At 35.9% G+C, this 281,693-nt stretch overlaps 3 protein-coding genes across 8 annotated transcripts; 2 read left to right on the top strand and 1 right to left on the bottom strand.

Annotated features, from left to right (window-relative positions):
* Nucleotides 1-32,716: 32,716 nt before the first annotated feature.
* LOC122155937 (arginine-glutamic acid dipeptide repeats protein-like) lies at nt 32,717-33,698 on the top strand. Its single transcript, XM_042810319.1, has 3 exons — nt 32,717-33,254; nt 33,353-33,424; nt 33,523-33,698. Exons 1-3 carry the CDS (start codon nt 32,717-32,719, stop codon nt 33,696-33,698), a joined length of 786 nt encoding a protein of 261 aa, XP_042666253.1.
* Nucleotides 33,699-86,012: 52,314 nt separating this feature from the next.
* On the bottom strand, nt 86,013-185,967 carry LOC122155673 (steryl-sulfatase-like). 6 transcript variants are annotated; one of them, XM_042809736.1, is made up of 13 exons: nt 185,863-185,967; nt 185,399-185,468; nt 177,489-177,587; nt 175,463-175,558; nt 165,802-165,954; nt 164,521-164,642; nt 162,025-162,147; nt 156,372-156,525; nt 149,242-149,378; nt 125,476-125,613; nt 116,552-116,711; nt 113,722-113,843; nt 86,013-86,953 (listed from the first exon to the last, which is right to left on the bottom strand). In XM_042809736.1, the coding sequence occupies exons 4-13, from the start codon at nt 175,501-175,503 to the stop codon at nt 86,571-86,573; spliced, it is 1,533 nt and encodes a 510-aa protein (XP_042665670.1). In that variant the 5' UTR covers nt 175,504-175,558; nt 177,489-177,587; nt 185,399-185,468; nt 185,863-185,967; the 3' UTR covers nt 86,013-86,570. The 6 variants fall into 6 exon arrangements, with proteins under 6 accessions (XP_042665670.1, XP_042665667.1, XP_042665668.1 ...); XM_042809733.1 differs by having other exon boundaries at nt 156,102-156,525; XM_042809734.1 differs by lacking the exon at nt 185,863-185,967 and adding an exon at nt 185,745-185,851 and having other exon boundaries at nt 156,102-156,525.
* On the top strand, nt 185,756-243,397 carry LOC122155675 (pseudouridine 5'-phosphatase). The gene is made up of 4 exons (XM_042809740.1): nt 185,756-185,893; nt 210,917-211,135; nt 219,290-219,519; nt 243,091-243,397. Exons 1-4 carry the CDS (start codon nt 185,812-185,814, stop codon nt 243,265-243,267), a joined length of 708 nt encoding a protein of 235 aa, XP_042665674.1. The 5' UTR covers nt 185,756-185,811; the 3' UTR covers nt 243,268-243,397.
* Nucleotides 243,398-281,693: the final 38,296 nt, after the last annotated feature.

Consider the following 281,693-nt stretch of genomic DNA (forward strand, 5'->3'; position numbering starts at 1 on the left):
ATGTTAATGCACAGGTTTTAAGTAGCCTCTTTCCTCAAAGATCCAAACACAGAATTTTTACAAAAGTCAATTTCATTTTTTTCTTAGTTGTTTTAAAGATGAAAAAGAGGAAGCAGGTGAACAAAATGAGCATAGAATGACTAATCAATAACATTGCCCATCAGTTTCATTTTTAAGAAATTGATTTTTTTGTTTGTAATTTTGCCAAACTTCAGCCATTTTGATTGAAATTTCTTGGTCGTAGGCTAACCAAAAGCAAGCAAATAAAACAAACAAACAAACAAACAAAACACCCTTATGGATTAGAATAAAGGAAAGTACTTTGTTCCAACATTGTAAGGGAAAACTAGCTATTACTTTTCTTTCTCAAAATTCTAGTTTTTTTCCCTACTTTTGTAACAGGGCTTGAAATGTAGTAGAGTAACAGAAAGAGGAAATGTGACTCAGAGAAAACAAGTATGAAATGAATGGGGGAAAAAAAAGGTAAGAAACTGAAGCAGAAAAAAACCATAGTAAACTGGGGCTTGAAATAGCTAATCAAAAATGAAAGAAAGATATCAAAAAGATTTGGAAAAAAGGAGCAGAAGGGACAAACATTTTAAGAAATGAAGGAATGAGCCTATGAATTGTCATATATGGGTAGTACTTGTTAGAACTTGAAATGATACCAAGGTTTCTCAGTCCTTTTCTGTCTGTGCTCTCAATAAATGCTAATGGGAATTGCATACCAAATGTTCTCTCTTTAATCCTACATTAATGATGGCAGTGTCAACGTATTCTAGTAAATCAAGTGGTAAATATATGCTTTATGAAACTTACTTATATTAATGGTGCTTTTATTATGACATGAAAGAAACCTTTGTTTCCAAGCATGAGTTTTTATGTCTGATTTGACCAAGGAAATTGAACAATAGACCTCACCCTCAATTCTTGATATTGCAAAGTCTAACATTAAGAAGATTTCAGTGTTGACAGCATAATGAATGACTATACTATGGTGGTCATGCACTTAAGGAGTTTTACAGTAACATGCATAATTTGATCTTTCACAATTTTTTTGAGCATTTGACTTTGCAGCTTGAAGATTATACTTTTAATGTATATGTACAAGTAAAATCTACTTCTTATGCAACATCAGGAGTTATGAATAATTTTTTAAGAAGAATTCTGGAGATGAAATTTATCAGAGACATGAGATATTTAATGGTAGTTTTTAATTAGGTTTTCTTACCTAACGATACCTTTTCCACTTTTATGATGCTTTTTCTATCTTCAAGGACTATTGTCTAAAATAACTGTCTTAATAAGGAGAGGAATTCTGTGGGTTTGTATTGAAATTGTTCAGATTTTGTTTCTGGTATGATCTGTGAAGTTGGGCATGATATCTAAGTACTCCAGCAAATGCATTTATTGAAAAAATCTCTGACTTTGACACAGACTTAAGCGCTTGTCAGATAGAGATAAATTGCATTCTTCAGTATATTACTAATTTCCAACTAGAAAATAGAAATTATATTTTCCTAGTGTAACCCTTCCTTTTTCCTTGTTCAATATTTGTGGAAACATCTCACTTTCTTGGTGTTATCAGACACAAAGACTTGCACACTTTAGTAATGGAAAAGCACACATTTAATGACTTGAACATGCATTTAGTATTTTACACAGAAAGATTAAGCTTTCAACTTTTAATAGAAAAATAACTGTTGTGATTTCTGGTAAGATTTTAGTGAAAATCAAAATGAACAAAGGAAAAGTAGTAAAGTACAGAGACATGTTCAGAATACTTGTTTCAAGAGATGCAGAACTCTTAACAAATGTTTGTAGAAGTAATCAATCTTATGAGGACAAGAGTAACATCACAGTTATGAAGAATATGAACAATATGAAGAATGTAAGAAATAAAAAAAATATGATATCCTTGAAATATAATGAAGAACGTAAATAACAACAACAACAAAACAAACACAAAACACACACACACACACAAAAAAAACAAAACAAAAAAACCCCAACCAAACAAAAAACAAAAAAAGCAAAATATTTAGCATGAGAATTTGCAAGCAGTGGCATAGCAAATATCAGGATATAAAAAACCTGCTGGAAGTTAGTGATTCAGAAGTTAAGAGAGATGAACCTCAGGGTGATTTCCGTCTGTTAAGCATAATATATTTGAACTGGGTGAACTTGGACAGTATATTACAAATATATGTATAATAGGTAAAATTGTAACTTATACTACTTTACACCTCCACAGTATATGTAGGTCTATCTAAATGTAATGCCTCCTATTTATCTCTATGGAAACTACAACAGATATCATGAACACAATAGCACTGGTTGATAGAGGAAATTCGCAGCTATAAAATACTATTTTTTAACAATGTCACCACCATTAGCTGTGCATTTTCACCAGTGATGAACAAAAGTCTGCATGCTACACTCATAAAAATCTGCACCAGTGGTGGTGACCCACTGTTGCCCCTGTCACTGAAAAAACACACCACCCACTGCTTCACCGAGCTCACTGTTTGGTCTTCATAAACATTCAGCACATGTCAGTGAATGTCAATAGTGTCATTTTTTTCTATGTAGGAAAATTCAATACTACATCTTTGCTTCTTTCACACTTTCAGATCAGATACAATTTTGTCAGATTACTCCTCTGCTGCCACCTTTAGAATGACAACAAAATGTAATAGAATATTGGTTGGAAGGTTTGCTCTCTACTGCCATACCACCAACATCTGCCTTTGACATTGTGGACCATTAAAATAAAACAGGAGGCATTACTTTCAGAACAGCCCTTGTATTATTAAATAAAGTTTTATTTCACTGAGGATAAATGTATGTATATAGTATACATATTTTCTTGCTTTTGTGCTCTTGTCTTCTGTGTCAACTTCTATGTATTTCCAAGATATATAGTCATTAAGAAGTTGATGCTCTAATGAACTTAAATTACAATTGTAATGAATAATAATTTAAAAAATAGTATACATATAACAATATGTCCTGTTTTGATTCTGAAGTTGGGTGTGGCTTATAAGTGTTGCTGTAAAACAAATTAGTTCAATGACACCTTAAACTACACAGAATATGCATAGTAACAATCTTGTGCTACCATGGCAAGTTGTGGTGTATAAATGATGTGAGGAGGAAATTGCATCCAAAATTTCAAGCTTTCTTTATCCATTCTGTCCCCATACTTGAGTCATCTGTTGATCTGTTGTTGAAAGTGTAGGTATCACTTATTTTATTACATATATTTTATTATTTTTATTTTATGTACATATATATATATATGTAGAAAGGGAGAAAAAAAACCCACAGGTATCTTCTCTAGACTTTATAGAAATATAATCTCTTCCATGTCCCTAAGTTGACACAGTATAAGACTTTATATTAAAAAATATACCTTTAAGAGAACTACAATAACTCATATTAACAGCCTCTTACATTGCCTTGGAAATTTGTACAAGGCAACTTATCAACAAGAATGTTTACAGTTGATTTTAAAGAAATAATTTTCATAATTTTGTATGTTGGCATCATTTATTTATAAATATTTGTTAATACTTATATAGCCTATGTTAAAAAATACACAGGTATACACTGAAGGATGTAAGTGGAAATGTGGTGACTCTCTGATTTATTGTTTGTGTGCATTTACTTTGGAAACCTCTGTCATTCTTAGGGCAGAACAGAGAAACAATAACTGGACATTATCAGAATGAGGTTTTGAGGGCCTTTTAATACAGAATTTGCTTTGTGTTTTATATATGTTTAACAAACTCACAATGTTCATCTAAACACATCTGTACATACAGAACAGATAGAACACAACAGGAAAGTATGTAAGCAGTGAGATTTATTTGTTGTTTTTTTTATTGCCTCACAAAAGACAGAGATAAGTATCTGTTTTCCCAAAAGCTGTTTTAGAGCCAGCTTGACAGTAGTCATAGCAAATTGTAATCCCGGTACTCACAGAAACCTTAGTATCTGACTGCGAGATCTGACAAGCTTAATGTTATCACAGCTGCAGTCAGTGTCATTTGTATAATCTTCTGCATTTACAGAGATATGACGTATTTTGTTTTGTGATTCATGACTATCTGCCACAACTGCCTTCTACTGGTTTTGGCTGGGATAGAGTTAATTTTCTTCTGGTGTTACTTTGAGCAAAGAATAAGTATTGCTCTGGTAAGAGAGAGAATACCATTGAACTATGCATTTTGGAAGCAATTAAAACTGTGTTTGGCAAGTGTAAAGGATCCTCATTTAAGCCTACAGAACACCATCAGACAGGTAACAGAAAGGCTGAAATAGAATAACAACTTTCTCTTTTCTTGAGAAAACTTTATAGTCAGTCTGTATTGTAAAGCTGTATTGAAAGCCTAGAAAATGGTAAGTAGATTGCAGCTTTCAGGCTGAGTATCACCGCAGGAGCTTAATCTAGACCTGGCTTGTGTTATTTTTGACACAGACATATTCTTTCTTGATGGGAATCCCTGTAAATTTGTTATTTATATCACATAGTCCAATCACAAGATCTCATTGTTTTTGTTCACTCAAAAATGAAGTCCAAATCCTAGAACTTACTTAACAAATTCTATGCATTTCATGATGCCTGATAAGTTTGAAGACAAAACTCATTTGAAAACAAATAATGAAAAGGAAAAAGTTAAGATTCAAGATTATTCAGGATTGTTTGCAGCCTCCTACGATCCTGCTATGTTGTTTTGCTGGTTTATAACGAAGGTAAGCAACCATGTTAGTAATGTCACCTACCCGCTTCACATCTCCACAGTCAGACTTCCAGGTGATATGTAATCAAATATAAATCCAATAATACTTTCTTCGTATACACTGTTTCTATACTTTTTTTGTTGTTGTTGTTGAAATAATTTATGTTACAAAATGGGTATTACCATTATGTGGACTCTAGTGACATCTATCACGTCAGTGATATAGAACTAATGTGATGTAATATTAATTATTTTATTTTCACCATATATTATTAATTAATAATATCTCAATATGCCTAGTAGGGTGAAATGGAGGAGCAACAAATAGTTATAGCTCTAGTGGCCTATATTCTCATAATATGCTAAATTCATTCCAAAGGCCAGTCCTTCATTTAGCTATAAATGGCGTCTGAGGTTGGAGCATAGAAGATGGGTGGATATAATGTAAGATGTTTCTAATTTCAGAACCGACTGTAAAAACAGAAGTATCTTCTCCATATCAAGTTACTGTACCAGGAAAGTTAGGAGAAAACTTGGATCTTTACCATGTAACTCAGGTTTTTTAAGTAATGAGTGATTATGTTTCAGTATAGTGGAAAATGAAGAAAATGTAGTAGTGCTAAATTATATATGTGCAAAAATGACTTAGAACCAGTCACGTTATTATGCTAGATCTACTTTTCAGTTTGGTATACAAGCTTTTCCTGAACTAAGAAATTGTTGACATTCAGGAAATCCCAACACATTCCAGTTAGTCACCCAGACCCTCCCCACCAACTCCAGTTCCAATAAATGAGAAAGATCAGAACTTATCCATTCCTTTTGGATAAAGAAAACAAACAAACAAGCAAATAAATGATTAAATTTCATTGCTACTACTGTACAATGTAAGTAAATCTATCAATCCATTAATATTCTTAGTCTTCCATTTTTCTCTTCCATCACATGACAGAAAAACAAAGAATTTGGCTCTACTTCCAATAGAATATGAATTTATTTCAGTTAGAGCATTTTCCATTTGTACAATAAAGGGGAATTATATTAGATGTTTTCTTTAAAGTATTTTATTTTAAAAAATAGCTTCTAGATTGTATTTAATGGCAAACCAGAGGTAGTAAAAAACCATTAAACTGCTACATAAAACAGAAATTGGAAACTGCTGTGAAATTGTTTCTAATGCAACAACTCTCCATGCATGCTAGTCACAAAACTGTGTATTAGATTGGCAGATTTGCTCTTTTGTCTCCTTAAAGGGCTGGGAGCACAGCAAGTATTGCCAGTGTTTGGTCTGAGGCATAAATCACTGTGAAAACATCTTATTCTGATAAATTGTTTTAGCCCACAGAACTTCCTTAGGTATCTTTGTACCTTTTGCTTAATTGCATTCTGGTTTCTCTGTGGATAAAAAAGTTTCAGGTAATAAGATAAGAGATACAGAAATTTGCTATTAATCTAGAGCACTGGTGACCTGAGGTAACTACATAACTACAAAACTACTTCCCTGAAGAAAGGAATGAGAAAAGGTAGGGAAAACAAGATTCCATGATATGCCTTTGAAATGTTTCATTTGTTGATATATTTTCTATTATCTATTTAATTCATTGATACATGCATGTGCAAAGTTTGCCTATATAGATTTGAATACAGCTATATATACATATAGGTATATGTATAAATATGTATAAAATGAGGTTCCAGTTCAGTACTATGTGTCTTATAGTTTACAGCAGGCATGACTTTGAAAGAGTGGTCTATGGACTTGTAACTGTCATTCTTGGTATGATATGTTCCTCTGTTAGTATAGGTTGTATTGTTGTTATCCTGTCAATAGGGACTTCTGTTTGGGTATAATATTAGAAAAGCATTTTTGATAGCTTAGGGCAGAATATCTGCACTCAAGTTAACATATATATTCTTGAGCATTTCATGTCTATTTTAAAATTCTTCTCTGACTTTTATTACATTTATTAATGAAATTCATTTAATAGATCTCTTTATTACTCTATAGCAAAATCAGAGAAAATGGATGGCAAACCTGAATGATGCCAGATGGTTGACAAATATACCATCTAACATGTGGTTTACTTTCAGAAACCTGAAAATGACAGTGCATAGATGTTACTACACTATTTCCACACTGGTTTCTTTTATGTATCATGATGAATGTTGCCTTCTGCATTAGTGCATACCTGCTCAGATGTCTGAGGCAGTCATAATCCAGGATGCAAAATGAATATTTCAGAAATGTTAGAATAGATGGACAAAAACCCACTTTATATAGCTGTTCTTGTATTTCTTTGCTTTTAATCCTAAATAAGATCACTCTCATATTCTGAGGTTTAGTTTAAAACCCTTCACCTTTTTTTTTATGATAACAAATCACATCTGAATTCATGTGCACACTTGCCTCCATTTTCCTTTCCTTTCAAAGTCATACGTTACTGTCTGTAATTCAGACAAAGAAGAGAGGAATAGAGCATTACTTTATGATTCAAGTGTCTCCAGGTTCTAAACATTTTGAAATGAAAAAAATCCAAGAAATTGCTTGCCTTTATTCAGTTATAGGATGTGCTGCACTCTCAGGTTTCCTAAAAGTTGATTGCTAAAATAATTCCTTCTGCTGGAAAAAAAAAAAAGAAAAAAAAAAAAAAAATTAATGAAACTTGGAAACATTTTTTTTCTTACTATTTAAGTCGTTTTCTACCTTTAGTAGAGATATTTATCTTCTATCAGTCTTTTTTTTTTTTTTTTTTTTTTTTCATTCTGGAAGACAGATTCTCATTTTTCTTCTTTTATTACACTTGATGTGTCTTGAATATGATACAATCATTTCTTGAGTGTTCTTACAATTATATTTGCTGACAAAAGAATGTTATAATGGAACATTCAAGGCAATCCAGTTCAGAATCTTTTCTACAGTAAAGTATTTTCTACTGGCAAAACCTGAGTCACTGAGAGTGAAATCTTTTCCACTGTAGAAGGTGTTGAGATGCCCTGTCTCCATAAAGATGTTCTTTCAGTTCCAAGCAAATATCAGATTAAGATGTTAGGCATCAGATTTTTTTTTTATTTTATTAGGGCTAATTTGTAAAGTAAACACAAACAACTTTCCTTATAAAGATTTTTTTTTTTTTTTTTAAACTTGTTAGACTTGTAATTAAGCTTCAACTATCTATGTTTGGATCACAGTATTCCACAAAAGAAGCTTTATCATCCCCAAATCATCATCTTGTTGACTGTCCTTGACAGCAGATTGCTGAGGGTGAGCATCATATCAGATTAGCCAGCTGATACACTCATTTGATCATTTCCTCATTTATTTCAAGGGAAATAAGGCAGGTTAGTTCAAAATATTTAGATAGGGCCAGTGCCATATTACTAATTTTGATTGAAATTTTATGGAGTAAATAATCTGGAATATTGGAGAGGACATAACCTCCAAAACGTGCAACATAAAAATAGTATAGAGACCATGACTGATACCTCTCCAGTAGGACACTCAAACCTGAGGAGGACAAACATTCATACACTTAGCTGTACTGAGATTTTTGTTATGCTTCTTGGTATGATAGTTTTATTTCAGATCTATGACCTTAGCAGATCCTGGGACTTTCTCTCCTTATACCAGACACCAGACTGACACCAGACTTACTGATTTCCATGCTTACATAACAAACTGTGAAATGGTGAATTACAGAAGTACCCCCATATCCTCTCACTAATCAGGCTAGAGATGAAAGATCCACATTTTCCAAGTGAAGATTTTTTCTTCCTGGCTAATCAGTGAGAACACATTAGTAGTCTCTGCAGCACAATGAGCAGAATGTTTTTCAGCTGGGTAACCATACTCATTTCATTACACTTCTCTCTTTTAGTTGCTTGGCTGGTAGCAGAGCTTTAACAACAATTTACATTTCATCTTATTGCTGATCGATCCCATTCACCCAGTTAACACCTCTGTCACAGAAAAATTGAGTTAATCTCTAATATATTGTTCTTGGCTCAATAGGATCGATTAAATATAAATGCCTGTTACTGTTCTGTGTCTCAATGTGTCTGGTTAGCTGCTGGATCTCAAACAGTCTGAAATTCTATAGAGCACCATGAAAATATTTTCCCTTGTACTTGAAAGCGTAAAGAATGGAAACAAAAATCCGAATTAAATTTTCATTTATATTTCCAGCTATTTCTGTTGTATGACACATTTTTTTAAGTAATCTTTTAGAATTCAGAGGACTCAGGTGGTATGTTCAAGTGCCTCCCTAGCCTTATAATGTTGTAAAATCTTTAGAAATGTATCTTTAACAATGACAGCATGCAGAGGCAGGCGTGTTGCTTGAATGGTTATTTCTTGAAGTAACTCAAATAGTTAATGGGAAAAAAAAAAAAAGCTTCATCTTTAGGAATACAGAGATCTCACAGGTGAGAGAACATCACCATCATCAGGTCATGTAATTAAATATTCAAATAGACACACCAATGTCTTGAAGAAGAAGTTTGAAGTTATGCAGGTGATTGTTATAGTCAATATTCAGATTGACAATTAGCTTGATTGAAAATTGAGATTTATTTATTTGTTTGTTTGTTTGTTTTTTACTGAACGTGAACTACTCCTAGAGTACTCAGATCACACAAACTTGTTCTCAGTATATATGTATATTTGGGGAAGATTTGACTTTCTGATAGATTTTGACACTACTTGCAGTTTCATGTTTGGAAACCATTTTTGCAGAGACAGAAATTGGCCATAAAAACAACTAGGTGCTGCATTTTGTTAAATGATTGTTCCATGAGACTGTGGAAAATTACTCCAAAGTGTTACATTTTATTATAAGCAAAACCTTGTGATGTTTTTCATTTGAGTCTGTTTGAACTTTGTGGGTTCCATTTTTTGTTTCTTTGTTTTTCCATTATTGAACCTCTTAGAGCTGTAGATGACTCATTCTAAGTCATCTATTTTCCTCACAAATTAGTAACTGATAGTTTACTTACATCTTCTTAATTAACTGATGTAGCTAAAAACACAGAGGTCATTTCTAAAATATGAGATTTCTTTCTTAGTTGTCTGATCACTATTGGATATATTGCACTTAGAACTGCCAAAGAATCAATAGTTATTGTACATAAAGTACAGATGTGTACATTCGTTATTACAAGCTGTAATACAGATGGCATTTATAGCCAAATAAATAGCAGCAAAATAGCTGATAGCTAACTTGTCAGTTTTTGTATACATCTAAAATATATTTGTCTAGTAACAATGACAATAAACATTATTTTATCAAATTTATTATCAAACTGTCATATTTCATATATTTCTCATTTCAGAAAGCCATGAAAAAGACATAATTAAAAAGAAATAAACAAAACAAACAAAATAAAGAAAAAACAACCCAACAAACCAAGATAAAGAACAAATTTGAGAAATTTCCTATTTTGGCATACCATCTGTCTTAAGAATGTTGTATTTTTGCTGTAATTAAATAATATAGAAATTAGAAGTTAAACCTTCCTATTGTTAACTGAGTAAAGGTGGCAAAGAAAAAATATGAAGAAGAATTAAAATTCAATAACAGAATTTTCTCTTCTAATTTGCTTTTAAACCCTCCCATCTGTTCAACCAATAATCACAACTGGTATAATTATCCAATCGTTGTTCAGTATGTAATGTTCTTATTACAGTAAACAAAACACTGTGCTAACATTAATTGCTTTTTAATGATGCCTTTTGTGCAGTGGTTACAAAACATCTAAACTAAAATTAACAACTTGGAAATTAATGTTCTGTGCACATTAGTATCATCCATTCCTTCCTCCTGGCACATCTATGGCCTTTCAGTCCTTCCTAATAACATTTAATAAATCTTTATATATTTGTTTGAGGGCTGATCTGAAAGTAATGCCTCCTATTTTATTACGGAGGCTCACTGCCAGAGGAAGATATTGATGGGCATGGTAGTAGCAGAGGCCGAACCTTCTCACCAGTATGCACTACATTTTGCTGCCATGTGACAGATGACAACAGCAGGGAAATCTGATGAAATGGTGTCTGTCAGAAAAGTGTATGTGAAGCGAAGGTGTGTCCCTGAATTCCTCCACGAGGAAAAAATGACATTCATTGGCATTCATCAATGCTTGCTGAATGTTTATGGAGACAACCAGTGGATGTGAGCTCATCAACAGTGAGGTGGTGGATGATGTATTTCAGCAGCAGCAGCAGTGACAGTTGGTTACCTCTGCTATTGCAGATTTTTATTTGCCAACACGCAGGCTCTTGTTCATTACTGGCAAAAACACATAGCCAGTGGTGATATTCAGGTTGATAAATAGTGTTCTGTATCCACTACTTTGCTCTATTAAACACTGCTATTTTACTCATTGTATCTGTATAGTTTCCATGGAAATAAATAAAAAGTATTACTTTTGGAACAATCTAAATCTTGTTGTTATTTCTTCAGTATCATTATTTCAGTCATACATTCCTGACATTAACTGTATTTCAACACATTCTCCACACTTATTTTGTCTTTTTGGCTAAGACTTTGCAGCAGGCATGTCTAGCTCTTGTAACGTTAGCACAATGGCAATGTTAGCATCATTGCAATGTTAGTATGGCCACTGTGTGTTCTTCCAGGGCAAACAAAATGTTCAAGGTCATCGCTTTTGTCTTGATCAGCATTTTCTGTGTATTAGTATATTTTTCTTTTTATCCTTTATCTTCTTTCTCCCTCCCTTCCTTCTTTCCTCTCCCTTACCTTAAACTCATTTAAAATTACCATTGCTAACAGAATCTAAGCAAGAAATGACATCGGTAAAAAGATTTAAATCCATTACTAGCTGTAAATTTCCATTTTTCTAAGAACACTAGTTAATGATATGACTTTTGTTATGCAAAGTACTTATTCAAGTTAGTAATTTAATGGTGTTTTGCTAGTTTATAAGACATAAATATTTTGCAATCAAATGAAAATCCATTGCTTTTCTTGTAGAGGGCATTTTCTTCTAAAATGAAAACAAAAACACATACATTACCTAGAGCCTGGAGGTGACAGAAATCTCACAGAAGTCCATGTAAAGTGAAAGCAAGTCTTCCTGTTTCAGAAATATTTATTTCGTCTCAACATATTTGAATTTTCCGTAAATAACAGCTATTTCTACATGTTTGACCAGTACAAAATTTCAAATTAAAAATATTTTTATAGTTGCTTAAAGTAGTGTTCCAGGATTGGCTTCCTGATTATTGAAGCATTGCCACGGTTTCCAGTTTAACTCTCTGCTATTGTTAAAATAAGCAAATAGCAAATAACTGGTTTTCCCTGAAACTTTTATAAAAGGAAAACTAGATCTGGCATTTTCCTAGTCTTTTTCATCACATGTCCACGTCATGAGGCAAACACAAAATACTCAGTTCATATTTTGATGCTTTTCCCCGGGATCTGTCTTCTTTCTCCTTTTCTTTCCCAGTCAAATTCAAACACCTGACTATGTTGCTTAAGATGTGATCCTAAACCTGAAGTTCGTTTCATAAGTACTGCAGGGAAGGACGTGGAGAGGAGATCTTTACAGGGCTGTGGGAGTGCTGGCTGCCCAGCAGAAGTGATAGAAAATGTGCCAGCAATATTTTGATGTAACCATAATAGAAGGTAATCAAGAGTACTAGAGTCATGGCCACTCCATTTCTAGCTCAGAATTTAACAATGCTGAAAGGTGAGAAGGGCCCCTTAAGTGAAAGTAAAAAGGCAAGAAAGCTCCACAGTGACTGAGAATAAGGGGTGTGAAGGGGAATAGTTAGAGATAGTTTATAGAAGGGAGAATGTAAAGCTTGTTAGAAAAATAAGAGATGTCAGACACTGGTCTGGGATAGTGAAGGGGATGAAGGCCATAAAGATAAGGGTTTGAGAACAGCCCAAGGACATTTGGCAGGGAGGTGATTAAGGGCAAGGTTCACAGGGCAAGAAGAAATGGGTTTGAGGGGACGCCCCCCTGAAAGGTCAGGAGTTTACAGCTAGAAAGGTCAGAAGGCTTCGCGAGGAAAATAACAAATCTTCATCCCATGACCCAATATGCACGTGCAAGAGGGGAGGGTCTGCATGCTAATGAACTCTCGGGGTGTAATGAATATGTATCTGAATTCCATTGTATCTGTATTGATTAAGTATTAGTTTGGCTTATATCTGTAGCATGATTTTTCCTGACGGTGTGCAAGTTAGGAGGAACGATCCCCCTTGCACCTAGGTGTCTGCGCAGCACTGATTAAAACATACCTGCTTTTATAACTACTTGGTGGTTATATAGTTTGCTTCCACACATCAACACAAGTTATACATAACAAAACCTAGTGTTGCTTTTGAGCAGTAGAATTTATATTGTATGTGTAATTCTACGGAATGTATGTTCATACTTGAACAGATTCTTCTCATGCTTAGTTAGGAAAAGTTTACATCATGTGTTAGGTCTCAAAATGGCATAATGCATTGCCTTAGGTAGTGGCATGATGATGATAGCTGTTGTTGGGATTGGTTACTTTTTCAGCACAAACAGCACAATGCAGGCAAATATTGCTCTGCTACATGGTGAGAAAAAATGGTGCTGTAAATCACAGATTTGTCCTTAAAATATATATTTTTGATTCATTTAGATGAAAAGAACAAATTGGTTTTTGTTCAGCTTTAAACTTTAATAGGAAATTAGCACAGTAAGCAAAACTGAATTTTATTACACAACATCCTTATTACATGAATCAGCACTATTCACAATCAATGCAGAACCTAGTCAATAGATGACAAAAACATAACTGATAGATATAAAATTGAAATCACTAGCAGGAAATCACAGAATGAATATATAACCTCAAGAATTAATCCTCAATCCAATACAACTCAGTGTCTCCATCACGTATGTGAAGAAAATATAAACAATTCCCTACTAATATTTGCAGTCAACCACAAGTTGGTGAAGTGATAGATAATAATAGGGGTCATTTTTAAAGCGAGCCAAATAATTTTTAAGTCACAGTCAGAGAGGAATAATTGGCTCTGTCAGCAACCATTTATTCTAAAGTTAGATGAAAAGGCATAAATATGGATGGACAAAAGATTATTGAATGGGAACTATAATGCCTGGGAAGAAGCAATGACCTTGACAAAGATTAGTGTTTGGCCATGCTGCAGAACCATCTAACCATGAATTTCCAAAAGTATTAAAAAATTCAGGAACTAAAATTAAATGTAGACAAATTCAAAAGGGATGAAAGACATATTTTTAAGTCATTAACCTTTTGAAAAACTTCCCTGGAGGAGCGGTGGAGGCACCTTCATAAAAGTTTTCGAGCTAAGACTGTCTTTATAAAATCCGTACTTATTCATCTGAAAATATATTGGATTCAATGAAGGTATTGCAAGGTGAAATTTTATAGTTGATATTATATAGGAGCTTCAAATAGAAGTTCATTAAGGTTCATTTTAGCCTTAAAATTTTGCTAGAGGAAAAAAAAAAAAAAAAAAAGAAGGACCTCACATTACAGTCTGAACTTTGAAAGCTTGACAAAGCTGATTTTCTTATGAAAAGCAAGTTTTAAATCTTGCAGCATTCCTCGCTTCCCTCCTTTCTCTACCCCTTTGCCTCCCACCCCGGAAATACAGGCTCTATTTTACAAGCTTTTTGTAAAATATCCAGAATATAAGTGAATATTATTTTAGATAATCACCATATTTTTCTTGTTAGTCTTTTGAAAAACAGCTTGCTTTTGGTATAGTGAAACTCTAAGAAATTCTTCAAGCTTGCTTTGTGAAAGCCACTGGAGCAAAGTGGATGTATAATAAGGATGCAGTAAAAATATGAGAACAGAGAAAACTAAATAAGGATAGAGGTAATATAGTTAAAAGAATGGTAACTTAATCAAGCACTTAAGGTGCTTCCCTATTACAGACAAAAGAAAAAGAGATGGTTACTTCTTTAACCCCCTTTTATATTCTCCTGTATTTTCTTTCTTTTTTCAATTCATTTTGATGGTATTTGTTATCTAGGAAAATTTATTTTATTTTAAACTTGAATTTCTTATCTACACAAAATCCATTTTAGGACCCTGCTTTAATTATGTATTAGTTAGTGAATTCCTGAAGTTCCTATATTACTAAACCTTTGTTAAAAAAAAAATCCCTGTCAAAATTATGCAGTTTTGCTGTGTTCATTTTATACTCTTTTCCTTCACACATCTCATTCCAGAAGCAAAACAAGACGAAGGCACCCTGAGTAAAAATATTAATTAATTAATTAATTAAGAAATTAAGAAAACATAATTAAAGGATGAAATTGAAAACATTGTATGTGGATTGCTCTGAAAGTAATGCTTCCTATTTATTTCCCTGGAAACTAAAACAGATACAAAATGTACAATAATGCTATTTGATAGAGTAAATTCTCAGCTAAAGAATGCTAATTTTCAACATAGTCATCACCACTGGCTATGTGTTTTTGCCAGTAATGAACAAGAGCCTGCGTGTTGGCAAATAAAAATCTGCAATAGCAGAGGTGACCAACTGTCACTGCTGCTGCTGCTGAAATACATCATCCACCACCTCGCTGTTGATGAGCTCACATCCACTGGTTGTCTCCATAAACATTCAGCAAGCATTGATGAATGCCAATGAATGTCATTTTTTCCTCATGGAGGAATTCAGGGACACACCTTCGCTTCACATACACTTTTCTGACAGACTTCCCTGCTGTTGTCATCTGTCACATGGCAGCAAAATGTAGTGCATACTGGTGAGAAGGTTCGGCCTCTGCTACTACCATGCCCATCAATATCTTCCTCTGGCATTGAACCTCCATAATAAAATAGGAGGCATTACTTTCAGAGCAGTCCTCATGCACTTTTTACAGTTTTGTAGTGCCCAAATCTGCAAATCAGAACTCTAAAAGGGTTGTAGTGCTTTTAATTTTCCCAAAGCATTTACGTATTTATTTATTTATAACTTTTAAGTCCCTTTACCTGATAGGGTCATTAGATTGATACAAGGATTGCATCTTCAGCATTTGGTATGTATCTCCTGTCCTTGTATTTTGTGAAGTAGTCACTTCATAGTATCACTTATGAAACAAAAGAAAAATCATGACAGAATAGGTGACAGTTTTAGGTCATATGTAGTATTTAGTATTATGTGCATAATCAAATGCAAATGAAATGCTTCTTTATACAAAAACGAGAATCTCTTAATAAAACGATCATATTGTTGTCTGAAGATCACTTGGAATATAAATGCATCATGAGGAATGAGTTTTGTTATCATAAATCTCAGGTGCATCCATGGACATTCTGATTACTGTATTGTAAAAGCAAACTCTACATGTTGCATACCTGTGTCAGAATGACAGTTTCAAGAGATCATCTTTCCAAATAAGTAGAATACAAGCATTTATTGAGCACATACTCTACCAGACAAATACTTTATCTTTTTTTCTACTAAATTTTTTATTTAGCTCAAAAAGATTTTGTGACTAAAATACAAATAGTCTCAAATATGACAGAATATTTTACAATTTTCATGGTGAACAATGGCATGTAAATCAGGAATAAAAGGCAATAAATACAATTTGTAAAAAATCTTAAAGCAGATTTTAATCATAGTTTCCTTGAATATCAGCTTTATATAACACTGCTACAGAGGATGAAGTGAGACTAGAGGAAAAAAAAAATCCCAGAATAGGTGTGTAAAATTAATTAACAAATAAATGATAATTTCAAATCTAAGTTAAATCATCCACATGACTTATATGGAATTTTTATGTTTTGATATATTAGTACTGAAATACTTAGGATCATGAGTGTTACATGTTTACCAAGGGAAGTAGTTTCCTATAACACCACAGTCCAAATGAGAGCAAATATTAATATAACAGAAATATAAATACTCAGAAATGATGATTGACAGCATCATTAGTTTTAAGCCTATCGAGATGATCCCAATACATTTAGAAGAGAAGAGTAAACCACTTAGACGAATTACAGTATGAAGGACAACTGTGAATGACTTGTCAGAAAAAAACTGGAGAGAAAGGCTGACAGAGCAAAGGACTTCACGAATCTCAGTAGAGCTTGCCCTGGAAGCAGAAAACCTTAGGGAAAGGTGAATAGATGTATACAAGCAAGGCTTCTGCTTGCATGAGTGCTTTGAAAGACCCAAATCTTTTGTTTTGGATAAATTGTTATTTCCTTTAGGAAAGTGCACTGTCAATAGATCTCATGAGTGTTTCTCAGGGGGAAAAGAATTGCTGCACTGTTGCTAAGGCAGGCTTACATGGCTGCTTAGATTAGCTTTAGGTGATGACATGGGGCATAAGATAAGAAAAATGTCAAGTTGCAGCTCCTAAAGAGACAATGTGGGAATGACATTCCCTGTTTCAACCATTTAACAGGCTTTTTATTTTTTTTAAACAAGATGCCTAAGCAAAAGTATTTTCAGAAGATCTCAAGGATTTGTCAGTATTCATTAATAAGCTTCAGCTAGAAAATCATATGTTAACTAGAACTATTTGGTAATTTGAAAGAGTACTTGAGTACTATCCTTTGATTAAGTACAATAGATTCTTTAGATAATTGCCTATGTAAGGTGCATCTGTATTTTGTAAGTGTTATTGATGCTGTGCAGTTATTGAACTCCTTTGCTTTGATTTAGTGCTCATCTTGAAACCAGCCAAGTCTATTTCAAGAGAGAATATCTTGTGAACAATGATCAAAGTGTAAATTTATGCAAATTCAGTGCTTCACCTTAATTACCTTGATGGCACTTGTCAGCAGCCTTTTCCATGCTTTCACTGATTAGCAAGCTATCACAAATAATTATTATTTCATCTGCAATTACAATGATGGTGTGTATTGGCTTATTGCCCAGCCACTGTATTGCATGCTGTCTCTCAGCCTGTTCTTCTGGAGTTACGCCACACTGCACATCATGAATTAGCAACCCTATTCTATTCAATAAATCACCGCAAACTTCTGAAATTTATTATCCCATAAGTCAGATTCTCTCTAAACTTCTACAAATGGGATTGCTACGTAAAACTGTTAAAGACTGTCTTGGTTTGAGTGAAAGGGTTGTGTTCTCTGTGCTCATTTTGCATCATCTCCACTTTGTTTTCAAAAAAATATATTTCTCTTCTTCCCTTCCTTTTTTCCCCCTTAAAGTAAGTTGTCAATAAATCAAATGACTCTACACTTGGCAACAGAAATGTGAATTTTAGAAGTTGTTTTGGCAAGATTACCAAATTGATTCTGGACAGCCTAATATTATGGTTTCCAAGGGGGCTCTACGGCAGTGAAAAGGATTTGGCACTGTAATGTTCAAGGCTTTGAATAAAACCCAATACCAAGCACAAGCAAGGACTGACTCAGGAAATAAAAAAGTACCCATTTGTTCCTTCTTCCAGTTGAGTGATGAAGAAAAACTGACATAACTTTGCTCTGCCCCTGTTTTGAACAGTTTGTTTGTCATTACACTGGATATGTCTGTGTGTATTCAGAAAGGCATGAAGACTGTGGGGAAGCTGGGTAACTATTTTTCTTTATGAATGCTTGTACATTATTGGCAAGCAAAATGAAAGTAAATATAAAAGAGCAATTAAGTAGCAACATATGGTCAAATATGCCACCTCTTATAGAAGACATAAAAAAGAACAAATATTGGAAGAGAAGCCTGAAGCAGTGTTTCTATATATTAACTAGAAAACAGTGTTTATTGACTCTTCAAGGTCAGAAAGAAAACACCTGAAACATAAATAAATGCTGTAGCTGCTGCAAAAATCCTTTTTTAGAAATGAAAAAAAGAGGATGATACAGAGAAACTGAATTAATAGCTGCCACCAGCTGTAAAACATAAGTGCAACTTTCTACAAATGAAAAGATAAATTTTTAAGTAGTCCCTGAAACATGAAACTGAGACTCAAGCAGTACTCTGGAATGCCTAATTTTAAAATGATTAGACCAAAGGAAAGTACTTTAATTAAATCTGCAATAAATTAAGGGAAAAATGTTCCAACTTAAACCAGAAACATCTGCAAGATGTTAAAATGCACTGCTTAATACCACGTATTTTGTGACTTCAATTCAGAGTACCAAAATAACAAAATAACATGAAAAGTCAGAAAAAGCAGTACAACTTTCATTCATAAAACTTGCAAATGGGAAGTTGATAAAAACATGCAAATCCATCTATTTGGGATAATGAAGAAGTGATTGGGCATTTCCAACAGATACTTAAAAGAAAACAGTCTCCTGATCAGATTCAGATTTGAATTACAAAAGCAAATCTGTTGGAGGTTCTGAAAGCTACTTCATTATTTGCCACAAAACAGACATTAAAAGGAATCTTAAGTCAAATGATAAGTTCTGATGAAAATTCCTCAGAAAATTTTCTGGAAGGAAACAGTTTGAAAATCAGCTGTCCTGGTATAACAGAAGACAAAGTAGCCCTACATAAGTGTAACATCTGGCTCAACTGAATCCAATGGGCTTAAGAGAGCTGTGCAGCTAGAATATAGATACATAAAACAACAACAACAAAAACAAACAACAAGCATGATTTAAAAAGAAGCTCCTGATGTGTATGCTCAAGGATCTCACCTATACCCAGCATTGTAGATACTTAGATATCAATACCTTAAACTACTTTGTGATGGATCTCCTTCCCCAAGTTGTGTTGAAATCTGTAATAAGCCAAATTCTAATAGGCGGATGACATTATTTCTTGCTTATATTGTCCAATTTTTTGAAGGACTCAAACAAATAGGAAGATTACTATTATGCAATTAGGAAAAAAATTAGGAAAAAAAACCCCACACAGAATAGACAAGAGCAAAAAGAAATCATACAACAACATTTGAAAATTCTTGTGTGTGGCAGGGTGATCTTTTAATTGATCAGATTTTAGGAAACCACCAGCTATTCCACACCTACACTTAGAACAGAAGGAAAAGGTACCAAACCAAATATTGCATTATGTCGCAAACTGCTGCCATATTACAAACTGAAAACAGTAATAAGTAAAGATTAGCATCCCAAATGTGTTTTTGTCATTGTAAAAACCATCCCCAAGTGTTATTTGAAGGGCTTTCTTCTACATATTAAAAACACTCTGGAGACATGCCAGAAAATACTTATGGATATTTGTGGAATTACAGATGAAAAAATAAAAAATTGAAATCCATTTCCTTTTCTGCTACTGTGTGAAACCTACAGGACTTACCACTCACTGATGGGTCATGGTATTCTTTCTAATGTTAGAATGTTCATGAATTAGTGAGCTGAAGTAGAATATGCCAGTACTTGTGATTTGTATTGCATAGCAGAAAACATAGCTATGCAGATTTGTAATCTTTTACTAAAAGATCAGTAATTTTACTTCATATTCTAGAGCTACAAAAGTTTGAAATAGAAAAGAATTGCATAATCTGATTAAGCTTACATTTAAATGCATTAATGAGGTTATTTTCTGGGTTGGAAAACATTCCACAAACTACCAGAACAAAGGTAGGAAGTTGTTTCAGCTACTTTTGCTTCTGATATTTCATCTCACTTCTTCAGTGTTACACCCCATAGATTGCCATGAAGTAAACAGGAGGGTGCTGTGTTTTACTGTGATGCACTAAACATGTTTTTCATACCCAACAGAAACTTTGTCATCACCCGTGGCAAACTGAAATGTGTGCATCTCAGGTGTTACATATGAGTGATTTTATGTGCCATGGAATGAGAAGCATGCTGCTAAATTGTTTTACCCCTTTAGACTTGATTTCTAAGCCATCACTATTGACTGACATTTCCTGCAATCTGCATTAGTTTACCTGTGGAGAAGGATTTTTTTATTAATAAGACAGTGTAGATCAGTGCTGAGGGAACTGACAATATAACAATTTGTATACAATAAACGTGAATGAGCAATTGCTAATGAAATAATTTGTTCCGGAAAAATAATGCCCTTGACTAAATCCGTTTCATAAAAATCAGCTGAATATGTTTTCAACTATCATTTTCTTAATCCAAGTACTATCATTAGACACCTAGGAGTTAATGTATCAACTCTGTCACACGTTTGTACTGATGGGTTTTTATCTTTTGTTCACCAGTAATTTGACGTGGCACTACATAAATCAGTTTTATATTCTGTAGGCTTCACCTTTACCTGAAAACAGAACTAGCAATTTAGTGTATGTGAATTTACTATTTACATCTGTATTTGACCTATTGCCTTTATCTTCCCTCAGTGCCTGAAGACAGAAGACAGACTTTCCACTTAATATTAACTCTCAAGTATGACTTAATTCATCTTATTTTAAAGAGAGAGAAATATAAGAACTTCAAGGGGAAAAGTGAAAGCATGCTGCTATGATATACTGGTAAAAACAAAAATGATCTGCAAATCTGAAAATGAAATCAAGACCTGTCTGTCTATGACCGTGAGGCTCTGTCCCTATTTTGTCACATACCCTTGAGATTAAGTAAGAGGCATTCATTAACTTCTGTTAACTTATCCCTCTTTTTCACTGGCTATTTTAAAAATCATTTCTGAAAACAATATTTGACTTACACAGTTCATTAAAAAATTAGTATTTCCCTCATACTCCCTTCAGAGACTACAAGACTACATCTGATTTATGACATTAGCTTGGAGTTGGCTGCAGCACACTGCAGAAATTACTGGAGCCTTCCTACTCTGCAAAATCAAGCCTAAATTTAAGTCTTTGAGCCAAAGGTGATAAAGCATTGATCATCCCCTTTTCCCTTCAGTTTCAGACATTCCAGCTGAAGTTTCAGGTCAGCTCTAATTCTGCCCAATCTATAATAGAAGCTGGTTGGGCAGATTCTGTGTGTTCTCCTGCAAGCTGTTGTTTGCCTAGAAAAACAAATAAAATGTATTTTATAACTAATGTAAAGAAGTTAGGAAACAAACAAACAAAACAAGCAACAACAAAACAAACAAACAAACGCTACAACCAGCAGAATTATAAAACAAATATCCAGAAAACATTTTTTGTTTCAGACATATATTGGCTGCAACATGACCAACATTTAATCTGAATTTCTATTATTCCTCCTTTTTGCTGTACTATCACAAATACACTGTCTAGCATAGCTGCCTTGTGACGACAGCCATACTCAAGTTCAAAATGGTTCTTAACAAAAGCCATGGACGTTAGCAAGTGTTTTCTGCTGAATCCTAAATTTCTTCTGAGATTATGTCAATGAAATTGTATCAGAATAAATGTCTTCTCTTAGCAGTACAGACTTTCAAGACTCTCAAGAATCTGTTTCTAAAGGGATTAAAGAGCGTATGTGGTATCCAGGAAAAAAACACCATGGACAGAGTTTACTAGATTTCTCATAAATGGTTAGAAAATCAAGATGTGGCCAAATGTAGAATGAATTTGATATATGATTCATAACAGAACACCTGAGCTTTTCACAAGTGGCAGTTTTGCCTTTGAAGGCATGAGTGCAATCTGCAAGGAGATGGTAATTTATACTCTGGCTTAGTCATACTCTAGAAAGTTTATATACATGATTTTATATATTTTTCAAGATAGAATTTCACTGATGTGGTGATCTCAGAATTACCTGTAGTAATCTAATTCATATTACAATAAGTAACTTGTTCTGGGCTTACCAAATTATGTTTCTAAGTAGGTAATCTTGTATTATGGAGCCCCAATTTCAAAGACTTCCAGTGTTTACATTTTCATTTCAGAAGCTGTATTGAAAGGAGAGGTCTTGCCCTTCCACAGGAATGTATTTGAGAAGAGTTTATCCTCTGCCTCCTTAACTGTAAGAAGCCCCTGACTTAGTGAATCCAGAAAGCCTTATTTTCAGGAAAATATAGAGGAAATAATATATGTCAAAGCCCTGTATTAGATAAGAATCCTGCTTATCATTTTCATTATTTTCTTAAGTTACTTGACCACTTATTAAAGAAAAGCCTCATACTTTGAACAAGAATAAAACAGATTTTGCAGGTAGTATGAATCAGTAGTGGTATGGACTGTTTCATCTTTCCAAGTTCCTTGTGTTGGTGAAGGAAGAGTACCTCCTGAATCAGATTTCCCAGCTGAACATGGGTAAACCCAAGCAACTGGTTTCTATAACCAGCTGTCACCCCGACAGCTAAACACTATGATTATAGGAAATTAAAACACAAAACAAGCAAAACCAATTTATCAAACAAAAAATCAAATAAATGGATCTTGAATCCTACCCTGAATTCGCTCAAATTAATCAATGACTAGAGCTACAATGAAGCATAAACTATTCTAATCCATTGCCAACTGCTTGACTTTTAAAAGGGAATTCCTTAACAATGTTGTTTTCAAGTTCCCATTCCTATGCATGTGGTGAAGTAGGCATTCAGAACAATTTATGTAGTAATCTCTCTTAGGAATAATTTATGAAATATACTTTTGAATAGTTTATTTTATTTCCCTCTCATTTTTAACCTGGCTTCCTACTAGAATAAAGCTTTATGTCATCAGGAGCTGTGCTTCAGGGGAAGATAGGAGAAACTTGACACATATTTGGGTATGCTTCCTGATGAACCTGACATTATCCGAATCAATTCATCATAATCTTCACAGTGGGATTTATATTGAGAAGCATTTCGTGGAATAGGCAGTCATGCTGACAAAAGATACCTCCTACTCAGGGAGACATACTATGAAAACTCACACTTTGTTAAACAATTCAGTGAGTTCACACGAGGAGAAGGCTTTTTAGATGCCCCATACACAGGAGAAGCTTTGTTTGAACCTCGTAATCCAAGTAAAGTATCTTTAGGAATTTGAATTTAAATATTTCTCACACTCATGAGAGCACTTCAACTTCATTGTTTAGTTACTTCACAACCTGGCACAGAATGGCACCTAAGATCCGGAAATCAGTTGGTCCAAATTGTGGATGTGAGGCCTGAAGCTCTTCTTGGTATATAACTTCCAAAGCAAACTGGGCTGCAATATACAGGACTTTGTGCAAGTCTTTGTGCTAGTCCTGTGAAAAAATGTCATGACCAGCCAAAGATCTCCTATTGTCTCTTAACATTTGACTTCGTGGTGAAGAGCTTGATAAAGAAGCTAAGTAAATGTTAAGATAGGAAGGAATTTATTTGGCACTGGAAAATCTCACCTGGTGCTTGTCCTGATACGTAAGACAAGCAGAAAGCAGCAAGTTTCAGTTTACATGCTGCAATTTGGAAGTGACCATTCCTATTAAAACCTGAAAATCTCTTTGACATGTGTCTGTGTTGAAAGTAAATTCATGGCATACTAACTATTGCAACTATCATTAACAAATATAATAATCTTTAAAACATGCTGCATCTGTAGTCCTTCTTTTCCTCAGTAAAATAGTAAAATGGCTATCTCACGAAGTTTAAAAGTCATCAAGTGATAAATTCAGATAATATAGTAAGAACTACTTTAATATCACTAACTTAACCACTAGGACACTGGTCAGATTATGGCATTTTATTAGACAAAAATAAATACACAAGGATCAACAGATACAGTAGATGTTAAGTTTATCTTTCTTGATTTATATTGTAGAACTGTTTAAGGATTAAAGCAAATGTAGAAAATATCAGACATCTCAGAAATTCATCTATAAAATTATCTTCTGTACTGAGAAATCATTATGATCTATATAGTTACTCTGAGTAATTAATGCCTTTTATTTATATACACATAAAGTACAACAGATAAAGAGTACAATAACGCTATTTGATAGAGCAAATTCTCATCTACAAAAAAATAGCTTTCAACATAGTCACCACCATTAACTATGCATTTTTGCCTGTGATAAAGAAGTGCTTACATGCTGCTCTTGTAAAAATCTGCATGATCACACAACAATGAAATATAAGGGAATACTGGCAGAAAGCTTCAACCTCTGCTGCCATACTACCATCTTTAACTTCTGACTTTGTGGGTTAATATAATAAAATAGAAGGCATTACTTCCAAAATATCATTTGTAATAAAGATGGAAATCCATGAAGGCAAAGCATGAATTCCACACCAGTAGTTTCTCCGAGTAGAAGGACAAGAAGAGATCTTATGTGTTCAGAAAACATTCTTTAAGCAACTGTTTCCCTGAAGAAGTAATGACACGTTATCAGTATAAATGTATTCTTATCTGTGGTCAGACACACAGCACCAGCATTCATAGTGCTACAATATTTCTCAGCAATTTTTAGAACTTAACTTCTGTATTTGCATTTAAGATCAGAAATGAATGACAGCTTTTTGGAGAATGGTTTGACTTCTAGATTTGACATCAGCTTTCCACTGTTAAGATCAAACTATCAAATAAGAATTCTGATTAACTTCAGAAGGCCTCATGTGGAAGTACACTGATATCAGTTTGGCTTTAAGTGGCCCAATATTTCTCATAAGAAAATAAACAAAAGAAAATGCTATAACAGCTTGCATTTATTAGCCAACAAAGTTGTTTTCTCTGCATAAAAGCAAAAGAAGACAGAATGACGCTGAAAAATAACTTTCTTTCATCCTTCAGATGTTCTTATTGCCAGGGTAAATCATAATGGTAGGTCAGGTGGGAGAATCTTATTTCCTCCTTTCATTAGTTACTAGATTTAAAAATAAAAATGGTTTGAATGTTCAAGTTTGTCTTTTTTTTCACAGCAAGAAAATACGTAGCAAAAGAATACATGAGCAACTTAGACCTCCATAAGAACAGTACAGTGAGAGTTCTCAGAAAATTGCCAAGGACAGTAGCAATGTTAATTTATCAGTGCCAAAGAACTGCACTAGTTATTTACGGCCTTAAGCTCCTAGTTTAACTCCAAGTTGCTGAAGAATTCTTGAACGAGACAATCAAGCAACTTCATGTATTTGTTAACAAGGACATTTCTATTGCTGCAGTAAAACCTTAAATGGCAAGGCTATGTATTATTTTGTCATGCCAAACATGTAAGAGAGGCAGAGAGAAGGAAAATCCTTTCATACGAATCTTAAGGGAGAGCTAATGAGCTACCAGAGTTTAAATTATGTTGTCTGTATGGATACTAAATCAAACTAAATACAAAATCATTAATGACCTCTACAGAAGTATCCTGTAGAAATTTCTGGTTTTGAGACCAAAAGTTACAAATGTAGAAAACTCACATTCATATATGTTTGTGAATATATTTATTATTACAACTGCATATATACATATGCACACATTTCATTGTTACTACTTATGCATGCATACACACATATATGCACATATAGAGCCACTTAATTATAGTGTGAGGAAAATAAAGATCTTAGGAACTTCTCTGTACTGTCTTGTCAGAACTTTTTCATCTCAGGCAATAGTGCTATGAGTGCATTTAGTGCAGAGGTGTTGTGGTGCCTGAATTAATTTTTTTTAGTCTCAGCAGAAAAAAGTGAGGAAAGTTCTGCTTGTTCTGCATACCAGTTTACCAGTTTCATGAATCATTGATTTGTTTTCGCTGGGTCTGCTAGTATATGAAAAGAATATATGGTATCTGGAGGAATACTTCATACAAGTTTAATTTTTACTGATCCACTGGGGTACCTCACAAGTGTTTTCTATTACTGTTCATAAAATTAATCTTGCCCTTTGAAAGACTAATATTAATGAAAGCTTACTGGAATGTACTACAATAGTTATAATACGGAAAACAGGCCACTTCCTTGTAAAGAGATGTCTAGCTTGTTTTCAGCCCCAAAAGAGCAATATCACGCTACCTTCTACATCTTGCCAGTATAACTTGGCACAAGCATTCAGAAACTGTAAACCATAATTACTTTTGAAAGCACCTTTAAGACCTTAAAGATCTTTGAGTCCAACCATGACCTAACTCTAACAATCCTCTGCTATATCACGTGGTCCCTGAGCACCACATCCATCAGTCATCCACCATCTGGTAAAATATGAATAATATTTCATGTATGTTTATCCATCTCATAAAAACATACATGAAACAGTAATGTTTCATGTATGTTTTTTTATGAAATGTAGTCTATGAATTTCTACAGTAACAGGAAACTTTTCTCAGTATAAATCATATGATATGAAAAAGTCACTGCTTAAACTGCTCAGCCAGTTACAGCTGAGAAATACTGACTCAAACTCCCATTTTAACAGGTACGAGAATGTAATTCTGGATGGATAAACAACTTTGATTATCTATCATCTATTTATGGTAATAGGCTTTCCAATCTTGCCGTCAGCAACATGAAGTTTTTCTTAGAATGTTTGTATCTATTTTCAGCTTTCCTCGTGTTGAGGGTAAAGGCTGCTGTTTCTGAAAAGACAGTCAAGAACTAATTTTTATTTGATAATGCAAACAAGTCAATGTCAAACTATGCTGAAAGAAAAATCCTGCTACCCAAAGTAAGTTTAAGAAAGTATATTCTCATTGTTCCTTAAATTCATAACAAAACAACGTCAAATAACATTTTTAAGAAAACAGTTAAATTTTGATTTAAAAAAAAATAGTGTTTTCAGAACCCTTGTTGGTTTTCGCTTTACTTCTAATCCTTACCAAAAAAAGTAAAATAACGAATAATAGGATGCAATTAAACATCTGGCAGAAATCTAAATATTAGCAAAACAGTTATACCTTCACCAGTAGACAACAGTAAAACTTGAAGAGGAAATATGGGAATTTTCAACTCAGTTCAATCAGCAGAACCCTGAATAATATCAGTCTTCTTCTAAAAGTGATTATAGGATTTTATGGGGTGCAAGAAGGGAAATTTTAAAAATATATGAATTATGGCAATAAAGACCTTTGGCAATCATTTCCATAGATTATCTTAGCAGAGCTTCATGCTAAGCAATTCATTTTCTTTATTAATCTACCTTTATTGATAGAATGAAGTGGTCAAACAATATGAATTTCTCTGAAGGACTTATTTCTTTTTTTAATGTATATAGAAGGCCTTGAGATATGCTGGCAAATAATAGAAAGAGAGTATGGAAGGCAGCTGCCAAAAAATGTGGGCTAGCTGGCAGCTGTGATGGATTACCTAGTAACAAAGATGAAGAAGTCTTAGCAAGAGTGCACAGAGAGAGAATAAAACACAAGGTGTAGGAAGAGACAAAAGCGGGGAAAAGGCTATGGAACAACAAAAATGTGTTGTTCAAGTGTGTAGATGAAGAAACTACAACTTTATTTGCTACAAATAAAAAGAGAGGAGAGACAACTAGTATTAGGAAATCGCCAAGATTGTTTTAATATTATTTTTCCCTATTAAAAAATAATGAAGGCGGTTATTCATTAGTAAGAAGTAAAGTTATTCTTATTAAAAATTACAGATTGTACTGAAAGGCACAGTGTCTCTTTTGAGAGTCTAAAATGACAGAAAATATGCATTACATACTTTTTAGCAAGATACTAAGACTAAATTTTCCATGTGACTTTGTAGCAAAAAGCTGAATTCTATCATTTTTATGGAAGCAAGAAAAAAATACAAAAAATAAGATGCTGTGATTAATAATAAGCTGTGCTTCCAGGAAGTATCTGAATTAAAGTGCTTTTATTTGATAATATCCCTAGATGAGAATTTTTTCCATATGACTACAAATGATGTGGAGGATATATAAACTAGGATACCTTTTAAACATGCATCATTATAACAATGCATCCATAATAGAAAAGAAGTGTATTAATTAAGCTCAGAGAAAAAAAGCAGTGATGCATGCAATACAGCAATGATAAGCAGTAAAGGCATATTAGATAAGTTTTTTGCCCCGGGCTAATTAGCTCCAGGACAAGGTTTATACGTGAAGCAGTACTGAGTGAAAAAAAGAAGGAATTTCTGCATATGTTTTTCCTTCACCTTCCCACTGGCAAATTCTTTGTACAAAATTGTACCACCTTACTTCTTCTTGTCTTGGTCATATGACTGCTCATTCCAGTGAGTGAAGGTGGAGTCCACTGCTGAGACACCATCATAAACTTAATTATTACCATCACTTTCTCCCATAGCATTGTTTCACATTTGTTCTTTCTTCCTTCCCCCACTTTTGAGGGTCTAAAGCATACATTTGTCAGAAGGAAAATATTAAAAACCAATGAAAGTCTATTAAGTATCTAAAAAACTTTTCTCATGTTAGTTTAAAAAACCGTTGCAGAAACTAAATTTGTAATTCCCCCAATAGATGAAATAGTAACAATAGAAATAATTGTTGGATAAATATGGACTTTTTTTTTTTTTTTTTTTTTTTAATAGAAGTCCATAATAACTGAATCCCTGTTTGCTTTTTCTTTGGTTTGTTTGCTTTAAAACACATAATGCTTGCTTAGTGCAGGCAGATGGATATTTTACTATAGAGTTGCCACAGTCCTTAGTGTTAAATCCTTCTGAAAAGAGTCTGTTTAGTAAGGCTCTGTTATGCAGTAATATACCCACACTATTTTCAGTCAGCTCAAAGTTTTAGTAGGACTAGCTCCTATTCACCTGCAAAATTCTGCCTAAACATAAATAAAGATAAGTGATGGTCTTCTAAGGTAGTTTGTAGGAGCTGTGAATCCTTTGCACAAGAGCTTTATTTTTTAATGCTCCTAAAGATACAGAATCAGCCACATGACTTGTAAACTCTAAAAGAAGTTAACAAAGGTGCAAAAAAGCACATAGGCAATAATTACCAGGTCTAAATGCAGCAATTATTTCCCTACTTCAGAAGAGAAATTACTGCCATATTTGTTAACAGGAAAGCCTCATAACTTGAGGATTCCATGACTATTTATAAATATCTAAAATGCAGGAGTCAAGTTGAAGGGAGTAGCCATTTTTTCACTAGTGAGCAACAATAGAACACAGGGCAGTGGGCACAATCTGGAACATAAACACAATTTTCTTCTTTTTTTTTTTCTTTGAGGGTGACAGAGCACTGGAACAGGCTGCCCAGAGAGGTCATGGAGCCCCCTTCATTGGACATATTTAAGACTTGCCTGGACTTCCCTGTGAAGCTTGCTTTAGGGAGCTTTCGCAGGGGCTTGGACTGAAACTCCAGGGGTCTCTTCCACACCTCCAGTTGTGTGGTTCTGTGAAAAATCGATGACTCAAAGCCTACTGCAAACACTTCAGTATGAAGACTCTAAGATTTACTGAAAGCAAAACTGAAACATGGGTGTCTCATTGCTAAGTTTTACACTTGAACTAGTGCGTTGTAACCCAGGGACAGTGAGGTTTGTAACAGCACACCTGCAGAGCACAGATTAAAAATTCAAAATATCTTCCACAGATTGTAAATTAGGTGCCTTAAAAAATATATATATATCTAAATTTGGAGGATGTTTTGATGAAGACTTTATCTTTTAGAAAAATATTAGGATTTTCACAAGGCTGTGAGTCAAGGTTTGGGAAAGCTCACTGCAAAATGTGAAGAAGTAGCAACATTGTAACAGATGGGCAATCTGAAGTTCTGGCAAGTTTTATAGAGTGAGGTGACATCTCTCATTGGGTCAGATGATATGCTTAGAAAATTGGCCAGCTTTTAAACTCAGTGTTTTTCCATCACCTTGGAAGTTGTAACAAAAGGATAAATTTGGATAATATAATGTTACTTTTAATAATACTAAATTATATTGGTTATATACATGAACTGAAGTTGCAAGCCTTAGCCAAACTGGAAAAGTTATTAGGAATTTTGAAGGGAAAAAAATGCACAGCTTTAGCAACAGTTAATCCACCCCAGGGTGCTCTTGTAGGCTGTCCACAACCACCAAGCATTGAAGTTTTGGCACTCATTGCATCTGAAAACTGAACCTCTTTCAATAGCTATCAGAATCGATATGATGATAGGAACAGTCCTCATAGCCATCATAGAATCACAAGGTTGGAAACGACCTACAAGATCTTCTAGTCCAACTGTTTCCTCATCACCATTGCCACCATAAGCACTAAACCATATCACGCAGATGCCTCTTGAACACTGCCAGGGATGGGGACTCCACCACCTCCCTGGGCAGCCATTGCAGTGCCTGACCACTCTCTGAGAGAAAAAGTTCTTCCTTATGTCCAACCTAAACCTCCTCTGATACAACTTGCGTCCATTAACCCGTGTGCTGCTCGTTGCCTGGGAGAAGAGGCCAAATCCCTCTTCACCACAACCTTCCTTCAGGAGGTTGCAGAGTGCAATGAGGTCTCCCCTGAGCCTCCTCTTCTCCAGACTGAACAATCCCAGCTCCCTCAGCCGCTCCTCATAAGGTTTGTGCTCCAGACCCCTCACCAGTTTTGTTGCCCTTCTCTGGACATGTTCCAGGACCTCAACATCTTTCCTGTAGTGAGGGGCCCAAAACTGAACACAATACTCGAGGTGCGGCCTTACCAGTGCTGAGTAGAGGGGGATGATCACCTCCCTGCTCCTGCTGGCTACAGTATTTCTAATGCAGGCCAGGATGCTGTTTGCCCTCTTGGCCATGTGAGCACACTGTTGGCTCATGTTCAGCCAAGCATCAACCAACACCCCCAGTTCCCTCTCTTCTTCACAGTCATCCAGCCACTCATCCCCAAGCCTATAATGCTGCATGGGGTTGTTGTGGCCAAAGTGCAGGACCTGGCACTTGGCCTTGTTGAACTTCATCCCATTCACCTCACCCCAGTGGTCCAGCCTGTCTAAATCCCCCTGAAGGCCCGCCCTACCCTCAGGCAGATCAACACCACCTCCCAGCTTGGTGTCATCTGCAAACTTACTGAGGGTGCACTCAATGCCCTTAGCTGTGCCTTAACACAGCTTCCAGGAGGATCTGCTCCGTGATCTTCCCAGGCGCAGAGCTGAGGCTCACCAGCGTCACCCTTTCTTAAACATGGGAGCAACGTTTCCCTTTCTCCAGTCAATGGGACTTCACCGGACAGCCATTATTGTTCAAATATGATGGAGAGCGGCTTGGCAGCCACATCAGCCATCTCTCTCAGAGCCCCAGGATGGATATCATCCTGCCCCATGGATTTATATGCATTCAGTTACACCAGGAGGACTCGGCCTTGTTCCACCGTTACAGTGCGACGGAATCCCACCCCCGTCTAACTCCAATCTCCCCTCTTTTACGTCAGAACCATTCCCCCTTTGTCCAATCACCATCACCACACAAAAAGTTTGTTTCCCTCCTCTTTATAATCTCCTTTGAAACAATGGCAGGCTGCATTGAGCAGCCACAGCAAGCGGTGGTGATGGGGCAGGCACAGAGCAATGCCTGTGTCACCACGGCACCATGTCACAGAGGCGCACTGGGACCTCAGGGAAGAGGGGCTGACCCCAGCAGTCACTCTGGGGTCCCCCCACTGCCACTCTCGAGCTACCATGGCAGGTAAGGCAGCAGGCTCCCTCTCTCCTGGCACTGTGGCCCTCCAGGGGATGCCAGTGCCCCAGATCTCACCCCAGCGCCCATCTGGGCATTTCTCCACAGAGAGAATTTCTTCACAGATGCTGACGGTGCTTCCGACACCCGACGCAATTATCCCTGGATCCTGTGTGCGTCCATTGGCCCCTGCTGCAATGCAGCCCAGCATCAGCGGAGCAGGGCCAGTGTCGATCTAACCCCTCCCTGTCCCCAATGTCACCTACATGGTGCCTCAGGCTTCTGTCTGGACTGGGGTACCAGGTGTCCAAGGACAGGGAGTGCAGCTCCCACCTGGGCGGATGCCCCAAACAGTGGTTCAGCTGCCACCTGGGGGGGTCTCCCAAGTGGTTCAGCTGCCACCTGGGGTGATGCCCCAAGTTGTGGGTCAGCTCCCACCTGGGGTGAAAACCCAAGTTGTGGGTCAGCTCCCACCTGGGGGGATGCCCACAACAGTGGTTCAGCTCCCACCTGGGGGGGTCCCTCAAGTTGTGGGTCAGCTGCCTGCTGGGGTGATGCCCCAAGTCGCGGGTCAGCTCCCACCTGGAGGGAAGCCCCCAGCTGCAGGTAAGCGACAACATGGGAGGAAGCCCCGAGCTGTGGGCAAGCGGCCATGTGGGGGGAAGCCCCCAAACTGTGGGTCAGCTCCCACCTCAGGGGGGTGCCTCCCATTGTTTTTCAGCTCACTCCTGAGGGGTTGCCTACAGCTGTGGGTCATCTCCAACCTGGGGGGCAGCAGTTACCCCTGCTCATGCTCCTACCCGGGGGCATGAAGCTGGGTATGCCTCCCCCCAGTGACCCTGCCCACTGCTGGGATCATCCCCCAGTGGCAGGGACAGTGCAGCCCCAGCAGCTGATGGGGCTGCAGCCTGGGGCTGCGTTGTGTGGGCAGCCCCCGCAGCCCACAGGCAGCTGCCTGCTGCAGGCTCCCAACCACCCGGGCCCCTCAACTGTCCTCCAAGGACCTCTGGTGCAGCAGCAGGTGCTCCTTGTGCCTGGCACCCTGCCCACCATCTTAGAGCAGGAGGAGGAGCCCTTTGGAGACGCCATGGTGCACACAGAGGACCAGGGGCAGCCAGCACCCATCAGCGTGTGCCCCCATCCCACCAGGGCTTCACTTACCTGCAGCATCGCAGCGCTGGAATCAGGTGGTGAGTTTGGGGGCTGCAGAGCGGGCAGCAGGCTGGCCGTACTGGGTGGCTGTGGGAAAGATGGCATTGCCTCACTGTGCATTTTCTTGCTTTTCCAGCAGCAACAACCAGCTCAGACATCCCGGAGGACATCACTGACATCGGTGACCTCCTGGCTTGGATGAACAGCGGTGAGTTTGGGGGCAGCAGAGCTGGCGGGCGAGTTTTTGCACCCATTTGGTGTGGGAAAGCTGGCCTTAACCCTGTGGCGATTTTCTTTCTCTTCCAGAAGTGGCACCCAAAGAGGTCCCGGACAACATCCCGGGCATGGATGATGACTCGGCCAAGTGCCCAGCCCCTCCCTGCACCACCAGTGGGCACCAGCAGAGCACTGGCAGCATCCAAGCCACCAAGAGGAAGCTGCCGCAGAGCCAGGATGCTCCAGAGCAAAAGCACTCACGCTAGGCAAAGCTGGGTGGGCTCAGCAAAAATGGGAGCATCAGAGTCACTCTTTTTGAAGCACAACAAACATTTTCCAGAAATAAACATTAAACAACATTCCTTCCTATGTTGTGGGCATCACTGTGGGAATTTCCAGCTGATAGAACCAGCATCCCATTTCCTGGCACCCCATTTGACTGTCTTTGTTAAAAACTAGCTGAATCCAGCACAGTTTCTGTCCCAGAGAGTTAGCCATTCCTGGTTCACCAGAACTGAATCCACACATCTCACCCATCCCAGCCCAATAGGTGCTGCTGCTACTCCTCTTTTCAAGTCCTTTGGCAGTCATACTACGCATGAGCTTCAAGAGATAGACACATGTAAGTCATACTACACACAGAGGGCAACAATATGGGTAATCACAAAGACTAGCCCAAGTACCTTTGATGTACCCCTGAAATACTAACTGCAGTCACAAGAACACAGACAGATAGTCCCACCCCACCACTGCACTCTCATCATTGAGATACATAGACCTTCCATTTCTCCAATCGCAATTCCCGCATATGCACAGGCCCTATGCATATGAGCTCAGGCTCTACATCTACCTGAACTGCTGGGCCCTGGATCCCCTCAATCAGTCTTGTCTCTCACCTCTGTCTCTCCCAATGTGGCCTTCACTGGTTAGTCCAGCCTGAAACTCACTAGCAAGTTACATAGCCTCCACACAGAAGGACCAGTTTCAAGAGTACCCAGAACCTGATATCTCCTGTTGCTGCCCATCTGACCTTCACACTGCTGTGACACTCTTTGAATATCAGAGCTGAAAGTTCATTTATGATTATGAAGCCTGGAAATTCTTCACCCTTATCTCTGATAGCATAAATGGCCTTCTCCCTGAATGGTAATTAAAATGAGAGACAATTAGAAAAAAGTAATAATAAAAAAATGTGCAGGAGTATGCTTTAGCCTGAACTGTTCTCTGTTACAAGAAAGCAAGAAAGGAGTGACTATTACCAGCTGCAAAGTTTACTAAATTATCTCATGCTTGTCTGTATTCAACCATAATCAGTGTCAGATACCTTTGTCTTAACCCAGTCTGGGCAAGTAATAAATAATGAGACCTACAGCCAGTTTCTTGTTGGGATCACACAGGCTCAGAGAAAAGAATTATTTATCCCCTTACCATGCAATATGTTTTAATGGAATGTGTGCCATTGTTGGTCCAGACTTTGTTACCTGATTTGCTACTCTACTATCCTCACATTTCATATGACTGTTCTTCTCTTCCTTCTCAGCATTGCATTTTTGCCTGGTAAGATCAGACTCTGATACAGTGCTCATTGTTTGTACAAGGTTGTGAAAGCTTTTGGCAAATAAGATTAGTGGGGCTCTGTGGGAGACAAGCATGTACTTGAGTATACCATATTATTTAGATATCCCTTTCTAGATATATCATGTCTCATCAGTTCTGTAGCATAAAAGTCTGTATCTAATCAGCCTCTGAATTATCTTGCTTGTGTAAGAGAAAAAAAACCTATGGGCAAATAGTTAGCAATTAACACTACACTAAAGCAGTAATGCATTTCTTCATTAACAGAAAAAATAACAGCATAAAGAAAAAGTATCATGATGGATATAGGAAAACAGTACTGTCAGAATATTATATCAAAATATTTTTCTCTTTTTTTTTCCCCTCTACCACCACAATGTAATTACAACACTTAAGAAGAAACAAACTTCTCTACTGTTCCTAACAAAAGCAAGATGGAGAGACTACTGAAAACCGTGAAGGGTGACTCATGTCTCCTAAGTTCTGTGTCTAAAAATATAAGCAACAATTTAATCACATTTCTGTTTTCAGTATTTGAATTCTAGGAAAAGAATTGTTGTCTGCCAGTGCATATTCTGTAAAAGAGTAGAGATTTGAAGCAATCAACAGAGATTTGAAGCCTGCACTAGAAATAGATTGGCCAGCAGGAGCAGGGAGGTAATTAATCATCCCCCTGTACTCAGCACTAGTGAGGCCGCACCTCGAGCATTGTGTTCAGTTTTGGCCCTTCACTACAAGAAAGACATTGAGGCCCTGGAACGTGTCCCGAGGAGGGCAACAAAACTGGTGAGGAATCTGTAATACAAGTCTTACAAGGAGCAGCTGAGGGAGCTGGGATTGTGTAGTATGGAGGAAAGGAAGCTCAGGAGAGACCTCATTGCACTTTACAACTTCCTGAAGGGAGGTTGTGATGAGGAGGAGTTTAGCCTCTTCTCCCTAGCAACAAACATCAGGACCCGAGGAAATGGCAGCAAGTTGCACCAGAAGAGGTTTAGGTTAGACATAAGGAAAAACTTTTCTCTCATAGAGTGGTCAAGCACTGGAATGGCCTGCCCACGGAGGTGGTGAAATCACCGTCCCTGGCAGTGTTAAGAGGCATCTGGATAAGGAGCTACGAGATATGGTTTAGTAGCTTGTGGTAGCAATGGTAATGGGAGGACAGTTGGACTAGATGACCTTCTAGGTCCTTTCCAACCTCATGATTCTATGATTCTATGATCACCATGTTAAAAAATCATCAAGATATTATAATACATTAAGGCATGACAGAAACAAAATTGCCTATCCTTTCCTCGTATGATTACATACTTTTTTCCTTTTCCTCCACTGACAGTATAGGGTGGATCTCCTCTGTTACAAAAAAAATCAATGCTATGTGATGAGGAAAGCTGGTTACTGCAGAATTCTTGCCTGTTACTAAATTCAGAAAGAGTGACTAATGTGATTCCAAGCAGAGAGAAAAGGTCTTATTAGTCAAAGAAAATGAATGATTCTCTGGAAAATTCCTGTCAAGTCATTTAATCTCTCTCTTCACAGATGGTCACTATTATGTTCCTTATTTCCTAAGCGTTCAACTTGATGAGCTGATAATTAATTGATGGACATGCTGCTCCATCACAGCAACAAATGAGAATGAAAAGAAGGTGAGTTCTGGACATCAGAAGTCCCTTTCAGCGCTAAGCATTCTGAAATTAACAGATACTAGAAACGTCAAATTAGGAACTTGCTCTTGCAGAACCCTATTACGCTTATCTTACCAGTTCTTCTCTTCAATTACAAAATAGAACTCTTTCCTCAGCAGACAACACAGGGTGATGAATTGATAATGATTTTCATTCTTGGTACAATGGTAATGGTTTCTATAAAGTCCAGAAGCAAATTTTGAAAAAGGTACCATAGGATGAGATTGAAACATTGTTGAATATGGAGAGTAGATAATACAGAGATACTGCTTTAAATATTGTATATGATAATGCTATTATTAATTTTACATAGTACACAGTCTCATGTAGATATTACCTATCTTGAATTTTCTATTAGGAGCTGATTTCTGTATGCAACTCATTTTGAAGAAAGAGAGGCAATATTCACTAATGTAAAAATAAAACACAACTTAGATTCCTACATACTTGATGTTAGGAGACAGTATATCTTATTAATTTACATGTAACAAATATTTATGTATTTATTTATTTATTTATTTTAAGGCATTTCCTTGTGATCCAGATACATGAATTCTATAGTTGAAACTTGAAGCTTGAATACATCAGGATTTGAGCATTATATGCAAAAGTACAAAATACAAAATGCAAATAAACTAAAAATACACAAAAACATTAAAAAAGCATTTGTGCAATGAAGCTGAGATAGTATTCTCCCAAAAAGTTTACAAAATGTCACATCTATGAGAAGAGACTGAAGGAACTGAGGCTGTTCAATCTGGGGAAAGGAGGCTGAGGGGAGACCTTTTTGCTCTCTTCCAACATCGGAAAGCTGCTTACAGCGAGAGTGGTGTTGGTCCTGCCTCACTGGTGACAGGATGAGGGGAAATGGCCTGAAGTTGTGCCAGGGTAAGATTAGGTTGGATATCAGAAAAAACTTCTTTACTGAAAGGGTTGTTAAGCACTGGAATAGGGTTTCCAGGGAGGTGGTTGAGTCACCATCCCTGGATGTGTTTAAAAACCATTTGGATGTGGTGTTCAGGAACATGATTTAGCAGAAAATTGTTAGACTTAAGGTAGTACAGTTAGGTTGCAGTTAGACTTGATCATCTTTAAGGTCTTTTCCAACATGAGTGATCCTATGATTCTATCTGTTTGCATCTCAAACTTGCAGCAACTTCTGCAAATATTTGACCACCAATTGTATCTTGAGCTCAAGTACTCAAGCTCTTTCATCAGAAGTGACATGCTTTTCCCTGAATTTATTAGCCTGAGTTTGGTGAAAATGCCAATAATTTTCCTTACCCTTACATTTTCATGAAGCAATTCAACAAACTAGACAATGATCTGTTTCTATGCTTTACAGTCCTGATCATACAGAAGTGATGACAAAAAAAAAAAAAGACAGATGTTAAACGCAGTTCTTTTTCCACATAGCTTGTCTCTTGTCTTTCTCTGTATGTACTTTATTCTGTATTCTCTCATCTACTGTGTATATACTTCATATGTCTATTTACAAATGTGTTCAAGATATTCAGGATATTTAACTGATTTAACAAGTCAATTTTAATTACTAATTCAAATAATGAATCAGGATCATAAACCTTGAGGACCTATATTTCCTTCTCTCCAAACCCAAGTTCTGAAGTCACGTTAAATCTTTATATGTAGGAGACTAACGATATTTAAAATAACAGAGAAAGTAGAACACCATAAAGAATGCTGAGTTTTAGCGTGATTGCAATTATTGTCATGTTCAAATATATATTGGCAACTACATTAAATGTCTTAGCAAAACTTAGGAAAAAAAAGACATCAATAGATGCCTCCTGTCAGAAACAAACAAACAAACAAACAAACAAACAACATTTAACCATAGTAGCTGCCACTGTTTATTCCCAGAATCTTCTTAATAATAGTTTTTATGTTTTTCAAGTTTGCTTATGAAAGATTCATATTGCAGGCTTATAATTATGAAAATTATCCTTTCTGCTGTAGTGCCCTATTAGGAATTTTTGGTGCTAGGCATGTACATATTGTCTGCTTTTACACAAGGGCTTCATCGCCAAATGTCTTCTACAAAGCTGGTCAGCAAGAGTCATCAACTTGTAAGCCATTTTCATTCTTGTTCTGATGGCAAGAAAGATCATTAACTGAACAATATATTTAATCTCACAAACATTAGCTATGCTCTTGATTTGCTAATGTTAACTTGCTAGAGTTTGTAAAATTGCTGTAATTTCTCCTGGGTTACACAAGTCCTGTCCTATTATCCTTAGTCTCTGCTACTGTCTCTTACTCACATAAGTCCTTAACACAGAAAGGCAAATCTAACAGTCTAACACGCACACATACACACACACACACATAAAAATAATAATTAAAAAAAAAGTCTAATGAAATCAAAAAGAAAAGAAAAAAATGATAATAGGCCAACAAAATCTAGGACTCAATAAAAGACTGAATTCAAGTCTGGGTATTTTGCCTTGAGCTTTGCTGCTAACTGTATTTGATCAATATGGTACTGGATAATCTTTAGTGCCACAGTAATATGACTGTGTTCAAGAAGGTACAAGGGTCACAAAGGTTCGAGGTGGAATTTAAAGAACCCCATTGAAGAGGTATTCCAAGAAAATACCAGATCTTGACAGCATATAAAATTTTATCTAAAAACTATGTCTGTACTCTCTGGTGTGCTTATGACTGAGCTGATTTCCATGACCTCTCGAAAAAAAAACGTGGAACTGTGGAACAGAAAAGTATTCCTTTTGTCATTTTTTCTTCCTAAAGCAGTTAAAGTACCACAGTGTTAGTTTTGGGCAGATATCTAGTTTTCTTAGACTGCTTTGAACTGGAAATTGTGTGCAAGCCAGAAAATAGGAGTAAAATCAAAAAGATAGCAACAGCACATAGAGGTACTACAACAAAGCAAACTGAGCAGGTTCTTTGGTCCCTAAGCTGTCTGCAGGTTGACTGTCTCCAGGTGTGAACAGTCATTGGAACAGTTTTCTCCCTGAACTGGAAAGGTGGGTTCTTTCTAGTCCCTTTAAGTGAATGAATGACCAGTGATGGACTCTTAAACAATTCACAGACATGGTTCAGTAGCTGCTATGAAACACAGCCCACTCACAGAAATCACTTTGATTATTGGACTCTGTTTTGGAGACTAAAAGCTCAGACTGTTGGTCTTACTGACAGTTACCTGAGTAGCTGGAACCTATGGCTCCGAAAGACTTTTCTCTTTACACTATACTGTGCTTTTTCTCCTTTCCTAACCATCTTAGACTAAAAAAGTCCTTATTTTGGCACTGCTCCTAGGCTATGCTAGGCAAGCTAGGATGAACAGAACAAAGCAGAAAAGATTTGAATGCAATAATCCTAGCACTGATTAATTAGATGCCACAGATGCAAGTAAGAGATGTACAGTTTGTGACTCTTTATAACCAATCTTTAATAACCATAATTGGAGACACCTTGCAGAGTTAAATCTACTTTTCTCTGTCCCTCTCTGACTCCCTAGTGACATCAAGGAGATGAACATCAAAGAACCACAACTGTTTATCTGCCCTTTGCAGTAATATCTATAATGAATCCTCTTTCTTCAGGAAGCAAATATGCTTTCAAACAGTGAAACCCACCTCCCAGTTTCTGTCTCAAAATCACCAAAACTTTATCAACCAGAGAGTGGGTGGTGAATGCCAAGAGGATATTTTCCATGAAACCATAAATACAAATGCAAACCTTAAAGCCTGAAATTGCTTCTTGAATTTAGTTTTCTCTGATTTCTCTGTAGTAGGAGTGCTTTTGTTTTATTTGCATTCATTTTCAGTACACACAGTACATATTGATTCTGAATAATCTGTCACTTCTGTTCTTTTTCTGTCATTTGGAGATGTCTAAAGAGTATACTAACATCAAGAACCTTGCTCCTTTACTACCAGATTATATTTCTCCTTTGGGAAAGCTATTGTCTCAGCATAAATAAGTAGGAATTATTGCCTGGGTAGAATATATTCAGTGCTTAATTTACTTCCATGAATCTACATATTTCATTTATTGCTTTTGCTATTTGTATTTCATACAGTTTAAAACAAAAAAGGTTTTGTTTTTGTTTTTGTTTTGTTTTTCTATTTGGTATTCTTCCTTCTTCATTGCTAATTTCTCTATACTTAGAGCTATAGCCTTTCTCAAAAGAAAGATATTTAGAAAGAGAAATTTAACATTACTTTTAGTATAAATCCTTCCCACAGTATAACCATTAATTCGATACCAGATCGTTTTTTTTTTCATTTGTTCAAAAATGTAACATTATAAACTAGCAATATCCTTCATTTTAAACATAAAGCAGCAAACACAAAAGCCGATTGTTTGCTATTCCTGAGATACCTTCATACCTCCCAGCCTCACATGGTTTTCGTTGATGACAGCAATTGTGTTTTGTCTGAGATATGAAACATAATCCTAAATTTAACACTGCTGGTTCTTAAAAGAGAAGCAAATTCACTATTCAAAGCTCTTCAAAGAAAAGCTACTTGAAAAGACTTTTAGACAGTAATTATTTCATACAGTCCTACATTGAAACTTCTAGCACTTTCTCTGTTGAAGTTATTTTTTGTCAATCAAGATCCAGAGTTCGTTTTATTCTCTCTCTTGTATTCATCAGACTGAAGTGTGAAGGTTGGTGTTGACCTACTTTAATAGGCTGATGCATGTTCCTCCTAAAACAAAGTGACATCTGTATTTTCATTTTTCTGAATTGTCACTCTCATGATGACTAATAGTATGTAATGATGCATAGCTGCTGTCAAAAAGAAAAGAAGACTGGTCTCCTCTGAATTACAGTTCTCCCTTCTTGGAGGACATTATGATACCTACATTAAGGGCAGTGGGCACATCATCTTTAGATATTTACAGAAGATCTCTATATGTTAGTAAGTTATCAAGATCTCCTTTACAGTACAGTAACAAATCAACCAAGATTAGGATACAACTATTTGACCAAATGTAGATTCTGCATCACAGTGAAATGAATAAATCTGTGGAGGCCATGTATAGCACTGAGTAGGTCTCTGACGAGTAAAATGAAAGTAGTTAGCTTAAATGTTACAGCAAAACTGCAAGCGCTTAAAGGTAAGTGAGGTGATGCTACTCTGAATATCACATAAAATTTTAGTGTCAAAAGATTTTTTTTCTGGATGTTCTAGTTCAGTGGGTCAGCAGCTAAAATGTCAGTTCATAAGTAGTATGTATTTTACTACTCATTTTGACATTTCTGTATAATATGGTGTTGTAACATTTAAATAAAATCATCTAATTTTTAGCAGGTTCAGTTTGAAACATTTTTTTCTTATCATTTTCTTCACATCAAATGAAGAAGTATTTTTTGGACATGTCATTTTAGAGAACTCTATGTTTTTCTTTTTCCTTTTTAATTTTTCTCTTTTTCTCTTTTTTCTTTTTCCTTTTTCCTTTTTCCTTTTTCATTTTTCCTTCTCTTTACCTTACTCTTACCTTTTTACTTTAAAGATAAATATTTTTATTTTTTTCTTATGAATGGAAATTATGACTTTTATAAGGTTCTTGTATGACACTACGAGAGTACAAAATATATTTGACTATTACATAACAAAGATTGATGAGAAGAGAACACATAGTTCAAATACACAAGGAGAATTCTTGCCAAATCTTGCTTGCTGGCATTCATACAAAATCTTCCATGTTAATAGGACTTTTAGTGAATTTCCCTTTACAGCATATACAGTAGAATAAAAATTCTCAGACATATATAATTCCACTTCTGCACCTTATTAATGTTGATCTTTTCCTCAAGGTGCTGATGAAGCAGTCTATGGACTCAGGGGGTAAAAGTTGATCTTTGATCATTTGTAAATGCAGAAACTACAGGTAAAAAACAAAACAAAACTGTGAAATACAGATGATATGTGTATACGTGCATGCATATCATTTTAGACACCTGTGGAAAATAAGATGACTTCTCCAAAAGTAAGGTCTCCTATTTTATTATGTTGGCCCACAGTATTAAAGATGGTATGGTACTGGAGGCTGAACCTTCCCACCAATATTCCATTTTGCTGCAGCAGAGGGACAGTCTGACAAAATAGTTTCTGACTCAGAAGTGCAGATGAAGAAAAGGAATTGAAATCCTCCATGCAGAAAAAATGGCACCCACTGACATTCATTGATACTTGCTGAACATTTATGAGGACTAAACAGTGGATCTGAGCACAGTGAGGCCATGGGTGGTGCGTTTCAGCAATGGTGACATTGACAGTGGGTCACCTCTGCTGGTGCAGATTTTTATGAGCACAGCATGCAGATTCTTATTTATTGCTGGTGAAAATGAATAGCTAATGGTGGAAACTGTGCTGAAAAATAGCATTTGTAGCTGAGGATTTTCTCTATAAAATAGTGTTATTTTACTCTTTTTTATCTGTTGTACTTTTCATTGAAACAGATAGGAGGCACCACTTTCACTGTAATTTACATAAAATAATGATTATTTTTCCTAACATCACTTTTTAAAAATAACTATTAATTGAGTTGATGAGAAATTCTTAATGCTAACAAATACACTGATAACATATAAAGAATCAAAAGCATCTAACTTTCTTCTGTTTTGTTAGGCTACATTTTACCTCACAAGTCTTATTCATTCCATGTTCCAAAGCATGCAAATGCTGCTCATAGCTGCAGCTTATGGTCTAGGACTATGGGTGGATATTTATTTTGTATTTATTCTGTAATACTTAAAATGAATCGATTCAAGATGCTTACATTACACATAACGTAGTGTTACAATCTTTACTTAACTGCGTATTATTAATCTTATAACAAAGATTTGTAAAATGACAACTCATTCTTTTCATACGTTTTCAATTATCTTCCTGCACTTGTTTTGAAAAAATAATATTTTCAGGAAAATAATAATCAGCTTTCAGAGTTATTTGTCAAAGACATTGATCCCTAACATCTATTAATCGCAGCTGATTGTCAAGAAGCAGGTTGGTGATAATATCTTAGATTATGTTATAATATTTTTTAATCTAATGCAGAATTTTACTGTCAGATTATGTTCAAGTTATATAGACATGCAGTTCTCTACTTATAAAAAACTTCTTAGAGACTTTCTGCATTAAGTATACTTCACTGTCATATAATTATGTATTTTTTCCTACTAAGCCCCCTTTTGTTGGTTATGTGTATTTTAAACAGTCCCTTCAGTGAAAGCATGACATTGACACCTGCCTGTGATCCTTCAGTTAACATCATGCTTCAGTCTCAATGAAAGAAATGTAACAAGAGATGCATCACTTCCAAATTCTTGACAGCATCATTAGAAATGCTGAAGTGTGATGTGTGGATATCTGTTCCATGGTTCTTTTTGCTATCCTTAGACAGAAATTATACTTAGTGGAAACAAGAACAGATCTTGCTGACAGAAATGTCATTATTCCTGAATTGTTCTTGGAGAAGCCTACTTTGTGGGTTGTGGCAGTAATGACAAACATTTTGTAGCTTGTATACTACATTGAAGTAGGTAGCACCTGTGATTCCAAAGCTGCAAGGAGAATGACATTTCTTTTTCCAATGCAGTATCTCCCTTTCTGTGGCACTTTCACACATGCATAACAGAGAGAGGTGTCTGTCTTGCACATGTGGTATCAAGTAGTACCTAAATGAGGAAGTTCACACAAGTGCTCTACAAAAAGAGGAAAGGGGTAATTAATATAATTCCACCTTTGAGTATGCCTCATTACTGATCTGATGAGAGCTAATCCATTTTCTGTGGGCTTCTGTTTTGGTCACATGAAGCTGCTCAGTATTCTGACTGTATTTTTGGTTATAAATACTTCTGTACATTGACTAGCTCACCTGTGTTTTCACTTAGTATATTTTCTAAGTAGATAGAATTCACTTTTCATGAAAACCAGTGGGGAATACACTGATTTGTAACAACCACAGATGCCAATGGAACTGTACTGTCTTCACTGTTATAATTCTCTGGTCTAGACTGGATGATTTTGTACTGTAACTAGTATGAGACTTCACATCACCCCATGATCCAAGTATTTCTAAAGGATGTGGAGTATCTATACCAAGAAGCCTTTTATTCCACAAATTTTACAGTAAAAATAATAATGTTTAGTCCTCAGAAAAGAAACAGAACAATAGACACGGGATCACACAGCCTCTGTGTGAACAGCAGATCAGAACAGGAAGTTGGAATCAGATCAAAACATAATGAAGTTCTCCACACTCACGTATCTCCAGAAATGCAGTTTAAACTTGATTACAACTGTTTGGTATTTCACCTTCTCCTTACATGTGTATGCAGGCCACCTAAATCTATTCACTGGGACCAGTATTCAGAAGATAGGATAATAATGCTTTTATCCAAAAACCTGTGGATAGTGGTAATCTAATTAAAGGATCTCGAAGTTTGATTTCTTTAACGACAAATATTTATTTAAGGAAATTTCACTTGTGAGATTCTCTGCAATGTGTAGGGGAAGAGCAATTATTTTTGATAAACTATACTGACTACATTAGTCTGTGTTATTTTTGTATTCACTAAGTACCTGCAAGGTAAATGTTTGACCCATTTAGTAACAATAGATCTTCAGCTGACAAGAATATAACATGGTTGAAATACTATTCCAGAAACTATTCCAATTTAGAAGTGTTTAAAATAGCAGCAAAAAGCATTTTTTCCAGGAACAATGTATTTTTTTTCTTAAAACTCACTATAATGGCTGATTAATTTTCATGCTTCCTTTATTATAAGGAGCCTTATTTGTTTACTTCCAGTTCTCTCTTTTTTGTTGTTGTGGTTTGTTTGTTTGTTTATCTTTCTTTCTGTTATCTTCTATACTAGTAGTGTTGCAAAAAAAAATAATGCATGAAAGATCAGAGATGAAGGTAAACGTTAACCTTTAGAATCTGTGGCTGTGACTGAAACAACTCAAGCTGATCAAAAATATTAATTTCAAACAAATGTTCTAATCAATTTCCCTTCTCTGAACTTACAGCTATCATCTGGAATCTTAAAAACAACTGATTTTTTTTTTTTTTTTTTTTGGCATCTTAAAAAAAACTTCACCAGGCCCAATCTCTAGCAAAATTTTCTAAATAGGTAAATGAATTCCCATGTGTTTCCCTCAGAACAGGTAATCCCTGTTTGCAGCCTCCTGGGAAACTTCCTCAGGAGCAGATAAAACTTGATTTCCCTTTTTATCTGTTGCTTTCACAGACAGTATATCATCAGTTACAAATACAAACTTTTTGGTAGCTCAGATGCTCCGTCCAGCAGAGGACAACACTAGGCACCAGGGAATGTTCGAAACAGAAGTAATACATTACATTTAATGTTAGGTCTGAGACTTGTACTCATGTCTGCTATTACTCACAGCAGTGGATTTAATGATGTTACCGTTTTAGATTTTTCTGGTTTAAGAACTTATTACTGTAGATGCTGTTTCCTCCTTTAGTAGTCCCTGGAGTGTCTCACATATTACTTTATGTTACTGATAGCAGACGAGGTCATAATCTCTGTGGTATATGGGACATTTCTAGTGAAACTATTATCATTTACTGTCAAGTGTAATTTGAGAAAAGAAACCAAGTACCTCACATGTTGTGTATGTATTTAAAAAAAAAAAAAAAAAAAAAAAAGGAAGCAATAATAATTCAAAATTATTGTATTTGTGGAATCAGACTTTTCAATTTCAAGCCCTTTACATTTTACTTAAGTTCTCCAGCCATCAGGGTTCTTCAGAACGCACCAGTGAATTTTTCTGCTATAAAACACAATAGACTAATGTTCTAAAGAAGAATGATATTACTCTATTTAAAAAAATTTAACACTCTGATAAAAATGCGTTTAATTACCTGTACGGCTTTATCACAGCCATCATTACCATACAGATACTCAGTTTGGCAGTCCATAATTTGTATTGTGTTCTACAAGTGAAGTTTCTGTACCAAATCAAATATGGTATTAACAGTAGGTGCATGCAGACTTTGAGCTCTTATTTTTCATTTGTTGTAGCTTTTAAGTGCCTTTTAAAAGGCACCATAGGTGTTGAAACCTTTCAATCTACTCCTTTTATCATTTTTCCATAAAGCTAACGTTGACAAAAATAATCATTTTTTAAAATTATTGCCTTTTCCCTGGAGAAGGTAGTTATGCTGCTGATGAAAATTAGGTACAAAACAGTCCAAATCTAAGTGTCCCCCAACACCACTTGACTTTCATCTGTGATCAGACCAGAAACTGAACCAAAATTTTAATGAAGGTCTGAAATACTCATTTAACATTTTATTATTGTGTATGCAAATTTTTGTTATGTGCTCCAGATGAAATTACAAATGATGAAGCACAACAGGGCTTTCTGTGATATTGCAGAAGAAAAATAGAACTCTAAATTTCTCAAGAAAACCTCTACCTGTGAAAGATTTCAGTATTCACTCTACATTCTCAAACAATTCAAAAAGTTTAGATGAATTCTGTCTATTCACCTAATGTTTAGATGAATGCAAGCTAAACACAGAATCTTTGTAATTTTACCCACTTTTATGAAAACCCACATCATATGTTTTTACTCTCCAGCAGAAGAAAAAGAGAATTAAAAAAAAAAAAAAACAAAAAAAAACAGAATTCATTGCATTACAGACTCTTGAAACAAAGTGGTGAAGCTGCATTCTTTAGTAGGTGTAGGGAGATACGGATGGATTAGATGTAGGAAGATACGGAAAGGTTGGGTAAGTACAGAAAAAAATGAAAATAATAAATCTTAGTTTTAAATTTAATTTCTAGTAGACGTGAGGAAAAACCATGTGTTGTGACTTAAATTTCTTATAAAATTTTTAAAACTTTTTATGGCTTATGCTATTCACAGTCTTAGTGAACATGAAACAGAAAGAGATACAGAAAAGTGCAACTGTCTGCCTTCTAAGCAGCTATCTTTGGACAAGTATTTAAAATCCAATAACACACTGATAGAAAAATTTGCCAAATTTTTTCATCCTATAAGTGGAATGGAAAGAATTTAACATTTGCTGAAAGAACTTAGGTGTAAAGTTCTCATTAATAGTATATTTTATTACATGATCTGAGAATGAATAGCTACAATTTCTCAAGTCACAGAATAGGAAAAGCTGGAAAGTTTAAGTCTCCTATCAGATTTTTTTTTGTCTTTGTATGGCACATCAATCTACTTACTCAGAAGCAAAGAAGCATGTAAGAGTATAAGTAAACCAGAGTGAGTTTGGTGCATACAACCTTGTTAACCATTTCTAAAATTTAACTGTACATCTTATCCAGAGAATGAATCAGAATTAATGTATACTTTTAAAATACAGGAGTGCTAGCTACATTCCTGGAAAACTTTAATAGCCCATGATCATACAATTTGCTCTTTATATGTTCTAAATCTCTTCCTACTTTGTGTATAAAACAGACTACCTTCTGTTTGCTCCTTGTAACAATTAAAAATCCATTATACTTTCCTCTCTGCAATGACAGTACATAAATTAAGCCTCTGTGAAGTTGAATCTCATATGAAGAATGATATAACCCTTTCAAAGTGTCACTTATCTGCAATGTTAACTTATCCTGGGCCATCAGAAATTCTGCAAATAGTGTTCGTTTAGAAATCAATGTTTTACAACTAAGTACTGTTCATTTGTTGATTCACAATTCAAGCATTTATTTCTGTTAATCAAATGTGGACTTCTTTAGCATTTTTATACTTAATAATTCTCAGCTATCAGTCTCAATTGAATTTTAGCACTGAGAGCTGCAGAACTCATGACCAAGACATTACATGAAATCAATTCTGTTAAACTGCATATAGGATTTACCTCCATTTTTTTTTCTTTGTATTTACATATTTCTATTTTAGATGTAGGAAATAAAAACTTAACCTTCCCTGGGCCTCTCTGATCAACTCAAACCTAGTACATATGAACGTAGGGCTCACAAAGAGGGAGAAACAGTTGTAGTTAATCTGTAACAGATAGATACGTGTCACTTGTTGCAAATTTTTGCCATTGTTTGTCTTCATTATTGCTTTTTCTTTTTAGCTTTCTGTTGTGAAAAATTCACTTTTCTAAGCTCTTCTGAAGATTTTGCCCGAGATTTCCACTTATTATCAGACCTTGACAAGTACTAGAAACTGTGTACTGTAAATAATTGTAGGAATATTTGCTTGAAACAGCTTCTAGGAATCATGTATTTGAACCTCCTGTTTAAAGCAAGACTGAACCCAACTCAGGATTGGATCATCCAGGACTTTGCTCACTCAAATCCTGAAAACATCCAGAGATGAAGACTTCACAGTAACTTTGCAAAATTTCTCATGCCCTGCTGCGAGAATCCTTCTTTGTTTTTTTTGGCTCAAAGCTTGCTTCCTGAGGTATTTCTTGTGATAAGACTCTGATTGATTTGTTGAGGAGGCAAGTGATGGGTGCTAACCATGTGACAATTGATATCACTTTGGGAACATTTGAAAGCCCCTTCCTCCAGAGCTGCTTGCCTCCGGAAGAGAGTGCTCAGGAGTGTTTACTGGTGGAAGATCTGGCCTGTGACTAAACAGCTTCAGCTAGGTATGGGAAAGTTGGAGAATGATGCCATCATGTCCTGTAAAAAACAGGACACAGGTGGGCATCCCTGCTCCCTCTTATCTGCTGGCAAGGCCAGAAAGATAAGAACAAAGGAGGTTCCGCTGAGATCCCAGAGCCAGAATCTGCCACTCCAAGGAGAGCTGACTCAACCACTTTGGATTTGAGCTGTCACTCCAAAGACAGCTGACTCAACCACTTTGAAACCATTGAGAAAGGAGCCATCATCGTCATGGTTGTTGTTGTTGTCATTGTTGTCACTGTCGTTGACGTCATCAACAGAACAATGCCTGATGACCCACTGCTACTGAAGATCGAAGACTGAACTATGAACCTCGCTGGATCCATGGTGGTGACTATGTCCCTCTTGCTTCCTATAAAGACTCCTTGCTTCTTCTTTTCTATCTTTTCTATCGCCCTCCTTCCCTTCCCCATTACCCTAATTCATGATAGTGTCCGCCCTCCCCTTCCCCATTTCCCTAGTTAAGATTTGTAATAAACTGGTTGGACCAACATTTGAACCGTTGCTTCTTAATCTCACGCCAGGTATATAGATAATAAAAGAACCTTCTCTCCCTCCTATAAATTGGAGCGAGACACCTGCCCTCCAGCTTTCTTTTACTAGCAGTTATTTAATTACCAAGAAATGTTCCATTTTTTCCCATTTTCCATTCAAATTTTATTTATCACTCTATTTATTGCTCATATTCATGTGATATTCTCATATTAAAATTAAAGATGTGGGCAACCAGGATCTCTTTCAATAGTACTGAAGTATTTAACTACTTACGTCAAACCAATGAAAAAAAGCAATAGCACATTGCCAGGGCCCTGAGTGCATGCTTTCCATGGACCCAATGGGCTGTCCAGTTGTCCATGCTCTGGACCACATATGCTGAGAGACTCCCAGGTAAGCCTTGTCTCTTCCCATCACTATGGATTTGCTAGGTTGTCTTTGGGCTGATTCTGGCCACTGTCCCTAGACCATCCCTGCTCTTTCTCTGGTGCTATATGGTGGGACCTGCTCAAGGAGAGCATGACACTGGTGACTTATCAGTGGTTGTGGACCCCAGGCATCTGCGCCAGCAATCAGCCACCCTTGGCTCTTGTGCTAGCCATCACAGCATCCTGATGTTTAGCTGATGTCTCTTCATAACAATGTAGTCATTTGCGTGAATTTGAGAGTAGTTTATATCATTGATGACTCATCTTGACAGTTTTTCTATTTTCTGGTGCTTTACCAGAAAACTGTAGGCAAAAATCAAACTTAGTCATACCTGTGTTCCTAGAGCCTATTTTTCTATTCCTCTCACCTTCCTTGAAGGTTTTTTGTCTTCATATACAGTCTTCCTCACTGTAGATCTTATCATGAGATCTTTACTTGGCTTCTTATCCCTATGTCTATCTTCAATGAATCACACTTTCAGTAACTGTCAAAAGAACAATACCAAAACTTGCTGATTTGATAACTTCCCTCTTTTGCACTGAATAATGCAGGCTTCTTGGAAAAGCAGGAAATTGAAAAACTAAAATATAGGTTTTAAAAATATGGATTCTCACCAAAAGAAAAGGAAAACCTTTGAATGCTTGACTGCACAACCAACAACTGTAACTTTCACTTTTGTCTTCTGCTTTTATAAGTACAAGAACAAATTTGTCTTATCATGAAATGGAAACTTGCAGCAAACCTTTATTTCTTTCAGTCATTGGTTTGAATCTCACCCAAGGGGTGACTTGATCAAAGTTTTCACGATATTTTCTGAAATTTTGAACTTCTTGTGGTGGTGCTGTGCAGTTTAATGAGTAGAAGCCAAGTGTAAATCAAAGAGAGTAGACGTTCACTTACATCACTACTATGTCTAAAAACATTCTGGTCATGTTTGGAAAATTTCCTCCTTATTTAATGTAACAGCCAGAAGCCTTTTAGTTTAGTTTAGTTTAGTTTTTAATTAAATTTCAGGTTCTTTAAAAGGAGCTATTTACTGCACTTATTATATGAATCATGAATATTTTCATTCACCTTCAAGCTCAATACATCTATTTCTGGACCTCAAAAGACCAATTGTCTTGGTATTTGTAAAGAACCGTCGGGCAGTTTTAATTTAAGCTCATTTATTTTTTGTTCATGTCTTTTTCTTTTTTCCATACTTGACCTCACTCTGAGATATTAGACTCATCTCTGAGGTATGAGAAGCTATTATGAGGCTATTGGTTGATTCTGGACACTGTAAATCATATTAGTTTTCATCAGAAATATTTCCTAAGTGTTTAATGGTAGTATTGTTCTCGTGTTTTTCCCTAGGTGAGACATATCTGATTAATGTAAAACGTTTGCTAAGTGAGTGAAATAGGAACTTCTAGGTCACAATTAATTGTTCTAATTAGGCAAAATAGAGTACCAGAAGTATAGAAGTTCTTCCTGTTCTCCACTAGCTGTAGACGGAGCCAATGGCAGCCCTCTCCACTATAAATATTTATGTCATGGACATCTAAATGTAGGCTAGAAGTAACCTACTGGAGTTAGTTAACTAAAAACGGTTTGAAAACAATGGCATCTGTATGGGTGTTCTGTTTTGTTTCTGATTCTGTTTGGAATGAGATGAAAATTTTTTATATCAGTAATATTTAATGAAACACAGAGGAAGGCCAGGTTACATGCTAGTTACACTGAAAAATTTTATTGCTGGGTAGACTGATATTTATCTGGAGTAACTTGAGAGACAGCGATAGCAAAAGCAGCTTTTAATGCAAATAAGTTACACATGGAAATTATTAAAAAAAATCTGAGGATGTCTATAGGCACTGTCACACTGATATTAGGGGAAACTGGGAAAACAGGTGGTCATCTTCTTATATATTGCATATGATGCCAGAAGTTTTGTTGAACTTCATGTGAGGAATTCAGATCATTTTCTACATTCCTGAGTAGATATTTTTTCTCACATAATTCTCATTAGAGTTCTTCAGGGAACCAAAAAAATATATAGAGCAAATGAAGATACCTTGCAAGTGGAGACAGCATGAATTTTAAAATTTACTCAACATCCTACACCATTGTGGGAGGAGAAAAATACTTCATTTTATCCCTTAGGAAACTAGGACATCTTACTTCTATTATGATCTTGAAGCTGTGGGTGGGTGGGAAATTAATCAGGATTTGAACAAATGTCTTAAACAGCGAGACTGACCGGAGGTGTCAGGCAGCTTTCTTGAGTGCCAATGGCAAATTGGTTTGTACTGCACTTTCTAGTCACTCATCCAAAATACTTGTAAGGATGGTAGGAAAACAGAGGGAGGGGTGAAGGAGTTGTGAATTGGTTTCTGTTTCCCTGTTTGGGATTACAAAGAGAGAATGATTTTTATCAGCCCTGGCTTAACAATTTTTGAAGTGGTGACTTGGCATCAGGAAGTGGATAAGATAAAGTTTGTGAAATAATAAATGTGACAAGAACTTTGAGGTGAAAAGAAAGAAGAGGACTTTAAAATGTGAGTGTTCTAATGAGTACCAGAAAAAAAAAAAAAAAAAAAGACATTATCCCTTTGTCTGCCCAGCTTTAGGTTTGAAAATAGAGACAATTATTTTCTTCATACTATTTATTGAGTGTGTCTGTGAGGTTATAGTGACTTGTCATGCACTGTAATATATGATGCCAAGATTCAGAAATATTTCATTGTACTTGAGTAAGGCAGTCATCTTCTATAGAGAATAAACCAATTTTTCACCTTCAGAGCCGCTTTGCTAAAATTTGCTGCCTGAAGCCACCAGGTATCTCCTGAGAAATTATTTTGAGCAAACAATGGGAATGGACAAAATATAAACAAAAATAGAATCTGCAAAAGCAAACTCTGCATGCTCCATCAAATAAGTGTCCTTTTAGCTAAGAAAAGAACCCCAGTCTTGAATTCCTCTGTCTCCAATTCCTTTCTAGGTTGCCTTTTGCTTTTGTATGCTTCTTTGCCTTTCCCCGTGGTTGTTCCCTATGTGCAGCTGTTAAAGATATTTTTAGGTATAGACAGAGATTGCCGTTAGCACTGACTAAATGAGACTGTCACATAGTGAGGCTGTAAAGGCACACAAATAATAAAATAAAACCTAGGACTTTGGCTACCACCACCTGTTCCTAATATTCCCTCATGGCCCCTGGCATAGAAAGAAACTGAAGATGAAACAGTACTTTCAATTCCATAAGGAGGTTGTTTTGTCTAGGTACTACTGTGTAAAAGGTGTGCCATAGGAATCATTGCAGGGGTACAGAAGAGACATAATGAGAATGCTGGTCAGTGTACAAGCTACCAGATAAAGCTTATAGAGAGTCATGCAACATTCTCCAAAAGGAAGTGCTAGCATTCAGCCTGTTTAATGTTAAACTGTATATTGCCATAAGGAAGAACTGGGCACCTGGAGAAAAATGGAAATGACTTTACTCTTTCAGTTCCAGAAGATCAGTGCATGAGCTCACCTGTGGGCAGAATAAGACCAAGACCCTTGCAAGGATGTCTTGTTTGCTAAGGAGAAAAGGCCAGTGAAGTATCAGAGCTTTTAAGAACAAACAAGACCACAAAAGAGATGAGGTACACTCACTATTCTCACAGGGCTCCCTTTTCCTACCAGACGGTGGCTGCTGTGCCCCACTGACCACGTGTCAGTACTCAGGACATTTCAGCAGCTCTGCCTTACTCCTTTCACTCCAGGTGCAGCTGCTTTTCCACTCACCACAGCTATTCCATCCAGAGTTCTCACCCTTCTTAAAAATATATATTCATTTAGTCCTTGACTACCTTGACATTGTTTTTGTCTGTCAGATTTCTTTGTCTGGGAGCAGTTATGCTGTTTAATAAACCTATGCATCAAACAGTATATACACAGCACAAAAATGATTCTCCTTGTTCCACAGTCCAAAATAAAGAATGAAACCTACAATTCTATGTAACATAACCCGACAGATCCATATGAATTACACTATTAATTTCCCTTTCATTGTCATCTTTCAATGTGCATTTCTGATTAGTTAAAATTATGCTATTTATATGCTGAGCATGTACATAAACTCCAGTGATTAATAGCACTCTATTCAGTATACACTATGTATCTTTTCAGAGCATATTTGCACATCCTCCTCTACAAAGTATCAGAGGAGTCTCTATGTAGAGCTTTGCTGGAGTTCGTACAAGGTGTAACATCCTTCTCATTAGACTGCTGTCTGAGCATTTGTGAGTCATATTTTCAAAGTATTTGACATCATTTTCAGACCTTAGCACTTTTGTTTAGCAAGCTATTGAATGAAGAGAACTGACAATTATTATTCAGAGACCACCCTGAGTTCATGATCTCAGGGAATATGGGCCCATCAAACAGAAAAGTCAGTGTCTTGAGCTGAAATGAACTTTTAGATGTTTAAGAAATTATTCAATGTGATCCCCTGCAATACTGTCCTTAGTGACAATGGAATTGAACAGTTGGGAACACCTTTCTGAGTGCATCTCCATCCCCCAGCATAAGAAATTAAGCAATTGGCATGGCTGAAAAAGAACCTGCTGGTCAAACTGAGAAAGGAGAAAATTCAAAGTCAGTGGAAACGGGTATGTGTGTGGTCTGATGACATGCAATGCCCTGTGAGGGAACTGACTGATGTGGTTGCCAAGACACTCTCCATCATATTTGAAAAAGTCATGTCTGTCAGGCAAAGTCCCTGGTGACTGGAACAAGAGAAACATCACTCCCTTTTTTAAAAAGGATAGATTGGAAAATCTAGGGAACTACAGGCCAGTGATATTTGCCTCTATGCCTGAGACCATGGAGAGGATCCTTCTGGAAGTTATTTTAAGGCACATGAAAGATGTGTCTACAAGAACAGGCTGACCATACCTAATCTATCTGGTAGCCTTCTATGATGGAGGGACAGCATCAATAGATAAGGGAAGAGGGACTTATGTAATCTACCAGGACTTCTGTGGGCCTTTGTTATAGACCTGCAAAATATTCTTATGTACAGATTGATGATATATGGATTTGAAAACAAAACAAGTAGGCAGATAAGAATTGGTGGAATCACCACAGCCGGAGGATTGTTTTCGATAGCTCTATGTCTATGTGAAAATCAGTCATGGCTGATGTCTGCCAGCGATCCATCTTGAGACTAGTGTTATTCAGCAATGTAGACACTGAGACTGAGTGTACTCTCAGCAAGATTTCAGTTGACACTAAGCTGAGTCATACAGTTGATACAATAGAAGGAAGGGACGACATCCAAAGGGAGCTGGGCAGGTTCAGAAAGTGAGCCCACATTATCCTAGTGAAGTTGAATAAGGCCAAGTGCAAGGTGTTGTACTTAGCAAGTCATAGAGAGCAACTCCGTGGAGAAGGAGTTGGAGGCCCTACTGATGCACAAGCAAAATAAAGATGAGATGATTCATGGCTTCACCAAGAGCAAGTCATGTCTGACAAATTGTTGACCATTTATGATGAAGTTACAGTATCAGTGGATAAAGGAATAACAATTGACCTAATCTACCTGGACTTGTGCAAAGCATTTGACACTGTCCTGCAAGCCATCCTGGTCAACAAATGGAAGTAAAATAGATTTGATGGATGGACCACTTGCTGGATGAGGAACTGGCTGGACAGTCACACTCAGAGAGTTGTGGCCAATGGCTCAATGTCCAGGTGGAGACCAATGATAAGTGGAAGTCCTCAGGGATTTGTAATGGAAGAGGTGCTATTTAACATCTTTGTAGGTGACATGGACAGAGGGATCAGATGCACCCTCAGCTAGTTTGCAGACGTCACCAAGCTGAGTGGTGCAGTTGACGTATTAGACAGAAGGGATGCTATCCAGAAGGATCTGGACAGGCTTGAGAGGTGGGCCTGTGCCAGCCTCATGAGGCTCAATAAAGCTAAGTGCAAGGTCCTGCACCTGGGTTAGGGCAATCCCAAGTGCAAATACATGCTGGGCAGAGAATGGCTTGAAAGCAGTCTTATGGAGAAAATTTTGGGGGTGTTGGTTGGTGAAACATGAGTTGACAATGTGAATTTCCAGCTAGGAAGGCCAACCATTTCTGGGTTCCATCGAGAGAAATGTGTGTTTACAGCCCAGAAGGCCAACTGTATCCTGGATTGCACAAAAAGAGGGGTGCCCTGAACAGCATAGCACAGTCACAGCAAGGAATGTGATTGTCCCCCTATTCTTTGCCCTTGTAAGACACCATCTGGAGTACTGCATTCAGGTCTGAGTCCTCCAGCACAAAAAGGATGTGGAGCTGTTAGAGAGGATCCAGAGGAGGGCCATGAAGATGGTCAGAGGGCTGGAGCACCTTTCCTATGAGAAAAGGTTAAGGAAGCTGATTGTTCAGCCCAGAGAAGAAAATGCTCAGAAGAGACCTCATTGTGTAGTTAAAGAATGTGAGAGGTGCTTATAAGCAGAAGAGACATCAGCTTTTTACACAGTTTGATAATGACAGGACAAAGGGGAATAGTTTTACCTAAAGAAGGGAGATTTAAATTAGATTAGCTCATTAAACTTCCTAATTGGCAGGGCGTCCCCTGAGAGGTCAGCTAGGTCACAACTACAAGGGTTGAATGGAGAATCCGAACTGGCTGTGGGCTACCACAGATTAACAACTCTGCAGTCCTGCTAGCTGAGGGGTAGCACATGTCTGTATGTGATCTCAAGTAAAAGCAGCATAAGCAAGGATGTCTGTAACTTGTCTCCTTTGCAACAAAATCCTGTCCTGCCAGACATCTTGCAGTGCTCTGCTGGACTTCTGCACTGCATAAAAATAAATAAATAAAGCACACTTCCTGAACCCTTAAATTCACAGCACGAAAAGAAGCTGTCACAGTTGATTGAGTACTTCTTCAGAGAACAAAACTCTCTCTTTCCTGACATGCCTTGATGAACAGCAAAATAGTTAACAGTCTTGACATTTACGGACACCCATGAAGTATGCTTGCTGGACTATACTGCCTCATGCTGGCCCAAGTCAAACCCTCTTTGTCAGCTTCTGCTTACAAGCTTACAGTGTGTTTGCATGCAAAGGTTTTTATAAAATTAAAGGGAAAAGAGCAAATGATTATCTTAAATGTTTCTGGCAGAAACATTTTATACACGTAAACTTGTATGCTGTATAAACACAGGTAATGCTCTTGTTTTTATACTATTCCCAGAGATTAATTCTGTTCGATCAGAACTCCTCTTTAATCATATAAAGATATGAGACATTAAGATCCAGTGAGATCATCCAAAAAGAAAATCAGAGAAATTCCCGTGTTTCATAATCTTAAATGTCTGCTGGGGCAAATACAAAAGAAACAGGAATATGAAATATAAATAATTTGTACTGAAAATGAAAAGCTTGATATCTGTGTACATGAGCAAAATAGAGATAAAAGTCTTCTAGCTACTCATATGAACATATACCTGTTCATTATTTGCCCGAGAGTTAATTCTCCCTCCAAGCCTCAGAATCAATATTGTACTTCTCAGCAGGAATCCAGTAGTTCTGTCCCCCCCCTTTAATTCCATTTCTTGCATCGTGTCTGGGATTCTTTAACAGGCTGGGAAACTGGTCTACACTCCATTCCTCTTTCTGTTCCCTGTATATAAGCATTTATTAGGGGTCTGAATAGCTAAGGATCTTTTCTGCAGCTATCAAAAAATTGATGATGGAGGAAGGAGTGACATAGTCCTGCTTTTTTTTTTTTTTTTTTCTGTCAAGACTGCCTTAAGAAGAGAGAAAAAATGAGAGAAAAGTTAAGTCAGAGAAAAAGGTGATTTCTTCAGATTACACTACAAGTATGCAGTCTTCAGAAAGGGGGATCACACTGGGTACTTCTATCCACTGCAGCTTTTTAAAAGGTGCTTATTTTCAAACATGACTATTCAGTAAGCTGTTGTGTGCTTGCTGATATTTGACAAAATCTGTGAGGAGAGTTGAATCCTCTTTCTTGTGGTGATACTGACCATCAGCATCTGGAAAAGAAATGACACCTGATAATGTTTTTCTTCATAGCTTATTTGTGAAAGACAATTAAGTGGATCTATCATTGTAAAAAAAAAAAAAACAAAAAACACTCACCCGAGCAGATACTGACATTGCTTATAGCTGAAAAGCAAGTAGATATTCATTCTGTGATTGCGTGATTCTCTGAGCTACTCCTAAAATCTGCATGAGAGTTGAATGGTGCGAGTGTTTTATTTTCCAAACATAGTTTTGGAAACAAAAATGTTTTAGATATAGAGAAGAAGTAAATTGGACAGTATTAGGTTTATCTTGTACCCAGTGTAAGAGAGAGAGTGGAAAACATCTAGAAAATGCCAGATAGGTACTGATTATATAGACCTGTTCTAACTTGCTTTAGAGCATTCGTGAGGCAATATGGAATACTCAGAAATAAAACAACTTACAAATTTTATGCATATTTACAGGCAGGGTATTGGGAACAAAAATAAAACTCTGAATACAGAAAGACTGAAATAGGGCTATCCACATAATACATGATGCACCAAAAAAATGTTACCCACTGGACTCCATCCTTAGGAAATATTCATAAATTTCTAGCAAGCCAGAAGCTTCTCTAATACCCCTAGAGCCATCTTCTAAAACTGGCACTGTTTTCTGTGTCAGCATTCTAACTGTATCAACTGTCACAATTCTAACCATAAACTGGCCAAACCTGCCAGCATCATTTAGCACCTGTCAGAGGCTCCCCAGTGCCACTGCTCTTAGCTAGGACCAGTAGTCTCGGCAAACCTCCTTTTCAGGCCTGTCTGAAAAGCAGAAAAAACATTCTCTGAAACCACGACTTTCCCATTCCATCCCATTCCATTCCTTCTTTCCCCTTCTTCTTCTCCTTCCCCTTCCTCTTTCCCTTCCTCTTCCCTCCCCTCCCCTCTCCACTCTCCATTTTGTGCTTAATAAATAGACAGTTCATTTTTTTTCCAAAATTATGTTTATGTTTATCTGTAGAAGATTTGCAGCTCCCTTGCCAGTTTAGCCATGGGCAGAAAGAAGGAGGTGAGAATACAGTTGCTGTAGACAAGGCAATGCAGCAGCAAACAGGAAGTCACAGAATCGTTAAAGCTGAAAAAGACAACTAAGAGCACCTAGTCCAAATTTCAACTAGCACCATGACTACTAACCATGTCCCTCAGTGCCACATTTACACACTTCTTGAATGCTTTCAGGAACAGTGAATCTACCACCTCCCTGGGCAACCTGTTCCAATGCATCACCTCTCTTTCTTAGAAGACATTTTTCCTAATATCCAACTTGAACCTCTCTGGGCACAATTTAAGGGCATTATCTCTCATCCTCTGCTTACATTGTCTCTACTTACCTGTGAGAAGAGGTCAACTCTCCCTCACCACAACTTCCTTCCAGGTAGCCATAGAGAGCAATAACGTCTCCCCTGAGCCCGCTTTTCTCTGAACTGGAGAATCACAGTTCCCTCAGCTGCTCCTTATAAGATGTGTGTTCCAGGCCCTTTACCAGCCTAGGTGTCCCTGCACTAGCTTAATAAATGTACATCCTGAAAATAATAATTAATCAATGTTAGGAGCGTAATTTGATTATCACTCATGACTATGAAAGATTGATTTAATAATCTCATGTGTCTCAAATGTTAGTTTAGAGGCTAATATTTTAGTTAGCTGATTCAAGATGTGCTGGAATACAAAACAGAAATGTTTTATTGAAATGACCATTGTATTCAAATGTACAAATAAACCCCTAAACACTGCATAAAACCTCTTCTAACTGATCATTTTTACAACCTCCTAGTGAAATCTGGAATTTTAGGCTACAATTAAAAAACCAACTGTCCTTGTTCATTAAATATTCCTACTGGTATAAAGCTGCAGAGGTACAAAACATATTATAATGATTTTGGATACTAAAAACTTTGTTCTAATATCTGCCATTTTGTGTCAACACAGTTTAATGAAGATAGACTTTAATCATAAATAAAAATGTGTAGCAGCTAATCAGATTTATTGTAAAAGTTACTGAGGGTTTTCAGTTAAGAACTAAGGGTGAAATATGTACAGCATTTAGAGGCCTGGATTTCAAAAGTACATCCTTTATTAATATTTAATTTCTAATATTACTCTTTTATAATCTGTATTTATATAAAGCAAAACGATGCTACAGTACAATAAAGAATAAAAACATATTCTTAACATAGGCTATTTTTATAAATGAAATTTGAGTACATTTATGGGATCAGAATGCAAAACAATTTTCACGTCTTCAAGAGATGTGAAGTGCTTTCTTTAAAAGAATCATATATGTAGATGTGGACTATTGAATGAACTTGCGAAAACATGCAGACATTTCTGAGATTATATTACACCACAAGAGTTTGCACTGAAAAAAAAAAAAATAAATAAAATTTTGTATTATCGTTGAAAAAAGACAATAACTTACTAAAGGACTGAAAAAACCTGTTGGTCGGTTGCTTCTAAGTTTAATTTACCTGTTCCTCCATGTAATCTTTAAATAGCCTTAGATGGAATCTTTCACTCATCTTCAATAGTTTGTGTTTTTATTGTTATGAAATATATAATATATTGTACACAAACATCATTTACTACCTAAATATTTATTTGACTTTGTTGTCAGTAATTTTAATTTCCCTAACTCATTTAAATCCACTATATCAAAACATTTAAAGGAACATATGTGAATCTAATTAATGTAGAAAATAATTGTACCATATGGATATTTTCTTAAGATTCCTGCAGGGTTTTCCTTCAAATAAGGTTTTGAAATAAAAAGGTTGTGTATTTTGTATATTTTCTTCAACTAATATTTGGTAGTTTTTATAACTTTAACCTTGAATTTTGAAGTACTAAAAGTCCTCGTGGTGCTCTTTTGACACTTTTCTCAAGGGTAAAAAACGTACCAAAGCTGTGATGAAGACACATGTATGTAGACATATCTGTATGTTCTTTATTTTCTGAAACATCTCACCCAAGTCTTGGGATACGCCTTGTTATCTATGAGACCTATAGTTAAATATTGGCATGTGGATATGCGTGCTGGTAATGTTCTCCTCAGTTCTTCTGCCTGGAGCTGGGACCTCGGCTGAAGGAGAATGGACCAGCTGAATGAAGGGTTGCTTGGATGCTGTCATGCTCAGGGTTTTGGATATCATAATCTTGGACTCTCATCTTTGAGAAATGAAGCATGTTGACATCAACATGCAACTGACCAGGAGGAGCAAGAATATATGGAGCACCAAACTCTCTGGGCTCATCATCAGAGCTTTAATCTGAATTTGATAGCAGAAGGGGGTGTACTATTGAGTAACAGAGGAGACAGGGAGCACTGTCACTTTAGGAAACAGCAAGGGAAAACCTCAGATTCGTCCCAGAGGAATTTGGAAGGGCTTCTTTGAGAATCTGATAGCCCAGCTGAAGTGCTTCTACACCAGTGCATACAGCATGGAACTAAGCTGGAGGAGCTGCAAACTGCAGTACAGTTAGAAAGCTATGACCTAATTGCTAGGTACAGAAACATGGTGGGATAAATCACACAGCTGGAATACACCAGTTGAGGACTGAAAGCATTTCAGAAGACACAGGCAGGGCAGGAAGAGTGGGAAAGTTAGCCCTCTATGATAAGAGGTGGATAGGTTGCAAAGAGCTGCCTCTGAGAAACAGCCATCACTGGTTGAGATATTGTGCATTAAATTTAGGGAGTAGACCAATAAAGGATATCTGGTGGTTGGGGTCTAATACCACAGGTGGATCAAGGGAAGCCTGTTAACAAGGCCTTCTTTCTTCAGATACAAGAAGTGTTGCTCAAGCACCCTTCCATCCTGGTGGGTGAATTCAATCACTTGCCTGCTGGGAAAGCTTCACGGTGAGCTGGAAATAGTTCAGGAGACTCCTGGCTTCCATTGTGGATAATTTCCTGGTCCAGGTATTGGACAAACCAACAAGAGATGAAGCTTTACTGGATCTAGTGCTCACCAACAAAGAGGAAATCATTGAAGAGGTTAACATTCGAGGTGGTCTGAGCTGTAGAAACCATGCCTCAATTGAAGTCATGATCTTGAGAAATATGGGCCTGTCAAACACTAAAGTCAGTGATGTAAATTTCAGAAGAATGAATTTTTGTCTGTTTAAGGACTTATTTAATGAGATCCCCTGGGATACTGTCCTTAGTGACAAAGTATTGAACAGAGTTGGCAACTATTTAAAGATGCCTGTCTCAGAGCAAAAGAACTCTCCATCCCCCTGCATAAGAAATCAAGCAGAGGAGGCAGAAAATAGGCATGGCTGAAAAAGGACCTGCTGAGGGAAATTCCCAGGCAGTGGAATCAGGTATGTGTGTCCTGGGAAGAATACAAGGATGCTGTCTGGATGTGCAGAAGTGGGATCAGGAAAGCTAAGGCACAGATGGAACTGAACTTGGTGAGTAATGTGAAACATAACAAGTAGAGATTCTGGAGGTACATTGGTCAGAAGAGAGAGGCCAAGGAGAGCATGCCCCCTCTGATAAAAGAGAATGAAGAAATGGTTTCAACAGACATGGAGAAGACTGAGGTACTCAGCAAGCTCTTTGCCTCAGTCTTCACTGGCAGTCAGCCTTCCATCACCTCTTACATCCCTGAACCTCTAGGTGGGAGCTGGGGGAGTAAAATGTCTTCCACTATAAACAAAGAGCAAGTTCAAGATCACCTGATGATAATAAATGCATGCAAGTCTATGGGGCCTGATGATGAGCAGTTTGCTGAAGGAAATGGCTGATGTGGTGCCAAGCCACTCTCCATCATATTTGAAAAAGTCACATCTGTCAGGCAAAGTCCCTGGTGATGGGAAAAAAGGAAACACCACACACATTTTAAAGAAGGGTAGAAAGGAAGATCCAGGGAACTACCCTAACGCTGTTTATAAAGATCTGGAAAAGTTCTAATTGATTTCCAAGATTGGTAGCCTAAGAATATCTGTGGATGACCTAATGTGACTGAACAATGAATTAGATGTGAGAAAATTCCAGGCATACCTAATTCTGACCTGTCCCTTCTGACCATTGCTAAAGGGATGTGAGATGATGAGTAAGGTATTGGGAGAGCAGCTGCGTACATAACAGTGCCCTTGGATGCTGACTGCATGTTAATAGCCTATGGGTACTTAACCTATCCTTGGAGTATTTTCCTCCAAGTTTTTGTAGGAGAAAGGTCAGAAAGAAGTTCAGTGCAGAGGGAAGATGATTAGTTCAATATGACTAGTGACAATACGACTATTTTCAGTATAAAAATAATTCAGGATATAGATTGTAATGGATGCTTCACCTTCCCTCATAAAGAAGTGCTTGATTTTAGTAACCTCTTAGTATATCTGAGTGATCTAGTCAGGAAATCCGTCCAAATCAGGAAGTTCTTCACTAGCCACAGATCTAGAGGCCATCATGACACCTCAGTGCAGCAAACCTCTGCTCTGGGTGAGAACAAAGAAGAGAGCACAGTCTGACTGCCTTTCCCATCAGTCAGAATTTGAGCACAGTGATCTTGCACAGCTGCAGAGTGGACCTTGCCCTTCCAGATCACAATGATGAATCTCAGAAATGCTGCAGGCTGGGTTTGGAGCACATGTCAAGGTTCAGCCTAACATCCTAGAGAACAGAAAAATAGACTGCCTGCAGATGTCATGTACATTTTCTTAACAAAGCACTTTTCCAAATGCTGAAGTATTCTGTGTTTCAAAGCTCTCTCTTCTTACAGCTACAATGGATTTCTTGAATATCAATTCTTCTATATGACTGTTTGAAATTGCATTATATCATTTTAGGTTGGTAGGGTAGGTTTTGCTAGAATTTTGTTGGCTTTTTCTGTCAGGGATTTTAGAAATGATTCAGAGATTATAAGACAACATAGAGATAAAGAACAGTTTTGAAAGATAGGATATATTGCTCACTATGATTTGTATGAACTAATCTCTAATGCCTCTTTGGAAAAAAAAGAACATCATCAACTGAAGCTTACCATCCATTGCATACATTAACAATGACTGCTTATTAATCTTATAACCTTTTCTAATTAACAGAGTAAATTTTAAAATGAATACAAATTGAAAGAATCCAAGGGTAAAATATATTCAGTAACAAAATATCTCCTTATGTTTGTTGAAATGTCTGTGAAGTAAGTGTTGTGTCAGAGAAATAATTTGTTGTTGTAGGATTTTTGTTGTTATTTGCTTATAGTCAATAGGAAAATAAGTGCCAACAGCTGGCACTTTGTAAGTAGCACATCTGTGTCAATCTTATATATTATTATAGGCATGGCTGGTAAAATCACATCACTGTTGCTGTTGCCATTACAGCTGTTGTTATTCACTGTGTGCTGTAGTTCTTCCAAGTTCATGACCAATGAAAAGTAAAAGAGAAATCTGAAGGGAAAATTTGGAATAAACATCTTGAAATCGTAAAGTGAAATATATAAATGAATCCTGGGATAAGAAATGCTCATGAATAGGTATAAATTGACCATGTATGGAACTTGAAGTGTGAAAGTTTTATACATCAGTTTGTTACATATATTGCAACATATGCAAAAGAACTATTATGATAAATGTAGGTAGAAACAGTTATAGAGATCAGGCCATGGCAAAACAGAGAAAAATGAACTGCAGTTATTTCCTATCAAGAATTGAACTATTATAGTTACATGTGTAAGAAACAAAACAAAACAAAACAAAAAAAATAGAGATTTTATTTAGTGGTAAAGAAAATTTTGAAGTATTGGTATCTCAGAGAAGAGAAAGAATTTATATGCAGTTCAGACGTACTTGACTGCAGATTCACTATTTTCCCAAAGAATACTGGAACTACAATCAGCTTGAATTGTTTGTTCTAACCCAGGAGCCAAAGGTCCCAGAGTAAAGGAGATGCATCATTTCAGCTGATAGCTATTAAAGCAAACTGAACTTTAGGATGAATGAATATATACGCTAAATGAATATTATACTGAGAAAAATTAGTGAGAATGGATAACATGAATCATGAAACTGTAAAATGAGAATTGGTTTACATTTGTACTTGCCATGACAACATTTGTAAAGTATCCAGTTAAGACAATTGCATCAATTATAGTGATATGCCAAACATGACAGGCCGCACAAGATATATATCTAAGAATAATAATTGTGAGCATATATGTGTAAGAATTTATGCATATCTGCAGGTAGTATCACTGAATCATATACAATGAAAAAAAAGTTTCTTTATAACCTAATGAAGTTTTCTGCTTAATTAAGTTAGGCAGCTTCCAGAGGAAAATTATTACTCCTTTGCAGTTAGTTGATCAAGTTTATTCCATGATCATTTTACAGGTGCTAAGCTGTGTGGCTGAGCACAGATATTAAATATGTTGAGTGTCTAATCTACATAGGTATTCAGATGCTAAAGTTCCATGGGCAGTAACTGATGAAATAAAGATTAATTTGAAATTAACTAACTTTTTAATGCCTTCATCACTCCAGAGTATTTAAACAGAATGAAATGCCAAATAGGAAAAGCCAGTGATATATGGTTGCCTTGGTACAGCAATTCTTTCTTGAGCTGTATAACTGATTGTATTCTATAAAGCTACCAAAATAAAAACAGATTATAGAAATGAATTCTCTTCTAACTACCTATTCTGAAGGTAACCATGTGTTACATAAAAAATTACTCTAAATTAATGAAATAGATCCAGGATAAATACAGTTTTGTATTAATTATTTGCATCAAATAAAGCAACTCCATTTTAACTTTCTTTGAATGCTACGAAGAAAAAAACTTTGGCTATATCTGTTTTCAAAAGGCTAGAAGATTCTGGAACACAATTTTTTTGGTCTTGTAAAGATTATATTGTATTTACTATTGCATTGTCATGGTCAAAATAGCATAATAATGCAGACTAATATTAATATTGATTAAGTAAAAATGAAAGATTTAATGAACATTTTAAAAATTATCACAGACATCTCCTAATGTTCAGGACAAAAATATTGAAAGCACTAGCATATCCAGACAGTTTGTTTCAGCATACACACCCATCTGTAATCTCTCACCCATTTCTAGACTACCATTCAAGAATATATATTTTTAAACACTTCTCAACTTGCTCAGTTTTTATATGCAAACTAGCATAACTTGGGCACACAAATCCCTAGTAGTTATTTTTATTTACTTTGCGCAATTGCAAAGACAAATCATGCAATGGAATGCTCAAGTTTCATGCATCCGTTTATTTGAAACAAGATGTCTTAGTATTCTGTATTTTCAAATCCCCTTTCGTCCTTAGTTTGTTATGCAGGTACACTAGAATCACGGAATCCTTAGAGTTGGAAGGGACCTTTAAAGGTCACCTAGTCCAGCTCCCCTGCAATGAATGGGGACCACATCCACAGCTAGATCAGGTTGCCCAGGGCCTTATCCAGCCTTGCCTTGAAAGTCTCCAGCGACAGGGCATCAATCATATCTATGTGAAAACTGTTCCAGTGCCTTATCATCCTCACAGTAAAAGACTTTTTCTTTATATCCAACTATATCCACCCTTTTTGAGCTTGAAGCCATTTCCCCTTGCTCTATTACCACAGACTCTGCTAAAGGGTCTATCCTGGTCTTTCCTGTAGCTCCCCTTTAGATATTGAAAGGCCACTATCAGGTCACCTCAGAGCCTTCTCTTCTCCAGGCTGAACAGCTCCAGCTCTTTCAGATTGCTCCCATTGAGATAAAATTTACATTTTAATTTGCTTTTAAAGGTAGCGGTCTCCCCCTAGACATGTAGAAAATTATTATTCTCTCTCTGGTATCGTTTATCAGAAAATTCATTTTCATTTTCCCCACAAGTTAAGATTACCACCAGTGCAATTATGACTGTGCTTTCCTCACAATGCAGTCACTCCCATGCAAATGGGTAACGTGTATCTCACTGAACTAAGAAATAATTAGTAATTAAAATTCTTTTTCTCAGAAATCTCATTCTACAGTGTCCTTCTGAAGAAAGAGCTGTTGAGTACAGCTTCTAGTTTTTATGTGGGGCTCCAGTGTAGGAACAAGCCTGGAATTGCCTCTCTTGCTATCCGAATTTATTCTGTTGCTTTGATGAAAAACAGCTGGCATTTTAAAGTCCTCATGATTTTGGAAGAATTCTCCTGCCTATTTTACTTCCTACCTTCTGTGCCCTTATTTTCTGATTTCTTTCATTCTTTGGGTAACTTGGTCAGTCTTACTTTAAACATAAGATCAAAATTCTGTAAGACAACACAAGTATGGCCTAGAAGGTATACTAGGTCTGTTTGGTATAACAAGACAAGATTCACCAACTCTTGGAATATGATTCCAAGAAACAATGCCATTTGGCTTTATTCTGTTGATTTGTTCTTTGTGTTGAGAGAACTCCAATCTCCAGAACTTTTATGGCAAGCCAGGGAGAATTTTGGTTTCCTTCAAGTCTGTAGGCAATACATAACCAATGAAAGATCTATTCCAATGAGAAGTTCACAGATAGAAACAGGCAAGAGAGAAGCATAAACTGATACTTTTTAAAAGCATTTGATAGACAAAACATAAAAAATGCCAGCATTTTTAAAGCCCCATTCCTCTTTTCTTCTTCAAATGGGACTTTCACGCATGGTCTCACTTGGAACTGATGAGGGAGGATACATATAAAGACAAAAATTTGGGAAGGAAGTCGAGTTGGAAATCCCTGGAGCTGCAAGTTCTGGTATTGGGATGGCAGGAGGACAGCAAAACATCTCATGTGAAAGTGCTAAACCTAGAGATATTTATTGTTGGTGGTGTTTTTTTGTTTTTGGTTTTGGTTGTTGTTTTAAATATATATTTATGGGTTGAAAAAGGATCTCTCATTTTGGGAAACCCTTGCACTGGGGGTGACAGTTCCAGAGTATCTACTGCAGCTTTATAAGAAAAATAATCTGTTCATCACATCTGAATTACTGGAAAAGTATAAATGATATGTCATGATGTCTTGACTGATGGCAAATGAGTTCTTGCAACACAATGTGGAAGACTAATGCTAAATATATCAGTATTGACGTGAGCAGTAGATTACATATAATAAACTGTTTTAAGTAATGTTAACAGCCAAAAAATGAAAATGAGAAGGAAATGCATGCTAAGAAATCACACAGACTGATAAAAATTGGATTTTAGAAGTTTATTATATATCATAATAATGCAGAATAGTTATAGTTCAATTAGGAAATTGATCTGTTTCAGTTTTCTAAACAAAAGATTATGGCTTCCTACAGAGGAAAAAAAACCTCACCCCACATTCCCTTCTTTCTTGTCATCAGTAATCAGTACTGTATCTGATGAATCCTCCAGGAAGAAGTATACAGCTGTTTGCTATCTTGTATCTTTTATGTGAGAGGCCACTGACCCCATCTATAAATTCAAAGATACATATGTGGTAAAAATATTTCATATGATAGAGATTAATTTCTTAGCTCTATGGTTTTGCTCTGTTTCTGTAATCTTTTTCAAGAATCTGTTATCTAACACTGAACTGAATTGGACCTAACTGTGTTACAGAGATAGAGTGCCTTACTGAAACTTTAAAAGAAACGATAATGCATCTTGAACACTAAATTAATGTACTCTTGAAAGACCTTAAAGGAGCGTAGGATTCACAGTATGATTCTAAAAGGAAGGTGTAGAGGGCAGGTAGCACTCATGAGCACTAATAAAAACAACCAAAATGCCTGTTATACTAGAACAGAGATAAAGCTTTGTATTTCTTGGAGAATAAAAACCTAAACTGTATAAGAAATGTCTTTTTAAGCAATATTGCATTACAACAAAATGTATTATCTGATAGCAAAACATATGGTATCTAGCTCTCAGAGTTAAGTCACCGATAGCTGGGAGTACTTTAGTATCTGAAAAATGATCTCCTTTTACTTATGAACTGATATATCGATTTATACTCCTGATTGTAGGCACCTGACATAACTCTTTCCTCTTTACTTACATTAATGCCTTCAGGACATAAAACATAACAGCTTCTCTCAAAAAACAGAGGAAAGGCAACAGTAGAAAAATTGTTTTTGCATTTTTATTAGTGGAAGAAGTGGGGAAAAAAATACTTTCATTAGAACATACTCATATTTATGTCAAAAAGGGAAATAATTTTTTCTCACTCCTTCTCTATCTCTCTCTCTCTCTCTCTTAAAAAAAAAATAAAAAAAATAAAAAAAATAAAAAGGGGTAAGAGGAGAAAAGAAAGAAAAAGGTAGAAGAATAGTCCAAGAAAAAAAAGAAACAAACAACAAGTTTAATTTGAAATTAAGAACAAATCCAACAAGACTGATTGAATTTTTTTCTCCCCTGTAATTATACAACAAAAGGTTTCATAGTGAAAACAAAATTCACCAAGTCAGCTTGACTCCCTTGTGCCTTAGTCATAAACTGCCCACATTCGTATGAACACTTTGCTTCACTATAGATAGTTCTTTGAAAACTTGATGCTTGCTGAGAAATGCTTGCTACCATGGCCACATATCACAGTTTGAATTTAAACTAGTGTGGTAAACATTTTCAAAATAATTTTAAATGCTTACTCTATAAGTAGTAATCATGACTTTCTCCTAACCACATGACATTGCAAAGCTTTCAAATACCTCCTGTATCTCAAATCTTTCATAAAGAAATCATTTTCTGATACGTTTTAAATTCTTTTCCTTTGAAGAAAAACTGCTTACAATAAAAATCCATTTATGCTCCTAGATTCCTAGTATATGATACGTATATTTATTTTTGTCATCGTTTTTATGATATTCCAAAGAGCGTTTCATTCTGTATGACAGTTATATGCACTTTACCACCCCTGCGTCTTACAGAAGGATGAGTGTAGTATTTTCTTAGGTGATCATAATTACTGTGGAAGACTTGTTAGAATCACTTTTACCCATGGATACTGCAGGTAAAACAAAGAACATATTGCCAATGTTACCTGTTCTGGCAACTTAAAGGAAGCAATTTAACAGCAACAGTGGAAAATGAGATCATAAAGGTTAATAGGGTAGAGATCATAACAATAATTTTAATGGAGTTTTAAAGATTCAAGTTATATTTTTTCCTTTTTTTTTTTTTTTTTTTTTTTCCGAAAGGATATTCTGAAGGCTTATAAAGGAAACTTAATGATGTACATGCTTGTGCATGAAAGGAGTAAGTGCATTAGTATACCAGAAGGTACATTTAAGAGGAGACCTCTTTGGAATATGTAGCTGTTAGTGTGTCTTTAGGGTAAAATAGCTACATTATTTTATCTGGGAGCCATGGCAACATAGAGGTGCAAGACCAAGTACAGATTGAGTTCAAAGGATCAGGTTGTCAAGCAGCATCTTAAATGAACTCAAATCTGGCACGGATCTCCAGATATATCTATGCAAGTTAAACCAAGGCTTTTTAACTGTCAGCGTTATTTAATCTTGCTGATACAAGGACACAGAGGAAAAGATGAGAACAATGTGGTTGAACAGGCAGCAATGCACAGTGGTTTCTGTAACCTGTTTTTAAAGGACTCCTAACAGTAGGTTAGCTTAAATTCATGAGAATAGTTTCTCAAATTATTTTTTCATTAGACAAACTCAACTGTATGGAAAGCTCTGAAGTATTTTCTCCAAATTTCTTAGTGTTGCAACTTGGTGGCTGGCTCTCCTTGAATGCATTCATTATGAACTTGAGTATTTTCATTATATATAGGCTTGAATGATGAAAAGCTAATGCAACTAGGCAAACCACGTAGTCCAAGTTTATTTATAAATAAGTTGAATTCAAAGGACTCATAGAAATATTAATTCCACTTTTTTTAGGACTGAAATATGACTGCCTTCTATTCTATTGGAAAAAATATGCCTGTGATGATTTTGTTTCTCTGCTGTATTTTCTGTTTTATTCTGATGTTTTCATTATATATTCAGGTCTTTCTTCCCTCTCATCTTCAACATTTTTGTTAGCAGCTCTTCTCACTCAACTTGTTTGCTGCCTCTTTGACAGTATCTATCCAGATCTATTCCTGCACAAATCCTTTGTATCTTCCACATTTCCTTTCCTACCTTCCTATTCTCAGATCTGAGGCATATTTTTAAGTGATATCAGTATAACAACAAATTTCAAATTAATCAATATTGCTATATACCTGTGACTTCAGCAATGTTTGATCTAATCACAGCATACAGGAAAGGAAAGAAATGCTACTTTCAGGGTGTTTTGTAAGGGACATCTACCAGCTAGGAGGGATTAGCTACTGGTTCATTTAATTGCACAGGTGTATCTTCTGAAGCAGTGATCAAATTTTCCTCCTGAAAGTCATTCATATCCTTCCCTAACTTTCCACCTGAATATCTCCTGTTAATCAATTCTTAAAGTTGGTAATGGTTTTCATCTCTTCCTTAGAAAAAGCTGCTTCTTGTTGATGATGAAAATGAAGAAAATTGCTATAGTATAAAAGGAAAAAAAATGCACTGATTTTTTTTTTTAAAGGAAAAAAACTTTTCTGTCACACCATTCTCACATCCTCTTTGCACTTTTCTTTGAAAGCTGAGAGTCCTTTCTTATACTGCACTTAGGAATCTTGTTTGTTCAATCAAAGTGACAATGACAGAAAAGCTCTTCACCTCAAGATGCATCAATTATCTGCATTGTTCATGGCTGGACAAGAGTCTGAATATGGGAGATGCAAACTGGAAACTGGTTCTGTATTAGTCCTTAGAAAAATGTTAAGATTCTTTGGGGGAAAAAAAAAAAAAAAAAAAAAAAAGTACATCTACATTTATCATATTCAAATAATTACTGCATTTGAATGATCAGGTTTGCAGACCCAGCTAAATATTTTGAGAACACCATCATGTGACTAAATGTTTCTGCCAGCTGCTGCAGTAACTTTTAGTGAGATGACTGCTGGAAGAAGGAAATGGATGAGCAGAACTATAATCCCTGTCCAGCACATTCCTTTGCAATAGTCTGTGCATGCTTCACCACTGGTGTTACTCATATCATTATAAATGCAGTAAGGGCAAACCTTACGTTGTTTAAGGAATTGTTGAATGAAATCTTCTGTGAAGATGTCCTTAGAGACAAAGGAGTGGAACAAAGCTGGCTCCCTTCGAGGATGCTTTTCTGAGAGTGCAAGAGCTCTCCATCTCTCAGATTAAGAAAGCAGGCAGGGAAGGCAGGAAACAGGCATGGTTTGGCAAGGCCTTTTGGTCAAAATGAAGGAAAAGAAGGGCAAGGACAGACAGTGGAAGCAAGGGTGTATCACCTGGGAAGAACGCAGCAATGTCTGGACTTGCAGAGATGGGATTAGAAATGCTAAGGCACAGAACTTGTGTGCTTGGTGAGGGATGTTAAAAAAAACAAGATGGGTTTCCCATAGGTACAAAAATCAGAAGAGACAGGCCAGAGAATGTAACTCCTCTGCTAAATGGGAAAGGATAACTGGCTGCAGCAGAAGTCTGAGGTACTCAATGAGTTCTTTGCCTCAGACTTCACTGGCAGCCAGGATTCTCACATCCATGAACCTTGCATCCCTGGATCTGAACCTCAGATGGGAACGGGGGAAGCAAACTCCCCTTCACTGTAAGGGCAGAACAAGTCTGAGACTGCCTCACAAGGCAGAATGTGTACAAGTTCACAAGGCCAGGTGATACTCATCCCAGGGTCTAAGGGAGCTTTCTGATGTGGTGGCCAAGATGCATCATATTTGAAAAGTCATGACTATCGAGCAAAGTTCCTGGGGACTGGAAAAAGGAAAACATCACTCACACTTATCAGAAATGGAGGAAGGAGGACCTGGGGAACTATACGTCAGTGATTCTCACCTCAATGCCTGGGAAGATCATGGAACAGAACCTCCTGGAAGACATGTTAAGACACATGACGGACAAGTGAGTGATCTGAGACAGCATGGCTTCACCAAGGAAAGGTCATGCCTGACCAATCTGATGGTCTTCTGTATGGAAAGATGGCATCAGTGGACAAAGGGAATGTAAGTGATGTCATCTACCTGAACTTCTAGAAGGCCTTTTATATAGTCCCTCACCACGTCCTTATCTCTCAATTGGAGATACACGGATTTGAAGGGTGGACTATTTGGTGGATGAGGAATTAGCTGGAAAGTTGCAGCCAGAGTGTTGGGGTCAGTGGCTCTACGTACAGGTAACAAGTGGTGTCCCTCTGGAGTCCATTTTGGGACTGATACTCTTTACCATCTTTATCAGTGACTTAGATGATAGGATTGAGTGCATGCACAGCAAGTTTGCTCATTACACCAAGCTGAGCAATACAGCTAGTACAGCAGGAGGAAGTGATGCCACCCAGAGGGACCTAAATAAACTAGAAAGGTGGGCTCTTGTGAACCTAATGAGGTTCAACAAAGCAAAGTGCAAGGTGTTGCATTTAGATTGGGGTAATCCCAAATATGTATACAGCCTGGGAGAAGTAATCCTTGCTAGCAGCCCTGCTGATAAGGACTTAGGAGTCCTATATCTAATACTAGACTAAGTCCTATGGGCCATGTGGTTAACTGAAAATGTATTTTCTGTAAGCATTGTAACTACTTTTCGAATCACCGTATCTTCATACCACACACAATGTGCTCAACATATTCAGTGGAATGTAGCTGTTAATTGGTGAGTTATAAATCATTTACATCTTAACAACTATCATGTTTATGACTTTTTTTTTTTCCTAAAATTCGAATAAATTATTTTTGCTGTACTCTAGCCTTTTACAACCAGGGTTTATAGGCAGGTAATGACTTTCATACATTGCAAAATGAGACCACGGGGCAAAACCAGGTGAAAAATATGGAGAGACATTCCTGTGAAACTGAAATTAATTGTTTGGCAAAAATCAGGTTATTGACTTCTAAACTGTTTGACACACATTTATTCCAATTAATTTCTATTAGGAATAATAAAAAGCAAATGAATATTGAAACATGGACAAAATAACCACTGTTGGGGGATGTAATCATCAGGCATGATTCTCATCTAAGATGATTAGTGGAACTTGTAAACAGCCCACTAAAAATTGTGAATTATCTCTTCTAAACAATCAGTTGCTTTGGGTAGGCTTCATGATATGACAGTCCTTAAACAGATTAACATGCTTCAATTGTTCTAATAGATGTTGACATGTACATGCTACTTTTTTAAAAACAGTTAATAATGCATAAGAATGGAGAGTATGCTGCTTAAACTCTGAACTTTTTCCACTATTTTACATTCCAAAAAAGATTACCACAATGAAGGTTTAGAAATACCTACATTTGTTATTGCCTTATGGAATATCCCTTTTTTATCTATATATGTCCATCCTTTTATTAAGAACTGTTAGATACTGGAACAAACATTAAGTGAGACAGTTATCTTTTGTTTCTGTCAAAGAAAATGTGCATCTTCCTTTGGATCTATTACTTCTTGGATATATTGTGTCTCATCACTTGTCCGTGCTCTATAGTAGCTACAGTGACAATAATTCATAAAAATAGAGTTCAGTGTATGCTTATAGCATTCCTGAGAAAAAATGTTGTGTATGTGTTGTGTATGTCAGATACTTCGTTAATATACCTCATTTTTGGTTAGAGCTGTACTTAGATATCAGCATAATTGAGGAATAACAGAATTAGATTTTTTTAGTGAGCTAACCTGACTACTGTTTTACTATTCAACTTTTATAGCACAGAAGCAAACAATGGTTAATTTATGTTGCTAAGCAAAATTATTTGCTATTCTCTTCAGAAGTTCCTTTTTAGTAGTCTTCAGAATTTTACAAAATTACATTTTTCAAAGGTGCTTAGGGTCATGATGTTGCATTGGAATGAAAGTAAACAAAGAGCAAGGTTAAAGAGGGGGGGATAAATCAGAAAATGGACTTAGTGACTTAGATACTCATATGAAGACAAAAGTCCGTGTCCCTAAGCACAGATGTTTTTTTAAACAAAATTACAAAAAGATGCATATATTGTATTTTCAGTCCTAGATCAGAGCAGTGAGTTCATAAAATCTGAATCTGTTACTGTTAATGTCTTCCATTCAGATAAATATAGAAGAAAATTCAAATAGCCACTGATCCAAACATAAAATATTGTTCATGTAGGTGAAGTAATGAGTACTTTCTTCATCTCAATCATCAACTCTATTAAATTAAGATGTATCTGCCCCCAAATGTATTTTGTCTATTATAATACTATTAGCCTATTATAATTCTGACCACCATAATTTGATGAAATCAAATTTAAACATTTCTTTCATTTTATTTAAGTCGAAGACTTATCACAGAAGTTCTTGATGACCATGGAAGTTGTCCTTTGTCCCAGAATCCAGTGGGACTTCAAGACTGATTGTGAATTTTTCTGAAACTACCCCTGAGATCTTCTGTTTCAGCACATCTGAGTGTGGGGGAATCTATTTGTTTAACCTTGTTGCTTAGAATTAACACAAGAATGACCTTCCACTAGCAACCAGAAAAAAAAAAAAAAAAAAAAAAAAAAATCTGAACTAAAGATATACATGAGAAGTAGTCGTTTATAGATATCTCACAGATCTCTAAATTTTACAGATCATTTCCTATCCAAGTTTAAGACTACAGGCAGCTATCTTTCTCTATTTATTTCAAAGCGAAATATTTTTCTCTACCTCACAACACACAGCTATAATTGTAAACACTTTCTTATTCTGCTTTAGAATTTTTAATTTCATGTTTTTCTCACTCTTCTGCTTACGAAGGTTGGAAGAGCTGGCATATGTTTTTTTTGCCTCTTTCTGGTTACTTATCTAATTTATGTATCTGATTTCTGCATCAGTTTCTCTATCATTTAGCTTATTTCCTGTCCTGCCAGCGGTATTTTATTTCTATGGAGCCATAAGCCAATGTGAAAGTAGCTAATGCTCTTTCAAACTAGTTTCAAACTCTGCATGAAAAATGCTTTTCAGCTCTCATTTAAATATTTGTTTTCCTCAATTTTTAACAGTGGAATTTAACAGCTTCAGTGGTACTTCTTGTGACCCATGCAAAAAAGTTTATTTTATAGCTGGATAGTATTTGACCTTCAGTGCCATTGGATTTATCCTTTATGAAAACCTTTCATTTTTCTGTTATTTTTTATTTTTAGCCAGTACATTCTACACCATGATCGTTATGGTAAATAGTATCCTAGTAACAGAAGGAATTGGCTGTTGAACTCAGTAGAAAATATTAGCTTTTATTATATTTCCAACAAAGAGAAAGACTGGACGCTAGATTTAAATACCATGCAGACAAAACCTGAAACTATGGAAAGGGAAAGGCTGGAAACACCTACCACTTAAACCATATACAGCTTGTGAATTTTGAAGTAAATTAAAGATATCAAGACAGTCAGGAATGAAAAGTTACGCACAAATCAGTGTGTGCATCTTCTCTTGGTGAAGAATCTCACTCAGCAAAGCTTCTGAGTACAGTGGAATGGTAAAGAGTAAAACTGGAAGCATATCTTCAAATATCTTGCTCAACTAGAAACTTTCTGTCATAATCATACTGGATATGTACTCAGTCTTGTGATAATACAGATTATTAAGAAATTTTATCCATTAAGGCATTGTAACTAGTTTTATATCCAATATAATTCAGGCTAAACATTTGTAACTTTAGAAAAAAGTTGGAAAAAATACTTAGCAGATGGAGACCTAAAATAATTTTACATGCATAATTCAAGCACTTTATTTATTTGCTTGGCAAGTAAGTATTTCTGAAGATACTAGAAGATGGAAGACAGAAGGTAAAAGTGTGAGCTCTTTTAACACCACAGATATGCACACACTATATTAGAGATTGACTGCTGCATATTAAATGTCATGACTTTTTCCAGAACTTCGGCAGTATTCTTCAAGTCCAGCCCATTCAACAAAATTATAATTGATGTTAACAGAAAATGTAAGAAAATATAAATTGGAAAAGATCTTAATTTACTGTTGGCAAAACTCTATTGTAATTAAAAATATCTCATCCTTGTACAATAATTAAAATGCTGGCACACAAAATGATTAATATGACCTTAAAAACAAATTGCTTGACCTGTATAATGATGACACTTCTTTTAAATAATTTCATTAGGATCTTTCTTCACTGATTTGCATAGCATGGTGGAGACTAAAAAGAACTGAAAATCTGATGAAAAATGGAATGAACAATCAAGTAGAAGTAAACCTACGAACAAGTAAGCAAGGGATAAAAGAAGCTTTTGGCATTTAGTTGCCAAATTCTGATCGTGAAAAACTTCCTCTGAACAACCTTGAAATCATTCTTACTTTATAATAAGATTTTAAAGAGTCTAGGAGATTGAAGTGAGATTCAGCTGCCTAAACAGAAATGTATCGAAGTTTATGCAGGTTTTGCTGGTTATTTCATGCTTCTTCTTCTTCTTCTTCTTCCTCTTTTTTTTTTTTTTTTTAATAAATGGAAAAGCAATAAAGAATTATTCTCAGGCATAATTGATCTCATCTGAGCATAGTCATATAAGTTACAGTAGACATACCTTGCATTCCTCTTTCCTAGGTAGAAATGGAAGCTAGCTCAGCTCTAGCTATATTCACTGTGAGCATACAAAATTAAGTAAGATAAACATGAGACCTGGAACCATATTTCTACCTATAATGATTTCTGAATCCTTATGGAAATACATTTTCCCTCAGTATCTGTGGACTCTGACCCTATTTTCAAAGCATACTTGGTAATGCAAAGATGAGATTTTTCCTGCACAAGCACAGATTTCCTGCAAATTCTGACATCAAGTAAAAGAGATCATTCCTCTGAGTCTTCCTTCCTGGACTCTTTCCTAGATAAGATGTGAAATATAAACAAAGCAGCTGTCTGGGTGTGAAAAGAGGGTGGGAAAGGAGATTCACATAACTTCAGCCTTTCCTATACAAGCTTTGCCACTCTGTAGGAGAGGATCCTAGATTCATCAGATCAGGGAACAAGTAAGGTAAAGTGACTTCGTAGCCCTAAGGTATGTCTCTTTCTGCTCTAAAGGTGATCTGTGTACTTCATGTGATTAAAAGTATTTAATCAGTCTTGAAGTTTTGTAGAAAGGCTGTCAACACCACCTAACCAAGTGTCCTTACCTCTAGGGAGTGTTATCCTCTTCTTGATTCCCTGCATTTATGATTGTTTGCTACCCATTGGCACAGTATTAACAGAAAGATGGGTGATATTCTTCACTCCCAGTCTGTATGCCTTCACCAGTCTTGAGCTCATCCCTCATTCTCCTGATAATTTGTGTGCCTCCTCCAATCTTGCTGATACACTCTCTGGTGAAATCCACAGTCTTTTTATTATTATTATTATTAATAATAATAATAATATATTAAAAAAATTATTATTATTTTTTGTTATTTTTAAATTAGGCATGGCATCATTGGTGGTCCATTTTTAGCTATTGATTCCATACTTTCTCCCACATCACTGTGAGGCTAGACATGCTGGAATGAAACTTTCTGGGGCTCATAATTTATGTCAGAGATGGGAAGCATACCCAAGACCTCATTTTATGAATATATTCCACAACCTCTTGTTTACCTCTTTCCAAATTATCTATTCTTCCAGCTTTCTCAGGCTACTGCAACTGTTACAAAAGTTCCTTTTGGAAAATCTAAAGGTTTGTACCCTGAGAATCAGTTGTATAAAAGGAGCCACGGCTTATGGTAGAGGGCAAGTGCCTCTCTACAATAACTGACAAAGGGTTAGGTGTGGCAAGATTTAAACGGTTAGCAAAATTCAGTTTGAGTATTGTTTTTAGCACATAAGAGGAACTGTGGCAACAGTTAAGCACAGTTCCTCAGAAGTCTCTTACAGCATTTCTATCTATTTGCAGCTTTACCTAAGACAATTTCGTGGATCAAAACCTCTTCTTTCCATGAAAGGAGGTTGTTGCACTGTAAAATCAAGATATTTATCCATTATGATCTAGACTCTGGCCTTCACAGGTTAAGGCCATTATCTAGATTTTAATGAACAGTCACATCAAACTGTGTAACAACCTCCCTTCACACAAAGAAAAGGTTTACCTCTACGAATCAGTCTTAAAAAATCTGTCAAGCAAGATTTTTTAAATTGAACTGTATTCCCCAATACTGGTCTGGACAAAATGGAGAAACCCAAGAAAGATTTAAAACTGAGTCCAGTTTTAAACGTGTGAACATGACATCCATTTATGTAGCCTGGTACTGAGTGCTTAGAAACTGATAGGCACAATTGTTAACCTGCAGCTTTCACATAGTGCTCATTAATGTCACTGCTTGAATTCTAGCTAAACACTTCATTGTCATTAATTTCCAGAAAGGGCAGAATGCCATCTAGCTGCTAGGGATGGCCTCTCCCTGCCAAATTTTGCTGAAAGACCATCAAAGACACTTGTCATTCAGTGGCATAAAACTTGGCATCAAGAAGGATTTCCCCTTATTTTTATTGTGTTATAGGAAAGAAGGATGCAGCCCCAAGCAAATTCTTTTGCTGTGTAATCTGTTTTTAAAAAACCTGGTGAGAGATAAGATGTCTCTGAATGAATGTGTTTCTTATATATATCAGACACTGAGGTATCAGGATCTAAAATTCCTATTCTAACAATATCTCTGGAGATTAAACATTAACATTAAACATTAAGATTAAGTTATCTTAATGGTAGCATTAATCAACTGCTTCCCAATGCATTGCATATGATCACATAAGATTGGTAACTGCAAATCAATCAGAACACTTTTCTAAATCAAATTACTTTATTCATTTGATGAGATGGCATTGTGCAAAAGATAAATTGTTTATTTTTTTCACACATGGTACAACCTTCTTGTAATCTTTTTTATCACTATGACAGGCAAGTCATTTTTAAAAGTTGTTTTTTGGTTTCCTTCAGTACTTGCTTTCATCTGAGAGCAACAATGATCATAGTGAACTGAAGATATTCTCTTAAGCCCAACCTGAGTTTGTAAGGCTTTTGAGATGCTTTGTCTCTAATTTTTTGCGATAAATAGTGTTACACAGAGCAAATTCATATGAAATTCTCTTGTCAAAATGAAGAGCTCTGCCTTATAATTTCAAGTACTTCACAATCTTTTTCACATAAATCAAGTTCAATAAAATATTATCCATATAAAAAAGCTTTATTAATTGACAACTGTAGAAAAAAATATTGTTGGATGGGTTATTTTTGTAACTGTTGGATGGGTTATTTTTGTAACTGAGTTGGGCATATAAGCATTTCAAATACAGTTTTCCTTTTAAAGGGAAATACCTATGGCACAAATCTTTTATAGATAAGACTCATATTTCTCTACCCAGGGAGACTGGCATGATTAATATTAAATAAATGCTTTCCAAGTGTTCAGTGGATGCTGTATAAGCACTACAACATAGATCACTCAAGGTCTGCACTGTATGATAACTTTAACTAAAATTAAAGATATGGCCATAAGATAATTGAACAAGCTAGTGTAGTGCAAGTTTCAGTGGAGGCTGGAATTCAGTTCTTTCCATGAGCACAGAAAAACTTCAATGACTGAAGCTTTTGTTGGTGCACGCTCATTACTCTGAATGCTGAGCTGGCAGACTATAGCTGCTGTAGATAGTCTCAAGAACAACTTGTAACATCCCTTATTTGCTACGCAGGTGAAGTTCTAGGAAGATTTTTGTTGCTTTCAGTGTAAATAAAAACAATTGAGAACACCAGAATGATTTGAAAAAGCCACGTGGTCTATTGGTGTTCTTAGCACTCCTTGAGTTACCTGCAGTTGTAGCAGTCAGTGAGGCTGGAAGGACCCAGAGTCTGGCTCTGGTCTTCCGCCCTTTCCAGGAACTGAAAGTATGACTGCTGCTCCCTCACACCCTGAAGTTTCAGATTAAGATATCACCTCCTGAACGATGACTAAGGAGGAGCATGGGATCTTGCATACCCATGGGCCTCCAGCAAGTTTTCATTTGGGAGGCTGGCACAACAGGGACCAGCTGGCCGCAAATGCATCCTTGTTCCTTTTGCTTGCTCACAGTTCCTGATGGACTCAAATTCAATTTCAACCAGTAGGACTCCGTTTTCAGATTGGAGAAATCGCTAGAAAGACATTTGCTCCCCTGCACAGAGTTCTGTTATGCCAGGTTCCTCCTGCACACACAGCCAGCCTCTCTGCCTGCATTGTACTCATCCAAGATGAGTACTCCTGAAAGTGAGCTCCTCAAAGCGTATTTATGACAGTAAGGCCAGAGAAAACAAAACAAAACAAAACAAACAAACAAAAAAAGCAAACGTCTGTCTTATGTACAGAATTAGCATGTCCTAATTAGAGTTAATAAAAGAAAGTTTCAATACATGTCCCCTAATGGCAACAGCTGTAAAATGTGTAACCAATGTACTAAATGCTTTAGCAATTGCACTCTCCCATTTGATCAGTATAAGGAAGTAAAAAGGCAGTGTAAGGTGTGCTATCATACATGGCATTAGAACATTGCATTCCTGCAGCTATGCTTGCTCTCTTTTTATTTCTTTCTCAATTGTTTTCCTATGTTGGATGACATCTTATGTTAAATTCTTCTATATTGTCCACACATTTGAACACCCAGATCTCACATTACTACAGTGTGAGATAAGCTAGATAAGCTATTGCTGACAAGTGCTGATTCTTACTGAGCTGTGAAGGGTATGGACCATATCCACTTCAATCTCTCTGAACTTTCAGTTGGATTTCATTGAACTGAAAAGACTCTCTCTCTGGAAGACTGTATATTTTATTTTTAGTTCTTTCTTTTTTTTTTTTTTTTCACAGTAATTTAAGGCAAGTCAGAACAAGTTTTCAAGGAGCCGGGAACCTGTGACAGCCACGAGGGAGAAATATTAAAGTAATTCCATGTGGTGTCCTATGTCTGCTAAAAAAGGAAAGACTGAGAATAAACATAATTAGAGATAAGTGATTGACATCCTTCTCTACGTGCATCGTTTTTAGCCATCTGCTCTCTCTGCTCCAGGCCTCAACCCCACACGTGTTAAATAGTGAGCAAAGAGCCTACATGCGCATCTGAAGTTTAAGGATACCTTTACACAGTCTACTTTTCCATTTCTTAAATTGTACGCCTTGTAGAGAAGGTGACCAGAAAGTGCACCTTTACCAACTCACTACTGTAAGTACTTCTTATTCTTTCAGTATTCCTAGCAATTACAGAGAAGCTGTTATCCTTTAGGAGAAGATGAGGAGCTGAGAAACAGAGTTAAATGACTTGCTCTGGGCCATACAGGGACTCTGTGATAAACTACAATGTAATACTGTTAAATAACTCTCTAGAGAAATACACTTTCCTCTGAATCTGAACTCCCAGTTTAAACTAATGTACACCACTGTCAGGCACCATGTTACAATATAGATGATAGTTAAATGATAGATTGAAAGCCAGTCTCAAAGTAAAACAGTTTCACATTCTCCTTATTTCTTCCTTGTTAATACATCGTGATTCACATATATCCTATGAGTAACTTGCTATGAAAAACAAAACTTTCCATATTAGATCAGGCAATGCCATAATAAAAATGGTATACTGTGCTTCTCATTTTATTTTGCAGATAAACAAGAGTATTTTAATTACCATGATCTGACATGCTATCTCTAGAACAGAAAGTACAATACTGGAAGATATAATAGATTTTCAGCAAAGGGAATGTTTATTTTAGGCATTAAATGAAATAGCATTGCAACAAAAAATACTGCCTTATTTTTAAAAGAATCTTTCTTGAAGGAATAATTGTAAAAATGGAGTTCAGATTTTATTGCTTCTGTCAAAATATTAAAAGCTATATTAAATTAAATTTTGGTAAATATGAAGCTTGTGGCACAAACAAGAAATAACTTTCATTATTCAGGGTAACTTGGGTGTGCTTTATTTCTTAGATTTTATAATTCAAAGTTAATTCTGGCTGGAAGTTAAATAAGTAGAAGGTTTGCTGTGTCGAGGTGCTCTAAAAATCAGTTATTTTCACAAAGATCACTTTTTACTTACTGATAGATCAAGGCAAAATATCTGCTGTGGTCAACACGACAAGCAAATTGGAGGAGTCGGTGGCAAATAAATAAGTGGAAAAGTGTTTGAGAGGTTGAAGATTTTAAGAAAGGAGATCAGAGAGATGGCACCAAAACTCAAGGAGGGTATAAAAGAAAGTCTCTACTCATTCAAGAAGAAAATCAGAACAGAAGAAAAATAATCATTTTTGGTATCTCAGTAGGGAGCACAGATCAGCTGCTACGCTGAGAGGAAAAACAATTCTTGAGCCTGCAGAAACTAGAGACATAACAGTAACGTAGCATCTTCCTGATGAAAAATAGGTGAGGTGTGGATGTCCTTAACAATATAAACTGAGGTCCCTGTAAAGGTCACAGCCTAGAAACTGTGGCAACAAAAGAGATTCAATGAGGCCTTGTCTGAGTTTCAGCTAGTTACCCAACAGATATTTTTGCCCATATGAGTCATCAGAAATATTTGCTTGCAAAAACTGCAAGCAGGAGAGCTGTGGTAACCAAGAGTGCATCCTCCACCCTGGCAGTTGGACCTCCTTCCAGCTGCAGGACTGTCATAGTTTTATGATTTTGGTTATCAGCATTCCATATCACAACATCATGTAGTGCACTGGGATTTAAAGAGTTAATGCTCCAGGTCCAGGCACCTGTTCAGAAGAGAAGAACTACATACCCCAGAACACTTTGCGTTCAGAGAGGAGATATAACCCTTGGCAATGTCACAAGACCTCCCCTTTTTCCTTCGGCTCCCTTCCCTGCTGCTCATCCCGACCACATGTATTGCTTCAGCATTAGTGTAAGGCCTACATTTTTTCAGATACTTTCTCATTATATTTGATTTATTATCTTCAATTCTAATTATATTGTATTATAGTGTGTTATCTTGCATTCTGATACCATATTTAGTAAATTAATTTGTTTCTCCTCAGATCGTTGCCGCTGTTTTTAATTATTTGAGGTCCCCTGTTTCCCCTTTCCGGAGGTGCGGATTTGCGAATCCCTCCACCCCACTAGTCACAGAACGAGGCCAAAGCAGCCCACAAACCATTGACAAGGGCAGGCATTGGAGGGAGCAGCATTAATCAGCACTTCGGCTAGAAGATGGGGACCAGGAATTTGGGATACATAGATTCAGTTGGGAACACTACAGAGGAGTATCTGTATTTTAACCAGAGGGATCTTTCTTACTAAATTTATCTTGTACATTCAGTGTTTAAATAAAGCAAGGAGGGAATTATGCTGCATGAATAGCCACCTGACAGCCTTCCAGATACAATATAAACAGTCATGAGAGGTTATTGGGGAAATATCTGAACTGACTTCATCAGCACACATAGAATTTTGCTACACAGAGGTCACAGAGCACATACTTAAGATAAACAGTCATAAACACAAGGTGAAATATCAAAAATTGGACTTCAAGGAAAGAGTACAACATTTCCCAAGACAGGAAATTGCAGGAGAAAAATCAAATAAAATAGATTTTACAGAGAGAAATATACCATATATCACAATATATTTTTATATGACAGGCTTCAGCAGCTCCCAAAAACTGGGTCACAACCTCAGTGTCTGCTTGCTGAAGCTATTGCATTATTATCAACTGAGATCCCTTTTGCATTAGTGTTGCACTAATACCACCAAACAGATTGTAATACATCATAATGTTGGAATTAACTAGTGTTTTCTGATAAGAAGCAAGTCACCTTCTATTATCAAGCATCAAATCATCTTAGTATTTTGCTGATATATTCTGCTCTGGTACAATCTGCCAAAGAAAATAGTTTGCCCAGCTACAGAGCGATCGGAAAATGTGACTGAATAAGATGAAGATAAAAATGGATACAGAAATTAGCCCTGAAGTATCATAGATTTCCCAAGGCCTTACTGAGAACTCAGAGTCAGTTGCATTTGGCTTTGAGAAAATGTAAATGCTCAAGTCCAAGTTTATTCTCAGAAAATGGTAGATCCCATCCAAGGAGCTTAAATAACAGCATAAGTATTTAAAGCAAGAACAAATATTATTTATTTGTCAGCCACACTTCACTTATCAGTGGAAGAACAGGTATGGTAAATATATAGTATATTTTTATTATAGTATAAATTTGTAACATCGATATTAAGCATGAACCAAATATTTCATTTTAGCATTTGGGTCATGAATGCCAGGGTTTGTCTACCTCAGAGATTAAACATTTATTTATTGATTTATCTGTTTCTGATGGTGGGTTAAGTGAGACAGTATGAATTTGGCTTGCATGTTTTCCAGGAGAGTTATGGTACATGTTTTAAGCACCCATTTGATGCACAAACAAAGGCTGATGCCATGCAACATGATGCTAGTGAGGGAGCACGATTTTATTGTGGACTAAGGTTTCCCACTACACAGCTCTCTATATTTTTATGGCACATGCAACATTAGATTCTTAGCAGTCTGTTTCTTATTTGGTGTTGGTCTCTTCTCACTGGTGACAGGTGACAGGATGAGGGGAAATGGCCTTAAGTTGCACCAGGGTAAGTTTAGGTTGGATATCGGGAAACACTTCTTTACAGAAAGGGTTGTTAAGCACTGGAATAGGCTCCCCAGGGAGATAGTTGAGTTGCTATGCCTGAATGTGTTTAAAAATTGTTTGGATGTGGTGCTCAGGGACATGATTTAGCAGAGGGCTGTTAGGGTTAAGGGTAGTTTGGTTAGGTTGTGGTTGGACTCAATGATCATTAAGGTTTTTTTCCAACATGAGCAATTTTATAATTCTATTTTATATCACTGATAGTTGTTGAATCTGTTCATTACTTATCAGTTATCAAAATATAGTTACACTAACCTTTTCATCATTATATCTCTATTTGTTAATTTTTGGGAGAATGTCCCAATGGCAGTGGATAATACTGAAAAGGACTGTTGAGTGTGCATTTAGTGGCTGTAGTTGACAGAAACAGTAAGAAAATTCCTCAGTGTGTAAGAACAATTTTGAAGCTGAAGATGTGAAAAATGATCTCTAGAAAAGGTATGCTTTGGTAGATAAGGGCAGCAAAACCTGTTTTATACCATTTATTGTATTATTAAGTCAGAGAAGATGTTTTTTAAGCTCCTTCTCATTGCATGTTTTCTGAAATTCTACTGTAATATTGTACTAAAGACAGTATATCCTATATAACAAGTTCTTCTAAAGCTACCTAGACATTCTCCTTGTTCTGAGAAGGAAAACAAGGAAGTTTATCCAGAATGTACCTCTGACAGGCCGTTTTCTGAGTCATAGTCACAGTAGCAAAACTGAAAGAAGGATGAGCAACACAGCTGTAGCCATGGCTTCCAGACAAGATTGTTCCAGGACAGCTGGTCAGAGACAACTTGAAGCGATCTGGTGTGGTTATCTACTGCTCGCTGTATGACACTGAGAATTTCATAGAACCGGCTCTCTGTTTCTGGGGTCAGTGGGACTTTCTCTTCAGGGTCCCTGGAGAGATCGAAGAGCAGTGGGGGATCATGGTGTGTGATGAAACCTCCATAGCAAAAGCAAACATGAGAGTCATAGCAACCATTGGAATCCTCAGGAGTGAAGTTTGGAGTGAAGAAAAAGACTTTCCAGACGGATTCACCTGCAGTTTCCAAATACAAAACAATCAATGATAAAAAGACCAACTGAAAATCCTTTCAACTTAGAAACTCTAATTTACACCACAATAAATCAAACTCTCTATACAACATTTGACAAAGAAGAACTGCAACATACTGAAAAAGCAAAACATGGTGATTTTCTTGCTACACAAATTTATGAAACAATGATGATCACTTCAGTCCCTTAGAAGAATTTAACTAAATTACAGAAGACTTAAAAGAGCTTCATGTTTTTAAGTAAACAATGCTAAGAAATGCTAAATATTTTCAAAGATATTACACTGTCTTCCTCAAGATATATTAAAATGTACTTTTGCCATTTGACCGTATCCAGACACCACTGAACTATGAATGATTCTCATTTCACTGATTTAATAATAAAAAAAAAAATCGTTTTTTAATCTTTTTCTCCTTTAATCTCCTTGTGGTATTAACCCATGACACTGCCACATGCTTACTTTGCAAACATGTTGAGGCAGACGTTCCCATTTTATTAAATGTGATGACAGGAACTGCTGTAACAGATCCTGTTTCAGGCTTCAAGATGCTTTTTCAAAAATACATAACTATTACAGTAGTTCAATTTTTAGGTGAGACATTGCTTTGTAAACTGGCAACCAAATATCTTTCAGATAGGGAATTTTGACTTTGCTGTACAGACACTGAACTGCCTGCACTAGAATAACTTCATTCAGTGTTTTCACTGTTCAAGATAAGAATTAATTCCTGTACTAAGAACAAGCAAATATTAGTCATTTCCTTCAAGAAATGATCTTGAACAGAAGACTGGAGAACCTAAAAATACTTAACAGGGAAGGAATAAACAAGAAATGGCTATTATTCTCCTCAAGCATCACAAAATATATCATGCAGACAGGAACGGACAGGCATTTTAATGGAAGTGCACAATCCTCTCGAGCTGGGGAAGAATGCACCAGAAATAAACCAGGGAATAATTAGAGTCAAAATCTGCTTTTCATTCTTAATAAAAGTACGATAGTAAACAGCTTAGACCTATGATGCCTGACTACCTATCCATCAGAGCATATACAGACACCTGAAATACACAGTCATTAGTTATTTACTTTCCTTAATGCCCTATCGCTGAAACTTTCTTCAAAGAACCACTCAGAAACATAGATTGTTATGGACTGGAAGGGACCTCTGGGAATAACTGAGTCCAAACCCTGCTAAAGTGGATTCCCTACATAGGAAAACATCCAAGAGGGTTTTGTATCACTTCTTTTATATTAAATACCAGGGGGAAAGCTCTGTAGTATTTTGCTGAATTTTTTTAAGTCCACAGAAATTTTGTTACTTTTGTAACTTGTTAAATATTTATATGTGCAATGGTGGTTAATATTCATTAATCAAGTCACTCGTTCACTAGAATAGAAAGCACTTGAAGGTGTGTGAAGGGCAGAAATGAACCAGTACATCACATGCAGTAACTACATCACACTGAATGTTTAAAGAAAGGTTTAAAGGCATAAATGTTTCAGTGGATTAGAGAGTCACAGACTGTGGTTCCAGTTCATAACATGAATTTAAAAGAAAATAAGTGACCTGAAGATTCTTTACAGCTTCTTCTATCCTGCAGCATTTTTTGCGTTGTAAGGGAATTTACCTTAAGGAACCAATTCAATGATAGAACGTGGAGACTACCAGTTCATTTAGTCTGCACTTAAATCAGGGTCAGAGGGTGATGGTCATATGCATTAGTCTAGGAGTATCCTCTGAATGCTGCTTGAGAATCAGTACAAGGGAAGCAGCTCTAAAAGCAAAGAGCACCTTGCTGGCACAGACAATAAGGTGTGGCAGGCTTTAATAGGTACTGAAGGCTCTGTCTGTAACAGCAGCAATGGCTCAATCATACTGGGGGGCAGGGACAGGACATGACTGGACAGGATGGGAGCATTTCTCCATCTCCTTTTCCAATAATATTTTGGAAGATTGATTTAGTATTTGAATTTTTTGTTGTTTCCTCACGATTAAAATTAATAATAATCCCAGAATTAAAAAATTGCAGGGGTTGGAAGGGACCTCAAGAGATCATTGAGCCCAACCCTCCTGCTAAAGAAGGTACCCTACAACAGGTCACACAGGCAGTCCTCCAGGTGGGTCTAAGTATCACCATAGAAGGAGTCTCTACAACCTCTCTGGATAACCTGTTCTAGCACTGTTCCAGTGTTCCATCACCCTTACTGTAAAGAAGTTCTGCATATTAGTAGGAAACTTCCTACATTCAAGTTTTAGGTCATTATTCTGTGTCCTATCACTCCGCACCACTGAAAAGAGCCTGGCCTCATTCATTTGCCTCCCACCTTCCCTTAGATGTATATAAACATTAATCAGATCCCCCTTCAGTTTTGTTTTCCTCAGACTGGACAGACCCAGGCTACTCAGTCTTTCCTTTCTTCTCCGTATGGGAGATGCTCCAGGCCCTTAATTGTCTTTGTGGCCCTTTGATGGACTGCTTGTAGGAGATTCTTGTCTTTTTTAATGCAAGGATCCCAGAACTGGACACAGTATTCTAAACGTGGCCTTACTGGGGCAGAGTAAGGGGGAGAATCACCTCCCTTGACCTGCTGGTCACACTCTTTTTAATGCACTGCAGGATATCATTGGCTTTCTTGGCCACAAGGGCACACTGCTCATGGGGAACCTGTTGTCCAGAGCTCATTTCTTGCTCAGAGACATGATTTAGCAGAGGGTTGTTAGAGTTAGGGTAGTATGGTTAGGTTATGGTTGGACTCAATGATCTTTACGGTCTTTTCCAACCTGAGCAATTCTATGATTCAATGACTTTATGATCAACAGCAGGTCACCCCCTATCCTGAACTGATGCATGCCATTATTTCTCCCCAGGTGCAAGACTCTATCCTTAATCTTGTTAAACCTCATCAGGTTCCTCACTGCTCAAGTCTCCAGTCTGCCCAGGTCAACAATCTAACAGTCCCCCTCAGACATCTTTGAACTTATGCACAGAACATTGCCCAGAGCAGAAATACGCTCTCATTTATTGAGATTTAAAATATATATTCTGGGAACCTATGTGATTCTATACTAAGCATTTCTTCTGGCTCTTTAAAAGTGTTTGAGTGTCAGGATGGACAATGAAGAACAGAAATGTCCAAAATCACTATTAATCAGCTTCTGTAGACCAAGCAATATTTACTCCATTTGAGAATTTAATTCAGAGCACTGTAACACCTTGACAGAAAGGCAGAAAAAATGCACATGAGAGCTCTGTGGTCAGGATGTTTTACCATACCCCTATCTTTGATAGAACACTTCCACTGAATTACTTTGAAAATGAATTTTCCATCAACTCTTATGTTGTTGGACACTGTATCACCAGGCCATTTAAAGGGCTGACTCACAGCAATATAAATTTAAGGATTCCTGAATTATTGTAAAACATAACATTAGGATAATATAAGTAAGTTCAAAGACAAGGGAAAAAAAAACAGAAACATGCAAGTTGTACTATGATATTTTTTCCCTTACAGAATAAATATTCTTCATATTTTATTTCACATAATCTTCATTATTTATTTCATAACTTCAATAGCTTGCCTATATCTAGAGCATCTGTCACGTTGCAAAATATGTGTGATTGGAGACAGACACATGACATCAGATCATGTCTGAATTACATTGCTAGTTTTTTTTGAAGAGCTGATGGTTGTCAGCCATGCTGCTACTTACACTGTGCAAAACACAGCCTTGGCAGAGCAAGTACAATTGTACAATAGAACAATGATCATTTACTGCACTGCAGTGTTTCAAAGGACCTGGAACTTCATGAGGTGCTGGAAAAACACCAGTGCAGAGTTTAACTACCCACTGCCTAAGCATTATAAAAGTACAGCACACCTGTCAGTGTCTGTGTCTGTAGAGAAGCCAGTGTAATATACTAGGAGACATAAAGAGGTGATGGATTTCTAATCTGTAAAGCTGATGAGCTGTATAAGGATCTTAACAATGGAGACTTCTCACTCAGTTTCTCTCAGCTGATATAGAATCTCATTTTGTCAGAGGGCTAGCTGCAAGGATCAAATTAATCTCTCAATAATTAACAATACTTTTGTTCTTCAAACCATCTGAACTTTCTTATTTAAAGACAACTATAACTCTGTTCTTCACTGAGCCTAGCTGTAAAATTGTCAGGGTTCCCTCACAGTCAGTATATAGAGTCCTTCCAAAACACAGAAGGCAAGCTAGATGTCTGTAGTTCCTTGGAGATCCTTTCACAGAGCATCACAGCTTCTTTATTCAGCATCCATTTTTCTGCTGAGTTAATTGCACAAGGGTTTCACTTGCTCAGTCCTCAGAATACCACTTTCCTTTGCATATATAAAAAAGCAAAAGTCACAGAAGTTGTACATACAAATAGTCTCAAGTTAAAATAGGTTGCAATTAGTTTGCACAAATCTGCTATGAACATAACTGCTAAGAATTTGATCTCCTTAACAGCCTCCTCTTCAGTTTTATTATCCTTCATCTATTTATTCTCTCATAATCACACAGACAATCAAAACTTCAATAGACAGGTAAAGGCCAGAAGGGTAAATAAAAGTATCTCAGTAAAATATATTAATATTTCCAAGATGACATGACACAAAGGATATGGATGTTATTTCTGTAATACTAGATCTGTGCATAATTATTGATGGCTATGTCCTATTCTCTGATAAAGACTTGAAATGAACAAGAGCTATTTCTGTGTTATTGCCTGGATCTTATTTTTACTGTTTTTTCATCTATGATAGGTAGATCTGGGCTTTCCTTTGTTCATATTATTTTGTTTCTTCTTTTGGTAGAAGAACAAGTTAACAAGTCTATTCTTCATTGCAAATTGATGAGCTGGTCTCTCCTTGACTTAAGACTCACTTGAGCATAACCCTTTGGGCATAGCAGTACATAGAAATGCAAATTGCATGCAGTCTTTTCCTGTATTTTACGTGAGCTCTGTAGCCAAGGTATGCTCTCACATTCTAACTAAAGCCAGCTCTTCAACTTTGCTACAGAGTAGATTGAAGTTCAAATCTACTAAAAAATATTCTTCAGATAACTGCTGTTATTGCTGGATTTACTCCTTTTTTTCTGCTTCCTATATCACAGGAGTAATTTAGAAGTTGTAGGTTCTCTACTAATCTTATAAAGTAGATACCACAGATATGTGTGTACTCTACTCTTCAAAAATTTAAAAATTTAAATAAGGTTTTGGTTGTTGAGCTTTTGTAGAACTATATATGTCATATGGAGAATACTATATGGTCACTACAAACAAAGCATACTATTATTTTTATCAATATGTACATTCCTCAAACAGCTAGTAAAAATATGTTGAGTTCAAAAGTTTTTAACTTTACTCTTCCAGTCAAAATTTGTATTCTTTAGACACATTTATCTGGTGTTTTAGGATGCTGTATTGTTTTCAGTACAACATTCAAAGACATAATGTTAATTTACGAGAATGGGTTGGTGCTAGAAGAAGCTTGCATGAAGAGCGGTGAAGAATATAGAATATCTGAACTGAAAAACGGAATGAAACGGAAAACAACAGTGAGCTGATGAGCAACTGTAGTGGAACTGAAGTGGAAAAGGTTCCACTGAGATCTACTAATGTGTCAAGATAATCTGCTAAATGATAGGAGCTGACAAAGAATTATCTTCCCGAACTCTTCATTACCAAAAAGAATGACCACACATTTATACATTTACACACAAATGGGTATAGAAACTATGTTTCCAAAATCAGAAGTGCCAATGCAATGTTATGCGTCCTAGTTGGAAGTTACAGCTAACAAGAACGTGGAAGAATACATTTTGCTCAGGGAATTAAAAAAAAACACTTTGAGTAATCTGATGCGTGTAACCCAGACAATTGCTAAAGATTTGGCTGAAAAGTCTATTCACTTGTTGAATTGCCCATGTGATTTTCAGTTCATTTAAAGAACAGTCATTATCATTCTGAAGACAGAAGATAATGTTGGCACAAAAAAGATATTAGCAATTTCCTGCCTATTTCTTACACTTTTCATGTACCAGTTTTCCTCTGTAATTACAAAAAAGATACAGCTAAGAAACAGGAGAGCAACACACTCAAGAATGTAACAATGCATAGCTCGTTTGCTAAGGATAACAAAAATGAAAGCGGAATTTATTTAGAATTATATTTTGCCTTTTGTCCTTTCTGTCCGTTAAAAATTGAGGACAATAATTCCTATCTGACATAAAGTGGATGCAATCACCTGAGTGATGTGAAAGGTATGCAAGATTCATGTTGCTATTTTCCTGATAGTGCGGCAAACATACAAGACAAAGACAACTCAAAGCAACTACTGCAAATATTTTCAGACAATTTTAAACTTGTCTGCAGAGAAGTATCGGAGGACAGGGGGGAAAAAAAAAGACAGCAGAGGGCCATAAAGATGATTAGGGGCCTGGAATATCTACCCTATGAGGAAAGGCTCAGAGACCTGTGACTGTTCAGCCTGGAGATGAGAAGACTGAGGGAGATTCTTAACAGTGTTTATAAATATCTACATGGCAGTTATGAGGATGAGGCCAGACTCTTTTCAACAGTGCCCAGTGACAGGTCAAGGGGCAATGGGGACAAAATGGAATGCAAGAAATTCCATTTGAATATGAAGAAATACTTATTTACTGTGTGAGTGACAGAGAACTGGAACAGGCCGCTGCCCAGAGAGGTTGAGGATTCTCTTTCTCTGGAGATATTTAAAGCCCAGCTGGACACTTTCCTTTGCAATCTACTGTTGGGAATCGACTTTACCAGTGGTGTTGGTGCAGAAGATCCCTTGAAGTTCCTTCCAACCCCTACAATTATGTCATTCTGTGAACCAAGGTCATCTACAAGAATTTGTCCACATATGTCTCTTTCCAGATTTTTTTTTCAAAATTTGAGTATTAAAACAAATTTTGACACAAAGAATGCTAATGAAATTTTCAGAAACAATTATCTGAAAATTGACAGTGAATTTAACCTTTAAATACAAAGAAATACGTATATAAAGACAGAATTATGCAAAGTAACATTAAAACTGATAAGCAGTAATTTTGTAATTTCAGTAGCCTAGAACTGTGTACACTGCCAAAGAAAGCTGAATATAATTTGGTTTATTTTAAAAAATTCAGGACAAATGTGAATTCAGGAAAATTTCCTTACATGTGACTCAGAATACACGAATACTTTTTATTTTTAGAAATCACTGAGATACTTAGAAAATATGAAAGATTTATTTTTATTTCCAAAATCAAATCATTTAAATATAAATTATGACATAGCAAAGGGACTTCATTTGTTAGACTCAAGAATGGAGTTAAAAAAAAATTACATCTAATGTGATGCTACAAATTCAGAAAAAGAAAGAAAAAACCCAAATTTGATTCTTCTGATTTTAACAGAAAAAAAAAAATTAGAAAAAATATGCATGTGTTAAACAATTAGAATCATATGATTAACGTTCAATAATACAGTTGAACTCCTTCCTCCCCAAAATACTGAATTAAACATAAACACTAAAAAATATATCATAGAGTGTTATCTTAAAGACAACCAGCATGAACTCTCATATACATTTATTCCTAAGAAAATTACTAGAAGTTGTCTACTATCTATTTTCACCTGGACATGTTCAAGGTTAAGGTTTTTCAGAGAAATTTAGCAGTCTGCCTGTACGAACTTTTTTGCAAAAATCAAACCTCATTTCGCAGCTCTCCAGCCAGAATGAATACTTCAGTTTGAATAGAAGACTAGTTTTAGGAATGCAATGGGAATATTTTCTTGTCCTTAGTGGTACGGAATACGGACACAGAGAGCTTCAGCTACTCTCCAACTGACAGTAAGTGATGGTAAAGGGAAACAACCTTGACACTTTCCTGTTTCCAGATTAAGGAAGGCAGGCATAATGAAAAACAAGGTTCACCCCTCTGAAGTGCTATAATGTGCTAAAATCTCCTTCTCACCAAGAACAAGATTAGAGAAGAGTCTCCTGGGGCTGTAAATGGAATGAACTCATTTTAATTGCACTGTATATAGAACTTAAGTGAAGAGAGCTCAGAATTATTTTGAAGACAGGTTACTTCAGCTCTATCATTCAATTAATGTAAAATCATTCTGGAGAGTGAACTCTGTTCAGTCATGAATGAAATAATCCAAATAATAGAAATTTGCAATATTAAGGTTATTTTTTTCATAAGGAGTGGTTCACTGGTTAAGTGTCCAGAAAGGTTTGCTTACACTTTCCATTCTGAAGCTATTCCTGCCCCTTAGTTTGCAAACCAAGTGAGGTATTTTTCCCTTATGGAAAAAAAACAAAAACAAAAACAAAAACAAAAACAAAACAAAACAAAACAAAACAAAAAAAAAAAAGAGAGAGAGAAAGAATAGCTCATTTTTAGCTTTATTTCTGCTTTAATTAATACTTTTAAAACAGTTCTATCAATCTAACACTACTTCCAACACAATTTTAACTTTATTTTTTTCATATACTGTATTTCCCCAACATTCCTTAATTCCTTTGTCTTGTGACTTTAGTCAACTCTCAAGTTTTCACACTTCTAGCACCTGCTGTGAAGAAACTGCAGTGTTTTCAAATATTAGAAGCTTCATAAACTTGATGCAAAAACAACAACAACAAAAAAAAAAGACAAGAAGGTCCAAAAGCAATTCTGATTAAATACTAGCTGAAGACTTGGTGCAAAAAGCACACCTTTCTTAGTAGGGAAGTTCTCTGTAGCAGTAATTCTGCTGCCATGCATAAACACTGAAACATTACTGTTGGAAAAGATAACTAAAACCATCTAGTTCTACCATCACAGAGCAAACTGAGACAAGAAAATAGTGTAAAGGCTTTGTCATGTTTGTCAAGGAAAACATTTTCCTACCTAAAATACTGGTAGCAGAAATGTGTATCTGATGATTAGGTCAATTTTCTTAAGCTTGATATAAACAGCTGTTTGTTTTATGTTCAAGCCAGAAATGCTCTTTTTTCTTTCAGGTATTATTTCACATTTACCAAGCATTATGCCTACAGTGTCACCTCAATTCAGCTGCACCTGTTATGATGTAAGCTTCAAGACAGCAAATTAAAATAGTTAATCAGGTAGTTTAGGTAAATGACACTTGATGCCTGTTCTGCTTCTTCTAGATGTTGTGGTTGACACACTGAAAAGAAACTAGGGATTTGGGAGAGCACTTTTAGGGGACTAAAAGTGGGACTTTCAGAGGTTTTTTTCTTGATTTTGGTGCTCCATGAAACAGGCAAGATCATGTGGAGAAGAAAAAAGAAAAAAACAACAAAACAACAAATGAGGACTAAAGATGATGCTTACAAAGCAAGTTTGGAAGAAGAGGAAAAAAAAAGTAACTTCAATAATCAATGAGAAAAGACCAGAATGACCTTCATTAAGAAACAGTAAGTGATTCAGATGTTTGAGACAATGAATATTTAAAAAAAAAAAATAAAAATCCCACACACAAACTGAATAAAACAAAAACAAAAAAAAATAATACCTTATAAGACAAGAAAGAAAAGATTTCTCTAGAGAGAACAGTGAAAATGAATGGACTTTCAAAACTAAAAGGCAGAGAAGGCAAATGACAGCAAAATTCTCATGAAGATCAGCCTTATTATAATTTCTACAGCTTCAGAAAGAAAAGACACACAAAAGCATCTGTTAAGAGAACCAAAAAGAGATTCACTCCAAGTGAGGCTAGAAGCACAGAAATAGGCAGGGAAATTGAAATAAAGTGATGGGAAAAGGATGAATACAGGGTAAAAGGACACAGTTCAGAGAGAAGAAGAAGGTTACACTTGATCCAACAAAAATGTGGTTTAAGTGAGCTGAAGACTCACATGTTATCCCTAAGCAGAAAGTGAATTTCTCCCACAGCTTCACTATTTGAAAGTAGCTACTAGATGCTTTTGAAATCCTTCATAGGCTTGCGTAAATAAACCAGTTGGGAACTGGAGTAGATCCATATTAGGCTGACTCTTCAATGTTTTTCATGGATGGTGATCCTCAAAAACAGAAAATTGGTCTGCAGTACTTGCATTCTGTTGAGGAAATCTCAAACAAATACTCTGCTGAAGCACATGACTGTGTAAAAATGCCCATATATATCTATGGAAACTTCTTACCTACTGCTACAAGTTTCTGTATGATTTCTTTAATAGACTACATTGCCACTGCATTTTGTCATTAAGATAAAAGCTAATGACAAAGAATGAGGTTTAATGAGTATTACTGAGGCTTATAAAGTGATAGTGGGGAAGGACCCTCATGCCTCCACAGTAAGAGCTGCCGCAATCAGCAACAGCAATTACCTGTAACAAGTAAATCACAGAATCACAGAATGGCCAGAGTTGGAAGGGACCTCAAGGATCATGAACCCCAACCCCCCTGCAACATGCAGGGCCACCAACCTCCACATTTAATCAGGCTGCTCAGGGCCCCATCCAATCTGGCCTTGAATACCTCCAGGGACGGGGCATCCACAACCTCTCTGGGCAGCCTGTTCCAGCACCTCACCACTCTCTCTGTAAAGAACTTCCCCCTGACATCCAACCTAAATCTTCCTTCCCTCTACTTAAAACCGTTTCCCCTTGTCCTGCAGTTATCAACCCTTTCAAAGAGTTGATTCCCCTCCTGTTTGTAGGCTCCCTTTAGGTACAAAAAGGCTGAAATGAGGTCCCCCCTCAGCCTTCTTTTCTCCAGGCTGAACAAGCCCAGCTCCCTCAGCCTGTCCTCATAGGGAAGGTGCTCCAGTCCCCTGATCATCCTAGTGGCCCTCCTCTGGACCCTCTCCAACAGCTCTCTGTCTTTCTTGTACTCCAAACCTGGACACAGTACTCCAGATGGGGTCTCACATGAGCAGAATAGAGGGGGACAATCACCTCCCTGTCCCTGCTGGCCACCCCTCTTCTGTTGGAGCCCAGGATACCATTTGCTTTTTGAGCTGCAAGATGATGTGACCCTTCCTCCAGTCATCTGGGACCTCATCTGACAGCCACAACTTTTCATATACGATGGATAGTGGCTTGGCAACCACCTCAGCTAGTTCCTTCAGAACTCTGGAATGCACGCCATCCAACCCCATAGACTTGTATACATTCAATTTCATGAGGTGATCTCGGACATGCATTGCCTTTACAGTGGGGTGGGATTTACCGCCCCGGTCCCCATCTAGAGGTTTAGAGATCCAGGGCTCAGGGACATGAGAAATACTGGAATCCTGGCCGCCAGTGAAGACCGAGGCAAAGAACTCATTCAGTACCTCAGCCTTCTCTTCGTCCGCTGAAGCCTGTTCTCTGTTCCATTTACCAAAGGAGGTACACTCTGGCCTGTCTCTTCTAGCCAAAGTATCTGTAGAATGTCTTCCTATTTTCACGTCCTTAGTCAAGTTCAGTTCTGCCTGTCCCTTGGCTTTCCTGATCCCATGACTGCAAGTCCGGATGGCATCCCTGTATTCTTCCCAGTTGACACACCCTTGTTTCCAGAGCTTTTACGCACCCTACTTCTCCCTCAGCATGCTCAGCAGGTCCTTGCCAAGTCATGCTGGTTTTCTACCTGCCCACTTTCTTACGGAGAGAACAACCTCCTCTGCCCACATTCTTACGGAGAGTTCTTGTGCTCTCAGGAAGGCATCCTTGAAGAGTAGCCAGCTATCTTCAACATCTTTGTTTTTAAAGAGAGCATCCTAGAGGATCTTGGCCAACAGTCCATTGAACAGCTTAAAATTTGCTCTTCCAAAGTTCAGGGTCCTGACGCCTCTCCTTGCCAGGCCCACATCCCTTGAGATCATGAACTCAACCAGGGCATGGTCTCCACAGCCCAGGCTGCCTCCAACTTAAATGCCTTTAATGATCTCCTGCGCATTGGTGAGCAGCAAGTCCAGCAACGCTTCACCTCTGGTAGTCTGTCCAATATCTGAACCAGAAAGTTATCATCAGTGCATTTCAGTAGCTTCCTGGACCTCTTGCAGCTTGCCTTGTGGTCTTTCCAGCAGATATCTGGATAGTTGAAGTCCTCCATTAGGACAAGAGCCTATGAACATGATGCTTCCCACATCTGAAGTGAGCCAGCCTTGTCAACAGTCTCCCCTTCATCAGGTAGCCTGTCGTATACGTCTATCGCCAGCTGGCCTTTGTTAGTTCTGTCCTTAATTCTAACCCACAGGCTCTCAACCTGTTCCTGACTGTTTCTCAGAGGGAGCTCTTCACAGTCTTTGACATAGATGGCAACTTCCCCACCCTTCCTATTTTGCTAATCCCTTCTAAAGAGCCAATACCCCTCAGTGGTGGTATTCCAGTTATGGGAGTCATCCCACCATGTTTCCATGATAGCAACAAGGTCATAACTTTCCAAGCACATCACAGTTTCCAACTCATCCTGCTGATTTCCCAGGCTGAGTGCACTGGTATAAAGGTACTTCAGCTGGGCTTTCCATCTCACTGTCTTTATAGAAGATCTAGGATCCCCTAGAACAGCAGCATCTCCAGCATCCCCCTGCCCCAGTCCATCCTTCTGTACTCTACCGTCTTCACCCATCAAGTTTGGTATGAGCCCTCGAACGACCCACTCAATCCCAGCGGTCCTCATTTTGTCCCCTTCCCCCTTCATACCTAGTTTGAAGACCTTTCAATGAGACCCACCAGTTCCTCAGCTAAGATCCTCTTACCCCTCAGATACAGGCTACTTCCATCTGCAGCCATTATGCCAGGTGCTGAGTAAACCCGTGGTTAAAAAAACCAAAATTCCTGTGTTTGCACCAACTTCTACACCATGTATTTATGAGAGTTGATGCTAATAGCTGAAGTAAATGACTATTTTAGTTCTGTGTCAAAAGGAAAATTGAACATGAGATGTAAGTGGTACTTTCTGAATTGGACTTTAAAGAGCTTTATGCTAGTAACTCAAACCAGGATTTGTATCTAATCCATGCTTTTCTTCTCTGATCATTCTTGTCAGATCTTTCAGGACACTGATGCATGGATAAAATTATATTCAGTTATACAAAACCAATTCACCTCTCGTATTTTGCTACACAGTCTAAACTATCTACTTTATTTATTGCATATTTGAAGGCAGACTCTTGTCTGAACCTCTGCTGCTTTAAAAGAAAAATGACACTAATTACATTACATGATTTTAAAATTCCCAGTTAACTTCAAAAGGCATACAGTGTCTTTTCTTGACATTTAGAAAAATATTCATTTCTTTCACAATATAAAAAAGGTGGCAAGACATTTAAGGCACTCAGTGGGATTTACTGCTCAGTATACTCCACTACTATTTATTATGCAATTTAACAATCTGGTATTCTCACCTAATTCTGGATCTCTGAAATGTATTTGTTTTTATGAAAGCTAGATGCCACTGTTCATTGATTGACTTTTTATCTTTGTTAGAATTCTATGTTAAGGTGAGAATAATTCTGCTTATTACTCTTTTAAAGATCAGATTAGCTCAGATGTAAAAGCTTACACCTGCCCATTGTTAGCACCACCCTTGTAATCTGCTAAAAACCTGAGATACTGGAACCTTGAGAACTCCAGTATGGCTTACCATTCCTGACCAACTGTATGTTGGAACTCCATCCACGCACTCTGTCCATGACCAGGATCCCCATTTTATTTTATTTACAAGGTGCTGCTGTTTATGAAAGACCCAAAAGTATTCATAGATTGTGAATCTCCTCCTTTCAAGTATGTTTAAAGTCCCTATATTTAACTGACGTAGCCAGAAAATACAGATGGAAGTTTGCAGACTTTTTTCTTTAAAACAACAACAACAAAAAAAACCCCACAAAACATAATTTGTTTTTGTTTAATGTCTTACACACCCATCACTGAATGACCTCTGAAAAAGTCAGTAGCTGAAGTACATCTGAATTGACTGCTTATGTGAAGTTCATATCTATCTTACATTAATACATGCATTTTCTCTGTTTCAGTTGTAGCAAATAAGAACAAAAGCTCATTTCAGATATTTCAAATGAATCTTCTTTTTGTCATCTAATTCATCCCCCTGCCACTTCATGATTGTTCACCACAATCTGTGTTTTAGTGCTTTCTTGATAGATGATTTTTTCTGTTGTAACTTTTGTGCTACTCTAATTCATTTCCTTTATTGCTGAAGACAAAGACACTTTATTGGCGCACTCCTTTCACTCAGTGTTTTATCTGGCAATTTTTGCAAATACATATTTTTCGCAAACTTTTGCTAGACTTTAAACAAAGTTTTTGGTGCAAGTCTTTGTTCATTTAGATTGCCATTCATTGCATTGTCAGCTCCAAATTTCATTTCCATGCCATTTTCAAAATCCTGGTCTTCTGAAGTGAATACCAAAATTCCCATGAATTTACTGAAAGGATGATTTTACCTCATTTGCCTTCAGTTCAACAAAGTAATTGTATTTTAATTTAAGAACTCAAATACTAATCTCATGCTTAAATTAAACAGAGCACAATGTAATTGTGACCAAAACTAATTGTTTAAGTAAATTAAGATCTGCAAATGTTCTTCAACTGCTATTAAATTGTATTTATTTATTATTTACATAATATACTAGCCAGCATGTCCTGGCCAGTAGTGTTTCTTCTCTTTGTGTTGCTCTTCTATTTTTGACTATTATTCAATGTAATAATTCTAGTTCAGCTCAAGAGTGTCTTTGAAGAGTGCACTTACGTCACAAATTTAATCCAACATTTATTATTAGTTATACCAACACTATGAAGTCTCAGCTCTTATGTAAAAGACAGTTACAAAGTTGAGTTAGACAAAGACAGGCACATACTTGAGTGTAAAATCCTTTTTATCTTCTTTTTTCTCATAGAATATGCTCCTATAGAGTATGGCTAAGGTTAATGGCCTTAACCCCTTGTTTTAGGAATAAAAATAAATAGAATAACAACTTGCTGTCTAAAGTCATTCATTTACATGCTGAACTTCCTCCAGACAACTGAAAATGCTTTTGGCGTTACATGACAAGACATAAATTTTATATATGACCTCCCTTCCCACTGTAGTTAAGAGTGATGACAGCACTCAAAGGATATTGTGAAATACAAGCATCTACATACCGGTAGTTATTTTTTGGATTTTGAAACTTACAAACAATTTTTATCCATAGCTCTGCAAACTCTGTCTGCATCTTTCAATTTAGCTGATTTCTTTGCCAAAATACTCTCTAAAGATCTGTGACAATAGTAAGGATAATTTATTTTTCTATCATGTTCATGATAGTGTCTCCTTCTTCTATGCTAATCTCCAAAAGAGAACAGACATACAGTGACAACAACCTCAGTAAAGTGACTAACGAAAATACAGAGATTCAGGTGTTTACGTAGTTGTTGAAATTTTTCTTATATTTCCAAAGATGTTTCTAATGGGCTGGCAATCATGCTAAACAGAGAATCATAGAATCACCAAAGTTGGAAAAGGCCTCCGAGATTATCTAGTTCACAGGCCCAAGCTTAAACTCTATTTCTTTGGTAATACTTAATATTCTAACCCAAGATCTTGGCACTTACGGCATGGAGACATAGAAAGGAGTCTGCATTTCACTTAGGATTAGACCAATCAAACTATATTCAAAAGGAAATCAGGCCAGGCAGATAGACTTGGTAAACAATTTTCCTATCACTCAAATCCTCATTTTCACTTTGAAAGCTTTCTCTGCCTTGCTGATTCTCATAAATTTGTCTGATTTAAACTTCTGAATTTTGGACTACTGCATTCTTCCTGTCTTTCTATAATAAAAACACCCTAAAACTAAGTGTAAAATAGAATGCTTGCTTCTACAGCTGTTTTCCAAGGTGTGTATCAAATTCTATCAGAGGAGGAGTAAGATGCCCTGTACAGACATGTTACACAGACATGACCTTTGGATCAGAAAAGAACACAGATGCTTTAAGCCCTCCTAAATGTGCTCCTCTCTCTGTCTGAGAGCAGCCATAGTGTGCTCTCATACATCTCATCAGAATACATAGCAACTGAAATACAGAATTTAACCTAAGGGTGAGTATATATCTGAGGTCAATGAATCCATAAACTGAACAAAATTCTTGAAATCTGTTAGGAAAGACAAAGAACAATTGTTGTGGGCAATTTTTCTTGTATGTCTAGGCAAAGACTACGTTGACTGTTGTTAGCTCCTTCTAGAAATGGCCATAAACCTGGTCTATGAATGTAATACTGACTAGTACACAGATTTACAATATCACAGAATCACAGAATTGTAGGGGTTGGAAGGGACCTCCAGAGATCATCGAGTCCAACCCCCCTGCCAAAGCAGGTTCCCTACAGCAGGTCGCACAGGTAGGCATCCAGGCAGGTCTTGAATATCTCCAGAGAAGGAGATTCCACCACCTCCCTGGGCAGCCTGTTCCAGTGCTCCGTCACCTCACTGTAAAGAAGTTCTTGCGCACATTTGTGCAGAACTTCCTATGCTGCAGTTTCCAGCCGTTTCCCCTTGTCCTGTCTCCACTCACCACTGAAAACAGTCTGGCCTCGCCATTCTGCCCCCCACACCGTAGATATTTATAGACCTGGATCAGGTCCCCTCTCAGTCTTCTTTTCTCAAGGCTGAACAGACCCAGTTCACTCAGCCTTTCTTCATAGGAGAGATGCTCCAGGCCCTTCACCATCTTTGTGGCCCTCTGCTGGACTCTTTCCAAGAGATCCCTGTCTTTTTTATACTGGGGAGCCCAGAACTGGACGCAGTGCTCCAGATGAGGCCTTACCAGGGCAGAGTAGAGGGGCAGGATCACCTCCCTTGACCTGCTGGCCACGCTCTTTTTAATGCATCCCAGGATGCCATTGGCCCTCTTGGCCACAAGGGCACACTGCTGGCTCATGGCCAACCTGTCGTCCACCAGGACACCCAGGTCCCTCTCCGCAGAGCTCCCCTCCAGCAGCTCATCCCCCAACCTGTACTGGTGCATGCAATTATTCCTCCCCAGATGCAAGACTCTACACTTGCTTTTGTTGAACTTCATCTGGTTTCTTACTGCCCAGCTCTCCAGCCTGTCCAGGTCTCGCTGAATGGCAGCACAGCCTTCAGGCGTGTCAGCCAATCCTCCCAACTTCGATATGCTTTAAAATATGAAGAATTACATGGTGAAGAATACTCAGGCAGTTGTGCATGCACATACTGCTCTTGTTAGATCTAATCATTTGCCAGATCCTAAATTCAAGGAATACTTACCAATGGAATCATCCTTTCCTGAATTCAAATAATTACTTTTCTCACTTCACTATGACATAATTTATTAACTTTTTTCAAGTTAAACCTATGCTAAGGAGACACGGAAGTATGTTGCTTTTGCATATTTCCTGTCTTTAAATGTGTACACTTATAACTGGATTAACTTATTTGAAAGCACATATTCATATTTCTGAAATATGAGTAACAGAATTTCTTTTACCTGCCATTTACAAATGTACAAATATATTTATCAGAATTTAGTCCTGCTTCTTTTGTTTTGTTTTGTTTTGTTTTTCCCTTTCTTTTTTTTTTTCCCGAAATATCAGTATGCTATAAAACTATTTAAAAGCACAGGCAGAAATTAAAACACTTCCTATCTAGAGGCCTGAAATACTTTGGTATGTGAATGTGAGGGAGGAGGGAAAAAGGCTTTTGATAATGCTCAGGAACTACAGGCACTGTAAAATCTTTTCAATATTCCAAAATCTAGTCAAAGCATTTTTCAGTACCTTTTCTTGATCATTTCAGACTCCCTGTAAACATGTGCATGGTGTTCTAGGTCAGTTTTTTATTGCTCCTATACAGTCTTGATGTTTTGAGCTACTTGGTATTCTCGACATCACCAGAACTTCTAAATGACCTAGCAGTTCTGCTAAGACTTGCCTGAATGAACAGAAGCAGATGAACAAACAACCTGTATTTTTGCAGTTCAGCTTCTGTTCTATCCATTGTAAGATTACACTTCCACTAACCATGAAACTAAACTTGTACATTTGTGTTCAGGAATTATTCTTGTGCTAAGATAAACCTATTAATGCATTTAAAGTATTATATATCCCCTAATTCTCTGAGGTCAAATACAAATTTCTAAAATCAACAGGAATATCATTGTTTGTACTGAGACATGAGCCTTTCACAAGCTGATGACATTTATAGTGATTCCTTGTTCTTTTGGCCTTCTGAAGTACTAATGAGGACTTAGATACAGAAAGCACCTACACTTAAATAGTGAACATTGTCCACAGTCACACACTGACGACCAGCATAATACTGTCCACATGAACCTACTCTCTGAGCATTCACTGTTTTTATCTGTAAATATTTTTTCTGTGCTTCATAGCATGGTCTTTTCTAACTTACTGACAATTGATCCAACTCTTGACAGTCAGGTTTCCAGGGAATTTCTTCAGTAAACCAATACTTTGTTTACTTTTCTAGGTGTAAGAGCATGGCAGAGGCTGAGGCATGCAAGATACTTCAGGTGGATTGTTCATGCAAAAACTACTACCCTGTAAAAGCATTGCTTAAGATGACAAATGCCATTTGAATCTGATTTTTAGATTAGGGTGAATCTGAGCTATGTTCTGAACGTGACAAACAGAATGCTGCAGGCTCAAATGCAACAATGAATGGAATATATTTTTAGAAGTGAAACGCTCTAGAAATTGTTTAAGGACTACATTTTATATTATTTGGTAAGATGAAATTCATTTTTGAAATTTACAGCACATTTTTAGCTGCTCTTATGAACTTGTTATTATATGTATTTGTTTTTACTCTCATTAACCATCTGAATAGAAAAAAAAAACAACTATCAGAATAGTATTCTAACTCAGACCTTTTTTCTTATTGAAGTGTTAGCTGTAAAGTATACAGAAAAAAAAAAATCTGTAAGATCCTTCTTTTTTTTTCCTCCTTTTTTTACTGTCATAAGTGCATGACACAGTATCTGACAGGAAACCATTCATGCTGAAGTTTAAATAATACTGAATTAGCTACTTTAAATGCTTTTGCCTTTTTATGATTACTGAAACCTGTCAACCTTTCTCTGCTCACTAAGAACATTACTAATTTAGGTCAGAATATCTTGGAATCGATAGACAAGTATGTTATGGTTGCTATTTTTATACGATAAAAGCAGTATTATATCATCACTGAAAGAAGGTCTGTGTGTATAATGTCTGAGTCGAAGGACATTTAACATGGTCTTTTGCTGGTGGAATGGCTCTCTCAGATAAAAACTGTTCTTGCATCAATTTTACTATAACTGAGGATGTCTATCCTAAATAGAAAGCAAAAATCTTTGTGATGATAGGAAAATCTTTCTTCTTCAAATCCTATATTTCTCATCCTTTCAAAGCATTTATTTTCTGAGAATAGGTAGGAAGGTGTTATGATAAGATTTGATTTAAAAAAGAAAGATATTTCATTGTAAGACAACAAAATGTTTCTTGGATGATAGTGATGCTCACGTGGTACTATTATCTCTCCTTCTAAAGGTTCTCTGCAAAAGATGGTCACTTCCTGGATCAATTTTCTATGAAGTTTATCTTCTTTTGTATTGTTCAGCAATGAAAACAAGAAATGATAACCACTGGCATTCTTGTGGACAATTTGAATCCTTACTAGTCTGCACCAGCATCCTTGGTTCACCACAAAGCAAGCAAGCAAAAGAACAGGAAGCACTTATGTAAAGGTATAGGTTCCGCAAATGGGTATGACAACCACACCTGACTGTTTACTTATGAACCTATGTAACGTTCATTCATGGTACATCAAAGAACACAAAGAACAATTACTTTCTTATTACTTTGAAATTAAAGAGTCAGACCTACTTATAACCAACTGATGAGGCTTCAGTAAATGTATACATTGCAAATTTTTTATTATGTTAGAAGGGTAGAACAATGAGTAATATATTTCAAATAAACCTGTGAAAGGTTTTTTCTTAAATGCTCGAAGAGGGCCAAACAAGAAAGGGGCAGATTTTTTAAACAGAAGTATATTGCCACCATTTTTAATCCAAAAGTTCTCATTTACAAACTAATGCATTTCCACTTTCTGCAGACAAGCTTCAACTATCTACTCTTTCACTGGGAATTTGATAGCTGAAACAAGATTTTCAGATTTGTTATATAGAACATTATAGTGTTTCTCAGTTTTCAGTATCTGCCCAGACTCTGTCTTCTGAATACTCTCTAATTAAAGAATCACAGAATCACAGAAGAATCACAGAATAGACCTGTAAAGGCTGGAAGAGACCTCTAGAGCTCACAGAGTCCAACCCCTCAAATGTCAACATTGCGTTCACAAATGGGCATTCTTTAAGCATACAAATTCATTCCACAATTTTTAGTTATTGAGACTCAATACGATATTAATAAAAATGAAAGTAAGACTGATTCTGTAAATAATGTGATTCCTCTTTAATAACAATGTAACCCTTACTACACCTTACAGTATGAATAACATACTCCTTACAAGGGTAAGGAAAAATGTAAAGCATTCCTTTTCTAACTCTCACTCCTTTAGAAGTGAATATTATTTTAATTCCATCTCAGATAAAAGGCAATACTTACTAGAAGTTGTTTTAAAATGGTACTTCTAAGCAGATCTTTCCTGCTTTGCCTTCTCTTTATTATGAACTCAACTTTTTTAGTTCTGTAGAACAAAGATGAACCTCTATAAAAAAAACAGATTCTGTATATTTTTCCCACTTACTGGACTAAAATATGCAAAATAGAAAATATTCCTCATTGTTTTTATTGTTTTAATTATGTAACAACTGATGCTGCAGAAAACATTAAATACATGACTAGAAAGATGTCCTCACCCCTATATGAAGAATAAAATATCTGTCATGGAATACTGAGGAAAACTGGATGTTGGAGGGCATGGCAATATCTAGTAATCACAATAGCTATGAATTTTATAATAACATGGAAAGAATCCCTGAATGGTGAATTTCACTGCGCAATTGTCAGAAATTGTAATTGATCCCAAGATACAAGGAACTCAGAATAAGCAATACTTGAAAACATCTTATTTTTTAAGTGAAGCTAATTGAAAATTTTCATGAGAGCTATGCTCATAGGCTAGATAGAGCTAAATTTTATGAAAACTTCCTTTCAGAGGTAATATTCTGACACATTTTCACCACCTGACCAACGGTTTTTGAGCTACGCATTTCTCAAACTGAACGGCACTGACGATACACCTCCTGATTGCGGTTAATGCACTTTCAAGGAGTGATATAAGCTTCAGCGTTCAGAGGAAAGTCTTTACCTAGCACATCCTATTTCAGCAAAAACCTTTGGCTAAGATATCAGATAATAGAGCACATCACCATTTTGACTTATCAGACTTTCAAAAATATTATAAGGACTTATCATTTGATAGCTTTACAGTCTTCCTGGTGATCACTGGTACATTAGATCTTCTTGACTTTTGTAAACTGGTTATTCTGTTCTTTATAGAAGACAAGTGTGCATAGATAGATAAGATCATTTTTAATACTGTACTCATATTTTTATAACCAAGAGTAATGTCCACCTTAACCTCACTTGCTGAAACAATGATCTTTTTCATGTATACTGAAGTAAAGATTTTCAGTGAAATTCTATAGCCTTTAAAAATCATTATATATCTATGATGTGCCAGTTTGATTCTATGGTCTACTGTGCCTCAGTTGAAGTTGCTATAGCACATCTCTTGTTCCTTTTTTTTTGTTGTTGTTGTTTTACTGAATGACAATTTCAGCATATGGAAACAAATAATTCTAAAATGCCAATTTTGTAATCATTTACTAGCACAGAAATGTAGCACTCAAGCCACTAAATATTTTTATAATAATGCAAACATGTATTACATGTTTATATTCCTCCCTTTTTTTGGAATAAAAATAGCTTGCACTGAATAATGAAATCCATTTTGAAACAGAAAATGTAAAGGATTACCAGCACAGTCACTGTAGCATTTATCAGAAATATTATAGTATTTGTATTATAAGTAACAAAATATTGTGAATGTTATTACTTCTTTATAATACAAGCTGTACTGCATCAGATTTTTCAATGTTTATTAAACAGGGTTACAATATATTCCCTCCTTATCAAATTCAAATTTTGCCCATAGTCAGAATAACCTGAAAGATGCAATAGTTCCCTTCAGCTGAAGATTTGCTCTGTATCTGATGAATTCTCTCCTTATAATTAAGTTGTCATAGCAATACATTTTTAATAGTACTGATTCATAGGCCACTAATGTGCTAGAGACAGAGCTGTTGATATTTTTTGGCATGCAGTTAGGCTAAATTATAGCTTTAGCAAGTACACAATTATCAGTCTATCTGCACTAGCAGAAGTATGTGTGGTAAGAGTTAAATTAGGCCAAAGTATTATCTGATACACACAACTAACATAGCTCTATACAAAACTCTGGACATCTCAGCTTAAGAAATTCAAGGCAAAACTTACACCTGATTTGTTTTAAACTTGAATGTTGAATGACTAAAAAACCTAAGTAATTACACCAGACTAAGCAGAATGAAAAGCTAATTTTTTTTCTTCACACCTGCTGCTTTTGTATATTGGTACTTACATGGTGCACTCAGAAATTGTGGAGAATATGCACTGAAAATGGAAAATCACAGTACTTTGCTGACACTGCTTTAAGATCTTCAAATACATACATAAGCAATTAAAGATATTTGTCAGGTTTCAGAGTAACAGGAAGTCATCTTCCAATAATTTGGACTGTATGTGTTTATTGTTTTCAAGGCCTTATCACAAGTGTTAGCACTCCTGCATTTATGAGGTTTCTGCAAAGCCTTTGACATGATCCCTCATAACATCCTTCTCTGTAAATTGGAGAGGTGTAGATATGAAGGATGGACTGTTTGATGGATTAGGAATTGGCTGGCTGGATGCAGCCAAAGGGTTGTTCCCAATGGCTCTGTGTCAGGATGGAAGCTGTTCACAAGTGGTGTCCTTCAGGGGTCTTGAAACCGGTGCTCTTTAACACATTCATTAACAATACAGATGATTGTATTCAGTGCATCCTCAGCAAGTTTGCAGATGACACGAAGCTGAGCGGTGCAGTCCATACATTGGAAGGAAGGGAAGCTATCCTGAGGGATCTGGACAGGCTGGAGAAATGGGCCCATGAAAACCTAATGAGGTTCAATAAAATCAAGAGCAGGGTGCACTTGGGTCAGGGCAATCCCAGGTATTTATAAAAGCTGGGGGAAGATCTCCTTGAGAGCAGCCCTGCAGAGAAGGACTTGGGGGTCCTGGTGGACAAGAGGTTGGACATGAACTGCCAATGTGTGCTTGCAGCCCAAAAGGCCAACTGTGTTAAAAAAGGTTAAAAAAGGGGAGGCCAGCAGAGAAAGGGAGGTGATTGTCCCCCTTCACTTGGCCCTTGTGAGGTCCCATCTGGAGTACTGCATCCAGGCCTGGGGCTTCCAGTACGGGAAGGATGTGGAGCTCTTGGAATGGGTCCAGAGGAGGGCCACTAAGATGATCAGAGGGTTGGAACACCTCTCCTATGAGGAGAGGTTGAGGAAACTGGGATTGTTTAGCTTGGAGAAGAGAAGGCTCTAGGAAGACCTCACTGTGACATTCCAGTGATTGAAGGGAGGAAATAAACAGGAGGGGAAATGGCTGTTTATGAGGGTGGATACTGATAGGACAAGGGGGAATAGTTTTAAACAGACAGGGGAGCTTTAGGTTAGATATCAGGAGGAAGTTTTTCACACAGAGGGTGGTGACGCACTGGAACAGGTTGCCCAAGCAGGCTGTGGGCGCTCCATCTCTGGAGGCATTCAAGGCCAGGCTGGATGTGGCTATGGGCAGCCTGGTCTGGTAGCTGGTGACCCAGGACATAGCAGGGAGATTGAAGCTAGATGATCATCACAGTCCTTTTCAGCCATTCCGTGTGAGAAGCACACCTGCTGAAGTTAGACTTTAGAAGCATGCAAGCAGGAGAAAGGTGTGCAAATGCTATACATTTTACCTACACCAAATTTCTCTGGCTCGTATTATGAGTGATAACTCTTATTAGGGATCCTAATAATGCCTAGCTGGGATTATTCATTCCACAAAATCTCAATGTCTTCCACTAAACTTTGTGAGAGGCTTCAGTCCTAGTGAGAGGCAGAGTTGGTTAGCCCATATGTACAGGCATAATCTATAGGCTGCATGTTTTTATATAGTTTCAAAGTAGTTCAAATCAGTGTAGTTAACTATCTAGGAAATACAACTCTAGAACAGCACAAGTCTTTCCTGGTCTAAAAGACTTCTTACAGTAAACAGAAAGAGACAATAGTTGCCAATGTTTTTCTCAATAATTTGCTGTTTTTTCTTACATAAGGCATAGTTTTCAAGACTGTTCTAAAGAATATTAAGTATCTACTTCTGGTAGTCCTTTGTGAATTGAGTTCTGTTTATTTGATCATAGTCATTGGAAAGACACAACTATAGGATGTGAGATGTTGCAGCCATTTCTGGATACTGGAAAATGTGTGTGCTCACAGAAGAATGTGGAACTTATTTGGCCACAAGGTATGTAAGACATGGATATATGTAGACATAGGAAGGACGAACAGATCTATCTAAATACTGAAGCCATATCTACTTGAAACCGATTATACTCTACCTGAGGTTAAATGAAAACTGTTTAATTATCCAGCCTGTCCTTAATGAAGGTAGATTCATCTTCATCTGCTTTCTTGGATATGTTCCTAAGTATATCGAATGAGCTGTTGCTATAGGATACTTCTAGTTTAGGTCTTTGTTGCTTGGAAAAAAACTCTTCAAAAGTTTGAATTAAATGACTGAAATAATGGCTTCTCAAAAAAAAAAAAAAAAAAAAAAAAAAAAGCTGTGTTCATTTTTCATACACAAAAATATAATGTCACGTACTATTTGCAGAAATTGTGCCTGTCAATGAACTCTGTGATCAGGTGTGGAAAAAAAAGAGCTGTGGAGGGAGACTACAGAACAATTAATACACTAACTAGTAATATACTACACTTCAAGCTTATCAACAACTTCATGTTGCTGAGATATCAGAAGAAAAAACAATCATACTCATTTTTCCACATGAGTACTCACAGTGCTGATAATATCAGGGTGCATGCAGCTCTAATTCAAGAATATTTATCTCTATACAACAGTAACACACAAGAGAGATAAGCAGGCACAAAACTTTAGCTTACTGCAATAAATAGATTTAAAAATATGATTGTATTGTCTACATTGAAAAGGCATTTCTGAAGATCTGAGATTGAAGAAGTAAAACTGAAGGAGAGCAATTTTACAGGTCTGATACAAAGAAAGCAGAAATTATTATCGAACTATTGCTTATTCTCAAACTACGTAGCAGGCTAACAAAATGTAATTCTATTCTGAAATATGCCAGTCTTACAACAATGTTACTGCCAGATTCTGAATAGGCTTTAGGTTTCACTTGCTTTGGAGGAAGGATAAAAGGAATATCACACTCTAAACTATTTTCCCTGAGTAAACAAAGTAGACTAGTCTAGTCCCTCATCATGAAGCTCCCCTTCATTTCTCATTAAACTCCCCTTCAGTGATTAACAAAGTTGATCCTTTGCTCAGATAAGGGGTTACTTTATCTCACAAATGCGTATTAGTGAGAAAACACTTCTGCCTGCTTGGAGCTCTGCCTACGTCTCTATGAAGCAGAATAATTACATCCAACCACAGACAAAAAACAAACAAACAAACAAAACAACCCTAGCTAAACACATTTTCCTTTTGTTTGGTTCTTCCTTATGGTTATTTATCAAATGCAAGATGTAAAGTTGTAGTAAATACAAAACACTGATGTAGCTTTTTTTTTTTTTTTTTTTTTTTTTTTACTTTCAGTGCTTTGGAAAAGGACTTGTAGAATCAAAATGAGTTGGAAAATTGGTCATATTGGTCATCTGCAGGCTTACACTCTACCTTAGCCTTGAAACTAGAAAAAGGGAAAGTATTACATATAACAGTTGTCTTAACCAAAAATGCTACATCAAAGGATTGTTTCAAATCTTCAATTTTTAAGCAGTAATATAAATAACTTTGAATGTTGACTGATATGTGAAAAACACACACTTAATTTCATTCAGTCCTGAGATTTTTATGGGAAGGGAAACATGCTCTAATTGTTTTGGACAATGCTATCAGAAATAGTGAGCTTTTGGTTAAGAAGTAGACGATAGGTAGGCAAAGCTTTATTTAGTTCATAAAAAACATGAAAAGGTTATATATAATTCTGAATTAAATTACTGAATAATGACTATGATTCAATGATACTTCTATACTTTGTTATTTCAGTAGTAAAAATGGTCAGATTGGCATCATATTCAAGATGTTACTCAGCAACACATCCTATTATCTGTACATTTTTAGACAGGGTGTAACAGTTAACCTTGACTACTTTGTTCTGCAAAACAGACTATCTTTCAGGCAAATTTAAAAAGTAGATTCCTATATTGGCTTCATATGTAATATTAATGCACAGCAGTAAGTAAATGTAAGATGGTGAAATGGCTCTGTAAATAGGTGTATTTTAGCAAATGAAAAGTGAAAAAAATAATGAAGAATGGTTAGATATTTTAAGTAATTTGTTACTACAGTCAAAGGCTTTTTCGCAATTCTTTTTAAGATGCAATAACAAATATATTAAATATTTAAAGTTTGAGTAGGTGAATTCACTTACTGTTTCCCGGATGCCAGCGCACTGCATTTAAATATGCATTACAATAATGGAAGAGAAATTCATGCTTCGACCGCATAACTTTTCCTTGAAGTAAAGGCATCAGATCATGTCCATCAATAATTCTGAGTAATAAAGCATTTCAAATTCAGAAGAATAATCCAAACTTCCCCTTTCCGTGAAGATGTTATAACTGTGCATTTTCACTTCTTGAAATCTAGCTCTCATGATCTGAATGGTCACTTCCAATTGATCATTTTGGAATAAAACCTTCAGGTGCACTTTCCCTTTGGTTTCTACATTATTTAAGGAAACATTATTTTTATATTTTGCCATTAGGAATGATTGCTTCTTCCTCCCACTTCTCTTGCTGAGAATGAGATCAGACATATGTGTGTAAACTGCTAAAACACAGCCCTCTGCATGTAAATATATAACTGCTCAAGTTGCTTCGAATTAGTCTGGTTGATGTAACAACTAAGACCAGAGAAATCTCTGCTACATTGTGCTTGCATTCCCTGAAGCAATGGTAATAACTATTTCCAGTAAATTATGAATGCCAGAATTTAATACAGAACTAGTGATTTCAAAGCTGAAAATGAACTATGTGTAAGTGTTTATCAATAACATATAAACACACCCACACACACAAGTACACATGAACACACAAATACAAGGGCTGTTCCAAAGGTAATGTCTCCTAATTTATTATGTTGGCCCACAATGGCAGAAGAAAAAGCTGGTAGTACAACAATACCTTCCTGCCAATAGCCTATTATTCTGTTGCTCTGCAACAGCAGAGGAGCAGTCTGACAAAATGGTATCTGACATGGAAGTGCATATGAAGCAAATGTAATTTAATTCCTCCATGCAGAAAAAATAGCTCCTACTGACATTCATCAACACTTGCTGAATGTTTATAGAGACCAAACAGTGGATGTGAGCAGAATGAGGTGGTGGGTAGCACTTTTCAGCAGTGGTGACAGCAAGAGCAAGTCACCTCTGTTGGCACAGATTTTTATTCAAGCAGCATGCAGGCTTTTGACCATAGCTAATGGTTATAACTATGTTTAAAAACAGTGTTTTGTAGCTTAAAATTTTCTCAGATTTTAAAATTTTTGCTTAAAATTTAAAATTTTTAAAACACACAAGTGTTATTGTGGTCTTTGTATCTTTTGCAATATGAAATATGAAAATAAATAGGAGGCATTACTTTTTGAGCAATACACATATAAATTCTCTTTCTTCTGCTGGACAACGTTGATGATATTTTGAAAAAGTATGTCAATTTGCATTGAAATGGAGTTATATAACAAACAAGTCAGTTAAATGTTTCCATAATCTAAGCTAATGAATTGCTGGAATCAGCTGATGAGAGAGAAATAACAATCTGCATTTAATACTTTGTATGAATTACAAATTTTACAAGAAGTTTCATATGAACTTCATTTGTGCTGGTATATAGATCAGCACGTAAGTATTTTTTTAAACATTTTGATCAATATCTTGTAAAAAGATTTTTAAAACTCTTAAACTTCTAAATGCCCCTCATTTTTTCACAACTATATAAGACCTGTTTCATAACTACTACAAGATAGGCACAAATTCCACTTTTTCATCCCTTGGTCTAGATCTGACTTGGCTGCAAGGGGGTACATTTTCAATTTGTGATGTTTTTTCTCTGAGTTATTCGCTCTGGTTTTGCCCCTGCAAGCATGGCCACTTAAAGCTGAGAGCAGGATAGATTCATGTCTAGTGCATACACCCTGTTTTACAGATTCTTGAAGGGGAAAAAGTTTCCAGTAATATACCTCTAGTAGTCCTGTACAAAGTATAGCCCACATCTGCTAGTTTATATATGAGAATATATAAGCCTGAGACTTCACTCAAGAAATATTAAAATGAAATGCATAAGATCTGCCCTCATTTAGACTAGTCTGAACTGCTTAGGTTTGACAGAGTTCCTGTTTGTAAAGGATGTCTCAGTGCAAGTATGACTAATTTTTCATGTCCTACATATGTCCTGCCCTGCCATTTCCTGCACACACTCCATGAATCATCATTAGCAGAGTAGCTCCTGGCTGATCTACCTCATGTGGATTCTGGATGCTTTGTGCTCAAAAGTTGTTTGTGCATGGCAGAGGTATTCAAAGCTAAGTGTAGCAGCATCTATCTACATATTGGAGTTGGATGGCAGCAGAATTTAGGTGTGTGCACCTGCCTGATGAGAATGGATATCTCCTGAAGAAAATAAAACACATGGATGTGGGAATGTTAGTGAAACATCTTAGGAAGTTTGAAAGTCTCATGGAGTTTCAGACTACAGGACACTCTTAAGAGATTATTTTTACTCATTTGGTAGAGAACAATAAATTGAATGAAAAGCATAGGTAGCATTTTGATGTGACTTGCTATCCTAAGGAAGTGAAGGTTTAACTTATAAAGTTAAAATAATTTAAACTTGTAGGTCCCTTTTCTATCATATTCAGTCATATAGAGCAGAACTTTTTCTGATACATTTGTTTTTGCTTTTTGGTAAATAATTCTAGGTCAGCATGTTGCTCTTGGTATTCTCTCACCCTGTAATTGTCCAGTACTCCTTCCCTCCCCTGCAAGCTTACCACACTGGATAACAGAACTGCATTGTAATGTTCTGAACTAGCCACAGAGCTGATCTTTACAAATGATATCAGCAAAAGAAAAAAAAAAAAAAAACAACAACCAAAAACCATCAACAAAAAAAACCCACCCAAAAGAGTTACAAAAGAAAGTAAGGGAAATATTAGCACTCGATACTGAGTTCTAGCTGTTTATAACTACTGAGTACACATACCTGTCATAGGGTAACTGTGCCCCAGCTAGTTTGACAATGGTAGGAAAAATATCCATGTTACTCGTTGGATCATCAATATAAGTGCCAGCCTGAATCACTCCAGGCCAACGGAGAAGCCCTGGCACACGAATACCTCCTTCCCAGTTAGTTGATTTTCCACCTAAAAAAGAAAGTGTTTGATAAGATACCAGTTTCTTCTTAGAAAAATAGCACACAATCCCACAAGATACCAATTATAGCTATCTTTTCATTAAATGCATTTTAACTTGCTCGGTATAGTGAACTACATTTCCCATCTATGATCAGAAACTTTCCTATAGTAAATCTACTACTATATATTAGACAGAGCTTATAAACTGTATTTAGTTATAATAAATAAACAAATAATGATCATGGAAAATAAAAAGGCAGCTTGCAGAAATCCTCATAGAAAATTTGATCTAGTAAATGTATCTCACAGATATATGCAGACATAACTAAAAAACAGGAATCAAAATAAATTGAAGTATGACTCAGTCTGAGGTATAAAACCAGGAAATATATATGATATTTTATTAAAATGGTGTCAAAAGTTTTTAGTTAGAATAATCAATTTAACTATGTTACAGGACTCTCTAAATAAATGAACTGGTAAGAAATTTGCTACAATGATAACAACAATAGAAATAACTGAAAGAAATGGAATATGTGTGTTGAAATTACATTGTTGTGTGAAGCCAACAGTAACTCATGGTTCAAATATTACTCGTTTCTCCCTTTTCAAGTAAAAATAAATAATTAATAAAACAAAATATCATAACAAAGTGTTTGAATAGTTCTGATTCCTCAGTGGCTTAGAACTTCAATGCAACAGGATTTTCAGATCTTCAATACTGTCTTGACTTCTCCATGATTTTTTCCATTTCTGCATTGGAGGATTCAGAATGGATATTTCCTTTGTTTTCATTGCTTAATAATAAGATGGCAACTTTATAGCTGTTCATGTAGAGAGAATTTTCTGGCTGAAATCTTTTAGCTTGTGATTTTTCTGTTATAATACACTACTGTGTATTTTCTTCATAGATTTCATCAAAACATGCAAATATCAACATCAAAACAATGCTGAATATATTATATAGTATAAAATGGCCAGGAAAACATAATTAATTATTACTCTGACATTACAAAAATTAAACTTTCTAATATACAACACTACAACAAGCAAAAATCTTAGCTTAAGCTGTTCTTGGAAATCAGAGCGTGTTCTGATTTCAACAAGGCTATTCTTTTAAGACCAGTCTTAAACATCATCTCCTGACATTTAATCAAATGTTATTTCTCACCATAAGGTATATGAGTATCTATTCTGAAAGTTAGAAATTAGATGTGAAGATTATTTTTGTTTAAATTATTGTTGAAGGAAAAGGGACTTCCAAAATAACTATCTAAGAAAATGTACATTTAAATTTATAAAGATGTTATTTGGTTATTTGGCTTTAAATCCCTACCATTTAGCAGATGGAAGTATGCCAAGTATTTAATACTGTTAGTTCAAAAACCAGATAGATGTCAAGAAACTTTGTTCACCTTTTGTACAAAAGATGTCTCTACCTCTCCATGTACAACAGTCATTTGCACTTTAAAAGAAAGTTGGGCATTTTATGTTACCCAGCAGGAAAGTGTCAAGGTTAATATCTCAACTGACTTATGAATCACAGTAAATCCTACTGAGCAGGAGTACTTAAGTCTGAACATGAACTCAGGAAAAGGATATTAAATTATAGATGTTTGCAAATTAAGATATTTTTTCTGTGAAAATTTATCCCAGGGAGGTGATGTACTGAGACGAGACGGATCCTAGTTCTGTGTAAACATCACAAGAGCTTGTTGGCTGTACAACGTGGAGAAAATCCTGAGACAGTATCTACCTTCTAAAGGTAATTTTCATTGCTGCACTCCTCTTACTTCTGCACATTTGTCTGAACCTAGTAACAGTGTTTTGTAGATTGAACTGTTCAAATAAATTATATTTTTATTGTTGCTTTGATCTTTGTCTTGTGTAATCTGAAGTAATTTCAAGGTAAGTGTTGAAACCCATTCCCACACACATTGCAACTTCTAAACCTGAGATACTGGATAACTTTTAGAGCTACTAAATTCACAGCACAATTTTCCTGAATCATTATAGAGATAGAAAACTTCCAAATAACCCCAGCACAAACAGAGTGCACAGCAAACTGCCTGCCTACTGTGAGATACAAAAAGAAAAAATGGACTCCACAGTAGGACTATCTCCTTGTGTACTTCTAAGAAGAAGAGACTGTTTTCCTTTGAAAAGACTAATTGGAGCATAATTTTTTTATAACTCTAGAGGAAATATCAGGAAGATAGAAAAATAGCAGGGAACTAGGGCACGAATGACAGGGTTACTGAGGAAGACTGTATTCTATTATCTATGCCTACATGGTTTCCTGCTTTACTAAAACTTTGTTTAGTGACGTCACTAGATTTACTTGAAATGAAGTATGAAAGTTTTTATATTTGTTGTCTTTAAAATTGTAGCTGTTCCATGTTGTTCAAGCTACCTGTTTTTATATCAAGCTTTCATATTGATGATTGAAACATGAAGCAAACATTCAAACAGCTGAAATATTAAAAAAAAAAAAAAATTCTAAAAAAGCTCATTATGTAAGAAAAAAAATCTCTTGCTATTCCAAACTCTAACTCATTAATTTTCTATTTTGCTTGGAGTCAGCAACACTGAAACAGAGAAAAGACAGCAACTTAGCAGTCTGTATGCCTGGCAAACTCTACACAGAGTAGCAATATTTTATTTTTCTTCTTTTAAATTATTCTGAAATGTTTTTGAAACAGTATAAAACACCCCAGGCTGTATTTTCATGTTTAGCTATCTAAGCTCTCTGAATAGTTGCATCCTTTAGTATTTTATTGAACAACAGCCTACATTTACCTTTTTCTGAGAACTGCAGGAGCAGACAAGCAATAGACATAACTCTCTGCAGTCATCCACAACATGATCTCAAATTTCCATTTTAACTACATCTCAAATCTTAGCCATAAGAATACCTCTTTTTCCCCTCCCTCTGGTTTAAAATGACTGCTATTACCTAACTCTGGGAATAGAGCTTGTATGAAAGTTGATATACAAAAGAGAACTCTGTGGTATATCACTACTAATATTTTGAATGATGCATGACGAAAAGTATTTAAAAGAACTTTTTTTGGATCATTTGGATTATAACCATGCTACCATTTCATTCCTGCTTGAATTCATATAAAAATAAGCCCTTCAAAACCTATTTTTTTCGTGAATGAAAATACAAAGAAATTAATTGTTTGCCTGCCTCTTTGTTGTAGACTTTCCACTACAAATATTGATAATCAGATCTGGTTGCTATTGTCTATCTTACAAAAGTATCAAATAACTATTTGTTTTCACTTGCATGCATACTCATTATCACACCGATTTTCAATCCTTTTTTATGTACTTCTTTTGTTAATTTTCAACTTGAACTGTTCCTATAGAAGTGAAACTAATAAGATACAGATCATATGGACATATTATCATCTTCATCTTTCTTCTAAATAAGTAAAATTCTCCCTCAAGATATTTTCTGATTCAGTCAAAATTACAAGATGGCTGGATTATTAAAAAAAAAATAAAAATAATTGGACCACTTCAGAGAATGGAAGAATACAGCACAATGGAAACAAATTCAATGCCTGTGCTTATTAAAGTCCAAAGAGAAACTTCAACCAACATTACTAGATATTTATTAGCACAGTTTCTGCAGCCGAAATAAGAGTCAATTAGATTTCTCTGTGAATTACAGAAAGGAAAAGGTTTACTAATAACATAAACACTGCTGAATGAACTGGTCACCGCAGTATAGTAAAAATGCTTCAATTTCAGTAAAAATATCAGCTAATTCTTTTCACTGTTCTGTGTTGAGCACTCACAGATCTATAATAGATGTCATGTGAAAATTAGGGGATAAGTCAGTAAGAAATATTGGTTTTGTCACGTATCATTCACTATGTATCATTAACCGGAGGATTCCAAAGGAACTGATGGGCCTAAAGGATGCAAAGAACTTATTGGTCAAAGAGGTTCACGTGGAATTGACACATTTCCAAGAGAAAGTAATTACTTAAAAACACACTAAGAAGCTAGGAAAAAGTATATTATCAAGTGTGCACGCAAGAATCATTCAGAAGAATCACTCAATCATGCTGGGCAGAAGATCCTACTAAAATAGTCATTCAATTTTTGCTACAGAGGCTGTATCTACATTTAAGACTTCAAAAGATCCATGATCAGGACCTTCAAGAAAAGTTTCTGGAATATTAAATATGGGCTAGGGGACCAAAAATTGTCATGAATCAAAATCTGACTAACAGTTGGGGAAAAAAAATGTAATAGGTTCTGACACATTCTACCCTGCACTATGTCCTCCATTATTTTAATATATTTACTTCAATATTGGAACTGGAGAGAGTTGTAAAACTGAACAAAATCTACATGTGACACACTGTATCACTGATCTGTGAAATTCAGGAGAAAAGAGAATGGACTTCTTGCCAAGTGGGATGAAGAAGGATGACAAGATTCAAGTTCAAATTCTATATGAATATGTTTCTATAATGGAAAATATAGAAAAAATAACTGAGCTAGAGTCTATGCTCTCAGTTATTCATACAGTGAGCTTAGCCGTACACACAGTAAAATGGACCTATGCTAATCCTAATGTTTAAAGCACACTTGTAATCAATAAAATGAAAAAATAGAGGGTGGGATACAAAATGAAGATGCTAACAGAAAAATTTTAATAGATAAATGAATAGTAATATTCATGGAAAATATGAAAAGGCTATTTCAAGAGAATGTATTGCACAATTAGAAATATTTCACAGAAGAAAAAAAATCCACAATAAGAAATCAGGGACAAGGGACAACACATCAATCAAACAGAGCAGACACTAACCAGACAATATTTTTCCGAATGAAGCATTAAGGGGAAAGAGGCATAATGAAAATATAGAAAAGAGAGGTAAGATAAGGAAGATATAACGGCTTATTACTCCTTTATCAAATAAGAAATATTACACTTCAAGGAGATGTTTAATGGAATCTGAAATTGTCCCACTTCAAAACAGTGACTGTCTTTAATATGGATTTCATTGCTAAAGAATTTAAAATCAAAGTGGACCTTCATACTTATATGATGAAAAATTGTAACAGTTAATGCTAAAAGCCTTTCTAGAATTGTAATTGTCAAGATTTGTGTCTAAAACCAAGGTCATACTGGAAGTTTTCTCTGAAGAAGAGAAGCATAGCTCCTGCGTCTTTCTCAGAGGCTTCTGGTTTTGACATCTGTCAGAAAAAGGTAACTGGAAAGAGGGCCCACTGTTTTAATCCATCACTTCCATATTACCTTATAATATCTTCTAAGAAAAAAGGATACTGGAAAATCACACTAGGTATCAACTACTTTAACACCATGTTAGTTCTGGTTTCTAATTTCAAAAGATATCCAAATTTAGTGATCTTCCACAATCAGAATCTAGACTAATAATAACCTCAAATAATATTTTTTTGGCATTCAGTCTTGCAGTGAAAGCCTAAGTCTCCAAACTCCTCTTAAATTTTATTATTGGTGCTGATTTGGCTGGATATTAAGACAAATTAGTGAGTACAACTTGTGGGGATCTGTTGAGAGCTTTTGATTTAGGGCAGTACAATTATTGCTAAATATATTGTACCAGCTTCAACAATAGGGTTAAGCGTCTTGATTCATATTTACATTCAGATAGCACTCATATACAAAAAGGTAAGATTATCTACCAAATGCAGGGAAGAAAGATGCAAATGTCTCCCAGTTTTGCAAATGAATAAAGCTCCTAGTGCATGCACACATAACCACAAGCATATAGGGACTGTTCTTTTTACTTTTTCAGCCACGCTGCTACAACAGTGTCTGAGATTTACATACTTCACAGGTCTGTTTTTCTCTAATTCTACCAGAGATGTACAGAGCCTTAACACTTGACGGCAAATATAAATAATTCCTTATGTATGAAAATTGCTTATTATGCAATCGATAGTATCCACTTCAGGTCTTCTGCAAATTATTCTTAATATACTTGTTAAATTGAGGACTGATACAGAGATGGAGACAGCGAAAGATAAAACAGAGTTCACTGTATTTTAAAACTGAAAATATATACTCAGCTGATTGCAAAGGTCTTAATTTCTTTGTATTTTGTTAAAAATCTCTCTCATACAATAACTGTTTCTTACGTAGCAATTATTTTTTTCATAGTACATTGCAGTACTTCCAGTATAGCCTAAGAGGCAACTGCAAGCCATGTTATAATTCATTTTGAAAATAAAAGGCATACTATTCCCAAGATAACCCTATCAATCAGATTTTTATTAATTCAGATAAGATCTATTTCAAATTGCTCTCTGTTCTGTAAGAATGAATACAAAATTCTGCAAAGCTTAATAGAAAATACTCCATTCAATCAAACTACTCCACAGAAAGGCATATTCCCCAGAGTACTTGTGATCTTTCTTTCTCGTCATCATTTATCCTCTGTCTTAGGTCCAGGATCCTAGAAGGGAAATAATTTTCGGAGCTTCTAAAGCACCTCAGGCTGTGCCTTCAGATACAAATATGTAACCATATGGTTCCTTAATTACTTAAAGCACCGCATAAGTCTTATGTGCTAATGTTTAAGATAGATTTCACTGTGGTGTTAACCCAAGGGAATCCACATGATACTCTGTAACCTCATGACTTCCGCATTACTTGTTTTGCTTGTATAGCAACTCCTTTGTAGCTCTCTTAAAATCCAAGGGTAATTTTTCAGAAAGATGCCTGCTGACTAAAAAGAGTGGAGTCCTTTCACTTGAAAACTTCACTGTGCTGTTATTGCGTACTCTACATATCTTTCTTCCTTTGTGCAGTTTTGCAGATGTTACAAGACAGATTCACCAGAGGATCATGCTGCCATCCAGAGGAACCATGATGGGATGGAGTAATTGGCTAACTGGAAACTCATGAAGTTCTGCAAAGGGATGTGCCAAAACTGCCTCTGTGGAGAAATCTGCTGTGCCCTTGCATCAGGAAAGGCTAGGGACCAACCATCTTTGCAGAGAAATATCTGCAGGTCCTGGGACATGACAAATTGAATATGAGGTAGCAGTGTAGAATTGGGGCAATGAAGGCTAGCAATATCTGTGGCTACAGTACGAAGAATGTTGTTAGAAGGTCAAGACAAGTGATTCTTTCATTCTTTTCAGACCTAATGAGACATGCCTGAAATGCTGATTTCAGTGCTGGGATCACCAGTACAGAAGAGATATGGACACGGAGTGAGTTCAAAGGTGAGCCATGAAAAAGATAATGCAGTTTAATCACAGAATCGCTCAGGTTGGAAAAGATTATCGAGTCCATCCACAACCTAACCATACTACCCTAACTCTAACGACCCTCTGCTAAATCACGTCCCTAAGCACCACATCCAAATTGTTTTTAAACACGTCCAGGGATGGTGACTCGACCACCGCCCTGGGGAGCCTATTCCAGTGCTTAACAACCCTTTCCATAAAAAAGTTTTTCCTGATATCCAACCCAAACTTACCCTAGTGCAACTTGAGGCCATTTCCACTCATCCTGTCACCTGTCATCAGTGTGAAGAGATCAACCCCACTCTCACTGTAAGCATCTTTCAGATATTGAAAGAGAGCAATAAGGTCCTTCCCTCAGCCTCCTTTTCCCCAGACTAAACAGCCCCAATTCCTTCAGTCTCTCCTCGTAGGCCATATTCTCCAAGGCCTTCACAAGCCTTGTTGCCCTTTTCTGGACCTGCTTCAGCACCTCCATGTCCTTTCTGTACTGAGGTGCCCACAACTGAAAACAGTACTCAAGGTGGGGCCTCACCAAGTCTGAGTACAGGGGGAAAATTACTTCCGTAGTCCTGCTCACCACATCATTCCTGATATAAGCCAGGACGCTTGGCCTTCTTGGCCACCTGGGCACACTGCTGGCTCATATTCAGCCGACTGTCCCTCAGTATACCAAGATCCCTTTCCATCAGGCAGCTTTCCGGTTACTTCTTCCCAAGCCTGTAGAGTTGTCTGGGGTTGTTGTGACCAAAATGCAGGACCCAACATTTGGCCATAATTAATCTCATATAATTAACCTTGGCCCATCAATCCAGTCTATCCAGGTCAATCCAGTCTATGTCTATCCAGGTGTAGTGGAATTCTTAGGTCACAGCCTGAACCAATGGGTGAGCTATGTGAGTACATGAGTGTCTGGAGTGGCGGGAGGGGGGTTTAGATCCATTCCTTCTGTCTCCACAATAGTTCCCATCTGCCATCTGAGCCTCCCTTTTCCCCCCACCCTTCTCTGCTGCGGCGCGATGGTATGAATGGAGGAGGATCACATTCCTCAGTTCATCATTTTCTCCAAACTGTTACTGGGAGGGGTGAGTTTATTCCTCATGGATATCTTCTCCTATAGCACCTATTTCTCAAGTAAAGGCTCTGTCATTGCCTTTGTTTGCTCTACACCAGGTCAATAGAATCATGGAATCTTAGAGTTGCAAGGGACCTCTAAAGGTCATCTAGTCCAGCTCCCCTACAATGAAAACAGACATCCACAGGTAGACGAGGTTGCCCAAGGCCTGATGCAGCCTTGTCTTGAAAGTCTTCAGTCCTTCATTGTATTATATATATCCAAGCCTGTGCTTGGATTTAGTGTGAAGGTCATGAGCATTTACTATTAAGAAATTGAAATTTTGAAATTTTTGACCCTAGAGTATATTACAGATTTAGAAAAAAAAACCAAGACAGTATTTTCTGACACAATTAAAAAAAAAAAAAACAAAACAAAACATCAGGGAACATTCACCTTTATATATACCGTTGCAACCTCCATGGACTTCTCCAGAACTAGAGATTTCTTCAATATGAGCCCCTTGGTCAGATGAAAAGTATACAAGAGATCTGTTGCTCAGATTATAATTCTCCAGCACATCCAGAATCTGTCCTAAAAAGAAATAATAATAATAAAAAAACATAGTGCTTTTGGGTGGCTTGTTGTAATTAATCTTGGCAAGTACAAATACACATAGTAATTGACAATATACAGGATGCAGAAGGGGACAATTTTACACAGCCTGTTGCAGTCAAGACTATGGTTCCATTGCAGTGGTGTTTCCTGAAGTATAAAATGAGAAGATTTGTGTACAACTGAAAAATGAGCTAATCCACAGAGAGCCAGTGATCTTTGGAAGCAGTTGCTCTCAATGACAAAAACTCCACAGCAAGAAACCATTGAGGTTTCTGAAAGAGTCTCAGTATACAGAATATAGTTAAGAGTTTGGGGGTAAAGCTGTGCTGCCTAGCAACCAGTAGAGGCAACATGGCAAAAACCCATGTGAATGCTAGAATAAGAAATTCTCAACCAAAAAAAAAAAAAAAAAAAAAAAAAAAAGTTAAGGTATGGAATGGTTTTGGAGGCAACATGGTTTCATGATCAAGCCTACTAATTAGTCACTAATTTGTTGTCATACAACAATAGACATCTATTAACTTTTAATATGCAAGGTAACAAGCACACGTGTGCACATAATTAAAAGAAAAATCCACATGGTTATGCTCTGAAATTCCAACACAGAGTCAGTCCTCACATTCATTTACACAAAAGACTTCTTTCCCTTGGCACAGCAGAGGAGTCTCGCACTGCACATACATCTACATCTATTTAGACCGAATTCTTTAAAGAAGGCTTCTGTACTAATGAGTGTGAAACCACTCTTTGTAACTCTTTGTAACTTGCTCCAGTGAATTTAATACTGATTAGGAATCGAAAATTATTGGCCTTGGAAACTAACCAAAGAATAAGAATATAGCACACATTAGCCTGCAAATAAGCTTTAACCTTATTCTTCAGGGATCCCAAAGCATATAAAGATAATTTTTGAGGCCTGTAACTAGTGGTGTTTCTCAGAGGTCAGTGCTGGTTCTGGTCTTGTTCAACATCTTTATCAATGATGTGGATGAAAGGATAGAGTCCAAACTCAGCAAATTTGCTGATGACAAAAAGCTAGGAGAAGTGGCTGACAGATTGGAAGGCTGTGCTACCATTCAACAAGACCTATAGAGACTGGAGAATTGGGCTGGAAAGAACTTGATGAGGTTTAACAAGAACAAGTGTACATTCAGTCTTGCACCTGAGGCAGAATAACAGCATGCATCAGTACATACTGGGGGTCGATCTGCTGGAGAGGAGTTCTGCAGAGAAGGACTTATGAGTCCTAGTTGACAAGAGGTTGGCTATAAGCCAGCAGTGTGCCCTTGTGGCCGAGAAGACCAATGATATCCTCAGGTGCATTAAAAAGTGTATGGCCAGCAGGCTGAGGGAGATGATTCCCCCCCTCTAATCTGCACTAGTGAGGCCATATTTAGTATACTGTATCCAGTTCTGAGCTCTGCAGATCAAAAAAGCCAGGGATCTCCTGGAAGGAGTTCAGCAGAGGTCCACAAAGGGCCTGGAGCATCTCCCATATGAGGAGAGGCTGAGTAACCTGAGTTTGTTCAGCCAGGGAAAAGGAAGATTGGGGGGGATCTGATTAATGTTCATAACTATCTGAAGGGAGGTGGGAGGCAAGTGGATGAGGTCAGGCTCTTGTCAGTGGTGCGGAGTAATAGGACAAGGAGTAATGGCCTAAAACTTGAACATAGGAAGCTCTGTACTAACAAGTGGAAGAATTTATTTCTGATTAGGATGACAGAGCACTGGAACAGGTTAGGTTATCCAGAGAGGGTGTGGAGACTCCTTCTATGGAGATATACAAGACCCATCTGGAGGCCTACCTGTGTGGCCTATGGTAGGGTACCTACTTTAGCAACCCCTTCAGTTCTGTGATTCTGTGATTTTCTCTTGATCCTTTTTATTTATACATTCTGGCACGCTCCAATTTGAATGTTAATTTTGACTGGCTCAATTGTCCTCTCAGAATTAATTAATTCAAATAACACACTATTGTCATAGACTCACATTCTCAATGCACTCACAGAAATGAACCAAAGCTTCGGTTTCTATTCTTATCTTGAACAGCTACACCTTCTATAACGAACACTGTATAAATAACCGATAAAGTGTCTAAAATAAGATCCATTAAAGTACATCTGAATGATATGGTTTCTGTTAACATATGTCATACATCTATTTATTAGCATTTCTAAATGGTAGCCAAAACAATAAAAATGCAATGCATGTAGTGTAAGCAGATATCTTTGACATACTGCCATACATTATATTAATTTTGAAAGCAAAGAATATAAAATAAGCAAAATATAAATTTTATCATTTTCCAATAACAATATGTGTATTTTTTACTCTTCTAATTTTATTATTTCTTCAGATTATAAAGATACTTTAGAATTAAGCTAAGACTGATGTATAAACATACTGAGATAATCTTACTTAATGAACAAGGAGGATTTTCACCCAGGCTGTTTTAGCTGACTAACTTTTTAAAAGGTGAATCATTACTGCAAAAAGGCCTTTTTAAAAAATCTATTGACTAAAAAGAAAAAACAGGCAATTAATTGAAAAGTAAATATTAGTAAAAGTAAACATTAGAGACCAAACAAAGTAATCTGAAATGCAAGAAATTTACTACATAAGTTAAATTTTCATTACTGTTGTGGACAGCTAAATGCGATCAGAGTAAGATGGTAACAGTATTGCTTCCCACAAAATATGACTGGATACTTATCATACGTCGTCATATATGATCTTTGATTAAAAGAATGGGGCTTTTGCATGCCTAGCTGATCTGTTTGAATCCCATTTCTAGTTTCTGAACAAAATACAAATGTAAAAAGTTTGTAAAAGTAAAAAGTTTATTCAGAATATGAAACTGTGGGATAAATAAGTCAAAACACTTGGAAAACTGTAGCTCAGTTTTAGCAATGATGGCTTGAAATCCCCAATGCAGGAAACTATTAATAAAAATAGAAAGATGCTTTATCAAAAAGACTGAGTTGAAAGTCTTGTTCTAAAAAATTAAGATCCATACTGATCTTGGTGAATGCCATTGCTTACATATTTCTGGTTTGAACAGAACAGATTTTGAAAGACAGCATTCCAAACAACAAAATAAACTTAACACTGAAAGAGCTGCACAAATTCTGAACCTACTGAGCAACTATAATTTCATTCAACCTTCTCCTCCTATTAGCATTCTAGAAATGTATATTCCAATTCAGTGGCTAACATTGAGTCAGAGACATATGATCATTACACAATGTTCTTTCATTTACACAAAAATAAATAAATAAATAATTCAGAATAGCATTAAGATGTTGCCTGTTTTAATTAAGATGATGTTTCAAAATTTAAGCAAAGCTTCTTCTGAAAAATGCTGAGCTCTCTACGTTCTGTTCTCCACTCTCATTTCAAGCTATGTTAAATTATAGGATTGTTTCATTGTGAAAGTGAAAATGCTGACTTCAGTGGACTGATACTCATGTAAAAATGATGAAAGCAATTGACTCTACTCTTTAGGAGGAAACAGACAGCACTATGCCACTATTCAACTTGACTAACACGAGCATAAATGGAAGCTGAACCTACCTATATAATGCTGATTTTAATTTTTGAAGTTTTTAACCGTGTAAGATTCCCTCTATGCTCACGCACATTATGTTATAGGATTTATAAAAAATGACTACTTGTTTGAAAACATGGCACAAACACTGAACAATAAAGTGTTACAAATGTATTAACAATTAGGAAATCTCATCCAGTCAAGCAAGTGTATGAAAAATATATTTGCTTCATAATTAACTTACAGTCATTTGAAGTCAATAGACAGAAGGGTTACCTGTATTAATTTGAAATAATGTAGAATCTTGATGAAATTATGGGGGGAAAAATGCTCTAGAATATAAACTATAGAATACATGTGTGTAGTGTAGGCACTAGGAAAAAGATCTCTCAACTCATTAGGAAAGCTTTAAAACAGCTTGCTTGATTCAAAGTAAAGTAAGATTCAGAAGGAGGTTTAAAGATGGCTCAGGACAAGACAGTTCATGACAAAAGAAATTTCTTTTAATAGAACTTTTCATCCCACCCAGCAGACGTTGACATGACTGTCAAATCCAGAAGTTTATAGTAAGCTTGAGATAATTATTGGACAAAGATTGATCTGGGAAGATCAGCCATCACATCTCTGCCTAGAGAATTTTCTTCTGTTTAGTTTACATGTCAGAATTCCCTGCTGATATTAATGTTTGCTTTTGAATAGCATAACTAATCAGAATGACAAGTAACATGTTTTAAAGCTGAAGGGGCTTACGTCTGAGAATGACAAGCTAAGAGTGTTTTGAATACATGCGCAACTTCCTACACATAACGCCTGCACATATAAATATCTGGAAGCCTATACTGCTCTCATAAAAGATAATGATGTCATTTAGCTAAATATCCGCTACATATTAAATTTCTTGGGACCTTCTTCTTGGCACAGGAATTAAATTAAGGTAACCCCATCATCTCTTCCAGGCTCAAAGGCTAATATTTTCACCTTATAAAGACAATGTTGCAACTTCTGCCCACTAACTTTAACACGTTAACAAACATTTTAATCTCTATACTGATTTTGTGTAATAAAAAAGAGACTTCATTCTTTAATGTACTGATCTGATTACAAAGTACACTGACTAAAACCTTTGTATAAAAATCAGCTTAGTAACTGAGATCAACACATCCATATCTTAATTTTAGCTTTTGCACATTTCAGGTTATAAATATGCAAATGTTTTCTGATATGCTTAAAGCTGTACAGTTTCCCCTTGATAAATATGTAAATCAGTTTGTCTCTGCAGTGGGGAAGTAATTATCACTTTCAGACCCACTCATTGAGCACAACACTAGAGGTAAAGATGGAAAATAATAAAACCACTGACAGCAAAATAAGAAGTTGATGCACATATGGTGAGCAGTACATAAACTCTGCATGAAACTTGTTTAACATTCAGAGCTATAATACAACCACTAGGAAGTGGAAATTCTGGGACAAAGTAATAGATTGATAGTACGGAACATTAAGTAGTCCATTAATTGAATGCACTCACCTAAAAAGACATGATTCTGTATAGAGGGATCATTAGCATATGAACCTCAACGGTGAGAGAAAGTAACAGCTAATAAACTGATTAGAAGAGAAAATAAATACATAAGTAATTTTTAAAGTACGTAATAATTCCTGTAGGAAGAAAGCAAAGTTCAGATTCAGTGGAAAGTCTTGAATCAGTCTCACTGTGCTAACATTATTTATAAAGTTACATTACGGATACAATCTGTACAGCAAAGTCTTCTTCAAAGTATAAAGCTGAGATTTAAAATGTGCCAAGTTTTTACTACTATAGTTTAGTGGAATTGTCAATGTCAAAAGGACGTTCTGCTACACAAGCAGCATCTTGTTTTGAAAAAGTACATCTTTATCGGTGTTTTAATTAGGAGCAGAGTCAATGGTTTACAGGGTGGTTTGGCCTGGTTCTGTGGCTAACTCTCAGTGCACTTCATGATGTTATGATGTGGAATACTGATAACCAAAAATCATAATACCATGACAAGCAGGAGCATCCATTTGTGATACATCATCACCACTTTATATATTTCTGCTTGCATAACAAAGATTTCTTGGATTTTCTGACCTGGATTCCTTTCCAATTAACTAAACTCAAGAGTAGAATCTGGAAATGCACTTAAAATACTGGCACCACTGAGGAAACAGTCAGTCTATGGAACAACAGTAGAGTTGGTCTGAAGTCAATTTTTTTCTCTGCTGATATCCTGATAGTCTGCAGACACTGACCCCATATCTAAAGTTCCTTTCTACTGTTCTTGACTAGTTGCTAATTTTGGAACAAGATTATGTACATAATATATATAACAGTATATATAACAATATATATCACAAAATACATGATTCACACACGCACACAAACTATATTACATGTATAACAATATATATAACAAAAAAGAAGTCATAGTTTGGAAGAACTGGTTTATTCCTACCTGGGAACAAGATCATGTGGTGACAGAATGAGAAAAAGTCAATTATGGAGTCAAACACAGATGGAGTAACTGCAGCAGAATTGATGTCACCAAGGCAGTTTGTATGATAATTTAGTGGCCTTCTCTAAGTCGGAAAAAATACGACTTCTTAGGCACTCAAGAATAGGTAAGTGGGATCATACTTAGGGGTTTATTTCAGTAGGACCTTCTCAAGTGTATGCACTTTCCCTCCTCTCAAGATGAGACTCAGATGCCCTATGCAACAGCTGGAAACTACATAAACAGGAGCAAGAACAAACAGATGAAGCCCCTGCAAAGACAACTGATTAAGAGTTATTCTACCTCAGGATGTACATACTCCAGGGATCTCTGAGCAAGTTTAGAATTAAGTAATGTGTAAATTACATGAATTCTACATGTGTGATGTATCTTAACATATGCATTATATATTACTTATTCAAAATTCATAAGAAACAGCATTTATAAATGACAAAATAATTTGATACTGTCCTTGGGTATGAGACAGTTGTAAACACATTCTACAGTATTACTACTCTATGTATAATTAATTAGATAGCTGCTCCAATGGTAGTTTTTTTTTCTCATATTATACTCTGATAATCTAAACAAATTCTTTATCTATCTGCTTGATCACAGTACCATAGAATCACAAGGCTGGAAAAGAACCTACAATATCATCTAATCCAACTGTAAAATGATTCTGAAATCAAGGTAGGTTGCCTTGATTTTTTTTCTCCACAGTACTCTCCAGAATGAAAGATAGTTCAGATCTGTCATTACTGGAAAAAAAGGTAGGACTGATGAATCTCACACTGAAACTCTGCTGGTTACACAAGAAAGATTCACATGGATGCATAATGGGTGCAATTTACAATCAGCATCCGCATCTACATGAGAGATAGTTACTACACCACCTTTTAAAGTCACTGAAGTAAAATCAATGTTTTCACATGCAGCTCTCTTAAGATGAATGACTTGGCCCCAGAAATTCTGAATTCTTTTCACAGAAGGGGAAAGTGAGCTTCAGCTTCAATTATCTAAACTGCAAGGTAAATTACCTTTTAAATCAGTAAGAAGATAGGTCAAGATTACATGTAGAATATCAGACAAGTATAGTTGGTGTAAGGGCTCACAGAAGGACCATCTTCTAAAAAATATAACAAGGTAAATGGTGTAGGGTTAGCTAAGATATCAGTATGATTTTCTCCTGCAATCGTAAGCTTGAATTGGCTTGTGACTGTTTATATAGTCTTACATGGATAATAAAGCTGAGAGTTCAGTTGTGGCTACTGTGGTTGTGAACAGCTGTAAGTACAGTTGCTACATTGATAACAAGGTTTTCATATTCACATTGATAGTAAAACACTAATGATATAGTTTTGGGGATTATTAGAGATCAAAAGTATAACTATTTTGGTGTCCATGTTCCTATTAATATTTAGATAATAAAGTGCTAATAAGTGCATTGCATAAAGCTCACTTTTAGACCTTACATCTATCTTTTCTACACCAGGCTAACTAAAATCATCATTCTTAGCCTGATTAAAATGCTAAAATATGAGTGATGGTCATGAGATTTTAGAGGGTCCATCACATTTTTATCTTTCATGACAGATGTGATAACTTCTTGGGCAAATCTGCATCATAATTCTGAGAATAAGATGCCATTTTATCTGTACAACTAAGATGCATAGTGCAAAGTATACTGTCTACTACCCCAGGATCTCCTGTGTTTTCCTCCAAATTCTGGAAAGGGTTTAGGTGAACTGTAATGGCAATCAAAGGATACTATTCATTTTTGAATTAGACTGTCAGATGAAATTAAGACTTCAATTGTTTGATCATTTCAATAAAAGTTTATGGTAATTGATAACCGAAGAGTGATAAAAGAAACACTTCTCTATGTCTTCAAAGGTTTAAACATTTATTAGAGTCAGATTTAAATTGAATATGTACATATTCTTAGATCCAAATGCATAATGCCAAAATTTTTTTCAGATTAAAGTATGAATAATTTTAAACAGGTAAGCAAATGTAATACTATATTTTAATCTTCTGCATTTTTTTTGAAAAAAAAAGTTATATGTCAGTGTCTTGTTTCATTTTTATAACTTATCAAACAAAACTGAAACTGCCATAAAATTGTTTGACCTTTCATGTTTCACTAGACAAGCTTTTTTATCTTTGCTGAATTTGTAACTGAGTTTAGACATCGTATACTATAAAGCAAAAAGTATTTTTATCAGGATGTGATTAGCATTCGTCATCAAATCTTTATTATTTTCATTTTGTAGCTTTCTGATTTTAATTATTGTCAAAATCCAATCTTATATGAAGGTAGCTGCTCATTAATTCACACACAGAATGGAAGACTCTTGTTTTTTTGCCCTCCTGACATGATATCTCCATTTTTCCCAATCACTGTGCAGGCTAGTCAGGTCACCTACTTCTCTAAATGCTTTTGGGCAACTCAGTGCCTTTTGTGCCCTAAGACACTTGAAGTCTACTGTGCAATCACTGTCTCCAAATCACACTAGCAGTGAATGAATCTCTGCACAGACACTTTTAATACCAATAAGAAAGAATGTCTGACCGTGAAAATTGTTCTCAGGGGAACTTTCCACCATAGAATGTAAACTCCAATGTAAACTCAAGATGACATTCTAAACTTTAGGAGGTGAGAATAATCAAGAAAATTTAAGGCCACAAATATTTCAGCACGTTTAATTTATTTTATTTTTTAATAATTATCTCTCTCTTCTTTTTTTTTTTTTTTTTTAATGTGTGCATATTCAGCATAGCAGTATTTACACAGCTTTAAGCTACTTAGGATACTATCAGAAGGGAAAACAAGTAACTTTATTTCTCGTCTTCATCACTGATTATTGATGTTTATCTCAAAAGACTGACAAACTATCTTGTAAAACAAAACTTTAAATCCTTAATTCATTTAAGTACTCTTGAAAAAAAAGGAAATCCAGACTAGACTAGGAAAGAGTTTTTGCTTAAGTTTCACAGCAGTATTCACTGTTAAAACAGATGTCTACGGGAAAAGAATATAAGCTGTCTTTTTCTGTTGAGAAGTCTAGGAAAGATAAATACATTAGTCTCAGATTAGGTTGGAACAACTTGAGGTCTTAGCTTAGGTAAAGATGTATTTGATGCCCCCCAAAAAATGATGGAATGAGGGCGCTGAGATCATCAGTATGTTTCTTTGCCTTTTCTCTACCAAATTTTTACTCATGAATAAAGCAAAATGTGATGCAGAATTACTAACATAGCTACTAACTTGAGTTTACTAATGTTCAGATACAATACAAATGCTAGTTGTCATTTGGTTTGTAATGGGAAGTTACCGAAAAGGAAGTTGGGAGACTTTCCAGTGTGAATTGTGAGAAGAATGCAAAGCATTTCTGGAAATCTCTGCTTTGTATACCAGAATCCCACTAAGATTATTTTTTAAGGATAAATCTGAAAGTTAAATTTGAAAGGGGAAAGATTATTCACCTAAGTAACACTACAGATCAATTGAAATATTAACATAGATACAAGAAACAAAGTAATCTAACTGCAAATCTGATGAAGGGACTGTTATAACTAAGATAAACTCTTCAAGGCACAGATAGCAAGCAACGACTAGGAAGGCCCAAAGAGAATATTTCATAAATATGGTAAGGGTGCTATTCTGTAAGTGAGAGGCAGTTACAGAGGATTAGAGGGGGTTAGTACATCTCTATTACTGTATGCATTTTCAGAGTACTAATTCTTTCTGAACCCTTAACAGCAAATCTATGGAAGCTGCATGACAGTCATTCGTGAACAGAAGATGTTTAAAATCTCAACATTTCATATGAATGCTTCCGTAACAGACTGGTGTTTCAGTGTTGGAGGCAATGAGAATTTATCAAAAGCAAATATATTTCTGCACTCAAAGACAGCAGAAAAACATGGCTAGCTGTACTCAGTAACTAATTATCCTTATCAAGATTCAACAATTAAATATCACAAAAGTAGGACAGAGCATTTGTATATATGTTTCTGGAGAGTGTATTCATTACACCATTTTCTCCTGGTCAAAACAATTATTTTCTATTCTTATTCTGTGTATTCCTAAGGTTTGTAAAGAACAAAGGAAGTAATTAAATGTCACATCAGCAAATCAGCTTATGTTCTGCAAAAGAACTGTGATATTATTCTCCAACATTTCCTATTGAGACAGACCTCAAAGTTCTCTTTATCTGCTAAAACCAGTCATTCACTTTTTATGAAAAGTATGTGGAGGTACTTACAGCAGCCAGCTGATGAACTACAGTAGAACTGCACAAAAGTTGAAAATTACTGAGAAATCTAGGATATGGGGTTGACTATCTCAGTTCTAAATTGGCAAGAACACTCAGGATAAAATCCCATAGACGTTACAGGATTATAGGGACACCTGCCACTTTTGTGCCTTATTAAAATTATACTGGTTTGAAAAAGCAATTCTAGCAGCACTTTGCCCTTAACACCATGCTGAGGATGTTCAAAGCTTGTCCTGTGGGATGTGGTGTGGTAAATACAAAGGAACTTGTATTATTTTAACTCTTAACATTTTGGCCCTAGTCAGGACTTCAAGGGACAGATGGGACATTTCATCCCACTTTCAACTGCACAGACAGCATCCTTACCTTTGGCTTTGGTTTTCTCTCTAATTTTCTGCTAATGGCCATTTGACATTTGTATGCTACTGCTCCCTGCCTGTGAGTCGCTGGCAGCCGCCTCAGCTTTCCTCTTTTTCCTTGCCAGCTTTGCTAGTAAAGTACACTTTCTTACACATATTAGAAAGGAACACTATCTGCTACATTTCTGACTGCGTGGTTAAACTATGATACAAAATTTACTGCTTTTCTATTGTAAACTTCACTTTTTTTAGTATTATTGTTTATTTAATGTAGCCAAATCTCTAATAAATACAGTTTGTTTGAAAGACTGCGATGGCATTGTTTTCAACCATAAAAACCTTTCCATATCATGGTTGTTGATTTCAATTCAGCCCAGTTCCACTGACTCCAGTGTAGTTACATTTTACACAAACAGAAGACCTACCCCAGAATGGTTAAAAAGGAAAAGGTGTAGATCAGGACAGGTCTCTTGCTTTTCTGTGTGCACACTTTAATTTTTTTCCAAAGAAGTCCCTGAAAAAACCATATTTAAACAAAATAAAATTAAACAACAACAACCAACAAAACAAACAAAATAAAACAAAGCAAAACAACTAAACAGTATAAAGGACCAGGATATCTGACACTTAGAAACACATATTTGTGCTACATAAAGATCTCGATCTTAATGTAATCTTATTCTCTTTTATGTCTTCTTCAAATCTCAGGGAAGAATAGCTAATGCACGAGTTGTATGAAACTTGGTAATATTTACATATAGAAGGAAGGGTTAGTTCAAATTAAAAAAAAAAAAATCTGTTAGCTCATCTAAAAAGACACTTCTTCATAAAGAAGATGTAGTATTGAAATCTGTCAAATTGATATCTTTCCTTGAATCTCAACTGCATTACAGTTTTTTTTTTTTCCTTTTTTTTAAAGCCCAGTCTTCCCAAAACTACCTAAACAACAATGTTCTGACAAGCTATTATTAGCAGAGACTGGTCACTGATCGCCAACTAATGAAATGCAGCAAAAGGAAAGGAAAAAAATACAATGTGATTTCCTGTGACAATCCACTGGGAGCACTAGCAAAGAGGAACTACAGAAGAAAGAAAAGAATTAATTATCTGCTCTTACTATATGAGGAGCTGAAAAAAAGAAGGTCAGACTCTACCCTTAGATGAAAGTGTACCTCTCTTACATCAGGAAGGCAGAAATTTCTTTAATGGAAGATAAAACCATTATTGCAGATTATGTTAAAGTTAACCCGACCACTTACATCAATGGGACATTTCATATCAACATGGGAGACAGGAACCTGGTCTTAAAACTCTATTTTGGAACCAGAATACCATAACAGTATTCCTATATGTATACTACTGTGTGGGCCTTGATCATTTTTGACAGGGAAATAAAAGAATCTACCAAAAGGGAATGAAGTCCTATTTTCAGAGATACTAACGAACATACCACAGACATTTTGTTAAAATATTTTTTTCTGACTACCCCAATCTACCCCAGTTTGTATGTGAATAATTCTATTTTAAAAAGTTCTATTTTCAAACACCATGTCTCAAAGCCTCTGAAACCCTCTGGTACAGTATTTCATTTACTACCCCTTCTTTCGATTCTAAATACAGTAATATTTACCATTTAACTCTGATATAAAGTTTTTGAGTTAATTCATTAAGGCTTCTTTTTGACAAAACTTGTTAGGAAGAAATGGAAAAATAAATTTTCTTCACTGTAGAAAGAAACTCTAACTTCAGATTTATAAACTTCAGAGCTATGGAGTCCCAAAACCTTTCAAAATGAGCACCTGAAAAACATGTAATGACAAAGGCTCCTTACACTTTTTAATTTAATGTATTGATTGCAATAATTCCAATACGATGCAATGATTTTACAAGACAAATTACATAAGTTCTTATTGTAAATAAAGAAACAAACATATTCATTATTTATTTACTGTGTCTGCTTAATCAACTCTATTCTGAAATTACAAAGAAGCATTTTGGTATCTTTCACACAGCCTAAATGCATCCATACTTTTCACGCAGCCAAAAATAGTACCTTCCACAACCTTCTGTGAAATATTGACACATTAAGCTATTCTTTTATTTCAAATAATTAGAATAAAGCTAAATTTGGGTTTGCAAAAAGAAAAAAATCATGTTTCTTTTCTGGGTCAAGGCACTCTGTTCTTTAAGATCAAAGCATATTTGCATTTCTATTATTTCTTGTTTGTCTGCTTTGTTTTTAAATTTCAGTCTGATTTAGAAACGGAATTAAAATCAATACTTAACACACAAATACCACTACCACTAGCTAAAATCTAAGAGCCTAAATCTTTTATCCTCATAGTACAGAAATGATAGATTAATTTTAAAACCATACAAACTGAAGCACCAATGGGCCAAGTTAACTACAAATAATTTCAATAAACTCAATATGATGCTGCAGCATGATATCTACCCACTAGGTTGCTAAAAGGACACATGATACAAGAGGAAGATGCTTTCCCTCTTTCTGTTTTGTTCAGTCCTACCATGCTTTCCTTGGAAGCTTGCTAGGGAAAAGGAGGTAAAAGAGGTATCTCCCTTTTGTCTCAATTTTTGATAGCAGCAAGCTGCAAGATCCATTGAAGCTTTAGAATACAACTTCATGCTAGTCTAAGAAAGAGATTTGATTATCCTGGAGTTTCTCTTCCATCATCTCAAGAAAACAATTCAGCACTTTAGATGTTCCTTTGTATATTGTGCTTACTAATGTAACATCAGTTGGGTGTTCTCAGAGTTTCTACACCATGCCTTTCATGGCAATATGTTATAAAAAGTTTTTCATTGCTGGATAGGGAAAGGAAATAATTTAAAGAGAGTAACTTGTATACAAAATATGGGAAATAAGCCAAAAATAAAAAGAAAACAAAAAGAAAGCTTTTCAAAATAGTAAAAAATATCTTGAGTATATTAAATGAAATGTGTAAAGAAAAGAAAAAAACAACAAACCAAAACGGCATTAAAAAAAGAGAAACAACTAAGAAAGCGTAGTAAAGATTCAACATTATTTTTTCCTAAGCAGCATCATGAAACAAAACATAAATGACTTATTTTACAATCAGATAGTGGGGAAAAAGCTGGATAACATCAAAGCTGTCAGTCTGCCATCCTGCCCTTAACTAATCCATAGAATCATAGACTGGCTCTAGTTAGAGGAGATTTTAAAGATCATCAAGTTCCAATCCCTCTCCCATGGCCAGACTTGCCAGTAACTAGATCAAGGTGCCAGGACCCCATCCAACCTGGCTTTGAGCACCAGCAGGGATTCAATATCCACAACCTTTCTGGGCAATCTGTTCCACTGCCTCACCATCCTCGAGTAAAAAAATTTCTTCCTAACATCTAAGCTAAAGCTCCTCTCTTTTAGTTAATGCTATTCCCCCTTGTCTATCTCTGTCAGACTGCTTAAAAAGTCAGACCCACTCCTGCTTGTAAGCTCCCTTCAAGTACTAGAAGGCTGCAGCAAGGCCTCCCAAGAGTTTTTCCTTCTACAAGCCCAATTCCCTCAACCTATCTTCATAGGAGAGATGCTCCAACCCTTGATCATCTTTGTGGCCCTTCTTCAGATGTGCTCCAACAGCTACCCGTACTTCCTGTACTGAAGACCTCAGGCTTGGACACAGTTCTCCAGGTGTGGCCTAACAAAAGCAGAGCAGAAGGGGACAATCCCCTCCATCTTCCTGCTAGCCACCCCTCTTTCATTGCAGCAGGATACTGTTGGCCTTCCAAGCTACTAGCACATATTGCTGGCTCATCTCCAGCTTTTCATTCATCAGTATCTCCAAGTCCTTTTCCACAGGGCTGCTGTCAATGAGTTCTCCCCATTTGTACTCTCACCTGGGATTGCCTCAACCGAAGTGCAACACCTTGCACTTTGTCTTGTTTTACCTCATTAGGTTCTCCTGTGCCCACTTTTTGAGCCTGTCCATGTCCTTCTGTATGGTATCCCTTCCTTCTATTATGTCAAGTGCACCACTCAGCTTAGTATCATCAGCAAACTTGCTGAGGGTGCACTCAATCCCACTTGTCTATGTCGTTGAAAAAGATGTTGAAGAGCACTGCTCCCAAAATGGACACTATCACTTCCAACCGGCCTCCATCTGGACACACAGCTTCTGACAATAACCCTGTGGCTACGACCAACCAACCAATTACGACATCCACCAAATAGTCCAGCCTACAAATTCATTTATTTCCAATTTAGAGAAAAGGATGTGGTGCGGGACCATGTCAATGGCCTTGCACAAGTCCATGTAGATGACATCAAACGTCATTACACTTGTATTTTCCCAAACCTTAAAAAGTCAATTATGTCTCTGCTAGTACAATTTTTTTTTTATTATTACTATTTAAAACACAAAAACCAACCAACCAAATAGAAAATCCCTACAAACTTTTTGTAATGCAAAATGTACAATACCTACTAGAAGAAGAATGATCTTGTATTATTAGCATGCTTACTTATTATTGTTGTTTTAGCAACCAAAAGTATTACCAAAAAAGAAGCAAAAAACCACAGTTGACAAAAACGCAGTTCTACCAACTCCATCAACAAGAACTTATTACCACCAGGAATCTGAGCCTTATAATTCAGCCAGTTTGAAAAGAAATTTCAATTTCATGTCAATTTACTAATACAAATCATCCTGCCAATTAACAATATTCACAGAATTATAGAATCTCTATAGAATGGTTTGGATTAGAAGGGAAATTAAGGATCACTTAGTCCCAACACCTCTGCAAAGGCAGGGACATCTCTCAACAGACAAAATTGCTCATAGCCCCAACCTGGCCTTGAATACCTTTTGGGATGAGGCATACACAGCCTCTATGGACAACCTGCTCCAGTGTCTCATCATCCTCATAGCAAAGAACTTCCTCCCAGTGGAAGTTATCTAAATCTTATCTTATCTAAATTTACCCTCTTTTAGTTTAAAGCCTTTACCCTCTTGTCACGACACAACCTGATTCTCTCTCCAACACTGCTGTACTGAGGTGCCCACAACTGAAAACAGTACTCAAGGTGGGGCCTCACCAAGTCCAAGTACAGGGGGAAAATTACTTCTGTAGTCCTGCTCACCACACCATTCCTGATACAAGCCAGGACACTTGGCTTTCTTGGCCATCTGGGCACACTGCTGGCTCATATTCAGCCGACTGTCCATCAGTACACCAAGATCCCTTTCCATCAGGCAGCTTTCTGACAACTTCTCCTCAAGCCTCCAGAGTTCTCTGGGGTTGTTGTGACCAAAATGCAGGATCCAACATTTGGCTGTATTTAATCTCATACAATTAACCACTTGGCCCATCAATCCAGTCTATTCAGGTTCCTCTGTAGTGTCTTTATCAAAACAGAACTTCAGTACTGTTTTTGTTAAATAGAACATGAAAATTCATATTTAACAACTAGGATACATCTACTGTTGAATAGCTGCTCATTAAGAAGGGGATCTGTTATGAGAAGACAAAGTGCCAGTGGAAAAAAAATGACATAACTGTATGGTTGTATCAGAAGATACAAGCATAAAAAAATTCGTATTTCCCATTTTGTAAAACTGGATATTGTAATATACAAAGTTATTTTGTGCCTTCTGTGTAGCTGTACAAATGTACAATTATTCATGCACACTATCAGTTGTATTGAGGTACTGGATAATCCATTTAAAAATTTTCTGAAAGTACAAGGAAGGGGTGTGGATGAGGAGGTTTAAACAACCAGATTAAAAATTCTCGCTTTTAGTTTCTCTGCCTCTTTATTTTACCTTCAGGCTTCTTTCATTGATATGTAAGCTACAACAGTAACATACTTCACCTACTAGCTCAACTTCATTCTTTATGAAAACCATGATTGCATGCTCTATAAATAACTTGACAGATATTTCTTTCTGTGTTTGAAGCATAGAAGAAAAAAAGGATGGTAAAATCATGTTCATAAGTCAGTGTTGAAGGTTTCAGGTTCAAAATAGGGACACAATCTCCAAAGATAGAAAAGGGAGCTGTAAATCACATCCCTGTCTTTCATCCTGATCCAATTCTCTTTACGATTATCATACACTTGTGGTATTTCTTTGAGATGGAGGAAATGTAATTCCACTTAGCAGCTTCACAGTACCCATATTAATGTTATACAGAGTCAAATTATCAACAAAACCTTTACTAGCTTCCATTAAACTGTGTTCTCGGTCTGTATTTTTGAGATTCTCTACCTTTAGGATGTTAGTCTTAATTCTGTATCATGAGCCCTACTCAGTGTCCTTGCTTTTTACTTCTTTTCAGCACTGTTTACGTATAACCTTCATCCAAGTATACAGAGAAGTTACTACGTTCCATATTAGTTTTGGCTTAAACCTTTATTGTGCTCTCAATCCCAATGATGACTCCCCACCCACCTCAAGCATGGAGCAAAAAAAAAAAAGTCATTTATGTGGTAGATCAAACAAAATGTTGGCTGCACATTTTATTGCAGACTTTCATATCCTCATAGTCTGGAGAATCTCTGGGATTCTGCTATTTCAAGGTCATCTGAAACAAGTTGTGAGCTTTCTCCTACCAGTAGATATTTGCCTATCTCAAGTAAAGTATTTCTTTTTCTTCACTGATTAGAGCATTTTGATCACAATATTAGATGTCATTTCACTGTTTTGTTTTTTTTGTTTGTTTTAATTAGGATCAATTTTCAGAAGTTTATTACTAACAGAAAACCTTTAAAATTTTGAAAGTGGTAGTATTAATTTGTTGTAAAGTGAATAATGCACTAGCATATTTTGTGCTGATAATTTAACCTGTGTCATATCAGATGCAAATGAAATCTGTTCAGCAGATAGCAACAAATTTTGAACACACTGCTGCTACTACAACAAGCTACATTACACTGAAATTTTCTATCATAGAGTATGCATTATTAAGACATTACTTAAATCTGGCTGATTAAAAAATGATATAGGAATGGCTGTTTAAAATCTACTTTAAAATCTTGTAAATAATGTTACAAGGAGATTTGCTGTGTACAAAGATGTACTATAGAAAAAGGAAATTGTACTTAAGGAGGATTAGATAGCTCAGGAGGCTTATCAGAGAGTAAACAGGAGTCTTGTATCACTTACCTTTTAAATTCAGTCCTGTTCAGTAGTGACTGAAAGTCATTATTATTTAGTGACATATAAAATGTGTTTGGGTTTTAGCCCAGATCACAACTGGAAAGCATCCACATCATAAATGGCAGAACTACAAATTTCTTTAATCTGCATTCTTATTGACAATTTTCCCAGATCTGACCTGAAGACTTAATGTGCTTCAAGAGCTTAACTACTATAATAGCTGAAAAAAAAAACAAAACCAGTCTTTTATGTTAGAGTAAGTTCAGGATGGAAGATTAGAGTGGAAAAATACTATTCATAAAGTACTTAACTGGCTTCATACCTTATTCCTAGAGTTACTAGCTGAACATCTTTAATGATAACACAAAAAAAACTTAAAAATAAACCTAGACTTCTCACATATAGCTGTATCAATTCAGAAAAGCAAGGTCAAGAAACATACCAGGCATCACTCTCCAGAACTTTAGTTTCATCTTTTAAGTTTTCAGGCTCAGCTAAGATTATGTCACATTCATCAGAGCTGGATAAAACAATTTAAGTCCGATTATCTACCATCTATAATATGGTGGTATCATTCTGCTTTGATTACCTTTTAAATTGATTTTGCACTGTTACGAATTACTACATCAGGTGAAAAATAATGACAAATTAAGCTCATTTTTAGGGACAAAGGAGAAAAAAATGATTCAATTCTATTTTATGAATTTCTGCCAAAAAAAAAAAAAAAAAACAACAAAAAACCACAAAAGAATACTCTTAAGAAAAAGATCAGTCCTTAGATGATTGTTTCCTCATCTGTGGTTTATTTTTTTGTTTATCTCTGAAGTCCTTTCTTTGCATTTAGACACAAATATTTACTTTGTTCAGTTCTAAAATGGATCAGTATAATAATAATATATAATTATATATAAACAATATATAATTAAATATATATAATTATATAATAAATAACTATGAAATTATATATCCAAATGTGAGAATATTCTTCAATATTTCTCCCTGATAAATAAATAGGAAGTGAAATCTCTTCATTTTTTTAATTGTTTCCTGGTGTCTTTACTTAAACTCATTCAGTCTGAGATTATTAGCATGCTGCTGTTTGTCTTACATAAACTCTACAGTAATGAAAGTTTCTGATTACAGATGTTTCTATGAATTATATTAGTGCAAATTTCACTTTGAATAACATTAGCTATTGAAATATTGTGAGATTTCATTTTAAATAGCTAAGGTTTACAAGTTCTTTTCTAGATTTCACATCTTATTTTTTGCTTGTCCATCACTAGATATAGCAAGAAAACAGTGTACAATTTAGTAAGGAAATCCTATTTAAGATATAATCAGCATTCTCAATATCTGTAATCACTGTAGTAACATAATGCATTTTGCTTCTGTTTTCTTCAGTGAATAGCTCCTTGGATCCTCCAGACTATCTCTTAGAAGCTATTGCCTGATTTGTTTTCAAAATATAAATCAATTTTAGCAACTAGTTTCTTTCCCCTTTTTTTGATCATCTCAGAAGATGACAGAATGGTTAAAGGTTGGAACAGACCTCGGGTTCAGCACCTTACTCAGACTGGTTGCCCAGGCCCATGTACAGACAGCATTTGAATATCTCCAAGGAGGACACTTTACATCCTCCCTAAGCTACCTTTGCCAGTGCTCCATAGTAAATAAGTGCTTTCTGATGGAACCTTCTTTGCTACAGTCTGTGCCCATTTTTCCTGTCAGCAGGCATAGAAAGAGCCTTTTGTCTTTCTTGCCCACTCCTTCAGGTATCTATAGATACTGATGAAATTCCCCTGTGCCTTCTATTCCCTATGTTGAATAGTCCCAGTACTCTCAGCTTTTCCTCACAAGAAAGATGCTCCAGTCCTGTAAATCACCTTTGCAGACCTCTGCCAGACTTTCTTCAGTAGCTCTATTATCTCTTTTGTACTGGAGAGACATGGAGCTACTTTCACAATATAGAATTTTACTGAACCTTTTAAGATATTTCAACCACAAGCTTAAAGTAAGACACATTAAGATCCCACTCCTCTTATTCTAATTAAGTAACATCAGATGGCAAAATTTTTGCATCTTAGCATAAGTTGATCCTAATACACAATAAAAGAATATGGCAGAGAAGCAGTTAAGTTTTTTCCAGCTTGAAGGGCATTCTAATAATAAAGACATCCAGCATAGTTACCTTACAGGAAACTAGCTTGTGCCAGACTACAATTTCTGAGACATTTTTACACTTCAGACATTCACCACTGATTGTTCCACAAGGGATTAAAAACTGGTTAGTAGGCTTACTACTGTAAACAGAACAATAAACAGCCATTTCCAAAAGTGGTGTTGAATTAGTCTATCTTCATGCAGCTTATATACAAGTCCACAGAGGGCTTCAGAACTCTTCACACTGCTAAGACTAATGAAATTAGTGTTATGCAATTTAGAGTAAAAAAAATCATTTCTGAAAATATCCATTTATTTTCCTATACTGAATTGAAGAAAGCAAGAAGAGAGGAAGGAAAAGAAGGATAACACTCTTTTCATTCACTCATCATTTCTTTTTCCATTTTAGACTACAAGATTATTTTATCTGCTCTCAGTTGAATTATAATTAATAGCATTAATAAGGTGCTTAGCCTACATTGAAACAAATTTAATATTATCCAGAGAATAATTCTCTAAGGCATGTCACATACAGTGACATTATAACTGAATGCCTTAAACAATGGATTCTGTTAAACACATATCAGTTTGCAAAAATAGTAAAAATACACAGACCTAAAGTTTATTCAAATACTTTATATTTACTATTTTTGACATGGACTGTAATCATACTCTTCAATGTTGGTTTAACAAGTCACAAACGTGAAACAATCAATAGAGTATTTTACTTATGTTTTATATCTGTTTTTCACCTCCTAGCATGGAGATTGTCTTTTAATTAAATTATTGCCCAATTAGGTAATTTAATTTAAATAAATAAACAAATAAAAAGGGAGAATTGTCTTTCGTTTAGGATTCTTAGTCAGAGTGGACTTCTCTGCCTTACTTTTAGAAAAGAAATTGTTCTTCCTCTTGCATATGACAGCTAGAGCTTTCTTTCTGACACTAATTGGTCTCAAATCAGGGACAGTATTTAATTTGCATTTCATGGCCCAATTTGATATAAATTTTCCTTTACTCTTATTTGACAACTGTAACACTGTTTCTGTTGTTCTCCTCCAGGTTTTTCTTCTTTTTTTTTTTTTTCTTCTCTTTTTAGTCATCCATAAAGGACTGATATTTCTCAACACTCAACAAATTGTACACCGGAAATTTCTATTAGAAATGAATTGTAGTTGGTGATTGGCTTCCTGGAAAGTGTCAAGCATTTTTGATGATATACTATAATCATGTTTTCCATACATTCATTATGTATTTATTATGTTTATAATATTATATATTATTATATTATGTTGTTATTTATGTAAAATTATTATATTATATTATAATAAATATTATATATTTATTATGTACTATCTTTAATTAAAAGATTGTGTTGCATATTGCTATATATGGCATAGTTTATTCTTATTTATTTTGCAAATTACATTCCTTTGTGCATAAATACTAATTTTTGTTTAACAAATGATAATACAACCCGTTGTAGAAAGCTAATAGTTTTCTTTTTTTCAGCTTTTCCAGACAATTTTGTTTAATTTTTCTACTAATGTCTTAAGAAGTACTCAAGGAAATCATGGTTACCGGCATCAGTATATATAAAAATAAATGTACTTTGTCTGATATAGTTGATTCATTAAGACTGGAATTTTCAGTGGAAAATAATGGAAATAGTGCTCTCATCAATTAAAAAAAAAAAAAAAAAAAAAAAAAACTATGTTTTTCTTTCAGTCTCTATTAGAATGTTAGACATAGCCTTCTTTTATCATATTAATAATAGAGGAACAAAATAGCAAAGAAACTAAACACATCTGCTGCCTCCCGGAGCCAATATGCATTCTGTCCAAAGAGAGGAGTCTTATAAGACATATTACACACCAAATAGTCAAATCCTCAGCTGAGACAAAATTTGGCATTTGTACACTAGTTTAAATTAGCCAAGAACCTGTTTCCTAATTGGTCTAGCCCTACTAGTTCTGATGCTCCTATAATAAAGGCCAATACTAGAAGAAACTCATGTTTCTCTTCTCTTGAGTTTTTCCAAAATTCCTATGCTATCACTACTACATTTTTATATCTGATTTATCTCAATCATTCCAAGTCACATTTTGGTGTCCTGCAGTTTGAAACAGTTTGTGTGACACATCTCTTAAAAGCCTGTGGTTATTCTGGCTTTCAATCTGCTATCACCTCTGCATCATTGGATAGTCTGAAGCAGGAGCTGCCTAGGTTTCCAGTGTGTTTAAACTCCAGAGCCACTCTTCTCAAGGGGGGAGCAAAACCCAAAGACAGCAAATTGTCAATTGGGCTAGAACATCCTTGCTAACATGGAATAGAAAAAGAAATAGAAAAATCAAACCCAGGCAGTGAAACAAGCTTACCACAAAGACAATGCAAACCGAAATGACAGGACTCATGAATACCCCTATGCAGTGCAAACTCTTGATTTACTAAATACAGGTTGGCACTGACGGAAGTGATAAAGATTCAGGATGTAATACATATTGAATTAAATCCTATTTCTCTTTACAAAATCAGACATACATAAGAGCTTTTTTTTCTACTTAGTCCATTTACCCCTCATACTGAAAGCCATTCCTTACAAATGCATACAGTTTCTCCCAAATAAGGTTTTTTCCCAAATTGTTTATTTCTGCAAGTATTGTACTGAATAAACTACAAATCATTAAATATACCTTGTTTTTGGTCCTCTAACTTCTGCAACTAGAATTCTTGATGCAAAAGATGCAGAAGAATATACACAAGGTTTATCCACACATGCTTGCATAGTTTAAAAATACGAGGGCTACTCCAAAACCAGTGCCTCTTAATTTATTGTGTTGGTCTACATCAGAGGCAGATGGTGGCATGGCAGTAATGGTTAAACCTTCCCACCAACATTCCACTACATTTTGCTGCTGTGTGATAGATGGCATCAGAGGGACAGTCTGACAAAATGGCATTTGACATGGAAGTGCATGTAAAGCAAAGCGGGTGGAATTTAATTCCTCCATGCAGAAAAAATGGCATCCGCTGACATTAATCAACACTTGCTGGACATTTATGGACACCAAACAGTGAATGTGAGCACAATGAGGAGAAGCATGGTGCATTTCAGCAGTGGTTACAGCTACATGAAAGATTAGCCAACTTCCAGATGGCCACGCAGATTTTTATAAGCATGGCATGCAGGCTCTTGTTCGTCACTGGTAAAAATGCATAGCTAATGGTGGCTTATAGATGTGAATTTGCTCTATCAAGTAGAGTTATTTTACTCTTAGTATCTGTTGTAGCTTCCATGGAAATAAATAGGAGGCATTACCTTCAGAGCACTCTACATCCATGTGCACCAAAGCTGAACTCGTGAACAAGGAAACACCATTTTCATGAAGAAAGTCCACAATGATTTACCGTTATAGTCAAAGAAGAGAGTAAGTATTTGTAAGACATAACAAATTTAATCACAGAGTAGTTATTATATTTTATCTATCTTTTTCCCCCTAACTATTAGGCTCAATTATGTGTAACATACTACAGATATCTACATTGCAGAATTCTATGTTTGATGGACATGCCTTCACTGATACTAAACTAAGATCAACATACCTACACTCCAATCCATTTCTTCCACAGCATCTCCATATAATCCATGCCTGCTTTTTCCTCTGAACATTTTTGAAGCATATAGAGCAGTATGGACATGAAGATAAGACAGGACAAGAAGAAATGGTGCATTATGGTTCCTGGGGAAAAAGAAAAACAAAACAAATAACTACAATCATAAAAAACTTAGATTTAGTCTATTTTATTAAAAAATTTTGAAGCAGAATTGTTTTGGAGCTCAAAAAAACCCAAAATGAATACAAAGTAGGATAAAGTATCTGATTACAAGGTAAATCCTGAACACACAACAAACACACAGAAAGTAAAAATTTTCAACTAAGTGCACACTGAATTGAATGCATTAAAATAAATAAATAAATAAACGAAATTAATCAATTACTGTTTGCTATCTCTGTAGAAAGAGATTTTATTTAAAGCCAGGAATCTAGCAGATTCTGGCTACAAGAATCTATTAGTTTTAGAAGTATATGTTTAAGAGCCCTAATGCAACTGCTGTCCAGAAACATACCCATTTAGTACAATGTGCATATGTATATACAGTCACTTTCTTCAACAAGGTCGTATGGAAGGTAATAAACTAACTAGACTATTGTAAGAACCTGGGCCAATACCATAATATCAGACTGTATCAAACCAAATATACTAGCACTTTCTCCTTTATCCAGACTAAGGTTTATGACAAAATCTTCTCCTGTTATTTAATGAGGTATTTTTATGCATATGATTAGCACGTAACAATAGAAATACATTGCATTTTTATAAGCTGCATCAAGGCATAAATATTTTTAAAATGCATATTAATACAAAGGAATTGTTCTCCTCTCACTGTAATAAAGTCTCTATTGTTTTAATTCTACTTCTTGAACTGAGATGAAGGAGTGCAATAAACAGACTCTGTAAATTTTGCTGTTCATGTGATACGTCAACATGATATTTACGATCAGTTCCAGCAGGCTGTGAAAGAAAAGCTCAAATAAGAACATTTCTTTATGCATTATTTATAGAACTTTACTTTAAAGTGTGCAGTACCAGCTGAATTTACTACTATACGCTGTAACAACATTTGTAATGCATTACACATACTGTAAATTTCAGTTGAATCACAAGAGCACTACCCAGAGAACTTGTCTGAATCTCACCTTAAGACACTCAGCTAATTATAGAGCACTTTTGGGGTTATTTACTGTATTTTCCCTTGTCACTTCTCAGGTGGATTATATATATGATTCATGCTAACATCAAAGGAAAACTAGATAGTTCCTCATGCAGTTAGTTCATCCATCTTTTAAAGGGATGGAAGAACAATCCAGATGTGCACATGCAAATTATTCATTTAAAAAATATGTATTCTAATCTATCAACAAAATTCATAAAAGAGATTCATATGACATCAATATTTTGACTGATATTTTGAAGGAAAATTAAATATAGTATGTTTTGATGTATTTATCTTCTCTCATGGATTGGATTTGCTCTGGCAGAAGTTGCATGGTTAAAACTTTCTTATTTTACCTAGATTATTCACTGGATAACTGTTTCTGGATGGGAAGTTTTCTCCATGAATATATCTCCTTTTTTAAAAAGAGGTCAAGTAATCACAGAATAAATAGAGTATCATGTGGGAAATTGAAAAGGAATATTTGAATTCCTTTCAGATAACTTTTCATATATAACCTTTATGATCTCAGTACTGATAAATGTATTATAAAGTAGAGATTCCCAAAAATAAAAATATAATATTTCTCATAAAATATACATTTACCATGAAGTTTGTATTGATTGTTATTTGGTAGGTCATATGTGTGGGAAATTTTCATTATTGTAGCAAAAATAATAAAGGATGCTTCTGAGTCAATTACAAAGACTGAAAATGTCAGCATTTCAAATAAAAAAGATGTACATGTATAAATTTAATGTTCATTATGTGTCTTAACCTAACACTGACCCTTCATTAAAGAACATTTCTGCAAGGCAGTTGTTTCGTTGCTTTTTACAATCTCAATTCTTTTACTGCATCTTAATCTTTAGCTTTTTCCTAAATCACAGTTCACTGAATTGAGTGCAATACATAAATTTTAGGGTGGAATACCACAAAAAAATACACTTTTTACTTGTAACAGTGCAGGCATGATTTACTTTTCATGCAAACTGTCTTGTTCTGATTTTACAGATTGTGCATACTTGTAAATGTATATGTGTATTGCTAAAGTAAGTCATTTTCAAAATACAGCAATTCTTTTCTTTAACGGAACTGATATAAAGATCATACTTTCATAAAAGGCATCCAATCAATGTCTAACATACAGGGGCACTAAATCATTCTCTCCTTTGCAACCCAAATTGACAGGTTCTGATTGACAGCTCACTGTCAGCTGGAGAAGCGTCTCACCTATTAATATCCTATAAAAGATCACAGGCAGCTATTTATCTCCTGCCAAAACTCTTTGAGGAGAATTACAAAAGACTACTTTTAATATGACCTTGAAATGGAATGACAATATCAGCTAGTAGGTAGGAGAGATATCTGACAATAACAGCTTCATTCTCCTGAATCACTTCAGTAAACAGCTTCTTCAAAGATGTATCATCACTATCTTTTACACACTTCAGACACAGGGAACTTCAGCTTCTAAAGATCTGAGGTTCACTTACCAAAATCTAGCAAGGAATTTTTATCAAAACACAAGTCACATTCTTTTCAATCTACTGAATAGCAAGATAAATTACATGGTTCCAACTTATGACATTCCTTAGAATACACGTACCTGACACTGAAAACATTTAAATGCATCACACTGCTGGTAATACCACTGCACTATATGGTATTAAATTCTGCTTATTTACTGTGAAGAGTCTTTGTGTCATTCAAATATTTAATTCAGGCTTGAGCTATTAAAAGGACAGCTTTAATATGAAGTCACCCCTCACCTAACAGGTCCTTAACTCTGTTGTTGTTCTTGTTATTTCATTTCAAGTATTTGCTGAACTAAAAGCTCCCTGGGTACTTCTGTTTGTCTTCGTAAGCACTGATGTTCATCCAAAACCACTGTGGCAGAGCAATAGGCAAGGTTTAGTATTTGTAGGCCTGTGGCTGTCAAATCAGAGGGACATTTTCTGCATGATTTAATTCCGGACGCTAAGTGGGAACATGACATGACAGGGCTTAGTTTTACTTGCCCTCAATAAACTCTATATTAATCTTTAATACGATGAACAAGTACTACCTTTCTGAACAAAAAACTTCTGCTAATGTAAAATTGTCCTCAAATTCCATCCTAAAGTACTAAATTTTCAAGCTACAGATTCTATAGTGGTGAAAGTATTCACAGCAGCTATGAAAGTAGACATACCTACCTTTGCCTGAAAATCATATGATGAATGGCTTTGGGTTGGAAGAGACCCTAAAGTTCATCCAGTTTCATGCCCCCTGCTATGGGTAGGGTTGCCACCCAGATCAGGCTGCTCAGTTCCCCATCTAACCTGGCCTTGAACACCTCTAGGGATGGGGCATTCATATTTTCTTTGGGCAGCTAGTGCCCATGCCTCACCACCCTCTGAGTAAAATCATCCATCTGAACAGCTCATCTAAATTTCATCTTTTTCTGTTTAAAACCATTCTCCTTTGTCCTAAAACTATCAGACCATGTAAAAAGTCACTTTCCACCTTGTTTATAAGCTCCTTTTAAGAACTGGAAGGTCACAGTGAAGGCTCCCCAGAGCTTTCTGATCTCCAGGCTGAACAAGTTCAGGTCCCTCAGCCCTTCTTCAAAGGAGAAGTTTCCAGATCTCTGACAATCTTCATTGCACTCCTCAGGAAACACTTCAACAGTTCCATGTCTTTCTTGTGCTTCATGTCTATTGAGCTAGACAAACACTGTGCTTTATTAAAATCTTGATTTCAGTACAACATGCCAACTGCCTAATATTAACACCTAGTGACACATGGAAAAATTCCAAACAAGTCTGCTAGAGTAGATGAAAATAAACCTAGATATGTGACAGTCTTTCAAGCACTGAAATAGAATAGATAAGTAGTTTAAAAAAAATAATAATAACTACTATCACAAATTTTCAACATTATGGCTATGTAATTTATGACTGGAAAAAAAAATCTGCATGAAAATTTCTGAATATCATCTTTACTATTAAAACAAAATACCACCTTCACCTTAAAAACAAAATGTTATTAATTGTCATCAGCTATCTGAATTTGTTAGGAGAGAGATTCTGTAACATAGAGTGATACTTCTGTCTTACTGGTTTCTAAGATATTAAAAAAAGGTCTGGCATTTTCTAATTTGGATTGTCTGTGCCACTGGTTATCTATTAAAGGATATGCTGAAAAGACATGAGTGACAACCACACTGAACTTAAAATGAAATAATTAGCATCCATTTGACTTTCAGATATGCTGTAATGTCTAGAGAATATTTTGATATGTTTAAAATATATACATGCACTTGCTCTTGGGGAAAAGTAAAATTAGAACTAACATACAGTGAGTTGACCTGCCCACTTACAATTACAGTGAGCAATTAAATTTATATTTGTTTGCATACATCAGATCTTTCATATGAAATTGTACATATTCTTCTGAAGTGTTATTTCCAAGTTCAATATTGTATTTACTCTTTCTCTGTACCTATGAGCAAATAAAAGAGTAATAAACATATACAAGACCAAGGAAGAAAAAATACTGTCACCCTTCCAAAAAACAGAGTGAAGAAGAGTAAGCATAACAATGCATAGCTATTCTGTGAGCAAATTCTAAGGATTGAAAAATATCAAAACTGATGAGTAGATATAGATAGACAGATAGATAGTCAGATAGATAGACAGATAGATAGACAGATAGACAGACAGATAGACAGACAGATAGACAGATAGATAGACAGATAGAAAGAAGTCATAAAGTTGACAGTATGATAGACATAATTAGAAAAGAGAATAATTTCAAGAAAATCCACTGCCTGAACTCTGAAGAGCTTACAAAAACAGGTAATAGGTATAATAAACTTACATAGATGAAATATCTATTTTATGTTATGTGTTGTCTTTTTTATGCACATAACTACATATATATATATATACACATACAAAATTGCATGCGTACACGTCTGCTGTGAAAACCCTTTTGTTTCTTGATTGCCATTCCACTACAAATGGCCAAAGTCAGTAGATAAGTTACAAAAGCAATGGTCTGTGGATACACTGACATGATGTCAAAACTAGTGTGTGAAAGCAAATATTGATTTTGTTGCTCACAATATTATATTGGGCAGATCAGTTCAGTGTACATACTCACACTTTTTCCCAGGAGCAAGTATTATGGCCATATAACTTACATATGAAATCACAACAGGGCACAATTAAGATTGCTTGGGTGCTCTAATGGCTTCACAACACCCTAATATGTTGGGATATATTTTTTTAATTTAGCTTTGACTCTAAAGTGTCTGGTTTATAATTCTCAATACAATTGCAGAATTCCTGTAATGAAGATTATTGTAAATTACTAATATATGCTATTAACCTTCACTTCAATTTTAAATAACTGTTGTCCAGAAATGACTCTGAGAATGGAGGCCAAGTGCTAGCTGATGAAAAGCCTCAACCTCCAGCTGAGTCAACAGAGCTGTGCTGACACAGACCATATTTTGTTTAGCCAGCTTTAAACTTTGACTAAGTTATGCTTTGTGTGCATTATGAGAATGAATAAATAGTGTTACCACTTTTTTAGCATTCATTCTCAATCCAGAATTTACCTGTTTTGAAACTATCATTTTACTGACAATATGTTGAAAGCAATGTATAATTCAGAGATCTTCAAAACACTGTGAATTACTACAGCAAATTAATAGACTTATACAAAAAGGCAGAATCTCCCTACATATATATACAAAAAGAGACATTTCAAACCACCAAAACCTTGGTCACTAACTCTCAAAAACTTCCACAGGTGTGTACATGTGTTCTCGCGCGCATTTATAATAAACAAGTATTACATTGTTAAACTAATTAGAATCCAAATGAGAAAATACATTTATCTATCACCATTAACCAGAGGAAATAATGATGCTTTAGTTTAATTTTGTTTACTCATGAGAGTTAAAGAAATCTGACTTAAAAGATGTTTTCTTTTTGGCGTTGTGAGCAGAGCTAGCCAAATCAAATATTTATAATGAATGAAATGACAGAAAAATTGCAGTAGATAAAGACTTTAGATAGGCATTTTTTTTGCTAGCAATATTGCTGGCTACCACATCCCGTCATTAAGTTCATAAAAATTACCCATTGATTCTTTGGTTTAAGATTGCATTCAGCAATGATATCACGTGAATATATTCATAGTTACTACTGGGTGCAGTTTTCATCATTTAATGGATGCACCAAAACAATGATGAGGAGCAGTTTCTCATTCCAGAAAACTTATAAAGTACAACTCCACATTTTGCTTTCATACAACTAAGTCACATTACAAAATGCTTTTCATATTTTTGGTTACCTGAAATTCCGAATAATGAAAGTTCTAAAAAGTGTTAGAAGTTTAATATATATATATTTAAACATTTTTATTCTGAAATAAATAAACATAAAAAGTTTGTAGTTTTTATAGAGAAATTAATGACATACTGTTGGGAAAAAAAAAAAAAAAAAAGAGATTAAGACAAAGTAGAAAGTGGTGGCTTTCCTCTACACATGCATACACTTTGTTGTAAAACTGTCACTTGACAGTGATTAACTTCAGTCGTGCTTTAAAGAAAAAAATGATAATCTACCTTTTAGGAAGCAATGTCATTGTAAATTGCCATCATTAACTCAAACCACCGCTAGAAACCTACCTTTCTATAAACCGTACAGCTTCTGTTGTCAGCCTCTGAGTAAGATTCTCATAGGATAATGGCTGCTGGATTATCTGATGGTCCCTCATTAAAAAGCAGTTCAGGTGTCGGAAATGATAAAAGAAAAAAATCAAAACTGCAAGTGAAATACAGGTTATTAACAGACAGATGCCTAGTGCTTGGAAAGGTACTTTGAAGAAGCCAATATAATGCACTATTGCCAATGAGACCACGGTGACTCCAAGGATTTGGATTAGGATGACAAGGTACCTCTGAACCCCTTTTAAAAACACGCTGCCTTGGCCAGGCTTGCAGTCTCTAAGGTTGGTCACAGTAAGCCCATAAAAGTAATCAAATCCATGACTGAGGGGGTGGTGACAGAAGTCATTGTTGCTTTCACAGTTCATCCCAAGATGCCACTTTCCTACAAAGAGAGGAGAACAGTAAGTACTTTTGTAGTTAAATAATCAAACTTACATTGTGAGCTATTTCCAAATATGAAACTGTCACTACCTGATACTGCCCCAGCATTTATTGTGTGGATCCCTATTTCCTATATAACTCTCTTTACACATTCATCAAATAATTTGTTTCATATCTGTTCCTCTTTTTAGCTGGAATTAGTTTGGTACCGCTCTTGAAGGAGACCATTAAATTCTGAGTGGGCCAGCAGGTCACTGAAGAGCAGAAGAGCTCTAACACATATTCAGCTTTGAAAATGAAGCCTTTGTGCATGTGTAGTTAAGTCATAGAATAAAAATAACACTGGTTTGTAGTGGCTGCTGCTTTCTGAGAAAGAAAGAATGCAGAGTTACTTAATACGTTATCTGGCAAATCACTCATATTTGACTACTTAAAGAAAATAGAAAAAGACAGTAGCAGGAAATAAAAATAATGAAATTACTAAAGCATTTATTATTTAAATAATTACCAATTCTCTGAAATTGCATTATCCCTCACTATATATATATTTTATATGGATATATGAAAAGTAACTCATAATTAGCAAATTGCTACAAAATACTACAGCTCACATCAGTTTGTTTGAGTAGGAGATTATTCTAATTCTGCAGTAAAGTTGGACACAGACACAAAGAAATAATGGAAATAATGAATCTGATTTGCATTATAGTGATATAATCTATTTTGTGCTGATTAAAGTAAGTATTTAGATAATTCTATGACTCGAGGATAACACGTTATCATATTCTTTGGCATTGCTTAGCACAATGGATCCAACTGTTTGGTAGCTTTTATTTAAATTCCAATGCAAAATGAAGAAAACTTAAATAAGCCTCTAACCATACATTAACATTAGAGCAATGCTCTTTGGTATCACCAACAAAATGTTGAATATTTGACAAAACTTTCAGTGTCACCTTTGATAAAATAAATGGCAATTTATATTGCTGGGCCAAACCTAGCTCAAACAAATTTGAAATATTTTGTTGTAAACATTTGTGGGTACGCTTAGTAGAAAATACATGAAAGGAATAAAGCATACAAAGACATCTCCCCTTTCTCTTACCACCTCAGCAAAAGACATTACATATCTGCAAGAAAGAATCCTGATTGCAGGCAGAGCATCTCCCACGTTTGGCAGACATGAATGAGGGGAATGCAGTATGAAAGAGCACGAAGATGAGGATCAGTTCTGATATTTTGAAACAATACATAGCAAGCAGGTTTAGTGTCATTACTTCTTCATAAATAGCTGAACTATGGTATGAAATTGGAATGACATTTGTTGAAGTGAAGGAAAATACCATAGTAATCTTTAGTCTAATTGAATGTTCTAAATCTCCTACATACCTAGATGATCTTTGATTAGAAATACTTCTGTGTATTAGAGAAGCAGTTAGAAATGCATTTTCAGGTATGCTTAACATGGCAGTGAAATGGAAGCCTTCTACAACTTTCTTGCATCACATCAAGATTTTTACCACTTTTTATTGTGATAGGCTTCTACATCTAGCAGACATACTGATGCACTGCTTTCCATGGACAGAATGGCTATAGTATCTCCTTTCACTTGACCCAGCAAACATTGTGACCAAAATCAGAAAAGTTTTACTGAATTTTCAGACAGTAGAAATGGTACAATAAAGGATTATCAAAGACTACAAGTCTAAATTTCATTGCCAGTGACCAAAGGCATAGTCTTTGAAAATAAATGTTTCAATTTTTTCTCTCTGAGAAATAATTTTCAAGCCCAATATGTAGCAAATTCACCATCAAACCATCCTCATAAAGCCAGATAAATGAAATAAATATACTGGCTTATAATCATGAATATACAATAATCTTAAAGTTTAATTTTTTTAATTTCCTGCTTACATTTGTTAAACTGAAAACATCTATAAACAGATGTAAAAAATATAAGGAACTCAAATAAATCATATATACTTCAAGGTGATTTATTATGATAAATAAATACAATTGTTTAAACTGTGGCAATAAAACTAGACATTGCAAGCCAGAAGAGAAGAATCTTGCAATAAAACATTAAGGACAGTGTAAAACTTAGCAGCAGTTTTCTAGCAAGCTCAACAAATTCTTCTACAACCAAGATGAACTTGGGCTTTAGAAAATATTTGTTTGAAGCAACTGAAACCATACATAGCAAGCATACAAAGCAAGCTGGCAAGGCAAAGGAACTGCATAGGTTCTAATTATACCAGCAACTGTGACTGAAAGACAAAATTGTCATTTTTAAAAGGCTGATGAAACAGAGTGCTTTGATAGGGTTTGCACTACTCTCAAAAATAAGTGATGGTTAGGTACACGATTATTTTATTTTTTTTTTCCTTCTTTAGTTTATCATTGCTTGTGATGATGTTTTTTTGCAAAAGTAAAGTTTCACAGTTTGGACCAGCCAAGCTTCATACAAATTTCAGCAGATTCTACCAAGCTTCTGAGTGAAATTTATGTTGTTAATTCTTCATAATGAGTTCTTTGATAGTTTGAAACCTAGTTTTTTTCATTATCCTTTTACCACAACTAAAATTTTTGCAGTGCAAAAGCAATGCAATGAAAGACAAGTGGATGTCAAAAGGAAGTCCAATATAGCTAAAAAATTCCATTTTGAACTCAGATTTCAGATCTTGGAATGCTGGGTAGGCTGTAGCAATACATGTTTTCCTTTGCTTTTCCTTCAGACAGCTGAAAAGAGAGCAATCTGAAGGTTGCATTATATATGCTGATGTATTTCCTTTGTATCATTTTCTGATCCACAGATAAAAGGTAAGATACAAAATGCAGACCAAGAAGCAAATAAAAAAATTTTATATGCTCCAAGAAATGTAATTATATGAAATACATAGTAATTATGATAATATGAAATATTTGTGCGTATGTTATCAAGACTGCAACATTGTCATTGGATCACAGAATCACAGAATCACAAGGTTGGAAAGGACCTACAAGATCATCTAGCCCAACTGCCCTTCTAGCACCATTACTACCCAGTAGGCCACATATCATAGCTCATGATCCAGAAGCCTTTTGAACACTGTCAGGGACAGTGACCTCCCTGAGCGGCCATTCCAGTGCCTGACCACTCTTTGAGAGAATAAGTTTTTCCTTACGTCTAATCTAAATCTTCCCTGGTACAACTTTTGGCCATTTTCTCAGGTCCTATTTGTTGCCTGGAAGAAGAGGCCAAAACCCTCCTAATCACAACTTCCCTTCAGGAAGTTATAGAGTGCCACGAGATCTCCCCTGAACCTCCTCTTCTCTAAAAGTAGTTATAAACTCTTCTGTTAAAAACAGTTCCATTAATTCTACTGCATAGACTCAGACTTTTATTTCTCACTAATGTGATGATGCGTTCAAATATTGCAATATATCATTCTGGACTAAAGGTACAAATTCCTCTTTATAAATTAGTATTTCTAACTTTGGAGATAATCTACATAACTGTATTTTAAACTCCTTAGAATGCTAGACAATGCACTTGTATGGGAACTGCTGAATCATGGCCTGAATCTCTGATTGATCACCTGAAGAGAGCAATGAGTCAGCCCTAGGAGCACAGGTGAAGGCAATTCACCTGTGATGCCAGAAGGGGTGGAGCCTGGCTCCACTTCTCGTAGACCCATTTAAGAGCTGACTAGCAGCAGGGAAGGATCTCCAGAAAGAGATGCTTCCTTTGGAGTTTTACAGTGAGCCCAGGACAAGGATAAGCACTCTATTTTCTTTTTGGTATAATAACCTGCTTAGCCAAACTGTCTTGTTTATTTCATAATTATGACACCTGTATATTCATTGATTGTACAGCACTGAATAATAGTCGTAAGGGAAAGCTGATGTTTAGTAAAGTGTAGTTGAGTAGAGCTGTAGGAAAAACAATATCAATGTATTTATAGCAGTAGCTAAAACAATACTGATCTACCTGAAGTGCATTTTTTTAGGTTATAAGTAGCTATTTCCCACAAAATATCAACCGTTCTTGCTACTATTTACAATCCTTAACTGGTGAAATATTAGAGATTCAATGTATCTAAGTTTTTTAAGGAAAAACTTAGTTTCATTGCAGATCTTCTGAATTATGGTATGGGTATGGTAATATTACATCTTATGGTTTCATAGCTATCATTCAGGTTGCTTGGAAGAATTGTTCAGTAAGCTTCATGGAGATAACTTCTGGAAATGTAAGAGGCAAGCTGTCATGTTACAGCGAAACTAGTTAAAAAAAGAACATTAACTAGGTCAACTCCAAAAAAAAAATGCTTTGCGTTACAGTGCTTGTCACAAACATAAAAATGATTTTTTTGCAGTATTCTTTAATTGAATATGGAGTTAACTCCAATATGAATATGACAAATTATTAATGGATTTTTCCTCCAGCGTTCAAATATACCTGTGCTAAATATATTTATGGTAGGGCTTCTTGTTATTCTGTTTTTGGTCCAGCAGAACATGAAGGTATTTTATACTTTCTAAGACTGACATGCAGATAAGGGGGACTCTTCAAGTTAGGGACATCAGTACTGAATGATCTATGTTATACAGATATTTCTAAAAAGGTTGTATGAATTACTAGCCTTGCTAAAGTCAGATTTTTAAACAAGAAATAATTCCCAAATTATAAGCTTATGTTACATTTGGATGCATTCATCTTCCAAAAGAATGTAGCAACATTGGTGCATGATGTTCTCCAAACAACCATTTCCTTGAAATTCTAGTGAAGAAAAGCACAGTGTGTAGCATTAGTAGTATTTCATAGAAATAAGATAAACTGTAATCAATGTAGAAAAAATCAATGGCAAAACTAGAAAAAAAAATAAAACACTTCACATAATTTAAAGTGAACTTTTGTGATATTAATTCCAATTCTGTTTAATGGGAATTTAGTGGGATTCCTTTTACCCATCAATACATATTTGTTCATCACTGGATATTATGCTTCATTTAGTTGTTTGAACATTCTGTGAAATACAAGAGAAACATTGTTTTTGTTCACTAAACATCTACCATATCTTGAGATTACCTATAAATAAGAAGAAAATACAGACAGCCCAACTAGAACACTATTTTATGAATATCCAAAAACTGGTGAAATGAAATGGAACACACCTCTGTGATGACTTTTGTACTCTGGAATCCTTCATCGTCTCTACTTGTATTGAAATATAGTTTATTTATACCAAAAGCTTTTCAAGACTGATTGATTTTCAGTTTATTCACCATGTTAATTTTTGTATATTGCAAATGAAACTGCAATTGTACAAGAAAATTAGACATACTTACATGATTTGTGTTTCACATATGCATGGGAATGTGCTCAGCTTTTTGTTGGAAAAAAAAAATCATTATCGTGCTGTGAAGACTCTTAATACAGACCCCTAATAATCTACATACAAAACTAAGGTTCTTTTATTCAAAAGAATGAAAAAAATGCTACATACTTATGCAATCTTACCTATTAGAGCTGTTGTATAACCTCTTTGCTTCAGGAGTTTGGAAAATGTTATTTCTTCAGAAGGAAGTCCACCAGAAGAAGCAGAAAATAGGAAGACACCAACTCGTGAAAAAGCAGCCATTCCTGAATACAGTGAGAATGAATGAGACTTAGATAACACGGTGAAACAGTTTTCATTCATTATTTCTGAACTTCTTGAACTTCTGATTTTTTTCTTGAAGTAGTATCATATAAATGACATATTACCAGCAGTCATTATGAAACACAAGTGGCAGATACTGTCATCTGTTGTCATCTGTTCAGCTGATTTTTTTTCCTGTATTTTTACCAGAAAATGGTAAGTGGAGTAAATGGAAATTCTGTTGCTGTGAACGTGGGGTCAGCCACGTTCAGTCACACAAAGAGCTGCAAGACCTGTAAGTATTCTAAGATAAAACATAACTTGAAGAAGTTGAGCTTGAATAATTTATTTTTCTTGAACATGGGGAAGGAATGGAGTTGAGGACACTTTCCAAGTTCTTCTCCCAAATCTTCCACTTTCCTTAGACGTGGTTTTCTTCATGACTTCAAGGTAATTTGAAAGAAGGCAGTAAATGCAGGGCAATTTTTCAGCATAAATATCATTAGGTCAAAAAAGCGCAAGAGAGCCTGACTAGAGAGCCTGACTAGAGAGCCTGACTAGAGAGCCTGACTAGAGAGCCTGACTAGAGAGCCTGACTAGAGAGCCTGACTAGAGAGCCTGACTAGAGAGCCTGACTAGAAACAGTGTCTAGAGCACTCAGTTTTGGTGGGAGAAAATCAGTGCCCCAATAGCCTGGACACACGACTGACTTCCAGCTTGAGAGTATCAAAGCAACATCAGTCATCAGCTAGTAAGACAACATCTAAATAAGTCACAGTAATCTCTATGCACTGAGAGTCTGAAAACACTAACTTGAGTTTATAAGCTACTCTCAGGATGATGAACTAGAGAGCTCAGGTTCATTAAAATTAGATCACTAGGATTCCAGATGAGAGTTGGCTCAGAGTACAGACAGACAGAACACAGGATATCTATGCAAATCTGTGCAGATGTATCTTCAGGAAGTTTGAATTATGCAACTTGGATGATTGCAGTGCCAAAATTACATGAGTGATCTAGACAACCAGAATCTTCCCTCAGGTATTCATTGTGGTTCGAAGAGAAAAAGGCTTGTTAGACCAGTTTATTAAAGTGATCTCTGTCTTCCAAATGCTGACTTCAGATTTTCACCTTGCACAGCAACATCAGTTTTAGTGATTGATGGTTTAGGTGTTTTTAGTTGTCTATACACATCTGTATTTCATTTCAAGGTGCATTTTGGTCTCTCTTAACTGAAATCCATATAATTCCTTTAAGTTATCAGAAACAAATTATAAAACTATGATTTTATTTTCGTCAGTATCTTTCTCTGAGTTTGTGTCTAATCAAATAATATATTTTGAAATATAAAACTCCTAGAGATGCAGAGAAAAATTACTTTTTCAAAACTGTGATTCTAGCTTTTTCTATAACAATTTTCTACTAATTCTTTACTAGTATTCCAGAGTAGCCTATATTTAACAATTTCATAATTTTGTTAAGACAGAGTTCAATTTTTGCATGCACATGGAAGTTATTAGGTGTAACTGAGAACAGGCCATTTAAGAACAAAAATCAGTTCAAATGCTAATTTTTCTGAAGAACAAGGTCTATAATGGAAACTGACCTCTGGCTTTACCTACAGTAAATATTAATAGCAATATAACTGTGATAGGTATATAAAATTTTCCTTTGCAGCTGAATGTAATGGAAATTTAGCAAGTTACATTAGCTGGCACTTTTGCAGAAGCTCGTTACATGATTTGAATGAACATGAATGTATCAAGTAGGCTCCAGAGTCTTGCTTTGCTTTCATTCCCAGAAGCAAGGACAGGATGTTTTATCACTAATGAACAAGTGATCTGATTAATGTATAATGATTCCTGCTAAAAATTATGTTGAGAGAATGTTAAAATTGCATGCCTAAGCACAGAGGAGATCAGTCTCAGCACACTAAAATAAACAGGTTCTCAGATTGTCTTTAGATTTGAAATAAGAAAAGTTATATGCATTCATAGGATACCTAACACTGTGTATGGCAAGATATGAAAGAAAAGATATGAAACAACTGAAGAGGTGAACAGCTTACAGTTTTGGACAGTGGAGGAAGTCGAAGTTTGGCTGCTCCTGCCATTAAACAACCATAGCTCAATCTTTTCTCAGTGTTTTTAAAAATATTTAACTCAATAAAAAGCTTTATATTGTGTGAACTCTTTGGCAGTGAGAAAATCTACCATCTACAGAAGGTTTCAAATGTTGCCCAACTCTTCAAAGCTTGATTAGACACTGAAACGAGTACCTAACCTGGCAAACACATGAGGAAAAAGGCAGAGCAAAAATGCACAGTTTACTGCAAATAAAATAATATATATATAAATGAAATATTTTAATTTTACCTGATCTGATAGGGTATCTCCCTGTCAGGAAAGCTGCCCTGCTTGGAGTACACAGTGGTGATGCAGCTAAATGCTGAGTAAGTGTCACTCCTTCTTTTGCTAGCCTGTCAATATTAGGTGTTCTTAAAAAAAAAAAAAAACAATAATAATAATTAAAAAATAGAAAAGAGTATACAGATAAGATTATTTAAAAATGAGCGTGGTGAGATTAAGATTTTGTATTAGACTCCATGTTATTAATGTTCACAGTTTGACTCTAATGTTAGCTACAGGAGCTAACATCCAACCTTCCATATCTGCTTGAGAACCTTGTCATCATGCAGACAAAAGTTGGCTGCTACAGGAGTAAAGCCTGTGCCTTCAGTTCTACAACGAGAATATTAGAAATGAGAACTGGCCACGAGCTACTGTGTGTTCTGGTACATCACTAACCTACAAGATTAATGACTATAACCTCAAGAAACAGTAATCCTTCCATATAAAAGTTCAAATTTAGTCAGAAATATTAATTTTCCAATCTGCAGCATCATATTTGATGACATCATCTATGATAACAAGAAATCTTTTCATACTCCAGAGATGAAATTCTGAATTGTCATAACACAGAATACACATATTTGAGCTGTTCTGGTTCTCAGGAGTGACAAATATGACAGGAATGGCCCAGCAGGCACTAAGGTGCAGCAGGAGGGCAGGAGGTGCTCCAAGATGGAGCAGCACTGCAGCGCAGAAGAGGGGTAGCGGTGGGGCAGGAGGGCTGTGGGAGCTGCCACCCATAGGGACTGTGAGGGGCAGTGCCTGAAGGTTTCCTCAATACACAGCTGTGTTGGGGCAGTGCTGGGAGAGCTGCAGCCCGTGGGAAGCCTATATGGGATCAGTTTGGGAAGGACAACATTTTGTAATCTGTTAGTAGTTGGAAAAAAATAGATTAATTTATTTTGCACTGAGTCTGTTTTGCCTGTGATGATATTTGGTGAATGATCTCCCTCTCTTTATCTCATTCCATGAACAGTGCAGTGCAGTGCAGAGTAGCCCATCAAAGTTCTTTGCTCAATTCTCTGTTTATGTTTCAACTTTTTGTTTGGATAAATACATTAGCTAATGATGTAATGAATATAAGGTTGAATATTCTATTCTACAGAAAGGTTATTACTTTTTCAACATATAAAAAACATAATACAACCTGGGTTTTTTTGTTGTTGTTTTCATTCATTTTTAATTGATAAATTCTTAGAAAAGGCTAAACAGAAAGCTATGACTCCTGCAGATGTATAATTGTACCTTAAAGTTCTGTTCCCATAACATCCCAGGTCTCCAATACCAAGATCATCAGCTATCAGTAAAACGACATTGGGATTTGAAACACTGTAGGTATTGACACTGTTTATGGCACACTGGAAAATCATTAAAAATAAAAGAAGTCCCATCTTCTTCCTGGTATATAAGAACAAGAGAAAAAGGTAAGAGATAAAGACTTAAAAAAAAAAAAAATAATAATAATTCTAATATTATTGCCTTGGATTCAATAGTAAAAGTTTTTTTTTTTGTTGTTTGTTTGTTTGTTTTGCTTAAGAGATTTTTTGCACTGTTTTCTCTCCAATATTTTTTTAAATTAAAAATGCATCTTTTGTTAAACAATAGTCATTCCTTCCAAGCGTTTACTGAGTTTTTAAATAAAAACAAATAAGCAGTTAGAATCTTTACGACAGTATATTTATGTATACAGAAGTGCTACAGAGAAATAAACCATTACATTTAGGAACATAAAATTTGAAATATTTTAGAATCAAAATTTCAAATGTACATTGCAAAAAAATCAATTCTGCTACTGAGGTGAGTGAATAGTTCTTCAGCAAAGGAAAATTCTATTTAGACACAGGATAAAATAACATGGCAAAGGAGATAAAAATATGCACTGCAAAATTATTGAACAACATGTTTAAGAAAAAAAATTCACAAATCATGGCCTATAGCAAAACTGTGTAAATGTATTTTTTACATACAATAATGTTCTATAAAAATAGCTCATGCTTTATCCAACTTCAAACAGGAAGAGTAATGGAATGTACACATTGCTACATTGAATGCTATGAATACTATTTTACCTACATAGGGATCCATTTAAACTGACTGTGCTCTGGCTGAATTTGAGCAACACTAGGCTTTGATGGACAGTGCCAAGTACATTCAGCAAAAGAGAACACAGACTTTTTCTTTTACCCCTAGTGATACTTCCATCTTTTCTGGATTTGGCAACCTTTTTTCAAACACAGTTGAGATACGGCTCCCATCTACACACCTGCTTATGCTGGGACAAAAAGGAAAATGGAGGACACCTGGCAGGTTCCACTGAGGTAGAAATTTTGAAAGCGAAACAGTAGGAAAAAGAACCAGGAACAAAGATTTCCAGAGAGAATGTGGACAGCAGGTTAAGAAAGGAAAGGTTGTAAATCTGTGTGTTATGGTAGATAAAAGCAAATGGAGAGAACATAAAGAAGTCAGAACTGCAAAAAAGTTTGTACAAAGGGACTAAACATCAAGGGAGAGCAATTCATAAATCACTGAGGTGTGGTGGGCAAAAGCATCCATAAGCACCCAGTAGTCACAACTGGTAGAACTTGTTCTGACTTGAATAAAAATCCAGGAAGGAAATTAGAGACCCACCTGAAATAAGAGCTGTGGGTTGAAATGAGGAGAAACAGTAGAGAGTTTAAGAAACAGGAAGAGACAGTATGACGGTGGACAGGCAGATAAACTGAGGAAAAAAGGGTGAGAGAATTGGGACTATGTGGGATAAAAGAGCTGAGCAGCTACAGTTATGGAAGATGAAGGGAATTCTGTGATTCTGTGATCTGTGTGAAATGGTTGGGAAGAAGAGCCTCCACAGATAAGACTTGATCAGTTACAAGTGGTGTTTCCCAGGGGTCAGAACTGAGGCCTGTGCTGTTTATTATCTTTACTGACACCCTGGACAAGGGGATTGAATGCACCCTCAGTTACTTTGCAGATGACAATGAGGTAGGAGGACGTGTTGATCTGCCTGGAGGTAGAATAGCCCTACAGAGGGGTTTTGACTGGCTGGGTAGCTGGGCTAAAGCCAGAGGGATTAAGTTCAATAAGACCAACTGCCAAGTCCTTCACTTTGACCACAGCAATCCCAGGCAACAGGCTTGGAGCAGAGTAGCTGGAAGACTGTGCAGACGAAATGGATTTGAGGGTGTTGGTCAACGCTCAGCTAAACGTGAGCCAGCAGTGTGCCCAGGTGGCCAAGAAGACGAGTGGCATTCTAGCTTGTGTCAGAAATAGTGTTGCCAGCAGAAAAGCGGAGTACAGGACCCTCTGTACTCAGCACTTGTGAGGACACATTAATGTTGCATCCTTTATGTCATATTACCTCCAAAAGATAAATAAAATAATATCCTTTTGGCTTGATCCTAATAGTACTTCATTTAGATAAACAAAATTTACTTTGCATTTGCAACAGACTAAAATCATGCAAAAATTCAATTATGACATCCTAACTAGTAACTTAGTCTCAGCAATAAGATTGCTTCATTTTTTTGAACATTATTTACATAGATGAAAATCTGTATTTAAGTTATTAAAAGTTCCTTATTGTAAGACAGAAATTTCACATAAAATAAGCTTAGAAAACACAAGAAAAGACAAATATTTCTTGTTCAGCCATGATTATCTGCTGGGTCTGAATCAAATCTAGACAAAGCCACAAAGCCTCTGTCAGACATAAGTTCAATTTAAGTATCTTCTTAAAATGATCTCTCTAAAATTTACTAGTTTAATCCCAACAACATAACAGAATTTAACAGCAGTATTGTTAAATAATAAACCATTTTTTTCTTTGTAGTAAATCATATCATGAATGGAAGATAAGATTTTATTTTTTAATGTAGTGATATTTCCATCAGTTTTATTTAAAACAAACAAAAAAAACCCCTTCAAACTGTATGATTAGATATGTATATTAGTTCTATGATTAATGTTCAGTAACATTCCTTCTGCCAGACAAATACTCATTAGGAATTTAGTTCTGAATGTGGTCTGGCCAGTAGTGAAATAAAGGAGTACCACAGGTAGTCATCTGACCTATCTGTCAGAGGCCCACCATCCTGAGAGATTTAAAAAAAAAAAAAAAAAAAAAAAAAAAAAAAAAAAAGGTAAATCATGATTAACTGTTATTAATAATAACAGTATAATTAGTACTAATAATATCATGTCATTTCCCAGGGAGGTGTTCTAAAGCGCTAAAAGAAATCTTCCAGATTCAGTAATTGCACATTAAGATGTATATGCATATATGCATATATGAAGAATGCATCTCTGCTCAGTCTTTGCAGTTAGAAGAATTTTAGGTCAGTGTTTTACGTCAGCATGTGTTTTGTGTTTAGCTTAAAGACATAGTAACAGTACCACTAGATTTTGATGGAAAGGAAAGGTAAGAGAGATGAGAAAGTTTCTTCTCTGATATCTATAGTACCTCACTTCAGAAAATATTAAATAATAATGCTGAACTGTGCAAAAATGTTGACATATGCAAGTATTAACATGTTTTCTATGTATATGCCCATTAGAATAAGATCTTTACAGTGTTACATTAAACAATGTAATATGACACTTCCTGACATATTTGAGGGCTTAGCTTAAATTCATCCATGATATCTAGCTTAATTAATATTTTTTGAAATCCGTTGAGTCAGATTTTTGTTATAGACCAAAGTAGATAATGTGTGAAGTGGATGTTTCAAGAGGCCAAATTGAAGAGAGGAAGAAATTGTATGACAAAAAATGTCTCTTTTGAGTTACTCAATGGCATCCTCTGGAGTATGTCAAGATCAAAGCTTTGGATTGCATAACATAATATTATTGCTTTTCCCACTACCTAAAACAGCTTTTCTAGTCAAAGTAGTTTACTACAGAGATTGCTGTGAAACAGCCAGTAAATTTTTCCTTGCTATGTAAGGCTAACAAGTAACACATAAATAATATGATCCAGTATGTTATGCTCTTTCCAAAAGGATGTTCCACTTAAAGAAAACAGAAATTGTATTTGCATAAATTTGTTCTCAAAATGTGAGATTATTATTTTTAAAACGGCTCTATTGTTACTTATGCCTTCATTATGACAGCACTCAAGGACTCTCAATACAACTGTGTCAGAGTCAACAACTGAAAAAAAGGCTTCCTTCATTCATTCTGTGGGTAATTTTACCCACAGAGGAGCTAAAAGCCTATATGGCTTTTATCAACTAAGCAGTCATGGTGCAAACCAATCCATCTGAATTTTATTCATCTTAAAGTTATGCATTTAGCCTGAGTTAATTATCTAGGCATCCTCTCTAATTAGTAGGAAGAGACAAACATATTAAGAGAATGATTCAACTCTTCTTAAGACTGATACAATGAAATGCTGAAAGTAATGTTCATTATCTTTTTCCAGAGAAGGAAGAGAGCCTAAAGACCTAATTTAGACGACGTGTATATAAAAGGAATAAAGATACATGAGATGTATCCCAACTTGATTATGGATTGTCTGTGTGTGCTCAGCATACAATAGGAGCAAAAAATAAAAAGTTTTTCGTAGTACACAACCAATGTACTTTTCCATTAGTATGATGTGTTCTACTAACGGTACTAGTTTAACAGCTTATAACTTTATGTAATACCAGTGACACCTGGGAACTAGGGACAATTCTTAATGAGTTTTAGCTGCAAAATTTTTCTTCATGAGATGCACATAGCAATTTATCCTTTCCAGATTGTAAGGCAATCCTATGAATATTCTGTCCCAAGTCCCCTACTGTTTCATTATTCTTAATTAAAAAAATAAATAAATACAATTGTTTACGTCCAACTGCAAAGAGTGTTTTATAGGAGTATTGGTAATTCATTCTATGAATAAATTCAGCTATAGCCAACCCTGTATTTAGGTTACATTCACAAGTGTAATCAGACAAATAAACTTTATCTCTGACAGACTTTTGACAGAATAGAAATTGCATTCCCTGCTGCTATCTGAGCCAGATGATATTTCAAGAGAGCTGTTGTCAGAGGCGACCAGCTGACTGATTGTGAGTGCAGTTTGATTGTGGTTCACAGCTTCTTCCCTGCTGCCTTCTTCCCTAAGGGCTACAGAGACACTGGGAAACCAAAGCAGCACAGGACCAGCCAGCCATTGCTAGGGCCTATTACCTCCTTTCAGGCTAGAACTTATTACTTTCCCACAGAAAAATAAAGCACTTAAAGATTCTGACATGGCAGGAACCAGTCCGTGATTGTGTCTGGGTACTGTCTGGCAACTCACATGGAAAAGTCATGCACCTTCCCAAAGGCCCAAATATCATGTCTCCCTGTCTCTCATCACACATGGCAGATATTCTGGTCACATGCTTGTCCTCACAAGTAAAGAGTAGGAGAAAAGAGAGTAGCAGTACACCTATCACTGAATCACAGAATGGCTCAGGCTGCAAGGGACCTCAAGGATCTTGAATCTCCAACCCCCCTCACCACAGGCAGGGCCACCAACCTCCACATTTAATACTAGACCAGGCTGCCCAGGGCCCCATCCAGCCTGGCCTTGAACACCTCCAGGGATAGGGCATTCACAACCTCTCTGTGCAGCCTCTTCCAGCACCTCACCACTCTCTCTGTACAGAAATTCCCCCTGACATCCAACTTAAATCTTCCCTCACTCAACTTAAAACCATTTCCCCTTGTCCTGCAGTTCTCAACCCTTTCAAAGAGTTGATTCCCCTCCTGTTGGTAGGCTCCCTTTAAGTACTAAAAGGCTGCAATGAGGTCACCCCACAGCCTTCTTTTCTCCAGGCTGAACTAGCCCAGATCCCTCAGCCTGTCTTTGTATTATTATATGAGGTATATGCATATATGGGTGTTTTGTTGGTGAAAAGTATCCTGTAACCAATTCTCACGTTTGTTTGCTTTGCAATCTGTCCCACTGCAAAGACTGAGCACTGCTGTATTAGAATGTACATATACAAATTGAGAGGAAATTTCTGTGCCTATGGGACCAAATCGCAGGGGCTCAAAAGATACAAAATAATAGCTTTTTATTTTTCCTTTCTCTTCACAGAATCACAGAATTGTAGGGGTTGGAAGGGACCTCCAAAGATCATCGAGTCCAACCCCCCTGCCAAAGCAGGTTCCCTACAGCAGGTCACACAGGTAGGCATCCAGGCAGGTCTTGAACATCTCCAGAGAAGGAGACTCCACCACCTCCCTGGGCAGCCTGTTCCAGTGCTCCGTCACCTCACTGTAAAGAAGTTCTTGCGCATGTTTGTGCGGAACTTCCTATGCTGCAGTTTCCGGCCATTTCCCCTTGTCCTGTCTCCACTCACCACTGAAAAGAGACTGGCCTCACCACTATGCCCCCACACTCCATAAACCTGGATTAGATCCCCTCTCAGCTGTCTTTTCTCAAGGCTGAACAGACCCAGTTCACTCAGCCTTTCTTTCATAGGAGACATGCTCCAGGCCCTTCACATTTCTGTGGCCCTCCGCTGGACTCTTTCCAAGAGATCCCTGTCTTTTTTGTACTGGGGAGCCCAGAACTGGACACAGTACTCCAGTTGAGGCCTTACCAGGACAGAGTAGAGGGGGAGGATCACCTCCCTCGACCTGCTGGCCATGCTCTTTTTAATGCATCCCAGGATGCCATTGGCCCTCTTGGCCACAAGGGCACACTGCTGGCTCATGGCCAACCTGTCGTCCACCAGGACACCCAGGTCCCTTTCCACAGAGCTCCTCTCCAGCAGCTCATCCCCCAGCCTGTATTGGTGCATGCAGTTATTCCTCCCTAGATGCAAGACTCTACACTTGCTTTTGTTGAACCTCATCTGGTTTCTTACTGCCCAGCTCTCCAGCCTGTCCAGGTCTCGCTGAATGGCAGCACAGCCTTTAGGTGTGCCAGCCAATCCTCCCAACTTCGTATCATCAGCAAACTTGCTGAGGGTGGCCACTATCCCCTCATGAAGGTCACTGATGAAAATGTTGAACAAGACCGGACCCAGCACAGACTCCTGGGGGACACCACTGGTTACAGGTCTCCAGCCAGACTCTGCACTGCCAACGATTACCCTCTGCACTCTGCCAGTCAGCCAGTTCTCAACCCACCTCCCTGTCCACTCATCTATCCCACACTTCCTCAGCTTTGTTATAAGGATGTCGTGGGAGACAGTATCAAATGCCTTTCTAAAATCAAGGTAGACTACATCTACCGCTCTTCCCCCATCCACCCAGCATGTGACAATATCATGGAAGGCCATCAGGTTGGTCAAGCACGACCTCCCCCTGGTGAACCCATGATGACTACTCCTGATAACCTCCTTTTCTCCCAGTTGTCTGGAGATGTCATCAAGCACAAGCTGTACCATCACCTTTCCAGGGACAGAGGTGAGGCTGACAGGCCTATAATTACCCGGGTCTTCCTTCTTGCCCTTTTTGAAGACTGGAGTGACGTTGGCTATCCTCTAGTTATCAGGGACCTCCCCCATTATCCAAGACCTCTCAAAGATGATGGAGAGAGGTTCAGCAATGACCTCCGCCAGCTCCCTTAGCACACGTGGATGCACCCCTTCAGGTCCCATGGACTTGTGGACCTTAGTACTGCCTAGGCTCTCAAGCACCACCTCTTTCCTGACTAAAGGGAAGTCTCCCATTCCCCAGACCCTCTCACTAACCTTCAGGGTGTGGGAAACCTGAGGGAGAGCATTTTCACTGAAGACGGAAGTAAAGAAGACATTCAGTATCTCTGCCTTCTCAGCATCTCCCGTTACCAGAACCTCCCCTCACTTAGTAAGGGGCTCACATTCTCTCTAGTTTTCCTTTTGCTGCTAACATATTTGAAGAAGCCTTTTTTATTATCCTTTATCACTTTAACCAGATTCAATTCCAGATGGGCTTTAGCCTTCCTCGTTGCATCCCTGCAGACCCTGACTACATTCCTATATTCTTCTCAAGTGGTCAGACCCTTTTTCCACATTTCATGGACCTTCTTCTTTCCTTTGAGCACAAGTGAAAGCCATGAAGAAAAGGTAAGATGAGCAACCTGTCAAAGACCGAGTTTCTTAGCAGATTCCAATAAAAAGGAAAGCCTATTTTTTTGTTATTCAGTCATACAAGTAGTTCAAGAATGATATGCTTTTAATTCTGTGATACAACAAATATTCAGGGACTGATGTGTCCTCCTTCTGCAGACAGACACGAACATGTCTCTGGAAAACCCCTCTGAAATTTTTTGGATGGGATACTTAATAGTAAATTAAAAAATAATGCAATTTCTTTCTTTTTTTTTTTTTAAGTTATAATTTAAAAATGAAATACTTCTTATTTTTACACATAGAAAAATTATCTGCTTAGAATTTACAAGTGAAACAAAGCCACTTATGTTCTTGTCTTGAGCAGAGAGAGATTTTTGCTATGCTACTTTGAACAGAGCTAAAGATTTGATCAAAGTCACAATTTGTTTAAAGACTCAATGCAAAATTAGAATAAATAGAACTATTCATAATTTTTATTCTGTCCTCTTATATAGCAACAAAAAAGCTTCAGAAACATAATACATATATACACATAGTAAGATGACAAGCCATTTTCTTACTAGTTCTAATATAGAGGTAATTCACCAGAATTATTCATTTTAAACAATAAACAGTTTTAAAAACAAATACTATTGTCGGAAACAAAAGAAATCTTACAAAAAAAAAAAAAAAAAAAAACACAAAACCAGAAAAGAATACTTTGAAATTAGAAAAAGGATTATGAGCTGCAAAGTTGTTACACAGTTGCCTGATTACAAGCTACAGAGATCAAAATCTTCTCATAAAAAATGTGCAAGCCAAGTGACAAACACATTAACAAAATAATGTGTATACATTAGCAAACTTTTTATCTGAATCTTAAAGCTTTAATCATGTACTAATTTCAGAAGATGAATAGTTGACTCACACTAGAAAAAAAAAGAAGAAAAAAAATAATAAAAAAACCTTGTGAATATACTTAGCATGGCAAAATATTTGAGAGACATTATTTAAATTTAATAGGATTAGGCAACAGTTAGAATTAATGTCTTAAAAAGGATATCTGAAAGAATAAATAATTATCCAACTAAAAATATCCACTTATAAGAAGAGGCTTAAATGGGTCCTGAATGTTTGACATGAAACAAAACAAAACATCTAGAAGAAACAGAAATACATGTAGTGCACGACAGAGATATATGAAAAAGGCAAAGTTATAAAGATCCTTATGAATAAACTTTTGCACTTTGCCTTCCCCTTTCCGTTCTCTCTCTCTTTCTTTTATCTGGTTTTTCCCTTTCTCTTTCATAGGGACTTTACCCAACTTTTACATATTCCTGTTAAAACAGAATACATATTTAAAAATTCAAAATCCCAACACAACGGAATGAATGAAAATTATCATTAGCTCAAGACTATATTAGCTCATTTCATTTTCATCTTATTTTTTATAACTTTCAAGATCATAAAGAAATATAAAAAGTATATTAAATAAGGGTTTTTTTCCCCAATTTCTTGTGACACATCAGTATTAACTTTCCTTTAACATTTGAAGAGTTCCTCAGTAATAGCTCTAGGGGTCTCATTATCTTCTGGCCTGGACTAGAGCATGCTACAAGTATGTTTGAAATGAGTAATATGTTTTTTAAATCATTTCAGAATGTCTGTATGTAATTTTTTTCCTTCATTCAATGCCCTTAGGTATGACACACCATTGAGTTCTTAAGGTTAGATTTTGCTTATCAGTGGAAAAAGAACATATCATTTTTTGTCTGATGTGTATTTCTCAGAACTAATGTTTTGCTGCTACTATTAACAACTGCCATAATAGACAACATATTCAGTTGTCAGTTGTAATAACTAATATAAATGGAAGATGTAACTCTTCTTACGTAGCTAAGAGTAAAATCTGTAAATGAGTAATCCATGTCATCAGCTTCTAATTCAGAGCTGTGTTTGTCAGCAGTGCTCGATAAAACAGTACTTCCCTAAAAAAAAAAAAAGGTAGCATTCTAGTTTATTGATTTGATTTCTAATTAAATACATTTTGTAATGGTAGGGATTCTAGAAGAAAACAAGTTTGCATACCAGTCTGTCTAGTTTAAGACAATGTCACAGGAGAAACAGTCTGTCTGAGCTCTGTTTCCTAAGAGATCTTTGTAATATGACTGTTCAATTGATTCTGCTGTTTTTAGTATGGTGGGGAGGCAGAGGGGATAGGGAAAGGAAAAGAAAAAAAAAAGTGAAAAAAAAGAACAAAAAGAACAGACTATCTTTACACCTTGGCCTTTTAATTTCAAACATTTGTCCGGGAAACAAAAAAATCCAGGATCAGTGCAATTCTGAGCCTGAAGCAGTTAAAACCTGCATTTTCACAGCCTGGAGTGCTACAGTAATGATTCTTGTTAAGCATTTCTTGGCAACTCATCTGAAATGTCCAGACTACCTTTAATCCTCCTTCTCACTCTAAACTGATTTTCTTTCATTCCTCATCCTAAAATTTTCTCTTACAAAATCATGAAATCACCATACAAACTCTTCTACAATCCTAATCTTTCTCAACAATGTTATTTCTTCTTTATGAATCCCATACTATTGTCATGTCAATACAGATTCAGACTGGATACCTCTCGGATGCAGCTGCTTGTTTCATTCAGTTCTGCTTGCCCAGGTGCTGCTGTTTCCACTAATGCTCCATCACTACTGCTGCTGCTGCCGTTCCTCCCTGCTTGACTTCTCTCCCCACCAAGTAAGGTTTCCACCAGGCAACAATATGCAGTGCTTCCCCCACTGGCTACTGTGGTTCTCCAGGTATTAGAACAGCCTCAGCTGCTAGTCTGACAGGGACTGAACACCCAAATACAGGTTTGTACTTCCTAAAATCCACGTGAAGAGCACCCTAAGGTGCTAATGTGTTTGTGAGAAAACAAGGCGTATGGAATCCATATTATTAATGAGTCATTACAAAACTGCATAGCAATACATGTGGTCAGACTCATGCATTCTTTTGAACTTTTTTTTTTTTGTTAAATTGACTTCTATTTTCACCTTCCTTCCTTCTTGTCTCGGGTGCTTGCCCGAATAGAGTTCTGTAGAAACCTGGTAGATAGAACCTATTTAGAAGCTATGACGTCTTCCACACCTGCTCTCTTCCTCTCTTATTCCTTGCCATCCTCTCTTAGTAGTTCCCCTTATGGATATTGTTTCCTCAGTAACCATGTTTACACTCAGTTAACAGGTTGAATGTGTGTGAGAATACAAAGGAAGAGATTAGCTTTATTTAATATCACTTAAAAAGTCATAGTTAAGTCTCACACTTTTCCACCTTTGAATCAGAGAGATTTGGTTAGATTACACTGCTAATAAACCAGGGTCACTTCAAAACTCCAGGCTTATTTTGAAACCTAGCCACCTCCAAAACTATTTAACAATTTATTTCCACTGGATCTTGAAAGAGTCTGTAATCAAAATTATATACACTTCTAACATTACTTTTTAAACAACCAGAGCTTAAGTGGTAAGAAAAAAAACTTACAGCTAGAAAATGTTCTACTACATAAGCACTCTACTCTATTTTTCATTCAAAATGCTTTCACAATTCAATAAAGCTTATGCTCTTTTTAGCCCACTGTAGTCAGGGAATGTTCTGTTCCGCTGCAGTACTATACAGTAAAGTGTATTTTGTTGCAAAAAAGATAGTATTAACATGCCTTTTTTCTTTCTTATGTAAAATACATTAATCTAATAAGGAAAAGACATCATTGCATGTTATTACTTCCCATAATTACTAACTTCCAGTCATGAAGAATTTGCTTTGAGCCATGAAAGAATATGAACACCAACAATGGATTAACTCAAAGTTTACAATGAAAGTACATATAAAAAAAAACATATCTGGGTATGGGAGAGGTGTTTTACCTTGCAGCACGGAATTCTTTCTGTTTCTGCCTCTAGTTTACAAACAAGATGGCTGTGCCCGTATTATCAGTAAATGAGTGTAAAGTCCAGTCACGTGAGCTGAAGCAGAAGGGTGGAGAGGAAAAGAGAAGGACAACACTGAAAAAAACCCCACAATGTGTTGTTATACAACGCCTACACTGCTTTTTGATAAGAAACTAATTCACTGCTAGGAACGATTTCAACATGTTTTCAAAATGCAAATACATACAAACCTTAGCAAGAACTCATCTTAGTTTGCCACTGAAGATCTTCTATCAGGCTTTTCAAATGCTACTGACATTGTCATGTATTCTTGGAAAACTAGGTTAGTGCAAGAACTGCAGGTATATTTCTGCCTTCAGTACACATCGTAAACATTCCTGCAGAATACCTATACAGCAATGTTTAAAAAATTGTATTAAAACACCTTGAGAAGCATTATTTCAGATCACTGTTTTTTGGATGCCAGAGCTAATCTTGTTTTGATTACTAACACTTCTTTTATAACTGACATGATCACAGAAAATGACTACTCCCAGGAAGTCCTAATACAAAAATTCAGTCATTAAGCTTTTAGTTTGTGTATTATACTCTTCCACCTACCCCAATCTACTTATTTTTAACAACAAAACTTAATCAGGAAGATACATCTAAAGAAATGCAACAACTGCTGCCAGTGACACAACAGAATCTGCAACCCTTGCATTCTAAATACAGAACTTCATGTTCCTTTCAGGCAAAATGCTGAAGCTAAATGAATGACTGGGACAAATCAAACTGAAACAATATTTCTGAATAGCCATCTACATGCAACATTTATGTTGTATTTTACTTCGCTTCAAGAAATCAGCACAGCTTGTTCAGAGCTTTTCTCCTATGTTTTCCCCTGTACTCTAAAATAATATTGTAAAATAAGAACACTAAAAGCATTTTAATTTTTCTCTATCTCAAATACAAATAATAAATGTTAGTTCTACATTACAACTTGAAAAAAACTGTCGTGGGGTAGCTGAAAGCATTGGAAACTAAAAATATTAAGTCCAACCAATTGCTTAAAATCCTGACAACAAAGAAAGTACTCATTTATTTTTTAATCTCTATGAAAATCATAGTTTTGATAAATCATATTTTAGAAAGTACTGAAAAGTCCTTCATGAAGGAATCAGCACAAAAGATGGAAGATGAGATGCAACATCCACTGAAAAAAAAAAAAACAACAAAACAAACCACAACAAAAATACAAAAATCGCAGTACTTTACCAAGCTTCTTATCCATGTGTACTGCAAATCATGTAACAGAGATGTATAATCACAGAATCACAGAATTGTAGGGGTTGGAAGGGACCTCCAGAGGTCATCGAGTCCAACCCCCCTGCCAAAGCAGGTTCCCTACAGCAGGTCGCACAGGTAGGCATCCAGGCAGGTCTTGAACATCTCCAGAGAAGGAGACTCCACCACCTCCCTGGGCAGCCTGTTCCAGTGCTCCGTCACCTCACTGTAAAGAAGTTCTTGCGCACATTTGTTCGGAACTTCCTATGCTGCAGTTTCCAGCCGTTTCCCCTTGTCCTGTCTCCACTCATCACTGAAAAGAGACTGGCCTCGCCATTCTGCCCCCCACACCTTAGATATTAATAGACCTGGATCAGGTCCCCTCTCAGTCTTCTTTTCTCAAGGCTGAACAGACCCAGCTCACTCAGCCTTTCTTTCATAGGAGAGATGCTCCAGGCCCTTCACCATCTTTGTGGCCCTCCGCTGGACACTTTCCAAGAGGTCCCTGTCTTTTTTGTACTGGGGAGCCCAGGACTGGACACAGTGCTCCAGATGAGGTCTCACCAGGGCAGAGTAGAGGAGGAGGATCACCTCCCTCGACCCACTGGCCACGCTCTTTTTAATGCACCCCAGGATGCCATTGGCCCTCTTGGCCACAAGGGCACACTGCTGGCTCATGGCCAGGAACCATTCAGTCCTGTAGTGCTGCTGGGAGCAAGCATTCCCCTTACAGAACCCAAAACAAAATGTTTGAGGTGCACTTAGTAGGTGAAATGAACTGGCTAAAAAACTAAATTCAAGCTCTCACTTGCTTGACAGCATTGAGATTTCAAGCTTCTTTCAAGGTACCTTTAATATCTAATTGTATCTACAAGTGTTTTTTCCAATCTTACAAACATTTTTGAAAACATCCTTCATTGATTGCTGCTAAATTCCAACTATAAAATAGGAAATACTACTACACTGTAGTTGACTTTTTTTTTTCCTATCTACACTCTGAACTTAATTCCTCAAGACATGTAAAGATATGCTTAACTTAAAGTAGGTATATGACCTGTAAAGGGATTATTTCCACACACCAAAACTAGCAGCCTTCACGTTCATGCTCACAAAATGTATCTGACATTGGCTGTCCATAAAAGCACATTCTGAAGTATATTACAAGTATGTGTCTGCATGTGTAGCAAGGAAGTAGGGCAGTAACTTCAGAAAGGAAAAGAGGCATTCCCAACAGGGAATTTTGACTTGCCTCTGAGATATGCTAATTCTTGTAACTAAGAAAAAATCCTTGTTCCCCTTGTCAATATATCTAATATAGCTCAGCTTCAATACCAACTCAAGAAGCTGGCTAACTCTGCTTAGCATTGCCCCCTTCCTTCCCACCATTTCTGCTCCCTGATCAGAGCTGCTATAGCATAGTGTTATGGCTTCTCTATTTAGATAGGTCCAGATACTCAGACCAGAATAATCATTCCAGATAAAGGAACATAGCTGGTTTCCAACTGACTCCTGTACTACCTAGGTACTGACTGTGTGTTCACTTCTGAGTATGTAGATATTCTGAGCTGAGGGTCAGCTAGCTCATTTCTCTCTGACCTATTTTCTGAGAAGAAACAACATTAAAAGGACAAGGACAGAATTCAGAATTGAGCTGTGAAGATTCAGCTCTCCAGTTTGTTGCATGCTGACTGGGCTACATGCACACAAAACTTTAAAACATGACAGATCAATGCCTCACAATACTTGTTATCCAGAAAACACAAATTGTTCTCTTTCTTTACTTTCTGATGATGTAATTATTGCATTCTTGGACAATGTTCAGCTTAGGAACACAGGACTTAAAAGGGACCACTGGAAGGGTGTCTGCATTTAGTTCCACCCTTATTGTAGGCAACTAAGTGAGAAATGTCTTGCTTAGAAGAGTTAATGAAATACACATTCCATGTGGCACTACCTTCCCCCTCCTACCTCCCCCCATAATTCATAACAAACTGTAGTAAAATGAAAAAAAATATAGCCATAAAAATCACATGCCAACAAAGTAACCAGTAAGTATAACCAGTATTTTTGGATCTTTTGATGATGTAAATTAGACAAATAAGGTTTACAAGACATCCAAAAGAGGAAGTCATAGGAAAGCAAAACAATATAAAACACTTCAAATTTTATCTTGGTATGCATTTCCTTCTGCCTAAATCCTTCTGATAGTTTAAGGATAAGTAGGACCCATCCATTAAGCATTTAAGATTTCAGTGACAATGACACTGTTAATCATTTGCACATTTTGGCTGTGTGCAGCCAATATTTTACTGGAAGACCAAAAATTACATTAAAAAGCTAATTCACGAGCCATGTAATGTAGAGGAGTGATAATTATTCTCTCTGGCTTTAATGGAAACAACAAATGACCCTGAAGCATGACATTAAACTCTAATTTCCCAGCTTCTGAACCTGTTCATTCCATTGCCAATTCTCATCAACAAATATAAAAATTGTCATCTGAAAATATGTTAGATCCCTTGTCCCATCTTGTGCTTGATAGGTTCTTCTGGACTTTCACTCCTCATTGCTGTATAACAGTACCTCATCTAAACTCATAGATTTCCAATGCATATCTTCACTTTTTTTCTCCTTTAAGCATGATACGTCATCTTTCTTGCCTTTGTAACTAACTCACTTATAATTAGTGAAAGATAATAAAACCCAGACAACAGAGGGCTCTTACGCCTCTATATGCTTTGCATAAAATAAGAATACCCATACTAATACTTAAGGAGGATATACTTTCATTTGACTTTTTACATTTATATATATATATGTTTATAATTAATAAAAAATATTGTAGAACAGCAGAAATACAGTGATGCTTCATTGACTTAAGCTATATGCTCGATTTCCTTTTTTCAACCATAAAAACACGAGCAGAAACCATATAATTTAATTCACATTCTTAAGGCAAAATTTTTTTCTTTGATGACATTCATCACAGGGAGGAGTTTCCTCTTCTCAAGGCTTATAGGCTCAACTATAGCAACTGTTGTGAATCTCAGTTGACACCTGAGTTAAATTACATTTAGCTCTGTGTCATTCCAAGTAATTTCTTACTAATAGGGGGTTTAAAATCTGTTCACGTAAATCATCATGAAAGCTTTTAAATTACTCAAGTAATTCATTCATCTCATTCAAGGGATTTATTCAAGTCTTTAGAATCTTTTTTTTAATATTCAAACCAAAATGGATTATAATCTGTTTATCCTCTTTGCAATGGCACCTGCAGAACAAGAAAAATATGTCAGCCTTTTCAATATGAAACACACAGTATATCATGCTCCTGTCAATGTTACACATTCACTGTAAGTGAATCCATGTTTTAAGAACAGTGTAAAGTAATGAAGTAGGAAACTGCAATTTTGATTCAAGTCTATTACACAAGATAACACTTGGGCATATTCTGAAACTTTTATTAGCTAGGAAAACAACTTCTTAAATAAGTTTCCATGATTGGGAAAACTTTTTAGCTTCAAAACCAAACACAAGAAGACTAAAAAACATTATGTGGCCTGTGTACAATGTACGTGTCCAATCATTTGGCTTGCCTGGTCCACACTGCGTGAAGAAGAATTGTCTTGGGCCAAACATAAAATACATAATATAGTCAAAGTTTATAAGTAACAAAACTTCTTTTTAAACACACACACAAAAAAGAGGACAACATTAGCAAAATCACTGAGCTGGACATATATGGATTGTGTATAAGAATGTACTGTATACTTAAGAACTGCATGGACAGGCAACTGGGTATTTTCACCTTATCTCACATAAAGAACAATAAAACCAAAGTAATTTTATCATAAAAACAAATTCAAAGAAAAAAGATGTGTTTGGGATAAGAAAGATTACTAATTATAGTCTTTTACATCTATATCTTATATATCTATAAGATATACAATATCTATATCTTATAGATATTATATATCTAACTATAGTCTTTTAAAAAACTGGACATGTATTTGTACCCTATTATGCCATAAGAGGTACACCTTGGCAAAAAAACTCAGTCATCTGCTTTGGCATGTGTTGTATGAGCCTAAACAGAAAGTTAAATGCATTAAAAACACACAAAAAACTATGTTCTTCAGACTGCAGGATTAAAGCCTACTTGCATGATTATTTCTCAGTAACAGAAGTTCACACTTAAGGTTAACATGCATATAATTATTAGTTTTCATTGCTATTATGCTTCCACCACACTATGCTTTCCACAGCTCAACAGCTACTTTTATTTTTCCTTTCACATGAAAAATGCCTAAAATAAAAAAATAGCAGATTAAAGTCAACTGCATAATTCTCAATTTTTCACTTCTTCAAAAACAAATACCAACAAAATACTAATGCTAAGTAGCATTTGGGCGACTATCACAAAATACTACTACTATGGTGTTTGAGAAGAATATTCAAGACAGCTGAAAGAAATCTTAGATAAACTTCTTTGTTTATGTGTTTATCTAGAAAATTATGATCCACTATGAACTACAAGTTGTGCTTGGACTTTCTTCTCATTTCATTCTGTTACTGAAAAGACTGTCATGCTGAATAAATCTAAGCAGTAAGCTAACATTATGTTGATTACCACCGATGAGCCAAAATAACAAAGTAAATTGAGGTCATCAGTATGTCAGCGAACTTGACTGTCTTAAAATGTCAACAATAGACATTTTAAGCATACACTGCTTAATCCTATAAGGGCTCTTCTTGAGTAGCATACATTTTCCCAAACAGAATGTCTTTCAGATTCTTTTGCACTTTAAACAGTCAAAAGACATGAACTGGAGTTTTATTATGCTAAAGACAGTAAATATTTTCCCTTTTTTTGAGGGAGAGTTGAAGTTGTGATCAAAACAATTATGCTTCTCTCTAAAATAGTTACAAAACATGAGACTGATGTGGCTTTTTTCTTGTTAAGAAGTACAGGTGCTACTATGCCAACAAATACAAATAAAGAATAATTCATTTTATTTTTTACATTTTACAGTTAGAAAGCAAATGAATCCATCTCAGGTACAACTGCTGTACAATCTCATTACTCACCCTCTAGAAACTTTTGCCACAATAGCTAACACTCCTACAGCAGAAATCCACTCTTTTAAAGAGAATACTAGGATTACAAGTATTGAAATGACTATAATGACTTTTTCTTCTAACAGATTAACTTTTTTTTGAACATAAAAAGAGCAGTTATGTTAGTTTATTCAGAAGTTCATTTAACTGTGAGCAAAGACAACTGCAACCTGAAAAAGTGTTTGAACATTGAGTAGTTGCACATTATTTATTGGAGAAGCGAAATAGTTGCAGGCATTGTTCTTAACCACATTGTAGGGTTACAGATGAAAAAGTACAGGATCAATTTTCTTAACACAAGAACTAGTAGATGTACATCCTGACTATGCAAATAATTTTTTTAAAATACGCTTAGGGCATAGCCTTTTTCTTAGATTACATAGGCAAGCTAAGCACTAATATAAATATTAGAAAATGAGACATTAAAAACAAACAACAAAATAAAAATGACAAAAAACCAACTTTGTTTGCAAGATAAATTTATTTTTATCTTTTCAATAATAAAAGGCTATAGACATTTTATCTCTTCTCTCACTTCCAAGAAAAGTGGTATGAATCTGTGTCTGGGATGTTTCTCACAAATGTTGGGTAAGGGTCTGTTTAAGGAAGAGATGTTGGAGTAGGTATCATAGAATCACAGAATGGCCTGAGTTGAAAAGGACCTCAAAGTTCATCTAGTTTCACGCCCCTGCTATATGCAGGGTTGCCAACCACTACACCAGGCTGCCCAGAGCCATATCCAGCCTGGCTCTGAACCCATCCAGGGATGGGGCATCCACAACCTATGTAAGTAGGTAAGGCACAGAAGAATTCTAAACTAAAATTCAAATACAATCATATGACATCTACAATTACAGCTTAAAAAGCAAAACCAGCTTAGTAAAAAGCTGAAATACTGCCTATCCAAATGAAAGAACTGTCAGGGACAACCAAAGTGCTGGGAGGCCTACCTACAGGATGAGAGAGCACTTCCCTCCAACGTTGCTTTAGCGGAAAACCAAAAAGCAGCATTAATCTTCACGTCAATGTGGCACCTTAGGTGCATGAGATTGCCACATTGTGTCTGCTTCTGCTGATGGGGTTTTGACCTGTAACCAGTGACCCTGATGACCAAAACGGAGTATATCTGGGTGGAAAAAATGAAGGTGGAAATGCTGGTGAAGGAAAGTTGCAACTTCTGCTCACAGCTACTCAGAGACAACCAGTTGGTGGTGTATGTTGGAAGGATTTCCTTATTCTCAGGCACACTGGCTTGTTTCTCGAACTTCAGAATGAAAAGAAAAAAAATGAAAAGGAACTAGAGTCACACTCAACAGCCGTTAAGAAGAACGTAATTGATTTTTATACACCGCTGCTTTCTTCTTCTCTAAACCACGGTTTTAAGTAGATTTGAGGCTCTATTTACAGCTCTAGTTACAATCCAGCAGTAGTTGCACTTGCACCCCTGTGAATCTCTACGTGGGCACAGCACAACTTTGTGAGAAAATGCTGTCTGCACTTACCAAAACAGGAGCAACTCCCCAGTCCTCCCAGGGAGCAGCATCCAAAGGGATTAACAAACGAAGAAAACTTCTAAAGAAGAAAAAGACAAGCAGAAAATAGAACTTTCCTTGTTTAAAAAAAAAAAAAAAAAAAAAGAGAAAAAGTTTCTTTAAGCGGTCCCTCGGTGCCTCTGCCCGCGGTCCGACCCGCGGCGCCTGCCCTGGGCCTCCCGCTCCACCGCACTCCACCCAGTGGCTGTGCCCGCGGGCGCCCGGCGGCTATTCCAGCTACGCAGGACAGCACCGCACGCAACGGCCCGGCACCCCCGCCCTGCCCCGCTCCGCCCGCCTTCCCCCGCGGCAGTACCGCTCCCTGCTCCCCATCCGCTCCGGCTGCCGCGCTTGCGCCGCCGCTACACGGGGCTCGGCTCGCCATGTCGGCTTCCTCCTGCTCCTCCACGGCCGCACTGCGGCCGGTCACTCACCTCATCTTTGACATGGACGGCCTGCTGCTGGGTGTGTAGCCTTCGTCCCCCCCGTCTCCCTCTCCCTCCCCTGCAGCTTCCCGGTGCCCCGCTACAAGGCTCTGCAAAGGGCTGAAGGCGGTGGTGGGCAGCCTAAAACGCGCCGCCCCTCAGCCCAGACGCCTCCCGGGCTGTGGGAAGCAGGGCCGAGCGGTCGGGCTGTCCTCGGTGGCAGCTCATTGCCGGCCTCCTCCCCGGCGAGCAGGCGGGCAGCCTGATTGAAGGGATTAAAGCGACAGGAAACGGTGTTTTTCTCCTCCTTCCCGCCATTCTCTGCTACTTGTAGCTACATTCTGCCTGATTTTAAAGCTTTAGAGAGCAAGGGTGCTTGCCCTTAATTTCAGCGTGGCGGTTTGGGAGAGTGGTTGAGAGATTAGCCTGGGGTTAAGGTTCTGCGTTGAGTGCAGAGAGCGCGTTTACAGCTATGGGAAGAAGCCGTGGGCTGTGAGATTTCCCAATCTGGAAAGTGCTACGAGGTCCATGAGCATCCTTTGGGCCTTAGCTATTTAAAGAAGTTGCTGTTTCCTGCAAAAGTCTGGAAACCCCTCGCAAATTTTCTATTATAAGGACTTTATCAGGATCCGAGGATCCTGAAATATCAGCTCTATGCTGCATTTGAATTGGGTCTTGGGGGGTTTGGGTAGTTAGCATAGCCTTTGTGTTTGCTTTAGCTTCTTGCTGAATGGGGACGTCGTACTGCGTGCTTCCTGTAGAATCATGGAATGGTTTGGGAGTAGTTGCTATGTGTTAAAGTAGAAGAAGCACCTTTGGATGTGGGTTAATTCTTAATAAGTGTTATGTTGATGCATGTGCCTCAAGTACGTACTGGGAAAGTAAATTACAACTCAGATTGTTGTAGTTTCTAGGACTGCTGTGAAGTCCAGCGAGTTCTGTTTCCAAGAAATGCCTGTTTTTTCCTTCCTTCTCGTGTTGAAAGGACTAACAGAATTGCCCTGTTTCCAATAAATAATACTTTATCCATCCTTCACCTTATTATAATGTGGTCAATGTCATTAGTATATCATTGTTTAAAACAAAAATAGTTTTGCTCCTATTAGCAGGAGCAGTTACAAGCGATCTTTGGTTTCTTTCAGTTTGTGCCATTTGCAGGCTCAATGCAGTGTGCAAGGCACTGATTAAGATGAGTTGTTTCAGTTTCATTTTCTGGGTAACTACTGGAATCTCAAATAGGCTGAGGGTGTGCTGTTTTATCTAGAAGCAATTAATTTAATTCTTATCTAGAAGCTTCAGGAAACTTTATTTATTTATTTATTAGTGTAATTTTGTGCAGAACTCAACAGAGCAGGGCTGTCTACACAAGCTGTGTGAATATTCAGGCTTTGGTGATATGAATGTGTAAGAATTGTAGATCAGTTTTAAGTGAACTTATTGTGTGCAGGTATTTAAAGGACAGATAGGTTAGCACTGTATTATATTCTGGGATCTAAATACATTTTTTTTTTTTTCCACAGATACTATCCTGTCTGTATTTAGAAATTACATTTCTGTAGCATATCAAACAGGGAGGGGAGGAAGATTCTGAATCATATTGAGTGCTCCAGAGTCCTGGGGTTTATATGTTTATGTGTAAACATATAAATGTGTATGTAAGAAGCATTAAAAATGTTCTAAATTGTGAACTATGCCTCAAGCTGGGAAAGTAAAGTACTAAGAATTCATAGTTTTCAACCTAAGTTTGCCAAGATTGAGGCACTCAAGGTTTAAACCCACTCCTTGCTGTTATTAAATCTGCCTGTTTAAAGTACAGCATCAGATAAATACTTAGTCATTTTCTGGATGGAAGAGTTTATGCATGCTGATAAAATTTATTTTTATCTGTAAAAAATGGGACATCATACGCTGCTGAAGTATTTATTGTTACATATTTTTGCTCCCCTTGTTACTCTTACATTTCATTGAGAATGTAATTTCATTTACGAAGTTACATAGAAAGAACGTGTTTTATTCTGGTAATGTTTCAGCTAGGATGAAAGCCATAATTGTGTGTAAAGTCAAACTGAAAATACTCTTCAGTGTCTTCCAGTACAGAGACATAAAAGGAATGCCACCCTGATGATTTTCACAACATTAACCTCCTTTTGGAAAACTTGTGCATTTCAGCCTCTAAATACTTTTTGTCATGTTTAGAGTTATGTGTGACTAAGTTCTATCACAACTTTAAGATATTTTTCAGTAAGTATGTTTGTTCTATAATAATCCATACAAGGCAAAAGGCAGTCAGTAGACGGCTTTGACTTCCCCAACATGGGGAGGTCTTACTGACTTCCGCCAAGTCTGAGGGGAGGCCTTGTGGCTCTCTTCAAATACCTAAAAGATGATTGTAGTGAGGGTGGGGTTGGTCTTTTCTCACTGATGACAGATAACAGGACAAGGGGAAATGGCCTCAAGTTGCACCAGGGTAAGTTTGGATATCAGGAAAAACTGCTTTACAGAAACGCTTGTGAAGCACTGGAATACGCTCCCCAGGGAGGTGGTTGAGTCACCATCCCTAGATGTGTTTAAAAACCATTTGGTTGTCTTGCTTAGGGATGTGATTTAGCAGAGGGTTGTTAGAGTTAGGTTGGTTGTTGTGGTTAGGTTGTGGTTGCAGTTGGACTTGATGATCTTTAAGGTCTTTTCCAACCTGAGCTATATATACTGTGATTCTGTAATCCTATAAGATTCTATTCTTTATGCTTTAATAAATTTTGAGTAATTTGAAGGGATGAAAAAAGGGATATACATGATATTTTCTTTTTAGATATTTTCTGCCTATCCAGTATACAGTGAATGTTCTTAATGAGACAAGTGAATGTACTATGTAAAGTATGTGAGAAATAAAATACCAGTTCTTAATTTTCCTACTTTTTTATGTGTTACATAAAATTAATTATTATTATTAATTATTAATTATTGAAGATGTTATAATAAATTATGTATTTCTAGAAGCCACAGAATCACAGAATGTCGAGGATTGGAAGGGACCTCAAAAGGGACCTCATCTAGTCCAATTCCCCTGCCTGAGCAGGAACACCTAGATCAAGTCACATCGGAACTTGTCCGGGTGGGTTTTGAATGCCTGCAGAAGAGACTCCACAAGCTATTGGTATCTGCATGAATTATTTTGAATTAGGCAAACTATGTTTTTGGTAACGGATGTCTAAAACTATTTTGTAACTTTTTCAAGTGCTTTCATAATGGGCTACTCTTTTCAGAATCTGAAGCTTTAAATATTGCAATTATTTTCACTCCAAGGTTGTATGTGAAACTATATGTCTGTTTTTGGAAGCTTTCATCTAAATTTCTCTGATTCTATAAAACAAGTATTAATTGATCTATATACAATGTCAAATTGAATGCTGAAGTGATCTAATGTTATTGTTTTCTATAGCTGACATGTGCTTCTCATTGAAGTATAACATAGGAAGGTTTGCAAAGTATTTACAAATTTGCATAACTGTGAGTGTTAAATGAAGTCTAAAGCTCTCACTTGTCTTGATTTGACTTTGGAAACGATCCCAGTGTTCTACCTTAGAACCTGCATCTATATGCTTTATGTAGCTAAAGCTAGGCCTAATGTTGCTGAGTCTAATCTTCTGTGATTTTAACTCCCCCATTGTTTTATCATAATTGACTCTGATTAAGTTGTCCTTGAGTCCCACCTTTATACATCAGCTTACCTTAAATTGTAGTTCCTGAACTGTCTCTGGTTATTTTGGAGTCCTGTATCATTATTTGAAACATTACTTTACACCCTTTTATCAGCACTTATAAGCAGTGTGGTCCATTTGTCTGCAGTTTTCATTTTGGATTACCTTCTCTTTCGCCTTGAGCTGTTGGATGAAATCAGGTTTTTTTTGTTCATCATTCCAGCTGCTGTTGCCAGGAAATTAAAACACTGGAAAACAGTGCTGTCACTTAGTAAATAAAATATGTGAACAGTGCCAGTAGACAGCTTGTTACTAAGTAGGTAAAATTAATCAAAGGGTGTTTTTTTTTTTTTTTTTTTTTTTTTTTTTTTTTTTTTTTTTTAATAGCAAACTCCAGCAGTACATAAGCTGTTACAGGGTAGACAGTGTCTGTACTGGTATGGTAGTGTTATATCCTTCGTGATTGTAGATATGCAGCAAGATTTACATAGCTTGGAAGTGTTGCTTGCTTCACTGTATAATACAACCCCAGAGGAACAGGAATAACTACATTTTATTATTATATATATTCTGCTGAACATTTTTATTTATTTTTTAAAAATCATCACTTTTGTAGATTAAAATTGCTGCTTACTTTCCTGTAACAAAGAGGTTTGAATACAGACAGTATATGCTTAAAATTTGCCTAGTAGGGTTTTTTCTCTTGCTTTATACCTTTACTGCATAAGACTACTGATCTAACTGCTAATACATAGTATATTCAAAACTACTAAACTTCTGTGCATGCTGTACAGAGTTGACTGGCCAAAAAGAAAAAGTCACAACGGAACAGAAAACATTAGTTGGAGATCTTTGATACCTAATTGAGCACTTTATATAGTTGCATTACATACTATCTGATACTGGCATTTTAGCATATTGTAAAAATATGCAAAACCAGTGTTGAAGAAGGAGAAAGGTGGTTAGTGAGGGAAAAATAAGCGAGACACAAGATGGTTGTCAATAGGCAAATGCTGTGAGATCCAGTAATAAATAAAAAGAATCAAAATGGTCATTTAAGCATAAGTAGAATTTAGTTAGCATTGTCAAAACATTGCAGGATGATTCATGATTGGAATAGCTAAAGGTATATGGTTGTATCTGATGCAGAAGCTACTAATGAAAGTAAGAAGGCATGAGGATAAAAAAAAAAACATGCATCATATTCAGGAATTATGTTATTTTGCTCCTACAACACTGTAATAGTGGGATGATATATTTAACGAGACAATTCAAAAAGACTATGCTATTTCCTTTGTTTTGGAAAAAACAGATGAGGTAACTTATTGAATCATGAAGATGCATTGCAGTTGTCCTTTAGAAGAACAATAAATAACTAAAATTAAGATAGTGTAGCATACTTAGGATCAAGTAGCATGCTGTAAAAGAACTGAAAATAGGCATCACTGGGCTGTTAATATCTGGTGACAAACACACACTTGGCATGCTTCAGCAGACTGCAAAATATAAACAAATCATTTATTTTCTTCTAAAATAAATGAATATAGTTATGTATGCATATAAATCTATGCAGGCACAGAAATGCTGTTAACTACAGGATAGAGAATGAGATGATTAATCTGTTGTGATACAGCAGTTGATCACGGAGCTGAGATAGAAAAAGTTAGAGGGAGTTGATGTAATTAAATCTAAATAACAAGGTGCTGTAGATAGTAACTCTTGTCTAACTACCTGTTTTTCTTATGAGATCACAAATTTTGTTGACAAAAATTCGAATTCTTACGTAGTGAGTAATTTCATGTAGCAAACTTCTTCGTGGTGTTATGTGACACTTCACAATGTTTTTGTGGTTAAATGTGAATGATGCAGGTTCACTACAGACCTAAATGTTAAGACAAGTCATTAAGGACCTGTTTTTTTAGTAGAACGCTGCAAATATATTTTCTCCCTATGTTTTTGTTGTCAATGTTTTGTTTTGTGGGGTTTAAAAAAAATCCCCAAAAACACGGAAATGCAGAATTGAAAGATGAGAGCTAGTAGACTGATGAATGCTGCATAGGGTAGTTATGTATGAGATGAAACACTGTGTTGTGATTAGAGCTTCTGAACCTTGAATTCCTGGTAAGTTTTCAGCGATGATGAGGTGCTCTCCTGGATTATAGGTGCTGGGAGGGAAATGCAGGAGCGCATGCTTTGGAGTTACAGAGCTTAGCTTGATACTTGCCAGTGAGCAAGTGCTGTAACCCTTTAAATCATGAGAATTGAACACTTGCTCAGAAGAAAGATAGTAAAAGGCACAAATTAGATGGTAAGAATCAGGAGAAAGATTTGGGTTGTTCATCAGCATTTCATGTCAATGCTTATTTCGGTATTGTTTGAACATACCTAAGTAGGGAAGAGAAATTTTTAAACTTACACCTTGTTGGATTTTTTTGCACGTGGTTTTTTTCCTTCTCAGAATCTGGGTGGATACTGACAGTCCAGTGCAAATCAACTTTTCCCATCCTTTAGGTCTTACAACTCCTTGACTCATCTAAATTGGGAGATCCAACTGCAAGCATAAACTATGCCGTAACTGTGTTGGAGAGGTACTTGTCACACCAGGCTTTGACTCTCCAGTTTCACTGAAAAGAAATTCAGGCATATATGATAAATGTGAAAAAAAGAAATTCAGGCATATATGATAGCAGGTCACTGGGTTGAAATTTTGGTAAACAAGAATACAAATAAGATTAAATGTTGCATTTGATCTGGACCTAGATTTCTCGAGAGCTGAAAATATTTTAGCCTGGAAATTAAGTTCTGTACAAACCATATGTATAATATTAACCTATCCTGACTGATAATTAGGAAAACTGCTATAAAAATATTTCTTGGTTTTCTACTTACTTTCTAAACTAACACACACACCACCTAACACTTTAGTATACAAAACTTAATCATATATTTATTTTTGTTAGAAGTAGTCACAACCTTCCATAAATTATTAACCTTGCCAATGAAACAGTGTATTCAAGCAGATGTAAGAGACTGTTTCTTAAACAACTTAGTTTTGCAAGATATCATTACTGTAACTTTAAATCATGATGTCTTACACATGATTATCTGACCATTTGCAGAAGGGCAAGGACTATTTTAGACAACTGGAATCAGAAGTTTTCTCCTTTTTCAGCCACCATCTCATTAGCATGGAGGTGTTTGGATTCCCATGTGCCACTCTTTAGCAATTCTTGCATTGCTACTCATACAGGGAATCTGATCTGTAGGATAGTTGAAATTAACTTGCAGTTGAATTCATCAGTGTTGTGAGATCCACAAGAGTTTTGGCATTTTTTCTTTCTTTCTAGTGTTACCTGTCCATTGTGACAAGGTTGGAAGTCATAAGTTTACTCTCACTTTCATTTCATTGCACAAGTTGCCTAGGAGATCTCAATTACAAGAAAACTGGTAAGAGCTCCATGCTGGAGTTTGCTATGTGCATGCTGTCTGTTATTTTAAAGTGTGAATGGAAGGTTAAAACAGCTTCCTATTTCTTCTGCATCAGAGCAAATAGCACCAATTCAGCTAAACATCAGTCCTCTCTAGATTGTCCACTATTATGGCTTAAGTGCAGAAATTTAATCTTCTTGGGCTATACACTGGTAATCTTGGAAGCCTATTTCTTGCTTCCAGGTAGTGGAAACTTACTTTCTTGCCATTCTCAGTTTTCATCTGAGCTTGGGAAACAAAGAATGAAACAAAAATACCCTCCTGCTCCTATGTTCTGTACTTGTATCTTGTTGCAAAAACAATGTAATTAAGGATATTGTTAGGTTAATTCTTGTGTGGTTCATGAGCAAATTATGAAGATGCATAAAGCAGCTCTTCATTGAGACTTAACTAACCATAAATAGAACAGAAAAGGTTTGTCATTTATCTCAAAGCTAGCATTTTCATTTAACTGCCACAAGAATTTTGGCAAAGGCATAACAAGTGTTCTATCCTAGACTCTAACTTTTATTATTTCCATGATTGATTTGCAGACTGTCCATTCACCTTTGTCTGTTGTTTGTGGCTAGAATTATCCAGAAGTGGAGCTCAGTCCAGCATCTGTTGAATAGGGTTTTTTTCATTTCTGTAATGGTTACTGCATATCAAAACGCACTGAGCAGCATTAGTAATGATCTTCTTTTTCTCCCTGAGGAATTGAGTGCAGTGCTCCCAAGCTGAAAGACTCGTGACTTGATTTGAATATTACACATAAATTACACACAAATTCAATGCTGTTCTGGTGCTTATTTATTTTAGTTGTGTCAGACTCGAAGCATTTGGTTTTAAAAGGAAAAAACCCCAACATATCAAATATTTAAATCCCAAGAGTTTTCAAATTTCTTGTGTTAATAATGTGAAACACATCCAGTTATTTCAGAGGGCCTTTATCAAGTGTAGAGGTGTTCTGGAGGTGCTGAGAATCTAAATGTTCTGGTTAGTGATTTTAAAAAATGCACTCAGCAGTTTGACCATTTGTGAAAGTTATTTTCTTTCTGTGCCTTAGTGCAGATTTTGGAGTCTGTTTGTAGGTGATAAAGTTTTACATTTGTTAACTACATACACTGTTTTGTATATAAAGTTTAAAGTATTTTGCTTTGAATGTAAATAAAAGGTGCTATAAATGGAATATAATTTTGCACAAAGAAAAGGTGCACAGAATTTTCCCTTTCAGTGACACTGTTTCCAGCTGCCGCACTCCAATTTCCTTTTTAGTTGAGGGGAAAAGAAAAGATGTCAACAAACTTGGATTTGTTATTCTGCATAGTGACAACAGTTACACAGGATGCCATCTTGGGCCCAGCTCTGCAGCTCTTGTTCTGATTACTTGCAATTCATTTGTGTGGTCTTTCTCTCAGTTGACTAATTGAACTCTCAAGAGTCTAATTTTTAGCGACATCTTAATTTATGTAGAGCGATTTACCAGCCAAATTCTGCTCTTCAGTTCTGTTGGTATATTTTTCCCAGGAGGCAATCTTAATCTGGAATACTTGCTTTTGTACTTATAGAGTTCTTTTAAGGTGTTTATTCTCAACTATTTTTAACTTTTTTAATTTTTTTTTTTTTTTTTTTTTTTTTTTTTATAGTTGATAATAGATTGTTAATGGTGATATTAATTCTCACAAGATGATCATTCTTTTAACAGCAAGGAACTATATTAACTAACAACACAAAAGCAATTAGGCTAAATGATGCCTCTTTTCAAGCTTGGTATATGTTGCTTTTATTGTAGAAAACTTTTTTTTTTTTGGGGGGGGGGGGTAATATAGAGACTGCTAGTACTTGTTGCTGCTTTTGTTCTGTGTCTCTCTGTATTGATTGTAATTTTTTTTTTCACAACGCTACTGAGATGCATTTAATCAAGAAGATTTCTGTACCTTATAATGATTCTAACAGAAATTCCTGACCTTGATTTTTTTTTTTTTTTCCTTTCCCTCTACCATAATGATGATAATTATAATAATAACGTTCCTACTCTTAGATCAGTGCTGACCTTTATTAGGATATTTTTGTCACTTAAAATAGGTTGATTATCTCCCATCTATTTATGTCATTTTTACTTAATTCAGTAACTGATAAAGTGTGTTTGCCAGTTTCAAGTGGCTTATTTTTATGGCTAACAATTTTTTTTATTGTATTTTATTTCTTGAAAGGTTGTACACGTGTGCACAGTATCGATAATTGCTGCCTCTATGTATGCTTCCATTGTTCTGCAACTTACTATTGTTGTTAATTCCTCTTAACTGTTTTCCATAGTAGTTTGGGAATAAATCTGATTCTGTCATTTGGGAGACCTTTTGTTTAAGTAGACATTGTTCTTTCCCAAGTATGGTTTTGCTGTTTTTACAGGTCACATTTTGTTTTAATCTTATTCTTCCTTCCCTTTTAAGGCATAGGAAGAATTTTTTTTTTTTTTTTTTTAAGTCATCAGATAAGTCCTTGAAGTCTCTCTTTAATACTGCATATATTATCTTTTATTTCTGCTGTTAGTTACCTTGTCTGTTGTGCTTGTGAGTGGTTCTTGTGTGGAGAACACAAGAAAATGGGAAAGAAAGCCCATTTTATTATTTGTCAGCTTAGTCTTTCTATCTACTATCCACAGGAATTTATTCATGACCTTTGTCACTGTGAAATATGTACAGTGTGATACAGTGTCTATTTCTCCCAGCTCATTAATACTTGTTCCCTGACCTGATGTAATAGTTCCAGTAGCCCTTGTACAGCCTTTGCTCTCTGAAGGTACTTGCTGGTTCTTTGCTTGTGGATGCTGAACTGATTGGGTTTGCTGCCAAGCAATTAATGTTTGCTCCTGAACAGTGATCGTTTGCTCGGCATAAATATTAATTAATTCAGGTTCTCTTTCACAGCATGACTGTACACTACCAATTGCCCACTCATGTCATCTCAGGGCATGTTTTTGGACACTGTTTTTGAAACTGTATTTTGTTTTATCAATCCATGTGGGTGTAGACTGTCACATACTCAAACTATAGGCCCCTGTTTGATTAGAGACCAGTCATCAGAGGAAGTGTCTTTCTTAGTTCATGAATTCTTGTGAATTAGACATTGCTCATTTTCATTCAGAAATGTCTCTAGGGAAAAGAATAATGCATTGCACTAATATTCAGAGAAGAATGAATGAAAGATAATGTGTGTTTCATGAAAAAAAACTGGGATTACATTATAGTGTACCAGAAGGGCTGAAGTAGTGGAAATAAATGGATTTAATGTGAATCAGGAGATACTATTTCATTTTAATAAATTGCTGTGTGGTTGAGGGTTTGTTTTTATTTTTTGATAAGTAAGGATGTTTTTGTGATTTACATACAGAAAGCTTCCTCTGCCTCCCTTTCTCTTCAGGATGTGAGGGTAGGTCCTTGGATGACTGTGAAGTGCTACAAGAGCACTGCTGCAAAAAAAATTACACCTCACAAAATGATGGATCTTTATGCCAAGACTTAAACCTCCCTATAGCATTATGCTGGATTAATAAAAAGTAGTTTGCTTTTTGGCTTTGCGGAGATGGAGCCGCAGAGAGCGTGTAGCAGTGCAATAAATTTTTATTTTTAAAAAATTAAAAACAGCGTTTCATAGGAAATATATCTCAGGGAAATGAAAATACTTGATCCACTAAGATCTTGCAACATATCCAGTTTCTACATCAATGCCCAATGAATTGATATTATTTTTAGTTTAACCTTAAGTTTTTGTGAATGAAGAATAAAGAGCAAGAGGTAGCATTTTTATTTTGGTATGTGTCTTTTTATGTGTTCTAGAACTCTCAAATTTTTATCTGGCAGTTGATTGCAAATTGTACATTATTGCAACATTTAGTTTGTACAAATATCTGATTCATCACTGACTTTGTACAGTTTTCCCTTTATCATGACTTTGACTGTTTTCAGAATGGAACTGAACATTTTCCTTGTCCATTTTTTGGAACCTGTTACAGAGAGCAGGTTATTAGTGTGTGCGTTTGGAAACACTGTAGAAGAAAAAGGAAAAACTGAAGCACGTATTTTATGAATGTGAAAGAGAGGATATGTTTTATTCAAAAAATGTCTTAAGGTAATGAATGAGTGGCTTCTCAGTAACTCTGAAACTGCAAAGAGAAACGCCTTAACAGTATGCAAAAACTTTTCTGTTGAAATCTCTTTCTATAAATGAAAGTTAATAATAAAATTGAATTCTGTAATTCTACATTATATACCTTTGTTTTCTTTAGTCACTGCTCCCAGAGTTTACATTTCAGAATCTGTGTACCTGATACCTCTTTGCATTTGCCTTGTATATAGCACCATCCCCTCGCCCCACCCTGCCAACACCCAGCAGTCGTGAAAAATGCTTAAATTGAATGTTGGTATTTCTTATTCTCCCTTCTCATTACCTTAGTTAATTGAGTAAAATCTATATGATCTAATCAATTTCTACTAATAGGGAAAAAGAATATCCATTACAGCAAAACCATGGAATTTATTCCAGTATTTATCCATTTACATTTCTAATATTGTAGTCATAACATGAAATAGATTGACATTTTCTTTTTCTTTCTTCTTGCAGCTTTCATGGAGCTAAAACAAATGTTTGTTTTTGATCCAGCTATTTATTTATATGTAGAGGTTGTCAGAATGCATTTTTTTTTTTCCTCCATGTACTCTTCAGCAGAGATTTTTTACCTTTCACTTGCAGTTCTTACACTGTCTTTGCATATTGGAATTGTTAGTGTCTGCTTTATATTATATATTATATTATATATGTATGTTCAAGAAATTATTATCACATTTAGTGAATGTTTTCTTTTGAGACATACTTTAAAATAAGGTTAATTGTATTAATATATATATACATCCGGAATATATATATATATCCGGAAAGTCCTACATTTCCTTTCCTTTCCTCCTATTTCATCAAAGCAGTCTTCTTGTTCTATGAATAGCTGATTGATAGTAAATCTATATCCTGGCCTGATAATTTGCTTTTGCTTAATCGTATCTTACATATGTGCAGGAGTCAGTCTTGGAATAGTAGACACGAGATCTTTATTGGAAATGTTTTGTATTCTAATAAAAAAACAATAATGTGACTGGAAAACTGTTTTGTGACAGTATTGTTTGAAAACTGCTTCCAAGTAAGACAGAGAAGGCTAATAGAATAAAAATTGTGGAACATCAGAGATTTCTTGTAATAGGAAACTACAGAGATTTGTTACCATTAGAATTGAAAGATAAAAAAGCATCAGCTCTTAAGAACAGAATGGAGTAAAGTTTTATAGATCAGTCTTACATTAATGATTTCTAGCTGTTATTTTTTCCCATGCCTTTTCAGGTGCTTATCAGAGAGATCAAATTTTTTCCACATTTCCTTAAACTTCTCACCACTTCTGAAGTGTGAAGTTCCCTGCACTGCACTTCAGGCACAATTTGCTCATTTACAAGCAGAGTGATAGCAAATTGTTGCTATGGAGCAAAGAATTCTTTTTTTTTTGTAAATCTAATTTCAGGTTCGTTACTATGGAATTGGAAATGCCTGCCTTATTGGAGGTATTTATATTTAGAAACAATGACTTTGATTGTTTCTTGCTTGTACATTGTACCTTAATTGATTCAGGAGATTTGTTGCTATTTTTGGGTAATGAGTGAGTGAAAGACTTCTGGATATTTTCCTTTTTTTTCTTTTTTTTTCTTTTTTCTTTAGTCTTTGGATAAAAGGAAGGAAAATGGGGCTACTTTTGGAAGTAAAGCAGAAATGCTGTTTGCGTATTTACTGGGCTTATGCTTTGCCAGCCCATGTTCTGCAAGTGTTGTTGCAGTAGGACTAAGCACACCCCAGTGACGTAACTCCTGCATCGAAGATAAACGGTAGATGAGTGAAGCTGCTTGTTAATTAAGACAAAAAAACTCTGACTTTTGCTCACAGAATTGTGGTAGAAGAAAAGAGAGATTGAGTGAAAAAGGAATGGCAGCTAATCCAGTCAAGAATATCTGCTTTTATTTTACACATTAATTGCATGGAAGAATGAAATGATGGACTACAGTTTCTTGCATTCTTTGAGTCTCTGCAGGTGTATATTTTATTTCATTTAGTAGGATACACAGCAGTGTTTTTTGTAATTCTAAGCTGTCACATTCAAAACACAGTCATAACATAACATTTCCATCATGCTCAGAAACACTCTCTACTAAAATAAGATTCAACCTTTCCCCTCTGAGATAGCTGAAAATATAACCTTAATAGCTGCTGTCAAAGCTTCTTCTATCAGCTTCGTATTTTTCCTATAGCCCTCATATGAATTGGGTTCACCAAGGTGCTAGCGAGGTTCTTGTCTGCAACCTTTTGTAATCACTGTATTCTTCCAGGATTGCAGTGTGCATGATTTTCATGTTTGTTTGTTGCTGTTGGTTTTTTTATAAGGCATCCATGGTATTCTTATTTTTTCCATGTTTTAAACAAGCTGGAAGAAGTTAAATAAATAAATTTTAATGTTTGAAGATCTTATGCTAGTTTACAGTTATAATTGCCTTCAAGTGTCATAATACTGGCTCAGTGTTGTGCAAAACCTAGACATCAAAGGAGAATTGGTTCTCAGTCATGTTCTCTCTACTAGGAAATGCCACTCTAGAAAAAGTTTAATATTTTATGTGCAAGTTAGGACTGGTCCAGTATATCCAGTGCATTTTGGTACCCAATGCGTGCCAAATTTTAGTCTCTCTAAGGGCACTTCTGCTGAAATATAATTATTTTTGTGTGCAATAGAGACATATTGATGATTTCCGCCTCCCTCCTCTCTTCCCCTCCCCCCCCCCCCAATGGAAATCACTGAAATGGCTTCAGACTGAGCTGGTTTTAATCCATTTCACAGGTAATAATTTGCATTAGGTATTTAATTTTGAAATGTCTCCTCCATATCTTACGGGAGCTAATGCATGCCTCACATTTGTTGTTCACTCTCCCAAGTCAATCTGCATCTTCTGTATTAAGTAGTGACTATGTGTGATGGGAGGTAGTGTTCATTGACAGACAATATAACCTAGTGCACAATTTTCAAAACTGAAGCCAAGCTCAAAACAAGTTTTTCCAGTTAAAAAGGAATATTGTATTCACTATTGTTATTGTCAGTATTTAGTAGTATCACTAGGCAGACTTCATCATATATGCAGAGAGTCAGAGACTTTCAGCACAGTTTTTAATATGCATTGGAAATAAAACTATACAGCACTTTAGTAGCAGGCTGTGGGATGTCTTGAGAGTTATTGTGTGAATATTCATGAAAAAAATAAAAATAAATTTTATTAAATGATTGTTATTACACACTGAATTGTACAGGTGGCAGTTTACTCGGGAATATTCCTACAAAAGAATACTAATGCAGTTCAGCTGTAGTTGAATAGCAGGTCTTCATTTCCTACATGCAGGAGAAGTTCCTCTTGTAATGCAAGGTAAGCTCAGCGCACAGCATTGGCTGGAGTGCAGATAGTGTTTAAGCTCAAACACAAAAGCATTTAGGTATCTGTGTATCACTGGATTCTGGGAGACTTAGTTGTGAAAAGCTTTCTTGGCCAAGTTTAAGTTTTTACTTTGTGTCAGTTATAAAGCATCTGATTATAGTCTAGAACAAATTGAAGTCTTTGGTAGTTCTGTGGTGTTAGGAATCAAACAAACAAAAAAAACTGATAAAATAGCAGTCATGACACTCCACTGCTTAACTCTTTGTGTTTCTTCTGTAGGCTGCTTGCTGTCTTTGTAGCCTGTTAAGATATGCCTCTTTTTTTACCAGGAGTCTGGAGAAAAGAAAGGGGTAAAAAGGCTTGCTGTCACCATGTAAGATAGCGATAATGGCCTGAACTCCAGTCCTCAGCTTCCCATGTAGGAGACAGGGGTTGTAGTCATACAACTTCAGTGAGCTCTCTGGCTTCTCTAAGTAAAATTCCACATTTATATGGTGTTAGAAGTACTCTAAACTGGTACCTGTAGAATAATTTTGAGGTTTCATCTATGATTTTCAGACAAACAGTGATTTCAGCTCATGAAATGTAGTTTTCGGTTTCCTCTGTCACACTTACCACATGATTTGCATGTATGCACATCTTTTTTTTATTACAGCGGCTAAGGTTAGGAGTTCTTAGCAAACTGCTTTTAGGGAGGTAATGTGGATAGGTCCTGCAGTATTTCTCAAACTTTCTCCTATAATGTAGGCAGCCAGGCAAGATCAAATATCCTCCCTTGGAAAATCAACCACATTGATAATGTTTTCTCTGCTTAAATATTATGACCACAGAGAAGTTACTTTATCAGCTGGTTTACTTCAAGTTTTTTAGATGCACTTGAGTGGAAGGAAGAGATTAGCTTTATTAATCTATAGTCCTTTACGCATCCCTTGTGGCAGTATATTTTTGACACATTGCTGCAATTAAGTTTAGAACATTGTTCAAGGCTACACTGGAAAAGTATTTTCCTTCTCTATTAAAGTCACTCTGTCTTTTGAAGTGTTTCCACTATTTAGGAAATTGGCTTTTGGGGCAGTATTCCTGTGAGTGATTTAGAAATATGTAACACTGGAAGTCAAACATATTGAGTTCTCAACTCGCCTAAAGCTTTGCGTATACGTACTTCTCCTGGGCAAGGAAAATCTTCCTGATAATAAGGAAATTGGTATTTGGAGAGAATGTGGTGTGCTGAAGATAATTTTCATGCCTTTTTAATTTTTTTTTTTTTTCTTGTAGGAGGGAATAAAGTTTTCTGACTCTTTTCCCCTCTCCTTCAGATTCCTTTTTCCATTGTTTTCTGCTTCAGATTATGAGTTAAACAAAACATTTCTGGCATGTTTGTTCAGGGAAGGTTATGTTATAGCTTTTCCTAGAGAGAAAGTACATCTTAATTAAGATATTTTTTTTTCTTCTGCTAACGTCAGTAACATAGCAACCCTTTTTCTTTCATCTACCTTACATGGTGGTTTCATCCAGGTGCCTTGGAGCATCTCACTTCAAAGTAACATTTAAAATCCTGTTTTGCTTTCCTAAAGACAATACTGTAGCCATGTGTTGTCAGCAGTGAATCAAGAAGATAAACCCTGTTGGTGAAAGGCTGAGATCACTGTAAGCGTGGTGTAAGCTGTTCTTCCAGGAGCTAGTGATTGCTCTTCTGGGTGAGAATCGTCCTTGTATTTTACTGTTGCCGTGTTGTAGTTGTTCATATGCTAATGAGAGTATAACTATGACTTGTCACATACATCTTAAAAATCCATGCCTCTGTTAGCTGTAGGTTTAGCCCTAACAAGCAGATGTTGGCACCATGTCAAAAGCTTTTTCATGGTTGTCTTTTTTTTTTTTTTTTAATGCTTAAGGGTCTTCATGAATGCCTAAGAGCATATCAGCATATCAGATAGTTTCTATGATAGTATCAATGGCTTTTCTACTTTTAAACAAATTAGGTGTTGTCACATAACTGATGCTTAATAAGTGTAGTTTTAAAATGTTTTTTATTATGTCATATATATTGTCTGCCATATCAAATTGGGTTACCTTGTTTACTTGAACTGAAATACAGATTTATCTTTAGTTTCTCATTTGCTCTGCTGTACTGGTGGTGGAATATTTTTTTTACAGCACCATGTCAGGAAAATATTTAAATGATTTATTCTTAAACTGTTTTTTTCAGTTCCCTATGGCATTAAAAAAAAAAAAAAAAAAAAAAAAAAAGGTAAGGTGCATATGTGAATACAAGACTGCATTAAGATATCTGCTTTATTAGTGCAAACTAAGAGCCTTTTGAATTTATTCGGAAGCTTCTTCCCCACCCTATTCCCCAAAAGCTTTTTCCCCACCCATTCCCCAAAGAAATAAAATATTTCTTTGCATACAAAATGAGAAATAGACTTCCTCTTTAGCTCTGTGGAAGAATTTTCCTAGTATAATCCCAGGGGGGCAAATATGTGATGCTTCTTTGGGCACAGCTCTATGCAGCTATTATTTTTTGGATACTAAGCTTACTTTCTTTTTACGCCTGTTAACAATAAGTTGAATTCGTGGTAAGATGCATTGTATCAGAGAAGGACAAGCAGACTGGCAGTGCTTTAACTGAGTTAGCCAGTGGCATTGTGTTTCCTTGGACTTAGTGAAGTAAGCACTGTGTAGCATAATGGTATATCTTGGAGTGTACTTCTATTAATATTCCAGTACAACGTAAGAAATAGATTTGCAAAAATTAAAGCTCCAAAACAGACTTCCTGCTCTCTACTAAAATGAATAATGGATCATTTCAATGATTTTAAGTGCTAATCAAAAATATAATGATTTGCAAATCATTGCTCAAATCGGAGCAATAATTTTAATTTTCAGCAATTATAGTCATTACATTTTCTTTATCTTTCAGAAATTGCAGTTTATCATTTATGTAAAATGGTTTACAGAATAAACTGCTCCTTGTGATTTTGAAGCAGCTATTACTTAGTGCTTCCTGGTTATCTTCATATACGTTTTGCTAACCTTAAGCTTTAAGTTACAATAAGATAAACTTGATAGTACTTATGAAAGTAGATCAATCCAAAGTTTATAAGACTTGGATACTGTAGTAGAGTTTCATTTGACTGATTCCATGAGCAGATTGCATTTGGATTCAGCCTCCTTGGCTGTGGACACCAACACCCCATGCCTTGAAATTGAGGCATGGCTCAAATTGTTTGATTGAGCACACATAGAACTGGTGTTTATTTCTTTCTGTGACAGTGACTGAAATGATTGCCTCTGTATGGTGACAAATTTAGTTTCATTTTTTTCATAAGCAAGTTCATTTGGAAGCAACAGGGGGAAATGATATAGTGAAGAATAGAACATTCTTGTTCCTTCAATCCTCTGGAGGCCCTTTTTGCTAAGGTGTTTCAACCCACAACCTTTGTGCCCTTAATTCAACAGGCTCCAGGTTGATTTGGATTCACTGGCTATCTCTCATCTAAGTTTTATTGTTTAAAAGGCAGCTGATGCCTTTAAAACACCTCTCCCTCACCCACAACAGTTTCTGCGTGTATTGTATACACACATCATATATAACAAAAATCTCTTGAGATGTTAGAGAAGTTGGCTTAGATCCTAAGGATAGATTGAAAGGTTCAATCTCATTTTCTGGACTAGTGCTGTAACTGCTAGGCTATTGTGCAGAAAGCAATTTCTGTTGCATTTCTCATCCACCCTCTTGCTAAGCTGCTGTAAGTGATTCTGTGGTCAGCTGTTGCACTGCTGTTTTCTTCAGCTTTTAGCCATCACAAATAGCTGTAGTTTTGCATTTTTAAGCTAGCTCTCTCAGTGATGCAAGGATGAATGGAAAGGTGTTGCAATATGCAAGACATATTACAAGACTGTTGTCTACTAAAGATTATTTAGAAACAAAAATCTTAATTCTTCTTTCCCCTTTTAGTGGTTGTTTTGCTATCTAAGGAACTTTCATCTCTAATTCTCCAGTGGTTCTGGATGGTTTGAATTCCGTTTTGCAATTCTAGATTTGTTCCAGTGTCAGTTATATATATATCGCTTAATGGTTTTTGCATTGTTTATGCTGTTTTTGTCCGTCTTGTTTGAGTGCTGAAACTAAAGGGGAAAGGTTCAGATTCCATCTGGATGAAATGCTAAATGACAGAAAAAGAATGGAGAATGAATTATACACCGTGTTTATTCAGTGAAATAAACTATTGCTACTTCAGTGACTGGTTGCTATAATGCTGTTGAATTTTTTTTAGGTATTAGTATTTTGCCATTGTAGTAATTTTTTTTAATTATTTATTTTATTTTTTTGAGATGGAACTGTAATTGATAAACTTTTTGTGGATAGTATCTTGCATTACTTTTTGGCTTAAGAGAATGTCTTATTCTAAGTTTGTTGTTCACAGGCTGTCGGTTTTGTATTCTTTTTCAGCTTATGAAAAGCACCAATAGGATCTTGCAAGGTTTGTGGATACTTATATAAATTTTATCTTGGCAGTGACATTTCATAAACTCTGTGATAGTCCACGTGCCATTTGGAAATGTGTGTTTCTGTTTCATATTCACATCCATGTTTATAAGTACTGGTCCAACTTTGTGATCAAACAAGTGAAGCACATGTACTGCTTGTGGGGAGAGATATGCTGCAGAGCAGTATGCTTGATGATGAATCTCTTTGGAAGACAGAGCCCTTACTAAGAGACATTTGTTCCCTGGCTTTTATGCAGTGCTGTAGCAATTGTGCTCCTGAGTCTCATAGACTTGGCACAATTCAACTATTAGTGAGCTGATCAGCTCTACCTTTAATAGGCTGCAGAGGGAAAAGGACTGTCAGTTCATGATTTTGCATGTCAGTGTAGGTGGGCATGAAGCTTGGAGAACTATTGATTGAGTTTTGCATGTGATAATTGACAAGACTTGACAAAGTTAGTTTTTCTTTTGGGAAATCTGTCACTATTTTGACTTTGCCAGTACTACATTTCTATCTAGTGTTCTTTCCCACTTCCATTGATATAATGGGAGAATAAAAACAAACAAACAAGGAAGCAAGGAAGGCCTGTGCTACCTTATATTCAGAAATGACAGAAAATATAAATATGCTTTTATTATTTCTATAACTAGAAGAACAATCTTACATACTTTTTTGAATGCTCATTTCTCCTATCATTTCAGCAGCTGCACGGATGTGTTTGCAAGTTAGCACTTGTTTACTGTGCTTTTTGCAACTTTGTGACAATTAGCACAGTAACGTTTCCACTTCTGTAATTATATTATGGTTTATAATTATATTTTGTCCATAAATGAACACTTGCATGGGTTCATATGTTGTTGCATATCCTCTGGGGTTTGAAGGAGCATTGTGAAATACTAATAGGAAAGCAAAATCATACTAATATGTGTAAATTCATTCTGTGTTGATGATGACAAAATCTTATGAGGTTTTCTCATATGTGGGCCAAAATTGTGATAAGAATGACCATTCAAGTTTGAATTTGTCTTAACTGAATACTTAAGATGATTCTCTTCCACACACAGAGAAAAACCTGCTTCATGACTATGGACATAATAAACCTTTTGCTGGAATTAAAATTTCCTCTTTACCTAACAAGCTCTCTCTCCTCTATCAAAATAAAAATCTTGGCAATTTTAGTCTGGATCTGATTTTGGCTTACTAGAAAGTATTGAATTCATAGGATTGAAGTTCTGTTTACTTCTAGCTTAAATATTAATCATAGATATATTGCATCAAGGGAATTTGTAACAAAGATTGGATAGTTTATTCAAACTCAAAACGAACAGCTAAGATAAACTTTTATGTACTTGTATTAACCTTATTTCCTTGATAAGCTGGAGATTATTTTAAATGTGTTATAAAATTACTTGCACACATTCAGAAGTCATAAAAAAAAAAGTTCCTAATTCATTCACAAAGTCATAATTTTCTGTTTTAAGCCATGTTGTATAAGTAAGCAGTGGTGAAACTGAGGTTTAGGTAAGAATTGGTGCCTGCTGTACCCTTAACCTAGGTAGGCCTGCACTTCTGACTGCAGTGATTTGAACAGCTCATACACCTGTGTCTTCCACTGTGTCTGTTGCCAAGTGACCTATAGACCTTTCTGCATGTATGCTAGCATATTTTTTTTGCTCAATCACAAGCTGAGCAATCTGGCACCTATGTCATTCTTGTCACTTTATTTGTATTTGTTATGATTGGGTTTTACACACTGTAAACAGCATCAGTGGGGATGCTTTTGCTTTTTGTGTAGAACAATTGATATAAAAATGACTGCAAGATGATATGTGGTTGGGGAATGCATGTCAGTCATTCGCAGTGAACTGTGGTTAGTGGATGAGCAGTGCATCATGCTGTTGATGTCTGTGTAAAAGATGCACCAAGGAATGACAATTGGAAATATTAAGAATATTTTGAAAAGCAGGAGACAATAAAGCTGAAGTTAATACATTTGCTGCCAATTTCAGGGGCTGAGAAATCTTGCTTTTTTTCCTCCTGTTGGAACAGACCGCAGCCACATGTGTCTTGCTGTGTTCTTGATAAATGTTCCTAATGTGAGCTAGCAGCTGGGGTCAAATTCACTTTCATAAACATATATGTTTATCACAATTTGGGTTGCTGTATAGCACCTGGCTAAACCTCCAGCTACTCTAGCAGTCTGGTGTGGGCCTCATTGGCTCTATGGATGTCTGGACGTATTAAGATACCGCTAGATGCCTATATTGATGTGCTTGAATTGAACTTCAATTTCTTTATAGTCATTTCATTTATAGTCATTTCTTTATAGTCAACAATAGTTTCTTACCTTACTTAAACATTTGTAAATCAGCTTTTGTGGATTATTTCTTGTTACAGTTGGGTGAAAACCTAGCTTAGCTTGTATGTATGACAGGTCTCTCCTGTTCCTGACATACGGTGATATGGTTAGCTTGTAGTAGGGTAAATATCCATACTGTGTAAGCAGACTGTGAATTTATAACTCTGTCCCCTTCTCCCTCTCCTCTCTGGCCACAGAACTGTGTGGTCACCCACTGTCGGAATGATAAGTGCAATAGAGATACCAAGACTCAAGTGTGGGGGACTCCAATCAATGTCTGATTAAGCCCATCAGTGTTAGTATTTCCCAGCTGCTGTGTTACTAGGATGTGGTGACCCCTATCTTTAAACAGGGAAACATGAAAATACACATAGCACTGCCTGGTGTTTTAAAGTCAGGCAGCTCCAAGCCCTAAGTGGGACTTAGGCTGGAATTGCTGCTAGAGAGCAAAGCCTATGCTGTCCCATGGCCGAGGATGCCTCCACCAGTATCTTACTCCAAGGACTGAATGACTCATGATTTTCTATGTAATGTGTGACTCCAGGTCATGATTATAATGCATGCTGATTGATAGGAATTTGGATCTGAAAAGAATTCAGGTGACATAAAGGTCCATGTAACACAAAATTTTAGAAAATCTGTGGAAATATAAGCAACGCTAAGAGCTACAAATTATATACAATAACCTACACTGATTGTTAATTATTTTATGCAGTGATAAATCTCTAATTATAACCACAGCCCTCAGTCTGAGAAGAAACCCTAAAGAACGTGCTGGTCCTCTGTATTGTCAGGTCACAATTAATTAGTTTTTTCAGATCTCCCAGACTTGGAGTCTTGAATTTGTATAGGTATTTAGTTACTGCTGTGTGGTTATAAGAGGGGTATACAGATTTTTGTTTGTTTAGTCAAAAGGATTGCATGTCCTTAGCTGTTACGCTTATCCAAAACCTGTGTCTTTTCCAGTAGTAGTCTTCTCAGATTGTGATTGGAGATTGTGTGGTGTATGTGTGCAGTTGGGGTGTAACTTCTATTTCCCAGATTTCATATTTTCTTTCTGTGCTGTGTAGTGGCTCATGTCTGTTTGAGCAAGTGAAATACAGAATGGGAAGGAAAGAAGGCTTTCTGATAATCTGCTTATTTAAGTATTTGTGTTGCTTCAAGCACAAGTGAGACTAATTCACATTTAAATTAAATATATGAATGATTATTTGTATACTGACCACAGTTTTTCCTTTTTTTTTTTAGTTATTATTTCTATTGGCGTCAAGAGAACCAATTTCCAATGCAATGCAAGTAGCATAATATTTAATTATTTTAATAGATTTGACACAAGGTTGTTTATAAGTGCTCTTTGGTCTCCGAACTTCACCATTATCTAACGTTTTTTAGTCTGTAATCTAGACATTATTAAGCATTTATTTAAGAAGACAAGATTTTGTTCTCAAGTATAGCATGTGATATTTAAATGCGGGAGGCTATTAAGTTGAGTAGCTATACAGTTGAGTCATTCACTTTCAAATAGATTAATGGAATGATTGTACAGACAGGAAAAAAAACAAAACACCTTGCTCTGCAACTAGGTTTTTAATTCCTTGTTTCGTTTTATTTCTGCATAGTTTGCTGTGTGTTGCTTAATAAGATGAGGATTCATTTTCAGTTTCAATTTTCAACTTAGGGTCAACAGTTGACCCTAAATGATGTACAAGAAAAATCAATACATCTGAGAAATAGAAGGAAAGAACTGTGAAAATTGAAGCGTTTTGTTCTTAACTCACCTTCTCAGCTTGCTGGCAGTGTATTACCTGGCAGTGTAAAGCAAACAAGGTTTGTTTTTTTTTCTTCCTGGTGCTAGCCAGCTTATCGCTTTTTAATGCCAAGCCAGTTGCGTTTCTTCTGATTCAGATGCATAGTGTGATGCATTTGATGTGTGTTTTATGACTTTCTAGGTTACTCCTAACATTTTCCGATTAAGTATGATTGGCTGAGAAGCATTTGTACATCAGCTGTTATTATTTTTCTCTTATGTTTGTGCAAAGAACTTTTTATAAATAGTTTGCTACTCTGTTGAACAGAGCAGACAGGTGCACTGGTTCTCTAGCTTTTCTTTTGGCTCAACATCTTTTCTGGTTATTGAAGGAAAAGATGAAAGAGATTGTTCTGGCAGGCAGCAATGCATGTCTTCTGCACTGTTATGTGGTCACACAATGATATAGGTGCAGTGATGTTTCTCATTTGATTTCAGATCAGAACCATCTGCTGATCTCGGGACAAGCAGATTACTAGGTTAAGCAGTGAGCATTTGTCAGACTGCAGAGGAATGTCACTGGGTATACTGCAGCCGTAGGCTCTGCTTTTCTTTCTTCATTGTCTTTTTCTTAGTACCTATATTGTCTTACAATTTAAATGCTGTTGCTTACATCCTAAGTATTCAGAAAGTAAGGCAAGGTGCCCATGAATAATTTCAGTATTTTATTTTCCCTATAAAAATATTTTTGCATAGCAAAAGATATGGTGACAAGATAAGTCCCTGATCTCTCTAGACAAATGTCATAAATGCAGCTACTTTCTTTCATTACTTTTGTCTTTCACTGCTAACATGATAATAATAAGCAGTCCTTTAGAGGTACAGAAGGCAAAAAAATGCATGAAAAGGAAATTAAAGGATGGGTAACAACAGTAGTTTTGTTCCAAATGAGGCAACTCAAAAAGATAAACAGTCTAGTAGAAATACCTCTGTTCAGGATCTTCGTAAAAATGAAATCAAGAGCTAAAAGGACTGTTCGTCCTCTGTGTGGTGTCAAATTAAATGTTATTGACCTCCTTCAACGATTTATCATATGGAGAGGACAGGAAGGATTGTATACTGTTATTTAAAAAAAAAAAAAAAAAAAAAAAAAAAAAAGAGTTTTGAAACAATAAACACCTTTCACTGGCAAAATTCAGCCTGAAGTTTACTCTTGCCAGAACCCCCTTGGAAATCCAAGAAATCAAGTAGGTGTGTTCTGCTTGAGTAATCACATGTAAATGCAAATATGCCAGCAGCACTATAATAATGACTGTAGTGTCTTTTGAAAGCACTCTGAAGCTTCCGTTCAAAGATCCTCTTAAATAATTAATTTTTTTTCCCCAATTTACATGGAATATGTAATGACATCCCTGAGAACCAGATTTCCTTCCTTTCTTTTCTTTCCCATTCAAGGAATAAGTACAGCATTTTAATTAAGTCAGTGGTTGCTAACCTGTAATGTAAACTGCCAATGGAAAAGAAAGTTGATGGAAGAATAGGTCTAGATAGTTCTTTGTTGTAAACCTCAGTAACCTTTTCTGAATATAGAAGGGACAGCTTGAAGGACCCACATATCTCTGAAGTGATCATAGAAGGCTGGCTTTCTCTCGGTGAGACAATATACTTTCTTATTCCTGGGAGAGTGCTATATGATCATTTACGCTATCCTGTTTGTTAAGACTGGCTGGTCAACTGGCTGCATGTATTTGTAATCTATTGTTGTTTCTTTTTTTGTTTGTTTTTTGGCAGATACTGAACGTCTCTATACATTGGTATTTGAAGAGATATGTGGGCGTTTTGGAAAGACCTATACTTGGGATATAAAATCATTAGTCATGGGTAAAAAAGCACTAGAAGGGGCACAGATTATTCGAGATGTTCTAGATCTTCCAATAACCAAAGAGGAATTACTACATGAAAGTAAAATGAAGCAGGAGAAGATATTCCATACAGCTGAATTGATGCCAGGTATGCTTCTCTTTAGTATTTATAAACTGCTTATGGAATTAGCTAACTGCTAGCCAAAGTAGAATTTTTTAATCTGGTGTCAGTAAAAGTTCCTCTTAGAGACTCAGTTTCATCTCTCTTGCTTTAGCAAGTTTTATTCAAATCTGTTACTTGTGAAAGATATTTTGTCTGTTAAAAGTACTGATTTTTTTTTTCTTATTTACTTGAAACAGCTGCTCTTTATGTGTTTTAAGTACAGAATAAAAAGCAATGTGAATATGCCCAAGTTCAGTTTCATAAACTAGGAATTCTTTAGAATGGTTACTGGCAACTGTGTAGCACAGTAAGTCATTTTTCTCTAGTCCAACTTTAAGCACAGATATTCTTTTTGATGTACAGGTAAATGTATTTGCCCATTTTTATTTTTTTATGAATCTCATTTATGATATAAACTCATGCATTATATTCCATTACATTTACATGTGGAATGCTTAGAGAAGAATCCTCATCCATAAAAACATAAGCAATATTTAAAGCTAGGACTGCTGTTAACTTTTTCTAAGAAAAGAAAAAAAAAGAAAAAGTCCTGGAGCAAATATCAATAATTAATGGGGGAAAAAAAGAAGGAAGTGTGGGAGAAATGAAAAAAAAAAAAATATATATATATATATATGTGTATTTAAATGAAGTCACTACATGTCACTAAAACAATTCCAAAGGGACTTTTTTCTCTTTCAACGTGTGTTTGTTTTTTTTGTTTGTGTGTTTGTTTTCTGGCAATTGCTGCAGCACGTTAATTATATCATTTTAATTTTTAGATCCTTTTTTTATACCTAGTCCCATAAGGCATTAAGAGGTTAATTGTTAAAAATATGTGATGTGTTAAAACCGAATAAAAAGAAGCAGAAAGAAAATATGTATTTGCTTAGGTAACTAAAAATTTGAATCTCCTGCTCAGCCAACTTATCTGCATGTCTCTCTGATGCTTTTTACATGCAGCATTTTTGCAACTGTGCCTTTCTCACATGTAGATCCAACTAAGACTGTAAGCCTAGTTAAGCTTGCTAGGTAAACAAAAATGATGCGGGGATCTGTTTTCTCATTTTTTTTATGTCAAACTTCTGCAGATTGTTCTCATGCAAGACAAAGAAAACCTTTGTCTGGGTTTAAAAAATGTTGGATAGATAGATCGGTGGTGGAAGTGTTAGAAATCACAGAGGAGAGTCACTTTAATGGAGCAGCACATGTAGTAGATGCCACTGAGTGAATAGTCTATATTTGCTGGGGATTATGTTAATGTCAGTGAAGTAGCTTGAATACAGATGCAGAGAGGTGATAGAATAAATTAGCAAAGGAAACATTAAGCTTTGCACTGTTTCTTACTTCAAAAAATGAGTTCTGGGCTTGCTTGTCTATTATAGATGAATCAAGAAAAATTCTTACTGAGGCAAACGTAGACATTTTTATCATTGCCAGAATTGTTCAACTGGTTACTCTTTCAGTTCAACTGTATACATGGGATAATTTTCTTCAGACAATTCTCTAAAGCAGAATTAATGTTAATGTAAATACTTAATTCTTTATGCCAATGTGAGGATCAAATGCAGGCTTAGTCACTGAAGCAATGGGATTTGTACTTTGTACCAATGTATGAGATAGAAGCTGAATTGCCATGAATTTTAAGAAAACCAGATTGATGTTAGCTATTAATCTAGAAAAAATTGCACTAGCTACTTAGTATTAATTTTATTTAAAGACTAACCTATGCTTCATTCTGATAGCTATAGTTTTTTAATTGATACCTTTCTCATGTACTTTTATATCTTCTGAGAACATTATTTAATATAAGCCTCGTGGATTTATTCTGCTGCTTTTTAATATTCTTTAATTAAGAATGAACATCATGCAGGTGTTGTCTAAGATGTAAGGTAATGGTGACATTTTAGGTTTACAGTGTTCTCTGACTAATCTGGTGTTTCAGATTGTAATCAGGAAATACAGGAAAGTAAAAGTGAATTGTCTTGATATTGGAAGGAGTAAGGTTATTCTGACATGACGAGCCTCTATCTGGTCAACTTGACAGCTATTAGGCAGGTGGCATTCTAATTTCAATCTATTTTGACAATTTTTTCTGGGAAATAAGATTTGAATTTTGTTTGATAAAGAACAGTAATACTTATGCATCATATTTATTTCTTAATATCGTATTTATTAATGGTATGCATTATTTCCAGCAGTGATAAGTCTGTTAATTCCCAATCAAGTAATTGACAGTTATGTTATTGGTGGTTAGGGATGGTATAGAAGTGTTGTTGGACAGTGTTTATCAAAGCCATGCCTCAGCATAAAAGCTTTCAAAGATACTAGTATCTGAAGGTGCAGATTGCAAGATTTCGATATAGCTAGGCTGACCAGCAAGCCTCAATATATCAAATTCTAGTCAAATAGAGTTTTAATCTACAATGAGAAGAGAATCTATAGGTGTACTGTTAACATAAACCTGGAATATATGCACAGCCAGAAAAATCTACCTCCAAGTTACACAGCTGTCAGTAGGTACTATTGCCATGTCAAAGTTAAGAAATTAATGCTGTTCTTTCATACTTGTCTCCTTTGTTTTTAGTTCAGCATCATTACAAAGCACAGATGCTTGAGGATTGTGTGGTGGTGTGCTTTTTTCAGAAATTTTCCCCTCCTGGGTCATCTTTGTGAGAACTGGGATTTTTTCCTTTGCAGTTCCTTTTCAGCCATTGCAGAATGTGAAGTGGAAACCATCTTCCTGTTCAGACTATCTCTTGTAGTCTGGAGTAGATATTTTCAAAGCTTAGTTTATTCACTTACTGAATAAAGTGAATTAGAAATTACAAGAAGAGAATTAGTACAAGTTTCAATAAGAACTTATTCTAGAGCTGTATGTCTTCTTTTTTTCTATTTAAATCTTAACAGTTCTAGTCAACCAGCATTCTAGTTTAGTTTGCTTAGCTATTATTTCCTCAATCAGCATCTGTGCCCTTTACAGTTAAACAGACTTCCTACCATGTTTTCTTTTCCTTGATATTATTGTTTTAATGGTTAATTTTTTTTTTTTTTTTTTTTATTATTATTATTTTTTTTTTTGTGAGTCCGTTCTGGATTCAATGAACCTGTAACTCCAAAATATCTATCAATTAACTGCTGCACACTGGGAGTGATCATGTCTGTTTGGCTGATTTCAAACATTTGGCCTTTGCAGTAAGTCCTGAAGAGCTGCAACCCCAAAATGCTTTTACCAGGAAATCATAAATACAGTTGAGAGAGATTTCAAATTATGTAAAATTTAGCAGGTTGTTGTTTTTTTTTTTTTTTTTCCCCGTGGGCTTACCTGTGTCAGAATGTCTAGACTATGACAAAATTAATGGCTTGATAAACAAGGAGACCCAATGTCTCTAGAAGAATCTTTGGTGCTCTTTAGAGAAAAGTAAGATGAGAAGATAGAATTCTTCATTATAGTCAATTATTTTTCCAGATGAGGAGTAGGTTATTAGTTTCCATCTATACTTCTGAAACTCAGTGAAAAGATAACGTACCATTACAAATAGCTTTTTTTTAAAAAAAATGATGTCTCGGAACAAAAACGAAACAGGTGGATATGAGAGATATATTCCCACAGTCTCACGAGATTCGTGGCAATTACACCAAGTGTTGGATAGTCCCACCTCCATCACTCTATCACCATCATGGCAGCAATGCTGAATTCACCTGAGGATAAAGAATGTGCTGGTAATGAATAGCACTGTTCTGATGGGCTTGGAACTCTTTTAGCACATAAAAATATTTTAAAATCAGTTTGTGGCATAGGTGAACAGTCAGCTTTTATTGTTCTCAGTAAGATTTATTTTCTCTTTAAGTATTTTTTATGCTTTGTTGCAGTTGAGATTTTTACTGTGAATTGCTTTTAAGATCTTAAAGGATTATTGTTGAATTGGCTAAAAATCCAATCAACTTGACTAAACCCTGAGTGGCAACGTTAGCTTTTCTTTGATTAAAAAGGGTGATGAAATCTTGAAAAGCTTTTATTTGGATCTGATGTTACATTTAACACAGGAACTGTAAATGATTTTTAAAAGAAAGAGTAGTCTTTCTAGACATAAACTATATTTAAGATTTCTATTTGTTCACAACTGGCCATAAATCATACAAGACAAGCATAATGTATGTACATACTTAATTTAAACATGTGAAGCACTTCTTCTTTAGCCATTTTCTCAGAAGTGAATGTTTTCTTTCTAATGTCCACTGAAGCCTCACAGACTACTTCTTCTGTGTAATCACTTGTAGACTTGAGTGTGGGTGTCTAAAGTGCCTTGTTTTTTGTGACCCAGAGATCAGGTGTCCTCTACACTCATGCTGTTAGTGTGAGTAGAAAGCTGTCTCTGGCACAGTGAATGAGGAGCAACACTGTGTGATGTATTTGAAGAACTTCTTGGGGTGCTGAAGGTCAGCAAGAAGAGAGTGAAGTTGTATTTGTGCTCATAATTTGCTGGCAAGTTATGTGAAGAAAGTACATGGTGACCTGTGTATCTCTTCCAACAAAAATTTCAGTGCACAGGGCAAAAATCTGTTGATCAAGATCATTCTCTAAAAAAGAGTCTGTGGCCATGTTGTTTCTTCCACAGAATATTCTACCTCTCAGCTACAAGACTTTTCAAGCACAGTTATATTGTCATTGGCTACATAGTGTAGATAAACTCTGGAATTACAGGGGACTGCATAACAGTTAAACTGTTAATTGGATGTCATTAGTATATGGATGGCACAGAGAGATGGATGAGAGATAGAGTACATAGTTATGGTCATGAAAGAATTGGTCACTAACAATGCCACTGTTTATTCGAAGCATAATTTAATTTAATTAGGTTTTAGGTGTTACAAGTGTATTATTAATTTTCACATCATAATGAATAATGCCATTTCAGTATAAAATGTCATAACTAAAGAGGTAAGCAGTGAGCTTCAATACAGTCTAAGACTCATAGAGGTGCTACTGAAGCGTAGGTTGGATGAACAGACAGTGAGGTGGATCAGAAAGACTGGGGGGGCAACCAGGGCCAGAGGGTAGTGGTCGGTGATGCAAAGACTAGTTGGAGGCCAATAGTGAGCAAAGTATCTCACGGTTGAATAGTGGGTCCAGTCCTGCATTAATGATCAGAATGTTGGGATGGAGTGCACCTTCAGTAAATTTGCAGATGACACAAACCTGGGAAGACTGGTATTCTTGTCTGCATAGAATCACAGAATGGCCAGGGTTGGAAGGACCTCAAGGATCATGAATCTCCAACCCTCCTGCCACATGCAGGGCCACCAGCCTCCGCATTTAATACTAGACCAGGCTGCCCAGGGCCCCATCCAATCTGCCCTTGAACACCTCCAGGGACAGGGCATCCACAACCTCCTCTGGGCAGCCTGTTCCAGCACCTCACCACTCTCATAATAAAGAACTTCCCCGTGACATCCAACCTAAATCTTTCCTCCTTCAACTTAAGAGTATTTCCCCTTGTCCTGCAGTTGTCAACCTTTTCAGAGAGTTGGCTCCCTTTAGGTACTGAAAGGCTGCAATTAGGTCCCCCTGCAGCCTTCTTTTCTCCAGCTCCCTCAGCCTGTCTTCAGAGGAGAGGTGCTCCAGTACCCTGATCATCTTTGTGGCCCTCCTCTGGACCCTCTCCAACAGCTCTCTGTCTTTCTTGCACTGGGGGCTCCAGACTGGGCTCTAGACCTGGACACAGTACTCCAGATGGAGCCTCACAAGAGCAGAGTAGAGGGGGACAATCACCTCCCTGTCCCTGCTGGCCACCCCTCTTCTGACAGAGTCCATGATACCATTTGCTTTCCAAGCTGCAAGAGCACACTGCTGGCTCATGTTAAGATTTTCATCTGTCAAGACCCCCAGGTCCTTCTCTGCAAGGCTGCTCTCAAGGACCACTCCTTCCAGTCTGTATGGATGCCTGGGATTCCTCTGGCCCAAGTGCAAAACCTTGCACTTTGTGTGTTGAACCTCATTAGATTCACCTGGTCCCACCTTTCAAGCCTGTTGAGGTCCCTCTGAATGGCATCCCTACAAACAAAATATGGCCAGTATGTCCAGAAAAATGATTCTTCCCCTCTGCTCAGCATTGATGATGCTGTTGCGCCAAGTTCTGAGGCCCCTAGTACAAAGCGAGACATGGATGTACTGAAGGGAATACTTCAGGGCCACCAAAGCAATCAAGGAGCTGGACCACTTCCCTTTGAGGAGAGGCTGAGAGCTAGTGCTGTGCCTGGAGAACAGAAGGAAGGGAATCTGAGTTCCTGAACTTTTGTACTTCTTGTTTGTACTGGTCACTGAAAAGCGAAGTGTGATAATTAGGCAAAGGGTTTTGTTGTTCAAAATATTTGTTGAAAATATATCTGTAGTCTCAAGAGTAATAATTTCTTCCTATTGGTTTAGGTTTTATTTGTATTTATTTTTCCCCAAAAGTTTCTAATTTCATTGACGTTTGTGATTTATCTGTTTTTAAACATGCTGATGTTTAAAGTTGATCCTTCTTACTTTCAACTTACGTATCTGAATTTAGTGTACAGTTCTTTTCACCTAATCTTCTTTCCAGTAGTCATCGTTCTGTAACTATTACCCCAGAAATATAGTAAGTATCTGTGTCTCTTCTAAAACTTAATATTTAAGGGGATAGAAGAAATAACATTATTTATCTTTCTGGTTATTTAAAATGAAAAGAGTATGTTTGGAAATAAATCATAACAATGTAAGATGTTTCTTCCTGATATTATTACAGGAAAAATTATGCTGTATGGCCTGGGTTTTTAACTGTATGTGTACCACATCAGGAAAGTCTTCCATAACTAATACTGAAAAAAATGGAGAACTATGTTTCTTTTGATCCAGTAGGAGGAATAGAGGATGGTGCCAAGAAGCTTAACAGATAGGTCTCACTGTGGTGGATGGGTGTTGATACTCTATGTTATCTACTAGGAAGTGAGTGCAGAGGAGTGCACTCTATTTTTTTCTAATCCATTTTGCTGTTTTTGCACATATAATTTTAAAATAATTACTTGAATATATTTTTTCTGAAATATATTTTCTGAGTAATGTAAATCTTTGCTCTCTGAAGGTGTTAGGTACAGCTGTCTTATAGGTAGGAAAGTCAAAAAGTGAAGGTAAATACACACGCATTTATGCACTGAAATCATGACCTATGCTGAGAGCATAGAAGAGAGAACCTTGAGTAAATAACCTTTCAGCAACAGCACTTTTCTGTGGCTGGCTACCTCCAGTAGAAATGTAGAGTAAACATGCACTGACAGATGAGCTGAAGCTTTGAAGCAGCAGGGCTGAAGATAATTAGCAGTCTAAAGAGAGGTATCGTGTTCAGAATGCTGCTACGAAGAAACATTGAAGGCTTTGCATGGGAGATTCAAAACTTGCACTGAATAACAAAGCGTGTTTCCTTCTTACAGTGACTGCTGTATTTTCACCATTCTTGACATTAACCTTCGCTAGAAGTTTGGAGCAGATTAAAATTTCTATCTATTGTGGTCAAGATGTTCATTACTCAGGGTTCACATCATCAATAGATAAAGCTCTGGTTTTAACACCTGTGATTGACAGCTCCACTTTTCTGTCCAATTGCTTTATCTAGTAATTGTAAAAAAAAAAATACTAAGCACTCTTAGGGGCTGGTTTAAACCAGTTGGATAACTGTTTCAAAAATTAAAGACTGTGCCAGTCAGTGAGAAGAGCATATTTCTTTGATATTTATTTATTCTTTTTTTCCAAGAACATAACTCTAGATATGTTTGAAATAATAAATGCTTATAAAGTTGAGGACATCAAGTAAGCTTCTTATGGGCATATAGATGCAACGGCTTTGAAGTTATTTTCAGCATATTTTGAGAAAATCATCATTTGATGTCGTAATCATTGTATACTTAAAGAAATATTCTTTGATGGAACAAGAACTTTTCCACATATAGCAAGAAATCCCTTTGATACTAACCAGTCAGAATAGGTTGTTAAATTCAGTTAGACAACATTTTTGAAATATTGCTAAATATGTCATAAATTGGCAGAAATTTTAATACATATAACTGCAAATATGTATGTATAAATATAGAATAAAATGTACATATCTATTTGTCTTGCAGGGGTCAATAAACTGATCCAACATTTACACAAACACAACATACCAATAGCTGTTGCCACTAGCTCAGCTGAAGTGACATTTCAGATGAAAACATCCAGACACAAAGACTTCTTCAATCTTTTTCATCATATTGTGCTGGGAGATGACCCTGAGGTGAAGGGTGGCAAGCCACAGCCTGATGCATTTCTAGTTTGTGCAAAGAGATTTCACCCTCCTGCACCTCCAGAGAAGGTAAGGAAGGGATGGAACAAATTACCCAAATAATTTTCTTAATATTATAGATATTTAGATTAGGATTTTAAAAAAAATTTGAAAAATCAGCAATGTCTTCCCAACCCCCCACCCAGTGGTGCTTATATTGTTTAAGTTTGTTGGAAAGTGTTATTCCCCCTCACTGCATTATAATATTTGTAATGCAGATTACTCTGATTTACTGCATAGTACTGTGCATAGGAAAGTTCAGTGACTTTCCTCTCTGAATAAATCTTCAAATATGACTTCACTACTCAAAGTTTAGAAAGAGTTATTTAAACATGGATCAGCTCACTTTTCACACCTTCCTGGCTGATTTAGCTAAATATTGAAGATACTTCTTGATAAAGAGGGGTATATATTTTTTCTAAATCATCTTTTTACTTATGCATTCTAAATCTCTGAGATCATATTTCTTGTTTTCTGATTTAAAGACTGATAAGTTTGAGCAATCTGTAGCAATGTTTAGTTTCTCCTTCATATATAACTTCGCAAACTTGATTCTGAAATAGAAATCTGTAGGGAGAATATCTCGAAGATAAATTGGTAGTGAGAGTATGTGTTCACTTTTATTTCAAATAAAATTGTCATTCTCCTGAAAATATTTTTTTCACTTCTCATCTATCCTGAGTGAAACATGAATTCTGATGTTTTGGAGTTTCATTACAGCAATGCATTGCATACTGATTTTTAACTTTGAGTGTTTTAGACTGTGATTACTGATTTCTCTGTAGGATTGTTGAGGAAAAAAAGGTGTGTGCAAAGATATAAGGAATGAGTAGATAAAATTCTACAGCCTTTCATGTTCTAAGTTTTCACCCAGAGACCAACTGGTATTTGTGTTGTCTTGAAATGCAAAGTGAAATAATTTGCAATGAATGTGTCATAATATAAACAGTGTTAACTAAACTTTTTTTCCTCTTTTCATTCTGAATATGTGAATCAACTTCATTTCAAAAACATACCCCAATGTACTTGATCATTTGAACTGGAATTGTATAGTCTGGAGAAGAGGAGGTTTAGGGGAGACCTTATTGCTCTCTTCAACTACGTAAATGGAGGTTGTAGTTAGGTGGGGATAGGACTCTTCTCCCATGTAACTGGTGAAAAGAAGAGGGGTAATGGCCTTAGTTTGAGGTTCAGGTTGGATATTAGGAAAAAAAATTTTCTCAGAAAGAGTCATAATGCATTGGAACAGGCTTCCTGTGGAGGTGATGGAGTCACAACCATTGGAGCTTTTTAAGAAAAGGGTAGATGTGGCACTGAGGGGCATGGTTTAATGGGCCTGGTAGGGATGGTTAACAGCTGGACTAGACAATATTAGAATCATTAAGACTGGAAAAAGCCTCTGTTTCTACAAAGGGTCGGAACTCTCATGAAGAATCAGTGTGTCAAAAAAATTCCAAATGATTTAAATCTTTCTTAATTTAAAAGTGTATTTCCTAGCATTTTATTCCATTTCAAATTAATTAACCGATCTAACACTAATGAATATTCTCTGCATCAGATCTAGTAAGAGCTCATTAAAATTTTTCAGACTGATGAAATGGCATTAGAAGTTGAGAGTCTCAGTGGACTTCTTATATCATAGAAAAAAGAAGCCCAAAATGAAATTTCTGGAGATGCTATATCTTACAAAAGATATGATGAAAGAGTAATATAAATATAAATTCAGGACATTGTGATTTTGGTCCAATATTAGTCTATATTGCACAAGAAAACAGAGGATTTAGAAAGCTGGTATACCACATAATTACTGTGAACTTCTGTAAAAAAGAATATCAAAAACCAAGTTTTATTTCTTACACCTTTTTTTTTCTTTGTTTCCCTCTATTGAATCATTTCTATGAATCATTTCTACTGTGTGCATATAGTAGATGTATTTCAATCACTATGGTTTTCAGATAAGGAGTTATTTTATTAGTATTATTTTTGTCATTTTTTATGTATATCTGGAAGTTGAATTTATTAAGAGTACTCTAAATAAAACAGAGAAATTACAAAGGCATGAACAGTCATTCTAGGCAATGCACTGAGCTGTAAATTAGAATCCCTGCTGTTGAAATCATATATTTTAGTCATTTTGTCTGCCTATTTTCCATTTTGTAAATAAATTGACACATACTTTTTTTCTGAGTGCTTACAATTCAAAAATCAGCCATTTTATTTTAGAAGTAACAAAAGCATTAAAAGGAAAATAGATATTTTTCAGCGTAGTTCAAATATACATAATTAGCTGTCTCTTCAGCCTTTGCTCTAGTCTAGTTTTTTAATTAGGCCTTTTGTACCAATTTTTCTTCAGCCAAAACACTCTTTCAAATATTTATTTCCAATATCTGTATAATGTAAGTGTCCAACCTTTTGGATGCATTGAATGAAGAGGAACTATCTTGGACCAGTGTTTCAGTGGTTTGGCTGGACTGGTTGGTGGGGGAAGAGCCATGAATACGTTGGCGTGGTGGCAGGCCATGGGGCATGTTACTAGCTGTCCCACGTGTTGGACGTGTCTGCTGTAAGTCATTTTGACATACCCATGCTCTGTTGTCCGGTCTTCTTGGAATCTCAGTTTTTACCAGTTATTTTTAGCATGTTGCTAGATACTTGCTTTTTCCAGTGGAATAACCTCTGACCATAATGGTCTCAGTAAACCTGACTTTCAAAGCATTAGACTTCAGTCAGCGGGGTAAGTAGTAATGTTTGTAGTATATTGTTCTGGATGTGTTGAGAAGCAAATACATCTTGTGTCAGGAGCCACTTGCAGAGTGAAGAGGGAAAAATGTTTAATATTCTTTCTAGATTCTGGTAGCTTTTTAGATGAAAGACACAATTTTTTTTTGTTCACTTTTTTTTTTTTTTCTGAAGTCACTTTTCTATACTGGTCATTGGTGAATTTGGATAAAGCTGTTAGTAGATTGGAACCAGTAAAAAATATTCTGTGTTTTGCTGTCTCTCAGTGTCTCTATTATCCTTGCTGCATAGTGGCCAAATTCCTTATGAAATAGAAAAGTCCCTTCCTTGGTAGCAGTGAGGTTGTGTGATGGGGACACCAGTTCCTGGGAGATGGCAGATCTACTGAGTAACTGGCTCAGGGCTGTGAATCCACTCCTCTCTGCATAAGATTTTAGAACCAGTCCTCCTGTGTATGTGCTATGTATATGCTCAGATTTACAACGAAAACAGAGTTCATTCCCTTGACAGATTAAGGTTAGGTATGACAGTTACTGTATTACTGTTAGCTTATGGAGTGTGAGATGAATGAAGTATGTCACTGCATTTGTGTATCCAGATTATTTTGGTTGTTCCATGCAGAAAATAAATAAAGTCTGAAAAAGTGTATCAGCTGACTTGAGATCAGGACATTTCCAGCTGTCTGCCTTCTAGCCAAGATGATGTCCAAAACATATTAGGAGACTCCCTTTCTTGCTCTATACTTTCTTCAGAAGTGATATATATATATATATATTTTTTATTTTTTTATTTTTTTTTCTGTGAGTCCAAAATTGCCCAGCAATAGTCACAGCTTGTGTCTATTTCTCAGGAACTAAATATCTCTTGTGGTTACATGTTTGCAAAGCATAATTGGAAAAGTCATCCCAGGTCACTCCTAAACCATCAAGAAATGTTGACTCCATAGATGTCGTAGCAGAAATCTGGGACCATCATTTCTCTTCTAAAGCTAACCTGTGGAGAAGGTTGCCTTTATCTTGGACACTGAATTTTATTTCCTAAAAAAAAAAAAAAAAAATCAGAAAAATAGCCTCTAGATCACTGTTTAAATTGACAATTCAGTCTTCCAATTCTTGTGTTTCCCTAGTGAATGACCTACTTACAACAGGATATACCAGCTGTTGTTTTCTCCAGAATGTTCCTGACCACAACATTTTTTCTGAATGCATAAAGCTTTAATTGTTCTTACTTTGCACTATGTCTGAAGACTTATTTACAGACTACATTTGAGCGGGTTTTAATTTTATTATTTAGGATTGTTGCTGGCATAGCTCTTGAATTTTAATGATTATAGGGCAATGCAAAGTAATCAAGAGCATACCTTTAATATTTTGGTTTGTTTTATTAATAGAAATTATATATATATGCAACTACTTCATCATGATTCACTGAATCTTACTATATAATCACTAATGAAAGATTCTCCATTAAAACTTCTTCCTTCCTTGTTATATTATTTCTTGTATGCTCTAGATAGGTGTGTAATTTATTATATTTCCTGTAATTTTCTAGAAACTGGCTATCATCCCATTCTCAGGCAGATTACTGAAATCATCTCTTTTTTCTTTTATGTTCACAAACTCTGACTCTAAGCATGTAGAACTTTTTTTCAGTACTGTATTTAAAATGTACAGCATACAGTCACCATTCATTTTAAATTATATGCTGGAATAACTAGTTCATGCCTGATGATACAGTATCACACAAGGAGAATTTTAGTATCATAGCTGCATGTTTCCAGAAATAAACTGGGGGGTCTCAAAGAGTTTTTTAAGAGGCAAGTTAGGATTTTATTTCTATCTTGCAGGTTAGAGTGGGCAAAGGCATGAAACTAGTTTATCTGATTCAAATTCCTTTCTCCTCAAAAATTATTTTAAAAGGGCAAGCTAGTACTTTTAATGGGTATTAAAGGAATTCAATCTTTGAAATAAAGAAACACTTTTTTTGTGTTATTGGCTTATTATCTTGTTATCTATGTATTTCATTGCCTACACAGAAACAACTACCAAATCCCTCATTGACTGGTAAAGAAAACACAATACTGGGAGGTGCAGCAATGACATCTCCGTAGGGTGGCTAAGATAAACTTAGCACATGTCCTGAAAAAAAAAATTTTTCTCTCCCAATTCTTCATGCAGATTTTTTTGTTTGTTTGTTTAAACTATGCTAATATTGCCCTGGTGGAAATTAATTCTAAAACTAATGCTTTTAAATCAACAGAAATCTAGTTTTCAGCTAAAATGCTCATCCTGACTGCAAATTATAGTGTCAGAAGAAAGACAGTTTAAGTATAAATCACATAGTTAAACTTCTAGTAGCATTACATCTTGGAATACAAAGATCTCAGCGCTGTAGTGGAATATACTTTTTCATGCAGTGGACAATCTATTGGCTGAATCCTGCACCTTCCTTAACTTCTAAATAGTCTAAGCGTATAGTCCTTATTTGCGTCTTCCAGGCTACTATGGTAAAGTCCATTGTGCTGAACTTCAGCTTCCAGCTTCGTAGGTCTGATGGTAGTTATATAAAGAATGCTAGATATCTGACCATAGCTTACAATGTAGGACATCTAAAGATCTGCTATGCACATGCACCCTTTCCCTTAGTTCATAACAGACCTTTTATTTAATTGTATTGTGAATATAAAACAGAGACTGTTTGGAAATTGTGAGGGTTTTTGTTGTAGTCTGTGTTGTTGGGTGTTTTTTTGTTTTGTTTTTTTTGGGAGGGGGGGGTGTTGTTTTTTATTGTTTTTTCTTTCAATTATCATGCTCTCAGTTCATGTGGTTAATTTTTATTTTTCCTCCCTCTTCTCCTGAGGCATGTGTGCTCATATATGCATGTACTCATACAAATACACCCTCCCCCATGCTGGCAGTCTTTATTATGTATTTGTGGAAGAGAAATGAGATGTTGCATGGCTTGAAAGTAATTTAGCTCTTAAGTGTTCCAGACATTGCCCTTGTTACTGCGCTGCATGTTTATTTATGGCTGTATTTGTCTTATGGAGATGAAAAAAGTCATTGAAATTCCATACAGAAAATAACCTGGTCAAGGTTTACTTTCACTTAATGTATCTGATTGGAAGAAGAAACAGAGATTATAATTGGCTCTTAGTCTTTGGGGTACCCTACTCAGGGGCAGGGTGGTAGGAATATATATTTTTTCCTTGCATTTGTCTCGATAATGTATCAAGCAGCTGCTAAGGGACTTGATGAAATGTGATGCAGAATAATAAATTATGTTCTGCAGCCTTTTATGCTCCTACGTGAGGTGAGTGTGTAAGCATAAAGAGATTAGTATAACTCCAAATTCTTAAAGCATTATATTCAGATTAGCAGGTCACTCAAGATGCATTACTAATTGTGTCAGGGAAATAATTATGGATATCATCATACAGTAAGGATGCATAGTAAGTAGTTAAAAAAAAAAAAAAAAAATTGCTCACTGATTTATCTTTTTTTTCTTTCAAGACTGAGCATTTTTTTTTAAGATGCCAAAGGAAAAAAAAACAGTAATTCATTGAATAATTAAATTTCAGCTAACAAAAATTTTCACAAAAAATGTTTTTTAATGTCTTCTGCATTACAGAAAGCATGAAGAAATTATCTTTCAAAAAGATCTAGTACGCTAATCCTCTCTGTGTTCCAAGGTACCTTTGTAATCATCCCAGAGCGTATTGTAACAGTGCTTTTTTGGAACGAAGAATGAAGAGTGAAACAAGGAATTGCATTGTTAGCAGTATTTTTTTGGTTGCTCTTTTTAAAATTATTGTCATGGGAAAATCTCTGGAAACCTTTGAAAGACTGAAGTCTAAGTGTTTGTTGTTTTATTGCACTGAAGCAGGGGAAGAGTTTGTTTTCTTCTCTTATTTTTTAAGTTACATTATAAAGGTGTAATTCAGAGAGATGATATTTTTGGCAGGATTCTGTATATTCTATTCTGTGGCAAAGTCTGTGTTTTTTGGCATGTCTACAGTAAGCCTTTGTACAGGATCATCAGTTAACACTTGCAAATTATTTATAGTTTAAACAGGACAAAGTACTTGCTAAGGCTGATTGCTATATCACAAATAGGTGCACTTAAAAGATGATTTCAAAATATACTCCACAAAGGAATGTTTGGGATTTTTTTTTATTATTACTGTGATAGATTATTATTATTGTGATTTATTCCTTGTAACATACGGAATATCTGAAGTGGCACGTTTATCAGCTAAAATATGTGCTTAACACTTCCATTTCATCAACTCTTTATTTTGAATAATAGCGTGATTCAAAGCCAGTACATTAGTAGTCCAAGTTTACCTTCAGTCAGATTAAGTAGTTTTGTTTTGAAGTGGAAAACAATTCCAAGTAATGGTGGAAAATACTTTCCTTCTATTCCATCAAGAATAGTTATTTCTTGTCAAAATAGCGCTGAACATAAGAACTGCTGCCCATGTTCAGATTCAGTGCCCGTTGTACAGTATAACATCTATGATGGCAGCTAATACTATAGGCATAATAATTCCCTTTTAGCTGAAGAAGGTTAACTATATTCTATTATTCCTATGCTAAGTTATTGAAAACTGTTTTTAAACAGAAAAAATACTTTTACTAAACATTTTACTTTATTCTCCTGATACTGCTGTCAACCAGAGACAATAAATTCTGTAAACCTTTTGCATTTCCTTTTCTGAGTTTCTCACTTTCTTACTTCCTCAAAGTTAGCTTTCTTACATTATGAGTTACAAACACAAGCAGTTGATCAGTATTTTAAGTACTTACAAACATCTATCCTTATTTCTTGCTCCTCAAGTAAAACACTTTTTAGTCTGTTCAGACTCTTACCGTCCAAAAGATTGTTTTTCATCTGTGTTTTGTGTGTGCGAATTTTCTTCCCCATACGTTTATTGCATTTCTTCACACTCTTCCTATCAAAAGACTTTCAACAGAGAGTAATGTCTGTGCCCCAGAGTACAATAGAATGCTCCAGAGAAGAGCATTATATATGTATATAGGTTGCTCTGAAAATAATGTCTCTTATTTATTTCCATGGAAACTACAATAGATACGAGGAGCACAATAAAATTATTTGAAAGAGCAGATTCTCAGCTACAAAGCGTTAAGTTTTCAACATAGTCACCATCATTAGCTATGCATTTTTTGCCAATAGTGAACAAGAGCCTGTGTGCCATGCATGTAAAAATCTGCATGGCCATCCAGAACGTGGCTTATCTTTCATATTGCTGTTACCACTGCTGAAATGCACCATCCACCATGCTGGCATCTACTATTTGGATTCCTTAAACATTCAGCAAATGTCGGTGAATGTCAACAAATACAATTTTTTCTACATGGGAGAATTCAATTACACACCTTCACTTTGTATGCACTTCCATGTCAGACATCATTTAGCCAGACTTCCCCTCTAATGCCATTTGTCAAACAGCAACAAAATGTAACAGAATATTGACAGGAAGGTTCAGTTTCTACTGCAATACCACCATCTGCCTATGATTTTATGGGCCAGTATAACAAAATGAGAGGCCTTTTACACCTATCACCCACGTTATTTACTTTCTTTTTTTGTAGTAACTTGTGCAGTTTTTATTGTCAAGCTAAGGTATTTCATTGAGCTGTCTACAGTTATGTCTAATACTTAAACTTTATGTATCAAGATGTGCATATGACTTATTTCTTTTCCATATAATATGTATTACATAAGCTTCTTGACCATTTTACTTCATTTGCCATTTGACTACTCAGAATAAGTTTCTTACAAATCTTTCTCATCCCAGCTAACTCACATAACTTTGTGTCATGGTAGACTTTACTAAATATATAGACATACTTGTCCATAATTCTCTGGGCAGTAGAATTATTTTAAAATGAATCTATAGTTACTTTCTAAAATGGTAGCATTTGATAATATTAGAAATATTAATATCCTTCACTTCATAGTGAAGTTGCTTTAGAGCCTTGAGGTATTTCTGACTAGCTGAGTAGATGAGATTTCATCCATTACTGTAAATGTTGTTTTATAGAAAATATTTGCCTCTGTTAGGAAATTGTACTTTTTCTCCTGAACACATGTCCAGTCGTAGCAATCTGTTCAGTTGCTGTCTCTAGAAAGTATTTGGATCCTCCACCTTTAGACTAAAGAGTAGAAAAATTAGAGACTTCAACCTATTGTCCTGAGCCTCAGAGCTCTTACAGATTAAAAAACAAAAATTGCCAGGGGTAAAAAGCATAATAGTATGTGCCATATCTTATTGCGTTCCACTTTCAATAATGCAGTTTTCCAAAGTGAAAGTCAAACAGAACCTTTTATTTGATGACAAATGATAGTGTACATCACACAGAACTCACTTCCAGCTTTAAAATTAGCCGTGACTTATTCTTTGAAGATCGCTTTGAATTGCAAATTTTAAATTTTTCAGTAAGAAAATTTCCATTGCAAAGATGTATTTTTTCCTTAAACTTCAGCAAAACATGCTTCCAGATTTTTTAAGTGTTTCCTTGTTTCCTTGAGGAGATAGTTTTATAATTTTAATATAACCAGATAAATTACAATCTCATCGTTTCCATGAGTTATATTTTATGGAGCATGTGCGTGGAAAGCTGAGGGTCCAACGGTCAGGTGTTCTAGGATGCAGGCATAATGTATGACTCTACTATACTATTAATATTAATAGTCTTGGAATGCTCCAAGTTTCCTGATATTTGTGTGCCATGGCTGCTCACCATCTACATCACAATGATCCTTAAATACACATTAACCTATGAGGGGGGAAAAAAAAGAAATCAAATTAATGTTTATTGGATGATAGGCATGGAATCTAATCTTGGCAAGCGATAGAGTGCCGTTATATATGTAACCATGTAAAACTATAAGAAGTCAAGAGGTGCCTTGTAGAAGCTACTAGTTCCCCACTACACACCACATTGTTTGGCATTTGGTTATTGCTGTGGATGTTCATAGTGAATGATTTTTCCAAGTTCCTATTTTAGAGGACCAGCAAGTATTCTCCCTCAGTTTTCCTCAGGCTTCATTAGTTAACATTTTTTATAGAGTTAAGAACTGAATCAATCAGCTCTGCATTAGCTTTCAGCTCTATTCTCTAGTCCAGCAAGGAGGAAAAATGTTGTAAGACACATTTCAGTTAATAGTTCAGTGAAGGAGAGGGAGAAAACAATGTACTGATGATTCCTGAAAGTGTATTTGTAAAGATACTGCTGGAAGAAACATGAAGAATATGTGCATGGAGATTGTACAAGATAAAGAAGTCAGCCTGATATTAGACACACAACTGAAAGTAGGAGAAGGAGATAAAGAACGTAATTAAGTGAAAGGATAGAAGGTGCCTAGGGAATACGAGGAAATAAAAGCAAGACATACAATAATTGTTGGTAAGATAATGTAGGGCCTTGAAGGTGAAAACAAAAAGTTAAATTTGTTACTACATTAAGTAATTTATATTCTATACAGCTTCATTGTAAATTATGGAGAGTTAATAGCGTCTAGTAGGCCATTTGTCCTTAATGATGTCCCAGAAATTTTTTAGGGAGTGTAGATAAAGAGTCAGGAAACAGTAGGTAAGTTAATGATGTATATGCTGATATAGTAAAAGCATTTTTTCTCAGGAGCATTAGTAGATGATGTGACAGAGCTAACATTATAGCAAAATCTCTTCAAACATTTAGGATGTTACCCTTCTAAATTTATAATCTCATGAAGATAGTGGAAAGAAAATTCAGCTGCAAATGTGTACTTTGGCATGTCTCTCAATGCAGAAAGGTTTTCTGTAGAAATACTGATGGCAGAGTTTTATTTCTATTCTGCTTTTCCTTATAGTAATTTGAAGGCATTTGGACTATTTACTACTGTCCTTTTCTCTTGTCACTTGCTTTTATTTGTTTTTGTTTTTCATAACATCCTAACAATCACTTGAGATCAACTATGCTTTAAAAATATTGGTTGATTTTGAGTAAGGTAATGGAAGACTTTTACTGATTCTTTGTTGAAATCCTAATTTTATGTCATTCATAGCTCTTCTTTACAGCTGCAGCATTAGTATATTACAGCCTGAAATTTTCTTATGATGATTAATATTCAGTGGAATAACTATCTTCTTGTTTCTTTGAAGTTTTTTAGGGGTTGATTTTGTTTTAATGTTACGATGTTAATGAAAAATGAATAAAATGTTCCAAAAGTCTATTTCAAAAAAAAAAAAAACAAAAAACAAAAACCAACAAAACAACATCAACAACAAACTATCTGTTCAGCATAGTCATCATAGTTTCTTTCAAATTTTCACATGTATCAATTCTTTACAAGAGCAATTTAGTCTTATCAGCTTTCATGCAATTTTTAAAAAGTATGTGGATTGATTCCTTAGCTTCTCAACTTGCAGTTGAGTATGTGATCTGGCTTTGTATAAAGTGATTACAAGTAAGAGCTTCAGGCTCAATGTCACTCCAGGAATGAAGAAATCCATCACAGAATGCTCTATTTTAATAAAAGGATTTCAGTTACTCTACAGTATAAAGACATAATAATGCTTGTGGCATGCTGTGCTGTATTGCTTTAGGATCAAACTGAATATTGGAATAATAGCATCATGGAAAAGAAAGGAAAAATAGAATGTCTGATTTTGGTAACTCTCTTTCTCCTGTTGATTGCTGTATGTAGTATAATGCACGTTACAAAAGCTCTGAGTTATAAAGACCTGTGGAAAACTAGTTGAATTCCTGATCTTGCACGTTGAGGATCAAGCAGCATATATTAAAGAAATTTGGATAGAATTGGATGGAGCATAAGGAATATATACCACAGGATGCAGTCATTCAGTTATCTAATTAAATCTCATCTAAAGAACCACAGAAAGAGTGCAGAGGAGCAAAGGAAGGTGGAGAATCCTAAATTGTACCCTGCAAGTCAGCTCCCAGACCCATCACAGACACCCACTTTTCTGTAGATGACAAGGAAGTACATTTTTGGAGCTTAGCTACCTATTTATGTAAAACCACTGCAGCAGGCAACCTAGGAGACATGGATTCAGGAGCAGCTTCTAACATCTGAGCCCAGCAATTGGAGGGATCTGTACTGTGTATATGAAAATATGCCAGCACCAGAACTTCATGCTCTGTTATCAGAGAGGGGAATAAAATGAGGCTATTTGTGGTTGTTTGGAGTCATGAGAGAGGTGAGCATAGCTATTGATCTATGTGAGTAGTCATTATGTTTATATATGTGTATGTATGTGCCTACTGGGCACAGTCTCAGTACTGCTTGGATCAGGGCAAACAGGTCTACAGCTGCTTCCCTCTGTCAGATTAGGACCTATTCTTGAACAATATTAATCTAATTTTGGAGGCAGTCACCATGGAAGTCTTTCGATTTCAAAGTTTACATTCTTTGAATATCACAGCGTATATAGGTTCCTGAATGTTTCTTTCTTTGTTTCTGTTTTATTTAGAATTTCTTTCTCTAACATTTCTTCCTTCTTGCTTCAAGGAGAAGGAAAGGGGCCGATTCCTTATGGAGAATCAGAAATGAACTACAATTATATACATTGTAAAATTGCTTTTATTTGACAGTTTAGTAAATCTGAATTGAAGGTCTGAATGTTGGCGACATTAAAAACTTATGCTACCTGACAAAAACAAACCAACTACTTTTTATTTCTTTATAAATACATAGACAATAAATATGGTTCTCATATTTTATTTGCAGATGCCTCTATTAATGAGTTCCATTTCATACAAATGAAAATTGCCTTAATTTGCAAGAACTTATGGTGTTTTTTTGCACCATTTCTCATGGTGCAGTGAAGCACCAAACCTGTTGACACATAAGCTTCTGCCAGTATCAATAAGCTTATGTATATTAGAGAATTTATATCTACTTTTTCAAACCTACCTTTGTGTTGGTTGTGTGGATTCATCTTTTCTCACTTTCATTCATAGGCCCTGAAACAAATCTACCTTATTATGCCAGCTGCACCAACAAAGGTTACTAAAACTATTTTGAGTAAATGTCTGGAATGTAATGTTGCAGAAGTATTTAAAGCTGGGCTACTGATTTTGTGTTTGATTACAACAAAAAATAAATTTAAAAAATTGTCGTTCAGAAACAAATTTTTAATAGAACATGGGAGGAGACTGACATGAATGAAAACAAAAATCTGTCTAATTGTTCCTGTACGCCTTCTTCAAACTCTGCAACAGTTAATGAGATGGAAGCACTTGAAGAAAACAGCAGGCATTGGCCTATTAGTATCGGTGATACACTGTACTGTATCTGATACATAATTCATTTATGTTACTTTAATATCTGTTAACACTGTCACACATCGTGACAGTGTGGAATATGAATTACTCCTTATTTTGCTAAATCTGTGGGACATTTAGCAAAGAATACATTTTTTAATTAGAAACTATTCAGCAGGCAAAGTATAATTGCGTATGTTTCTATTAGGCTGAAAAATTAATTACAGTGGAAACTTACAAATACTGAGAATATCAGATGTCATGGAATTTAAAACTAATAACCTAGTCTGGGGAAAACCTTGGTAAACTGTATTGTATACTGTCCTGCTGGATATCCTCTTAAGGGTTTGTTTCAGTCATGACCAAGTATTGTGGTAGAAGCCTTTTCTCCCCATCCTTTCCTGAATTACAGTTGATATTTTGACAGCATTTGATGTTAGCTGTATAAATTCATACAGTTTTATGTCTGTATATAGTCATAAACATAGATGCACATTTTAAACTATATGCTGCGTATGCAAGTGCATATAATAACTGTTTTAAATTCTGCACCCTGATAGAAGCAGGCTGCCACAGATCCATAGACCCACATCCAAACAGCATTGAGGCTGTGTATTTTTAGTAGTAACACAAATATGTGCACTTATACAATACACGTATATACATGCCTCCCCCACAGAACAGCATTAACACCCACTTGACTCCTCCTGCCCTTTAGGTATTTGTAAGCATCAATAAGATTCCCATGGGTCCAGCCCTCTCAGCCTTTCCTTATGAGGGAGATGTTCCAGGTGCCAAATCATCCTTGTAGCTGCCCACTGTACTTTCCCTAGAAGTTCCCTGTCTTTTTTGAACTGAGGAGCCCAGAACTAGACACAGTAGTACAGATGTGGCTACGCCAGGCTGGAGTAGAGGGGAGGATCAGCTCGCTTGACCTACTGGCCACTCTCTATTTAATGCACCCCAGGAGACCATTGGCCTTCTTGGCCACAAGGGCACACTGTTGGCACATGGGGAACCAGTTGTCCACCAAGACCTGGGGGTCCTTCTCCGCAGAGGTCCTCTCCAACAGGTCATACCCTAACCTGTACTGATGCATATATATATTTTTTCTTCCCAGATGCAAAACGCTGCACTTGCTCTTGTTAAACCTCATCAGATTTCTCTGTCTGCTATGGATAATAGAAGAGAAATGATACAGCTCATTAAGTCATTTTGTAGCTTTTTATTAGTCTTCCTTGAGCATGTCTATCTCTCTCATACTGGAAACCCAGAATAGGACAGAGGACTCCAAGTGTGGTCTTACCAGTGCTGAGGAATGTCATGAGGAATGACATGAGGAAGTATTACTTTTCAGAAAGGGTGGTCAGGCACTGGAACGGACTGCCCAGGGAGGTGGTGGAATCACCGAGCCTGGGGGTGTTCAAGGAAAGACTGGATGTTGTGTTGAGGGACATGGTTTAGTAGGAGCTATTGGGAATAGGTGAACGGTTGGACTGGGTGATCTTTTAGGTCTTTTCCAACCTTGGTGATTCTATGATTCTATGATTCTATGAGGGGAAGGATCCTCCTTAAACAGCACTCCTCCTTAAGCAGCCCAGTGTACCATCAGTCTTCTTCCCATGAAAATACATTACTGGTTCATGGTCAGCTTGGTGTCCACCAGCTATTGTGATTACTTATTTTTGAGAGGATGGAATCAACTTCTTCTTTCCTGTTCAGAAATGTACAGCCATACTCACTGGTGTGGAGACAGATGGCACTGTAATGAAACTTCTAAATTTAAGGGTTTGAGTGACAAATGTGCAAAAGACATAGTAAAAACATATTGCTAAGCGACCATTAGAGAACTTATGATGAGGAGAAAGAAAAGTTCTATCAGAAAATCTCTCAATCACCGCAATACTAATGTAAGCTCTTTGCATTTCTTCACAGTTAAATCAAAATTAAATTGCCTTCTCCACTAACTTTTGAAGTCTACATACAAATAAGCAACTGCAAGAGAGTTTAGGGTTAGGTACTTAGAAAGTTTTGGGGGAAGAAAGCTAAGTACTTTCTGCTTAAGATCAGGCCACCCCTTTCACCACCTCCTCTTTGCTTTTAAAAAACAAATCATGCCTATTTATATGTTAGCAAAACTACTGTAGCATATTGGAGACAGTGATTTTGCATTGTTCTAACCATCACTACACACGAACTGAGAGAATGCACCTCTTATTACAGCAACGTGATCACTTCTGAAATAGACACTGCCACAGTTACTGCCACAAATTCTTCTGGTTAAATTGACAGGAAGCTGAGTGGCGTGAGCAGCATTTTGCTGATAACTTGGAAGTTTCTGCTTCCAGTCAGTATATAAGATTCCCTGGGGAAAGTAGACTTCATCAGGTATGTCAAGATGACAAAGTATCACTGCCATACAATCTATTGAAAGATATGTTCTGGCGACCAGGTAAAAAGTGCTGTGACTACAAAAAAAAGAGAGAGGACAAGCTGTCAGGTGAAGAAGTGAAAGACGAGTGGTAGTATTTTCTCTCTACGATATTTCAAAACTTTGCATGTTGGTTTCAACTATGTCTAGTGAGACATATAGGTAAGATTCAGCAGAATACAGAAAATGTATAAATCAGAGAGTAAATATGTCTGAAGACCAAGAATGGAAATTTCTCTTCCATACATAAAGATTGTCTTAGGATATATGTTCTGAGTTTTCCGGTCTTGAAGGTGTGGCTAAACGTAACTGGTTTTGTTTGAGGGTTTGATAAAAAAAAAAAAAAAAAAAGGTTTTCTAAAAAAGTAAAAAAAAAGTAAAAGTAAAGTTTTGCCTCTTATTTTATTATATTAGTCCAGGATGTCAGAGGCAGATGGTGGTGGCATGGCAATAAAGGTTGAACAGTCCCACCATGCTTTGAGAAGGATCTGTGACTAAATCGCCTCCAGAGATCCCTTCAAGTGTAAATTACTCTGACTTTACACTCAAGATGCAACTGTATGTGTGTGTTCTGTGTTACCTGTCAAGAAAGTCAATGGTTTTAGTAAATGTGCTTCAGTGTGGAAGGGAAGGCAGCACGGATCAACTAGGCCATTGCACAGAATTCCTTTTTCAGTCTACTTCTACTACTTTTAGAGCTGTGACATTACAAAAAAAAAAAAAAAAAAAAAAAAAAAGGGCATGTTATGCTTTTGAATAGAATAGCTTCAGTAGAGAGCATACTAAGTATTTGCCCTGTGTCCTCCATAAGAGAACAGTATTCTTCTATTGCTAATCCAAGCCACAGTTGATTGAGTTAGAATTCTGAATTCTGCTGTGGGGATAATTGGGTACTGTTTCAGAAATGCCTGGGAATTTCTTGTGGCCTGTAACACGAGTTACCATACAAAGTTCTCAGTGTGCTGTCCTCTAAACACACAATCCTCTATAAAAAGAATGCTCCGTCCATCCGAAATTATCAGAATAACCCCGCATGTAAATGTCACCTTCTCCTTGCTTCACAGAGCTGCTGTGTCTGGATCAGACTGTCACTCACACAGGCACTTTCTCTCACTTCATTGAGTCTTGAAAATAAGCAAGAAATTTGAAATTTCTCCTTGTTCTTCCTCTTCCCCATTCAAACTGCTTCAATCTTTCTGGCCCACCTTCTGATGAACTGGTGAGACAGTAGCTGCTAGTATGTGCTTAAATGTGGATTAGCATTTTGCTGGATATGCAGAGTAATGTAATAATGTGCAGTTGTAACACTTTGGTGTGATGTTGGTTGTATTTCAGTTCTGCTAATGACTTCTTATTTTTCAAATTGTAGATTTTCTAGTAAATAACTTGATTCTTATACTGACTTGCACAGTATAATACTAGCGAGTTAATAAAAATCTGAATTAAATAGCCAATGCACATGTAAATTCTGAACAATTTTTGATATGAATCATACAGAATGGTGGCTTGTAGTTGGTATTCCTGATATGCTGATGCGTAACTTGAGTATAACTTTTCAGCTTTTTTTTTCAGCTGCTGTATCATTTAAAAACAGCTTGGCTTGCTTCTGAGTACTTTCTCAATAGAAGGAACTTGGGGTGGGGAGAGAAGGTGGGTAGAGAGGGAGGAAGAACTGTAAACTGTGTGACTTTCTTAAGCGGTATGTTTAATATTACTCTTTTATCCCTGGCAGATATCCTTTAAATAAAATGAAGTGTAATTCACTGTTTCTACTGAGAATTCCCACTGTTTTCCAGAAACAGATTAAGTCCAAAAATTTTGAAACATTAATCAAATTATTTGTTTTTATTCTTGTTTTTGTTATTAAGTGTTCTGAGTTAACAAAGTCATAGACCAAAATTGCAAATACTCTTGCTGCTTAAAATGCATTTATTCAATATTGTTTGAGTAAGTCTGCTGGTAAGTGGGTTACAGAGAAATATATTCTTTCCCTTGTTTCTAGATACTCTTTGTATGTTAAAGAGTAAGAAAAAAGGAATCACAAGTTACCTAAATAATAGCCTACCAGCTCTGTTGTGACATGATAGTGAAGTTGTTGGTGATTCCTCTTGTTTTTTAGTAAGGGATGTGGATGAGTCGACATTGTATTCCAAATTATATTATAGTTCTTGAAAATTCCTAGATCACTCATATTAGCAGCATTTGGTCAGGAATGGTGGAACTGTTTTGAAAATCTGAAAAAGAAAAAATAGCAAAGTAAAAGTTGTTGAACAAAACAAAAAAAAACAGAATGCTATTATCTTTCAGAGTAAGAATTTCTTAGATGCTACTTAGATTTTAATATAACCACAGGGTATTAACTAGGTTTGTTTATTTGTTTTCTGATAGTTTTTGTTTTATTATTATTTTTATTATTGTTATTTTTATTATTAAAGAAGTAAAAATACTTCTGGAATTCAGAGGACAAATTATCAGTAGAAACAAAAGACCACCCTCTAGTTAGCAAAGATTAACAGCATATTTCTGAAACCAGTGTGAGCTAGTTGTACTTGGTCAGTTTCGTTTGAAGGCCTGTTTTGGTGATGATTTTTTATCCACTGAGTTCAATAGAGCATTTGTTTTTAAAACGATATGATAGAATTTTAATTAGGCTTTAAATGTTTATGGAAGACTACATTGTGCGTGTCTACATAAATTAATGTTTCCAGATTTTCCAGGTTTTCCAAATTTTAAAAATAGCTTAATATGCTTTTGTGCTATTGATTTGACCATGAAGGAGAAAAATCAATGAGGATAAGCAGTGAATTTATGGAAGTGCCATATATAATCCATAAGAAGCTTCAAACATAATACATAACATTCTGATAAAAATGTTTCTGGTCATTTGGAGACAGGATATAAAATAATATTCTACTGTTCCTTCTCACTAAGCACAGAAAGAGAATGATCTAGTTCAGAAGCTGTAGAATGAACATTGGGATAACCTCTCAAAGGTCTTACTAGCCCTTTTTAAATCTATCTAATCGCTCAAAACTCTACTATTTTCCCTTTTTGTTTTGATTTAGCAGAAAGGGAGAATAAAATAGATTATTGGTCTTTAATTATAAAAACTTTCATACACATAGAATGTGTGTTTATTTTTAGTCTGAGTACAACTTTTTCCCAATGATTTTTTTTTCCCACATGGTTGGAGAGTCATTCCATCTGTAGTTCCTTAGAAGGCAAGGTTATGTTAATTTTGTTCTAAAACTCAGTAAGATGGAAGGGTTTTTAAGTACTTTTTACCCCGTGAAAACCTTAACCACAGAACAAAAGGCAATGTAAGTGTAACGGTGATGATAGATAAAATGAAAACTGAAGTCTAATGTTTTATTATTAATTCCATAGTAGCTGTTTTCTGTGTTGCATATAAGAAAAACAATGTAATAATAAAAGAAAGTGTTAAGGGGAAAGGGGAGAAATTAGCACACAGTTCCTACTCTTCTCATTCTTTCTTCAAAGATAATGCAGTATTTGTACTTCATACCTATATACAACCTGTTCAACCTTGCCTCAAAGTACTAAAATGTGTCTAAATCCCAGTGTCTGCAAACGATTTCAGTGAGTTGAAAGGATTGAATCAGACCAGAACCAACCAAAAGAAGATTCTTTTAAGAAAATATGAAATAATCTTGTGCTCTATTTACCAATTTTTAAGAAGTTGAAAAATTTATTTTCATTTTTTCTTTGTAAAGCAATAAATGGTATTTTTTATTTAAATGTTTATTTTGCAAACAACTTGCCTTCCATCTCTGGAGGCATTCAAGGCCAGGGCAGCCTGGTCCAGTGGTTGGCAACCCTGCACATAGCAGGGGAGTTGAAACTAGGTGTTCATTGTGGTCCTTTTCAACCCAGGCCACTCTATGATTCTGTGATTCTATGTACAGAATGTATAGAATCTATGTACATATGCCATTTTACATATGCCTATTGTTCTGCTATAGAGTTGGTAAAATAATGTCCTATGTGATCAAAGTTATGTGTTCAATAATTACTTCCCATGCATAGAATACACACGGGCTTTTAAAATTGTTTATTTAAAAACTGATATTAATCTCCCGTCCTTCAAAACTTTTTGATTGTCCATTTTTACTATTAACACATATGATTATCTCTGTAATTTATATAATTGTTCCATCCAGACATTTACGGTATATAGGGAAGAGAGGGTCTGTTGTAGAAACCATAGGTCTAACTAGCAGCTTGTTCCTTCTGTTCTTAAATTTCATGTAGGAAGATGAGGTAATGGTATGTTGTGGTGATAATATGTCTTTCTTAAGTAGTGTGATTATTTTTTCTTTTATGCTAGATCTGCAGAGTGAAATATAAATTAATGTGCTTTACTACTTTCTTTTTTAAGCATCTAGTTCATTCCAAAGTTAAAATTATCCTACATTAGTGTGACCTTTTGCGAGATCTTATAGCAGTAGTATTTTTCAGTGACACAAGTTACAGAAAAGGAGCCAGAATCTCAGCTGAAATCTGTATAAATCTCATCTGTCTCTCTTGGTTGGAGTGATGCTGATGTTGCAATATTTATGCAAAACAGGGAAGAACTTGGCTGCTTTCACATCTCTAAATTTAGGATGTGGGTGGGCCAGGACAGTGAGCAGTTTATAACATCTCTGTGCAACAAACTTAATAAATCCATTTTGTATGTGACCTCTGTAAACTTTTCATCATATATTAAAAATGTTGCTGTGCTGTTGACAATAAGTGTCAGTATGAAGAAAGAATGGAGGAAGACCTTGTACACTTATTTTGTTTCCCGAAATGTTAAAAGCACTATAATTATAGGTCATTTGCATGATTTCTTTGGTAATTAAAGAGTTTTAATTGCATTTAGTTCTAGGGAATTAGTTAAGCTGTTCATTATGCATATTTCCTTCCATAATCATCATCTCTTCTCATACACTAAGTTTAGTTACATCATGGAAGTCAATTAAATCTTTTAAGACAGTAGAGAAGTACAATTCTTTGTATGACCTGGATTAGAAACAGTCTCTGAAAAGCCTTGATAATGCTGTTTTGTGCAACATTTAAGTTTTGTCTTCAAAAAGGAAAGCCTGTTAGGGCTTCATTTACTGTTTCAGGATGCATAGAGTTCTTAGGGTAACAAACTAATCCATTCTTAGGAAAACCAATAGGCAGAAGTATGCTTCAGTTCTAATTGCAGCTGTTTCAGATTTGCATATTTATAGTACAAAAACTGATCAACAGTTGAAAATATCATATTGTTCAAACTGGAAGAAGAAAAGAAGGCATTTAAAAATTGTATAAATGAAATCAGCACAGGAGATATTGGTTTAGTTCTGTTGGCTCACTGAAAGTTACTAAAGTTTGCTTTATAAAATGGAAGGTAGAAAACACATTTTGCTTTTCCTTGTCTGACCCCAAGTTCTTGAAGATGTATTCATGGGCAAGGATCAATATTTTAAAAAGAAAAGAAAGTGTAAAGAAAGGGTTCACTCCTTCTATCTGTTCTGATCTCTGATACATATCATAGAAATGGGATACACTTATATAGTGCATCTATTTAATATGTCTTGCAAAAGTGTTTTCTTTGATCATAATAAAGGTTTTACAGGTTGTGACTTGGTACTCTGAGAGCAGAACAGATAAACTCTGCACATCCTTAATCTTTCTTGATCAAAGAGTGTTTTAAGAAACCTAAAAGCAAAAAGATGTGTTATACTGTTGTATGTTCCCTTCCAATGCATAAAATCTGAATTCAGGCAAAAGTTAAACTAATTTTCTCTATTAATTATTTTCACCCAGTAAGTATTATTTGGTACAATCTCTTATATTATGAAGAGAAGGATAAGACTCATCCAGTGTAGGAGAGCATTGGCTACGTTGGCAGAGACCATAAAGAATAGCCTAATGCATGAGAGAAAAATTAGTAATGAGCTGTAGTTTCAGTGACTGGAGGTTGTGGAGAGCACTGTACTTTTATCCCAGCATCAGTATTGAATTACTGAAATGACTTGTGGCAATATTTTTGATATTAGCGGTAGTAACACTACTAATAACTTCGCTAGTAAATACAGTCTGAATTACAGAACTGTTAGAAAGCATTGGTCAGCATAAGTCTCAGATATTGGATACTTGAATTGTCCATACTTTGGATTGTTCATGACCAAAAATTCAAACTTAAGATTGCATGACATAAGGAAGAGATTCTTTATTTCATGCTAGAATGAACTTCAGAAGCATAATGTTTTATTATATAAATGTTCGAGCCAGGTGATCAACCTGACTTTGTATGAGATTTTCACAATCCAGTTGAACTGTGTGTGTCTTTGTAAAATTATTTTACATGTGTTTTAAATGGTTCCTTAATGTCATTTGCCTTATTCCATGCCTTTAGTTATGGTCCTCAGCTGATACTAACCTCGGATGCTTACTGTATGCTTACTGTCTTATTTCCTTCAGCTTTTGCTGACAGAAAAAACATTATTTTCAGTGTGACTGGTTACTGACTTGTTTTATTTTTTTTTTAAATAGGGTTCACTCTGCCATTATTACTCTGAAATATGCAAACATATTTCAATTTAATTCAATTAGTTCAACTCTTCAGTACTGTATTTCATGTCTAGATAATACTTGTGTTTTGCTAAAATGTACCCTACCCATATAGTAAGGAAAAATGAAGAGTTCTATGAAATGGTGCACTGGCCAATTGCAAAAACTCCAGTATTATTCAGATACGTGCAAAAAAATTGAGAGGACAAACTTTTCAGCACTTTAGTTATTCTATATCTTAATATCTTTGAGGTCAGTAAAAATATTGTGGTGGTGGGAAGTATGAAGAAGTATTATCTATCGAAATCTAATTTTATATCAGATGCTGAAGTAGCTTTATAAATTTTACTTAGGCAAACCAAACAGTACTGAAGGTGAGATTGTACGTTTGGTAGTCATATTTATTTTTAATGAATATTAATTACTATGTAGTTGACTGAGCTCATGATTGTTGCTTTAAAGCACACATGAATATTTTTTTCCAATAATATTTGTAATTTGAAACTCTGAGAACGTACCTTTGGTTGTTTTCTTTCAAGTTTTTCCAGACTTTGTATGTTTCTTATATATGTATATGGATAATGCATGCTATATAAAGAGATTGGATGTTTCATCTCTCTTATTTTAGTTAGTTTAATCTACAACATTTCAATTTAATTGCTGAAGTAATTAAACCGAATAGTATGAAGTACCTTTATGTTAGGACTTAAAAAATACTAAGATACTAAGTGCTTGCTTTTTTCAGAAAAGTCAGTTTCTAATCCAGTAATCAAAAGCTACAGTATGTTATCCAGATTAGTTTAAATGCCGAAACAGAGAAAATGAATGCAATTTTTTTTTAAAAAAGTATAGCCATTCAATTTGAAAAATACTGTATTTCTTATTCAGTATTGTACTGTTAAACTCAGATTTCACACAAACAATAATTATTTTTTACAACCTTGATTTCACGTTGTCCGTAATTTCACTACTCTGCGATTTTGACGGTTTTAAGATATGTAACTTTAACCTGACTAAACTGTATTCTCTGAAAGTAGCAGTCCAGTATAATTGCTGATTTTCTTGTCACCATTGTTTTGAAAGAAATAAAACATGAGGCAATTAATTCAGCAGTACTCTTCTGACAAATAATTTCTACCTAACTCTCCACTCACTCAGAGTCCTAATATTGACCTAAGTACTTTAGTCTTTTCACCTCTCATATACATTGAGAAATGCAAAGTTGTAAAGTTGGTCTTAGTTAAATTGCCTGCTTGTAAAGCTATGTAAGCACACGCTTAACTTTACATTAAGCCTCTGTTTAAATCTATTGCTATAAAAGAAATTTCTTAGAAACATCTGGATAATCAATTGTTGGGATTTGAATATGTGTGTTGATGCTTTTTGAATTAATTAATTAATTTAAGGTTAGTTACCTTGCAGATGTTCAAATTTGGAGGTTTAGCCATGTTCTAATTAGGGATTGTCTAAATCTGTTTTATTCAGTATCATTCTTTCTTTATAAATAGAATATTAAAAGTTTGTAATAACATTATTCTTCCTCTTCTTTTTCCTTACTTCCTTGTTTCTCAGTGTCTTGTGTTTGAAGATTCACCGCTTGGAGTCAAAGGAGCACTGGCAGCAGGAATGCAAGTGGTTATGATTCCAGATGAAAATTTAAGTCCTGATCTTAAAAAGGAGGCGACTCTACTGCTCAATTCCATGGAGGACTTTAAACCAGAGCTTTTTGGTTTACCAGCATATGATTAATGCCTAATGTCTCTGTTCATAAGCTTGACTGGAGTTCAGGAAACCAGAATGAAATCTTGTTAAGATTTTATAATTGCTTTGTTTTGTCTCTCTTTCTTAAATCTAGAGCAAATAAATTCTGTTAAAACTGTGTCTTCCACATTGTTCTAACCTTTGAAAATTGACTGAAATAGTACATATTTGCTCTCATGATATATGTGAAGTTAAAACAGTGTTTCATCTTCTAATGTGATCCAGCTTTGTTCTCTGTACATCATAATGTTTTCTGGGAATATTATGAAACTATTTAGACAATTTTTTTAATTACATTAGAAACTTCTTGTACTGTTCCCATTTGAATGGCTTACTGTTTAGCCTTGAACCAGAAATCTGTTCTGGATTGGCTTATATCACATTACATTGGTTTTGGTACAGTTATCACTATTAAACGCATCCAGTTTACCATTTCCTCATCCTTTGCTTGCCTGTCTATTCCCCTTTGTATCCTCATAGTTTTATTTTCTATTTTTTTGTTGCACTTCCTGTGTGGTTTTGTTTTGTTTGTTTGTTTCTTTCTTTCCTTTACTTGGATTTTTTTTTCTGTTCCTGGAGGGTTTGACTTGCAGAGGTCCCTTACAGCCTTCATTCTGTCTCTGACCTTTGGGTCATGCCTGCTATGGAGCTATACAAGGTTACATGATCCTTCTATTTAACCAAACCACTTTTCATCTGCCTCTTTATATTCTTCCTGTTTTCCATGTTGCCATGTAGCCTTCCCTTCCATTTGTGTGAGAGGTATTCATTCTATCTTTTTGTTTCAATCTTGATAAAATTATGGCTTTAGCTCCTACACGTACAAGTAGCTTTCTCTAGGCTATCTCAACTTTCTTGTTCTTAATTTATTTTTATTGGCAAAAAGCCATGTTTTCTGGAGACATCTTTAATATCTATTTTTAAATTGTAGAAATTGTCATTTTGTTTGATTTAAATATTAAAATTTATTTTTATGGCAAACAGTTTCCACAAAATGATCATTTTGTCATCTATCCTTATTAATTCTATGTGTTTCTGATATCTTGGCAGAATAGCAGTGAGGACCGAGTTAGAAAATGCTATACATACAGACAGGTTTTAGTGGAATCCAAAGTACGTATATATTGTGGTGGAAGCAATGCACTTTCTTTTTCTGAAGAATTCTACAGTGGGTGGGTTTATAACATTTATAAATTTAAACATTTAAAAAGAAAAAATCTAATTGATTTTTCGTAATATACTCCAAAATTCTGGTAAAAGACTTGTTTCTGTAAAAATAACGAGTGTGACGTGAGTGGTTAGGCCCTGGAACGGGCTGCCCAGGGAGGTTGTGGATGCCCCGTCCTTGGATGTGTTTAAGGCCAGGTTGGACAGGGTCCTGGGCAACCTGATCTGAATGTGTGTGTTTGGTGGCCCTGCTAGGCAGGGGGGTTGGAACTACATGATCCTTGAGGTCCCTTCCAACCCGGGTGATTCTGTGACGTGAACTCCTTTGTGTTTGGTTTGGTTGGTTGATTGTTTAATATCATTTGTTTATCTGTTCTTACAATTCTTTTTCCAGACATTTTCTCAATTACTGCTTTAGATTGAAAGTTTTTTGGTGAAAACAGAAGTAAAAGAATCAGAGATGCTCCAGTGCTTTGCATTCAAATTGAGTTTCCTCATGTTTTTCGTTTTTTTTCCCCTTCAAGATATATTTAAATTAAAACAGAATTACAACTTCTACATAGACTGATACAGTTTTCTGCTGTTGTATTCTTTTCATGCCTCAAAGAATTAAGAAATTTGTATTCTCTGTAGCCAATAAAATACGATCTGAATGGAACTAGAAGATCTTTAGAACATATAGTATAATATTTTGCTGTGTAATGCTTTTAATGGAAGGATCTGGAAGCTTTTTTTTTAAGGGAAATACTGTTTTGATGTTGCTATTTTGTGTACCACATAATTTCTTTAAGACCATTGTTATTTGCACAGTGGCAATAAACCATTCTCTTCAAAATAAATTCAATTTCTGGGCTTCTCAGCCAGATAATAGAAATACAGCTATATAATTCCTTTGTTATCTTCTGTTGTGCAACACAAAGTGTTAATGTTGTGCAGTAATGCTTAGCATTCCAGTATAAAATAGGTGCCTGTTGGGATCCCCTTTTTTCGTAATTACTGAATTCCAACTGGGAAGTTACTGCATAGAATAAGCAATAATAAGTTGCAATTAGCACACTAATAATTTTCATAGTTTGGCATTTGTTTAATTTAACTGGAGAGATTTAGAAAAAAAGAAATCTGAAGTGCTCTTCATTTACAGATTAGTTTGGAAGACATTGAGGCCCTGGAGCGGGTTCAAAGAAGGGCAACAAAGCAGGTGAGGGGTCTGGAGCACAGGGCTTATGGGGAGCAGCTGAGGGAGCTGGGATTGTTCAGCCTGGAGAAGAGGAGGCTCAGGGGAGACCTCATTGCTGTCTGTAACTGCCTGAAGGGAGGTTGTAGTGAGCTGGGGATCGACCTCTTCTCTCATGTAACTGGTGATAGAACTAGAGAGAATGGCTTCAAGCTGTGCCAAGGGAGGTTTAGTCTGGATGTTAGGAAATACTGCTTTTCTGAAAGAGTGGTCAGGCACTGGAATGGGCTGCCAGGGAGGTGGTGGAGTCATCGACCCTGGAGGTGTTCAAGGAACGTTTGGATTTTGTGTTGAGGGACATGGTTTAGTGAGAACTATTGGTGATAGGAGGGTGGTTGGACTGGATGATCTTGAAGGTCTTTTACAACAACCTTGGTGTTTCTCTGATACTGTGATAATGTGAATGAACAGCTATCAAAATCCTGCATTCTTTTAAAGATGTTAAGATTAATAATTGATATCAGAAAATCAGAATTATTTAATCATGATCACTGTAATATCAACAGACCCTGTAATACTATTCTAATAAGATCATCTTTTACTGACAATTCAGTGAGAAAACTTTCACTTCTTAGCTGCACAGAAAATCCTGTCCTGTGCAATTACTCTGTTGTGCATTTAATATCCCATCAGGCAGTTTTCATTAAAATTATTGCCCCAGACTGAATTCAGTGAACCTGAGCCATGTCTGAACGCATTCCTTTTAGTAAAATTCTATTCCATGTACCTTACTGCTTGCAGTTGACCAAGTTCTCACTCCTCTGCTGAATCCATTGACAGTTATTAAAGCATCTTTGTTGTCATTAGCTTTTCTCCTGACTAAAAGAAAAATCAAAAATGTACATGAAATTCATTTTTTTCAGGCCTAGCAAAACTACTGTCATCTCTGTCATATGATAGGTAGATATTCATGGCAGCCATAGCTGACTGTAGTCTGCCTAATGACCCATATACCAAATATCAGCATATGTTTGTATATATTTCTATATCCATTTTTGGTTGGATTTGTGGCTCTGTAGCTCAATCATCTCAACAACATCTGTTCAGGAAAAAAAATTAAAAAAAAAAAAAAAAAGATTAAAAATTTGGAACATTTCCCTTCCTTCCATCTGCTGTTTTCCAGATGAAGTCCTGTTTTGACTGAGCTAAAAAAATTTGTACCAGATCCTGGCTACAGATCATGAGGACATGTGAGCAATCAGGACATTTTGAATGCTCCATCTGTGTTTGTATGAAGAGCACTGTTAAAAAATAATTCCCCTCCTCCCCCCCAAAAAAATCTGTCCTCTAACTCAGCAAGCAGACTTCAGTTCCAACAAATGCTTAAGTACATGCTTATTTCTTTTTCATTTAGCATTTCTTTTTGATTAAACGAGTAGGCCCCAGCTTAATTTTAAGGACACATTTATTTCTGTTTCGTTTAATACTGAACATTATTTATTATATTATATATATTATATAATGATATTATATAATTATTTATTATATACCATATAATATGTGGTTCAACAGCCGTATCCTGAGAAGTCCATCCTCCAAGAAATAAAGGCAAAACTTCATGATCAAGATTTTGCCATTGGATAACTACAGGAAGATGGAGCTATGTTTAACCAAGAAAGTAAACATTTCATTTTAAAAAGAAAAAAGCAAACGTCCATAATCTATGAAATGTTATACTAGAACTTAAATTCCTTTCTGCATCATAACTGAAGTAAGTTTTGCATGCTACTGGAACTCTGTTGGGATTTATCTTAATAGATTTCTAGACTGCAAAGATATACCTAAATATATATATCTTCAACTTTCATTGAATATATTTAGATAAAAATTCATTGCATTGGAACAGCAATAATTTCAGAATGCAGTCTGACTTCTGCAAAGGTTGGCATTTGTGTTCTACAAATAAACATTAGAAAAAGCTGAGATGTTCATTCTTCACTTGGATTAGATATCTTTCTAAATAATACTGCAGCTAAAGCCCAGTAATCTCAACCCAGCATCAAATTAATGTTGCATATATTCCAAGAAATTGTCTTCAGCAAAAGCCAAACTAAAATAATAATAATAATAATAATAATAATAATAATAATAATAATAAATAAATCATTATTATTATTGTTATTATGTAATATATTGTTATTATAAATATTATTATTATTGAAATAATATTATAATAACATAATATATAATATTATATGTAATATATATAATAATATTAAAATATATAATATTATAATATGATATATAATATTATGAAATTATTATTGTTGTTGTTATTATTATTATTATTTTAAAAATAAAAAAATGCAAGAAGCATTATATTAAAAAGGAATTATTTTCCACTGTGTTAAAATATACCTGTATCTCTAACAGAATGAAACTTGAGATTTTCTTCAAGTATTGGTCGTTCATATAGAAACTTAGAAAAAAAAATCTGCAATTCTAAGTGCCATTTAAAAAAAAAAAAAATCATTTACTTGTTTCCAGTTTTCCTCTCTGTAGCTACACTGAACTTCCACTGTTTTGCATTTGAGAAAATAGAACAGTTTTTTTACTAGTTGGAAGAATTAGAAAGACTGTAATGGAGGAAAAGTAACTCTCAATACATTCTGTCCCAAGGGAAATTTCATCGTCAACAATAGATCATGCTAACCTTCCCTTTGGCTGATGCTTTACAAATTGTGGGTTTAATCATCTTTAAAGTGAAGAACAGAAGGAGAAAGTGGATTTAAACTGAAGCATATGCCATAAGTTCTGAGTACTCAAGACCCTGCCTCAGCAGTAGAGATCACTGATTGTGCTGCCAGCTTTGTCTTCACCAGGTATTTTAGTGCCATAAAAAATTGACTTCAGAAGGCAGAGTGTAGAAAAGTATCTTCTATAGCGTGTTTCTTCGAACAAAGAAAGTAGAACAGTTGGAATTCAGAATCCATGAAGATACATAAATAATCTTTAATGAGCATCAGAGCACAAGAAAATAAAATAAATTAAAAAAAAAAAAAAGTATCATTAAAAAGTATCATTAAAGACCTTAGTTCTGATGATGACGGAGTGTGAAAAATAGTTTCAGTTTTGACTTTGAAATTTTGAATTGGTCAAACAACTATGAAATGGAACAGTATGTAATCGTATTTAAAGGAAGTTTATAAACATGAGGTTTATAAACTTTTTACAAGGGTAAATAGTGGTAGAACAAGGAGGAATGGTTTTAAACTAAAAGAGGGGAAATTTAGATTGGATGTCAGGGGGAAGTTTTTCACTGAGTGAGTGGTGAGCTGCTGGAACAGACTGCGCAGAGAGGCTGTGAATGCCCATCCATGGGGGTGCTTAAGTTCAGTTTGGATGGGGCCCTGGACAATCTGATCTAGTACTTGATCTGGCAGTTGGCAACCTCCCTGTGGAAGGGTGGCTAGAAATTGGTGATTGCTGGGGTCCTTGCAACCCAAGCCATTTTATGATTCTGTGATGAAATGTTTCTATGATTCTATTATTCTATGGTTTTATGATCATCCTGAAGACATATGAAGGAAACTACTTCATACCATTGTTCTCTGTCACATTTACCTCTAATTCCTTATTGAGGGAATGAAATCATCATTTCTTCAAAGTCAACAACATTCCTATTGTAACTAAAGCAATTTTCTCATAGAAAGGAATGTTGGAAGAGTTTTTAACTGTCATTCTTCTGTAACATCATAGTTAATTTAAAAAAAAAAGTTTTCATTTAATTCTTATTTCACAAATTATTTCACAAAGAACAGAAACACCATACAGCCACCAACTTGTCCTCATTTAGAAGAAGGTAGAAGTTGGAGTACCCAGGCTTAATTAAGTGCCTATAGATTTGAAAAATTATCTTCTTGATGCCTTGCTAGTGATTTAATCAGTTGCTCCTATGTACTTGAATGGACAATGTGACTTCAAAATAGAGATTCTTCCTACATTCTGTGAAATTGCTTAAGGAAGTGTTTAGTAGAAGATGATGTAGATCTATGACTGATAGAAAAATGCACTCAGCTTGTGCTCCTCAAACATAGATGCAACTTCGTTTGGAAAGTATGTAAGTATGGTAGTTGCAGAGAAAAGTTCTATTTCTAAATACTTTTCCCAAAGGCATGGTAGAAATGCACACAAGCAAAAGGAAGACTATACACAGGGATCAACTATTTTGAGCTTCTTCTGATTCCAGGAGGAAGTGCCTGAGACCACGACAAAAAGGGGAAGAATTCTTCCAATGTTAATGAAAGTATGTTTGGCATAACAAACATCTTTGGTATTTCAAATACACAGATTCTATCTTTGTACACATGGAACAAAGATATATGCATTGCCTAATATTTTTAAAGGTAAGCAAAATATACGAAATGCATTTCAGCTTCACTTGCAAAAAAATTATCATTATACATTGCTGGAAATACAAACAAACATCTCTGTGACATGCCTGTACAAAGCTAAATCTTATTCTCAGTGGCTGCTTGCCCACAGCTTCCCATGCTCTTTAGTTAGTCAGTTTGAACACTCAACATCTCAAACACTAGACCATGGTAAATATGCTTAAGAAAGAGTGCTACAGTGGAAAAATAAAATAAATAAAAATGTTTCATCTTTTCAGAAAATGTTGAAGTGTTGTGTCTTGTGAAATGTCTCTTTGCTGTGGCAGAATAATTTCAGCAAAATGCTTTTATCACATCGGCAAATTTTAAACATTTAACTTTCTACAGAGTATCCACAGAGATGGGGGTGACATACAGAACATTACCAACAATGCCATAACAGAAAAAAAAAAAAAAAAAAAAAAAAAAAAAAACCATAACAAAAAAGAATAGATAAACCAGATGAGGGAAACATAATGTTAGCCTTTGCTAAAATACTATCTTGAATCAAAAACTGCAAACGCTGTGCAAACTGTATTGAAACATTTTATGACTGTGTCTTCATTGCTTGGATATGATCCAAAAATGCTCTTTTTTTTTTTTTTTTTTTTTTTTTTTTTTTTTTTCACTTGAAAAATAGGAAAGCTGATTAAATCAAAATGGATTTCCTGGTGGCTTATGACTGCAGTCTTGTAAACTTATTGATTATGGCCCTCAACATTGTTCTTACTGATGTCTGCATCTGAAACATTGTAAAGCCCATGGCATACACCTTCATCAGAACAAAAAATTAGGAAAGTGACTGTATTTTTCAGTGCAATATGAGACAGCAAAATTTGGTGGAATTGTTTCCCTTCTCTGAATCAAATCATACTCTAAGGGATTTTATTAATCATATAATCTCATTTTCTATATAATAATGATTTAACTGCATTTTTAGGGCATATATTAACTGAAATTTGTAGTTGAAAGTGAATTTATTTGTCTGGAATCTACTAAAAGCACTGCATACCTATCTAGTCAAATTACTTTCAATATTTTGTATGTTTGAAGAGAGATGGTGAAACTGTGTATGGGGCATAGATCTTTTCAACTCTGATTTTCTAGTGAAGACTCAACTGAATTAGCAGTGGCATGCAAAGCTCTTCTACGAAGACCCTTCTTACATCTTCCTGAAAATTGTTGGTGCACAGCTGTCATTTGTGCACTTCTTGAAACCATTGCTGTACCTGATAGAAACTTAATTCTCCTTGCAAAATCAGCAGAGAGTGCTTTATCTTTAGTGATGTTCATAGCTGTCTGAAATCTTGCTGAAGAAAACTGAACAGCCAAATCTACTAGCTCTGCAAGACAAACAGCACTTGCTTTCTTCAGCAAAGTCCTTATGGCACAGCAAAGTCCTTATTTTCCCTCCAGCTTTGATAAGATCCTGTTAATTGCAATCATAAGAAGCTGCAGGTTAATATTAATATGCATATTTAGATTAATATGCCAGTCTCGTAAAGCTGTTCATTACTACCTTTGTCTATTATGACACATCAGAAAGAAAGCAATAATCTCTCTGAATAATACACCTGCAGTATCAGTAGAGATACCAACACTTGCCCTACTTCTTCTAGTAACACCTTCATCAGTTGAAAGTCTAAGATAACTGCGTTTCACCAACAGTTCAAAATGATGGACTTGTGCTGAATTCATCCAGAATACTGAATATATTGCCAGAGAGGGAATCTGTTTTTGTGTGAAGTCAAGATGCAAGGAAACTCCTCTTTGGGTCACTGCAGCTACATGTTCACAGAATCACGGAATGGTTTAGGTTGGAACAGACCTCTGAGTCAGCCATCCACAAAGTAAGGAAGAGCTTCCCGATGTCAAGTCCTTACCTGTTGCTAAATGTAACCTTCCAGAGAGTGGTGCAGAACTGTGTCTAGTATCCATTAAAGTGAGCTTGATTGTATAACTCCATAGCATATACAAAATATCTTTAAGTACTATGCAACAAAGCCTTTAGCTGATGACACCCTAGTCACCTGAACATTTCAAAGTCTGCGAAGACTGTCCTTACTCATGAGGACCGTGGAGGTGAGGGAGCAACTATGCCTGTTTATGCCATCAATTAAAAAGCAGTGCTGATACTAGTTATTACAGAAAGAAATCTTGCAAAACTGAAGGTAAATGATAGTGGTTTTCTCGCCTCACGTGTGAATCCTCAAGATCCTACAGAAAGAAAATACACTGCTTGAGGTTTTCTTTAATCTTGTTTTATATTTATATAGGGAACAAAGATGTAAGGGAAAAAAAAGAAGAAAAAGAAACAGAAAACTCAGATCCAGAGATCAAATAAGAGAGCGGAAGAGAGAGATGTATTTGGGAGTACTCCTTCCAAGCTGAAACTCCCTGGGCTTTGAAAATACAGGATGTTTCTAGAGTGACATTTACCTAAATTACCAACCTTCTCCAGGATATGGAAATAAGACCTTATCACCATAAATTCTGCTATAAACAGAGAGGCTACTTGAAGGACTGAATGTTTAGAATAAGCACCCCACTGAGAGGTTTGCATTCCCTCTTCCAGTGGTACAGAGCCAGAGGTAGACTATGGAGTCTGTTTAACAAATAACATATCATAGAACAGTTTTATTCTCAGGACAGGATAACTGCATTAATATTTATCTTACTTTTATTAACTTTTACAGCTACCTACATCGCTATACTTCTATGACAGTGTCAGAATACAATCTAGTTATTCTGTAGATAATAGGGGGGTTAACGTTATCAGCTTTGAATTGCTATCATGACCACCCCAAATGCTAAACAGAGTGTATCTGTGAGTGATTTATATTCTGAGCATCTGAGATATCTACTCACAAAGGTGATTAGGACCATTCATGTGGGACTGTAATTGTTATTTGTTCCAATTTGTCTGTATATTTTTTTACAACTGCCTGCATTCTTAGCTATAATGGAAACCTTCCTTTCATTAACCCATCTGCAGTTAATTCCTTAATGTTAGCCTTATTGGTTTTTATTAAGTTGTCTTTTTTATGTGAGTATGAGTGGTTTTTATTTGTTTGTTTTATTTTTAATGAAAGCTAAGTGGCTGCAGAACAAAGTAATCACAATATGCTCCACCAAAATATACTGTCTGAGACATACTGTTTTCAAGCCCCAGTAAGTGAAAATTAGAGACTTCACAAACCTCTGACTCCAGGAGAGTTGGGTTATACTGGAAAACTGACAATGCCAGCAGTGATTTTGTTCTACAGTTAAATGTCCAGTCCACTTTGTGTCATAATGCTATGTAAATTTCATCAATACTTGAATAACATAAAGTAACATGTACTATATAATTGTACAAGTTTAGACAAAATAAAAAAAAGTGTACTACAGACTTAAATGGTTTATGACAGTTCATGATAGCATCTTCCTGCCTGGGTCAGTGGTAGTGATAAGACTAAATGGGTGACATACACATCTGTTGTTTGAGTCTGATGGCTAGAATGAAAGGAAAATATCTCTCATGAGATGTACAGGTAATTGCAGATCATAAAATCCTTCCTCTACTAAATGGGCCATATATCAAAAGAGTATATACAGGCAATTTCCTTTTAGTTCATATTCCTCTCTCTCACTACCCTATTCTTCTCTCCCCTCTGCCACATACACATATCTTTTTTTAACATGTACTAGATGCTAAATACAGAAATTATATATATTTTTTTCTCAGTTCCTAACACTAGATCAAGATCGAGACTTTTGACTCGATGGAACACTATTGCTCTTAAGGATTTTTCTTTGTAGATAAGAAGGTTAATCACAAGTATGTATGTATATATATGACTCTCATACTTGTGATTAAATGCCATCTTTGCTTCTGGGTTCCACAACTAAGGTATCTTTCCTGCTGCAGTCAAGTATAATTCGTGCTACAGTAGTTTTCAGTTCTGTTAGATTTACATCAAAAATATTAAGATAAATTCTCTCTTCAAAGGTGTGAATGTGGAATAAATATCCTACTTGCCTAGAAAACTAAATAAAAAAGTATAATCATGTTTGAAAAATTATTCTTGCTGATTATTTTCCAGTATTTGAGGTTTATGCTTACATAAAATGAAAAAAATATATATATTGCTATTAGTTTTATTCATTCAGGGAGTAAAATATTCAAATAAATATTTGACAAAATTTTAAACAATCTTTTCAAAAGTTAAGATTCAAAGAATTCCAAGAAACTACATTTATTTGTGCTTACACATTAAACAGACACCTTCCCTTTGAAATAAGATTCTGATGTAAAATGTACCCAGGGGGAAAAAAAAAATAAATTCAAGTATGAAAAGGGAAAAAATGTATTCTGCTAATTAAATAAAAACCAGAGATTTATTATTCAAAAGGTAACACTTTTCAGCTTACTAAGGAGTCCCTGGGGAAAACCCATCGAGATCTTTTTTTCAAAGAATCTCATCCTCAGATTTCTCACCACAAGCTGGCCTTAGTGGAACACATATCAGTTATGATGTTGAAGATTAAACTAATACGTGGGCAGCTTACCACACGCAGTCAAGGTAAATGACTAGAACATCATGTCCTAGAAGAATGTCTACATCATAAAACAACTGACATTAGTTGTGCCTTCCCAAGGGAAAGGAAAGGTAACAACAACAATGGGCAAAATGTGTGTACAACTCATGATTGCTCCTTCAGCACAGTGGAGCAATCAGCTGCTGCAGAATCTATCAATAGCCACGTTCAGTGCTCAGAGCTCTTTGAACTGGAAAACCAGAACTGTCTGAGCATCCAAAATGCTTGAAGTAGAAAATTGTCACTCTTATAGAATTAAACTTGTTTCACGAGTCCAAAGCATAGCCACAAACTCTTTATAATAGTTCACTAATATTAGCGATTCTTCTTTTCGTTTTTGGTTTGTGTTATTTTCTTCCATTTGTATTTGCAGTTTTCCATAAGCACGTGTAAACTGTTAGACCTATTCAACTCCTCCAGTTGTCTGATTGCATGACTGATTACAGACGTAAATCATTAGCAGACCTAAGCTGTGCAGATGAAATTAATCACAAAAGACTCCCCAAAAATTATAATTCTGTATGCTCAGAAACTCACAAACCTGAGTGGAAGCAAGTACAGATAAAATATTAGCTACACATTTGAATTTTTGAGAGGAAGTTTCTTGAATATTATTATATAAACTTTTTAGTAATCAATTTGCAGTTTGTTTAGGAAACATAGTATAATTTAATTAGCATTGAGCAGAAAATACTAAATTTACTCAAATTTTGTATTTTATCCTCATTCAAAATTATTACGTTTTTTAATTATAGCTATAAATTTTACAAAGACAAACTTCTGATTAGTTTAAAATCTAATACAGATCAAAACTTGCATTCTGTAATATAATAAGATAAAATGTTATTTCAAGATCCTTTATCAAATGATAGCAAACAAAAAAACGGCTCCTAAATATAAAATACACAAATCCCAGGCTGCCCCATTCTGTTTTTTCCGCTTTCTCCCTATCTCTTTTTTATCACTTCAAATATGGAGATTAATCACTTGGGATTACTATGTGTGCTTCCTCTAATCAACAGAATTAGAAGTTGGCATCTTAGAATAATAAAAATACTTTGCCTATGTACAGTCAGGCAATTGGAATCAGTGCAGTCAAGCTATCTTTCTATACTGTGGATAGATGCAAGTTGTACATAGTCTTAAAGTGGCTGGGGAAGTTCAAGTGTCCATTGTGTGGATTTTGTTTCAATAGTTGATTATGCCCTTTTTTGATTTTGTGCCAGTGCACAATGGAAATAATAAAAGAAATAATAAACTGAGCTGCATGCAACTACAGCCATTCAGCCACTTCATGAAATGTATTTTTCACTGCCTTTCTCTGCTAAGTCTTGGCAGTGGGCTATGGTGCCAGTGGACTTTGAGGAGGCCTTCTGGTAACCTTGCCATCCATGCCCATCATGGTGAAGATATTTCAGCACGCTTTTCAACATCATGGACTCTAAGCTTCCAGGGCAGCAAAATCAGTGAGAGAAATACTTGCCTGATTCTATGTTTGGGTTGTGACTTTTTTGTGTGTGTTTGAACACAGAATAAAATAAATTATAATGAATTCACAATAATAATCATTTAACAAGTTTGAAACTTTTCCTGTTACAGCATTTCTGTTCTCTTTTGCAAAACAGACAGATAATACAGTCCCATCATAGTTGATGATAACAAAATCTCCATTACAGAAGTTATTTTGAAGGATGTTAAGCTTCCTCCTCTTGCTTGGATCTACTATCAGCATGTCAATGTAATCTGTATCAAAGACACAACAAAAGTGTCAGAGGCTTTCTCTACACTCTCAATGTTGTATTGAAGCAAGGAGGACACTCAGGAAACATCAGGGAGAAAGATAAATGTAATGTAAATCTTCAAAAAACAATAAATAGAATAAACAATTTATTTGTGAGCCTGTCATCTTAAAATCAGTCTGGGAATAAGAATGAAACGTAATACAAGACTGAATTTTTAAAAGATTAAAATTTAATTAATGAAAATCAGCATAGATTTCTGCAAAACAGATCTTCTCTTGATTTATTAAAGTACTGTAATATTCTTTGATTTCTGTCACTGACTTTATAAGGCACAGTATACAGGTAAATAATGTAAAAGAATAAAATGTACATTCTATGTAAAGTCTATTAAAATAGTGCCTCAGAGTAATTACAAGCAGAATTTCTTGTTAAGTGGCTATGGATGTTAATTCTCAAGGATCAAGTTTTGGATTTAATCTGTTTAATGCAGTTATGAATGTCTTGAGGAAAAAATAATTACTGATACAGTTTTCAAGTGGTACACAAATTGCCAAAGGAGGGAAAAGGCAGGTGGGAGCAGATGAATGAAGGGGGCTGGATACTGGTACAAAAAAATCTCCACAGGCTACTATCTAGGCCTCTCAGCAAAGCATATGTGAACGCAGTCCATTCCCACAGGATGGAGAACTTTTCCTGGTAACCCATGACTCTGGAAATGACAGGGATCACACCAGATAGGTCTGTGCGAAGAGTTCCCAGTGGAGCACTAGGCATATCTGATAAGAACTGCAAAATCTCAGTGGGGACACGCAGCAGCTCCATGCCCTCAGGTCCAACCATCAGTACAACTGAGCTTGTCTCCTACAGGCACACATGCACAGAGTACATGTACCATGTATAAATTGTCTGCTACAGCACAATCACAGCACTCACACAAATTATGAACACTAACAATGGACTCATCCTGTTCCCGAGATTCTTGTCTGAGAAAGGTAGAGAGAGGTTTGTTAGTGAGAATATACACATGCCACATGGATTGTCTAGCAGCTGATTCAAACTCTTGGTCTGCCCAGAAGTTACTTCTGGAACCCAGTCTCCCCAGTTGCTGATGCCTGTACAAACTAGCACTCAAGGCTGCCACCTCATTCAAATTACTCTTCACTTACCCGTGTACCTACACTCACTCTGGCTTTTGGTCTCAGAGGCACATGGGTCGCAGAGACCCAAGGTCTCTCTTTAAGACTGGCATGTGGTGTGACACACTCAGATCCCTCCAGCTGTTGGCTAGCCTGTTGTACCAGCCCAGCTGCAGGCAGCCAGACTCCCATACACACACACAAAAAAAAAAAGCATGAAAAAAAATAATAATCGTAAAATCATAAAGTTTTGATTAAGATCATCTAGGCCCACCGTCAACCCATCACTATGCCCATTAATGCATGTCTCTAAGTATTGCATTTACACTGTGAAAATAATTGATAAGTGCAACTTAGCACTAAGGATGATCAGAAGCAGGATATAGCCAGAGACTGGTCCTTCTAACACCTTACCTCTCTATTTTCACACACTTGTTTCTCCACAGATCACCTGGATCTGTTTCTTCCTCTATACAACTTATAAAAGACTCCAATCCTAAAATTCCCTCACACCCCATAATATGTTCCATACCACCCTGAAACATACTCCAGCATTGATTTAATCAGATGAGTCTCATACTGAGGCAACAGGGCTGAGATTTTCCTCAGGCAGCCCTACAAACAGCTAGACAGACCGTCCCTGCCTCTGAGTCCTTAATTTGAGTTTCCACATGCATTTGGGTCTTTGTTATCTCATGGTCTGCAGGAGTGGAACTTGGACAGATTGATGGCTCCTGTGATGAGCCTGGCTATATGTAGGAAGGGAGTGATCTGAGGTTCCCCACCTACCGTCATCTCTCTGATCATCTTTGCGGGTATGTCAACAAGTTTTTATCACACAACCCAATATCTTCTATCTGGGACTCAGCAACACATTCATATTCATGCAAGATTTTTTTCATATTTATTATCCTTGGCCACTAAGCTGGAAGGCACTTGTCGCACTTTGGGTCTCCATTTGGCTTCCTCAGGGATAGGAATCCAGAAAGGCACTGGTGCTTAAGGGGAAATCTTTATGCACTGCTGCCTTGCATGAGAGGCAGAGGCACTGCAAACAGAAAGACTGAAGCCAGTTTGTCCATGTGCCCAGAGAAATGTCAAGTAGGAGCAGGGAGTAATTGCAGGCTTCACAGACACTGCTATGAGAAAGGAAGCTCTGAGAAGGTCTTCAGTTTACCAGAATTTTCGTAAGACTGTAGTCTTAATCTCGAAGCTAGAAAAATGAGGATTATAAAATGGACACGTGTGAACTCTATGTTGCTGCTAGTATAACTTGTCAGACAGTGTCTTGAATCAACTATTTACTGAAATACCAAAATCAGAACGAGAAAGATTTTCTTTCCTCCCTAAAATACAAGTTTAATCCATGAAATAACTTATTCAGAGAAATATTTAATTTGATGTCATGCAGGAGATGAGATCTGAAGATCACAGCAATTTTATTTTGCCTTTTAATCTGTGCAAGTGGGTTTAAGTGAAGAGTTTGTGTAGCCTTGCTGGAAAAAAAGAAATCCTGTCTTTCATCCCATTAAAATGTTGATATGAACATAATCTTAAGTCATTTCCACGTCTACCAAGTGAAGTTGGTAACAAAAAAAACAGCCAGACATATTCTTTCAAGCGTTTAATACCAGTTATGTCAATTAATCTCAAAAGCAATTCAGCTTTTTAATATTTTATTTTATTTTATTTTATTTTATTTTATTTTATTATTTTTTTAATTTTTTTTCTTAAAGAACAGTATATCTGTCTACCTGGACATTCCTTATGACCATTACAGACATGTGGCTGTATCATGAAATTTTTGTTAGAAAAAAAGATTCAGTTTTCCAAATTATGTTCAGCATTAAATCTCTTAGGAAACAAAGCTATAAGATACAAAATATATTTTTTTCGGAATATAATAAACAAAGACTTTTCATAGTTTATGTTTTTATTCTTGTCTCTGTAAAGAGAAATTACAGAAATGTCCCTGCTTGCGAGAATGCTCAGAACATGATATAGCTATCAACTTCCTTTTTCTCAAGAAAAATAAGCCCTTGTTTTTTCAGTTTGAAGAAGGAAATTATAAGGTAAACAAAAAGGTCACACCCATAGTGATCTCATGCAAACACTGACATAAAAGCTCCATGAAAACATCAACCCTTTGGAAGTTGTTTTAATTGGATACTAATAAAAATAGAAAAACATGACTGAAGTAGTGGTGGGGGACAAGGATTCAAGGCAGAATTATCTTTCTTTGTTTTAAAAAATCTTAAGTCTATTATTTTTCTATTCTTTTTCCATTCCATTTCTCTTTCTATTACCATTAATGTCTATAGAATTAAAAAATTATTACATGGTCATATCAGAATTGATGTCAGGGACATTCTGATATGCAACAATATTTAAATGCTTGTGGAGTGATGACTACTCTTTCTAAGCTTTATGTAATTTATCACATTGTATTTATATTAATAAAGTTATTTTTAACTAGCTCATTGTTTAATATAAGAAATACTATATATGTATATATGTGCACCTTGTATAGAGCTGTGTGTTCATAACATATTTCTTTTATATTTAATGCTTGTTGGTGATTTTTTCTTTTTTTTTTTTTTTGTAAGAAAAAGAATGGAAATCCAATCATCCAGCATTCCAGAATACACATTTTCTTTTACCTGATTTTGTGTGCTAAAGATACTAATGGGAGAGTATGGAAGAAATGTAGACAGCAGAGAAGTTCACCTAGGAGGAAAGCTGTAGACTGCTTTAATGGAATGACCTTTTGTTATAAAAGAAGCTTCCCTCTTTATATCCCAGTTTGGGGAGATTTTAAGAGGATCACCTTTACTAACTTCTTTGTGCTACTGTGACCTCTGTCCTTTATTCCATCATGCATATCTTAGGTCCTTGTATAAATACTTGCCTCATGTATTTTAATCTGCATGTCATACAGAGTGTGTAGCACAGTTTTTCCACAGGAAAACTGCTACAAGGGACTAAAAACTTCAAAAGATTCTGCTGCAGGATTTTTATCCTCATTTTGATTAAACAAAAAATAATGTTCTGCCCTCACCAGTAGAAACAGAAAAAGTAATCATCTCTAGGAGACACTCTCATCTCAGCTGTTTTCCAGGCTCCTGAATTTGAGTTTACTGTTAATTTTCATGAACTCAGAACCATTACAGGATCTTTACTGAGGGCAGTTCCCATATCTGAAACAAAGAACCAAGATGTAAAGCTGCATGTTGACAATCACATTACTTACTTTGTACTGGTATGAGGACCCAAGCCTTTGCTTTTTGATCTTTAGGATCTCTTGGGTCATTTTCATTCGTAGAATCATAGAATACCCTGAATTGGAAGGGACCCATAAGGATAATTGAGCCCAACTCCCAGCTTTACACAGGATCACAGAAGAGTCATACCATATGTCTGAGAGCGTTATCCAGATGCTTCTTTAACTCCAGCAGCTTAGGGCATTTCCCTGGGGAGCCTTTTTCAGTGCCCAATCACACTCTGGTGAAGAGCATTTTCTTTATATCCAACATTCTCTGTACCCTGCATTAAAAAGTAAGTTAAGAGCCAGAAAAGATTTAGGCTTTTTTCACAAGATAGAGAGGCTGCTTGAGCTGTCGTAAGAAGTCCGTATTACTTAAATGATTCATAAGAGTTAGCATCCTTATTCCAACATTTTTTTTTATGGAGGTGTTCCTGTTGATTTTATTTGGATAATTATCTAGATGCTTTAGGAAAGAGCTAAAAGAGATCTACTAGATCTATGATTAAACATACTTAATTGTAACTACACGAGCTTGAAGTTATAGAATTGTGGCCACTAAGACTTTAATTCTTCAGTGTCCCCTTAGAAAAGGTATTATACAGCCAAATTTTTTTTAATGTTTACCTCAAGGAAAAGAAAACCTAATACGAAACTATTTCAATAATATAAAAAAGATAAACTGCCATATTTATTTTTCTTTAGTTTTCTTTAGGTAAAAATTTCCTTGCAGAATTTTCAACACAATCTTAACTAAAGCATGAAAACTATAGAAAATAATTTCACTAGAAAGAAAAATTGAATCACTTTTTCAATATGTCCAAGCTTGGAGAAGGAAAAAAAAAAAAAAGTAAATCTAAAACAAATTATAAGAATGTATTTGATTTGGAAAAGATCTGGGGCAATATATTCTTTTTAGTTGTCAGTTATTGTGGCTAGAATGTCTCATCAGTGAGACTGATACGTGCTTTTGTAAACACAACACTTGCCTTTAGTTTTAGTTTCCATAGTCCTCCTTGCCTTCACTATTTGTCTGGAGCTAAAGTCAGGTGGAATATAAATGTGCAGACCCACAGATTCAGGAGAGATGTCCATGATATTTTCTACTATTAACTTTATTTATTTTCTGTATTTACGAAAACAATGGTTGTGAATCAGCTAACTATTGCCTGAGAAGCTGAGAGTCTTTCTCAACATACAGTTAATTCTTTTTTGACCTGAAAATTAGTGCAAATGGTTAACTTCAGAATATTATACCTGCTTAAGATTTTGTTCCTATTTGTTTTCAGGCACCACTTAATGTTTTTTATTGGAAAACTTGTGAATGAGGAAACAGGTTTCTCTAAGATTAGAATGTACCGTTTCAAAGGGAACTGTATTTTGGGTACGCCTTTGTAGGTGTTCCTCTTCAATATAAACTGCCTCACTGTCACTTCTTCGAGAAATTAACTCATTTCCCTTCTGCCTACTGTACAGAGGATGATGATTCAAGAAAGCAATGCAGGTTTGTAAACTGCAATAGATCTACTGATGCTGTAATCATAACTGAGTTGCTCTGTCTTGACTATTTGATGTACATGACGGAGACAACATTTATAACAAGAGATTAACAGTAATTTCATAACAAAGTGGGCAAAAACTTTTTTTTTTAAAGCAAAGAGGAAAAGAATTGAAGGAAATGAGTGAACACACTCCAGAAGAATGTAGAAGGTTCTTCTTTTTATTCTTTATCATCTGGGATGATTTTATGCTGCAAAATGTTCATGAGGTGTACATTCTTTTGCTAGGAATGAGACAAAATTTCTGAAGTCTTGATCCAAGTTGAACATGCCATGCAGGATGTATGAACTTTGAACTTAAGCAATGCAGTCAAGATGCACTTATAAATTAAACTTATAAAGTATTCATCTGATCACTCTTGTGCATTGAACTGATGCATATGCATTGCACGTTTGCATTCCTTCTTATCTCTCTGATCCTTCCTATCTTATTTACGTGAGCTTAGTATCTCGTTCAGTCAGAACCAATGGAAAAAGCAGGAGATGGTAAGAAGGCTGCAAGCTATATTTCAGAGTATGCCTATGATTTCAGTATATGCTCAGGACAGTGAACACTGAAAAATATAATTGTTTTCAAATTTTGTGACTCCACTATGGGGCTGTGGTGACTTAACTAGCTGAAGATGATGCCCTTGTGAGTGTACTTCACAAACAACAGGGCAGATGAACTGCTAGGACTAAAAACTAGAAGACTGTGATTTACACAAAATATAAATAATTAATTATAACTAATTATTAAGTTTTATTATTTCAACTATTATAAGCAGTAATTAAGTTTTGGTGTAATGGCTGCAAAGTTAAAAAAAAAAAAGTAAAATGTAAATAGAAGTATATGTATTTTCTCTGACATGTTTTTCCCATTCTCATCCCCCCATCTTTGCACATCCTTTTCAGAAATTTTTTTGAGTATTTCACAAGAAAGGATGGATAAACTTGAACATGGCTTTTTCCACTTTGTTTCAGAGGTGTTTTTAAGGAATCAACTTAATTTCTTTCACTCAAGAAATTTTAATGCAATTTAAGAGGAGGAAATTGAGTTAAGTACTAGCATACTGTGACCAGGACTGAAATAAAAAATCTCTGAAAATAATATATCTTATTTTATTACACTGGCCCACAACATCAGAGGCAGATGTTGGTGACATGGCAGTAGGTGTTGAACTTTCTCACCAATATTCCCTAATATTTTGTTGTGTGACAGATGGCAGCAGAGGGACAAAATGGTGTCTGACATGGAAGTACAGATGAAGAAAAATGTGTCTCTGAATAGCTCCACGAAGAAAGAAATGGCATCTAACTGAACATTAATGAAGACCAAACAGTGGATCTGAGCAGAGCGATGTGGTGGGTGATGTGCTTCAACAGCAGTGACAATGGTGTGAAAGACATTCCATGTTCTGGTTAGCCATGCAGATTTTTATGAGTATGACAGTCATTCATTCACTGCTAGCAAAATGCATAGCTAATAATGGTGACTGTGTTGAAAGTAACTGTTTTGTGACTGAGAACTTTCTCTATCAAATAGTGTTATTGTGCTCTTTGTATCTGTTTTAATTTCCACTGAAATAAATAGGAGGCATTTATTTTTATTTTGGAGTGATCTATGTATAAAAGAAAAAACAAAAATAATGATCAAGACAGTTACACATAAACAAGAAGTACTTTGAGTATCATAGAATCATAGAAGGGTTTCAGTTGGAAGAGACTTTTAACATCACCTAGTTTCAACTCAGTGCTATAGGCAGGGACACCTTCCACTAAACCAGGTTGCTCAAAGCCCCATTCCAGCCTGGTCTTGAATGCTTCCAAGGAGGGAGTGTTTACAAACTCTCTGTGCAACCTGTTTCAGAGTCTCACCATCCTCACAGTAAAGCATTTTTTCCTAATATTTAGTCTAAGTTTACCCTTTTCCAGTTTAATGCAATTTCCCCTAATCCTGTCACATCCAACCCTTAGAGAATGTCCCTCCCCAGCCTTTCTTTAGGCCCCCTTCAGGTTCCGGAAGGCTGCTAGAAGGTCCCCCAGGTGCCTTCTCTTGCACAGACTGAAGACCCCAAGCTCTCTCTGCCTGTCCTCATAGGGAAGGTGCTCCAGCCCTCTGATCATCTTTGTGGTTCTTGTCTGGATTTGCTCCAACAATTCCATGTCCTTCTTGTATAGGAAGTCCCAGAACTGGGTGCAGTACTCCAGGTGGAGTCTCATGAGAGCAGAGTATAAGGGTGGAATCATCTCCCTTGACCTGTTGGTCATGCTTCTCCTGATGCAACCCACGATACAGCTGGCCTTCTGAGCTGCAAGTGCACATTACCAGCTCATGTTAAGTCATTCATCAAACAACACCCCCAAATCCTTTTCCTCAGGACTGCTCTCAAACCATTCTCCGTCCAACCTTTATCTGTGCTTGGGGTTACCCTTTGGCCTTGTCAAATTTCATGATGTTGGCATAGGGCAATATACTTAGGAAATACCTTTTTCCTGTTCATTGCATATATGCATAGCATGTATGTACCTGTTTTAAGTAAGCGCAAGTATCACTGTCCTTTGTGCAAGAAGGATTTACGTTAAGACAGCAATCATACATGTATTTCAGTTTGAGGGAAGTACAGACACAACTACATTAAATGTTACCTGCATACAAAACAGATGCACAACAATAAAAAAAATTCTACAATAATACAAAAAATTCTACAATATTCAAAATATCTTGAAAAGTATACTTCACAGGGAAGACATATAATTTTGTCTACAAAACAATGTATGGTCATGCACAGAACATTAACATCTCAATTTGAGAATCAAGAAAATTATGTAAGAATATATAAGTGCATATTTTACTAAGCAGTAAGGAACCCAACAGCTTTTGCATTAGTCTGCGAATCATAAAAGATATGTGAGTGTATGAAGACAGTCTCCATAGGAATTAACAAAACAAAACAATAGAAAACCCACTTGTACAAGTGTCGAAAAGTGGTCCTGTTTTTTGCTCACCTCAGATAAGAGCTCTATTAATTGAAAGAAATTGCATGTGACCAAGAGAATGTCTTCCTGCTCTGAAGACATAAAGGACATTTCTGTTCTGTTTATGTACTTATATTAAAGGGGATGAGCATGACTCATCCTGACAAACAAAGCATATTCCCAGAATAAATGTTCAGACCCTAAAAATATCAAGGTGAACAAACAAGCCATATAAAGGAGAAATCACCTTACATAAATAAAGGAAAAGAAAAAAACAGATAAGCATATAAAATATCAGTAAAATATAAGACAATTTACTTGTGTGGAAGGAAAATCAGCACTTCAGAGTTCAATGTCTTATGCCATTCATGTCAGGCATGCATAAGTTATCTCTTAAAATATTGCTTCTAAAATATCCCGTTTGTGTTTTCCACAAATTACAGAAGGAACTACTTCACCCTCATTTTTGTGTTAGATTCTCAGCTGATATAAACTACTGTAATTTCCATAAACCATGCAATTTATTTTATTACTTCAATTTAAGCTCTTTCTTTCTTTAGATATTCCGAACAACATGAAATTCTGTGCAATTAACAAAGTTATCAAGAATGACAATTTTTAGTATTCATTGAGACCTAAACAATATTCAAAACAAATAAACAATCATAATATTTAAGCAAAGGTATAATTTACAAATTTATGACAATGTATGAAAGACTTATCCCCTCATTTCTATCTCTACTATAACTCCCTTCAGGAAGTGTATTACATTACCTATTTTTCATACAACAGCTTTCTTTAATTCTCAGACTAGCTAGAATCATTGGTGGGGAAAAAAAACGTTTGTTAAAGCCATAACATGGTATTTATGTCTCACAAATCCTTGATTATTTTAGAAGATGCCAAATCCTCTAGGGGCTGCAGCAAATTCTAAAGCTGATCTGATAGAGCAGATGCCTGAGTTTCTAATCTGCCTAGTTACTAAGTAAGACAAAATATATAGACAGACAACAGTTTATTATATGGAACATGTATTTGCCTATTCAACATCAGGGCTAATACACACCCAAATTTTGCAGTTACAGGTTGCAAAATCTAATGCAGAAGATGTCAGTTGGTATAAAATGATGTAGAGTTGTCAGATTTGGACCAAGAGAAACCAATATGATGATCTGATCTCACAGGATTTTGTGTAAGGACAAATGTCTTGAAGTCACTGAAAAGTAGTGAATTAGATTCAAGCTAGTTATTTGGCAGTGCTTTAGAATATTCACAAGTAACTCTGATACAGTAAGAAGTAAAGGTAAGCTTAGGTACGTAGAGAAAATATCGTCACAAATTTCAGACTACGGTGATCCTTGTTTGTTTTTGTTTTTGTTTCTTCATTTCTCATGGAGTTTTTTTGTTTGTTTTGTTTTTATTCTCCGTTAAGCATTCCTGGATGTTGATTTCCACTTTCTAGAAGCAACTAGCCATTGGCAGCTCATTAGAAGACGGCCAAGGAATATTTCACTTTGATATATGGTTTTGGAAGTAATATTTTGGAATACAAATCTAATTTGGCTCTCAGATTACAACAGTAGTACTAAGTCAAATTGTTAATTATGCTCTTAGTGGCCACTTAACACAGCAATCCTCTAAGTGCTGTTCCACAGAATAGCAGATGATCTTCCACAAAGAGCTGTATCGTTTTACAGTGCTGCCATTCTACTGAGGTTTTCAGCAGCAAAATTGCAGTAAAACTTGACTAAAAATATGTCACCCTCCTAATATTAATTCTCCATTGCTGTACATGTCACAGGAATGTTACATATATAGATGGCAAGATTGTTCACAATTACTGAGTTGGAAGAAGTCAAAATCATGAAGCCTATGGAGAGCACTTGGCAGATTTAGAGGACTTTTTCAACCATGAGATAGAGTGGCTTGGAACAAAATATAAATGGATAGTAACAGTTTCAAAATTTTGTTATTGCACAGCTGAATGTAATCACAGTCTCTTTATTGTAATTCATAATATTCTCATGAAAAAGAAATAAGTGCCTTGCTATACTTGTATCTCCTTGTTACAGGCAACCTTGGGAGTATGGTTTTATTCACTTTACCATGTCTATAACGTGCCTTTTTAATATGCAGTTCATGAAGCCAAGGTGCCTTGCGTTGGTTGTGAAATCCTGTGAATGTGGAAATGTCACTAATAGTACATATTTCACAGTGCATTAAAGGATTTAGGATATGGATGCAACAGCATTAAAAAAAAAAAACAATTTAAAAAAAAAAAAAAAATGAAGACAATGTAAATCTGTGAATGCTTACTGCATAGCATTAAGCTATTATAAGAGAAGTTATTGGTGTAGAATTTTAAAAATTCCAGGGCCAGCTATAGGCTTACTGCATATGTAGTCTGAATACTCAAAATTCATGATTGCTGAATTCTGCAGTGCTGGAAACATCTGTTTGCAGATGAACAATTGTGTACCTGTTTCTGCAGTGGTAAGTATTGGTGATATGAGATGAAAGAATTGTTTGATCTCAGACCATGAAGGATGACAAAATTGAAGTAAAATTGGATTTGTGTCTCATTTTCCCAAAGACTATAACTGTGCTAATATCAAAAGACTTGACCGCACCCTTTCCTGTGGTCCTGGTAAAATACAGGTCACATTTATTCAACTAAATGCATCTTACCACAGGGTCTGCTGTTTGCCTGTTAGGAAATGTCTCTGGCTTGTGTCATCTTCTGAACAGAGTTCAAGAGAAGGTTATTTGACGCAAACCACAGCCATACTTGAAAGCAGCCCAACCACTGGATGTTCACAAGTTCTTGTTTTGATTGTGTCTTACCCAGACTTAAATTACTAGTGTCTCACTTCAATTTATAAGAGGGAGAGAAGGTTCTTTTAATATAACATACCTGGCGTGAGATTAAAAAACAACAGTTCAAATGTTGGTCCAACCAGTTTATTATAAATCCTAATCAGGGAGACAGGGTAGGGAAGGAGGATGATAGAAAAGATAGGAAAGAAGCAAGAACCGTGTAAAGCGGGGATAGTCACCAGGATCCAGCAGCGGTCCTGCTGCATGATGTTTTGAATGTCCGAGGCAAAATCAGCAGGGGGGAGAGCAGCAGCGTGGCCAGCCTTGGGCAGCAAGCAGGTAGCAGGAAGAAGTCGCAGAGCCAATCCGGGAGGAAGCACAGGACTCAGGTAGCAGGCCCAGGAGAGTCTGTCAGCATGCAGGAATTCTGTAGTTGTTCTTCCTCAGCATGCTGGTAAAGCACAGAGCAAGTCCAGGAGGGAGAGAGACGGGTCATGAGGCTTCTCATGTCAGAAACCTCTTCCTCTTCATGAGGAATCTGTTGCCAGAAAACCTCAACCTCATGATTTTAGGTCCCCTTTTTATCCTTCTTCTTCTGCCAGCATGGCATTCCTGGGCGCTTGGGTAAGAGTCATGCGCAGCACCTCCTGAGGTGGCCATCTTCCTCGAGATAAGCCCACACAAAAGATTGCTTCCTGGCCATTAATCTGCAGCTTATCTTTCTCTCTTGTTCCCCCTGTCCTTGTCCATCAGTGTTCTCCAGACAAAGAATTTCTCAACCCTTGCCTGGGACTTGCTTGGACTTGTTCATCTCTGTCCCCTGCCAGCTTTGAGACAATGATGTAAAAGAATAATCTCTTACAACTAGTAAAGGTTAAACTGGCAGTGAGCTGCAATGAAGACAAGTTTCAACAACCCACTGAGGAAGTGCCTTCTGAAGGAAAACACAGGAAGGATATTTTCACTGTTGTGATTAAACCTTTTTATGTGTCAGTTTTTCATGTTAGAGTAGATGTGGCAATGCTGGCCTGTTTGCAAACCCATATTGCTAATATCGAATCCACCTGTTGAGTCCATCCTGCCTTTGGGACAGGGAATGGGTTAGATGACATTCAAATATCGTTATTTACATATTTTCTAAAAACGTAAATAAGCTGCTATTTCTACTTGAAATGGATGGCTAGAGTGGATTTTGAGCTACGTCTTAGTTCTCTGTGCACATTGTGACAAGATGCAGAAATATGATTTGAAGATATGAAATGTTTTCTCGTCATCATCTTGACCTCCTTGTTCTTTTGAGTGCCCCTCACCCCATCTTGCGCAGGCTGTTTTTCGCTGCCACAGCTTCTTAGTTAAACCTTTGGACATTGGACCTTCCAGACCCTCAGCTTAAAAGGTGATTGTAAAACTTGTGATGAACAGAATCTGGGTTCCAGTTTCAGTGGTATTCACTGTCTATTAGATGAAAAGTCCCCTTCCCTCTTGCATTCCTCTTCTACTTTTTGATGGAAGGCTACTGAGAGATGAGCAGTGCCTTCATTCTTTCAGTTTGGCTTTTCTGGTCAGAAAAAACAGTTTTAAATGGAAACTGAACTGTACTGCCAGAGTTAACACTGTGTGAGCCACCAAAAAATCTTTGGCACCATGTGCAGCACAGAACTGGAGCAAAGTTACTGCTGGCTAATATCTCTAGTAAAAGAAAATACACTAATGATTACCATGACTGTTTATATTTTTTCACTGCCCTTCCTACGGATGCTGGGATCCTCAGGATGATGTACATCAGATCTCAATAGCTTTGTGATAAAAAAAAAAAAAGAGTGCAATTTCGTGATATTATTTTCAAAACAGTATATTGTCAGACAACTTCTTATGGGAAATTTTGATTTTAGACAACTCTTTTGCTTACCCATGTGTTTTTTTGGTTTTGTTTGTTTGTTTGATTGTTTTTAACTGTAGCATTTTGGTGATAAATCTGTAGAGAAAAAGAGCTGCGGCCCCCCCAAAACTCATGTGGAATCAATGAAAACAAAACCATCTTAAATGATAAAAATATCCAATTTTTAACGCTTCAGGCAGTGAGATAAATGGTAACATGAGGTCTTAAATGTGTCTCTTGAATCTTCTTAAAATAGTGTCGTGGTTGAACCTGGCATAATTAGTTGTTCAAAATGATACAATTTCAAGTACTCATATGGAAAAAATATTATTATAGAGAGGTGGTTTTTTGGAGGGGAGGTCTTTTCCTTGGTATTCAGATTTTTCTTCTGCATTCTGATATAATTAAATACAATATTTGTCAGCTGCAAGTCTAAAACTATCTCTACTGGGATTTTTTTTTCTAGTCAGTGAAGAAAAAAAAGGTGCATGCTACTGTGTGATAGAGAGACGAAAATTAAATTTTAAATTCATGATATCGTTCTGCTATATAATCCAATACTTTTCTACAATAGACCTGAATCTGGGGCTCCCTTGGGAAAGACTGATAATTAGTAGGATAAAAAATCCCACCTAGAAAACTACTAAAGCTATCTCCATAGTCTGGTGACTCATTACAGAATATAGAGTGCTAAATTCAGCTATTTCAAATGCATAGAGATATTGATTAATGCTATTTATTAGTGATACCTACTGTATTTATCAATTGTATGTAATTGATATATGTCTGTCAGGGTTTTACTCACAAACTGTGAATGTTACCTCCTCAGTTGTCCAAAACATACCACATATTTGAATAGTTTGTATAGACATTAATAAGAGAAAGATTTATGAAGTATTTACAGAAAAGTTGTGCTTTATCAGTTGGCAACAGTTAATCCTTTTGAAATGGAATTAATCTGGAAAGAAATAAAGTGAAGGGGAGGGGAGGAGATACAAGTTTATTTCTCAGAAAGGAAGCCTTCTGACAAATCAGTAAGCACAAATGCACATAAATAATATACGTAGTATATTAGTTCACTGAATTAGTTGGTAATGTTGGGCATACCTTTGATCCGTGGGTATACAAACATTACATCATTACTCTATTTTATTAAATCTTTGTTTATTTTTTTTTAATCATATGTATTAATAAGATTTCCCACATGGCTGCATTGTTCTCTTAATCAGTTCTGACTTTTGCTACAATATTCCATCTTTCCTCATGTGTGTAAAAATTTCAGAAGCCAGATGTGAGTTATGTATTTAATAGTATCCCCTATCATTTCAAACTTCAGAAAAGAAGGTAGAGAAAGGCCATATCTTATTGGACAAAGTATCCATTTTATTCAGGAATTTAGCTGCTGCTTCTACATGTGGATTTGAAAGACATAAGACTGAGGTACAAAAATTGGTATTTTTCTTTAATGAATACGTTTGTTTTGAAACAAAAGGTTTTGTATTATTTAGAAAATTTTCTTTGGTCACTCATTATTTCTTGGGGGGGGGGGGGGGAGCTTTTTTTTTAGGTGGAGAAGAGTGTGTATTTATATACAGCTTTTCTGGTAGAGTTTGGAAATAAAAACTATTTAACTTCAGATTTATATGCCTACAGGAAAAGAAGCCACAATCACAACAAAAACAGTCCTTTTTTCTCTCCTTTGCACCAGAATACAGTTCAGTTTTCCTCCTTCATAACTTACCAGTGGAATGCAAAGCTAGTTAATTTAAAAGAAAAACAAGTAAACAAGCAAACAAAAATAAAACCCACAGAAAACAAGATTTTGTCCATATAAATGAACTGATACTATTCTTAAAAATATGATAAAAGTTTTGCATTTCTCACTCATAAAGAAAATTAGTGGAAAAACTCATTCAAGTTGTCACAGAGTTCTGAAATAAAACAAACCAGTGGAAAATTATGTTAATATTCCAGTTAGGGACTTTCTCATGGAAAAGAGAAAACCTAATAAATGCTTTAAAGTTCTGAGTCTTCACTTTGCACAGCATTTGAGAAAGGCATATTGGTCAATTTATGCGATTTACAAGCTCAATTTGGGAAAGAAACAGGTTTATAGTGGAGGAGAATTTACTAATGCAATTTGTTTGGAGTTCAGACAGCACAGTTGCTCTTTTCTTTGAATATAGGCAAGTTGAACAAGGTTTAATGGAGACTTGTGATTAAAAAAATACTTCCTCTTTCACTATGATGACAAAAAATAGTAATTAAAAAAGTAAAAACAGTAAGCAAACCAAAATCAGAAAACAGCGAGCAGTTTTCTTCAGATTTACTTATTTAATCTGGGCTTTACATTTTGCTGCCTTCAATAACATACTTTCTCTTCTCCTGTTGCTTTTGCTCTGTAGGAAAATTTCCAGTAAACGTTTTCTCTCTCACTCTCTTGCTAATTAATACATGACAGGGTACTATATTGTGCAGTGTATATGCACTAATACTGCTAATGTTTTGCTACTTCTAACAGTAATTAGCATGGGAGGATGAAAGGAGACATTTTCCTCTAATGAATGCTCATACAGCACTTTGAACATGTGAGGCCCTGTGCATGAAGTGCAGTCTTTCTTGTTCTTTCCCCGAAGCTTTAAGTCCACAATTGGCTGGCTTCATCTTTTCTCCTGTGGCTAAAATTGTTCATTTACATATTGAATTTCAGTAGTATTAATGATAAAATTGAAAGATTAAGAATATGAAAAGATTAAAGTTCAGATTCATAGGGAACACCTATAGGAAAAAGCAACACTGGGACTGATCAACTATTATAAATTTCCAGTTAATAGCTTGTAATGGGAACAAATGTGGCAACTACTCCTGGTACAAGGCAGAATGTATAAAGGATACAAGACTTCTATGTATACTAAACAGAATCATCTGTATTTGAAGTTAAATAAAATAAAAGATGCAAGATATTTGTGGTGTAATTTAATGATGCTCTTTGGTTATCAGGATAAACTCAGGGTGAGCTCAGTTTGTGTAGATGAAATACTGTGCTCCACTGCAGATCCATTGTGGACTTTCTGTAAAGGTGATTGGAAAAGTGTAAGGGTTTTTTTTTTCAGATTTTTGCTTTTTAACTCAGAGGAAAGTAGAACTTTTTGCTGCTCAGCTGAAGGCATTCCATGTCCTAGAGAATGCTGGGCACCTTTCTTATATAGAAATATACTGCATTTTTCTTAGATTGGGCACCCAAAAGCAATCAAAATATAATTTTTCTTAGTTTCCTTCTCTTCTGCGGATTGCAGAAGCTGCCTCCGAGGATCTTGTTTCTTTATGAAGTTTATCCTCTTTTTCTTCTCCTGAACTGAAATTTTAAGCTCTTTCTGTAGTTTCTTTTCCAAAACCATAACAGAATGATGGATGATAAAACTTAACTACAGTCTTTTAAAATGTAACAATGATCAAAGGAAAGTGGGGTGTGTGATAATATAGGAACTTAAAAATAGTTACCTGTCTATGCAGGAAATACCACAGAGACTGTATTTCAACAAAATGTAGTTATGTAAATCAGTTCACTTTCCATTTGTTCTTTTTTTTATGTTTTTATTGTGAAATGAGAAAAAATGAACAACAAAAAAAAAAAAAGTGAAAAAAGAAAAACTTTTTTAAAATTGTTATTTCAAATTCCTGTTAGTGATTTTAAAGAAATTATTTATTCAGAAATTATTTTTATTTCAGGATTGTCTATCTCCTTGTAATTATAACTGCCAATGTGAAAGGGTAGAACATTTAAAGCAATCTTATAAATTATCTTAGCAGTAGTATTACCTACCAATTACATTCCTATGTTGGAGTTTTCTTTAACTCAAAATATGTGTGTGTTTTTGTATGCATGTCTTCTCAATTTTTCACATTCTTCTCTAAATGCTTGTATTCTCAATTGCTTTCCACATAACATAAGAATTTTTCTTAAGTTTATTTTCTTTCCAAATACATAATTTTCCATTCCTTATATAAATAAAAATATATATATATTTTGTTTACCTACATAACCTGTATGTCAATTCTCAGTCTCACAGAATTGTACTCTATGGCTCTCCTGGGTACTTAGTGCAGTAAGCTCGTACAAAATAATATCTTAGAATATTAAACTCATTTGCAATACTGGAATTGCAGGATATCTCTGTCATTTTTAATGTTAGAAAATTAAAGTTGAATAAAATATTCCATATGAGGTTTTAATAGTCATTTTGTAAGAAGAGAGGTGATAATTGCTACTGACTTCAGTTTTTTCAGTTTGAGTATTTAAAATTATTTTCTCATGTCTGAATACTTTGTGGAAAATATTATAATTTATGTACCCTTGGGACACATTCACATTCTTCCTTGGACTTTTGATATTCATAGAATCATTGAATGATATGGTCATTTGAGTTGTAAGGGACCCTACAGGTTACCAATCCAACTCCCTTGCAACGAGCCGGGACATATACAGCAAGATCTGTATTCCACTGATTCTCTCACATTTGAAAAGGATTTTCTTATCATATTTTTAGGTTGCAATTCTTAAAATACTCACTTCCCTAGGTTTCAATAAGTAATATCACCACTGTCCTTTACTTTCATTACACTGACTATACTTCCTGGCTGTAGCCTGAAAATTTATTGCACAATACTAAATGAAAAATACTTTGTAAGTATTAGTAAAGTAGCTAATCAAATCATTTTCCTTTTTGACTGGTAGGAAATTAAAAAGAGGCACCAGCAATATTTCTGGGACAAAATAATAACATCTCTCCTGTACTAACAAGATTAGCAGAGTTTTCTTATTATGTTACTAAGCCGATATAGTGAAATTTTATTGCTCACTTCCCATTCACTTCACTCTAAGTAAGACACTGATAAACTATTTCCAAGATTTGCAGGTGGATATGGCATGGTCTTTTTCTGTGACCATGAAGTTCTACTCTCCAGCTCTGTCTTGATGGATCATTTAAAATCATCTGCTGTTCTCTTGCTTTTTAAAAAACTTTTTTTTTCCCCTCTCTGATGATTTTGAACTGCTATGGTCCTTTCATCATGGAGGACTAAAATATAATTTCTTCTTACTCTGTGTCTTCTTCCTGTGTCTCTGCTAGCTTCAGTATGACTCATGATTTAATTAAGAATTGCATGCTGTTCTAAAGCTTATTTGTTTCTTTCTTGGATATGGCCTATAGCTTCTATTTCTACCCTTCCAGGTACATGGTGTTCTGTCTATATCATAACTCCTCCTCAGGTACTGTTTCAAAAGCTGACTTCTTTTGTTTTTTAGTTTTTATAGGAATTTTAATTATTTTTCTGAAGTCCTTTCACTAACTCCTACATCGTATTTATATTAAGATTTGTTTTAATGCTTCTTATGTTATAAAATTGTAGTTAATAATTTCATCCTTTTAAGCTAAACACGTAGCTCTTATCAGTTATTGTTTTCCCTAGTAATTTTCCTCACAGTTTCTGAAACTTCTTTTTATTATTCTTATTTTTTTTATTTTACTATTTTTATTCAGAAACTTTCTATGTTTTATTGATTACCAGTAGCAGAAGCCTTGTTTAATGCACTGGTTTTATTAATGCTGCAATGTCAATAGATGAGTAATATAGAAGGAATTTTATATAAACCAAATAGCTCCCACATTGCTGGATAAACTGGATATGATACTGAAAAACCACCACGGGAAAAACAACCTTAAAGACAAAAGTGATTTTATCTTCTAAGTACAAACCTTCCAAACATGAAGAATTGAATGTTAGGAAAACAAACACACAAACAAATAAATGAAGATCCTTTATCAGCTTATTTTGGGACAATTCAAATACAGCCAGGTTTTCTCTGAAAGGAGCTGGTGTGATTTAAGACTTGAAGTTATACTGCTTCTGCAGCCTGTTAAACAGACTGTTCTGACTTTTAATGATCCTTATAGTCAGAAGTGTGTTTTCTGATCTATCCAAGATATCCTTTGCTGGAAATTAAGCTGAATACTTAATGTACTGCACTCAGGGGACATAAAAAAAAAAAAAAATCACTCTCATTAATAGTAACCTTTTATAGTGCAAGATTCAATTGCTGTCTTCTCTGATTTAATCAGAGACAAAATTTCTTTAGCCCATCCTCACCTCTGAATTTTATAATTTTTTAAGTGATTTTGATGATCTCATTTTGATTCTTTCTAACTAGTCTAAATTTTTCCTAAACGTTGTTGTAAAATCAGTGTACTATATTCAGGAGAAGCCTTTCCTTTTCCACTTGTGCTTGTTATCTACCACTTGGTGTAATACCACTCTCACTTGCTTGGCTACCTAGTAGTATTATCCATTTTGTTTTACCATTAGTGTTGGAACTTTACAACTGATGATCATGGCAAGCCAAAGAGATAATTTTGCATTCTAATGTTGTTTTCTGAAAGGCCTGAGTCCTGTGCTGGACCTTTCATCGTGGAAGACTGAAATATAATTTCTTCTTACTGTGTGTCTACTACTTCAGTAGTTAGGTTCTGCCACTTTTATTAATGCTATACCTGTTTTTAGTTAATTTCATGTATGTTTATGAGAACACTATAATTTTAACAAATAAACAAAAAGATACAGCTTGAAGCCATACTATTTCTTTACTTCCATGTATGCACTTCCAATCATAGAAATGCATTAAATAGCTATGGACTGCTTTGAAAATGATCATTTAATAGTGTACCACTGAAGATTCTCCTCAAGTCACCTTCTCCAAGCATCTGGGATATCACCTCATCTGTATGAATTCTCAAAGACAATCCATAACTTTCAGTGCTTGCCTTAAGCTTTTATTACATTCTCACTGCTATATTAAACAAAAGCCAATAAAGAACTCAGTCCATACTCTTTTGAATACTTTTGTAGTACTTAAGAAAGTTCCCTTTTCCAGACATAGCAAACACACTTGAATTTTTTTAGCATTATTACATTACTAGCTTGATAATAACTTCTATAATGAGTAAAGAGAAAGTTTTTTTTTTTTTTTTTTTTTTTTTTTTTTTTTGAAAGAAAAAGTTTAGGCTACATACTAACACATGCTGCCGGATGGAGAGATTAGAGAATCACCGTAGAACAACATAATGGCTTAGATTTGGAAGGGACCTTAAAGATCATCTAGTTCCAAATTCTCTGGCATGGGCAGGGTTGCCAGCCACTAGATCAGGCTGCTCAGGATCCCATTCAACCAGGCCTTGAACACCTTCAGGAACGGGGCATCCACAACTTCTCTGGGCAACATATGACAGTGCCTCACCATACTCTGAGTAAAAACATCTAATCTATATCTCCCCTCTTTTAATTTAAAACCATTCCCCTTGTCTTGTCACTATCAGACTGTGAAAAAGTTGATCTCCCTTCTGTTTGTAAGTTCCCCTCAAGAACTGGGAGGCCACAATGAGAACTCCCAAAAACCTTCTCCAAGTTAAACAAGCTCAACTCCCTCAACCTATCCTCAGATGAGAGGTGCTCCACCCCCTTGATCATCTTTGTGGTTTGCTTTTGGATCTACTCCAACAGCTACACATACTTCTCCAGATGGAGTCTCACAAGAGTAGAAAAGAGGGGGACAATCACCTCCCTCTCTCTGTTGGCCACCCCTCTTTCAATGAAGCTCAGGATACTTCCGGCTTTTTGGTTCACACTTCTGGTTCATGCCCAGCTTTTTATCCCCAGGTTCTTGTCTGCAAGGTTATTCCCAATAAGCTCTTCTCCCAGTCTATACTCATATCTGGAACTGTCTTGACTTAAGTTCAAAACCTTGCATTTTACCTTTTTAAACCTTATTAGGCACTCTTGTGCTCACATTCAAGCCTGCCCATGTCCCTCTAGACGATATCCATTTCTTCTATTGTGTCAACTGCACAACTCAGCTTGGTGTCATCAGCAAACTTGCTGAGGATACACTCAATCCCACTGTCTATGTCATTGATAGAGATATCATCAGCCCTGGTACATGCAAGGACTTCTGAATTCTTTTCTGAAATTTTACACTTTCTTTTACTATGAACTCTTTTTTAGATTCCCATTCCATTAAACAGTTGGAATAAGACTGGTTCACCAAGGTGCACTGAAAAGTCTACTAAATGTAATATCAGTTTGTTTGGTTTTTTTTGTCTCATCAAGAGACTTAAAAATGTCTCATCATCGTGTTCTTGAATAAGATGGTGTATATTTTGGCAGCAAGCTTCTATGTAGGCAACATCTTCTATCACAGCTCCTGACATACCAAACAAACCTATGACAGTAAAGGAGAGGCTGGTTTTCAAGTGATAGTAAATGAAATGTATTTTAATATCAGTTCATGGTTAGAGGTAATATTTTAAAAAGTTCTTTTTGCCAGGCCTACTCTAGGCAGCTTTCAAATACACTCTAAGAGGTACTTTGTTCTGGATGCACATTTCTTTATGACTGCTTTTAAATTAGTTACTTGTGTCAAGTGTTTTTACAGTAATAAATGTAGTTACTGGCTATACAAGTAATAAATGATTTACATGTCTTGGGGATAAACTGTTTCAGATGTTACCTACCAAGCCTAAAGAAAGGCAGAAAGTAAAACAATATAGCCCATCAAAATATAAAACAATTGCCTTGATATCCATTCATTGCCATGGCAAAGGAAAAAAAAAAAAAAAAAAAAAAAGTTCAAAATAGGGAAGGTACCTTTCTGCAGACACTCAACTGGAGCATAAATAACTTAAAAAATACAAAGTAATGCTGAATCAGGATATCCATGGTTAGCAATCAAATATGAAAGAAAGGCTAGGGCTCTGATATGCTGTTTAGATTTTACTCAAATTTGTTTATTAGCCACAAGTTATGAAGACTGCAGACTGGTATGGACCCTGACTGAGTTCAACACATAGTTGATGAGGAGTTAATTGAAATGAGATTCAGGTAAGACAGGAGTTATGCCTGCAGGCAGAAGAAAATCCCCAGGGAGCTTTCCATCATATTTGTTGCTTCATTTGAAGACAAATCGCACAAATCATCAAAACAGGCTTTGGTTTCTAGGACCCCTCTGAACCTGGGCTTACAAATAACAACCTACACGCAAACAACAGGAGACTAAGAGACTTCTCACTTGTTTGGTGATGAAATGACCTTAATCATGTATAACTTTCTTGTCTCATGAATTAATTATCACAGTGAAGCTTACTGAAGCCTGAACGCAGTAAGTACCTACACCTACTATTCTGCTCTTGGCACTGACTCCTGGTAGAAAGCACACTGAGTCACGTGTAATGTTTCATCTAGTGTTTTCTAGACTGACTGAGCTAGGCGTGGATTACTCTGACCTTCAGAATTTAACTACCAAACTGCATGAGAAAAGCACTGAGTCACTATATTTTTGGAGCTTAAAATAAAAAGACAAACTCACTGCTTGAAGAAACTGAAAAAGTAGCTAATGTTTTCATTGCTTTCCAGTTCAAATGTGAGGTCTACTGCTTTAGTCTTTCCTATCATAAAACAAGCCAAAGATATATCAACATTCATTAAAACTGATGTTAAAAAAAAACAAAAAACAAAAAACAAAAAACAACGAATCTAAAATATGTCAATCTTTTAAAGGAAAGCAATGGATCTTTTTTTCTCCCTATGAAACAAAAACTACGATTATGTCGATATTATTCAGATTTTTGGTAAAAAAAAAAGTTCAGGAAGTCTAAATAAAAACGAAAGAGAAAAAAAGGGCAATTCAGATTCACTCCAGATTTTGTTTTTTGGTCATCAGCTAATTTTAAAAGTAGTATTTCATGATATATCTTCTTCAGGCTCTTCTAGCAACAACAAAAGTTTAGGCCCACATTTCTAAGTTTTAATGATGTAGATCCCATGTTACTCCAGAACTAAGAAGCTGATTTTCCTTTTCCAACCAAGTTATTACCCTACTAAGATGCAGTAATCCTATCCCTAACTGTGTATAACCTGGTCTAGGAAGCCTGTTTTGGCAGGAGGGTTGGACTAGATGATCTCAAGAGGTCCCTTCCAGCTCCTACAATTCTGTGATTCTGCGATTCTGTGATTCTGTGATAGGGTATCGGAGACCCAGTACAAATTCTAAATTTTTCTGTCTCTGTTTCTGAAACTTTCTTCTTTCTTACAGCAATTACTGTCTGGACTGCAAGGAATACTGAATTGTTTGAATATCTTGCGTTGAAACTGTTTTATTTCATATAAAATTGTTTGCAGAGTACTATTAAAAGAAAGACAATAAGAAAAATTGGTAAAAAAAATCTATTTTAAATTGGGTGAGTGGAGAGGCTGAGACTAGATTTCCTAATTAGATTTCCTAGGGATGCTTGTATTCATCAAAGTCATTTCACTTCCACATAAATAAAAATTGTAGTTCAAAAACAATCTATTTCAGTATTCCATTTTTAATCTTTTATTTTTTTAGTTATCCAAGATTATTCCTTGAGTTCTTCATAACCAGCAGAGTTTGACATTTTTCAGTATATACACTGTCAACCAATAATTAGCTGATGATTGTGCTTGTGATTCTTAGCTCCAGTGGTTCTTCAGAGAGTTCTGAGATGAGGACTTACAAAATGCTACCTCAACCATGATTTCTTTACTATGAATGAGGTAGATTAGTATCCCTAGTATGGTGATGCCAATGTCACAGATTTTGCTTTACTCATTTTTCTGCCATTTCCCTGAACAGGAGATCATAATGAGTAATTGGCAATTTCCATTTGACTTTAAAAAGTATGGCCCAGACCATTATGCGCCTTGATTTAGAGGCTCTAGGAACCTAAAATAGCTATAGATAGATCAGAATTTTATTTATTGCCTTTCTGCCCCTAAGGCAGAGTTATTAAGAAAGGAATATCTCCCAAGACCATCCACAGCCTTTCTCACATATCACGTGAGACCATAAGTAAATGAGAGGAGATCTTACAGTCGTATTTTCACCAGCAAGTTTTCAGAAACCTGAGGAAATAAATGGACAAAGGAAGAAAGGTCAATGTCCTAAGTGGAAAGAAGTTTAACTGAAAAGGGGCAAAAAGAAATGCTTTTAATGCATTCTTCAGTAGAATCCAAAGAAGTCTTGGAAATGCATGTGAATAAAACCCTGCTCTTGTCCTTATAAACAGCAGAGATCTGTGGAAAGCATGCCCAGAACATGAAGGCTCCACTGTTTACTTCATCCATAAACAGTCAACTAATATTCTTGGAAGTAATGGGAAGTTGTTCCCTCTCACTGGCTTTTTTAGCCAGCCTTCAGGCAGGAAATTAAAAAAAAAAAAGACATATATTTTTGAGCTATTCTTAGAGAACAAACTAGCTTTTCAGGAAGAGAATGCCCTGGTATGGGAGAGGCATTGAATGGGGACAACTTCAGGAAGCAGAATTTTCTTACAATAGTGTGTATATAATAATGTTACAAAGGTTAACTAGCTCCCCTTCAACCTCAGTCTCAATCTATAGTAAGAGTTGGTGTTCAGGTCACATGGTTTCATCTCAGACTCACTGAATCAGTGACCCGCAAACCTAACACCTCCTCCAGGGTAAAAAATGCATGAGATTGCTCTTTAATGTATATCCTCCAGGTACGTACTTATTTAAGTCTCTCAGCTGAGTGTTAAAATTACCAAAGATGGTTATACCTTTCTCCACTTTAAAAAAAAAAAAAAAAAGAGAAGGGAAGGGAAGGGAAGGGAAGGG

Source organism: Centrocercus urophasianus, unplaced genomic scaffold (assembly GCF_019232065.1).
Source record: "Centrocercus urophasianus isolate 14NV4802_14NV808 unplaced genomic scaffold, USGS_Curo_1.0 seq_12, whole genome shotgun sequence".
In the NCBI taxonomy this organism is placed as follows: Eukaryota; Metazoa; Chordata; class Aves; order Galliformes; family Phasianidae; genus Centrocercus; species Centrocercus urophasianus.

Bases quoted from the DNA above. Each gene is read 5' to 3' on its own strand.
- LOC122155937 (XM_042810319.1), top strand. From the start codon at position 32,717: ATGTGGGGGGAAGCCCCCAAACTGTGGGTCAGCTCCCACCTCAGGGGG. The intron at 33,255-33,352 runs GTGAGTTTGGGG...TTGCTTTTCCAG, and splicing joins CGCAGCGCTGGAATCAGGTG to CAGCAACAACCAGCTCAGAC. The intron at 33,425-33,522 runs GTGAGTTTGGGG...TTTCTCTTCCAG, and splicing joins CCTGGCTTGGATGAACAGCG to AAGTGGCACCCAAAGAGGTC.
- LOC122155673 (XM_042809733.1), bottom strand. From the start codon at position 175,503: ATGACATGGATTACTCATTTACAGATTTTACTCTTAGCTAC. The intron at 149,379-156,101 runs GTAGGTTTCTAG...CTTTTTCCCCAG, and splicing joins GCTGTACGGTTTATAGAAAG to GAACCATAATGCACCATTTC. The intron at 86,954-113,721 runs GTAAGTGAATTC...TGGAAACTGCAG, and splicing joins GCGCTGGCATCCGGGAAACA to GTGAATCCGTCTGGAAAGTC.
- LOC122155675 (XM_042809740.1), top strand. From the start codon at position 185,812: ATGTCGGCTTCCTCCTGCTCCTCCACGGCCGCACTGCGGCCGGTCACT. The intron at 185,894-210,916 runs GTGTGTAGCCTT...GTTTTTTGGCAG, and splicing joins CATGGACGGCCTGCTGCTGG to ATACTGAACGTCTCTATACA. The intron at 219,520-243,090 runs GTAAGGAAGGGA...CTTGTTTCTCAG, and splicing joins CTCCTGCACCTCCAGAGAAG to TGTCTTGTGTTTGAAGATTC.